Genomic DNA, 205000 nt, shown 5'->3' on the forward strand with positions numbered 1-205000 from the left:
ACTCTGGAAAAAACAAAATTAAAAATAGTCCCAGTCGAGAAGTAATTCTCCTCTTCCAATTGAGAGCATTATACTTTAATCCAAGCCCTAAGACCAGGAAGTTTTTTGGTGATTCATGCATTATTTTTTTAATTTATTTATAGTATTATTAGTCTGAATATCCGTTCAAAAATGGGTTTATGATACTGAGACAGTTTTCAACTCTTTAATAATTGCAAGAATTCAACCAACAAAATATTTAAAACAATTGTAGAAGAAACCAATGGAACTTTTTTCTTTTAACGAATCAATGCCTCTCCCCCCCCCCGTGCTATTTGGCCACATACTGACCAATCAGGGGTACGGCGCATTGATCCTTCCTGTCCCCTAAGGAATTCGGCCAGCATCCGGTTTGAAGAATAAGAACTCATCCTTACTGAGAGAGACACCAAACGGAACGGACCCTCTTTTCTTCGCTCTCTCCACCTCGGTGTTATTTCTAACGATATCGACGATTCAACTGGAATAAGTACCGCGATAGCATGAGGTGGCCGGAGTCCAGCTTTTGACCAGGAACATATCACATTCTCCTTAATAAACCTGTTATGTGTTACATTTTATGAAGTTGTTGCGTTCGTCATTTCAGAAGCTTGTATGGAATTATTTATTTTATTAGATTGTGCCCTAAAAGCATTCTAAACCCTAAACAATTAAAAAAAAAATACTGGTAAATTGAAAACTGACAATAGGGTTTATGCAACTGATATTATATGCTTAAAAATTAGAAAATTTGTTGAATTAAGTTTACATTCCTATGATAAGGTTTAAAAAAAAGATGATAGAAAATTTCTTCTGACTTTACCTAGTCTGGCACAAGGCTATTATGTAACAAATGTAGTTACATTGCGATAAATAAAACTAATAAAATCTTCTAAAAAAAAATGCAACCCCTGAAATCGTCAATAAAATTGATAATCCTTCTTGGGACCCAACCATCTTTGATATAAATAAACTTCAATCTATGACTGACTTGTCCACCATGTTTTAGTCATGAATGTCCAACAGTCTTTGTTTTATCATCATTCAATATAGGTCATGATGAATACTGACAGTGTCAAAAATTGATTCGCAAAATTATGGTATCAGCAGAACCTCACATACACAGGCACAACTCGTTAGCCACTTCCAGTGATAATAACCATATGGCGAGTTGCTGCTCTTGGTTGGTTGCATAGTTCTTATAACTAACACTTGGTGGTGCAACTAACTCCATTTTGCTGCACACGTTCAAAAAAAAAAAATCTCTAAGGAAAACATGGGTTGATCTGATCGATGTTTTGGGTGTTTCCACGTGCTGCCTTCTCTGTTGTAATTATATGAGGAACTTATTAATTAATTCAGGTTTGCCATCCAAGCATTTATAAACTTCATTCATAAACTTCATTTATAAACTTCATTTATAATCTCCATTTATAAACTTCATTCATAAACTTCATTTATAAACTCCATTTATAAACTCCATTTATAAACTTCATTTATAAACTTCATTCATAAGTAAAAATGTATTGGTTGTCATATGTGTACTGTTTTAATTATCACATCAGCATCACCACTTGTTTCAGCTAACCAAAAAGAGTGTAAGGTGCCAATTGACTGTACAACAAAGTAGACACAAAGTCAAAGACATAATGGCAATAGTACGGCACAATCATGTTCACACACCGGTTCTTATCAGATCACCGAAGTTAAGCAATATTGAGCCTTACCTGTATCAGATGAGTGACCATTTGGGAAGGCTAGACGCTGTATGTACCTTCTGGGAAGGTTGGGTGTGGGGCCAGCACCCTGACCCTGAAAAAAGAACTCCTCATTACAAAGGCATCTACAAAGTTGTGGATGAGCTATGCTCCTCCAGGACTCAAGTTTATGGATGGATGGATGGATGGCAATAGCAAAAACAGAATGACAGACACTGATGATCATTTAAAGACGATAGGAATCATGTTTTATTTATCGAGTAATGTGTCTTTTTAAGATTGTATGTGTCTTCCATCTGCTGGAGAATTTAAATGTTCCTATTTACTTGCCTCTCCACGAGGGCAGAGTTAGACACAAGGTCGATTTTTAATGTGGGGAAAATCTAGTACCCCCAAAAGGGGCATATTTGATAGGAACAAAAATAAAAATTGTCTCAGTCATGAAGGATTTCTCCTACACCGCCCAAGGACAGAAAAGGGTGAAGTGCAGCACCAGAACAGATACTACACTGTGATCTTATTCCAAGGACCAAGAAAAGTTCATGAACTTTCCTCCTCCATTTCTGAACCTACCACCTTCCACTTTCTGTCCCACTTTCTCTCACACCTTTTTCTCTCCTTTCAATTTTTCTCTCCACATCCGTTTCTCTGCTAGACACTTCAAATTTGTTTTTGTGTTTTATATTTTGTTATCTTGTATCGTCTGATATTTTTCTTTTTACACTCATTAAGCTATTTTAGATTTTTTGATTTGATTTTTTTAATACTCTGTGGCTGCTCTCAAGAGCAGAACTTCTGTGAACTTTCTCTAAAATCCATTAAGAACTGAAATTTTGGAAAAGTAACATCACCTGATGATGTCTCTAGTTATTTGTAACTAGTTGACTGAAACATACTCATGATTGTGTAGCAATACTTAAATGTTTATGTAAAAACAAATAAAAAGTATAACTGGCTCTACTTTGTATTGAGCACTCTTGTATAAACCTTATTAGATTCATTGATTTTTTTACCTCTGAATATTCTTAACCTAGAAATATATATATATATATATATATATATATATATATATATATATATATATATATATACTAGCAGGACCCATGAACCGGCATTGCCTGGTGGAAGCAAACCTCACCCCTCGTAAAAATTAAACTACGGCTTACTATGTTAACAACGGCTTTCAGAATAGACCCCCCCCCAACCTCACCATGGTAAGAATGGCTTTCGGAATAGACACTCCATTTTATTAGGGAGGGGCTGTCAAAGTATTTGCCCCAAACTTAACCTTGATATTCGTTGTCAGCATACTCACCTGCAAAGACTATAAACCCCCACAAAATATTGGTGGGGGGTAACAGTGTTGGTCGTAGAGAAGTAGATTTGTTATCGCGCATGCATACAAATCTGGCGCCCACTGCAGTACAGTGCATAATGCATGTCTTTATATCTTGAAAACTACTTGTCTCTGGCAAAGATAAAAGATATCGTCGAAAAATTATGCAAGTCGTCATTTTAAAGGATATTGGTGAGTTGGAGCTAAGGTAAAAATTTACCTAAATACAAACAAATAAGTGTTTCCGTAGGCAATGTAATTTAGAGTAAATGTGTAGTTTAGCGGTGTAAATTATTTGACAGGCACAAAATGTATAAAAACTATTTATTTTTTATATAAAACACGTTATTAGACCCAAAGGCTGAAATAAAATCAGAAAAAATTTCATTTTTATTATTTTTGCATCATTATTATTAGACTAAATATACAACAATCAAGGCTTCGATATTGCTTTTAAATTTTGGCCTTGTTAAGGTTTGACAGATTGGCCTTTTTGAGGCCAAATTTGGTCTTTTTTACGCTCTTGCATGGAACCATGTTTTAGCTAAGAGTATGAAAAAGTCCAAATTTGGCCTTAAAAAGGCTAATATGTCAAAGTTTAGAAAGGCCAATTGCTAAAATCAATATGGCGGCCTTGAATGTCATGAATTTAGTATAATATAAAATGATGCAAAAATAAGAAAAATGAAATATTTCCTGGTTTTATTTCACCCTTTGGGTCTAATAATGTGTTTTATATAAAAATAAAACGTTTTTATTGAATCATGTAGAGAGCACCACCATACTGGAAAATTTCTTGAGCGTTCATTTATGTATGAAGAAGTGGATTCTGAAATAATAGAATTGGCTTGTTTTAGCCAATCAGAGAGGGCGGATTTTGAAAAGGGAGGAGTTATTATTTTTGAATCGGGTAATGGAAAGATTATGTTATGTGTCTGTAGCTAATGATATGTGCAATGAAAGTATTGTAGGAAAATGTAGAATAGGACCCAGTGTCAACTGGTAACAGTGGGAGGACTAAATATTTATAGAGAAAAATATGGACTCCTTCTTCTCTCTATGTGATTGGGATGTATGTTGCTCCTAGGATGTAGTGTAGCATTTTATTATGACTTAATGCGTCTAAAATTGTGTTTGAAAATTGCATAAGATAGTGGCTTATAGCATAGATGTAATGAGTTAATATTTGACATCTGTTATTGCAAACTTACGATACTTTGATCTAGAGGGGAATTTCTGCTGTCAAAATATTATATGGGAGATATATATATATATATATATATATATACTTGGATTTTGCTTTCCTGTAAATTCCCTTATACCCCCCCCCCGTTTTGGTTACATGTTACAAAGATGATTTATTTGCTTTTATCGTAAGTTTCCTTTCATACCCCTACGTCTATTTGTTACTTAACCCCCCCACCTTTTATGGCATATGTTACAATATATATATATACATTTTTTTTTCTTTCAAGATACCACGTGAATAGGAATAATATTTACTCATTTTCGGAAAAATTTTCTTTTATTGGTCACAACATTGCGTATAATTGTTTCAACTCTGGTGTTGGTATATAAGAATATAACTGTTCATCAAATTATAATTTGCACAACAATGAGCTTCATCAGCACATAGAAAAAATATTACAAAAGTTTCACAGCGCACAACTTATGTTTGATCTTTAAAGAAAAATACTTATGGCTCTAGTAATCCTAGCAGTATAATAGTCGAGTAAAAAAGTTAAGTTCATTCTAAAACTTGGCGAAAGATCTCCTTTTTTTTAGAACGTTATGTGCATTCAAGGCAGCAAGAAAAAACTTATGGAAGCAGACGCTTCATACCAGAATACCCCAGTACCTTTCCATTTATCCTTACAAAATAAATTGAATTTAAGCATATTCTACCAGTGTTCTTCCAATTCTTGTTACCATACGCAAAATTATATGATGAGCAAAAGTCTAAAGCAATTGAATGTTTTAAGGATCTATTTGCAGACCACTCTCATCCTGACCTCCATTAATGATTTGATCTCTCAAATCATATTCTGAGATCATTTGTTGACAACTATACAGATGAGACAGTTTTCTATGACAACACTTCAAAGAGCAAGTAGTGCATTGGACAAAAATAATGGCTCATTACTTTTAATACCAAACTTCTCTCTTTTCACCACCAATGCTCAGATACATGTTTTACTCCAGTTGAAAAAAAAAATGGTTCTCACCTTGAGAAAGCCTCTTGTTTTGATAAACTCCTAGGACTGACTTTTACTCATGACCTAAAATGGAAAACTTGCATCCACTTTGTTGCTAAAGTTGCTGGGTGTAATGAAAAGAGAGACCAACGAGAACAGAATAAGGCAAAGAGTGGAGTAACTGCTCAAGTGGGCTTTATTGAACTAAATCCTCACATGAGGAGTCCATAAGAGTAGCGTGCGTACCACGAGGAGACTCTCGGAAAAAGGAGGAATCAGGTAAAGGGAGGGGGGCTGTACAGGAAGTAGGAAAAGGGAGATAATCAACGGATGTTGATGGGAGAGTTCTTCTGATTTTACCACATTTTCCGCCGCTCAGGGAAAGTCCAGGTCAGTCAGCTTCTTAGGGACCAGGTCGCTGCAGTAGTCTATTTCGGCTGAAATAGGAAACAAAGAGAAAAGATATAAGAGTTCAATGTTGGTAATTTTCCTCTAGGTACCGAGGTTTCCGACGAACTCTAGAGGAGCGTCGCGGATTGGTTGCATCATATAGGATCGGAGAGGGCCTCGAATTATCGTCTTGGAAGGTTGATTGAGGACAAGGAGGAGCGAGATTCTCCACGATAGAGTTAGCGGTGTCAGTAGGGTTTACCATAAGAAGGTGTTCAGGTTCCTCGAGTGTCGAAGGGAGTATGTTGGGTTGGTCATTTGGCAGAGCACATGGTGGGTCAAAAAGGGTGGAATCTGATTCCAGAAGTGGCTGGGAATGAATTGCTTCTTCTGCTAAGGGAGCAATATGACGAAGAGATACAGTAGTTTCTCTTCCATTATTAAGCCGTACGTGGGCATAGTTCGGATTCACATCCAGGATCTCAACTGTTTCCACCGAGGGCTCATATTTACTACCGAGCACGTGTCGCTTCAGGAGAGCAGATTTAGATTTTGTCATCCATGTCGGTATAGATTCACCTGTAGACGATTTTCGGGGGAAGGTAAACATGCGTTCGTGAGGGGTACAATTAGTAGCAGTGGAGAGCAACGAACGTATACAATGGAGGGCCACGTCTAGAACTTTTTCCCAACTACTAACATGAAGATTATTTGACCGCAGCGCTAAGTTCACTGTTTGCCAGATAATTCCATTGTATCTTTCCACTTGACCATTACCTTGAGGATTGAAGGCGGTAGTTCTGCTCGTGGCAATTCGCCGGGAATTTAGGAATTCCTTTAGTTCATCCGACATGAAGGCCGTGCCCCGGTCAGAGTGCACAAAAGATGGATTTCCAAAAACGGAGAATAGGTTGGTCAAATGCTTCTTTACCGTAGCTGCTGAGACGTCTGCGCAAGGGTAGGCGAACGGGAAACGAGAATATTCATCCACAATGGTCAGTATGTACCTGTTGCGAGAGTTGGAAGGTAGAGGTCCTTTGAAATCCATACTTAGTCTCTCGAACGGTTTGCTCGCCTTTATGAGGGGTTGGGAGGACACTTTAATAAATCTTGGTTTTATCTCGGAACACACCTGGCAGGACCTAGTCATAGCCCTTATGTCTTCCACCGAGTAGGGCAAGTTCTTACTTCGAATGAAATGCAGCATTCGAGTCACTCCAGGGTGACATAAGCTCCTGTGTAGATCGAACAATTTGTTATTCATTTTTGCGGATGAACAAATTCGAGACAGTGCATCGGCGGCCGCGTTTTGTTTTCCGGGGCGATACACTATATCGTAGCTGAAGCAGGCAAGCTCTAATTTCCACCTAGTAATTTTCTCATTTTTTATTTTGCTTTTACCTTTAGGGTTTAGCATGAAGGAGACAGATTTTTGGTCGGTGATGAGCTTGAAATGCTTCCCGAGTAGCAAGTGTCGCCATTTTCTAATCGCTTCTACAATGGCATAGGCTTCTTTTTCTACAGCAGAATGCTTTTGTTCTGTAGGCGTTAGGGTTCTTGAAAAGAAAGCCGCGGGCCGACCGTTTTGGGTTAGTGAAGCAGCAATAGCATGTTCGGAAGCATCCGTTTCAATTTCAAGGGGGGAGTCCGAGTCTATACTAGTCAGCGAGGATTTGGCAATTTCTTTTTTTAGGTGGAAGAAAGCATCCGACTGTCTCTCAGAGAGGGGAAAACTAGTTACTCTAGTCAGGGGATGTAATTTCTCAGAAAAATTGGGTATCCACCTTGAATAGTGGGAGAACATTCCCATCGCTCGACGGAGGGAAGAGAGGTTTTTTGGTACTGGTAGGTCCATCAATCCTTTAAGTCTGTCAGGGTCGGGTTTTACTGACCCTTTACTTATGCTATACCCAAGCAAATTCACGGAGCCGAGTGAATAGTAGCATTTACTTGCATTCAAGGTTAAGCCATACTTTGCCACACTATCCAGGAATCTTTTCAAATTGTTGTCATGGTCCGCCTGGTTTCGTCCACATATAGTGACATTATCAATATAAGCGTAGGTACCTAGAAGGTTTTCACGCTTTATCATGTCATCCATCACTCGCTGGAAACTCGCCACACCATTGGTCACTCCGAAAGGGATTCGACGAAACTGATACAGGGACCCAGCAGCTTCAAAGGCTGTATATTTCCGCTCTTCGGGTTTTATCGCGACTTGATGATAAGCACTTGTCAGGTCTAATGTGCTAAATACTTGGTAGCTGGCAATCTCGTTCACCATGTCCTCTATCCGCGGAAGGGGGTAAGCATCCAATAACGTAAAGCGGTTTATTGTCTGCGAATAGTCGACGACAAGTCTTTTCTTGTGATTTTCAGGCGATATTACTAGTGATTGGGCTCGCCAAGGGGATTGCGAGGGTTCTATAATGCCTTCTTTCAGCATACGTTTTACTTCTGACTGAATGAATTTCGAGTCAGGTAGGCTATGTCTTCTGGATTTTATAGCTACCGGACGGCAGTCTGAAGTTAGATTCGCAAAAAGGGATGGATAGCCAATGTTGTTCATAGCAGTAAGTCCACACACAGTAAGGGGAGTAAGTGATCCCCCAAAAGGTATTTCTAATGAAGAAAGTCGACATAGAAAATCATGCCCGAGAATGACATCGCAGCACAAGTCTGGCATAACAGAAAGCCTCACCTTATGGTATTCTCTATCTTTCAAACGGAGGGATGCTATACAATGTCCTAAGGTACTGGATGAATGGGAACTGCTAGCCATGAAGATTCGTTCAGTACTTGGCGAGATAGCGAGCCCCAGCTTCTTAACTTGGTCCGGGTGTATAAAGTTTTCAGTGCTACCAGTGTCTATGAGTATTTTTACCGTTTTACCCCTTATTCTCCCACATAATGTCGAACGAGACAGGCTTTCCGAAAAATTATGAGTAGAGAGAGAAGCGATAATAGACTTACCGGGGTTGGTAGCAGCGGCGGCGGCGACAACGGCGGACGATTTGCAAACACGTGCGAAATGCCCTTTTTTATTACAGTTCTTACAGAAGGCGTTTCGCGCGGGACACTCAGATCTGTTGTGCTTCCCTCTTCCACAGAAGTAACAGCATGCGACAGCGGCTACTATCCGTTCGGGTGTGGAGGGTGCGGTTGCGGTGATGTAGCAGTGTCAGAAATTTCGTGAAAATAGTGAATAATTCCACCCCATCTTTCCAAGCTTATAACTCCTCGAAAAATGTAATTCAAGCCCTAATTTTTTTTTTCAATTAAAGGAGTAAGGACCAAGGTTTTATTTAAAAAAAAAACAAAACAAAACAATGTGTTTTTTTTTTTTTAAAAAGGTTTTAAACTTCGGACTTTACAGGTAAATTTCTAAAAAACTGATTTTTTTTTTTGTTTTAAATTTGAATATATTATTTATTGACCTTTTCTCTTCAATTTGTGATATATAAACCTATTAAACATAAATTAATTATTTACTTTTTAATAGACATTTCAAAATGAGAGGCGTAAATTATTCGACCCCCTATCTTTCTAAGCTTATAACTCCTCGAAAAATGTAATTCAAGCCCTAATTTTTTTTTCAATTAAAGGAGCAAGGACCAAGGTTTCATTAAAAAAAAAAAAAAAAGACAAAAAGAAAAAATGTGTTCTTATAAAATAAGGTTTTAAACTTCGGACTTTACAGGTAAATTTCTAAAAAACTGATTTTTTTTTTGTTTTAAATTTGAATATATTATTTATTGACCTTTTCTCTTCAATTTGTGATATATAAACCTATTAAACATAAATTAATTATTTACTTTTTAATAGACATTTCAAAATGGGGGGGGGTGAAAATGGGGGGGCGTGAAAATGGGGGGGCGTGAATTTAAAAAAAACGTTTGTCTAAAATATTATATTCGGTTTATTGGAAAGAACATAAAATTTCACATTGACCCTGAAAATATCGTAAAAATAGAATCAATAGAAAAATTTTGATAGATTTTTAAAATTTAAAAATATTGAGTTTAAAAATTGAAAAATATTGAGTTCGGAAAATTCATTACTGTTTTAAAAAAAAATAAAAATATTTTTATTACTTTTAAAACAACTGTAATAGTTTATTTTGGAAGTATAATCCATAAAGAAAATAAATAACCCACTTTTAACAGAGAAATTACGAGATTTTTATATTGTATTCGCAGTTTCGTGTTAGGGGTGTCAAAAATTCCTACAAAAATTCTGATACTGCTAGCGGTGATGTTTGTTTCTTCGGCTCGGGTAGACGCGCTTACGGCATTCGTTCGAGAATAGGACGCTAATTGTTTCTGAGCCGTTTCCATAACGAGTGCCTGGTTGTAAGCGGCTTTTAAGTCCAGCGACCCATTCTCTAAAAGTCTTTGTCGAATATAGTTCGATGACATTCCATTTATAAATGCGTCTCGAACGTATTCATCTCTCGCTTGCGTCTCCGAGACGGCACGAAATTCACAATCCTTGGCAAGGGTTTTTAACGACTGTAAATATTGGTCGATGCTTTCGTCCGTTTGTTGACGGCGAGTGGCCAAAAGATGCCTACAAAAGATGCTATTTTTAGGCTGAATAAAAATGGTGTCCAGTATGTCCATCGCGGAATTGAAACAGTCCACGTCAGAAATATTCTTGAAAATAGTTGGAGAGACGAGATTAACGAGGAGGCTGAATTTAAGCCTGTCAGTCAGAGGAGTTTGTTGACTTTCACCGGCAACGTCGAGAAAGATGGCAAACGATTTTTTCCAATGTGTCCAGATATCTGCGGCGTCGGGTTGGCTGGGATCTAGATGTAGCCGTTCTGGTTTTAAATATTTCTCCATAGTGAGGAGAGGATATAGTTCAATAAATTGTAATGAAAAGAGAGACCAACGAGAACAGAATAAGGCAAAGAGTGGAGTAACTGCTCAAGTGGGCTTTATTGAACTAAATCCTCACATGAGGAGTCCATAAGAGTAGCGTGCGTACCACGAGGAGACTCTCGGAAAAAGGAGGAATCAGGTAAAGGGAGGGGGGCTGTACAGGAAGTAGGAAAAGGGAGATAATCAACGGATGTTGATGGGAGAGTTCTTCTGATTTTACCACACTGGGAAAATGATTGGATCATTTTATTGCCTCAGAAAGTACCTTACTCCTGATGTCAGATTCATGCTAAGAAGACTTGCATCTGATCTGTTGAGAAGGTTGTTGAAAAATGGTTGGACATTCTGCCGTCTCAGAAAGTATCTGACTTCTGGTGCAATCATCTATCTGCATAGAATCAGATACTCCCTATAAGATGGAGTACTGCTTTCATCTATGGGTAGGTACTGCTTAGAGTACTCTTTCTTTTTGACTTTGGAATCAAGTGGGGGATGGTGTCCCCTGTCTTTTACAGCCAAAAAAAACGTTGCTAGTCTCTTTCTACTCTATTGTTATTTCCATGATACCTGTCCAACTGAGCTCCTTGTTTTAATAAGCTTCCAGAACTGATTTTCATTGCTTGACAAACTTGCTAGCTATGGAATATCTGGCAATGTTTTCTTAACCATCAAATCCTTTTTCTTTGAAAGATGTGTGCATAAAGATAGTTGATAAGCAAAAGCCTAAAGCACATTGAATCAATGCCTGAATGCTTTAAAGATTTATTTAGGGCCAACCCTCATCCTGACCTTCAATCTAATCTGTTGCTAATATTGCTAGAAAAAATTATTGGATCATTCTATCGCTCCAGAAAGTACTTTACTCCTATAGTTAGTCAATTAGTGTGCGATCATTATTTCTGACATACTGCTTCTATATCTAGGGAAGTGCTGCTTAGAGAACTCTTCCTTGCCTTGATAGAGTACAAAATCAACTTTGAAATCTAGTGGAGCGATGATCTTTTCTGTTGGCTACAGCTCCTTTCTAACAGAAAATCATTTACTAGTCTTTCTCTATTCGATCTTTATTTTTATGTGAGATACTCGACTGAGCTCTAATCTCTGGTTCCTCCTCATAAAAAAAATTCACAGCAAGAACTCATCTGATTATCACAACGCCAAAGTATCTTCCTTTCTTCCTCCATGTGCTGAACATCAAACAGAATTTCCACGAACAGTTTCTTTCCAAAAAGTTCTCATCTGTGGAACACATTACCATGGGATGGCTTCCCTGCAGGCTACAATCTAGTCGTTTTCAAATCTAATATAAATAAATATCTTTCATAAATCGTTCTCATAAGTTACCAAATTTTGTTCATTCCATTCATTTTCAATCATCTCATAATATTCTCATAATTTTAAATCATTTTGTAATATTCTTCACTAGCATGACCCATGGAAATTCCACGGACTGAGAAATATATTTAATCAATATATATGCTTTGATAAAGCTGATATTTTTTCTGGATAGTATAAAAAATTATTGTTTTGGACAGAAAAATCAACTCAGCAAATATGAGTTTGTTGAAATTTCTATGAAAATAGTGTATATTGTATTTTAAGTATAGAACTGATCCAAAAGAGATAAATTAATAAGTAATACAGGGTGACCCCCAAAAAAACAAAAGAGGCCATCTAGAGCATATGCTGTAGAACGGAGAAAAAAAGAAAAAAAGGCCAAAGACCCTAGTGTTTTAATGTGATGTTTTGTATATAATAAACTAATTATGACCAAAGTTTCATTTCATTCGAACAAAAAAGTAAGAAACACGACCTAATTAGAATCGGGCTCGTTTTTTATGGGTCACTCTGTAATAAATACTCACAAAGTAATATTGTGCTACATAGTTCAATAGAAATAATAAAATCACATTGTAAAAGACAATCTGTAATTTACTCCTTCAGTCCAACACCTCTTAGCAAACAATGTTCCTTTTTTTGTCCTGTTTTTTTTTTTTTCGGATGTTAACTATTTTTATGTAATGTTTCGCTGTCCAATGTAAACAAGTTTTTATGCTGAGCCGTCTCCTTAAATAATCAAATTATACCAAATTCCCACTACCAATGATTACTACACTGTTGTCCTGATAGCTACTGTACGCCGATTAACCCTTATCCTCGAGTGGCCTTCAGGCCTTGATAATTGCCCCCCCCCCTGTAAAAAAAAAAGATCCATCGTGGGAGCAGTCAGTATCTGAGTGTTTGTGGTGAAAAGATAGAGGTTTAGCTTTTGAGGTGTTAAACATAACAAGCCACATTTTATTCTATTGTATCATATGGTCTAATTAAGAAGATATACAAATATATATATAATATAATAATTTATAATATTTATGTAATGTACATTCTGTTGCACTTAAAAAAAAAATAGTTGAAAGTTTTATATCTATATCATTAATTGCTAGATGAAAGATAATGATTTTAAATTGCAACAAAATATACATTACATAAAATAAATCCAAGATAATTTTTTGATTCAATTTAAATTAAATTTTTATACCTTACTTTGTAAAATTTATAAAAGTGCACTTTGAAGATAAATAAATTTCAAATTGAATCTTGTACCTTTATTTTTAAAGCCTATAGCAAAAACATTTTGTTTAACAATTTTTATGCCTTGGATGAAATGCTTTTTTAACTTGTATCTTATCTTTTTCAGATTATATTTTAAAACTCTCCTTCTCTCTATTTCAGTTTGTATTTCTCCTCACACCACAACTCATTTTTGCAACCCCCTCTTTGTATTATTATAGGTCTGAATATTTTCTGTGTCAGTTTGTATTTCTCCTCACACCACAACTCATTTTTGCAACCCTCTCTTTGTATTATTACAGGTCTGAATATTCTCTCTGTTTCAGTTTGTATTTCTCCTCACACCACACTTCATTTTTTTGCAACTCCCTCTTTGTAATACAGGTCTGAATAATGAGAAAATCTGAATTTTTTTTAACAAAAACTTTAAAATAATTTTTTAGATTAATTTTTTTAAACTTCTTTCAGAATAGAAATTCTTTAAAATTTTATAAGCAACATATTTCATATAGGTTTCATTAACAAATATTCAGTACATAACGAGAAAAATAGAGATGAAATTTTCAAAAAGACTGTATAACTAGTTACGGTCAATAGTAGTCCTCGCCAGTGAAAGTCTTTGTTATTGTTATTCTATTATTATTATTATTTAAAACATTTTGTGTCCTGCTCTTTCGCGCGAGGACTAATATATATATCTTCAATATATATATATATATATATATATATATATATATATATATATATATATATTGAATATATATATATATATATATATATTGAATATATATATATATATATATATATATATATTGAATATATATATATATATATATATATATATTGAATATATATATATATATATATATATATTGAATATATATATATATATATATATATATTGAATATATATATATATATATTGAATATATATATATAATATATTGAATATATATATATATAATATATTGAATATATATATATATATATATATATTGAATATATATATATATATATAATATATTGAATATATATATATATATTGAATATATATATATATATATTTATTCAATATATATATATATATATATATATTCAATATATATATATATATTCAATATATATATATATATTCAATATATATATATATTTATTCAATATATATATATATATATATATTCAATATATATATATATTCAATATATATATACATAGCCAATATATATATATATATAGCCAATATATATATATATATATATATATTCAATATATATATATATTCGATATATATATATATATATATATATATATTCAATATATATATATATATTCAATATACATATATTCAATATATATATATATATTCAATATATATATATATATTCAATATATATATATATATTCAATATATATATATATTCAATATATATATATATTCAATATATATATATATATATTCAATATATATATATATATTCAATATATATATATTCAATATATATATTCAATATATATATATATTCAATATATATATATATATATTCAATATATATATATATTCAATATATATATATATATATTCAATATATATATATATATATTCAATATATATATATATTCAATATATATATATATATATTCAATATATATATATATTCAATATATATATATTCAATATATATATATATATTCAATATATATATATATATATATTCAATATATATATATATTCAATATATATATATATTCAATATATATATATATTCAATATATATATGTATATATATTCAATATATATATATATATATTCAATATATATATATATATTCAATATATATATATATATATTCAATATATATATATATTCAATATATATATATATATTCAATATATATATATATATATTCAATATATATATATATATATTCAATATATATATATATATATATTCAATATATATATATTCAGTATATATATATATATATATATATTCAATATATATATATATATATATTCAATATATATATATATATTCAATATATATATATATATATTCAATATATATATATTCAGTATATATATATATATATATTCAGTATATATATATATATTCAATATATATATATATATTCAATATATATATATATATTCAATATATATATATATATTCAATATATATATATGTATATATATATATATATTCAATATATATATATATATTCAATATATATATATATATATTCAATATATATATATATATTCAATATATATATATATATTCAATATATATATATATTCAATATATATATATATATTCAATATATATATATATTCAATATATATATATATTCAATATATATATATATATTCAATAAATATATATATATATATATATATATATATATATAGAGAGAGAGAGAGAGACAAAGAGAGTCAGGAAGATCTTCAATATTCTTCAAAGTGTTGCCATAAATAGTTGTGTCATTTGCATATATGTTGACATGCATTCTCGGATTATGATTAGGATCATTGATGAAGATCAGGTCTGTTCCTATTCATAAAAACAGCAGCAACGATCCTTCCTGCAACACTAGCAGCCCCTGATCCTGCTCACAGCATCATCATTAGCATCTACTACAGAAGCTCTGTTTCTATCTATGATTAACTACAGTAGGGTTTCCCAAAGTGGGCTCCATGGAGCTCTTTGAGTGTGAGGGGCTCTGGAAGGCCTTTCTTAAAAAGGACCAAATGCTTTATATGGAAAAATTAAAAGGTTGCAGACATGCAATTATTGATCTTTTTTACTAGAAATAGATATAATACATAACTACAGGTGCAAAGAGTTTCAGGATGGTTCATGAAAAAATAAAATACAAAAATAAATTAACAAAAAATGCAATAATTTTTAATTAATCAAAACCAAAATATGGTTGTAAACATTATCATTAAGTTAATGTTAAAATTTGAAATTCATGATTTTCTTATTTATTTTAGAAATTATCTTGTTAGTGCTCTGTGAAAAACCTTTGCCGTGCTCAGAGGCTTGAAGTTTGGTGTCTTGAAGTTTGGGAAACCCTGAGCTACAGAAATTCAGCTCGAAACACTAGCAGCAGCCTCCGATCCTGCCTTTGACACTGTTATCATTATCATCAGCATTTACTGCAGCAATTCTTTCATAACAATGTAGCTATTTCTCCTGAAATGAAAAATACTCTTTATTATTATTGTCCCCTCATATATCTATGTTGTCACGTTCATTACACGTTTTATTTACTTGTTAAAGGATATACGGTAGACTAGACAATTGTTTTTTTTTTTTTTTTTGTCTATTATCATCTCTAGCACCATTTCCGCTACATATCCTTACCATAAGGACTAGATGTGGTACACGGCCAAGCTTAAAATTAGTGTACGATCATTATTTCTTTGGTGTTCCTGTTTTAGTCTTCAAGGATGAAGTTTCTATGGAATATTAAATTCACAGGTGATTCCCAGTTTAGTTACATCCTGTTTTGGGGGAGATTTGATGACATAGGTGTCGCCATACTTCCATATACTTCACCTAATATTTCATAATGGTCACCCATCTGGTATTGCCAAGGTTCAACGTCACTGAACTTTGGTGATAACAAGAACCGTCTGTGTTAACAGGATTCTGTCGTGTGTGTGTGTGTGTGTGTGTGTGTATATATATATATATATATATATATATATATATATATATATATATATATCATTCACTAACCACCTAGAGAATTAGTCCTCCCCATCTCTCCTATCTCTCTCTTTTTATTCCCTCATCCCATCCCTCCCTCTCTTTCTCTTTCTCGATCCTTTTCCTCCTCCCATTCTCTCTTTATTCCCCCACCTTTCTTTTTCTTTATTTCATATTCTATCTCTCTCATTCCCCCTCATCTCTCTCTCTTTCTTTCTCTCTCTCATTCTCCCTCTCTCTCTCTCTCTCTCTCTCTCTCTCTCTCTCTCTCTCTCTCTCTCTCTCTGATGGATAAGCACTATAGATTACTACAATACCTCTTTTATTTTTTATTTTTTAGGCGCTGAAAAATAAGGCAACTACCAGCGGATCCATAATAGTATGGAACACCTTGGACAAACAAAACTATTTTATTTATTTCCACATTCAACAAAACAAGGGAGAATAAATTTTCAAAATTATTTTGAACCAACGTGTCAAATTCGTGCAGGAAATATACAAACAAATGACAGATAATTTATCGGACCCCCGTCCCATTGGCCGCCACAATTGAGATGCGAATAATCGGATCGAATATTTGGTTAATCAATAATGGTTCTCTGAGTCATCATCCGATTCTTTGAGATTCATAATTTTACACAAAACAAGAATCGTTTCGTTTTCTCTTTTGTGAAGATCACATGGACAAAAATGGCAGATCAAAAGTACTATTTGCGAACTTTATTAATAATAGAACCAAAATCGGCACTACTACAGTTTATCGCCGAAAATGAAGACACCATTTTTTTCGGGCACCTGTCGTGAGAACCAGAGGAAGAAATCAGTATTTTAAACTATGACCGAAGCATAAAATAAATAACAAAAAAAAAAAAAAAAAAAAAAAAAATTAAACTAAATAATGTTTACTTCCGGAAAGAACTAATTACTATGTGCCTACGCACACTCCCAACGTTTTTATGAGAGCGCGTTGAAGTCAACCATTACGAAATTTGTTGAACACGCCAAAGGGAGATAACTCCAGTTAAAGTGCCGACATTCCCTCCCCATCCTTATTATTAGCTTTTCTTCCTAAAAATCGAACCTTTTGCTCGGTATCATAACAAATTGTTTTTTTTCGCTGTAAAAAAAAAACTACTTGATGAAATTAAGTGAATTTTTTTTTTCAGAGAACTTCAGACTATAACGAGTACGTACAATATAAGTTTTTTTTTAAAAAATATTTTCATTTTTTTTATGTCTTGACTAAACTGTATAAGCGCCAGAAAAAGTTATCGTGGAACCTGAAAAAACTTCTTTTTTTTTTTTACATAGGAGTCACTACTTAGGTCACTCAAGGATAAGGGTTAATGTGTGTACAGTAGTCAATAGGACAATATCGTAGTAATCGTTAGTAGTGGAAATTTGGTAAATTAGCTTATTTAAGAACTTGTTTATGTTGGACTTGAAGACGACCAAATTGTAGTCAGCTGGAAAGCAGGCAAACGGAAGAGAGTTCCACAGGCATGCAGTTCTAAGAAAGAAGCTTTGTTCATGGAATCTTGGTTTAGGTTTAGGCACAGATAAAGAGTGGGGAAAATTATTGATAATGGTTTCAACTAGACGAGTGTTTTTTGTGAATGTTTGGCGAGGGGGGGACCATAGATTGGAGCTCAGACGAGCACTTTCCATAAAAATAACGATAAAGTAGAGACAGGCTTGCAATGTTTTTTTCTGTGAGAAAGAGGTTGTAGGGAAGAGAAAAGGGCATCCCTTACTAGGTTACGAATCTATTTTGAACTCTGTCAAGGTAGGATAAGGTATTTCTAGCAGCTCCTGCCCAGATGTGGCAACAATACTCCATCCTTGGACATACCTGGCTCTTATATAGATAGAGAATTGCATCAGCGGGTAGATATCTACTGGATTGATAGAAGGATCCCACCATTTTTACAGCGACCTTTTCTGATATAGGGGGAAATACAGGGGTTTGACGGCCTTGGTAGCATAGGGTAGAATTAGCTGCAAAGTTCTTGGTAAAGAGTTTGGCTTTGTCTTATGCTGACGAGATTACTTCAGGCCCATTGATGATAGTTGGGAAAGAGCACACGCTTCTGTTCAGAATCCTGATTGCTATTTGTCAAAACTGGTGGGAACCAAACCGCTGCTCAGCTACTTTGAACTTGACGGACTGAGCATTCTTTATTACTCTTTTACTGTGGTTGCTGCCAGTCCTGAAAGCGGCTTTAGTCTGTACATCTATTAGGTTGGAAGCAATGGAAAAAGTGATTTCTGTGCGCAATGGCAGTAGCACATTCTGGAGAGAACCACAGCTGGCTGTTAAGTATTTGCTGGAATTTTTTCAAGTGTATGAAATGGTCAATACCTACAATAAATCATTCCGTCAGGTCTGATACTATAAAGGGCACATCCTTTTTAAACATGGAACGCAGAGGTATAAATGTACGGAGGTTATCCCAGTCAGCCATAGAATATCGACATTTGAGGATTTATTACATTTCATTTTTTCTTAACTGATACTCAATGGCCACGACATAACTGGGAACTCTTGACTCTTTTGTCTCCTAATTTTTCGTCTGCTAAAATTTTAATCACATGATTACGGTGTAGCGTCAATATACTAAACTATTCATTCAAAATATTGCTTGTTATGGATTTAGCTGAGTACGATATTAAAAATCACTTTATTGGTACTTAGGCACTTAGGTTACCAGGCTGGCGGGTGTATTGTAACTATTCTGTACTTTTACCTAACAATTTAATAAATAAAAAGATATTGTAAAACTTGAAGGACTGTTTGAATACATTGATTTAATTTAAAGTGTTGTGTAATTAAAAAAAAAAAATTCAGTCGCGCTTTTGCTTTATTTCTTCAATTTTGAATAATTTCACAATTTGCGTGTACTTTTAAAAAAATGGTATTTTAATCAGATTATTATTTGATTTGTCTTATTTGAATTGATATATTGCAAAAGCTAGCAAATGAACAAAAGTATAAAAAACGTACAATAAATAAATGTTACTATGGTTAATAAGAGTTATTTAAATGGAATGTGTAGAAGGCGGTACAATGCAGAAGTAACGGAAAGACACAAGCTGAAGCAGGTGAGAAAGTTTTATTAATACAACTTACAAATACATGTGTACATATTCATATATTTCTTATACACATTTATATATATTTTCACCGTGGTCACCTGGGAAAGTCGGTCTAGTGGTATATCCGTGTTATATAATATTTCGAGAAAGATCTCTTCGTCAGATATTTATTCAACTTTGGTTCAAACGTGCTGTTGTAAACAACAACTTGTGTCTTTCTGTTACCTCTGCATTGTACCACCTTCTACACATTCCATTTGAATACATACATACATACATACATACATATGTCGCGGCTAGGCCGCTAACAACAACAACAACAACAACAACAACAACAACAACAACAGCACAACAAACGACCAGCCTTTAACAGCCTCCGCCGAAATCAGCAGTAGCAGTAATGTCGGCGGCCGTCACGTGACTCCAGCGCCCCGTTGTAGGAAAGAAATTTAAAAAAGACATCTTTTCTACAACATAACAAAAACAACTAACTTTAATTTCCTGGAGAAACTTCGTGAAATACACACAACGAACACCTCCAGCATCGACTGTTTGTTAAGAACATATCCGAGAATTAATATTAACTGTTGTTTAGAAATAGAAACAGCTGCCTGCCCGTCCCCGGTGACTGGCAGCCTCCTGAACATTTCGGCGATATTTCCACCGTTCGCCAGCTTGGTTCCCATGCAAAGCTCCGCACTTGCTCACGGTTCCCCTACCGTTCGACGCTCGCGCAACTACTGTGACTCCAGTCCTTACACTGTAGCAGTCCAGTCCACCACCACTACCGTGGCTCCGGTCTCCACACCGTAGAAGTCCACCACCACTACCGTGGCTCCGGTCTCCACACCGTAGAAGTCCACCACCACTACCGTGGCTCCGGTCTCCACACCGTAGAAGTCCACCACCACTACCGTGGCTCCGGTCTCCACACCGTAGAAGTCCACCACCACTACCGTGGCTACGGTCTCCACGCCGTAGAAGTCCACCTCATCACCACGACTCTGTCCGTACCTGATGAACACTGAACCCTCAGTGTTGCCAATTCGCCGTCCGTACCTCTCATACACTGACACCTTACTCAGTGACCGTCCGATCTGAGCGCCTGTCCGTACCTGATGAACACTGAACCCTCAGTGTTGCCAATTCGCCGTCCGTACCTCTCATACACTGACACCTTACTCAGTGACCGTCCGATCTGAGCGCCTGTCCGTACCTGATGAACACTGAACCCTCAGTGTTGCCAATTCGCCGTCCATTCCTCTCTTAAACCCGAGGCTAACGCACCAGTACTATCCCAGTCGGACCCAGGTCGACCAATCACCCGCACCAGTTATCACGCCGACTTCTCCGACGTCATCTCAGCGTTCCAGCCTACGGCGAACCAACAAGCATCCCCCTGCCAGAGTACACCAGCAACGGATCCCGGACCAACGTCGCCCAGTGAGAAAATTCGCATTTTTGCCACCCTTTCGTTTGCTTAAATAAAAGGCGAATCGTCGTTTTTAACTAAACCTCCCGAGTTTTGTCATTCTTCTTTGCCTAGCATGCTGTTCACCTTTTGCCTGTGTTTATTTTGTTAGTTGTTGGGTCGATTGTCTCCGGACGGCCGGCCCCCGCAACACATACATACATACATTTAAACTGACAGGTGAGATTTATATTATATATTATCATATTGAAAACGAAAAAAGAAAAACGTGACAGGATCAAATTTAAAATAATATTTAAAAACCGTTTGTATGTTTTCAGTTTAAGTGTTCATAAAATTCTCTATTTTCAGCACGTTTGAACCAAAGTCAAGTAAATATCTGATGAAGAGATCTTTCTCGAAATATTATATAACACGGATATACCACCAGACTGACTTTCCCAGGTGACCACTGTGCATATATAAATATAATGTGTATAAGAAATATATGAATATGTACACATGTGTTTGTATTTGTAAGTTGTATTAATAAAACTTTCTCACCTGCTTCAGCTTGCGTCTTTACGTTACCTCTGCATTGTACTGCCTTCTACACATTCCATTTAACTACATACTATACAATGCTTCAAGCAAACTACATCCGCCTAATAAAAGTTACTTTAATTCCTCCATTACTCATTATTTTTAGTACTTTTTTTTAAATAAATAATTACACAACATTTTAAATTCAAATCAATGTATTCAAACGATCCTTTGAAAAAGAAATATGTAAAATAATGCGGTGCATGTTACCGTGTTATTTTTTTAAACCCCGTTTTTTCAAATTAAATTCAAGTTTTACGATATCTTTTTTATTAAATTGTTAGGTGAAAGCACAATAGTTACAATACACTCGCCAGCCTGGTAACATAAGTACCGAATTCTGAATTATTAATTCTTTGCTTACCCCCCCCCCCCATTTTCGATCCCTTTTCCTGCTTCAACTTAGTTCTCTGAAGATCCGGTCTTTTCCCTTGGCTGTCAATGATTTGACCCAGATATTTTATTTGTTTTAAAAAAAATTCCCATTTTTCGGCACTCAATCAGAAACCAAATTCCTCAATTCTTTGGAAAACTGTTCTGATATGCTCCTTATGTTCCTGCACATTTCTACTCTTTACAAGAATGTCATCCAAATATGTGATTGCAAAATCTAAATCGGCAAGCATTGTGTCCATTGCTTGCTGAAATAATGCTAGAGCTACTTTCAAACCAAAAGGGCACCTTTTGAGTCTGAAGAGTCCTAAATGGATATTGATACACAAATACTTCAAATATTCTTCACTGACTTTTACCTGAAGGTAAGCCTCAGATAAATCAATTTTGGAGAAAATTTTCCCACCATTCAGCTTTGTAAAAATGTCTTCAGGGGATGGGAGTGGATAACTCCGATCCATAAGACAGTCATTGAGGCCTGTAGAAAAATCGGCACATACCCGAATCCTCTTATTTTTCTTTTTACCCACTCCGAATAGTCAACTTTTTCGACTACACCATTTTCCTGCAGTCTCTGCAGTTCAATTTCAATATCTTCTTTTGAAGAAAAAGGCTCGTTTCTTTTTGGCTTAAAAACAGGTTTCACATTTTGCTTTAGTTCAAAATTCACTTCGGTCTTAGTACACATACCTAACCCCTAGGAAAAAACACTGGGGAATTCGCTTTTTAAGACCGTAAGAAAATCCTCATTTTGTTTGGAATTTTTCTTTTCAGCTACACTCACACTGTTACAAAATGAATTTATGGGTAGTTCCCATAAATCAAATAAAACGATGCAATCAATTCTGAAAAGGCAAGAATTTATACTTGGAACAATTGACACTTTTGTAGAAAAAGTTTTTGATCCAAGGGATACACTGCAATTAAATTCTCCCATGAATTTTAATCTCTTGCCGGATACTCCTTTGGAAATTTTAAATGTTTTTTCTAGTTTTGGACACCCAATCCTCTTCCAGATCACTTCGTCGATAATTGAAATATTGCTACCTGTATCCAAAAGTAGTTTCACTATGTGACCATTTATTTTAGTATTGACAAATTTTCTTTTACCTCTTTGTCTCACTTTAGACTTAAATTTTTGTCTTTATTTATTTTGTTTATTTATTTATTTATTTTTTTTTACACGGTGGTCACCACTTATCAAGGCCCGGAAGCCACTCAGGGATAAGGGTTATTGCAAGTACAGTAGTTCGGCACTGGGAAGCTCGGTGTCCGACTAAACCACGTTTGGCACAAGATTGGTCTTTAAAAGGGCAATTTTTTCTTAAGTGTGACCCTGTACAGCTCCAACATTCAAAACTTTTTCCTTTGTTCTTGGGAAATGTTTTTTGTTTTACCATTAGGACGTGGGATGTAGTTTTTCCCTCTATCCTAGTAGTATCACTTTTCACATTTATCAATTTCTGACATTCTTCTGTCCCTTTTTGCAAGTTAATTTCTGGATCTTGCTCCATAATCGATAAAATCCTTGACCTTAAATCCTTGTCCTTCGGTGCTGTCAGTCCCTGAACAAATATATAACACAAACATGCCAACTGACAAATCTTTTAATTTAAATAGTTCACACTGGGCGTTGACTTTACCCGCATATGTGACAATTTTCTTCTTTTTGTATGTTCAAGCATTTTTTATGATATTCTTGTATCAAAAGGGCTGTTTCTTTCACCAAATATCGAGTACAAAATTCGAACAGTTTCCGAAAAAGAAATATCTTCCAGTTTCTTTGGTAAAATCAAATTCGTACATTTTGTGTTTTCCTCCGTACCAATTTCTGAAGTAGGAGTGTGATTCTTTCACCTTCTAATCTTATTAATTCAACAAAGGACTTTCATCTAACATTCTAATCATAATGATTTCTCAAGAACTTTCACCAATTGGACCTTTGCTTGTTCATCTTGTTATTTTTGTTGAAAAATAAATGCGATGCATTTTAAACGAGAAGGAGGTGTCATTTTGTTTTATTCCTTTTTTTATTATTTTGTTTGGGGCAGAGAAATTTAATTTCACTTAAACTTCTTTTCCCCTACAGCTTGTAACATTTTTTTTTCTTTGTGATAAGCCTCACTATGCCGTTTCCGTTTATTCCAGCTATCTGCCGGACGCACCTGAGTAACTTCGTTGAAATCACGGGTTCAAAATGCCGAAGTGCCCATTTTGTTTTGTAATTGTTTTTAAATTAAAAATTTCATTGTTTTTAAGTTAAAAAGTAAATTAGAAATTTATGTTTATTCTATGAGAAGACACACTAAAGAGATGGCGCATATTAGAGACCCCCGTCCCCATTTCAGTTGCGCAAGGAACCTACAATGAAGCAAGTATTGCGTAATCACTAGCTGCATCTCCCCTGTACCAGCATTGTTTAAGTTCGGTTATGAAAAGTTCAGATCGATTGGAAACAATGCCGAGATTAACAAAGGAACGACTGGCGTTACTGTTATTTTGGAATTTTCATTCTCCTGGATTCAAAAGTCTAGTCTATCCTCCTTTCCACCACAGAAAGATATAACAAGAGGAGAGTCAAGTGAGCGCCCCTAAAGAAGAAGCACACTGACTTTTAAAAAATTGTCTTGGCAGCCCAGTTAGCATTTCCTCGTTATGGCGTCTCAGGCAGTAAGCAATAAACTTACTCTATCCGTAAAATGGGAGGCAAGACCTTGGAGAGTGGCCCTCCTAAAACTGCACAGAACATGAATCATACCTCAGTCAACGGGAAACAAGCTACCTCAACAATGGCCTTAGTCTCTGCTTTGACGCCGATGGACCTCCCATCCCCACCCTCGACTGGGTATTTATATTTCTCCCACTGCGAGAACAGTTGACACAAGGATCGGAAAGTGGGATTGAAAAGCCAGTGTCCCAGAGGAGGAGCACTCTGGCTTGCAAAAAATGCCTGGGCAGTCCTGTTGTCATTCTTCAGTAAAGGTACCTCAGACGATTAGCAATAAACTAACCTCCTTCTCAAAGAGAGAAGGCAAAACCTGTGAGGGTGGACCTCCTAGAACTGCACATAACAAGCAACATACTGCAGTCATCAACATGGAAAAGGCCATTTCAGAAATGACAGACTCTGTTGATTATGCTGCCGAAGGGGGAAAATCCTATAGCTGGAAGGAAGGTTATTTAGTTTTCTTTCACTGCAAGAACTGTGGCACCAGGGTCTGAAAGTGGGATTTCAGAAGTTAGCGCCCTCAAGGAGGGGCACTCTCACCTGCAAAAAGTGACTGACCAGCGCCGTCGGCATTCTCCGGTAAGGGCGCCTCAGGCGATTAGAAATAAACTAACCCCTTCTCAAAGAGAGAAGGCAAAGCTTTGGAGGGTGAACCTCCTAGAACTGCACAGAGCCAGCATTACACAGCAATCAACAGGGGCCAGGTCATTACAGAAATGGTCGAATCTCTGTTGATTTTGGAGGCTGAGGATAAAAAACCCTAGCCGGCTAATCCATAGCTGGAGAGAGGATATTTGGATTCACTCATTCATATTCTTCGCGCCTATAACTACAGTAGTAACAGTAACACACACAAGGAACTAAAAAAAAAGTCCAATAGAACTTATGGGTTCTTGTTGAGCAAATGAGCTGATCAAAATCAATGATTATTAAATATTTAACAATTATGAAGACACCTGTTTTCGGTGTCGAGAAGAGCCGGCTTTGAAATTCACGTGAAAGACACAAAAAAAAAAAGAGCGTCGAAATTTTGCGTCATTTCCGCGCCTCCGTCACGTGAGGCATGCGCGTTTCTTTAATGTCATGTGACGTTAGAGCAATCGGGTCGGTGCCCGTCCGACTGCTAAACAACACAACAACAACCGCGCTCTCTCTCCCTTCCTACACCGTAAGGCAGAAAAGTGTTATATATACATTTACTTTACAATAATAACAACATTTTAAGTAGGTCTCTGCCTGCTCGGGTATTATGTGTGACGAGAAAGAACGCAGTAAAACACGTTAAAGTATTAAATAGAATTGTTTATTAGTACTACTGCTAAAGAGAACATTTTTCATTTTTTTCGTAGATAACGCTTAACTTCATCTCGTGTCCCGTTCATTGGAATTAAGAATGAATTATGAAGGAATTTAACCACTGTGAGCCTCGATAAATAAATAAATAAAGGTATGTATGAACTGTTTATTGTTGATTTTTATCCTTAATAATACTTTAAAAAATATCTCCATGACACAGAAAAAAAGAAATGTCTTTTTTTTTTTTTTTTTTTTTTTTTTTTGTTTATTACATAAATGATTGTCAAGTGTTTGCTTAATGACGTGTAACAATGCTATTTTTTCTCTAGGTAGGAAAAACATTTTTTTTTACTGATCTAAGAAAGTTGTCAAAGTCGAGATTTGTATTTTTTTTTTATTTTTTTTTTTTAGAGTATGTAAGGTAACGCCAAGAAAAAGAGATTGAAACCCTCTTTGAAAACCTAATTGTATATGCAGATTGCAGGTCAGGTACGAATTCTTTTTAAAATTAAAAAGTATATAAATTATAAAAATTGTCACCTGTTTTATATTGACTTTCATTTATTTAAAATTTTTAAACACAGACTGTAGTTTATAAACCGTGTTACTTTTTTTAGATAGGAATTTTAAGTTAAATTCAGTTTTTACAGTATGCTTTTTTTAATTAAATTTTTAAATAAAACTACAAATTAATTAAAAGCCCCCTCTCCCCATATTAAAAATGACGTTCTAAATAACATTATTAGCATGGCCTGTAAACTGCACAAGCACCAAGATAATTCGGTGCTTATGCACGAATTGTACTACTGCGTTATTTTAATGGTATTTTCAAGTTAAATGCAAGTTGGTACTCATGCAGAGAGTGATCCGTGCTGAAATAAGGTTATTTACAAAGCCATTCTTAACATGGGGAGGGGAGGGTGTTTTGTACCTATTCTGTACTTTAACCTTTCAATTGAATAAAAACAAAAACCCCAAAAAACTTTAATTAAACCTGGAAATACGATTTAAAAAAAAAATAGCGCGGATCAGAGACTCTGCATTAGCACCTTCAAGTTTTACAATATCTTAAGACTGCCATCTTTTGTTTAACTTGTTAAGTGAAAGTACAAAATGTCCTCTATTTCTCATGTTAAGAATGGCTTTCTAAATAACGTGATTATTTCGGCGCGATAACATAAATGAACAAACCTCGATAATTTCTTAAAAATGTGGTCGATAAAGTCATGCTGTGTTTTTAAGACTCTTTGAATTTAATAATGCTAATAAGTTTTCGTAACCTTCCTTTTCAACAAGATTGGATATGATATGAATTTGTTTTAATTGGGAGAATCCAGCTGCCTATTAAAAGGGGAGACTCTGGATAGGTACAAAAATTTCCCGTGATTGAGCTCCTTCGGCATTCAACCAACCGGCAATAAACCCGTCCTTCCCCTATCGAAGTAGATAATGATGGGGGGGGGGGGCTCATAGAACCGAACAGATACTACACTCTGGCAGGAGCGCGAAAGCCGATGCTAGTTTTAGTCTTTTAATCAATATCTGTAAGGGAGAGGAGGGATAAAAACCTCACTAATCATATTTACGATTTGTCTTCCACTGGTTCCTGAAACTAAGGATTGATTCTTGCAATAAAAATCTAGTATTATTTTTTTGGTGATCCAATGATCCATATTAATTCCACTACAACAATTATTCATAATTTACAAATGATTAGGTAGAGAAAAATAAATAAAATAAAATAAAATTTCTATTAATCTTAAAAAGAAAAAAATCGTCCGGTGTTTTTGAATTAAACTGAAATAATCCGATTTTTTTTTTTTTAAATCGTGCTGGGCCACTGACATTCGACGCCTTTTCAGTATTGGTATTTACCCCTTTATTTGTTTGGGGATTTATTTTTTTCTTTTGTGTAACAATTACCCATCATGTCGAATTGTTATTTTATTTATTTTTGATCAAATATTTGAGATTTCAGTGAGTGATCACTTTTCTATGTAAATTTAATGTAATATGATCACCCATTATTTCCTGACCATCACCAATTTCCGCACATAATAGTGTGCTAGTGATAACATTATTTTAATATGCATTAACAATTTTTTCTGTTGAGATGGATAATCAGCTGTAGACGTATGTGTGAAGGAAGGGGGTAATTGTTTTCTATTCCTTTATTTCTCGGACTTATGCAGAATAACCACGCAAGTGATTTTTTGGGTTTGTATTACTGTACACATAGATTCGAAAAAGTTGTCAAAAAACAAATATATAAATAAATGTTATCAAAGGCAAGATAAATTGCTTTTCTACCAAAACTGGATATAATTTTCGTGTTTTTATTCAACTTAACATGTTTATTCAGCTCGAAAAGCATAGTGTTTACCGATATGGCGGCCGACTCTCTCTTTAACACGGTAAGTTCGGAAAAAGGTGTAATAAATAATAAACTAGACAAAATACTGTTAGAAATTCGCTCAATATATGTTACTGTGACATAACTTGACATATATTCGGTGGGTTTTTAATAGTATTTTGTCTAGTTTATTATTTATAACACCTTTTCCCGAACTTACCGTGTTAAAGAGAGTCGGCCGCCATTTTGAATTTTCCAATACATCGGTAAACACTGTATGCTTTTTGAGCTGAATAAACATGTTAAATTGAATAAAAACACGAAAATTATATCCAATTTGGTAGAAAAGTAATTTATCTTGCCTTTGATAACATTTGTTATATATTTGTTTTTTGACAACTTTTTCGAATCTGTGTACAGTAATACAAACCCGATTTTTTTTTTTAACATAATTTTTAATTGCTTTGTAATTGCAGTTTTTTTGTTTTTTTTTGTTCACATTTTTCTTTCAAAAAGTAAAACATTGCTCGTAAGGGCTATACAAGCTATGTGAGGGTGTTAACGAGCCGTGCTCGTTCGTGCGCCAGTTTCTGTTCCACGGGCAAGCTAGTGCGCTTGGGGTTCATTTTGGGCATCGTTTCTGGCAATGTTCAAGCGTGAGGTGGGTGCATGGCTAGAACGCATACATTCAGAAGACTAGTGTTTCCTATTAACAAAGGAAAACCATGCCGTGCAAAAGACAGTGTTTTATGCTTATGCATTTGTTACTGTGCTGTTTTTTTAAAAATAGTATTTTAAAGTTAAATTCAATTTTTACTGTATTTTTTGTTCTTCAAATTGTTAAATAAAAGTAAAGCATAGTTAAAAAAAACACCCTTCCCTCTACATGTTAAGAATGGCTTCCTAAATGTTATTTCAGTGTGGTAACATAGATGCACAAGTATTCATTGTTTCTATGTTATGTAATAGAAAACCACGCTAGGGTCTTTACTTCAGTACCACAATAAAGAATAGACCATTCTCGTAATAACCTTTCCTTGTTGATTACAGAGTAGAGTATGTCCTGTGCAGTTCTAAGAGGTAGGTCCACTCTCCGAGGCTTTGCCTTTTCTCTTTGAGAAGGAGGTTAGTTTATTACTAATCGTCTGAGGCGCTCTTACCGGAGAATGCCGACGGGGCTGTCTAGGCACTTATTGCGGGTGAAAGTGTCCCTGTTTGGAGGGTGGTGGTGACTTTTCAATCCCACATTCCAACCCTTGTGTCACATTTCTCGTGGTGGGAGAAAAATAAATACCTATATAATGAATTCACTACTTTATGGAAATTGTCGACGTTCACAAAAAATGCAACCCGCCTCGTACTGCTTTGCAACTTTGCATCTTTAAAATGCACTTTGAAAGAATGGAGACAAACGTTGAGTTTTATAAACTAGATTTATGAAAATGATTCTACCGATTAAAATGTTTGGTAAAAATTCAAATTAAATAATTCTTTACTGACATATGTAATTGTATAACAAAAAAAATAAAAATCAATATTTAGGGGGTGCTCAGTTCTAATCAATATTTTCGGATTATTTTATATAAAGATTTATGGTTATCTTCAAGTTTCGTCACCCTACATTGTTAACAGGAAAACTTTTTAGTATATATACTTATGTGTGTGTACAAAAAAAAGGGAAAAAAGTGATGCTTATGTTGGGTGAGTCCAACCGTTGGTGGCTAAATGAACCAACATAGTGAAGCATGCAAATGGTATTATTGTCAAAGGGGTTGGAGGTAGTTTAAAACCTATAAGAGAGGTTCTTTCATTCTCTCCCCGAGTCGAATTTTAGTTATGACGACTAGACCCGGTTGTTAAACTTGCTTTGGCAAGCATTTTTCATTCTGTTCTTACTAGACTCGGTTGGGGGGGGGGGGTTGCTAAAAGAGTATTTCTTTTTTACAACCCTGACATTTGCCTGCTCACCTTGGAGCGTCGCCCTTCGGCTCATTTTTTTTTTTTTTTTCGACAGTTTCTAATAAAATAAATCAATTCTCCATATTGGAACTTGATGAGAACATGCACTCTTATGTAAAATATTTTTCATTTATTATTTAATTGGAATTCGTTATTGAGATGAGCATTATTTATTTATTTATTTATTGCAGACTATTATCCTCATCTTTTAGTTGTTTCACAACGTTTCCGACAACTATTCCTCTCGCCTTTGTTAGGTGGTTACCACGACGGGATAGAAACTCCGAATCTCCTAACTCCATCCTCAGCAATTACTGCCTTCCATAGTTGTTGCCATCTCACCACGTTTTGACCAACTAAGCTTCTGGCCGGCTTTGGGTAGGATTGAAACCGCTATCTTCAGATGATGCTCACCTGGAACTGTTGAGATTCAACGTCTCTATTCACTGTGACCCGGTAACGCAATTCAATTTTTGAGTGTGACGACAATTTTGAATGAATATTCCTTCCAAACAGACCCGGATAATCTCAAAATCACTTTTTTACGAGTAAGTCTTTAGTTGATATTCTAGTGCACATGAGACTTGAAGATTGCTTATCAAAAAGCAAAACAATTTGAAAAAAAGAAAAACATCCAAGCAAAACCTTTGTAAATGTCTGGTGACGAATCTTGTAGATAATCATATAAAATAATTGGAAAAGGGCAAATTTCAAGCCAAATTAAAAAAAAGGCTGAACTGTTTAAAAAAGGCTAAATTGGCAAGATTCTAAAAGTAAAAGTTTGGCAGAGTATTCGTATCCTTGTTTTTTACATAAACTTTGAGGTTTATGGTCTTGGTGATGAAGTTCTTGACATTGTTAGGATTTTTCTGATCAAAGCTTGTGAGTAACTCCTTGATAGAGTATCTTCACATTTTCCTATCAATACTCGTGTTCTTCAGGGTCCTATTTTACGTCCAATGTTGTTTCTTTATATAAATGACCTTCAAGAGAATATTAAAATTAACATTTACGCTGATGACATTCTCTATCGCTTCTCGTCCATCTTCCTCGGATCAGGTGAAATATGCAATTGATCTAAAAATTGATTTGTGTCCTATTATGGATTGGGGGTAAGAAATGGTTTGTTTCGTTTAATTCTGTTAGGAGTCTATTTTCTTTCAATCATAGGTGTGTCCCTTTTTTTCATGAGATTCTTATGGATGGCTCTGCTCTCGCTGAGAAATCGACTAAAACTCGTTGGACTTTCTCATCAAATCTTTCTTGGAGTCCATATATTACATCCATTGCTCTCTCTGCTTCTCGTAAAGTCGGTTCCCTCTATCGTTCTAAACACTTTCTCACACCTCAGGCTATTCTCTATCTCTACAAATCTATTATCAGACCATGTATGGAGTATTGTTGCCGTATTTGGGCTGATAAATCTGTGTCCCATTTGAATGTTCTTGAAGAATTGCAAAAGCGTATGCATAATTTGATTGGCTCCACACTTAATTACTGCATCCTTTCTCTCATAGACGTGATGTTGCTAATCTCGGTCTTGTTGACCTAGTCTCCATCAATTCCCTGTTTTAATATCTCATTGTAATACAGCTTCCTATTCCTCTAGCTTCTTTCCAAAGACTGCAAGGTTGTGAAACTCTCTTCCTGCTCACGATTTTCCTTTTACCTACGGCCTTGATCTTTTCAAGACTAAGGTTAATAGACATCGCCTTCCTTTGCAATAATCAGCTTTCATTCTTGTTAGCTACTTGCATCGAGTGGCTTCATGTTTTGTCTTGAGCGATTTCTATGAAAAAAAGTGACCTCATCTATGCATGAAAATGATTTATTTGGAATTTTATTTTTGATAATTGTTTGCTAACATGATGAAATTTGCAGTCTTTTATATAAACCGCCCCCCCCTAAAAAAAAACTATTTTATGTGGAATATGAAGCATGCTACTTTAAATTGGATTTTCAAGTTAAAATCCGATTGTTAACTTTTAATTAAATTGTTAGATGAAAGTGCAGAATATTTACAAAACATCTCCCCCTCCATGTGTTAAAAATGGAGTTCTAAATGTTATTTTAACACCGTCTGTGTTCTGTCTAAATACTGAAAAGAAAACAAAAACTATGCGGTCTCTATTCCGAAGCCCCCTCTCTCTCCAATTTTCATTTTTACTTTCCTTTCAAGTTAACAAAACCAAATATATATTTTTCTTAACCGATCCCTAAACGATCGATGGTGTTTCCAAACCAACAAATAGTTCAAATCATTTATTTGTTAATATATTATGTAGGTGAGTGTAATTTTGTTTACTTGCAAAACCGGTTTTAGAAAATGAATGTCCTTTGGAATGATCCATTCTTGGCTTTAAGTTTGCTTTTTTTTTTTCTTTTTTTTGCAGCACAGTCAATACTTATCTCTACAATTAGAAAGAAAACAAAGCAAAAAAAAACACGATATGATTTGGGAATCTTAAGTAGGACGACCCCCGGTGTGCTTGAGGTATTATGGTGAATGAAACTTTAGCTAGGATCAAGCATAGACAAACAAAGGTATAGGGACGAGGATAACAATAGACACCCACTCCCAAATTTTTGAGTGGCTTTGTGTCTAATTTTTTGTTCATTTCTGTTTTCACTTTTCAGAGTGAATAAAATATATATAACTCAAAGTGTAGTATCTGTTCTGATACCACACTTCAATTTCTTCTCTCTCAGTGGAGGAGAAATCCTTCATGATTGAGATAATTTTTATTTTTGTTCCTTTTGTCCATGTTAAAAAAACGACCTTGGTGTCTAACTCTGTCATGTGGGAAGGTACTTGATGTTAAATGGGCTGGTAAACAGCAAAACAAAATAAACCAAATACAATACGCAAAAGTCCAGCTAGAATTTGTCACTGACAACTTTCTCTCTCAAATCCCATCCGAAGGTAAGTTATATGACCGCACGACACACACACACACGAGGGCGCTTTCCTCTTTGATTATTACATTCAAGTCTATAGTACTATTATATAAAAGTCACTTTGTGTGTGTATGAATTCCTTCCTCATAGATTCCGAAATGGTTGAGCCTGTCTTTAGCAAATTTTACACAAAGGTAATTTATGTCTGGCAGTGTTCTTAGATATGTTTTATACAGAAATTCATCCGATAAGTATCGAAAAAAATCCGATCCTAAAAATAGTCTTTTTTATAAATAAAACATTTTTACAGGGGAATGTTTTGTTACAACGGCCAAGGAAGATAAAATCTCGGCAAATCATTTAAAAAAACAAAAAACAAACAATTATTGTCATCTGGAGATAAAGCTCAGTAGTAGAGCATTCAACTACAGATTGAATGATCCTCTGTTTAAGCCCGGGTGTACCTCACCATTTTATTTTAATTGTTATTAATGAGTTCAATTTACGATAAAAGAGGTACCATTTAAAATCGCTGCAAATCATTTACTCATTTGCATATTTTAAAACTAAACCTTAATCAGAAGTGACTTTTCCAGGGCATTCATTATCAAGCCTAAAATATCAGCTGACATGATATTGTAAACAGACGGAATTTGATGAAGGACATTATTTAAAAAATTTTTTTTTGCAAATTAATCCACCATGTAAATTATTCCTCATAATATCTAATCACCAATAGGAGATTGATTCTGTAATATTATACAGGCAATTTGTATAACTTAAAATATGTTTAAGCATATTGTGTGACCGGGCAACATCAGGCACCCAGCTAGTATTAATAAAACTGTTTCCCAACAAATATATTGCCCTTAGATTTTTTTTTTTTTTTTTTTAAGGACCCAAGATAAAACAAGCTGAGCATAAGTAGAAAGGTACAATGACTCCATGATGACTGATATTGGAAAGTATCCTACAGTCCAAAAACATAAAAAGTTCCAGATTTAGTAGGGATTTTGTCTTGAGAGGAGCCACCTTAGCTTTAACAAAAATCAAACAACATTCATTCTTTTGTCTTGTATACAAGGAAAAGCCATAAGCTGCCTCCGAACCATCACAGAAGCACAAGAATAGGGTCCAAAAAGTTTTCAATCTAACAGGTCCCACTTTGTCAACTAAGCTCCAACCCCTTTCCTATCCCTGCAATTTTACATCTGTGCCTGTTTTACAAATATTTTAATACAATGTGCTCTGACAAACTCGTACTTGTGCCCCCTTGACGTACATATCCCTGACAAACCCGCTTAGCAACAAAATCTCACCTCTTCACTGAGGTCCATAAATGCCAGAAAGCTTTCTACTCTTAGAGTTTCTTCCCTCAAACAGCTAGACTTTGGAATTCCCTTCCTACTGCCTGCTTCCCTGACATGGAGGTTTAAATGTAACATAAACCAACATCTTAATCTTTGCTAGTCATGATCCCAAATAGTAGCCTCTTAGGTTCAAGTAGCGATATGCCTTATTAGGGGTGAACGTGAGCAAAAAAAAAAAAAGAAAAAAATTCAGTTGAATACTTTTTTCTTAAGGCTCTTCTAAGGAACTTCACATCGCTCGATTGACTAAATTTCCCAGCCAATGACCTCCAAACATCATGGAGTTCTCCCTGAACCTCCTGGTTCCAACACAATTTAATTTTTCATAATTTATTGATAAGAATTCTTCTCTGAATTGTAACAGGAAGACACTAGGACAAAGGATCATAGCTTTCAGAAAACTGCACTAAAATACAGTCTAGTGTTAACAGGATTAATCACTATGGGCACAAGACCCGTAAAATTTTGCTGAGGGAAATAAACATATCCCAGCACTTTTTTCGACATAGCAAGGGGAGATGATCATAGCCTCTTGTAAAATTAGACTTGCACGTTTGCAAACCAAATCCAAATTCTTTCAACCGGTCATGAATGGAATGATAAATAGAGCTGAATGAGTCAATATCACTGTAGGTTTTGACAACGTAAAAATTATTGGATAAAATGTCAGATGTTCCATCACGGCATGATACTTGAGTATAAAAATCAAGAAAAAGGAACTAGCATTAAAGCCAAAAATAATAAATTTGTACCTAAAGGTACACAAACGGTCACCATCCATGAGGAAAAATCAGTCTATTTTGGTCCTTTTCAGTCCTTAACAGTCCTTAACCTGACTTTCAAAAAAAGGCTTTCTTGAGTTTTCTTGGGAGCACATAATTTTTTTTTTTTTTTTTTCTAAAAACTACTAACAAGTCCAATAATTTGGCTGTTTGCCAAATTATTGGACTTGTTAGTATATTGTTATTGGACTTGTTTGTATATGTGATGTCACCTCCAACCTTTTTTAAATGGTTGAATACCTGTCCAATCTTAGTGATGACTTTTGCAACTTGTTTAATCACCGGACGATGAGGGATCAACAATATTTTGTCTTTCCAGGATACATGTGTGGTTTCAATAATGTCCATCTTTTTATACTTCCTGGAGACATTGATATAATCTTCATAAATTCTCTTTTTCATTAGAGTTAGCGGTTCTTGTACAGTTTAGTCAAGACATTAAAAAATGAAAATACCGAAAAAAGTTTAAATTGTATGTATCTGTTATAGAACGAAGTTCTCCAAAAAAAAAATTTCACTTAATTTCATCATTTTTTTAATTTTTTTTACAGCGGAAAAACACGTTTTTATGAGAGTGCGTTGAAGGCAGCCATCTTGGATTTTAAAAAATTTTGTTTGAATTTTAGAAATGCCAAAGGGAGATAACTCCAGTTAAAGCGCTGACACCCCTTCCCATCTTTAATACTAGCTTTACTTCCTAAAAATCGAACATTTTGCTCGGTATCATAACAAATTGTTTTTTTCGCTGTAATAAAAACTACTTGATGAAATGAAGTGAAATTTTTTTTCGGAGAACTTCGTTCCATAACGGATACGTACAATTTAAACTTTTTTCGATATTTTCATTTTTTAATGTCTTGACTAAACTGTACAAGTACCGAGTAAGCCACTCTTTCCATAATCTTCCAGCAAGGGACTTAATTTGATTCTACCTGACATTTCCTCCTACCTCCCCTCTTTCATAACAAGAGTTTCTTTAAAAACTTCAATTTTGTCCTCATCATAGGATGACAATTCTGACAGTTAAGATAAAAAAACAAAAATCAAAAAAAAACTCAATTCCCCTCTCTACAGAGGATTTTTCAAAGGAAGGTCCCCACAGATTAGGGTAAGAAAGAACAAGATTCAATGCTCTGTCAAAGAAGTAACTAGCATTAAGGAATAATAATAGAATTTGAGAATGAAGGGAAACCACATTGTTTCTTAATTTTCTTAAAACCTTTCCTCAAGAAGGAACTTATGTCTGAAAGGAATAACACCATTTAAAGTTTGCCAGGCAGATCCGTCCAGGCATTTAATTAAATTAAAATTCAAGCATTGGATCAGATTTAACCCTACAATATCATCCAATGTGGAATGGTTAAAGTTATAACCTGAACTTATGCGGCATCCCGCCTCATTTATATTTGTTACAATCACGTCAAAGTGAAGAATATAGAATTTCAGATTTAATCCATCAGTGAATAATGCATCAAAGTAAATAGGTTTTTGAGATCCCAATTTTAGGGATCATGTGAGTTGTCGAAAATTTATGGTTTTTAGTACCTATGAAGGTACTTATGGTATTCTAACAGATTTTGAGTGCGTACTCTTCAGAGAACCTAATTTTTTGTATACTGGGCTAGAAAAGAACGTTAGCTACTCGTGTTGATGAGATAATTCAATAGACATTATTGAACCCTTATAGGTGATCCTTTTCTCCCTTTTACTGACATGTATAGGACAAATGCACTAGTCAAAGCCTGAGGGCAAGGAAGTCTTTGCTACAAAGGATTGCAAAATTTTTTGGCACATTGCAGAAAGACGTGAACGTTCTTTCATATCAAAATTAGTAGTACTAATATGATTAAACAGTAGAAGAAAACTTGTGCTGGTAATGTGCACCTGGTCCCTCAATATTACAGGTCGTATGAAAGAAGTAATGGCGGAACTATTTTATACACAAAGTATTTTTATGGGGGAGACGGAAGATGAGGATTGATGGTTTGAATTGTTCAAACTATTCTCTTCTTGGTTGTTAATTTCACAACTTTTCGACCGTCTGTGAAAATAGTCTACCTTAGTGGATTACCTAAAGGGTTTCAGTTTAAAAGTTCCTTTAGATTCCCAAAATCAAAAGGCTCCACTTGGTAAATGCTAAGGGTTACATTGGCCGAAACATGAGTAAAAAAAAAAAAAAAGAGAATAGTAGTTTGAATAATCAAAACAATAGGAATTATTTTTTTAAGTTAATTTTTCTGCCATCACACATAAAAAAGCTCAAGTAATTATTAATGATAGGCAACGATCAGCATTGACTGGGGCTGGATCAAATTAACATATGTGATTGAGATTGGACAGCGTTGGCTATATCAAATAAAGTAAACTTCATTTGATATAGTCAACACTGCCTATCTTAGATATCGCCCTAGAAATAAAAATGGTGGTGGTCCGAATGGCTAGAGTTGCATATCTTGCATTATTTAAAACCTGTTTCTCTCATTGTTGAAGGGGACTTTTGGATTTGTATGTTTAATTACTGACTTATTGCATCTTTTTTATACTGGCTTTTCATTGTGTTAGGTTCTTTTCCCCTTTGACACACATGCTTAATAAGTAGCAAAATCCGACCCTTTATTGTCCCATTCTTGAGGTCCTTAGCCTTCTACTCTAATAGTTTCTTCCTTTGGACGGCTAGACTGTGGAATTCCTTCCCTGCTTTCACTAACCTTCAGAAGTTTAAATGTAATGTGAACAGATATCTCACTGTTAAACTTCTCCACAGTCCCCATGTAGTAGTTTCTTATGTCCCAGTAGCAATTTACCTTGTTTGAAGTTAAAAGGAATAAAAAAAAAAAAATGGCTAGTTTTGACTCTTAAAATAATTCACTGTTAAGCACTCATTCATTGTTAATTAAACATTATTTCTATTAAGTTGACTTAGGATGATTCAACTACTGCTTCCCACGGCCTCAAGATGTTACACAAAGTTGCTTAATACGAGGAAAATCGATTCCTCCAAAGGAGCAATTCTGGCAGGTACAAAAATAATCGAACGGACCATTATCACTCCTCTGATAGAGGCACTGCAAGCAATCTACGATAAACTTTAAAAATGCAAGATGCATTTCTATATATTAATAGTAGTGGTGGGGAAACTAATCAGAATTGATTTGGAGAAAATTTTAGCTTAATTTCCGATTCCAAAAACGATTCTTATTTTTTGTCAAAAAAAAAAAAAAAATGCAATCAACACAGATGCATGTATTTGCTATAAGTTGTTCATTTACAACATAAAACTAAGGGCCATAAAAACAGGTTATATATCCCATTCCCATCGACCCACCAATTCTAATTTTTTTTTTTTTTTATTGGTCAATTATGGTAAACAAAGTAAACATTCTTAAATTCGTTTGACTCTTTCCTGATTAAACTTTTTTTTTTTTTTTTCACATACTTACCAAACATCTCTATGCCGGCTTCCAGGAAGTTAGCAGTTGATTATTAACAGATTTGAAATTCTCTGCACAATTTTTTACAATTTCGCCAGTGCCAGCTCGACACTCGGTTGTCTGGTCATTGGTTTCTTCTGAAATAATGTTTTATTGTATTTTTTCACTCGGGGCAAAACTTAAAGACAAAAATCCCAGTTTTATCAAAATCTTGGATAAAATACATAAAGGGAAAAACATTGAGAAGTTTGTCAAGTAAAATAAATAAAATATATGTACATTTAAAGGTACCTTGCCCTCTAAAAAGGATATTGAAGTATTTGTTACTGTATAAACAGAAAAAAAAAGTGTTACAAAATGCAAGATAAGTTACTCTTCTACTTAGATGAATAAGATTATTTAAGTGTTTTTAGTTCAAAATAAAATTAGTGTCCACTCTAGTAAATTAGAACAAAAAAAAATACCTGTTCATAAGCCCTGCACGAAGAACCCTTGATAACCACTCAAGCTTGAAAATTAAATAAAATGGTGGTAGAAAGACATCAAATGTCAACAATCGTGCAAAAATGTAATTTGCTATCAGTATTTCGTTTAATTCCTGATTTTTGAGCAATAAGTAAGATTAGTGGTAAAAATTTGAATGTCCATAAAAAGTTGGAATGGCTGGAATTGATGGTCATTTTTTATAAAATTTATACATGAAACTGATTTCTTACTCGGAATTCTAATTATTTTGGCTTCATAATTATCTAAAAAAAAAAATTAAAAAAAGGGGTAGATTCTACCCTTTTTTTTTTTTTTTTAGATAGATTTTGGAATAATTTAGCTAAATGGGGTTAATCTACAAATGTGCCATTATTATTATTAATATTATCTTTTTCTTTTACAGTAAAGCAAATCAATCTTTCCCACAGAGACGTTACAAGCCTGTCTTTGCTTTATCGTTATTTTCATTGCAAGTGCTCGTCTGAGCTCCAATATGTGCTCCTCCTTCGCTAAACTTTCACGAAAAAAACATTCATCTAGCTGAAATCACTATCAACAATTTCCCCCACTCTTTATCTGTGCCTAAACCTAAACGTAGATTCCATGAACAAAGCTTTTTTTCTTAGAACTACACGGCTGTGTAACTCTTATGTTTCCCTGTCCTGTTTTCCAACTGACTACAATGTGGTCATCTTCAAGTCCAATGTAAACAAGTTCTTGATGAGCCAACCCCCTTGAGTAATCCAATTTACCAAATTTCTACTACTAACGATTACTATGTTATCATCCCATTGACTACTGTACACTCATTAACCCTTATCCTCATGTGGCTGCTGAGCCTTGATAAGTGGTGACTCCATTGTAAAAAAAAAAAAAACTGTCAAAATGATGCTAAGGTGAACAGCGATGGATGAAACTGCAGCTTTGCTTCCAAACTATTTTAGATTACGTTTTCTGACTCTGACCAAGTAATCGATATATCACAAGTTACCTACACAACTTTTACTTAATTGGGTGCTGAAGTGTTAAACCACAAACATGCCAGGATTCTATTGCATATGTCCAGGGTTACCAGCTCTTGGAATGGAGTTAGGCTTATGATAACTGTTACTATTTTTGCAAATCAACAATTCTACAAGCTGTATAGTCAGAATGCTTTTTTATTTTTTCTTACAACTTGACACAAATTTGTTTTTTAGTGTAGCTCCCTAAAAAGTAAAAAAGGGCCATTCTGGATTGGGACAAAGATGAAAATAGTCTCAGTCAAGAAGAATTTTCCTTTCACAAACCTGGGACATAAAAGGTGAAGTGTAGCCTCGGAACACATACATTTTGTTCTTAGCCAAAAGAACCAGCTGAGAAAAAATGTGCTGGTCGTTATTTCATTTAAGGTAAAAGAAAAAAAGAAAAAGATTGCTGCTGCTAATAACTTGTAATTCACATGTTCAGGATTTCCTTAAATTTATCTGATGAATTAAACTGCTCGATGATGACTGGCTTGTTCAGACAATAATAGGATTGGAAACGTTAGGAGATTTTAATTTATTTCCTCCTCATTTACGTACAAAACACGGATATGAATTTTATATCCTGGAAAAAAAAAGATAACCCTATTCATTTACACTTGACGTCTCAATTTTTACTGGAAGCATTCAACCTTTAGGTTTGAACGAAATAACAGAATTTTTTTTTTTTATTGTTTGTGTTTTGCACACAGTATAATCTGGAGACAAAGATATTAATATTTTCAAGCAATTATTTTTCCACGGTGAGACTGATTTGTTTTACTGGAATTTAATATGTGAGTAAAAATTATTTGCATTTTTTTTCTTTTTATTTTTTTGCATGGCTCTTTTTCTTTTTATTTCGTTTAATAAATTAAACAAAATACTCCTCTCTTGTCCAACTACCATATATATATATATATATATATATATATATATATATATATATATATATATATCTATATATATATATACATACAAATTCTGTTAAATTTTCTAAGACAAAGATGAAATCTATGGAAGAATGTCAGTTAATCCTGAGGATTTTAAACATACTTTAGATGAGTTTTCGTTTTGATTAACTGGTCCTGATTAGTTGATTAGTGAATATATTAATTGAACTTTGTGCAATTTGAATTGTCTGAATCTTGATAAATGATGGTACTAACAAATACCATCGCTAGTTCTCCCGTCGTTCAAGATTTTTTTTTTTGTGATTTTGAAGAATTTTTTTTCTTGGCAAAATTTATTGTCATATGCTTATATTCGTTTTGGTTTGACAGGATCATCTCCTGAATCAGGGTTGCCCTTTCCACCCAAGTTTTATTTATAAGTTAGTGTAAGTCTTTCCAGTTAGATCATGCCAATCATGAAGTTCCTCTACTGCTTTACAAGTTTAGATCTCTTTCTGGTATAGCAGAAAGATTTGTAAATCCTGTATCTACTAAAGAGATTTTATATTCCTTTTTGTTACATCTGTTACTGCAGTCATGATTCGGTTATTATGGACTCTTACAGCAAGTTCAAACATCCGGGCACTGCAGTTCTACTCTTAGTGAACTCCATTTATCTGATTTCGTGATACTTAATAAATACTTCAGACAAGCAGCAAAATCCCACCCCTACACAGTAGAGATCCCCAGATGCTAGAAAACCTACTCTCCTAGTTTCTTCCTTAGTACTGTTAGACTTTGGAATTCCCTTCTGGGTTCTTGCTTCCCTAACTGCATTAGCATGCAGAAGTTTAAGTGTAAAGACATCTTGCTGCTCAACTCCCTACATAGTATCCCTGCAAATCATGTCCCAAATAGGAGCATGAAAATGGCACAGTGCCTTGTTTTGGGTTAAAATGCCATTAAAAAGAAACATTTTTTTTTCTATAACCTTTGCAAAAATTACAACAGTATATCTTAAACACCTTGAAGTTTGTATATCTTTAAACACAGGATTAAATTTCATAAACCTTTTCAACATGGTGTGATAGACATTAATGGCCACTTATGAATTCAAATAACTGAATATCATTCCAGTAATTATAGCAACTGGACTCCTAAAAACGAATTTAAAAAATTATGTAGCAAATATATCCGGTGAACCAAGTGCAAGAGAGATTCAAACAATTGCACTGAAAGGGACGGTTAGAATCTTAGAGATCTCTCGGTTGGAATATGAGATAACTAGTAAATGTCAGGCATATGGTAGGACGCACCATGTCCCACTTAAACTAACTAAGAAAATAGAAAAAAAAAAGTGAAGAAAGGTGTATATCTTGATTTTCACTTAATTGAATGTCTGTGCTATCCATTTGGAATTGGGGAATGATATATCTGCTCATTTTGTAGTTATATATTAGGTTTTTTTTTGTTTTTAGTATACAAGGTGCTTTCTCTTGTATATTCAGATAATGCCTGATCATTGTGACTGGATGCAACTTGATTCAACAGGTGCTATGAAGCAGATTAATTCGAAGAGAAATTTAGCACTTTCAATATTAAATATCAGATTATCATCTATTTTATCATCGGTTCTAGTGGGAGAAATCCTTTTCTACTGGGGCAATATTGATTTTTGTCTCAATTCAGTGCCCCTTTTTAAGGAGATGGATATCCCTCACATTAAACAAAGCTTGTGTTACACCCATTTCTCGTGGGGAGGCAGGTAAAGAGGTACAATAATAAATTGCTATACTGTTTCCATAAACAGTTTCTTTACAAGACCTACTCATTTGTGGAGTACATTGCCATGAGACTACTTCATTGCAGACTACAACATGATCGCTTTTAAGTCCAATGTCAACAAATACTTATCAAGCTATCCGCTAAAGTAATCAAATGTTTCCCTTTTTATCAGTATTCCTAGTATTTTTCATCATCGAAATGAAATTCTCATTAAATCTTTTTAGCTTTTGTGAGTGGTGAGTTATATATTAGCTAAAATTTTAAAATATTTTCGGATTATAGCTTGTAAAATATTGTAAAATTAAAGTCCATATAAATATTATCAATATTTATAACCCAATCCCAATCGGATAAAGAATCGCAATATATGAGATGGAGCAATGGTATGAACGAAAATCTCTATTACATAAAAGTCGCTTTGTATGTGTGAGAGAGAGAGTTCCTTCCTTCCTGATAGGGTCGGTCGTTTCGAAACATATCTTTTGCAAATTTCATACAAAGGTAATTTATGTCTGCCAGTGTTCTTATGAATGTTTTGTACAAAAATTCATCTAATGAGTATCAGAAAAATCCAATCTTAAAAATAATCTTTCTCTCTTGTATATAAAAAAAAGAATTTTTACTAGGGAATATTTTACATTACACCAGCCAAGGGAAATAAAATCTCAGCAAATCATTTCTTTAAAAAAAAAAAAAAAAGAAAGTCATCTGTAGATATAGCTCAGTGCTAGAGCATTAGACTACAGATCGAATGATCCCCTGTTCAAGCCCGCTTGTACCTCACCATTTTATTCTAATTTTTTTCTTATTAATGAGTTCAATTTACGATAAAAGAAGAGGTACCATTTAAAATAACCGCAAATTATTTCTTTGTTTGCATATTTTAAAACTAAAGATTAATCAGAAGTGACTTTTCCAGGGCATTCATTGTCAAGCCTAAATATCAGCTGATGTGATATTGTAAACAAACATAGACGGAATTTGAACAAAATTATTTTTTTTATTTAAAATTTTTCCGGAACTTGACGCCTATCCTATGCCTAACACCAATAAAATGATTGATGATGTAGCATGGTATAATATCTTCACTACACTTGATCTGAAGTTTGCATATCACCAAATACCGATAAGTGACACTGATAAAAAAGTACACTGCCTTCGAAGTAAGTGGAAAACTGTACCAGTTTACTTCTCTACCTTTTGGCATCACTAATGGAGCAAGTGCATTCCAAAGATGTATCGATGACATCATAGAGAAGAATTTGATAGACACCTGCATGTATGTAGACAATGTCACAATATGCGGAAATAATCAAAAAGAGCATGACTACAATCTCCAAAGATACAACATCACGCTGAACCAAAGTAAGAACGTCATTTCAGCTACCTCAATCACTTTACTTTGTTACATAATCTGAAACAATCAAATTGCTCCTGACTACCAAAGACTAAAACCACTTCTCGAAATACCACCACCTCTAAATCTTGTCTCAAAAACGAGTAGTCAAAATGTTCTTAGTAAGTCCATTCAAAACTTTGATAAAATACCGCTACTCAACCACGACAAAGAGTTTCCACTTTCCCCATCTATCTTAAACTCTTCAAATGTTGAAGACTGATCTAAAAAATGCTACAGAATAACAGTTGACCCGGATAAGAAATTTGAAGTAGAAACAGATGTAAGTAATTACTGCATAGGTACTACACTAAATCAACAAGGTCAACCTGTTGCATTCTTTTCACGGATGCTAAACCCAAACAAAATTAAACATCAGGCTGCTGAAAAGGAAACTGCTGCTATTGTCAAAGCTTTCCGAAAGTGGCAACACTTTCTACTTGGATGACACTTTAAAATCATTATGGATCAAAAGAGCATTAGTTTCATGTTTGACAACAGTAGGAAATCCCAAATCAAAAATGTCATGTCGTTAGCAAATTGAACTGTCACAGTTCAAATTAAGTATTGTCAATCGTCTGGGAACGGAAAATTGCAGCTGCTGCCATGTTCTCTTGCATCTCTGCTCTGACTTGCTTTCTGCAAGACCTTCACGATTTGTGTGTTAGACTATCCCATCCTAGTGTTACAACCACTTCATCAGAACAAGGAACCTTCCATAATCTTTGGAACAAGTTTAAAACATAACCGACTCTTGCTCTTCCTGTCAGTATCTGAAGCTCAAGTTTGCCAGTTGTAACAAAGGAACGCTTATACAGGCTATACTACTGTTTCAGCGATTAAACATTGACTTCAAAGGTCCCCTACCTACTTCTTCGCATGATAACAAATACTCGCCATAATTGATGAGTATTCTCGCTTTCCTTTTGCCTTTCCCTGTAAAGACATGACAAGCAAAACCATTATCTGATGTCTAAACCAACTATTTTCAATTTTTGGTGTGCCTGATATGATACATACTGATAGGGCTGCCGACTTCCTTTCTGGTGAAATTAGAGACTACTAACATGGGAAAGGTATTGCTATCTTGAAGGTAATGGGCAAGTTGAGAAACTCTATGGAACTTTATGGAAGGCCATCTAAACAACCTTATACTCTAGCAACATGAAGCTGCCCTATTGGGAAGACATACTACCTGACACTCTTCACTCAATTAGATTGCTACTCTGCACTGCCACTAATATTCCTTAGGACAGGCTACTGAAATATAACTGTAAATCCTCCTCTGATATTTCGATTCCATATTGGACAACACCGGACCCAATATATGTCAGAAATCATGCTAAGACTAGTAAACTCAATACTCCTATAACTTCTGCTACCCTATTAGACGTCAACCCCTTCTATGCTCATGTGCGGCCAACTTCTAGTGCCGAAACTGCTGTTAATGTGGGAGACCTGGCTCCTAACTCCTGTAATAAAAAAGACCTTTGCACTGAAAGCAATCCTGCAAGATCTGACGCCTAATGATGAAAACATGACCAATGTGGAGGAAAAGAATCCTTTGCCGATCCTGAAGAAATCAACGCTTCCCAAGAAGTTGACGCTGGGGATCAAAATCCCAGCGAGTCGGTGCGGACATTGTCCAGAATGCGACGATTCCCAAGTAAATATAAGAACTTTGTAACTTAATGCTGGACAGACTAACTTTAATTATCCTCTTTATCATCATCATCATCATGATCATGCAGTCCATCAATCTTGACGATAATTAGTTGGGGCCTCAGTGATTTATCCCTCGGTGATGACGTAGTCTCCCTCCATCACCACAGGACTTTCCACCTTGGCTCCAAACTTGCTTGTGCAGTTTAGGTGCAGTATCTGTTGCGCATCAGATTAACACCCTCTGAACCTCCAATGCTCATGTCTAGTGGAGCGAACCCGCGATGACTGGCAGCAGAGGAGGCTGCAGCTTCTGGCCGAAAGTAATCTCAGTGAGGTAAACAGCCGCCCTATCATGTCCGCTACTACGCCTTTTCCTTCTGGATGAGGTTCTATAGCCTTTTAAGGAAAACTGCAAGGCAGCAGTAAGATTTATAACTCGATACTTAATAATCATTGGATGGGAAAATGTTATAATTTAAATTACTTTTGATTCCTTAGCTATAATAAATATTGTAGTTATCTCCCTTGGCCGGAAGTAGCTGTTCCGCCATATTAACTCAATTATAGTTAAAGCACGTATATTAAATTTAAGTTAATAAAACATTTATCAAATGTTTTATTATTTCATTTTTTTTACACATCACTGTAATGTATTTGTTTCTATTCATTTTACTTGTGAATGCTAGGTCGAGGACTTCGAATTATGGACTCTCAGATAGACTGCTGACTGCTCATATGACCATGCCAGTTAGTGGTTATAAAAGGAAAGAAGCTTTGTCTTAGTAGCATTAAATGATACCATCCTTTTGTGGTCCCAAATGTTAAACAATTATTTGTAGAATGTGTGCATTTAGCGGGAAACACCCCAAATATATGAGGAAAGAAAAAAAAAAAAAAATTACTCTATTTTTAAACGGTTCTACTTAAGAGGGTGATGGTGGGTGTTTTTATTTACTTGTGTCCGTTACAGTTGTTGAACTGTTATGTAAACGTAGCGACCATAAAGGACGGGAACAAGTCAAATGTTACTTGCTTTTCTGTTTGTTTTCAACTAATAGTTCCATTTTGTTTTTGATGTCCGAAAAATGTTATATTAAAAATAGATAAATGAAAAGCATAGGTTTATTGTTGCAGTCGGAATACCGTTAAAAAATAAAAAAAATAAAAAGAAAAGAGGGATGAAAATGGTTTAATTTGTATTAGTGCTTACTCAAAGAGAATTGATATCGATTAAAAAAAAAAAATCCTTTTAAGCAAAAACAATATTACTTGCTTAATTGTCATATCGAAAATAGTAATATATCAAAAGTTATTTTTACCGAAAATTGGAAAATTGCATTTTTGCGAAGATGTTTTAAAAAAGACGATGAAGATGTCAGAAACAAGGGGGAAACAACTCAGAAAGCATATTTAAGATTACACCGTAATGGCATTCAACATGTGTACTGTAGCGTAGCCGGTATCGAAACTAGCAGTTCTACTCGATGAATTTTTTTGTATATAGTTTTTGGATATATTACTATTTTCGACATAACAAGTAATTGTTTACAGGGAAAAATATTAAAATAGCTTTTGTTTAAAATTGTAAGTCGGTTACGGTTTACTACAACCGTAAAACGTACAGGACGCCACATCGGATTTCTGACACTCCTAACAAACAAATAAATAAAAAACATACGGATTATTTTTTAGTTTCTGTCTACAATGAAAATATCAGGGAATAAACAAACTTTTTTTCCGTCTTAGTTTTTTTTTTCTGTTTCAATTTCGCAAAACATACAGATGAATAAAAACAATTCGAGTGTAACCTACATAAAATAGAAGGCCTCTCCCCTAAAGTAACGTAACTTGCTGACGTCGCAATGGCTACAGTAAGGCGATTGACGACTATTACGAGGATAGTTCCTATTTACTTGCCTCCCCGCGAGGGCGGAGTTAGATACGGGGTAGGTTTGTTTTTTTTACGTGGGGAAAACCCCAGTTCCCCCAAAAGGGCCATTCTGGATAGGAACAAAAATAAAAATTCTCAGTTTGATCGAGGACAGAAAAGATGAAGTGTAGTACTAAAACAGATACTGCACTTTGTTCCTACTAGGAAATTCCTAGCCAAAAAGGCCAAGTATGCTTACTATTACGACTATTGTTATTTTCTGTCTCAGTTCTCAAAAGAAAATGGCGAGGGATTTATAAGACTGGCTTAAAAGTGACTGTCGGACTGTATTTTTTCTGAAAGATGAATTATTGTTGCTTGTTAAGATAGTCGACAGATCGATTTTAGGGTTTGTTTTAAAGTAAAAACAAAACAAATATATAACAAATAAATGTTATCAAAGGCAAGATAAGCTACTTTTCTACCTAACTGGATAATTTTTTAGTGTTTTTACATTAAATATGTAAAGTTTGTTTGGCTCGAAATACATAACCATGTTTACCGATGTATTTGAAAAATACAAATGGCGGCGGACTCTGTGTTGAATACGTAAATTTGGGAAAATGAGTTAAAACTAAAACTATACAAAATACTGTTAGAAATCCACTCAATATATGTTACCGTAACATAGGCTGACATATATTCGGTGGGTTTCTAACAATATTTTGTGTAGTTGTTTAGTTTTAACTCATTTTCCCAAACTTATGTATTCAACACAGTTCGCCGCCATTTGCAAATTTCAAATACATCGGTAAACTTTTTTTTTTTTTTTTTTTTTAGCCAAATAAATTAACATTAATAACACTAAAAAATTATCCAGTTAGGTCGAAAAATAACTTATGTTGTTTTTGATAACATTTGTGTTTTTGACAACTTTTTCGACCCCGATTTTTTTAAATATGCACTTAAGCAAAAACAATATTACTTGTCATGTCGAAAATAGTAATATATCCAAAAATTGAGCAAATTCGTCAATTAGAATTGCTATTACACTTTTATTAAAAAAAAGCTCTATCACTATAAGGCTAAAATGTTGGTCGCCATTAGCATAGTTGTTCAAAGTTGTGAACTTTTCACCATTTACTTAATAACCTCTAAGCAAAATGCAATTTGCCCCTCGTGCTACTAGATCAGATTGTCTGAAGATATTGATTTCCTGAGACGAAATGATGCACCTAACTTTTTTTTTTTTTTTTTTTTTTTTTTTTTTAAACCATTTCCCCCATTTTCATTCTTCCCTTTTCTCTTTGTATCTACCACACTTCCTGACTGGTTTCCTAACTTAAAATGTACCAAACATTCCCCCTCCCCCCATTGCAAAACTCATGTTCTGCAGGCAGGGAACAAAACCGATAAAATCCACTATAAAACAACCAAACCAAACACTACAAACTAGCGATTGAAGATACAAATAGCTTGAAGAATAAAAACCTTCTACAAAATAACTGGATGCAACATGAATACTATTTCCAAAATAAATGGATTTGGCATAACCCGAAAAGGGTTGATATGTCATAAACCAAACTCTACAAATAAATATTTGAAGATATAAATAACTTGAAGCATAAAAACTGTTTCCAAAAATAACTGAATTTGGCATTAAATAACCCAAAAAAGGTTGATATGCTGTAAAAAACAAAAAAACAATTTTGTTTAAAAATTACTTTCCACTATAAATAACTTTCTACTCGAATTTTCGTAAATCGTGGATATGTTAATATTTTCAACATGACAAGTAAAGCACATATTTTTTTAAAAATCGATCTATCGACTGTCTTAACAAGCACAATGTCGTTTTAAGCAAAAATCATATACGCCCTTAATTGTCATATCAAAAATTACGAAACTACATCGCGTAGAAAGTTTATAGTTAAATGTAATTTTTACAGAAAATTGGGGAAAATTGCATGTTTTTTTTTTTTTGTTAGATGTTTTAGATGGCGAAGAGTTCACACACAGAGGACATAACTCGGAACGCCTATTTTAGATTACATGTTCATAGCGTGCAATATTTGTAGTCTATACTATAGACTCTATAGCGATACTTATTTTTAACCCCCCCCCCCTCACACACACAAAACTACATCCGATGGTCAGCCCTCAATTTTAGTCATCTCTTACTTGCTATTGAAGTGTTAATACTCATCGAGATTGCATCTATGGGTATATGGAATATACAAGGTAAGGTGAGCCAAGAGTAGAAAATGTTTGTTGAAACGTAAGAAGCAGACTTTAAAGCTTTTTTTTTTTTTTTTTTTTTTTTTTTTTTTACAGTGATCACCAGTCACCACTTATCAAGGCTCGGAAGCCACTCAGGGATAAGGGTTATTGCAAGTACATTACGTTAGTGTGTAAATCAAGAAAGAAAACAGTTTGAGCACTTGCGTTGATAAATATTTAATTTTCATTAATATAATTGTCTTATTACATATAGTTGTACGTATGTGTAATCTCCAAATGTTTTTTTTAGTTTTTTTTTTTTTTTTTTTTTTTTTTTACTGCCCACCTACTTTTGGCTCACCCTGTTATAGTTTACAACTCATTTACAAAATCAACGTTTGTTTCTCTATGGATTGTTTTTAAATCATATGCTAAAATATTTGTGAGTTTGAAAAACTTGTTCTAATTAGTTGTAATTTGTAATTAGCTGAACAAGTCACCTATCTCTCGAGACGAGTGATTGGTCAAGATGTGGCAACAATAATCCATGCTTGAGCAACTGGTTACATTGCAGAAATATAGGGTACTATCAGATGTAAGTATTTTTCTAGTGCACAAGGAGTCCACCTTTGCAGCAGCCTTGGCAATGTCTTCTATGAATTTGTTCCAATTCATTTTATCTGTGGATGTTATGCAGAAGAGTTTGAATGTTGGACTCTTGGGTAGGATGCTATTTGCTATGGCAATTAGTTGTTGAAAATGTTTTTTTTATAATTGTTAAAGGAAAGAAGTTTTGTCTTAGGAATATTTAATGCTACTATTTGCCTCCCCAGGAGGGCAGAGTTAGACACAAGATCGGTTTTTAATGTGGGGAAAATCCAGCTCCCCCAAAAAGGGGCAATCTGGATAGAAACAAAAATAAAAATTGTATCAGTCATGAAGGATTTCTCCTCCACTGACCAAGGACAGAAAAGATGAAGTGTAGCATCAGAACAGATACTACACTGATCTTGGTCCGAAGGCCAAGATGTTACCATCTATTTTTGTCCCCCATTTCACTGCAGACCGTGGATTATTTTCTGTGAATTCGACCATTGCCTTGAATATGTTTGCACCCATCTCTGACGCAATTGCATCTGAGAAGTCTCTTATGAAGATTAAGATAATTATCCAAAGATTAAACCCCCCCCCCCGGAAATACTCATGTTTGTCACATTGTTTAGATGTACGGCCATCTAGGGCTACATGGATCTTTCTTTTGGTGAATATTGATCTGATATTAAATATCCATTCAGTAATATTGTACAAATTAATTTTCCCTTAAATGTGTGAAAGTTTTGATACTCTAATATAGGTAGAGTAGTACATTACGACGTTGTTTTTAGGATTCTTCAGACTACTGTTCTCTTGAGTGTGGTCCAGGATATGACCTTAAACTATATCCGATAGTGAGGCCTCAGCTTGCGGGCTTTGGGGAGTGTGGAGCCATCCTTTAATTGCCATTGCTCCCAAGTTGACTCTGACCCGGAGTGGCAGTACCTATTAGGGTCCCAACTATGGGTTAAATAGAAACCGACCTGAAAAAAAAAAATATTCTATTAAAAAATATTTTGTTCAAAATAACTGGATTTGGCATTAAATAACCTGAAAAGGGTTGATATGCCATAAAACAACCAACCAACCTCTTGAGTGTCATTTTCAGTGTTTCGGTCGCTATAACCTCCGACCTTCTTCAGGAGTATCTTGTCAAACTCTGGAATAATAGATAATACATACAGTAATAAGTAAACAATATGTATAGTAATAATAAATAGTGATATTTACAACTAGAAATAAAATTAGTTTAAGACTTAAAATTCATACTAGGATCCATGATGCATTGGATGGAGTATTTTGAAAATCAGTTGTAAAAGTGACCTTCTTTTGAAGGTTTAATTCTTAGTATTTTTTTTTTTTACATAGGCATCACCACTTATCAAGGCTCAGAGGCCACTCGAGGATAAGGGTTAAATAGTGTACAGTAGTAATATAGTAATCGTTAGTAATGGAAATTCAGTAAATTTGTTAACTTAAGTGGAACGACTCATCAAGAACATTGGACATGAAGACAGATTGTAGTCAGCTGGAAAGCAGGAAAACTGAAAACAGTCCCACAGGCGTGCAGTTCTAAGAAGCTTCGTTCATGGAATCTACGTTTAGGTTTAGGCACAGATAAAGAGTGGGGGGAATTATTGATAGTGTTTTCAGCTAGACGAGTGTTTTATTTTTTATTTTATTTTTATTTTTTATATGGATTGAAAACTACAATTGCAAATTACTTAGGACCTCTATCCAGTCATGACTGACGGAATAAGAGCATGCTATCCTTGTGAAAGGTTCCATTCGAAATTCTGTCCAGATTCCCGAGTTTGACAAGATTCGCTTGTAGAAAGTCGGGTTACATTAGCCAAAATGTGAAAATAACACTCAAGATGAGAACAGTAGTTCGAAGAATGCAAATAATACGAATAACCAATCCTCATCTAAAAAATTTAGAAACGTAATTGTTTCTAGGCATCAGTATATCGATACTAATTCTTAGGCTCTTTCTTTTATCGCTCATGCTAATAACCAATTGTTATTTCATTAAATCAATGAATTTTTGTTATAAATGTCAATTAACTTTTAAAATTAAAAAAAAAAAAAAAAAAAAAAAAATTTACCTCCTACTTTCATCTTTTTGAACCTCCTCCTCTTATCTTTTATCAGACTGTACACCATTCTTCTCTTCATTTGTAACTAGCTGGATGGCCGGCATTACTTGGTCATACAATACTTTTAAAACATGATATTTTAATTTATGCAGATTATGTATATATTATAGAATCAATCCTCTGTTGAATATTATATTTTATGAGGAATAATTTACCTGGTGGACTAATTCGCACAAAAATAATAAAAATAACAATGATTATGTTGTTCATCAAATCCCGTCTGTTTGTTTACAGTATCATATCAGTTGATATTTGGGCTTGATAATGAATGCTCTGGAAAAGTCACTTCTGATTAATGTTTAGTTTTAAAATATGCAAGCGAAAAAATGATTTGCGGCAATTTTAAATGGTACCTCTTCTTTTTATTGTAAATTGAACTCATTAATAAGAAAAAATTAAAATAAAATGGGGAGGTACACCTAGGCTTGAAAAGGAATTATTTGATCCGTAGTCAAATGTTCTGCTACTGAGTTAAAACTCCAGACGTCAATAATCTTCTTTTTTTTTTTTTTTTTTAAGAAATCTTTTGCGAAGTTTTGATTATCTCCCTTGTCGGTATAACGTATAAAAATTTCCTTGTAAAAATTCTTTTTTATCTACAAGAAAAAAAACTTAAGATCGGATTTTTTCGGTTTTCAATACTTATAGAATGAATTTCTGTACAATTTCTATCTAAGAACACTGCCACACATAAATTACCTTTGTGTGAAATTTGCAAAGGGTTAGCTCAGCTGTTTGGAAACCTCTCTCTCACTCTCACTCACTCACAGTGACTTTTATATAATGATTTGTAACTTTATTCAAGTTTGTCTTATGTGATATCCTCCCCCCATGTTGATGCCCTCGGGGGATTGCCTTTCAGTTTGAACCGGTTATCTATCCTCTTTCATTGAAAAATAATCCTTGTTTAGGCTTGCAACAATTTTTTTCTCAGTTTTTAAATTTTAATAAAAAACAATTTTTATTTTTTAAATCTTTAAATTGTTTTACAATTAAAAAAAAATCTTTATGTAGTCATTAGCACTAAATAGTTTTGTCAACTCTTTTGACTATTCTAACTTTCCCATCACGACTGTAGCAGTAGGTGTATCAGAAGCCGCCATTAAAAATGCATAAGAACTTGAATAATTCAACTTACTATCTTTCGAAGTATATAACTAGTTGAAAAATGTAATTCAAATGCTAATTTTTTTTTTCAATTAAAGGAACAAAGACCAAAATTTAAAAAAATAACAGGTTTAATAGCAAATTATGCATTATTTTTTTTAAAATCGGTTTTCTTTAAAAAAAGATTTAAAGAAAATCAACGAAATTTTACTTACTTCGATTATAAAAAATATATATAAATTCCAAAAAATTACTTACCTATAAAAAATACTATTCAATGTGTACTTCCATTGTTCGTTAAGAATTTATCCATATTTATACTTATATTCCATGTCCTTTTTAAATAAAATATTTTTTAAACAATGATTCCAAAAAAACGCGCACTCAGATGTTTTTCACTGTTCAAATAAAGGGAGACAAATGTCTGATTTTCGTAGAGTTTATCTTCTGGTGGCTTCGAAGTGCCACAATTAATGTCTCTTTCTATTGCGTGCTGTAAACAAAAATTAGTGTTTTGGGGCCACCTTAGTTGAAAATGAACACATTCACTTATCAGTTTTTGCCGTTAAAAAAAACCCACTCTACCGATTAAAAAAAAAATTTTTCAATTTATTTTTTTTTTATTCTCTTAATGAAATACATGAGTTTTGATTAATATATTTTATTTCTTTATCGAGTGAAGTTTTTTTTAAATATCTAAAAAAAAAACAACAAAAAAAACAAAACAAAAAAACATTGAATGAAATAGAAAAAATTGTCGTCAGTGTCCGATATTTACTTGACAATCTAAGCATAACATAAGCCTTCACTTAAAAAAAAAAAAAAAATCAACGTAGTTTAAAAAAAAAAAAAAAAAGGTTTTGCACTTTGGACTTTACAGGTAAATTTGCAAAAATATTTTATTGATCCTTTATCTACAATTTCTGATATATATACCTTTGATTAAATTACTTAAATTTTAATAGACATTTCAAAATGGGGGGGGGTGAATTTAAAAAAAAATGTTTGTCTAAAATATTATATCCAGTTTATTGGAAAGAGCATAAAATTTCACACTGACCCTGAAAATATAAAAATTGAACCAATAGAAAAATTTTGATAGATTTTCAAAGCTTAAAAATTGAAAAAAAAACTTTAACTCATAAAATTCAATTGATTTCATACGTTAAAAAAAATTGCTGCATGAACGTGCACAAGCACTTTGTAAACACTGTTTTTTAAAAAATAAAAATATTTCTATTATTTTTTAAACAACTGTAATAGTTTATTTTGGAAGTATATTCCATAAAGAAAATAAACAACCCACTTTAAAAAGAGAAATTACGAGTTTTTTTTTAATGCTTTATTCGCAGTTTTGTGTTAGGGGTGTCAAAACTTTCCCCCAAATTCTGATACACCTAGTGTAGCAGCATTACATTTGTGTCAATATTATATTCATGTCCATATCTAGGGTTTTTATTGGCTAACTTTTTATGTTGCTTGTTGCTATGGTAGGATTGCCACATAAGCCAAGACATAATTGGAAAATGAATACCAGCAATCCAAATAATGACTCTTTTTACTGATTTAAAGATTAAAGTAAACTTTATGAAATGAGTCAATGTTAACAAGGATGATATATTGTATCAGGTGTCCGATTTCTGTTTCAGATAAAATGTTGAAACCACTTTTCCACAATGATCTTAAAACACTTGTTTCTTAGTAAATGATTAAGGTCCCTTCCTCTTTTTGTCTTTATTATTCCCTAAGGCAATGCAGTTTGAACTGGGCATGTTGGAGTTGTCCGGGCTGTTGCATCACTTTTTTTTTTTTTTTTTTTTTTTTTTTTTGCGTTCATCCCTAATAAAGCATATCGCCACTTGAATGTAAGGGGCTACTATTCAGGACCATGCCTTTTAAAGATTAACAAGATGTTGGTTTACAGTACATTTAAACTTTTGCATATTAGTGCAGGTAGCAGGAAGGGAATTCCAAAGTCTAACTGTTTGAGGGAAGAAACTATTAGAGTAGAAAGCTTTCTAGCATTTAGGAATCTCAACAGTGAAGGGGTTTGATTTTGTTGCTAAGTGGGTTTGTATGAATCCAGTGGAGGAATAATAGGTAGACAAGACTGAAGCTTTGGTAAAGCATATTGACCAGGAAAAGAAGGACTTTGAAATAATACCAGCATCATGCATCAATCTAGTGTAGAGATACGGCCAAACCTGTCTATTAATGTGGAGGGAGTTTCTTTTCAAGTTAGCTGTTTGTGATATTAGACTAACTATTTCATATTCTTTAATGTCTCGTGGGCAGTGTATATTGGCCACCTTTTTATTAATGTTTTTGTAGTTGGAATCTGCCAAAAGATGTATTGGTGACTGTAAATGTCATTGTATATTAAAAAACGTTTTATTTCAACGATCAATCAATTACCGGCAGTTTGGGTGGACTGGTATAATGAATACCGATATTGGTTATTGAATTGGCTGAACAAAAGTTCAATAGACTTGAATCTGTGGTGGGTAAGTGTAAGAAATACTACCACCACCACCACCACCACTACTACTACTACTATGGTAATAACACCAAATTGTACCCCCTCCCACCACCACCACTTTTTTCTTTATTTTCCTCTGTCCTTTCTTCCTTTCGGCCAATCAAATTAAAGACAGAAAAAAAAAAAGTAAATATAAAGTAAGGAAGAGACACTTAAGTGGAGCTGATGAATTCATGTCAACTTGGGTGTAAACACTTTGTAAAGCATTACAAAACGGCTCCTAATCTGACCACAAATCTATCACATTTACTTATCCTTCTATTGGAAGGTATGAACCCCCTTTTTAGGAATGAGTAACACAGCAATTTAATAGCAATTAATCATGTATAATGAATCGTTTACAATTTTTTTTCTAGCATTAAATAACTCATAAATGCTTGATATATCATAAAACATAAACTAAATCAATTAGTTGGTAGAAGGTTCTCGGAACTTTCATTATTTTCTTATCCAGGTTTCCATGGAAAGAGCATACCACACTGTCACCTGTATGCTAGCTTTTATATGTCAACAACTGTTTGATGATTAAAAAAAAAACATACTCTCCCATATGATCTTATTTGACCAATCAGAATTTCATATTTTATCTCCGTACTCTACTCTCTAACCTGAAGATTGGTTTATTTTTCCTTTTTGGCCATATAAGAAATAAAATGGTTAGAAAAGGAAGAATTTGGGATGTTTGCTTGGTGGTTGATCCTTTAATGAGGTGTTTATACACTTATTTCTTTAGTATTTTCAAGTTAAATTAAAGTTTTATATTTTTATTAAATTGTTATGTGAAAGTACAGAATAGTTAAAAAAAAAAAAAAAAAAAAAAAAAAAAAAGGAAAGCGCCCTTCCCTCCCCATTTTAAGAATAGCTTTCTAGCACGGTAACATAAGTGCATAAGTACTGTTAATGATTCTCTATTTTTTTTTATGGCTCAGCATGGCATGGCTAGAAACGGATAATTCCGGGAGAACCATGTGAAAGGTTGACAACATCCATAATGAATGTGCGGTTTCAACCGACAGGATTCAATACCAACTTCACTATGGGTTTTGTACACTCAGGTTATCAGTATAATTGGTATCAACCTCACTACAGCCACTGCCTGAGGTTACCATGCTGAGAAAGGATATTAAATTTTTATGAAGATTCCAGTGAAGATACTGTGATAAATTGGTCTATTGTAAATCTTTTAGATATGTTCTACACCTTTATTGGTCAGTAATTCGAAATAAAATTTACATAAAAAATATATAAATTCAATGGACACCTCCAGATGTGTGCAAGTATCTATCAGGTCGACAAAGTTTTTGCAGTTTTTAACTTTTAAATTCAGATGAACATATCTTGGCTCAAACAAAAATTTATTGGTCGAAATAAGCACCATTAGGATCGACACACTTTTGCCAACACAAAACAAGTTTATTTATGCCATTAACATAAAAATCTTGCGTTCTGGTGGCGATGAAGTCGTTGAAGGAGTTTTTGATATCGCTTAGGTTTTTTAAGCATTTCTCACACAGGAAGTTGTCAAGATGCTTGAAAAAGTGGTAGTCGGTAGGTGAGAGGTTGGAAGAGTATAGCAGATGAGGAAGTTTTGTAGCGGAATTAGTTCAACTTCTGCATGGTCGGTTTAGCAACGTACAGTCGGACATTGTCGTGGAGGAGAATTGGGCCTTTTCTGATGACTAATGTGTTGATGTCAGTTTCTGATGCATTTCATACATTTGTTGACAGTACTTCGCCGCCGTAATTGTTTCGTTTTGCATTCAAAAAAATCTAATGAATGAGACCAGTTGCAGACCGCCAAACAGTTGGCATAGCCTTCTTTTGCTGCAACTCTAGTTTCAGGAAGTGCAGCTGCAGCTTTATTAGCATCTGACCACTGAGCTGAGCATCGCCGGCTGTTATAAAGAACCCACTTTTCTTAGCAAGTCATAACCCGGTCGAGAAATGGGTAGTTCTTGTCATGTGAAAGAAAAGATAACTCTTCATAATGGCGTCTTTTGGTTGTTGTTGGATTTATAAGGCATCCATTTATCAAGTTATTCTTTCCAGTCTCGCTCAAATGGTTGGAAATCGTCATATATGTTGCGTTTAATTCAGAAGCAAGTTCTCGAACAGTTGCACGTAGATTGGCTTCAACTAAGGTTCTTAATTGATCGTTGTCAATATCCGATGGCTGACCACTACATTCATCTTCAAGACTTGTCGCTGCCATAAAATTTCTCAAACCACCATTGTACTGTGCGTTCAGTAGTGGTTCTTAGGCCAAATGCTTCGTTGATATCACGAGCTGTTTCAGCAGTTTTTCAGCCTAGCTTGAATTGAAATAAGAAAATTGTGAATTTACTTTTTTCCACCTAGTATACAAAGTTCTGAAATTGTTTTAATGAAATGTTTTAAAACGATTGCAATTTTACTCATTGTTTTCATTAGTAAAAAAAAAAATTTGCAGATTGAATGCATTTTAACCCCATTACCAAGAAAAGCGATTTCTTTTTCATTGTGAAATATAAAGCCATTCGAAAACGAATGTCAAATGAGTTTAAGCATTAATGCTTGACATTTCTCAGCTAGAAATGAAAAAAAAAAAACGAACTATTACTTGCATGTCTGAGAACTCTTTTCCACCTCTAGCATTGCAAAAAATGTCGTTCCTATTTAAATAAAATTTTATGTCTGAAAATGAAACATTTTCTAAAAAAAAAAAAAAAAAAATGTCTCTGAGGGATGTAAGAATATCATTCTTTGTTTTGTTTGCATTTTTATTTTTTATTTTATTTATTTTTTTTTTTATATGAAGGTCACCACTTATCAAGGCTCAAAAGCCACTCAGAGATAAGGGTTATTTTGTGTACAGTAATCAATGGGATAGTGTTGCAGTATTCATTAGTATTGGAGATTTGATAAAGTGTCATTACTTAGGGGGTGGGCGGTTCATCAGGAATTTGTTTATGTTGCACTTGAAGACATCCATGTTGAAGTCAGGAGGGAAACAGGCAAGCGGTAGAGAGTTCCACAGGCATGCAGTTCTAAGAAAGAAGCTTTGTTCATGGAATCTACGTTTTGATTTAGGCACAGATAAAGAGTGGGGAAAATTTTTGACAGTGGTTTCAGCTAGACGGGTGTTTATTGTGAAAGATTGGTGAGAATAGTGATTTATTGCTGTAATGACGAGCACTTAGAATCTGAATTTGGAATTCTTTTTGAGATGAGTAATTTGTATTGAATTATTAACAGACTATTATCCTCATCTTCTAGTTGTTGTTTCATGAAGTTTCGGCCAATTATTCCTCTGGCATTCATCAGGTGGTTAACCGCAACAGGATAGGAATGCCAAATCGCCCAACTGCACCCACAGCAATTACTGCCTTCCATAGTTGTCGTCTCACCATGGTTTGGCCAACTAATTCTCTGGCCGGCTTTTCTGTGAGATTGAAACCGCTATTTTCAGGCAATGCTCACCTGGAATCATAGATATTCTGCATCTCTATCCACTGTGCCATCAAATACAAATTACTCATCTCAAAAGAATTCCAAAGTAATTCAATAATATACCATTTGGTATGAACCCGACAATGGAAGAACAAATAAAAATGTGGATTTATAAGATCAAAGAATCCGACCTTTATTGCCCTTCGGGGCCCATGGCACAGTGGATAGAGATGCGGAATATCTACAGTTCCAGGTGAGCATTGTCTGAAGATAGCAGTTTCAATCCTACCCAAATGCTGATCAAAGGATTAGTTGGCCAAACCATTGTAAGACAACAACAACTATGGAAGTGGATACAGTTGGGAGATTCGACATTCCTATCCAGTCACGGTTAACCACCTGACGAAGGCCAGAGGAATAATTGGCCGAAACATTGTGAAAAAATTAGAACATAATAATCTGCATATTAAATAAAATAACACTTTGAATCTGTTCTCTACCTGTTAAGCCTTTTTTGCTATATCTAATCAAACTTCCTGATGTTTCTAATATATTCACTTAAGTTGTTTTTAAATTCAGCATTTTAAACAGATTGATAGGACAGCAACAAAGTAAATGTTTACATTCGCTTTTTAATGTGTAAAAATTGAACTTGTATGTCATTTGTTATGTACTGCAGCCATTTTGTTTTTGATAATTTGTTAGTCTAAATTATTTGACTTGTATATTTTAACTTTGTTTTTGATTATTTTTTTTTTTTTTTTTAGGTAAATTCTATTAAAACTTAATTCTTTTTGTGTAAACAATTGTTTTTTTCCGTATCAAAACGCTTACTTTTTGTTCATAATAATAAAAACCAGAACAAAACAGCACTGCCCTTGTTGAATTCTTGACCTAAGTAGAATCTAACAGTATATCAGTAGAACTGAATAGATAACAATAACAAAGAATCATAAAATGAACGAATTACTCGTGGGAATAATTATAAGAATGACTCATTTGATCAACAATTACATAAGCTTATTTTGGTTATTTATGAAACTGAAGGAAAGAATAAACGGAAAATAAAAATGACTATGATCTCAGACAAGAGGAAATGCCTGAACATGCTAATTTATTAAAAAAAAATTTTTTTTTTTTACTTTTCAAGTCTAAAGACACTTAAGGGTAAAGTTCAACAAGGTGAATTATCTATTTGAAAGATTGTCTTTAATTTTTCTTTACTGATTGAACGATATTTTTTTAAAAGTATTAATTCCTATTTTAGTCATATAAGTTCTTTTGAGTTGAAAACCTAGTCGAGTCAGATTAATTTGTATTCTTTCTCCGATGAGACGTTTGCTTTTTCACCTAAGCAGCAGCAGCAGCAGCAGCAGCAGTCCTTTTATTCTCTTTAACCTACGATAAACAAGGCAATATCTAAAAATGAAAAACATTTATTTTCAATAAAAAGAAAAAATCTTTGGAGAAAAATTTGGCACTAGGCTGAAAAGGTGGGGAATCTGGAAAGGCCGGTCATGACAAACTGACGCTAACTGAGCTAATCTAGCTAGTTCCAACTTTTGCTCTACTCTCACCACAATACCACATTCATATTATACATCCATCAGCATATACATCCTTCCACAATCATGAACAAAATTTGATTGACTTTTTATGACATTGAGTTTGCTGACTCATATTTCAGCATGCAAAGACATAGTTCCATGATAATGTGTTCTATAGCTGGGATGTTCTTGGGAAGGAACTCTGTTCATGAAAATTTTATTTCATGTTATATATTTTTTTTTTTTTTTTTTTGTATTGCTGTATTATAGGTATCCCCAAAACAATGTGAAAAACGAAATGCATGTTCCCGTGACGTCAGGCTTGTGTTAACTATACGAACTATGGAAAAGCAGAAGCGACTTAATGATTTTTTTAAAAATCTTTGTTTATCTTCAAACTGCAATTAATAATTAATCTTTGTTATTATTTTGTCAGGTTTTAAGATTTACAGTTTAATATTATAAACATTTGTATATTAAATATGAAATACGGTTTTACTGAATGTTCTTTTGGTTACCTACGGGCTTCCATATTTTGTTCGGTAACAAAATGAGGCGGGGGCTACAAAATGCTTAATATTTGTGTAATAATATTTTCAAATCTGTTTTAATCTGGCGATAAAATAGCTGACAAGAGCCATGTTTATGTAAAAACTTAATATTTAAAAATAAAAATTAAACAATTCAAAATCTATGTAACGGAACATTTTGAAATAATGGAATTTTAATCTTTTAAAAATTGTTTACGAAGTTTATTTTTCTTGGCAATTCAACTGATTATAGTATATATTCGAAAAACACGCTATTTAAAAAGAACATTAAATTTATATCATTTTTTAATTGCAACTTCAAGGTAAATTTTTGTTCAATACATGTATTTAAACTTTTAAAAAAGAAATATTTTTTACTTATTTGAACTCTTATGTTTCATAATAAATAGAAATTTCGATAGATTTAAATATATTTTGTTTGAATTTCGAAAAAATAAATATGGGGGGGGGACACGCACAAAAAAAAGTATTTCCTCTCATATTTTATGAAAACTTGATTTTATATGTAATTTCATTCTAAAATGGATAAGTATCGAAAATTTCACGAAAATCTGACCATTAGTTGATTTTTGCTAGATTTATTAAACACAGGTATGCTTTCCTGTTCTGAATGTCTACTACATGGGAATGTTATTTTAAAGCGCCAATTATGTAAACACAATTTTCGTCTCGCAATTTCATTATTTTCGTTTGAAAAAAATTAAAAAAAATTATTACTGGTTTGTTTTGCCCTTCTTTTAAATGGTACAAAAGTTATACTGATAATATTAATTTATAATAAAGTTACATCGTGTTACATATAGGGTGGGGTAATTCTGTGGTGAATTTTGGCAGTCCCTACTGTATTGATTAGTCATTATTTATTTATTACTTTTTAATAGGCATAAGAAACGTTGAAGACTTCCAAATATTTGTAAAATTAACTACCTTGTAAAGTATTAAATATTAGATATTTTTTATCCAACCTTAGTTCATTTTAATTAATCTTTTTTTTCCCTCTACTTCGAGTTTCATTTATTTCCTTAAAATGAGTTTTTAAAAAATATCAATATTTTTTTTTACTTGCATGAACAGAACGTCTTTCACTTCTTTCAACATCCTTATTCTAAGCTTTTTTTTTTTATTTTAGTAAAGTTCTAATGACCCATTTCTTGAACAGAGGTTTACAATAAGTAAATAGATAAATGATTCATAATTTGACATCTGAATCTTTGTTATAAAATACTGACCCATTTTTATGGAAATCTGGGTTCATGCTGTGGAACTTTGTGCATTTTAAACAAACGGATAATCATTTTGTATGCATTCAAACCAACCGAAAATTTGGATGTTAGTAAATCATGCTTAAATCTAAACAATGACGATTCTTTTTTTTTATTATTATTTTTAGAACTATAATACTTTTTATATATACTAGTGATGGGACGATTCCAATATATTATAAGGTATTTACAAGTTCTCTTCCAATTTTCGGATTTTAATCATATCAAAATGCACTTTATTTCCATTTAACGGATTGATTGTTGCTATTTCTTCTAATGAATTAAGGGCAAAATAGATTCACTAGTTGATATAATTGATTGATTTTGCGCTACAAAACATACTGTCAAGAATTGTAATATAAACTGAATTAAAGGAATAAATTTTAAGATGGTCAACATGAACTTTGGAATATAGACTTTTGTCATTCATTCACTATATATATATATATATATTTGTGTAGCTTACATGTCATCCATATATCCTTATACAACTACTTGACTCTACTTGTGTTAAGTTGTGAAATACTAGAGTAAATAATGAAACTTACATAATATTATTTTATAATATACAAAATAATACAATGATATATTTCTTGAGTACAAAAAAATAAAAATGTGCACTACTGGGAAGTAATCACTTGGTTTTCAGTTTGGAGATTTGGAGAGTGCACAGCAGGGGCAGACAACTTTCATTCATGCCAGTTTTGACTTTATTACAAAATTTTAAAGTTTTCTCAAAATTCACATGCATTTTAATAATGCATGTTCATAAGTGTTAAGTCATACATTTTGACAACTTACATTTCAAAGTTTAATGATTATTTATATTTTATGAGTTACGAAAATTTCAGAATTTTGATTTTGTTACGAAAAAATATTAAAATCTATATTTTGTGTTAAAACACTTTTGTGTTATTGGAATTTAATAAATGACAAACAAAAACTTTCTCAAAAAAAAAAAAAAAAAAAAAATATATATATATATATATATATATGCATACAGAAATTTATCTGCCCCTACTGCGAACTCTTGAAATCCCTAAACTGAAGACCAAAAAAACTGGTTTCTGTACGGTAGTGCACAACTACTATAAATGTGAAAGTAAAATGTTGGTTAAATAAGTACAGTAAAAAAAAATTTAAAAAGTTTTACTTTGTTCTGAAAAAAAAAAAAAAAAAAAAAAAAAATCATATTTGATTTTTGTTTTTAAATTTTAATTCATACTAAAAATTATTTCTTATTTGTCAATTAAAGGATTGATAATCACTTTCAGAGACCTTGATATAAAACAAATTGACGACATATTTATTCGATAAAATGGTCTTCTTGTCTATATATTCTCATTACCATTCGAAATTGATTTCAAAATCTTTATTCCTTTGAATAGAAATAATTTTTGGGTTTGAATCTGTTTAAAGTAAACAAATTATTTTTTTATTTTTTTTACATGGTAGTCACCACTTATCAAGGCCCAGAAGCCACTCGGGGATAAGGGTTATTGTGTGTACAGTAATCAATGGGATAGTATTGTAGTAATTGTTAGTATTGGAGATTTGATAAAGTGTCTTAAGGGGGTGGTTCGTCAAGAATTTGTTTATGTTGGACTTGAAGATATCCAAGTTGGAATCAGGTGGGAAACAGGCAAACGGAAGGGAGTTCCACAGGCATGCACTTCTAAGAAAGAAGCGTTGTTCATGGAATCTACGTTTTGGTTTTGGCACAGATAAAGAGTGGGGAAAATTTTTGACAGTGGTTTCAGCTAGACGGGTGTTTATCGTGAAAGATTGGCGAGGGGGTACCAGAGATAAGAGCTCAGACGAGCACTTGTCATGGAAGTAACGATAAAACAAAGACAGGCTCGCAACATGTCTTCTGTGGGAGAGAGGTTGTAGGGAAGAGAAAAGGGCATCCCCCACTAAGCCACGAAGTCTATTTTGTACTCTGTCAAGGCAGGATAGTCTGTTTTTAGCAGCTCCTGCCCAGATGTGGCAGCAGTACTCCATCCTTGGACGTACTTGGCTTTTATATAGAGAATTGCATCAGCAGTGAGATATCTTCTGGAGCGGTAGAAGGATTCTACCATTTTCCCAGTAACCTTGGCAACAGACTTGATGTACGTGTTCCATTTCAGGTCAGGAGTAAAGGTCAATCCCAGAAGCTTATCAAAACATGGAGCCTCCCCTAGACAAGAGCCATCCATTTCAATTGATGCCAGATGGGGATCAGAGCGTTGATGATGTAAAGATAGGAGCTGGGTTTTGGATGCATTAAAATTAACCAGCCACCTCTTCCCCCAATGTACCATGCGCTCAAGATCAGAGGAGAGAGAATCAGAGAGAACTTTGTCATTTACAGCCTTAGATGTGTTGCCATAGATGGTCATGTCATCAGCATAAATGTCAACGAATGATTTAAGTATGTGCTTTGGGAGATCATTAATGTAGATCAGGAAGAGAGTTGAGCCCAGGATGGACCCCTGAGGGACTCCAGCATTGATACTCTGGGCCTCTGATTTCTACCCATCAACCACTACTCTTATGAGCCTATCAGAGAGAAATGATTTAATGATTGAGAAAATATTTCCAGTTATACTGTAGCTGGAAATTTTGTGAAGTAGGCCTTTGCTATGTCGAGCAATTGCCCTAGAAAGGAAGCCTTTGTCGAGAGGTTCACTAATCCTATGAGATATAACCGTTAGCACATCTGCTGTAGATCTGGCAGAACGTAAACTGTATTGCATGTCACTAAGATTATTTCTGCTGAGGTGGTTGACTACTTCTCTATTTAATATGGATTCCAGCAACTTACTCATGACACACAGGAGACTTATTGGTCTGTACTGAGAGGGAGATGACTTATCACCTGAGTTCTTAAATACAGGGCATACTGATGAGGTTTTCCAGGGTGTTGGGAAGCACTTCTCCTTAAGGCAACACTTAAACAGTTTTGTAAGTATAGGGGGCAGCTTCTGATTGAAGCTAAAGTTAATGAAAATATGAATTCGCATTAAGAATGAAACGTTTTACAAACAAATATATCATTAGTTATTCTAAAACTAAAAGATGTAGTTAAATCACAAGTTATTTTTCATTTTTATACAGTACATCTTGCACGTTTAGTTGAATAGCAGAAGACCACTAAACAACTCAAATGTTTAAAAAAAAAACAAAAAAAACTGTTAGAAAATTTATTATATGGAATGAAAAAGGATTTGAAGATAACAGAAAATGGAAATATGTGAAGTGTACAAAAACAAATTAAAAACAAACACATCAACACTTATTGCAGTGTTTAAAGCCCTCCCCCCAATTGAATTCAAAACATGGTGGGAAACAATGTATAATATGACCTACTTTAAAAAACAATTTACAAAAAAAGATTGAGTTCAAAGTTTAATTACCATAAATTGTTTATATTATTTGTATTGCATTGAGAAATATACTTAAAAACGCTAAACATAATGATCGTTAACCAATTTCCATGCAGTCACCCCCACACTTTTAGTACCTATTTTATGTTTATATTGTTTTGTGGTCAACGTTCACATAAACCTATTAAACTTTAAGCCTTAAGTATTTCAATTCAATTGAATACGGTTTATATTTTTTTGGTCTTCACTTGCTTTCTTGTTTCTCATTCTTTTTTTTAATCTGTGGCCTTTTCTTTCTGATTTTCAGTTTCTGGTGTTTTGACTCTCGTCTTGGAAAGATGAGTTTAGCTGCAGCAGAAGTTGACATGGTGCATCAACTTGCGGAGTTGATACATTATCAAAGTAAGTAAACATTTCAATTATATTTAACCATTACTAAAATTGTCTTTTTTATACACAAATCATATTTAAACTAAAATATTCTTAGATTTGAAAAAATGATAATCCTCTACTGCGGTGTCTTTTTCGATGACTTTGTACGCAGTGTCATTTTCTGAAAACTGAAAATATTAGACCAGTTTAGCAAAACTGAATTTGTGCTAATTGTTTTCGAAAGCTGTTTTTCATTAATAATTAATTTTCTATCTGATCATTTTTCATAATTTTTGGATATGTTCATTACTGTCACATGATAATTAAATAGATACCATTGGTTCTACTTGAAATTAAACATTTCGAATTTCAGTATTATAATGAAGAAAGCACTCAAAACTCTAATCAGAATCTTGGACTACCCAAGTTTTACAGCTATATAGCAAAATCTTTTTGACCATAGGAGGTGGCAAGCAAGAGAAAGTTCATCTTTGTTGATGCGGTGCTTATTTTTATTTATTTTTATTTGAACTCCTGTGGTCTTGTCTGAAGCTGTTCTCTTTATTATTTTTACAGGAAGTAGTTCTAGTCACAAAAGAGATGACTAAGGTTTTAAACTCAAACAAAATGTTTATTAACTTGAAGAAATCTCCATTTTTATATTCTGGTTAGTTAATTTCTATGGGAGAAAAACAAGATATTTTAACCCCTCCCCCCCCACCTATTAAAACATTACATGATGTTTAGCTAATTTAAGATTCTCACATCAAATAACTGATCCTCCCTCTAATAATATGGTTTAACCAATCAATCATTCCATTATATACCTTTTGCATGAGACTTTAGCTGAGTCAAGGCTATCAGTCATAACTCAGTTCACCAGGAAAACTATTCCTCAAAATCACACCATCACAGGAAACAACAAATGTAACAAAAAAAAAAAATTATAAATATAAAAACATGCCCAGCATTTTTTTTCATATTATTAGATTGAAACAGCTGGCAATTATGACAATTAGTGTCAGTTTTATATCGCTATTATTCAAACTTTCTGCCAGAAAATATTGTGATTTTGTAGAAAAAAAATCGTAAATAACATAGAATTTTAAAGAACATAAAATTTTTATACTTTTTTAACTCTAAACTTGATTTCTCATGGAATATTCCACTTTGTGAATTAAGCTTGCAATGAACTTGCCCGTTTTTCAATTTTATTTTTAGTCGCGTGCAAGCGACTCTATAAGTTGGTCTGTCGGTCGGTCGGTCGGTCTGTCCGTAACACTTTTGTGCTTGGCCTTTTTGGTTAAGATCAAATGTCTGTTAATAGATGCTGTTCTTAGCTTTTTAAGCTCTTCTTGGCCTTTTGGCCAAAATCAAAGTGTAGTATCTTTCTTACTACATGCTGTACTTATGTTTGTAACTTTGTGATATAAAGTGGGGGATGACTTTTCTGTATTAATTTAATGTAAAATGATCACCTACTTTACAACCAGTCATTCTCCAGATCATTCAAGTTGTTTTTGAAGGATTCCAGTTATTTTTTAAGCATTCAAGTCATTTTTAAGGTCATTCAATTCATCCTTAAGTTCATTAAAGTTATTCTAAGTCATTTACTTTTTATTTAAATCATTTCAGCCCATTCTTTGGTCATTTTAGTCTATCTTTAAGAATTTGATGTCAATCCTACATTCATGCATTCATTCATTACACGAGAGCACGCGACTAATGGCTATCGGCCTTGTTTTTCATACCTCAAGGTCAATTCCTCTTAGAGAAGGATTTTTATATAAATCTGTCAATGATTTAAATTTATTGGAAAGGACCAAAGGAAACAAGTAATCATGAGATTGCATTCTTAATAAAAAAAAAAAAAATGGCAAGTCATTTGATCTGATTGTTTGTCTATAACTGTTTGTAGAATTAAATATTTAAAAAAAATTATTTTTAGTGTTAACTCTACAATGGTTTATTTTCATAAAAAAGCAAATAAATTCATGTGTTAAAATTTTTTTTTTTTGTATAAACACTATATTCAATTTTCTTCCTGATGGACAGAATTTTTTTATTTTAGAGATTGACAAGAAAGAGTTGGAAATTCAAATTTCTTGAATGGTTACAATTTGTGTTACTCTCTGCTCTCACCCACTCTTCAACAAGAATTGATTTTGTTTTGTTGGTTTTTATAAATTTATTAGAAAAGCTTAAAAGAAACAAGTAATCATAAATGAAATTGCATTCTTAATTAAAAAGAAATGGCAAGTCATTTGACCTGATTGTCTCTGATAACTGTTAGAAATAATCTCATTTTTTCTTAGTGATCCTGGATTTCAATTTTTTCAATTTAACTTATTTTCAAAGATTGTAAAAAAAAAAAAAAAAAAAAAAATTTTTTTAATTCTTACACTGATGTTTACATTTAACATTTTTGCAAGAATTATTAAAATCACATGAAATATTTTTGCTATATATATATATATATATATATATATATATATATATTTTGAATGAACAAGACTTCAGTGATAATATTGTTAATTCGAGAAATTAGTCTTTTTTTCAACTTATCTTGATTTCATTAATACAGACTTTGGGGGCTTTTTTTTAAATATTAAAACTTTTTGATGTTAACTCTACAGTGCTTTATTTTCATAAAAAAGCAAAAATAAATTCATGCATTAAATTTTTTTTTTTTTTTTTTTTGCATTGTTTTTTTTTTTTCTTTTTCTTTTTTTACATAGGCGTTACCACTTATCAAGGCCGATAGGCCACTCAAGGATAAGGGTTAAAGAGTGTAGAGTAGTCAAAAGGACAATATAGTAATCGATAGTAATGGAAGTTCGGTAAATTTGTTAACTTAAGTGCAAGGGCTCATCAGAAACTTGTTCACGTTGGACTTGAAGACAACCATATTATAGACAGCTGGAAAGCAGGAAAACGGAAGACAGTTCCACAGGCATGCAGTTCTAAGAAAGCTTTGATCATGGAATCTATGTTTAGGTTTAGGCACAGATAAAGAATGGGGAAAATTATTAATGTTTTCAGCTAGTCTAGTGTTTCTTGTGAAAGTTTGGCGAGGGGGGGGGACCATAGATTGAAGCTCAGTCGAACACTTTCCATGAAAATAACGATAAAGCAGAGACAAACTCGCAACAGCTCTTCTGTGAGATAGAGGTTGCAGCGAAGAGAAAAGGACATCTCCCACCAGGCCACGAAGTCTATTTTGAACCCTATCAAGGCAGAACAAGTCTTTTCTAGCAGCTCCTGCCCATATGTGGCAACAGTATTCCATCCTTGGACGTATCTGGCTCTTATATAGATAGAGAATTGCATCAGCAGTGAGATATCTACTGGATCGATAGAAGGATCCGACCATTTTCCCAGCGGCCTTGGCAACAGATTTGATGTACGTATTCCATTTAAGATCAGGAGTAAAGGTAAGGCCAGAAGCCTATCAAAACTTGAGGCCTCCCCAAGACGAGAGCGATTCATTTTAATTGATGCCAGATGGGGATCAGAACGTTGATGATGTAAAGATAGAAGCTTGGTTTTAGATGCATTAAAAGTAACCAGCCACTCCTTTCCCCATTGTACAACGTGATCAAGATCAGAGGAGAGAGAATCGGAGAGAACTTGGTCGTTTACTGTCTTAGATGTGCTACCATAGATTGTTTCCACAAACACTATCTTTTTTTTTTCTGGTGAAGGACAGATTTTATCTTGATTTTAGAGATTGGCAAGAAAGAATTAGAAATTCAGACTTCTTGAATGGTTGCGGTTAGTGTTACTCTATCACTCCACTCTTCAACACAAATTGATTTTTTTTTTTGTAGGTTTTACTTGCTATTTCAAACCAAAATTTTATTTTTGTTATATCTAATACCTTTGGATCTTTGCAAGACAATTTATTTTGGTAGCACAATTAGCTATTGAATTATGACTGTTCAAATTTGTAGAAAATTAGGAAAGTGTCTGTCTTGTTTGCTTATTGGTCCAGAATTTTTATTACAATTTTCACTGTACACAACTAGAAATGCAGGCCTTGAACAAATGAAAATTCCTTACAAATAGTCTCATCTTGTAGTAAATGAATTATACATTAGATTTTATTTACATCCAAATTTCTATCAAAATTACCCCCCCCAAAATAAACTAGTTGTTAAAAGTGAAAATTAAAGGGAATTTATCTATATTTGCCCATTTTTTTTTTGCATATTAAACTCTAATCTGCTTTGCAATACCTATATGTATTGGGGTGGCACCCTTACAAATTCTGACAGTGGACTATTCCTGATGTCACTTTCGGTAACTGGTATCGAGCGGTCTGAACCGGAAACTCAGGAAGTGGGTTCTAACCTTAAATTGTCTTTCCAGTTGAGCGGAATCCCACTCAACCAGTATATGTTTCTGTATTTTCTGTTAATATATATTTCATTTCACTGTTTCCAAACCTTTTCTCTTTCTCTTTTTTTTTTTTTTTTTTTTTTTTTTTTTTCTCTAACATTTAAACCACAAAATTTTACTGCATATCAACTATTTTGGGGTTATTTAATACTAAAACAAAACAATTCATTATATATGATTAATTGAACACAAGATGTTATTTAACCATAGCTGGAGGGAAATTGCAGGTTTCAACAGAATTAGTGCTTGAATGAGCACAATATTCTTGATTGAATTCATTATAACTGATTTCAAAATTTTTAGCTGGATCCATTAGACCAATTATACTCACCATCCATGTTGATAAATACTGAAATTTATAAAGATCTGAATCAGCAATTTTTTGTTTGTATTCCTGATAATCACTAACAAATGACTGGAGAAAAAAAGAAAAAACATAAAAATTCCTTTGATATTATCAGATACAAACGCCTTGCCTTTTTTTTAAAGAATGCAATCTCATTTATAGATTACATTTTTTTTTTTTTTTGTTTCTTTTAAGTTTTACCAATAAATTTATACCATTGATACATTTATACATAAAATCTTTCTCTAAGAGGAGTTGACCTTGAGGTATGTAAAAATAAAGTTGAAAAACGGACAAGTTTATTGTAAACTTAACAAGTGGAATGAGAAATCAAGTTTAAAGTTAAAAACTCAAAAACATTTTTTGCTCTTTAAGTTGAAGATTTTTTTCTTCTACAGAATCACAATCTTTTCTGGCAGAAAGTTTGATTAATAGCGATATAACACTGGTGTTAAATGTCATAATTACCAAGTGTTTTGATCTAAGGATATGAACAAAAAAATGCTGGGCATGTTTTTATAATTTTTTTTTTTTTTTTTTTTTGCGTATCCCTTGTGATGGTGTGATTTTGAGGAATAGTTTTCCTAATGAAATGAGTTATGACTGATAGCCTTGACTCGGCTAGTCTCATGCAAGTGGAATGGTTGATTGGTTTAACCATATTATTTGGAGTGGAGGCGAATTAGAAGTTAAATCATTTGGTGTGAGAATCTTTAATTAGCTAGACATAATGTAACCTCTTGATATGAAGTGTGTGTGCTAAAATACCTTATTTTCCACTCATGGAGATTAAGTAACCAGGATGTAAAAACGCAGCTCTATTTCTTCAAGTGGATAAAAGTATTAAGTTAAACCTCTTGTCATCTCTTTTGTGAATATACCTGCTTCCTGAAAAAATAATCAAGCAAATGTTTTTTTTGTTTTTTATAAGTTTCCGATTAATTTCTGATTGTGTTTGAAAAAGCTTAAAGTTAACATCTGAAAGGAAAAAGTGTATTTTTTATATCTGACAAAAATTCACAGAAACTACGGAAATTTGGCTAAATTTGAAAGCTAAATAAATTGTAAAAATCTCTTGAAAGATAAATATTAGTTTTCTGGGATTGTTTCAAAGATAATTAGTAAAGTTTTAAGATACTGAATTAAAAAAAAAAAAAAAAATCCCTGTGTTTTTAAAAAACAAAATTGCTTAATTATCACCCAAAAAGCGAGTTTAATAACAGAAATCATCTTTCGTTGCATCATAACAAATAACTAGGCATCGTGCAGAATTACTATGGAAACCCAAAATGTAAAAAATTCAATTTTATTTTTAAAATTATAGAGAAATTAAATAGAGCTTAATTTTTTTTATTTTTGAAGATTATAAAAAATATCAATTAAATTAGGTAATCCTAAGTGCTCGTTTAATTAGAATATTTACCTTTTCTATGATGACTCGATATATTCTTAATTATATTATAATAAATTAATCCTTTTTAAATAAAAGTAAAAGTGCATTTTAAGTATGAAAGTCGATTAAAATCACTGATTATACTGACAATGTATGCATTGGAAAAATAAGCTAAAACAATTATTAATAATTTGATAGGATATGGCATGTGGGATATGGATCTTTTTTTTTTTTTTTTTTTACTACAATATTGCCATTCTATACTTCTCCAAACTAACTATTAGTAGAAATAATCTTATTTTTTCTTAGTGATCTTGGATCTCAACTTTTTCAATTTTATTTTTATTATAAAAATTCTTACACTGATGTTTACACATTTGTATGTACAAGAAAAATATATTACATTTGAAATTTTTGTGAGAATTGTTATCAAAATCAATCACATGAAAGATATTTTACAATTATATTATTTTTTTGTGAAAATATTAAATAAACAATGCTTAATTCAGTGATAATATCGTTAGTTGAAAAAATTAATTTTTCAAGTTATATTGATTTCATGAACACAATTTAGGGTTTTTTTTTTTTGTAATGTTTCTGAAATATTAAAAAAAATTTTAATTCTATGATGCTTTATTTGTAAAAAAAAAAAATATATAAATAAATTCATGCATCATCTTTTTTAATACTTAAAACTATAACTTTAGAAAAGGCATTTTTGTTTACACAATAATACATTTTCACTAAGATCAAGAAAAAAATTAAGGGTTCATTATATTCTGTAATCATTAACAATTAAAATTGGCTGATTTCCTAAATTTTGATGAATTTGAGTGAGTGGAGGAGTTGAAATGTTTAAACATTTTGAGGTTTGGCCATTCATTCTTGGCTGCAATTATTTTTTTTATCCTATCTGGCAATTTTAAATTCTTAAATTGTCACCCTTTTAAAAGAAAAATCAGCTAAGAATAATACATTTTAGAAAGTTGTTTTTTTGTTTTTGTTTTCAAGGTTTACTAAGTTACATTTTCTCATTGTTTTCTTTATAAATGGAGGCAAAGGTTCATTTGTAATTCAAACATTGATGGATTATTGACCTTTTTTATTCTATTTTTTATTGCTTCGTCCTTATAAAATCAATTGTGTCCACTTTTAGCTTAGATATTAAACAACAAAAGACATAGTTAGAGAACAGATATTTACAAAAATAATTTAAATGTAATGGATCACAGGCATAAATAGGTTGATACAGCTAGTATACAAATGTGTGTGTGTGTCTATGTGTGTGTGTGTCTATATATATATATATATATATATATATAAATAAATACATTTTTATTCAACCAATCTGCTGCTGGTATCTCTAGTTATTTACGAAATGGACATTTCAAAATAGGATATGAGCAATATTAACCAAGTTCAATATGATTTTTTCTTTTCAGCTTTATTTTTTTATTTAATGAAAAAAAGGTGTCAAATATACCATGCAATGATTTTATAACTAAAAAGAAGTAAACCCTATGAAAAAAAAAAAAAATTGAAAAAATTTAGTTATTTAAAACTTTTTTTTTTTTTTTTTTTTTTTCATTTGCAGGCACCAAAATATTTAAAGGTGAAGGTCGCCTAAATGTTTCCACTCAGACGTTGGTTTTCCTGAACCAGGCGATGCAGGAACAATACCGTAGCAATTTTGGGAATGAAAATGATCTGATACTTACACTTGATCAAAAACGAATGTTAAATACTGTGAAAGATGACATACATTTTGTCACTGAAGTCCTGGTTCATACCACATCATTAAAGGTCAGTTTTTCTTATATATCCCTATATAATAATGATTTCCTAACAGTTGTTGGTCGAGGGGGAGTAACAAAATAGAAGTTTAAAAAATTTTAACTTATAAAACTGGTACCAAATATAAATGTGGGATATTCACTTTGTCCTTAACTATTTTCCATTTCCAAATCCTGACAAAATTATTTTACTCAATAAAACTTTTTTTTTTTTTTCCATTGTTCCTTGTCCTTGATCAACTTCTACAGCAACTTGTTTTTGTTGGCATGTGAAAAGCTGAAGTCAAACTCGTTTTTCACAAACACATCTTTAGCATTGGTACTGCTCTATCACTCTAAAATGCTTTGCCTAACACAAACGCAGATTTCTTATGTCTTATGTCACTTCTCTTTCCTTGAATTCACTTTTGTTCCCACAGTTAACAATCTGTCATTGTTGACCCCCCTTCATCTATGTCGATGAGATTTTTGTTCTTTGAGCCTGTTTTAGTTTACCTGTAATCTCTCGACGGGGGCTTCGTTTCTTTCGAACCACTATATACAATTTTCCCCGCTCTCTATCTGTACCTGATATATCCAATTGATAGGGTATAGCATAAAATAGTTGGAAATGTCCTCTCAATTATTAAATCCTTTCTCTCTGATAAGCAGAAATCAGAAGCTCATAGTATCAATGCTGGCACCCCTTAGAGTCCTATCCTGGGCCCAACTCTCTTCCTGATCTTTGTTAATGATTTTCCAAATCACATTCTTAGATCATTCGTAGACATTTATGCACAATCAATTTTTCCCCCACTCTATCTGTGCCTAAATCAAAAACGTGGATTCCATGAACAAAGCTTCTTTCTTAGAACTGCACGCCTGTGGAACTCAGTTCCGTCTGCCTGCTTCCCACCTGACTACAACTTGGATGTCTTCAAGTCCAACGTTAACAAATTCCTAATGAGCCGCGCTCTTAAGTAAACACTTCATTAAATCTCCACACTAACGTACTGTACTTGCAATAACCCTAATCCCTGAGTGGCTTCCGGGCCTTGATAAGTGGTGACCACCGTGTAAAAAAAAAAAAAAAAAAAAAAAAAATCTATTGCAACACTTCAAAGACCGGCAATGATGGAGATCTTTCTGATTCTCTCTTCTGATCTTGAGAACGTGGTGCAATAAGGAAAAGGGTGGCTGGTTAATTGTAATGCATTGAAAACCAAGTTTCTCTGTTTTCATCATAATCAATCTAAATTGAAATGAAAGGCTCTTGTCTTGGGGAAGCCCCATGTCTTGACAAGCTTCTGATCTGAAATAGAATACATGCATCAAATCTGTTGCCTAGATCACTGGAAAAATGGACCATTCTACCGCTCCAATAGGTATCTCACTGCCAATGCAATCCTGTATCTTTTTGCCACATCTGGGCAGGAGCTGTTTGGCGCATCCTATCCTGCCTTGATAGAGGTCAAAATCGGCTTCAAAACTTAGGTGATGCCGTTTTCTCTTCCTTGCAACCTCTTTCCCACAGAAGAGATATTGCGAGCCTGTCTCTGCTCTATCGTTATTTTCATGGCAAGTACTCAAATGAGTTTAATCTATGGTTTCCCCTTGCCAAACTTTTACCAAAAAAACACTTGACTAGCTACAACCACTATATACAATTTCCCCCGCTCTCTATCTGTACCTAAATCTAAATGCAGTAAATCAGTTCCTTCACTTTTGTTCTTCAGTATTTCTATTGTGAAGCGATTTATTGAAATAAAATATAAGAAAAGGACATTATTCAAAAGTATACAATAAAAATTAACAGAATTATAAAAAGATAAAAATAAGTCTTTATTTGCACTTTTAATAACAAAATTAAATTCAGTTTATTTGAAATTTTATAAGAAATGTTTATGAAATTATACTTTTTTTTTTTTTAAATGTTTTTTATTTGAATTTATATAATAAAAATGTTTATGAAAGTACAAAAATAAAATTGAGATCAAATTAATTTATAGGCGGGAGAAAAACAAAAAGAGCAAAGGAACTGATTTGCCTTGTCACTGCTTCTGGTAATGCTATGCCAGAAATTAGGAAGTATGTTAGCTGACTATAACCTTACCCACCTGTGAAACACTGTTCCACTGGCATGCTTCCTGGTTGACTATAATATGGTAGCTTTCAAATCCAATATAAACAAGTTCTTGTTGAGTTGTCCCCTTGAATAATTAAATTCTACCCAATTTATGCCATTAACAACTACTTAACATTCATTAACCCTTACCCTTGAGTGGCCTTTGGGCCTTGATAAGTGGTGACTCCTTTGTAATATATATATAACAGCTGATGATCCCTACAATAATAAGATTTAATATAAATTCTTGTAAGTAAACTAATGCAGTGATTTCAAAGGAGTTTTCCAGTATCGGTTTTGGCTTTCAATTCACACATTCTCCAGATGGGTGGATTAAGACGGACGAAAGAGGAAGATCTTTTCTTCATGCTTTATTTAAGACTTTTTGAATGTGGCATCATATCCTGATACATAGTTCAAATTCTAATTAACTTTTAATGGAATTTTCTAGTTCTCTGCTTAATTTAGTCTCATGTGGAAAATTTAACTTATACATACACGTCTAATATCGCTACATTAATAGATGAATTTTTATAATGAACTTTAATTTTTAAGTTTTAACGAAATGTTTGGAACCTGACTCCTGATCTTAAATGGAACACGTATATCAAATCTGTTGCCAAGGCCGCTGGAAAAATGGTGGGATCTTTCTATCGATCCAGTAGATATCTCACTGCTGATGCTATTCTCTACCTATATAAGAGCCAGGTACGTCCAAGGATGGAATACTGTTGCCACATCTGGGCAGGAGCTGCTAGAAAGGACTTGTCCTGCCTTGATAGAGTTCAAAATAGAATCCGTAGCCTCGTAGGAGATGTCCTTTTCTCCTACTTGCAACCTCTATCTCACAGAAGAGATGTTGCGAGTTTGTCTCTGATGTATCGTTATTTTCATGGAAAGTGTTCAACTGAGCTTCAATCTATGGTCCCCCCTCGCCAAACTTTCACAAGAAACACTCGTCTAGCTGTAAACACTATCAATAATTTCCCCCACTCTTTATCTGTGCCTAAACCTAAACGTAGATTCCATGAACAAAGCTTCTTTCTTAGAACTGCACGCCTGTGGAATTGTCTTCCGTTTTCCTGCTTTCCGGCTGACTACAATATGGTTGTGTTCAAGTCTAAAGTAAATAAGTTCTTGATGAGCCGTTCCATATAAGTTATTAAATTTACCAAATTTTCATTACTAATGATTACTATATTGACCAATTTCTACTGTACACTCTTTAACCCTTATCCTTGAGTGGCCTCTGGGCCTTGATAATGTGGTGATGCCTTTGTAAAAAAAAAAAAAAAAAAAAAAAAAAATATATATATAGCAAATTATAGTGATTCAATGAAATTAAAAAAACCTTTATTCAAATCAAGGATTTTTTATTCCAAGTAAGACAAAGAATGCTTTCGAAATTTTATCTCCTTATCCTATAGGATTTTGATGCCTACCATCTCTTCAGAGGAGAAAATATTAGCAGATAGATATAACGGTACTCACCCTATTTGCTAAAGTCAGTTAGACATGGAAAATCATAATCAAAAATTGATTAAAATAGAGGTCACATAGCAGGGGAAATTGAAGAAAAGGATAAAGGTTTAGTTCCAAATTGCGCGGTAAAATCCAAGGGAAATGTCCTTTAAAGCAGTGAGGTAATGAGATCCATATATATATATATATATATATATATATATATATATATATATATATATATAAAAACAATGGTTAATTGTTTACATACCAAATGATAAGCAGATTCCATTCCATCCAAATATGCACAAAATATTCAACTTAAAAAATAATTTACAAAAAAAAAAAAAAATCATGTCCTCTAGAGATAAGCATAGTCTACTATATTTGAAAAAAAAAAAAACTTTTTTTTTCATATTCAACATTTTTTTTCTGTGGCATTTGTATTTTGTAGTTCTCCCCTCTCCCACTTATTATAAGAGTTATTCAAAAGTGTTCCTGTAAAAAAAAATCTCCTTATGGTTTCATTTAAAAAAAAAAAAATTGTTTACACTCTTAAAATATTTTTATCACTTCTGACCCAGACGATTGTCCAATTAATACAATAAACTGTCTGTGTTGTCATTTGTCTAATTCATCCTGTTCCATTAGTGTTATTTGTCCAAATTTTTTTTTTTATTCAAAAAGTCATTGGCAATATTATGAGATTTACCCGAGATGGTAACATCTCGTGGTCCAAATCTAGTAGTGTCCATTAGCTCAATTTAATACCATTACAATATTATTATCTAGTGGTGTCTATTAGTGTAATTTAGACTAATACAATTACAGAAAAGGTATGAACCTGAAATTCCTTCTAGCTATAGGTAAAAAAAATTGTTCTTTGAATAACCAAAGTTAAGCTACATTGAGCTTAATTGTCTCTGCATGTGTGTGTGTGTTCCTCAATTTTCTTTGTGGGTTGAGTACTCTGATAAGTGAACTCATCAGTTATTAGCAATAATTAAATATCTTTGTAAATCAGACTCTTCAGGAGCTGATGTTTTAGTACTGTTGTCACATTTGAGCTGGTACATCTACTACTAGTCTCTCACTTCTGGACAGGGTTAAAAAAAAGTCGCCAACCTGATGGGTTCAGAACTGTTAACTAAGCTTCAACCTCTGTCCCATTAACGAAATGTTGCATCCTTCTGCCTGTTCTACAAGTATTTTAATGGTGAATGGTCCGAACTACAAGACCTTGTACTCCTTTGACGTAAATACCCTCGACAAACCCGACAAGCAGTAAAACCCCCACCCCTACACAGTAGAGATCCCTAGGTGTAAGAAAGCTTCTACTCCAATAGTTTCTTCCCCAGAACTGCCAGACTTTGAAACTCCCTTCCGGGTTTCTGCTTTCCCGATTGTACTGACATGCAGAAGTTCAAGTGTAATGTGAACAGACATCTCGCTGCTCAACTCCCTGCATAGTATCTCTGTAACTTATGTCCTCGATAGTAGCCCCCTTATATCAAAGTGGCATTGTGCCTTGTTTGGAGTGAAAATGAAATAATAATAAAAAAAAAAATATCTATATATATATATATATATATATATATATAAGGTAAGATTCTCACTCATTTATGCCAATAGCAGTCTTGAAGTTTAGACTGTTGATAAAACGATAGTTTTAATCATGGTCTGGAGTAGTTTCTTAGCCACACCAAAGAACTGTGATACAGTAAAACAGTCTGTGTAGATGACTATTTAGGTAGCAAATCTTTTTTTATGCACATGATTTTGTATTGTATGAGATTGAAAAGGAATCTTTTGATTAGATAGGTTAGTTTGGAAATCAATTTTTTGAAAACAGTATGTAACACGAACATTAAACCAAATATAGTGATGGTTAAACAGTCAAATAGCAAGTCATTTTTGGCTTTAAAATTCTTAGTAAATTCCTATTAAATCATTGAAAGTTGAGGAGGGGGAGATAGTTACATCCAATAATTTTATACATTAAAATAGCATTAATTTAATAAAATTTATTTTGTCTTATAACAATTTGGTTTATTTGATAAAATCAAACAATATTGTAATAATTAAATTTTAATTTACTATTCTTAATTAAAAAAAAAAACATAGTATAGTAAGAAAAGAAAGAAAAAAAAAACTACCTCTTAGCAACATAGGGCAGATGCAGCTTTTATTAGAAATTTCAGATTAAAAAAAATCTATTTGAGAATATGTAATATCTTTGACTTACACTGACTATCCATGATAAAACAGGTTAGAATTTAATTAACACTGATAACAAAAATTCCATTGTTAGTCATTTCTGCTGGTAGCCATTATTGCATTTATTCTTGTAATTTTGTTATCTCTTTTATTAGTTGAACAATAGACTGGATTCTGCCCAAACTTTTATTATTTTTTAATAAGTCGATTAGTTTTACATTTCTGTACTATTTGAATAAAAAAAAAAACAATGGTTTGTTAGTGTCTCATTATTTTGCAGACCTATAGCAGAAGGCTAACTATAATTGGATAAACTTTCAACAATTTCATTATCAGTGAAATGCTGCTGTTCCTTTTAATATAATTGGCAAATGAATGGTGTTTTGATTATTATTAGAATAAAAATAACTTATAAAATGAAAACAATTTATAGTGTGACTAAATTTTTATTCATTTTTATTAACAAGTCATCACTTATCAAGGACACAAGTCACTTGAGACTAAGAATTTTATTTGAATTAACGAGATGGATGGATTATTTTTTTAAAAGTATTTAATGATAATGATTAACTTATCAAATTATTACACTCTTAAAGGTCCTCAGATCCCAAGAATCATGGTTATATATAGCATCTAGGTAAACCAACCTAGTATGTAGTGGTCAGAGAGAGAGAAGGGTGGGATTACAGTGTGTGTGAGGGGTGTTCCCCTCCCACTTTGTTTACTTTTGGTAAACATCTCTTTTTATATTTCCACTACTCTCTATCTCTCACCCTAACAGTGTATGTATTCCGATTCTTTTTGCAGTAACGGAGTGACCAGCCATCAGATAGCTTCTAAGGAATCCCAATATGAAGTCTCTACTATTATATAAAAGGAACTGTGTGCGAGTTCGTTCTCTATAGACTTCTTAGTGGCTGGACTAATTTTTTGGGAAATTTCACACAAATGTACTTCATGTATCCGGCAGTGTTCATAGATAGGTTTTGTATCGTAATTCTGTCGATAAGTATTGATAATCGATAAGTATTGATAATAATTGATGCTTGAAAAATCCAATGACAGAAGGAAAAGGCGATTTTGAATAAAGTTAATGTCTTATACAGCCTAACATCACAATTGAATTTGAAGATTTTTATCACTGCACAAGCAGAAAGGTCCGGCATATAAAATCAACAGTAGGCTCTTTGATATGACAGGGGTGTGCTCAAAATAAATGTTTCTGTTTAGAGGACAATTGAACCATGATACTTGCCTTTGGCATTTTAAACTTTAATTTAAGCCATTATATAAAAATAATTTTCTAAAATCAACCTTAGATTCTCTACAGTGCAATATAGCCTATTCTGTATTGTGGACTAAGTCACTATAGGAAGGATTGAAAAATGGTTGATTTTAACAATTTCGTTGACAATAAAATATAGGAGAGTGAAACATTTGTTGAGTCATTCCTGGGCAACATTAGTTCTCTCTGTTAGTTAATTATATTGCAAATGATTTAAATCTTGGTTTGGGTTTTTTCTCAACTTAAATTTTGTTCTATATTGCATTGAGTTGTCTTATTCAAGATTTCCTATCAGAATGACTCTATACTTCATAGATGCAACACACACTCACACACATATATATATAATGGTTGTACAGTTTTTATTTACTAGATGTTAATCCACTGAAATTTGTGTTTATTAAAAAGTTCTTGATGAATGGACAGTGTGTTTATAATGTTTATTTATACAAACATTAACTAGATATGTGAATATGTTTCTGTAGAGATTTCTAGTCAGAAATAACTGTCACCAGGATGGCATTGAACTTTCTACCTGCTAGCCTGATGATGTAGTGATCTGACTAGAGATCGCTGCAGAAACATGTATGCACATATGTAGCTAATGTTTCTATAATATATATAAACAAAGAATTAAAAAGAAAAAAAAAACTGTTTCTGTGGCACTATTGTGACCTGAGAATTATCTTGAAATGCAGATATCCTGAATTTAAATCTTATTTTGGCATTTCAAGATATTGAACATCGATAGGCATTTATATTTCCTTTTCAGAACAGTGCTTAACTGTGGTCTCCAGCACCCATATTTAAATTTGACCTTTAACTTTCCGATACTACTGGGATATTTTCAAAATGAGTTTGACTCTTTTGCACTAACAGAAGGGGAGGGAAATTCTGAATGACAGTTTACTACTACCAAACGACTCTCAGGTGGAGGGTGGGGTTGGGGGGTCTTTAAATCTGCTACAAGACAATATTTTGGTTGAGAAAATGTTATTGCTCTTAGTTCCATTATTGGACCAAGCTACACAAAAGGGAGTGCCTCTCATTGCCTTGTGTTACATTTGTAAAATTTTAAAATAACTTCATCAGGGGATTTTTGAGTGAGGAGTGCTTAAAAATAAGAGATCTTTGAAAAAAGAATTAGCACAAATTTTCAAATTTGAATTTATTGCTCCTGGGCGCCATTTTTTTTTTTTTTTTTTTTTTTTTTTTTTTTTTGCTATTGATCAATAAAATGTTGATTCAAAGCTTGAATGAGTCTTTGTTCTTTTAGCACTGACTTTTTTAACCTTTATATTGTCATGCAGAATATAATTTTACGAATATATCCCCCTTTTTTTTTTTTTTTTTTTTTTTTTTTTACACAATCTAGTATGAAATGAACAGCAAAAAAATCATTTGACACACAAATTAACCTCCCACTATTGAATAAACACTTTTAAGTCAGTTTTTTTTTATTCATTTTGTTCATGGTCGAAAATGTTTTACAATGTATTATGCATGTTATGTTTAACAGACACACATTTTTTTTTTTTTTTTTTTCAAAATTTGATCTGAGTTTTTCCTGTATAAATATTGAAACTAGCGGGACCTGTGGAAATTCCATAGCGGACTCATATGTAATATATTGATGTTGGCATTCTGTAGATGTTCAGCATAAATGAAGATGCTCTGATATTGTAGCTCTTTTGTTAAAAAAAAGCTCTTTTGTTAAAAATGCAAAAAGTATTTATCTAAGCTAGCAGGGACACTCAGTGTAGCCCGGTCATAAAGTATGCTTAAATATGATATTTTAATTCTTGCAGATTTCGTATATATTATAGTTAGTGTTCTATCAATTTTTATATCATAAAGTTGTGATTTCAAAAATAAAAAGTTGGAATTGAAACCAAAAACGTATGAAGCAACATAACCCGAGTTCCTTCAGCTATAATTGAAACCAAAACCAAAAATTATGAAGAATTCTTGGTAAAATTATTTATTACAAGAAATGGAAGTCCATAACAATTAAGTGACTCTGATGTAAGTGTGACACAGAAACTAAATAACACATGCTATCGTATTAATATATAGACCATCAAATTTTTTAATTCATTTAAATAAGTGTTTCTAAATTCTTCTTCACTTTTTTTAATCTTTTCCATTCCAGTTGTATCACCAATCACATTCGATTCCTGGACCTTTGGATATTGGCATGTTTAATTACCTCACTGAAATTGATATCAACCGTATTCCTATCCACTTGATCCAAGGACTTCAAAAATTAAGACTTACTCTGCAACACATTACTATAAATCGGAGTTTATGTTCACTAAAGGTAAGCAAATCCGCCATTTTATTCCAGTTTTAAAATTCTGAATTAACATTATGACTATATAATGCATATTCCCTAAAGTTGACTCAGTTAAGTTTTAATTTTAATTTTTTTTATTGGTTACTTTTGTCAACTCCCCCCTCTCTAAGAAGAAAAATATTTGTACAATTAAAATAACTTTTCACTATCAAATGGATTTTCTAAAATAATGCTTGTTACCTATGTGTACCAAGTCATGGAAAAAGTTCATTAGTAGTAGTTCAGTATTCGTATATGTTTATCCTACTGAAGTGAAAGGTGGGGCTTGGAAAATGGATATCATGAAACAATATAGAATATAAGTGGTATATATATATGGTAGAGGATGCTAATTCCCAAGCTGAACAAAGTGCAACATTTGTAAAGAACTTTTAATTATAAATCAGTTGAAGATTCAGAAGTGTTTGCCACTGACAAGACTTGCTTGCTTATTAAACTTGAAAATGTGGAACTAATGCAAGAATTAGTAAGTTATCGACATATCTCCTAGTTAAATAGACACCTATCATCTCTCTATAATTTACATATCGACCAAAAGTCTGTTTCCATTCGATATTAACATAATTAGCATCATACTTTCTGGTTTAAACTAGTGTTGGAATGATTAATTGGAATCAGAAATCAGAAAAATCGGAACTTTTGAGGGTATCGGAATTTGTAAAATTTGTGCCTATTTTCTGTTGCCAGAAGCGATTATTTTGATTGTCTTTTTTATTTGATTTTGTCTAAAGCAAATTATTCTACTGCTGGTAGTAATTGTAAAATAATAAATATTTATTGATTTTTAAACTACGAGTAAAACTAATATCTATAGATCATCTCCCACAAGTCTATTTTAACATTTGAGAGAATATCTGCATATTAATGTGTTTTTACGGTAATTCGGAATAAATAACAACTCCTTAAACATTTAGAGGTTTATAAAGAATCGGAATCAGTAATTTAGTATGGAATCGGTGAAAATATTGGAATCGTCCTATTATTAGCTTAAGCAATAAACACATCTCCTTATCACCTCTTCGAGGTTGGTTTTTCTGAAACAAAACTTCTCTTTTATACACCTTTGTTTGCGTTTTCTTCACTGTGCTTCATGTTTCACCTTTTTGCTTATCAGTCTCCGCCAAACAGACAACTCCTCTAACCAATAAACATCATTGTCTAGATTGACAGTTATAAAAAGGACCAAAACTATGAAATATTTTTAGTCCTGATCCCAGGTCATATGCAAAGCGGGCAAAGAGGTGATTGAAACCCTTGTGAAAATTCAGATACCACCAATTTATGTGAAATTTGAACAATCGGTATTAGACATTAATTAACTTTTTTCTTTTTTTTTTCTGAAAGTCAAGTGTATTTGAATTTTGTGTAAATAGAGATAAGTTATGTGCTGGAGGAGGGGTTAAAATATCCAAAAGTGGAATATAGTGACAACCTTTTAATCTGTCCAAGAAATCATACTTTTCTCTAAATATGAAAGATCATATCGTATGAATCGGATGATTCTATTGCTGTCAATATTTTTCTAAGTGTGAAAGTCTAGTGGCAGATGCTCCAACATTACTATGCCTGGAGGGGAATTGTGGCTTTGTAAAGATGTTATTAAAGCGAGAGAGAGAGAGAGACGGCTCAATTCCACTATGACTATGACAACGGCTGTTAACAATAAAAAAAGAGAAGAAAACAAAAGTCACAACTGATTGACTACCTATGATGTGTCAATGACAGGACTCTTTACAGGATTTCTTTCAATGAGATTACCGTCAGTCTGTTTGAGTCAAAAGAATTCTTCACTTCACATTACGCTATTACTGCTGAGAAAGATCTGATTCGTCAATACCCTTTCTATTTTAGACTTAAAAAAAAAAAAAAAAAAAAAAAAGCAGCTTGTGTTCAATTAATTGTATACAATGAAGTTATGTACATGCATTGTGCTTCATCATTAAATCAAACTTAAAGGATTGATAGACCGTAAAAATAGACAAACCGAAAACATTGATTTACTAATATTCAGTCAATGAATTATATGTCTCGCGTTTAATTATCAGATAAGCATCGATTTATGTATTTTGTCGTTTCTATGCAGTCCGTATTTGAAAAATGTGGTGGCGATATGAGTGGTCCTCTGTCATGGCAAAAACTGGAGTCTGCAAACCTTAGCCAAAACAGCATTCAAGAATTGGATTCTTCTCTTGTAAGTATTTTTTTTTTTTTTTTTTTGATCTTTGTCTGTAAATGACGGCGTAATTCTTACAGATACACAAATTGGAATCTGCAAACCATTTAAATCCAGTTTGATCTATGTTCATTTATACACGGATATTGCATATAAGGTATGAACCACAGAATTATCTCCCAGCTACTTAAACTTAATGGATTTTTTATGATTGTGATTGTATGTTGGCATCAAATGACAAGAACTTTGTATGCTATAAAACAAACCAAAGATGTCTGCTCTCACACACACACATGTACCTTCTTGTTGTCAAAAATGGTCTTTTACAAAGTAGTGATGGTCTTTGTCCAAGTATCGATTTGGTGATGGCTGCCACAAGAACTATAACTATCTGTAAATTTTTTGCTTTTCAATATGTACCTTTTTTTTGTGTCCATTCCACTATTTATTGGCAACTATTGGGCTGATCTACTTAAAATTTTCTATGTACGTTTGTGATAAAGTGCTGCAAACTAAGTATTATGGTATCCATTCAAAGCACAGTTAAAGATTAATAAAGATTAATATTTAATGCAAAATTGGTCACATATTTGACCATATTCAACCATGAATTTGGCATAAAGTACTCTTAAGTCCATGGGATATAACTTTTGCCTGTTTTTAATAGACTAAAATGTCGATATGTATGTGTGTGTGTGTGTGTGTGTATATATATATATATATATATATATATATATATATATTGAGTAAAAAAATTTATAGTTCACAATTATTAATCTTTTTACTCAATATTAATATACCTATTGAGCTTATATATCTACAGTACAATGGGTACTGTTCTTTTAAAAGTAATAATAAATTTATTAATACATTAAAATAAACTCTGCTCTTTAGACTTCAGGTCTAATCCCCTCTATAAAATATAAGAAAATATATATCTCAGAGACAAAAACAAAAGTAAAAATGATGTTGGTAAAAATATACTGTAATCACTGTAAATGTAGACAAAATTCAAGAACTGATTTTGGATAAGTGAGAGAATCACCAAGATATTATGTAGAATATAGTCTTACGTAATCATAGATTTGGAATGAAAATGCAGACGAATATCACTTTTTCTTTTCCACACTTAGATAAGTATTAAGCTGCTAATTCAACTGAACTCCAATCTATGGTTCCCTCTTGCCAAACTTTCACAAGAAACACTTTACTAGCTACAACCACTATATATGATTTCCCCCACTCTCTAACTGTGCTTAAATCTAAACGCAGATTCCATGATGAACAAAGCTTCTTTCCTTTCCCAGAACTGCCCACCTGTGGAACACTGTTCCACTGGCTAGCTTCATGGTTGAATACAATATGGTAGTGTTCAACTCCAATGTAAACAAATTCTACCCAATTTACACCATTGATCACTACACTACCACCTTACATTCAATAACTCTTATCCTCGAGTGGCCTTCCCAAGTAAAAAAGTAATAGAAAAATATATTATGTAAAAAGATTTTGTTTTTGTTTACTGAAGATGAAGCAAATATGATTAAAATATTCATATATCAATTTCCTTTGATTATTTATGTATTATTTATAAGTTTTCTTTTTTATGAAAATCATTGTAGCAACAAATCAGTCCAAGCTGATATGTATGGACAACATTGACATCTGTTTCTGTTTTTGTCATAGAATGAAATATTAAGTTGATCGAAGGTAAATATGTCACATGCTATTAAATCGCTTTCGTCATCTGATACAGTATGGCAAATCACATTGGAGATTCTCTTTCGCCTCTTATCGAAAACATCCAAAACTATTGTCTAAGGTCAGTAATCTCAGAAGAAAACAATCCTTCCTGAATTGGCATTTTAAAGTAAACCATGATTGCTGCCTCTAAGTCGTCATGTGCAAGTGGCAACAGTGATGTGATGTGACCTTGTATTAAAGATATAATTTTGGCTGAACAAATGATTGAATATTTGTTTACCGTTTAAAATATTTTTAGGCTATTTTTTTGGCTTGTAACAGCTTTTAATACTGAAATCACATGATTGTGTTCATTTTTTTTTTTTTCAGTTGGATATGTGTAACCCAAGACTTTTTAAAAAATTTTTTTCTTTTTCCTTTAGGGTTATGGATTTATTTTAGTTATTTTTGTTTTTAAATGCCATCATAGACTCTAATTGGCTTTGTTTATAGATCTTGTTAAATGTTATCACTAGAACGGCTCTAAATTTTAATGTTTGCTGGATTCTGCAAACATTTTTCACATGCTAGAAAAGTCACACATGAATTACAAAAGCATTAGAATATAGCTGGGTTGGACAGCTTTCTAAAAACACAGCACCATTCTAAAATCAAAAAGGGTGCTAATAACTGTAAAAGTTTATTTATGTTTTCCCAGTAGTTTTATATGGCCTTGATTGCATCACATGGACTAAACTAGCCAATCACATTGAAGTGTTTCAAAATCATGTAATGCGTTTCATTAGGGGACATTGCCTGATCGAAAAAAAACAAAAATCCACCCTCTGTCAAACTACTTCTCTACCCCCTCTATTTGATAAAATCAAAAGTAAAACCCTTACATTTTTTTGCTCCATGTCAAACGATCAACCACTGGCCTGTCAGTTATGCTCTGAGGGTATATTAGAAGGCAAAAGAGGCGGAGGAAAGCCAAAGAGAAGGTAGAGAAAGAATGTTTTTAATTGGACATCTCTGAACAATTTGGTGTTCATCAACCCTGGATTGGAAGGAATGGTGAAAAATGTCATATACGAGGGGGATGTAATAAGTAATGTCCCTGACCCACTTCCCATAGCTGTAGAGCAACGAAACTTGGCACAGTTATTAGTCTTTCTTTATATAAGTAACCACCCAGAGTTATGCATTTCTCCCATCGTTTGATGCAGCTCTGGAGACCGTTTTTGTAGAACACCCCAGGTTGGTCCTCCAACCACGAAGTGACTTCAGAAATCAAGGCTGCATCATCTGGGAAACGCTTTCTTTTCAAAAACAACTTCATGGCTGGGAAGAGGTGAAAGTCAGAGGGTGCAAGGTCAGGAGTATGGGGGGCATTCATAATCACATGCCCATACTTCTGATCTGGCAACATGCGAGCTGTGGATCGGAGCGTTGTCCTGCAGGAGGAGGGTACCTTTGCTGATCTTGCCCCGCCTCTTGATTTTGATAGCTTCCCTTAATTTCCTCAAAAGTGAAGCATAATAGGCTCCTGTAATTGTGGTACCCTTTTCCAGGAAATCTGTCATCACTACTTCTTCCTGGTCCCAGAAGACTGTAAGCATGACCTTGCCAGCGGAGGGCTGCACCCTTGCCTTCTTTGGAGGTGGTGAGTCCAAGTGCTTCCACTACATTTACTGGGCTTTGGTCTCTGGATCCTAGTGATGGACCCCGGTTTCAACCTGTGTAATCAGTCTTTTGAAAAAACTTTGACTCATCTTCTTGGCACATCTCCAAATTCATCCTCGAGCACTCAATGCGTTCTCGCTTCTGGAATGGTGTGAGCAACCTGGGAATCCATCTGGCAGAAACCTTATGCATATGCAAATGGTCATGAATGATAGTTTCCACAGACCCTGTACTAATCTTGACATCTTGGGCTATTTGGCGAATAGTAATGCACCGATCTTCCAAAATGGCAGCCTCAACTTGACGGACAGATGTCTCATCAATAGCAGAAGGGGGGGGGGGACCAGGTCTGTGAGCTGTTTCCACAAACTTCCGGCCATGTTTGAAGTCACGATGTCGGCGTTTTACAAGGTCATATGATGGGGCATTATTACCATAAGTTTCTTTCATTTCATCAAAAGTCTCTCCTGTGGTGTGTGTGTCCTTTCAAATACAAAAACCGGATCACTGTTCAACATTCAACAGGCTCCATTTCACACCTGACTCAGTTCAAACAGAAACCACAATTAGTTCAGAGCTGTAATTTGCCACATAACCCGTAGAGATATAAATCATTGCACATGCAAAATTTCAGCTAGATCAGAAAACTGGAAGTGGGTCAGGGCATTACTTATTGCACGCCTCTTATAGGTTTGCAATCCACACCAAGCAGAAGATGCAACTCTTGATGATAGAATACTCCCACTCCCCCAAGTACTTATAAAATTCGCAATTCTTTCTCTAATTCAACCATATCTTGTACAAATAAATTTCAGTTCATGCCTGAATCTTTTACCAAGTTTCAAGCTTAAATGTCCAACAATTTTTATTTTACAGTTTAATAATATGCTTCAAAAATATGATTGGATTGTAGGAAAAAATTGTGAATTTTGTTAACATTGGTAGCATTTGAAAGATAACTTTTTTTTTCTTTTTTTTTTTTGTAATAATCTACATGAATATTTTCCTGTAGATTTCTCTAGATTTTTGATTCTGGAATTTTTCACTTTTGTTAAGTTACTATTTTTCAGATTGTTTTCTGTATTTCTATGCAGAATATTCATGAATCTTTGGTTTTTGTTGAAAAAAAAAAAAAAAAACTAAAAGAAACACTTATGTATGGTGTTATCCATGAACTGTGATTGTATGTGTTACACACTGCCAATTTAGTTTTCGTTTCCGTCTAAAAATGAACATTTTGTTATTTCAGAAATTGCTTCCCATGCTGAAATATCTGGATCTCAGCCATAACAATCTCAAAACAACCGGCAGATATTTAGAAGTAAGTCAGATGAATTCATTTTTTTTTTTTTTTTTTTTTTTTTTTTTTTTTTGCTTGTATTTTCATTTATCTATAAATATATAAATCCGTAATCCTGTTTGTTCACAATTTGATTAATATATACAAAAGTTTCCTTACTTTACTCTTTCATTTATTTCTATATATAGCTTCATTCTTGGAAACTAGATACAATAAAAGGATTATGTCATTTGCATATGACATTAAGAAAAATCGATTTTATTAAATAGCGGTATCTTAATTAATGTTTCTAGCGAGAGAATTGTTTTCAGTGTTTTATTTAAAATTGTTTTTAATACATTTTAAACAATAATTATATTGATAACATTTATTTTTTTGGGAATTATTATTTCAACATCGAATTTTTAAAAAACTTTTAGAGTTATTTGCCCCTTAGAATCTTCCGATCATTTCATTTGTTTGTTGTTATTATTCTTTAAACAGCTGTACAGAAATCGCAAATTTTACGATGTGACCCATCGTTGTTTAACACCTAAAAAAAATAGGATCTACTGCCCCCCTCTGAATTCCACAATTTACACTTTTCTTTCTTTTTTCACGTTAATCTCATCGATTACAAACTTTAATTTCTAATTAAAAAAAAAAAGGTAAATTTTTACGACGTGACTCAGCATCTTTTAACCCCTAAAAAAATTAGGACCTACTTTTTTTGGGCCCTAATACGTTTAAACAATCTTTATAAATAATATGAAAGAATAATTTCGAAAAAAAGAAAATTAACATTTTAAAGTGGGGGATCACTTTTCTATATAAATCTAACGTAAAAATGAACACCCATTTTGGCCACAAAGCATTCAACGAGATATATCATCTCTAGCATTTTTTTTTTTTTTCAAATTTAGCGATGGAGATGGATGGGGCAAAACATGACAAATACAGTTTTTTTTTTGTTTGGTGGGCGTGGGAATTACATTTGAAACATAAAATAATTATAAATTTAATTAATTTTTATGACACCATTCTGTACTTTCACCTTACACTTTTATAAACAAAATGAACCCCCAACATATGACAAATTCATTTTTGTTATTTTGGAGGGAGATTACATTAGAAGCATAAAATGAAGAAAAATTTAATTTAATTGTTTTGAATTAATTGTTGATTAGTCAGCGAAAGGCAGCGGTGTCGCGGAGGTAAATATCAATGACACCAGCCGACTTTGACGGCGACGGTAAAAATCTGTTTTGATCAGCAGTCAGTTAGAATATTGACTGAAGAAAAGAATGTACCCAGCGAAGGAAGGGTCAAAGGAGCAGTGAAATATTTACTATAATTCAAGGGCTTCGATGAGCTTCAGAAACAAATACTTGGAGCAATTAACACACACGTGCGTAATGAAACGTAAACAATCCAAAGGACAAAGATATGAAAACTAACCTGCGCGTGCGTAATCAAACGTAAACAATTTACAGGAAAGAAATATATATAAAAGAGACAAAAGAAAGGACACATTTCAAAGGACATTCAGTGAGTTTTTCAACCAAAACTTTAATCTCTTACATCTCTCTTATCCTAGAACCTGTACCTAATTGAGCAGACGATTTTTTGTCTTTAATGTGAACCTTGACTGTTGATGATATATTTTTCTATCGGTAGAATTTGAATCACTAAATCATTTCATTTAGTTAGACATATTTAATTTTCTTTTCTTGAATTAAATTTTATTTTATTTTTTTTTTATATAAATAAGTTTGTTAATTTTCCGACGATACTTGTCCTCGTTATTTCTCATGTAATTTTGTTGTCCAGTACATTACATTTTATTGCTGTCTTCGAGATGGTTATCCCATTCCCATAAAAACGCATTATCAAGGAACCTGGGAAAACATTTTTTATATATTTCGTTACGTCACCCATCTCTACTGTTCCCAGTAGGGCTGGGATATGTCGTAACAATGTTCATATGCAAATGCATGCAAAATGACATCACTGGTAGGGAAAAATAAAGAACTTAAAAAGGAGATCACGGAGATGGGCATAACATTCTAGATCATGTTAGAGGCGTGGATGGCATTCGAGAGCACGATCACATGGGTGACGTCACAGCTGTATCAATAAAGAAAAAGTGGGTTGAAGTTCTTTTCTTTCCTATTCTTTGTCTGCTTTGCGAGTGAGGCTACAACATGTTGGTTCCTAGACAACGTTACAATTAGACAAAACATTAATCAAGCACATGTGAACTTGATCAGTTCGCAAGTTACCTCAATGTGTATGTAATATTTATGCTCTATTGATGGTTAAAATCTTAAAGATTTCTTGATTGAAATGTATGAAATAGTGAGTGAATGTCTAGCATCTTGTAGTATGCCGCATCTCCGGCTAAAACAAAACTATAAAAAAAAATCTCAGAGGGTACCAGTAGATGAGAAGGGCATTAATTACATTGCAATTTTTGTTGGTAAACATGCAATTAATTTTCTATTATAAGTTTTATTAGTTTATTAGCTGCAAAAATACATTGGCTGCTTTTTTTGCAAAAATAGACGTTCAATTTTATACTTTCAGGCCTTTGTCTGTCTACTTGTTAGATCTGTCACAACTTCAGTTATAAGTTCATGAGATTTGTATTGTCACAATATCATTTTCACAAATTTTTTTCAATACAAAGGGAGGTAACTCCAAACATTTCAATTCTTCAGTTACAAATTTTGTAGCGGTATAAATTTCAAATATATTATGAAGCAATCCAGTAAAAATATATTCAGTTTCATTGACACAATAACCACTTTGTAAATAACTAAAATTAAGTTCAGTGTTGAGAAATTAATGTTAGAGTATCATTTGAAATCTGAAACAAAATCAGTCGGGTTCTGCTTGTGTATTTTAGTCATAAGTTAGTGCTTATTTACATACATGATCTTTTAAACCAACACATTTCAGGTGTAAACATTATTGCTTACATGTGTATCATGGCGAGATTAGTATAAATTCCAAAAATGATTAAAAGTAAAAAGAAATTGATCAAATTATCGCATTTTATCATCGAAGAGCTGAACAACCAATTCATTATGGCAAACTTACTTACTGATTTAAATTAAGGGTCAGCCATTTTTAAACCGAATGTAATTATGGATGATTTTTTTTTTTTTTTTTGTTAAAAATATATCTAGCATGTCTTCTACTGGATCATTTTTTTAATTTTCTGAAATTATATTAATTTCCCCATGACACGTAAGTACATATTCTTTTCACCTGAAATGCGTTGGTTTAATGGATCACTTATATAAACAAGCATCCATAAGTTTTCTTTCTTTTTTTTTCTTTTAAATATTTGGTAGTTTCATGTAATGAAGTAGTAGTAGTAATGCTGGCTATTTGAACTTGTAATTAACAATAAGCTGAATGTTAAGTTGAAGGTTTTATAGAGAGACTGTTAAGTTGAAGGTTTTATAGAGAGACTGTTAAGTTGAAGGTTTTATAGAGAGACTGTTAAGTTGAAGGTTTTATAGAGAGACTGTTAAGTTGAAGGTTTTATAGAGAGACTGTTAAGTTGAAGGTTTTATAGAGAGACTGATAACTGTAGAAGTTAGTGTAACTATGTGTGTAAACGTTTTTAGTAGTTTTTATTTCTTCTCTTCATGGAGGGAACAAGGATCTATTTGCATGCCTCTCTTTTGACAGCTCTGTCTGAAATGAAGAAAGACTAATTTTCAAGCTGCTATGTCTGTTTAAACAGAACATTTTAAAACTATTACAGAGATGTATAATTTCTGTGCTTTCAATTGAAATAAGTTTATATTTAGATTCTTATCCTATCAAGAGTTAGTACCTTTTAAACAAGATTTGTTTGCTTTTTATCTATTTATTGAGAATGGGGTTGATATCCTTCAGCTGATAAAAAAAAAAGTAAATACTTTTTGTGCGACTTAAATGAAACCATTTTATTGTTCTTTGTTGAATTTTTTTTCTAACATTTTAAATTCGTCTACCAAAAAGTCTGAAGACACAAATACTAAAAAAAAAAAAGTTTTTCCTAAAAAAACAAGTCCATTTACAAAATTAAATTCACCAGAACACATTTTTTTTCCATGAACAAGTCATTTTTGTTTTACCTTTTCTTTTTCAGAATTTATTGTATGTAGAATGCCTGAATTTAGCCTTCAACCACCTCACCAACTTACCGTCATTATCGTTTCATACAAAATCATCTTTGACGTCTTTGATTTTGAGAAACAACTCTCTGTATAATTTAGATGGTAAGTTTGTCTAAAAATGTACAGAAAAATTTCGCTCAGATAATACCATCATTCTTATGAAATGGACTGTTCCAAGATGTTATATTTTAAAAAATTTTATCCATTTTTATTCTTGCATGTCTTGTACTAGTCATTTCTTATTAATTGTAAATAACAGTTTGAACAACATCAGTTAAGTTTTTCATTTGTGTGACCTATAAAAAGTTACTAGACATACTCATTACCCATTGGATTACTATAACCGTTTATTCTATTTTGGTTTCATCTGTGTGTATGGTATGTACAGACACAAATGTAAATTAGATGGTCATATAAAAAGTCCTTTTTCTAGATACTCACAGAAAAATTAAATATCTCTACTCTTATATGAAAATTACTGTGTGTGAGTTCCTTCCTCATGTTCTGAAATGACTGAGCCTATCTTTTTGCAAATTTCATACGAAGGTAAATTATGTGTCTGGCAGTGTTCTTAGATATGTTTAGTACAGAAATTCATCCGATAAGTATCGACCCCCCCCTCCTCCAAAACCCGATCTTAAAAAAGTCTTTCTTCTCTTATAGATAAAAAAGAATTTTTGCAGGGGAATATTTTACGTTACACTCTTGGCTGGTGTAACGTAAAATATTCCCCTGTAAAATTTTTTCTTTTTTATCTATAAGAGAAGAAACTCTATTTTTAAGATCGTCAAGCCCAAATATCAGCTGATGTGATATTGTAAACACAGATGGAATTCGATGAACGACATTTCTCATTATTTTTAAAAAAAATGTTTGCGAATTAGTCCACCAGGCAAATTATTCCTCATAATAAAAGATCATGTTTAAGTGTATTGTATGACCAAGCCACACTGGGTGGCCAGCTAGTTAAAAAGTAGTTGAATCAACATGTGAGTGAAATACAATAATAGCTAAGAGACAGAAATGGATGACCTCTTAAATTGATTATAAATTACAGCTAATTAAAATAATTAAATATATAATAAATGAAGCACTGAAATGCTTTAGGATTACAGATTGTCTAAGACATTTTACACTCCAGCTTGGAATATGCTTTAAAAATCCACAATTCATTCTGGAATATACCAGTATTCATTGCTTTAGATTTTATAAGTATTTTTGTATCCTTTTTACATTATCATTTCAAATTTAATTTTCAGTTCATGTGCTAATAAGCAAAATTTATAATTGCCCATATTTATTTTGCTAGCTAAGAGAGAAAAATGAATGACATGTTCAGTTAATTATAAATTACAAACAATTAAAATGAAGTGGTTTTCAAAAGCTGATTCAATCCCAGAAATAAGGTTTATTTTAACCTACATTTTCTGTTATTAAAGCGTATAGAAAAAAAAAACTTTAGGTTTTTAGGGGCTACATAACAAAGACACGTTTTCTCATTTGAAAATTAAAATATTTCAGATTTGCATTAATTCTGATCTATACTTATTTAACACCAAATAAATAAGATTCTTGTATTTCAATTTATTCTGAAAATCCCTTAAGCATAAGCCTTAAATTTTATTGATTTTCTAGAATCAATTTATTTTGGAATATACCAGTATTCATTGCTTTGGATTTTATAACTATTCTTGTATCCGCATTCATTCAACCATGAAGCATCATTTTACATTATCATTTCAAATTTAATTTCTAATTTATGTGCTAATAAGCAAAATTTATAATTACCCATATTTATTTTGCTAATAAAATTTCCTCCGATGAGATGTCATTCATTGAAAATACATGGATTAAGGAACTTTAAAAAATATTTGTACTCCTTTGTTAAACAAATTTTGTTGTAATTTCTACATAATTTAACTTAGAATTTCCATTTTTATATATATAATGTGCATATGTTTTTAATGATTATTTTACTTTGTCTTTGTAGGAGTTGAAGAACTGGGGCACTTAATTGAATTGGATGTTTCCGGAAATTTACTTGCTGACCATTCTTGCCTAGCTGTCATTTCAGGAATGCATCGGCTCACAAAAGTTAGTACTTTTTTTTTTTTTATCTCTTCTTTCTTAGCGTTTTCAGAGTGGCCATTATGGAATAGAACCCACATACTTGTATCCCATTTTAATAATTCAAATTTACCATGTATAAATTATGTGGCACCAATCATGTTATCTGAATATTTAACTTTTGATCCGTATTTAACATGGTATATTTGTAATGCAAGTTTTGTGAGATCTTCAATCGAAACTACAGTTTACTGAAACAAACAGGTGTGTGTGTGTATTTACCTCAAACCTCTGGCCTTGATGGAGGGGAGACTAAAACTTGCTGTTATGGTTTCAAATGATCTGAAATAACAGCAAGGAGAAACTTGATTTCAAATATTTTTAATGTTATATCTCCCTTCTTTTGGAAATAAGGTACATTTATGAATATCTCCAGTATCAAATAATCCTTATACACTGAACCTTACTTTATATATGAAAACCAAAAAAGGAAGACATAACATGAGAAATATTTGGAATCAAGTCTCCCCTTGTTGTTATTTCAGTTCATTTGAAACCATAACTGCAAGTTTTAGTCTCCCCTCCATTAAGGCTAGGTTTTGACGAAATATCAGATATTTGGTAATTCATATGCAAAACTAGGAAAACAAATAACTAAGATTGAAACATTTTATTGCTGTAAAATAAAAAAGTGCCAAAAATAGGCTCTGGGTGATAGATGATCCCCTTAATGCATGACCTTAAGGGCAAATGTCACATAGCACACTACAGAATTAAGGTCATTACCTTTCCAGCAAGCCTTCATTTATTAAATTTGTTAAATAAAGATTAATAGTTGCTGAGATTTGGAACTTATAAAATTGCCTAAAAAAGTGGTACTCTCCCCCTCTCTCTCCCACACACACACATATATATATACTCGTAGCCAAATTGAAGATTGAAATGCTCATATCTTTGGTTCTAGGGGCCGAAACTATATAAAAATTTGCAGACTTTTTGAAGATTATAATACTATTTTATGATTAAAATTTTATGACAGTTGGTAAAAAAAAAAGAACTTATATTTTCAAACCAATAAAATGCCTAAATTTGCCTAATTTGTATATATATAGTGTCCTGACAAGCCAACTTTAGTTTTGCTGCTTTTGGGACGAATTTTGCTGAGGGTTTTTTTGCTTGGTTGTCTCTCCTGTGGCCTTGCCAGGCTACTAATAGATGATGATTGCTACTTCTTGACAGAAGCTTGTCATCTCTTCAGATTGATGTAGAGCGCCCATGCGCATATAGATGGCTCTTCAAACCAGCTACACACACTCTTGCAAAATCATTCACAGAGGTTACAGTATTTGGTGTTGTTTGTGGGGATACTTCATTATATATATATATAATATATATATATATATTAGTGTTGGGACGATGAATCAGAATCTGAAAAATCAGTATTTTGGGGTATCGGAATCGGTATCAGAATCGGGGAAATTTGAGCCCATTTTCCAATACCAAAACAGATTCCTTTAATTATCTATTTTATTTGATTTTGTTTTTATAAAACATCTTGCACTGCTTGTAGTAATGATAAAAATAATATTTATTGATTTAAAATTTCAGTAAGACTAAAATGTCTAGATCACTCTGTCAGGAGTGTGCTTTTACGTTTGAGAAAATACATGCACATTTAAGATGTGTTTTTACAGTAATCGGGACAAAATAATTTTATATTGAAATACCTAAAGATTTATAAAGAATTGGGATTGGTAATTGTATCGGAATCAGGAAAAATATTGGAATCGTCCCATCACTAATATATATATATATATATATATATATATATATATATACACACACACACATATATACAAATAAATAGCAGAAAGTTTATATTCCAAATTCTAAGGTGCTGTTCATCTTATTTCTTTCAGCATGTTAAACTGTTAAATTTTTTGACAGCACTTGTTTCATAGCGCAGAAACATTCATATAATTATGTCAATTTTTTAGTATTTTCTGCTCTGGCTCATCAGAAGAACAAGAACTTATTAACTTAAAAAAAGAAAATATGGACAGGATTACATAAATTTGAAAAGATCAGGAGAATAGTTGCAATATATATATATATATATATATGTATATATATGTATATATATATATATATCTTCACATAAAATATTATTAGATGTAATATTTATGTATTGATTTTCATTACTTATTTCAACAGTATTCAATATATGAGTTGAGCTAGGTTGTAAATTATGAAAAAGTATCAATTGAGCTCCACAGAATGGTTATAGATTAAAAATGGTATTTAAGCCGTGTTTTCAAAAGTAAAAAAAAAAAAAATTATATACGTTTTTGTAGAAGTTTTAGTTAAATAGAAAATTAAATAGAAAAAGGCAAAAGTCACAGAAAGTCAGGATAGTTATGTTCAGATGGTGATACATTATAAAACTCCTTCCCTTCAGAAAAAAACAAAACAAAAAGAAAACATACAAATCTCAAGCAATAGAGCAAATAAGCCAGCTGAAAAAAAATACTGTATATTTTGGCATATAAGGCGACCATCAGATAAGACAAGGTACAAAATTGGAGCAAATTTTGATTAATTTATCATATATCAGTTGTATAAGATGACTTCTAAATCACAAAACCATGTTTGTTTAGCCTTGGCTAGAGATTGCAACACCCGGTACCTTATGAAATATTGTTTTTTAAAGATGTTTTTTTTTTAACCTTGACGGTCATCTTATACACCAACATATACGGTAAGTCCATTATAATTTGATCCCTCCTAAGAAGTACAGTCACAATTTTACTTTGTCATCTTCACTGAAGTGCAGAAGCTTATTTGTATTAGTTCTGTCATGGTGGCATCCAAATAAGCCAGCTGAAAAAAAATACTGTATATTTTGGCATATAAGGCGACCATCAGATAAGACAAGGTACAAAATTGGAGCAAATTTTGATTAATTTATCATATATCAGTTGTATAAGATGACTTCTAAATCACAAAACCATGTTTGTTTAGCCTTGGCTAGAGATTGCAACACCCGGTACCTTATGAAATATTGTTTTTTAAAGATGTTTTTTTTTTAACCTTGACGGTCATCTTATACACCGACATATACGGTAAGTCCATTATAGTTTGATCCCTCCTAAGAAGTACAGTCACAATTTTACTTTGTCATCTTCACTGAAGTGCAGAAGCTTATTTGTATTAGTTCTGTCATGGTGGCATCCAATCTGTTAGTGTTTAGGAGAGCTTTCCCCCAGTTTCATTAGATTCATGCAGTAAACTTTATTAAAATTTGATCTATTCTGTAATTTAGAATTATTCTTCAAAAAGAGATTTTGTTATTTATATTGTAACACAAAACAACCTTTTTGGTTTGTGTGAAAAAAGCATCTGCGAAATTCCTCTCTGAATATTTGGTCTACAAAGTTGAAATTTAATATATAGGGTATTTGAACCTGTAACATGCTTTCAATTTGGTGCCACAGGGCTTATGAAGAACCTAAAGTCCTACCTAACTAATATTCCTGGTGAACCAAGTGCAAAAGAGATCCCGACAATTGCACTTAAGGGAACAACGAGGATACTAAAATGAGCTCTCGGCTTTTTTTCAATGAAAACAGGGGAATGTTGGCAGCTGGTTTGGCTGGCCAATACCCAGCTTTACAATCTTCAAAGAAAGAAAATTAAAAAAAAAAAAATGATTTGTAAATCACTTTTTTCTCAGTTTCCTTTTCACCCTCTAACAGTATTCCAGTTCTTCCTTATTGATAATATTTATAAGGACGATGTTATTCTTTATACTTGCATCATTTGCTTTAAATATGTCAAGTAAATAGTAAGCGTTAATTTTTTTTTTTTTTATGATATAATTTTAATTTATACATATTTTATACTTAGATGTTGGTTTCTAGAAAAGTTATTTCATAAATTATTTGCTGCCCCATTTTTAAAACTATTATTTAATGTTGTTACATTTCTGAAATGCAAGTAACGTTTGACATTTTCCCATTTTGATTTGTAGTTTTTGCTTTTGTTTATTATATAAATTCATAATTTTTAAAAAATATTGTTACTTTAACATTTTTTTTTTTAAAATTAAATTTCAGCTGACGTTATTTGATAATCCTATGACCTACCGGACAGATCATCGGACAAAAGCTGTTGGTCACATTTCTCCTCTTGTCAATGGAAATGGTGTAAGTAATTTAAAAAATTTATTTATATAATTCAGTTTTTATATTGAATTACTCCTCTTTGGGTGTGTTTTAGTTTTAGTTTTTTTTTTGTAAATAAACAAAACTAATGAGCTAAAACTTATTTTTTTACCAATATAAGTAAAGTAATTAAATGTAAGAAATAAAAGCAGTTAAAAAAAAAAAAATTAAGACTCAATTCTTTTATGTATATAAGACATGTTAAACTTAGTTTGGTATCATGAAGATATGAGAGTACACTCTGTCACAAATGACAGAAAAATTGTGCTTCATCAGTGATCATAATAATATTCATATAAAATATCTAAGTTTGAAGTTAAAATTTAAAAAAAAAAAATCTGACTGGAAAATATAAGAAAAATGAAAAACTCTATTCATATAGAAAAAAGGGGGGGGGGCAGCTTTACCCGAGCATAAACTGTGCTTAAATATATTTTAATTTGTCTAGATTTTGTACATATTATAGTCATGATTTCAAAAGTAAAAATTCAAGTATTTGGGTGCGATCAGAGAGAATCGAAAGCAAAACTGTAGCATTCAAAGCTGTACTAACGTGACATGCATATGAACTGATTAAAAATAAACTAAGATGTATGATTTTTTTTGACCCCTTAACAACTATTTTAACCGACTAAAGATCCATAAAAAAGAATGAATATATGTAATATTGTTGGTGGTATATATCAACGAGTATATATTATTTATACATATACATTTAACTGTCTACATATGAATGTATCTATTGACCGTTTAGTGATTGTCTAAACAGGACATATAACAATTATAAAAGTAAAGGACAAAGAAAAGTCTCTGGGATTTTTATATCGACCAATGAGGAAAGCATGCCTAGTTCATCTCGGGTTGACAGATCCTTGAAAAAGCTGCAAACGAAGATTCATACGACCCCGTAGTCTTGGTGGTATTTACAGCAGCTTTATTTCAGATGTTTCTCCCCATTGGAAAGCTGCAACGCTGGTCCTAGATTTTTATTATTGACATTTTCTCCTATTCGGCACCATTATGGTCCACAAACAGCCTTTCTCCTTCTGACTACCGACCGCGTCTGTTCTCTCTGACTCCCAACTCAGTGTCTTTTTTATACTGATACGTGTATTTTTAAACTATCTCCTTATGTCATTTTGTTTATGTTCTAACAATTTTTTCCACTAAGTTAATATTTTTGTTTGTATTAGTTATGAAAACTAACATTCCTTTCTATTAAAACATTTTAACGTGAATAATTTTATCTGTAAATATAACATTATTTCTGATGTTCTATTTTTACAAATATTAATAACGATCATAATAATCATCGTTCAGCACACCTTTTAGCATTGCCCTGTAGTCATAGACAAATAAATACACGAGTATTCAAAAGTGATGATAAAATTGGGCGTCCAATTTTATGGCCATAGAAATGTATTCCATTTTCAATAAAATGGCGTTCATGTTAGATCAAGCATCTGTGTTTATTTTATCTTACAATCTTTTTGTAATAATAATGAAACTTTATTGAAAGCTGGAAAAAAGTATTGAACAATAGAAAAAAATGTTATTTCTAAAACCCTAAAACAGTTTCATTTTAATATTTAAAATATAAAATTAATTACCAAAGAAATTCGTTTAATTGAAATTATTTTAGCATTGATTTAACTGAAATGATGCAATGAATTTAAAAATTTATATAATTACTTGCTGGGAGACCCGACGTTGCCCGGGATTGAATGAGGATTCACGAATGTTCCACGCTTTCAATACATTTATTGTAATCGGAATCGGTGAAATTATCCATTTCTCAATCAAATCGATTGATTGCCTGCTCTAGTCAGGGATCCACTGTGCTGCTCTGGGAGGAAGCTTTTCATGCCCCCCCCTTTGCATCCATAATACATTATCTAGATTGCACTGTAGAGAACCTACTGTTGATTTTATAAAACTATTTTTATATATAATGGCTTGAATTGAAGTTTAAAATGCAAAGTCAAGTATTGTGACTCAATTGTGCTCAAAACAGAAACATTAATTTTAAACCACTCCTGCTTTATCAAAGAACCTACTGTTGATTTTATACGTCGGGTCCTTCTACTTGTAGTGATAAAACTTTTCAAATGCACTTGTGATGTTAGGCTATTATAAGAGTGTTAATTTTCTTTAAAATTGGACTGTTCCTTTCTAATTAGATGTTTTTGATTATCAATGTTCGATACCGTATGTATTCTGATCCAAAACCTATCTAAGAATATTCCCAAACACAAAGTACATGTGTCTGAAATTTGAAAAAAATCAGCCCAGTTGTTTTGTAGTTCATAGGGAACAAACTCCCACACAGACAAAATGTCTTTTTTATATAAAGATATTTAAAATTAAAAAAAATAAAATTTTCAGACAGGTTGATTTTTATCAACATGTTTTCCTTTTTTATAATTGTCAGAAACTCAGTGTCTTTTTTTTCTTTTTTCATCCATATACTTGTATGCAACTGTAACTTTTGTGTAACCTCAAGCACTGGCAATAAATATTTAACAATAGGGTTGTTATTTATTCCCAATTACCATTTAAAAAAAAAAAAAAAAAAAAAAAAAAATGCATGTTAAATATGCAGATAAGAAGCATAGAAATACACTTGTCATGGATGATCAATAGATTTTAGTTTTACTGGTTGTTTAAAATCAATAGATATTTATTGTTTTATCATTATTACTAACAGCAGTGGAAGATTTGGCTTTAAATAAAATTAAATAAAATAAGACAAAAGAATCGTTTTTGGCATCAAAAAATAGGCACAAATTTTCTGATAGCCAAAAAGTTAAGATTTTTCAGATTTTTATCAATCGTCCCAACACTACTAATAACTAATCCGGACAGCTAACGGTTCATGTAAGAAATCACTTAACAGTGAAATGTATTTCTTTGTACTTCTGACCTATTTTTTCTATCAGTTGCCAAGTTTAGATAAATATAACTAATTTTAATTTTTTTTTTTTTCTTTATATTGATCTAATCCATTGAGAGAATAAAAATGTTATCTATGAATGTGTTTGAACAATTTGATCTTTGTACCAAGAATAAAACAAATTCAAGATATTTAAAATTTAATTTCAGATTCTCTTGGATGGAAAATCTTTAACTTATTCAGAATTGAAGGTAAGAAATATTTATTTGAAGATTATCTTAACAGAATTGAGTTTATCCTTTAATATCACGTATGATCAGTGAATCTATTAACAATAGCTTTCATTCTAAGGCAAAAGCCCTTGACGTGTCAAAGATTTTTTGTCTTTGTTATTGTTTTTTTGTTTTTTTTATTGCTTTGAAGTACTGTTGCACATATAGAAGATTCTAAGTCTCTTATATTGTTATTAATCCATCTAGTTATGGGTTTTTTAGCTTGTATGTGTATATATTGTATTTATTTTAATTTTTTGTTTTATTTATTTTTTATTTGTTTGTTTTATTTGTTTTTGTATATTTGTTTTATTTGTTTGTTTTATTTATTTCAGGCAATTCAAAGAAACAAGATAACAAAAAGTGCATCTTTTTACTTTCGCCCTCAAATGGATTCGAGCCACACGATCTGTGATTCTGGAATTTCTGACCTTAACTGTGAAGAGGAACAAATTGCAGAACCGGTGAAAAAAAAGAGATCACAGTGCAAGAAGTCATTCAGAAACAGCCGAATCAGTAGTGAACGTAATTCTCCTATTCCACAATTATCTATTGGCAGTGACAGTTCCAGAAGTAATTTTGATTTGATTTTTGTTAAGTTGCTTTTCTTGACCACTCCCCCTTTTTATATTTTTAACCTTTTCAAATCTAGGTAACCTGTATTCTATTGACTACCAATACCTTGGAGGTTATGGAAGATTGTTAGAGATTTTTCGGAGTAAGAAGTTATTTGTGGTCCAAACACCTTGTCTTTAATAACCTGTCAAATTTTAATTGAATTAAAACAATGCCTGAATTTTGTGATTCAAAGGCCTAATGTTTTAACTGTAATTTAACATTGCAGTGAATTCGATCATCTAGATTTAAACAGGATTGATCAGATTTAATTGAAATGTCTTATTTGGCAACATAGATGTTGCTCATATAAAGTGTAAAAAGTGGACATTGGGTTTACTTTTGGCAGCCTCGTAACTCTTGCCTCTCTTTGTCTTCATATTCCATGGGCAATGTTTCTAATAAAGAAGGAAGAATTTTCCAAGTCGCACTCTATTCATCTAATGCTTATGGTTGGCTTTTGACCTTAAAGTAGGATATTGTTTATTTTTAAGTTCCTTACACTAAGTAGCTTCATACCTTGTCTAAAGCAATTTTCATAATTAAAATAAAAAAATTGTATACACTATGCAGGGGTACTACAATTCATCAAAATCGCCAAGATCGCCATGGGCATGGAATATGTGCCTATATTAAAGATAGCTTTCCATGTGGGAGGGACATCTCCAGGGAAGATCCTAACTTACCCTATATGTGCTTCCGGGTTGCTTTAGCTCACACTACTGCATTTATATTTACTCTCTATCGCCCCCACAACAGTGGAGTTACTATCTTTCAAAGCATATCTGAGAAAATTGACCAAGTCCTTTCTACTTATCCTTCAGCTAACATTCACGTATGTGGAGACTTCAATGTTCACAACGTTGAATGGTTGACCCACTCAAACAAGACCGATGATGAGGGGAGGTTCTGTCATGATTTCTCCATTGCCTATGACCTCACTCAGATTGTTCAGGAACCTACCCGTGTGCCCGATAATGATGGCCAGTATGCGAGCCTACTAGACCTTTTTCTCACAACTTGCCCTGAACTATGTTCAGTTTCTGTTCTGTCGCCTCTTGGATCTTCCGACCACTCTGTTGTATCAATTAAGATAAAAATGAAATGTAATAAGTCCCCAGATGTACCTCTTCATCGTACAGTATATCGATACACTAAGGCTGACTGGGATAGCTTCCGTACATTTATATCTGATCTACCTCTGCATTCCATGTTTAAAAAGGATGTGTCCTCTATAGTATTAGACCTAACTGAATGGTTAATTGTAGGTATTGACCATTTCATACCCTCTAAAAAGTTTCAGAAAAAACCTAACAGCCAGCCATGGTTCTCTCCAGAATGTGCTGCTGCCATTGCGCACAGAAATCACTTTTTCCACTGCTTCAAACGTAATAGATGTATGGAAACTAAAGCCGTTTTCAGGACTGCCAGCAACCATTGTAAGAAAGTAATAAGGAACGCAAGAGAGTTGTATGCTCAATCTGTTAAGTCCAAAGTAGCTGAGCAGCGGCTTGGTTCTCACCAGTTTTGGCAAATAGCAAACAGAATCCTGAACAGAAGCGTGTGCTCCATCCCAACTATTATCAATGGACCTGAGGTAATCTCGTCAGCATCAGACAAAGCCAAACTCTTTGTCAAGAACTTTGCAGCAAATTCTACCCTTTGCGACCAAGACCGCCAACCCCCAATATTTCCTCCTGTATCAGAAAACACGCTATGTGATATACGTATATCTGTACGTGATGTTGCGAAGCTAATCAAAAACCTTGATTCGAGTAAAGCAACTGGCCCTGATGGTATTCCAATTATAGTACTCAAAAAACTTCAACCTGAATTAGCGCCCATACTTACAAAACTGTTTAAACGTTGTCTTAAGGAGAATAGTTTCCCATCTCCCTGGAAAACCTCATCAGTATGCCCTGTATTTAAGAATTCAGGTGATCGCTCATCCCCCTCTCAGTACAGGCCAATAAGTCTCCTGTGCGTCATGAGTAAGTTGCTAGAATCTGTGTTAAATACAGAAGTAATCAAACATCTCAACAAAAATAACCTTCTTAGTGACACTCAATATGGTTTCCGTTCTGCTAGATCTACAGCAGATGTCATTACAGTTATATCGCATAGGATTAGCAAATCTCTCGACGGTGGCAATCTTTCTAGAGCAATTGCTCTTGACATATCTAAAGCCTTTGATAGGGTATGGCATAAAGGTTTACTTCATAAGATCGCTAGCTATGGTATAGCTGGAAAAGTCTTCTCAATTATTAAATCATTTCTTTCTGATAGGTTCATAAGAGTAGTAGTTGAGGGGCAAAAATCAGAAGCTCACAGTATTAATGCCGGTGTCCCTCAGGGATCCATCCTGGGCCCAACTCTTTTCCTGATCTACATTAATGATCTTCCAAATCATATCCTTACATCATTTGTAGACATTTATGCTGACGACACTACCATTTATGGTACCACATCTAAGACAGTAAACGAGCAAGTTCTCTCCAATTCTCTCTCCTCTTATCTTGAGCACGTAGTACAATGGGGAAAGGAGTGGCTGGTTACTTTTAATGCATCTAAAACCAAGCTTCTCTCTTTACATCATCAACATTCTAATCCACATTTGTCATCAATTGAAATGAATGGCTCTCGTCTTCAGGAGGCCTCAAGTTTTGACAAGCTTCTGGGCTTGACCATTACTCCTGATCTTAAATGGAACACGTATATCAAATCTGTTGCCAAGGCCGCTGGAAAAATGGTGGGATCTTTCTATCGATCCAGTAGATATCTCACTGCTGATGCTATTCTCTACCTATATAAGAGCCAGGTACGTCCAAGGATGGAATACTGTTGCCACATCTGGGCAGGAGCTGCTAGAAAGGACTTGTCCTGCCTTGATAGAGTTCAAAATAGACTTCGTAGCCTCGTAGGAGATGTCCTTTTCTCCTCCTTGCAACCTCTATCTCACAGAAGAGATGTTGCGAGTTTGTCTCTGATGTATCGTTATTTTCATGGAAAGTGTTCAACTGAGCTTCAATCTTTGGTCCCCCCTCGCCAAACTTTCACAAGAAACACTCGTCTAGCTGTAAACACTATCAATAATTTCCCCCACTCTTTATCTGTGGCTAAACCTAAACGTAGATTCCATGAACAAAGCTTCTTTCTTAGAACTGCACGCCTGTGGAATTGTCTTCCGTTTTCCTGCTTTCCGGCTGACTACAATATGGTTGTGTTCAAGTCTAAAGTAAATAAGTTCTTGATGAGCCGTTCCATATAAGTTATTAAATTTACCAAATTTTCATTACTAATGATTACTATATTGACCAATTTCTACTGTACACTCTTTAACCCTTATCCTTGAGTGGCCTCTGGGCCTTGATAATGTGGTGATGCCTTTGTAAAAAAAAAAAAAAAAAAAAAAAAAAATGGATACACATCAGGTGAATTTCAAGAAGGATATTCCTTTTATTCAGTCCATTATCAGTCTTGTCGGATACAGATCAAACAAATGGCTAAGAACCCTGTTTTGATCCCGCAGCATCCAATTCCAGTCTATATCTTGTCACACTGAATCATGCCATCTTGTTGCTGATTGGTTGAGTTTGTGCTTGATATCGATTGAGCACTAGTCATTCAAGCAAGGTAGTTGGCTCATTTCTTTGTAGACTTGTCAACAGAATCTATCAAATCTACCATCCTATCTGATGCTTGCAGCTTCTCATTAACTCTTGCGACTGATTAATTACCAGCCATTCCGTGTTGGGTGATGGCTAGCTTCTGACAGTTGGTTGCACACATGTATATACATTGACGCATGATTTCTATTGGTGTAAACATCACAATTTTGATACTTTAGTATACAATTTTATAAGATGTTAGCATTCTTTTTTAATTCATGATGAAATGAATACAGGGTGACCCCCAAAAAAACAGGACATTCAATTGTTTTTCTGAGCGTTTTACAGTCAACGGAGAAAAAAGGCCAAAGACCCTAGTGTTTTGATGTGATGTTTCGAATATAATAAACTAGTTATGACCAAAGTTTCATTTCATTCAGACAAAACACTAAGAAACGGGGCCTAATTAGAGTTGGGGGCCCGTTTTTTTTTTTTTTTTTTTCTTAGGTCACCCTGTATAGTAATAGGGTTTCATGTAATATTTGATCTATTAGCATTTGCCGAGCGTTTCTAACGTCACTTTAGGAATCTCAACCGTTTTACCAGAAATTCTTTTTTAATGGAAGTAAATACTTTTCATTATTTAAAAGACATTGGTTTCATAGAATAAACTTGCCTCTTCAACCAACCTCAAAGAAAAGTTGAAAAAAAAACAAAACTATATGAATGAATTGTAAGTTGTTTAGAACAACTACCTTTTAATCATTTTGTAGGATGTAATGTCAAATTCAATTTTATTGTAGGTAGAAAATTATTTTTCCAATGTTTGGAATTGAATTTCTACTGTGATAATTTGAACTTTTGACCTTGCATTGTAAATAAAAAAAAATTGATTTGTGATATTTCCATGATAATTATAACTTTTATTATTCCTTTCTGAACCATGGTAAATATGGCTCAAAGTAAAGTGATTATTAAAATGAACTTTTATTAAATAAAAGTTGTTTATCCTTGATATTGATCATTGGCAAACCTGGCTTTTGAATCCTAGTCTTTCAGGCACCTGGAAATTTTGAAGATATTTGCCGCCCTCCCCTCCAACCTCCTATTCTTGTATTCTCTCTTTCATCCTTTTTTCTGCTTATTTTGTCTTGTTTTTTTTTTTTCTTTTGACATTTGTTGATGTTTGTAAAAATTTTAAGCATAAAAATTTGCACAGTATAAAATTGTTACCTCTAAATAATTAGAGCTATGACGACAGCATATTCATTTGTTTATTTTTATTCTCCGGTATATATCCATTGATATCTTGTGTGTTTTTATGTAGAGTGATGTGATCCTCAGTTGATTGTCTGTGTCGGATTTATACTCAAGAGTAAAAACAATGAAAAGAATATGTTGTCATAACCTAAAGAAAAAGCTCAAGTCTTTTTGATCTTAAATTAATATTAATTAGAATAAACTTTTAAAATATCTATAAGAAAGTTCAAATACAACGCAGAATCATTGCTAAAATTTTAACATTTGACGCAAGCTTGAATGAAATGTGTTCTTTTTCAAATGCAAGGAATAAAAATCTAACATATAAAAGGCTGCATGTCTATCTGTCTCCATATTTTCCAAATCTATATCTTCCGGAACTAAAAGTCGTAAAGTGTCGCTAGAGGCCTCAAATGATTAGATTTTTTATGGACCATTCTTTTATGGGTCTCCAGTCGGTTAAAATAGTTTTTAAGGAGTCAAAAATGGGTTAAAATTGAAAAAAATCATTCTTTATTTTAAAATTTTAATCCGTTCATATACGCGTCACGTTGGTACAGTGGTGATGTCTCCGGCTTTGAATGCTACAGTTTTGCTTTAGATTCTATCTGATTGCACTCAAATACTTTAATTTTTACTTTTGAAAACTCTATAATATGTACGAAATCTGGACAAATTAAAATATTATATTTGAGTGCATTTTATGACCGGACAAAGCTAGTTGGGTCAGAAGTATTTATGTACAAGTGCATCAAGTTTGTTAGCGGACATTCCATGGAAAGACTTGTAAAATAAACACAAGGAGGAAATACTATGATGATGGGACAGGAGTTGGAGATTGATAATCAGTGCGAGACCTATTATTTTGTAACCTGTCCAAAAGGGAAAGGCTTGTTGTAGGTGCACCTGTCCAGGTGTGGTAACAATATTCTTGAACCTTTTTTCCCCATTTTTTAAAGATTTTGAATGAATTTTAATCATAATTCTCATACTGTGTGATAGCTTCTCAAAGCTTTCATAGTACCAGGATACCAGGAATCCTGATAAGCAACAACTATATATTCGCCAGTTGATGGTAACTTTTGTCGTTTCTATTCTGTCGTTTTACTTTTCAAAGTCCAATCCATCAGGTTGATACCAGTTATGTCGTAAGTAGTCAAGTCACTTCATATGCACCCAAGCCATGTTTTCCTTGGCCTTCCATGCAAGGGGAGATAATTAGAACCAATTTAGATTTTCTTCTATTAAACTCTCTGCACATTAGTAGATTTGTTCACCCACCTCCTACATGAGACATGAGGTCAGTTAACAGTGGCAATCTACATTCTCTGTCTGTGAAAATAGCCTGGTTGTTTCTGTCAGCACTACCTCATGGATGAAGAAGCCTCGAGCAATCTCTTTCCTTCTCTAAAAAGGAAGTAATACCAGGGATGAATATACTACTAGCATTACAAGTTGATTTTTTCTTTTTAAATAATTGTTATTTTATCAACTTGTATGAAAAGAGCTATGTAAAAGATGCTTAAAACCGTTTGAATTATGCATCAGTAGTTCAAAAGTTATGAGAATTTTCAGTGCCAAAATTTAGGCTTTTCCGTGGACATTTTTTTTTTTTTTTTTTTTTTTTTTTTAGAAAAAGTGGGCTAAATTATGGACCTTAACATTTCAAGAAATTCAGTAATTTCGCCAACATTTATTTATTTTTCAAGCTATTCTCATAAAACTTGGCACTCTTCTGTAAACTTGTGTGCTCTTTCTGATTATGCAGTCAAATCTGATGTATCTCTTTACCATACGCCATGAATTATAAATTAAGATGTACAAATTTCAATTTTTTTTAAACTGGCGCATGGTATCATACAGTGGGTGTCTATTTATGAACAAAACTAAGTATTATAGTGGTATTTAAATATAGCTTTATTGAGAGCAGGTATTTTCCTGCCTCCTCACCAAAGGAGAGCTTAATCTGGGTGTAGCCATTGAATGCCTAAAGAGCATTCATGGCCGGTATTTACTACCCTCTCACAGAAAAAAAAAATGAATAGATATGAATTAATCTCAGAAATAAATCGAAAATTTTACATATAGATTTTGGATTTCTGTAAAAGATGGAAATTCCCATAGTCGACCAGAACTTATGGATTTTGGGACCAGTCCAATTTTCAATTTTGTAAATCCTCTCTATCTGGCCCAAAATATACCCCTATGTTCTGAGATGCAACCATAAATCGTACTCTGTATGAATCCTTAATGTAGCTTTCACAGTACCAGGATACCAGGAATCCTGATAAGCAACAACTATATATTCACCAGTTGATGGTAATTTTTGTCATTTCTATTCTGTTGTTTTACTGAAAATTCAATTATGTAAACAAAGAATTAAAACTGTAATTTTTTACCTTGTTTCCACCATAACATTTAAAATGATTACTTTTATATGTTTATAGTATGCTGAAAACGAATATTGCATTTAAATTTTCTGCAAATAGGTAGTTTTCCGGATATTAAGCAATATCATTTATGTTCTCGCTGGTGGCCATCTTGGTATGCATGAGCGCGCAAACCTAATCCCGACAAACTATGTGCAAACGCATGTACCAAGATGGCCACCAGCAATAACATAAGAAATGACATTGCTTAATATTCGGAATATTCGTTTTCAACATACCCGATAGCCTGAAAAGATAGTCATTTTAAAGAAAAATGTTAAGGTGGAAACAAAATAAAAATTTACAAAATGCATCACTATGAAATTCTTTATCGAACCGCCTAATTATTATTTAGATATTTTCAGTTAAAAAAAAATGGGTTTGTTTTACAGATTTAAAAAACATGGTCTTGACTATGAGTTAAAAATAAATATTTCAGTTTCACGATATATTTTATTTAATTGTTACGTGAAAGTGCAGAATAGTTGACAAAACACCCTTCTTTCCCCATGTTTGGAATGGATTTCTAAATCATGTTATTATTTCAGCATGGTAGCATAAGTGCACAAGTACCTTTTTATTTGTTTTATATATATATATATATATATATATATATTTTTACTACTAAAAAACGAATGCATGTACTTAGTATATTTTGTTGTTTTTTAACGCTTTTTGTACATGTGTACTAAAAGCGTTAAAAACAACAAAATAGTATTGTTTGGAAATCAAATCTAAAAAACTTAATTTTTTAAATTGACAAACTCGGAATAAAATCTTTTTTCTGCTTTTGTTTTGAAAGCAGAAAAAGTTTTCTATTTTTAAGAGAATACAAACTCGTTAATACGCTGACAGCGACGGTTAGTGCATAATGAGTCGTTTCTCTTTAAGCGATTTGAATTTCTATAAAAAGATAACATTTTAAAGAAATTTCCGCACAATTAATAATTATATAATATTTACATATTATACATGAAAATAATTTTAAAACTATTATCTGTATGAAAATGGATGATATATACCGATTTATCTTATCAATTTTGAAATATTCTTTGTCAACTTTGCTCGGTTGTAACTTTGCTTCCTGTGGTTGTAAAAATAAAAATCAAAGTCCAGTAGAGTTGGACTTCTGTGCTTATATAGTCTGTAAAATTTCAGCCATATCCAATCAAATTTAACCCTGCGCATATGTATCCAAACGTAACATATGAAATGTAAACATTGAAAAAACAGTTCCCCTTTTTGCTGTCATTTTTTACCAGGTTTTCATTTTTAACTTGGAGCATAAAAACATTGAACGCATAAAAGAAAAATAAATTAACATCATTCAAATGCTTATTCCATTCTCTTTTCATCAATGTAATTCTTTTAAAATTTTAAAAATGAAAAAAAAAATTTTCTTGAATTTGAAATTTATAGAACTTTATTATATTATCTTGCACTTTTTGGCCCACAAACCAACAAATGATGTGATTAATGACCATTTTGACATTATTCATATAATAATGATCAGAGAAGAATTCAACTTGTGCATTACTTTACATTTTTTATTGTGTATGTGCATGTGTATTTATAATTTGAAGTATCGGAATGTTCTTTTATTGTAAATTATCATTTAATTCAATTTTTCATTTTTTTTCTTTTTCAACTGTTACTGCCTTTGCAGATCAAGTCTCCATGAAACTGTTTCTCATTTATTCCACTGTTTAGTTAACAATCATGACATGCCAGTAATTTGAAGCCATTTTTTTTTCTTTAATAACATATTCACGATATTCATAGCTCGCATAAATATTTGTATTTCCTACAAAAAATAAACATAAAATGGTTAACATATGACCATATGACTCCATCCTATAATGTCCATTTTTTATTTATTTATTTATTTTTTTTTTTTAAGATCATATATTTTTAGATTATTAAACTTTTTGATACAATAAAAATTCAATTTTTGACAGGCATGTTCAGCTTTCTATGCAAATTTAACATAAAATGATACTCTTACTTGATGATTGATATACCTATCAAAAAATGTGTGTTATTTAATTTCACTGTATCACAGCTCTTCAGTGTGACTAGACTAACACCTATCCCAGGTTGGGAATTGAACTTACAACCGGCATCTAGTTGGTAGTCAGCAGTTCTGATCATTGAGCTATGGGATTGACATTTATAAATGATATCTTCAATTTCTTCATATAAACATTGGCTGTCACTTTTTAAAATCCTCCATTTGTTTATTTACAAAGAGCTTTGCATTACACTAAGTAAGTAGCAGGTAATATCAATTAATGAATCTATTCTACCCAAGAAGGGAGGAGGGCTTAAATATATATCTATAATATAAATCTTGCCTGTCTTTTTATGTATGTATGTATATCTACCTAAAACGTTCGACAGAGGCAACGGATTTCATGAGATCAGTATCATTTTGAAGCTCGATCCTTCAGACGACAAATATCGAAAAATTAGCTAAAAACATTAATTCCTTCACCCTCAACTGATTATTTTTCTACAGGGAGAGGGTCGCTTTTTTCACCAATATTTTCGAAAGTCCTCCTCTCTATTCAATTGTGTAGCCTTAATTTAAACCTAAATCACTTGCGGTTTGACACTGGGCGCAACAGCAAAGACGTTTTTTTTTTTTTTCACACTCTTTTCCTCCTTTGCAGTAAGGGTTCGAGCCTGCCTGCCAACTACCACTTTTTTTTTTTTTTTTTTTTTGCTCAACACACACCTCCAAACATCCGGGCACCCAGGCTAGTATATATATATATATATATATATATATATATAACATAAAAATTTTTAGTTGGTGATGTGAAGAAATTTGTAGGGAAATATCCACAACTGTTAATGATATTTCATTTTCAACTTGTATACCATCTCTACTCTCTAAAATTGAGCAAGTTAATTTAAGAAATTATAATTTGAAAATTTTGTGGTTGAATATTTGAATTCCGTTTTTACTCCTTTCTTCATCTTTTCAGCATCATCTCCTCAAGGGTCTGTAACATCCATGAGCATCCGTGAAATTGAACAATTGAGAGAGTTCCATGGGGACAATTGGTTGCAACAATACGAGCACATGAGAGAAAATAGGGAGTTGTTGACAAACAGCCCAGAAATGGATAACTATGAAGAGTCTGATCGTCCACCAAGTCCAGCAGAAGAGGACAACGATGCAGCAGTGGTGCCCACAGAAATAAAGCCAGAATCCTATCCTGGCTTTGAAGATCCATTTCTAGAGAATAATAATAAAGAACCATCTTTAGAAAATAATAATAAAAGATCTCAAAATGGTTCTGCAACTCCGGAACAGAAGGCTGAATCGGACGATGAGCAATCAGATGAGGTATCCATCCTTTCTCATGAAAGTTCCGAGAATAATACAGAATCGGAAAGCAATGGACTCATGTCTGACGAAATAGATTCTGATATCAAGAAGATGGCGTCTGTAGAAAATCCTTACGGTAAGGATCTTATAAATCTTATTGTATAAACTTCTCGATGGGAATGGGATATGCTTTAAGATTCAAGAGTTATCTTCCCTTGGTGTCATTTGAGTAATTTTAAGTTCCAGAGATAGTCACAAGTTGACCCCCAGTGAGTTTAAGAATAAACAGCTGTTTTTTAGATGAGTAACAAATAAGGAAACAATATTCCAAATTACACTAATTGTTGGTCCATAAAAATAATGGATGGAAGCAGACAAACCAAAATATATATTGAGATTATAATTTCAATTTGATTTACAAACTAGCAAACATTAAAATCACCTTTTTTTTTTTCCTAACCTACATTTAACAGGTGTGTCATGGTATTCTAATTTGAAAACATAATTTTTAGATATGTAAAATAAGAAAGGAAAACCAGAGAGGAAATATTTCAAATGCCATTTTTAACTTCCAGCCTCAACACTAAGTTTTCCACAAGGTGTCAATACATAGATCATTTTAATCAAAAAGATGGCCAAATAGAAAAGAAAGAGATATGGTGGCTTATTCATTTTTTACTTTTTTTATGTTTTTTTTTTCTTTGTTTGTGAAGTTAAAAATGTTAGTGGTTTCAAATTGGACATCTTGACACATCTGTAAAGCTTGGGTTCGGAAGGTTGAAGATAATTTACATAAACTTGTATGTTCTTCTGTAAATTTTGAATCTCTAACATTTAAGAGCTCTTTTCATTTTGCCTAATTTTATTTTGTACCTTAGTAATGATACTTAAATATTTAGTTGAAAGGAAACCTTCATCTTCAATGTTTTTTTTTTTTTTTTTTTTTTTTTGAGCAGAGAATCAGCAAGTGGAAGTTCGTTTGTCCGAAATATATTTATGAATTTCAATATAAATTTCAAACAAAATAAATGTCTGTTTATTTTGTAATAAAGCATTGTTTTGGCTTCAAACGTATATGATACATATTTTATTCAAACTCAACCAGCGCTTCTAAGTGTTACCGTAAATGGTTTTTGCGTCCTGTTTATTATTTACTATTATCATTAAGCGTTCCTGTTGCTATTCTCTTTTACGTTTTCTTTTACTTTAGGGTACTTTTAAAAGTCTGTGTTCTTACTTATATGGGTGTGTGTATGCTTTTAGTTCTTGCCTTGAAAGGTCTTGTTGTGTATGTGCAAATAACGTCATGCATAACACACCTGTTTGCCTTGTCCAGCGGATGATATCTTCTGGTCGCTGGTCTCCATCTCGTGGGGTGTGGTCACTGCTGCAGACAGACGCATTGATAACACAAGATGGATTTGAAGCTTCAATTCTTTTAAAGCAAGCCTATCATGTCGGAACCTGGTTGTCTAATTCTCTGCAGCCCAAAAACCAACTCTCACATGTGTCCGTCGACTGGAAGCTTACGACCACAATTTGTTACCCCTAATTTCTGGTGCATCTAACCTAGGTCATTAAAGGTGACTGAGTTTGATGGATGCCAAATCTAACCTGTGACCATGCTAAATCACTGATGGGAAACCCAAAATGCTTATATAACTTCTATTTCTAAAAACTACCTATATAGCATTTAAGCTGGGATTCCCAATACTGCATAAGTCACAAAAATCTTGACGTGACTAAACTCACCGTTCTGAGATTTAAAAAACTACCGTAAAAACAACAAATGGGTTTCTACTTGCTGATTCTCTGCTCCAACAATAATCTGGCAAAAATAAAAAAAAAAGAAAGATATACTGAAAATGAAGGTTTCAATTCAAATATATTTATAAATTTCAATATAAATTTCAAACAAAATAAATGTGTGTTTATTTTGTAATAATGCGTTGTTTTGGCTTCAAACATATATAATACGTATTTTATTTTATTCAAACTCAACCAGCGCTTCTAAGGAACAAAAATCTTAACATGTCTGGTTTATGGCGAAACAATTGTAATATCCGAAAAAATACAAATATAAAGTTATTCCTTATTTTTGGTTTTTGCCAGTGTGTGTGTGTATATATATATATGTGTGTGTGTGTGTGTGTGAAAATTCCAAATTAAGTTTTAAAGCCAAAACAAGTGGAGAATTTTTTTTTCAATAAATAAACATGTTTATTAAAATTAAATTCGATATTTCAATTCATAACAGAATCTTCATCAGGAAAAAGAATTTTTTTTATACTTTTTTTTTTTTTCCTTTTTTCCTTTTTTCTTTTTCCTTTTCCATTTTTTCTTTTTTCTCCTTTCCTTTTTTTCCTTTTTATCCTTTCTTTCCTTTCTTTTTCTACGTACCATTATGGTAGTGGTGGTGCCGCCTAGCACGTTATCCTTCAGAAGTTGTCGAAGGATAGAGTTCAAATGTCCAATCTAGTAGAAATGCTGGTCCAGCGTGTATTTAAGTAATAAAAAGGCAACTGTTTAAAGCACTGTTAATATGGAATGAAAATTTAAAATTAAACGGTTTTAAAGACCAAAACAAGTGCAATTTTTTTATATATTTTTTTTTATTAAAATTAAAATTCAATACTAAAAATACAGTTACAAATTACTGAAGACTTTTACCCACTCATGACTGATGGATTGATGGCATGTAATTCTCGTGGATTAATAAAGAGTTCAATTAGAAACTCTGTACAGATTCCCAAGTTTGACAGAAGGATTCCAGAGTCCAGCAAGATACAAAATAAGTAAAAGGTCAGGTTACATGAGAATAATGTTTAAGATGTCCAAATAATACACCTATTTGTGTTTTCAGTAAAACTTGAAATCTGCTTCAGCAAAAAATTAAAATTGTGTTTGCAAAAATTTTGGCACAAAATGTTCATTTATTTTCATACAAACAAAAACGTTTAAAAAAACTAACCAAGCAATTTTTTTTCTGAGAAACGTAATTTGTTATTTCAGGTGAAGAAACGGAACCGTTTATTGTGAAACGAAGTTTGGATGAAGATGCAGAAGAAATCTTTGTATCTTCAAACGAACGTTTCCTCATTGAAAAAGACCTTCAAGGATGTCAACTTGATAGATTAGACATGAAATGCGTGACTTACATGTCCGTCCTAAAAAACAAAGGGCAAATGGTAGTGAAATTAAAGTTTAATTATGTCAAACAAGATCGGAGAGAAAGAACGTACGTTATGGTTGATAAAGATGAAGCTGACGTAAGTGGCTCTTTTAATTTTTTTATATTAAATATTTTTCCTTTTACCGTCTTTTGCTCTGGGCGTTTGACATCTTGTTTTTTTGTTTACCATTTAAAGAGTTTGTTTAGCTTATTTAGCTCTAAAGAGTTGGCGTAATAATGCTAGTTTTATCATTTCATATTTTTAGATTATGAACAGTAAATATCAGTAAAATTATTTCAGGTTTTGATGTCATGCGAATTTTCAAACCATTAAAAATCTAGAGAAAATATATTAATGCATGAATGCACATAATTTTTATAATTCAACTTTTATATGCAATTACCTGATGCAGTTTTGTAAAGTTCACACATTTGAATATTCTGTTTATTTTTATTTCCTAATGCATTTTTAATCAAAATGTGTACATTTCTTTTTCAATTTTTTTTTTTTTTTTTAGGAGTTGGAAAAAATAATTATGCCTTTCTTAGAGGAACATCAGTTAAAAGTGAATGCAAAAGATGTTTTTCATCTTATGGTTAGTAGATTTTTTGACTCATTTTTTTAGTATGATTTTTCTAAAATTGTCAGATTTTTTTCATATTCTTATATAATTTAAAAAATGAAGAAATTTAGCTGTTGGATGAAACTAATTTAACTTGAAGTTACTTAACAAATTATTAGACAAATTGATTAGATTTTTTTCTTTAATAAACAGATAATTTTCCTGATTACAGAATTCTTAAAAAAAAAAAAAATTGAATATGTAGAACAAAAAAAATTATAAATTGATGAAATCTTTTAATAGGCTTTGGCTATTTTTTTTTTTTTTTTTTTTTTTTTTTTTTAAGATTAAAAAATGTCATCTTCATCAATATTTGAACTTAAAATTTTTCATGTATTCTTGAAAATAATTTAAGTGGTTTGAAAACTTGAATATATAAAAGATTTTTCTCTTTTCTCTCCACACTTTGCGTAAAATACTTGTCAGTAATTTTATCAGTTGTATTTGGAAAGCCTGAAGAAAGGCGATTTGTTTATTTATAATCTAAACTTTACTAATATGGATGACAAAATATAAATATGGATGACAAAACAAGTTGTTTGAGCAAGAAAAAAAAATTAGATAAATAAAAATTTTCTTGAATTTAATTTTTGATTATATCTAAAATAAATTATGGACATTAATTTTTTACATACTACAAAAATGTTATTTAAAATATTGTTTTATACAGTTGTTTATGTACGAGGTGCCTTCAATAAGTTTCCAGACTTTTCGTATGGACACTTTTATTGATAATACACACATGAAACTCTAGTCGCCTTTGAAGTAATCTCCTCCAGCTGCAATGCACTTGTACCGCTCAAACAACTTCTGGAAGGCCCCATGAAAGTTCTCTTGTGTGAGCATGTCAATGATCTTCATCACAGCCTCTTTCATCTCAACCGTCTCATAACGACAGCCCCTAAGATTTTCCTCGAGTTAAGGGAATAACCAAAAGTTACGGGCAGCAATATTTAGACTATAGGGAGGGTGAGGAACTGTCTTGATGGCCATCACGTCTTTCTTTCTGATCTTCTCTGAGCCCCTATAGGACAAACTTTGGATGAATGTTCCACATTGTCAGTTCCTCGTGAATAATTGTGTGTGTATTATAATTGTGTATTATAATTGTGTATTATTCCACACTGACATCAAACTTTACACTTATCGCTCTAGACAGTCCTTATCCATGAAATTTTTATTTGATCAAGAGTCTGACAATTTTAAATGCCTATACAGAAAACGTCTAGAAACTTATTGAATGTACCTTGTGTATATTGTACTTTATTATTAGAGTTTATCTTTATTTGGATTCTATAAAAATTTAAACCTTTCATTTGATAGAATACTTTAATCGCATGAAAATTCAAAATCTCCCCTCAAATTGGTACATCAATATTTTTCATATTTTTTAGAAATTTAGATGTCAGTTGTTTTAATTTCTTTTCAAAAGAAACTAATTTAAACTCAACAATTTGTGATGGAAAAACATGTAAAAATTTATAAATGTTCAAAGTGTCGATTCCCCCCCCCCAATGATCCCCCCCCCCCAATGATTTTTTTTTTTTTTGTTATATACATTATTTAATTGGGATCCATTATTGAGATGAGTATAATTTATTTATTGCGGACTATTATCCTCATCTTTCTTAGTTGTTATTTCACAACGTTTCAGCCAACTATTCCTCTGGCCTTCATCAGGTGGTAACCGCAACTGTATAGGAACTCTGAATCTACTATGGATGGCAGAAATTGCTGAGAATGCAATTACGAGATTCGGAGTTCCTATCTCGTCGCGGTTACCACCTGACGAAGGCCAGAGAAATAGTTGGCCGAAACGTTATGGAACAACTAAGAAAGATGAGGATAATAGTCTGCAATAAATAAATTAATAAATAATACTCATCTCAATAATGAATTCCAATTAAATATATATACTATTCAGTACGGACCCGACCATGGAAGATCAGATAAATAAACCTGGATTTATAAAACTAAAAAATCCAACCTTGATTGCCCTTTGGGGGCGATGGCGCAGTGGATAGAGATGTTGAATCTCTACGGTTCCAGGTGAGAATTGTCTGGAGATAGTGGTTTCAGTCTTATCCAAAGCCGGCCAGAAGCTTACTTGGCCAAAACGTGGTTAGACGACAACTATGGATAGCAGTAATTGCTGAGAATGCAGTTAGGAGATTTGGAATTCCTATCCCATCGCGGTTACCACCTGACGAAGGCCAGAGCAATAGTTGGCCGAAACGTTGTGAAACAACTAAGAAAGATAAGGATAATAGTCCATAATAAATAGATTTTTTTTTTTTTTTTTTTTTTTTGTAAAGGAGAATCTCAGTAAGACTAAAATTTTTTGTACTTGTTTTTAAAGGATAAACTTTTTTTGATATACTTAAGTTCATCATAACGTTTTGGATTTATTATTTGTTACTACTTAGTGAAATTTAATTATTCACAGAAGTTAAAACTTGTTTCTATAACATATTCCATTATATATATATATATATATATATATATATATATGCATTTGTTTCCTTTTATACTTGAAATAGCATAGTTATTCATTTGCTATCATTTACATTATTTCTATTTTTGAAGATCCATGAAATATTTTTTATGATTGCTGTTTTTCAGAATATGTTACTGAAAATGATCAAATCATTTGAGATCCAACAATGTATTCGCACAAATGAAAATAAAACGATGCAAACTTAGCATCAAAATAAAAACTTTTTAGTTTTATTTAAACTAAAACATATTGGGAAGCAAGACTTATATATAATTATGTAAGGCAAAAAAATGTGAAAAGTCTTAAAAATTTGTATTTAAATGTGCAAAATCTGATGTTTTTGTTAACCATAACAAACAAAAACAAGATTTTTTTTTTTTTTTAATACACTGACATCCTTAAAGTTCTATACTTCAATAATGTGTCATTTATTTTGCTGCATACTAGAAAAGCCACAGAATTGTATGTATAGTCCATTAATGAATAAATTTGTTTGAGACATTTAACATCTGAATAATGTCAGCTAATAACTATTTGTGTGTATACATGTATGTGTGTGTGAGGATGAAGATTTGACAGAATATGTTGGTCAATCGAGATAAGGAATAATCAGAAATAAGATGGACCAATTGTAATAAAAGAATAGGCTTTTTTTTTTTTTTTTTTTACAAAGGAGTCACAAGGCTCTGGGGGCACTTGAGGATAAGGGTTAATGAGTGTATAGTAGTCAATGGAACAATACCGTAGTAATTGTTAGTCGTGGAAATTTGCTAAATTGGATTACTTAAAGAGGACAACTCATCAAAAACTTGTTTATGTTGGACTTGAAGACGGCCAAATTGTAGTCAGCTGGAAAGCAGGGAAATGGAAGAGAGTTCCACAGTCGTGCAGTTCTAAGAAAAAAGCATTGTTCATGGAATCTACATTTATATTTAGGCATATATAAAGAGGGGGGGGGCGGGAATTATTGATAGTGGTTTCAGCTAGACAGGTGTTTTTCATAAAAGTTTGATGAAAGGTAGGGGGGGGCATAGATTGGAGCTCAGACGAGCACTTGCCATGAAAATAACGATAAAGTAGAGACAGACTCACAGTGTTTCTTTCGTGGGAAAGAAGTTACAGGGAAGAAAAAAGAGTATCTTCCACTAGGCTACAAAGTCTATTTTGAACTCTCTCAAGGCAGGATAAGGTCTTTCTAGCAGCTCTTGCTCAGATGTGGCAAGTACGTCCATCCTTGGACGTACTTGGCTCTTATACAGGTAAAGAATTGCATCAGCAGTGAGATATCTACTGGAGCCGTAGAATGATCCCACCATTTTTCTAGTATCTCGGCAATGGATTTAATATACATGTTCCAATTCAGATCAGGAGTAAAGGTTAGACAAAGAAGCTTGTCAAAACATGGAGCTTCCCCAAGACAAGAGCCATTCATTTCAATTGATGCCAGACAGAGCGTTGATGATGTAAAGATAGAAGCTTGGTTTTAGATGCATTATAATTAACCAACCACCTCTTTCCCCAAGATTAGTGGAGAGAATCGGAGAACTTGGTTATTTACGGCTTTTCATGTGTTTCCATAGATGATTGTGTTGTCAGCATAAATGTCTACGAATGATCTTGGGATGTGATTTGGGAGATCATTGATCGAGATCAGAAAGAGTTGGGCCTAGGATGGACTCCAACATTAATACTGTGACCTTCTGATTTCTGTCCATCAACCACTACTTTTATGAGCCTATCAAAATAATTGAAAAGACATTTCCAGCTATACTGTATCTGGAGGTCTTTTGGAGTAGATCTTTATGCCATACCCTATCAAAGGCCTTTGATATATCAAGAGCAATTGCTCTAGAAAGGAAGCCTCCATCGAAAGATTCGCTAATCCTATGGGATATAACCGTTAGCACGTCTGCTGTAGATCTAGAGCGAATACTATATTGCATGTCACTAAGGAGGTTATTTTTTGCTGAGGTGGTTGACTACTTCTCTATTTAACAGATTTCAGTAACTTAATTGTGATGCACAAGAGATTTATTGATCTGTACTAAGAGGGAGATGAGTGATCACCTGAATTCTTAAATACAGGGCATACTGATGAGGTTTTCCAGGGTGTTCGAAAGCAATTCTCTTTAAGACAACACTTAAACAGCTTTGTAAGTATGGGAGCTAGTTCTGGTTGAAGCTTTTTCAGCACTATAATTGGAATGTCGTCAGAGCCAGTTGCTTTACTGAAATCAGAATTTTTGATTAGCTTGGTAACATCATGCACAGATATTTGTATGTCGCATAGCACGTTTTCAGATACAGGAGGAAATATGGAGGGTTGGTGGCCTTGATTGCAAAAGGTAGAATTAGCTGCAAAGTTCTTGACAAAAAGTTTGGCTTTGTCCGATGTTAATGAGATTAACTCAGGTCCATTGATGATGGTTGGGATAGACCACACGCTTCTGTAATTATTCAACATCTCAACCATAACAGGCTTTATAATCTATTATAAAACTCAAATTGTTTACTTGGGCATAGAAATCGTCCATTTGATTTGAAAAGTTCTACGCATTAGTAAGTAAAAAAAAAACAAAGCCATGAAAGCTTTTTTAATTCCACAATTTTTTTCGCATTTAAAACATGCAAATAAAAACACTTATATAAGTTTTTGGATATACTGAAAACTAATATCACATTTAAATTTTCCGTAAATAAATAGTTTTCTGGATTCAATGTAATTCCTTATGTTAAGTGGTAGTTATTGTTGTACTCTGAAGTATGTAATGTAATATTTTTGGCACCATTGATATACTCGCTATTCCATAGCTATAACATATACTGATCCAATGGGTTACAGGTAGTCTAGTTTCTGTATAAAATTTATTCTAAGCAAAATATCAAATCTGATCATGACTCCGTGTTAGGATAATTCAACAAAAAGTTGTCATTTTGCTTATTTTTTTTCTTTCCATTTTCATTGTTTATAATTTAACCTCTTGAATATTTTAAAGACAATTCTTGAATTAATGTGAATGTATTTAAAAATTTACTTTGATAAATCTATACGAAAAAATGTAAATAAGAAAATTGTTAAATATCAGTAAACTTGATTAGCAAATTTGGATTATCATTACCATAAGTTGTTAGAATCATACTTATAATCTTTAACATTTATTTTATCTCTCTCTCTCTCTCTCTCTCTCTCTCTCTCTATATATATATATATATATATATATATATATATATATATATATATTCTTTTAACTTTCTTGAAGTTTTACATTTGGATTTTGCCGTCACTGGATTTTTTATCTTCCACCAGACTATCCATTCATGTGTAATCACCTTTTTCTTTACCATATTCCCTCTGCTTAACTTATTTTGTTTTCAAGTAAGATCTTTGACTTACTTGTTGTTTCATCAAATACTTCTGCATGCAAAATCCGATCCCGCATTTTGCTGATTCCTACCCTCTGATGAGAAGGAGAGTATTTCTTCGAAACTCCGCGGATTAAGGACTATCCATTTATCTAGTGTTTCCTTTTTAGATTAAATATGTTTTTAACTCATTTCTAAGTGTTTTTTAACATATTTTACTGTTTGCTCATATTATAAGCTCTATTTCCTATTTGGTTTTATTGAGCTTTTATATCTGGCTGAGATAATTTTATAAATATTAATTCTTTAATATTTATAATTTACTTTAATTTTACCATCTTTGATCATTTTGGTAAATTCAATTGTAATTTTCATTTTATATATATAAATATAATTTTATTTATTTTTTTTTTTTAGTGCTTGAAATGTTCCTATAATTTTACCAAAGTTGTGGAAGCTGCTAATAAAACACTGATTTCCAAAGGTTCTCCAAAAAAGGCAACAAAAGGTTTGGAACTGTTTGCATTTGTTTCATAAAAATATCAAATTATATTGACCATTTCACTTTTATTTTTAAGTATCCATTCAAAACAATTCCATTTAAAAAAGTTTTTTTTTATTTACTTATTCTATTATATAAAAGCAAAATGGTGTGAGCGTTTGTGTATGTCCATGAAAGCCTATTTTTGTTACGGTCGTGCATCGGTTAGATTCCAGGAGAGGTTTCCTTATACTTCCTATATCGTAATATTTTAGATTTGCAGACAGGCATTGTCTCTTTTTTAAAACTAAAAAAAATTCCCTTATTTTGAGTGTTTGTCTTTCTCGTATAAATAAAGCAAAACTTATCGAAGCAAACATAAGTGCCTCCTGGCCTGAAACATTTTGAAGTCAATTAGGTTTGATCAATGTACCGGAAACCCTTCATATCAGACAATTTCTATTTATTTGGATACTTCCCAGAGTTCCACCTTTTCTTCTGGTGTGTGTGTGTGGGGAAAACAAACAAACAAACAAACAAACAAATAAATAAAATGGCAGAAAGCAGGAAGCTTAACTGGCCTCCGGCCAGATTTAAAAGCAACGATTATTTCTGTGCATGCGTGATTCTTAATTACCAACTCATTCATTTAACTATCCGCTATGGCGTAATGGTTAGTGAGAAGGCCTAATTACCCTATGTTTTTAGAGTTCAATCCCACCTCTCTGCCTCTCTATCTTTTTTTTTTTTTTTCTTTTTCGTCACCAAAAGTTAATTACCAACTCTTTTTTTTTCACTTTCTTTTCCTCTTTCGCGGTACGGGTTCGAGCCTGCCCACTAGCAGTTTTTTTTTTTTTTAATCACCTCCAAACACCTGGGCAACCCTGGGCACACCGGCTAGTCTATTATATGAATCTCAGTCATCTGTTTTTGTGTTTGTGTCCGCTAAAAAATTTTGTCGTCTGCATCGTACAGGCACGAATGCAGTATTGTTAGAAGAGTGATCATAATATCGAAAAATTGGAAAAAGTTCATTATTTTGTGTAGAAATGTCATTTTATTGGGGGGGGGGGGCAAATAAAAACCTTGCTTTCAATGCTGTTTGAAAACTGCACATGTGTGAACCGTCATTATATTCTTTGGTTTTAAATAGCAAAATTTGTGACATTCTCACGGGCCCATCGATAACACGTTTACTTACCAACTAAAGTTATACGAGTTTGCACCCACATGCGTAATTTTTTCTTTTTGCTTTCAATTTTGCTTCTGACTGATGGCACTCAAGTCTTTTTAAATGACCGGGCAATTCTTGGACCCCCATCCCCCGCTAGTCACATATAAGACAATATCAATTTTCTTTTGTCCTGATAATAGGAAAAAGATTAAAGTAATATTTTATTTAAATATATAATCCATTTATTTAGATACATAATCCGTTTATTTAAATATAATGAATTTGAGAATATTTTTTATAGAATGATGAATATTTTGAAAGTTATATGGTTTTAAAATTAATCCTATCCCGAGTATTCTTTTTGTGGTGCCCAATCAACTCTTCCATCTATAATATAAATCTCACCTCTCTGTTTAAATGAATGTATGTATGTTTATATGTCTGCATAAAACTTTTGACAGAAGTGACAGATGTTCACGAGATTGGTATCGTTTTGAAGCTCAACTCTTTGGACGACAAATATCGAAAAATTGGCTGAAAACATTAATTGCTTCACCCTCAACTGGGCATGTTTCTACAAGGAATGGTTGCTTTTTTCACCGATATTTTCAAAAGTCATCCCCTCTTTTCAATTGTCTAGCCCTAATGTAAACCTTCACCACTTCCAGTTTGGCAATGGATGCAACGGCAAAGAAGTCATGTTTTTTTTTGTTTTTTTTTTTTTACGTTCTTTTCCTCCTTCATGGTACGGCTTTCAGCATGCCTGCCCACTACCACTTAAAAAAAAATTTTTTTTGCTGAACACACACCTCCAAACGCCCGGGCAACGCTGGGCACCCAGTCTTAACTATAAAGACCTAGAGTCTCTGTCTCTTGGTGGTTATGCTCGGGTCTTGCACTTGTGGTGGTCGGATGGCGTATCCAAACACTATTCATTTGTTGTATATGCTTTCCTGCTGAATATATTTTGTTTCCACTAATTACTAAGTTATGTCTTTCTTCTGGGTCCTTACAAAATCATAATTTTCTTGAATTTTAAAAGAAACTTGTCTCCCATAGCTGCTTTAGGTTAGAAGGGCACTTTCATGATCGCTTCCATTGTTTTGCCCACAAAATTTTATTCTATCACATATGATAGATTTAAAGTTTAAAAAATGTTTATGCTTTCATATTTTCTATTATAGATTTGGGAACACTTTTCCCCAGTAAATTTTACGTAAGAAAACACTTATAGATTTCATGAAGATTCTTACTTTTTTTTTTTTTTCTATAAGCAACACGCATAATTATTATGCCAAAAACTGTTTTAATTTATATTTCTCACCACATTAGTTTTGTAAAGTGAAATTTTGTTTGCAACTGGAATCCTTTACAGGGTTTTTTTTTTTTTTTTTTTTCCAAAAGTAAAACCTTTTTTTTTTTTTTTTTTTTCCAAAAGTAAAACCTTTTTTTTTTTTCAAAAGTAAAACCTTTTTTTTTTTTTTTACTCAAAGTTAAAGAGCTATGAAGACGGAAGTGATACTATTAAAAGAGCAATCTTTTGTGCTCCAGAATTTATTTTTCTACACATTCACCACCATTTTCAAATATTGTAGCCATGAACAAGTAATCTAAAATATTTGTTTAAGGTTATGTCGTCTGTGTGCAGGCTCTTCACTGTCTACTTTATAACAGCTAAAAAAAATGCAATTTTACCAAATTTTCCGTAAAAATTACTTTTAACTATAATCTTCTACTCTATGATTTCTTTTGTAATTTTTGAACATATTACTATTTTCTACATGACAGTTAAATATGTAATATTGTTTTTGCTTAAAATGACATATTTAAAAAAAAATTGATCTGTTGACTCTATCTTAACAAGCACAAAAAAAAAAAAATTCCACTTCTGAAAAATGTTTATACAATTTTTGTTTTTGACAATATTAAAAAAAAAAAAAAAAAAAAAAAAAAAACTGTTAAGATGTCATTAAAACACTTTCTTGGTCGCCTCGTTCTGCTTACTGCATGAGTATTTGTTGTATTCTCGTGCTGCATAAATGTTAGGATTGATTTTCAACTTTGTTTTGAATATCAAACATGTGCATAAGGAAAAGATGGGTATTAGTCCATAATGGTTGCTGGCACTAAAAACTTAATGTTTAACTTGCAGTTTCAATTTTTTTTCAAAGATTATTGAATAAAAAAAAATAAAGTCAGATAACAAAGTAGTGAAGTATCAGTTATAAAATCCTCCCTTCAACTAACAGTAATTATTTTAAGCTCCTTGAGGAAGGCCAAACACTCTGGGAGAAATATAAAATTTCTAGGCAATATGTGAAGTTCCTTCCCCACTTGGGAGCGAATATTCTCTGAAACTATGAGGTGCCTTCAATAACATTCCAGACTTTTCGTATGCACACTTTTATTGATAGGACACATGACACTCTAGTCCCCTTCGAAATGATCTCCTCCGGCTGCAATGCACTTGTTGTACCATTCCAACAACTTCTGGAAGGCCCTATGGAAGTCTTCTTATTTAAGCATGTCAATGACCCTCGCCACAGCCTTTTTCATCTCCTCAATTGTCTCATGATGACACCTTCTAAAGTTTTCCTTGAGCTTAGGGAATAACCAAAAGTCAAAAAGAGCAAGGTCTGGACTATAGAAAGGGTGTCTCGATACCCATCTTGGTCAAATAGTCTGTGACAAGGATGAAGTTGTGGACTGGTGCATTCACACAAATCTTTTAAATGGTGGGATCTTTCTATCGATCCAGTAGATATCTCACTGCTGATGCTATTCTCTATCTATATAAGAGCCAGGTACGTCCAAGGATGGAATACTGTTGCCACATCTGGGCAGGAGCTGCTAGAAAGGACTTGTCCTGCCTTGATAGAGTTCAAAATAGACTTCGTAGCCTCGTAGGAGATGTCCTTTTCTCCTCCTTACAACCTCTATCTCACAGAAGAGATGTTGCGAGTTTGTCTCTGATGTATCGTTATTTTCATGGAAAGTGTTCAACTGAGCTTCAATCTATGGTCCCCCCTCGCCAAACTTTCACAAGAAACACTCGTCTAGCTGTAAACACTATCAATAATTTCCCCCACTCTTTATCTGTGCCTAAACCTAAACGTAGATTCCATGAACAAAGCTTCTTTCTTAGAACTGCACGCCTGTGGAATTGTCTTCCGTTTTCCTGCTTTCCGGCTGACTACAATATGGTTGTGTTCAAGTCTAAAGTAAATAAGTTCTTGATGAGCCGTTCCATATAAGTTATTAAATTTACCAAATTTTCATTACTAATGATTACTATATTGACCAACTTCTACTGTACACTCTTTAACCCTTATCCTTGAGTGGCCTCTGGGCCTTGATAATGTGGTGATGCCTTTGTAAAAAAAAAAAAAAAAAAAAAAATCTTCAGTTCCTCGCCAATAATTGTATGAAGAGTTCCCACACTGACATCAAACTGCACTTATTGTCTCTATAGATGCACAATGGCCCTTATCCATGAAATTCTTTATTTGACCAATTAACTCTGGTGGTATGCAAGATGCTCCAAAAGCATACTGAAGCATTCCTGAGGCATTTTTTCCCAGTTTAAAACAAACTTTTATTGCATATCGTTCTTCTAATATGTCCTCACATCCAGATTGCATTTTTGAAATTCACTAGCTGTGACAATCAGGCTTTAGTAAGGTGCATTGCAATTCCTGCTGTAGCTGTTCATTTGAACCTAAAATCATGAAAATTAGTCAGTCATCTAATAAGAGGTATAGCCTTAACATACTGAATTTTCAATAGTCTACCACGATTTTAAATGCCTGTATATAAAAGTCTGGAAACTTATTTAAGGCACCTTGTATATTCATAAAAGATAAATAGGGTTTATTTCTCTCTTTCATGTAGTTGTCACAACAGCTCCATTGATAAGGAGGTTGGATAAAAGTCAGTGTTGGTTAGTTCAAGCTTTGAATCCTGGCAAAATACTTCTTATATATTTACACATTAATGATGATTGGTGTGAACATGAAACACGTCTGGATATTAAATAATTAAAAAATATTAAATAATTAAAAAATAATATTGAATGATTAAAAAATAATGAAATATATAATTTCTTGGATTGAGTTCATCTTGGTTGCCGGGTAATATTTAAAAAACTTTTTTTTTTTTTTTTTTTCATTATTACATTTTCACCCCAAACAAGGCATGCTGCCACTTAATATAAACAAAAACTTTACAAATATCGCATTGATTCCATTTTAGGTAATAAGTACTATTTTTACCACTATGGTTTGTTTATGGTTAAAACAAAAATTGATTATTTCAATGTTTCTATTTATTTTTTACTTTAAACACAAATTAAAATGATAGGATGATCTTGAGTAACATTTGATCATTTAAATCAATAATCTGTTTATTTTTCAAATTGTAACTTTTTTCTCTTTTACTGATTAATAAAATAAAAAAAATTTGTTCTGTTTTTAGATATTTGTCCAAAATGCCAAAGTTACAATGTTGTTTGTCAGCCAGCTGGTTCTGTCAGAAGAGACGAACCACCACAGAAATCTTCAGTTTTTGCACTCTTCTCTTCGTAAGTTTCTGCTTTCTTCATTTTCATTCTTACAATTTTCTTGCCATTTTATGACTTCTGAAGCTCTTTTGGAATCTAAACTTGGGACTTTTTCATTTGTAGTAATATACTATTTTTACCTGTTGGCCCTTAAAGGGTAATCGCCCCGTGGGTGGGGCATTAGAATACACCAACTGCCCCCCACCCCATCCCGGGGGCCACCTGTTGACCGTGGGTGGCAACTCGTAATGCTTAAGGATGGGATCCTGGTGGTTGAGCAGATCATGTTCAAGGTCCTATTAGGACAAGAGATACAACACACCACTTTGGCCCTTACTTGGGCTAAAACAGGTGGTTGGATAGGCCTGATCCAATCAATCGGTTGGTTATGGCTGGCACTAAATCAGACAAACACAAGAAAATACACTCCTGCTCCCCACATTTGGCAATAAACTGATTTAGTAAGTGGTGGCTGAAGGCTAATCAACTTGCTGAAGAATGGATAAAACATGGCTGGAAAACCAACATCTTTTCTAGAAATGAGGCCATTAGAAAAGACTAAGGAACATGGGTGCTTGAGTCTATCGGCAGGAACAGTATACTTCTCCTGTATCCTTGTGTTGGGGTGGATGGCTTCCCCTCCGCCCTCAACACTTCCCACATAGAGCTCCGAGGCGTGTGGGGAGCAGGAGAAATGAAAAATCCAAAATAAATAAAAAGCCTCAAAAAAGAAACCATTGTGAAGTTTCAGACAAATCTAGTTCAGATTCAGAAACGGAATCACAAACCAAAATCTACTTCAAAATCAACCTTATTTCATAATTATTGAAGCAACCGAAGGAGAACTGATCACAAAAGTGTCCTCCTTCAACGTAGAGAAACTTTTTTTCAAGTATCAAACGAAAAATGGTCAAGAAACTAAATAACAGCACGCCACTAGTGGAAGTAGAAATCCAAAAATATATTATAGAAATCTTCAAATGGAGACTTTTTAACAACCAAAAAGTAAAAATATACCTCTTAAAATGCTGAATACTAGTAAAGGAGTGACAAAGAGTTCAGAACTATCCCTGTGCTCCTTGGAAGAAATCAAAATTAACCTAAGAAATCCAAATTTTATCGATGTCAAAAGAATCCAGATTAAAAAATATGGTGAAACCATTGATACAAACTCCTACATCCTAACTTTTAATACCCATCAAATTCCAAGTAACATCAAAAATAGGATATGAAAAAATAAACATAGAACCATACATACCAAACCCTCTCAGATGCTACAACTGTCAAAAGTACAGACACCATCAAGATCGGTGCAGATGTTCTCCAGTATGCATGAGGTGTGGAGAAAACTAGACCCATACAGAATGCCAAAAAGGCCATAGTGCAAACTCAAAAGAATATGACAAATGGAAGAAAGAAAAAGAAATTACTAAAATAAATTATTCCAAAAATATAAGCTTCCAAGAAGCTCGTAACCTAGCTGAAAATACAAGGTTCTCCGAAATAACCAAAAAAAAAACCATACAGCATACCACTGGACTAAATAACCAAACAACAAAAGCAAACCTATCAAACATCAAACCGGAAGACATGAAATTACTCAATGAAATAAAGGAATTAATGGAAGAGTTAAAAAAAAAAATAAAATAAAAAATAAATAAAAAAAATATAAAACAAATCAACATCGAAAATAAAGATTACAAAACTGAACAAAATTCACAGATCAAAACTCAACTCAAAAGACCCATAAAACCCCAAAATGCTACAACACTCACAGAAACAACCCCTCTCACCAAAAAAAAAAAAAAAAGAAAAAGACAGACACCAAAAAGTGCCCATGAAGGCAAAGGAAACAAACCACCAACCAACAAAGAAGTTAAAACCAAAATAAACAGACCATGTTCAACTTTCAGACCGAGACTCAATCCAAAACAGATTTAAGGAAATGGACACAGAAGATCGAAGATCAGACACAACAACTAACAAAAGTTAAAAATACATAAAATCAAACCATAACCCAAAAAATCATCCCATGGGACTGCCAGGGCCTAAAACCTAACATAAATGACCTGTTACTTTTTATAACAAACCATCAACCAGCCATCATATGTCTCCAAGAAACCTTTTTAAAAGTTGAAGATAAAAAATAAAAAATTACAAACACATCCACAATACACAAGAGAGCCTCTAGAGGAGCATCTATACATATTAGAAATAATATCCCACAAAGCAAAAAAGATCTAAAAACTAATATTCAACCCATACCTTCATCCCGCTTCAGGCACCTACTCAGCATTAGATCTATCTTTGTGTGACCCTACTATCCTCATGGACTACAACTGGAAGGTTCTAGAAGATTCATGAGGTAGCAACAATTTTCCTATGATTTTAACAAATCTGAAAGAAACAAAAATCCATCTCTCCCAATGAAAAAAAAAAAGAAGCAAATTGGGAGGAATATAAAAAAAAATGCCAACAAAAACTCTCAGAAGGAAAACCCAAATCAATCTATAGGATACTTTTCTAAAACATTACCAGCCATTGCACATGAATCTATACCTAAAAGTAGCAAAACTAACAAACAACAAAGACCCTGGTTTAACGATGAATTCCAAAAAGCAATTCGCCAACATAAAGTTGCGTTACGAAAATTCAACTTCGAACCAACAAAGTATAATTTAAACCTTTTTAAGCAATAGCTCGTAAAGTTATCAGAGAAGCAAAAAGAACATCATGGAAAGATTATATAAATAAAATAAACTCAAATACAAACCCCAAACAAGTGTGGAACATTGTAAGGAAAATTTCGAGCAAAAACTCACCCTCCCCTTGAAATCATCTCCTATAAAACATTAAAATAAGAGACAAAAAATATACCAAATCTTCTTGCTGAAACCTTTCAAAACAATTCCCCCAGTAAAAATTAGTGAATTCTTCCAAAAGACAAAACAAGATGCAAAAAAAGATAAATTTCAGCTCAAACAACAAAGAATACAACTATCCTTTTACTAAAAATGAACTCCTAAAAGCCATCAATGAAGCACATAATACAGCTACCGGTCTTTTATACATGCTCAACAAAATATGGTTCAAGGGAAAACTACCCAATAGCTGGAAACATACTATCATGGTCCCCACCCCTAAACCAGAGAAAGACAATTCAGATCCACAAAAATTCAGACCAATTGAATTGACAAGTTGTCTCTGCAAAACATTCAAAAGAATGATAAATAAATGACTGAATTGCTATCTGGAAACCGACTCAGTTGCCAACATACAAAGTGGTTTTAGAAACAAAAGAGGAATGATGGGCAACATAATTCGATTGGAGACCTTTATCAAAGAAGCATTCATTAAAAAAGAACATGCAATAGCTATCTTTTTTGATTTAGAAAAGGCATATGATACAATATGGCGACAGGGTATAATAAAAGACCTTTACAACCTTGGATTAAAGGACAGACAACCCATACTGATAAAAGATTTTCTATCTGATAGAAGTTTTAAAATAAGAATCGGACCAACCCTATCAGACACAAAATACAGGAAGGAGTCCCACAAGGATGTGTTTTATCAGTTCCACTCTTTCATATAAGAATTAATAATATTGTAAATTGTCTGAACAATTAGATAAATGGCTCCTTATATGTGGATGCCCTTGTAATCTGCCATAGATCCAAAAATATTCATACCTCAGAACGGCAACTACAAATGTGCATAAACAAACTAACACAATGGACAACAGCAAATGGCTTTAAATTTTCAACAACCAAAACTAAATGTGTCCATTTCTGTAATCATAGAAAAATGCACAATGACCCTATTCTCAACCTAAAAGGAACAAAAATCGAAATAGCTGACCAACATAAATTTCTGAGACTTATTTTTGATAAAAAAACTCTCCTTCATCCCTCACTTAAAATAGTAAAAAAATAAAATGTTTCGAAACTCTACAACTATTAAGGGTTATAGCAAATACTAAGTGGCATGGATGAGTGGGGATCAGACTGCTCATCACTCTTAAAATTATATAGAACCCTAATAAGAATCAAACTAGATTATGGAAGCTTCCTATATGGTTTAACCAGAAAAAAATTACCTTAAAACTCTAGATTCTATCCATCACACAGGATTAAGACTTTCCTTGGGTGCATTCAAAACCTCCCTGATAGAAAGCTTATATGCTGAAGCATATGAACCCCTACTAAAATTAAGATATGAAAAATTAGGCTTATAATATGTAAAACTAAAATCAAACCCCAAAAATTCTGCATTTTCAATGCCAACTACACAAATCTATTCAAAAAAAGAAAATTCAATTAAACCCTTTAGTCTCTACATGAACGAAACAATAAAACCACTTAATGGACGAAACCAGCATCTACGAGGAAAATGTCACAAAACTTGCATCCTGGCTGTTAAATCAACCTAAAGTCATACTGGACCTGACAATATAAATCCAATACTCATCCTGCAGACTATAGAGAAAAACTAAACATTCTGGATACTTACCCAAATTGGACACACGTACACAGATGGTTCCAAAGATCAAAACAAAGTGGGATGTGCCGCTATTTCAGGAAACACTATTCAGCAGAAAAGGTTACCAAATAACTCCTATCTATAGTGCAGAAATTACAACCATAAACTAGGCTCTAAATATTATCACCAACCAAAACTAAAAAAATTCAATATTTGTAGACTCATTATCAGTACTTGAATCATAAAAAAAATAAAAAATGAAACAATCTTTTACTAATCAAACTGTTACAAAGGATCCATCCTATCATACAAGACAAAACTTTCTTCTGTTGGATTCCTAGACACTATGGTTTCCGTGGAAATAAAAAAGCTAACATGGCGGCCAAAATTCCTTAAAAATCCAAATAAGTGACATAAAGGTCCTATATACGGACTACAAACCCTCAGTAAACAATTTTATCACAAAGACATAGCAAGAAAACTGAAAACAAACTCTTCCAAATTATGCCTATACTTAAAAAAAAAACACACAACAAAAAAAAAACACTAAATCCCAGAAAATCACGTAAAGAAGTAGTTTTATCACATATCCGGATAGGACACACATACATAACTCATACATAGTAAAAAGTGAAGAACCTCCCAAATGTATACCATGTCATGAACCTTATACGGTGAAACACCTTTTATTTGACTGCTATGACCTCACACAAATTCGTCAATACTGCAACGCCACAAACTTAAAAGAACTCTTCGAAAAAAAACAAAACCTTAAAACTATTCTAAATTTCTTAAAAAGAGCAAATCTTTACCATAAAATAAAATGCCATCAAATAACAAACTATACCAAAACATTGCCCGAAAATACCCAGCAAAAATTGACTCTAAAAGTATAAAAAAATTTAAATCTTATACACAGCATTAAATGACCCCAAAAGGTTGATATGTTGGTTAAACAAACTTTTTCCTGTCTCATTCAAAAGAGATGCTTGCATTCATTTTTAATCTTGCCAATTTTGGTAAACCTGCCTGTCAAACCAGATGTTTAATGCATTCAAGTCAATGTTGAAAAACTTCAGTCATTGGCAATAGTTACATGTTATTTACTTCCCCTTGTAATTTTTTAATTTTTTTTGTAAGCGAAACCTTGTATTTTCACTAATTTTCATCAAAAAATGTTTTCTTTAATAACTTTTTTCTACCTTATCTTTTTTCACAATTTTTGGCTTTATTTATTACTGTAACATGAAAATTAAGTAGAGACCAGTGGTTTGCCTTGAAATTTAATATTAAAAATTTTGATTTTCACTATTATAGTGTAGTTGCACCAAAATCTTTGTAACGTTTTCCTCTGAAGAAAAAAAGCCAAATTTTTTAAACTCCATGGAATAAGGAAATAAGGAAATAATTAACTTTATTTTGTATTCCTTGTTTATAGATAATAAATGTTGCAAATCATAATTCTCAAAATTTTAACTGTATTCACATATATATATATATATGGTAGTTATATAAAAGTTAATTTTGTCCAGTGATGCTCTTTCGTCAGCTACCGTTAAGTTTTTATATGGCTCTACTATCCAAATTTACTTTACTAGTCTCGGCATAGAGAATATTATCTGCACAAAGCTTCTAGAATGCTTAGGACACTCGCATTACAGCAACACTTCTTCACTGCAAGAGAGTAAACCCCAATGGCAAAGGTGGAACTCAACTAGCATTCTTCTATAAACTATGTCAATCACTTTATTGCAGATTAGTAAAATATCAACATTTCACTGAATATACGTCACAAAAAAATGAAAATTGTATCATCAATGGGCTGCTTTAAGGTTAGTTATTTCCCAAAATTTTATTCAAATTCATGCGATATTCACGAAGTTATGGAATTTTATTTATTATCAAAGAAATTTTACTGTCCATCGCTTTATTGCAGATCTCTTAAAATGCCAAAAAATCAGACAATTAAAGGTCATCGAAAAGCAAAGGATATTTGCTGGACTCGCAGAAAGATTGTCTATCAAAGATTTAGCCACGGAGCTGTAAAGGGATCCAAGAACCTTGGTCTCATTCTTGAACAAACCAAACACAAAATCCAGAAAAATAAGGGCACCAGGAGAAACCATTCAGATTGTGATATTTGGAAAATTTGTGGGGAAATCAACCGAAACACAAACAGCACCAGTGCTTCCATTTTTAAAAAAGCTGGAATCGCTCCAAGATCCAGGCAAACCAGGTACAATGTGCTGAATGAGACTGCAAAGAATATCAAACCTCCATTGAGCAAACAACATAGGGAAAAACGAATGGCTTGGACACAGAATTACATGAAAATGGATTTCCAACAGGTCCTATTTAGGGATGAGGCCCATACTACTCTTGACAGTCTGGATAGATGGGCCAAAGTTTGAAACCCGAATGGAACTCCAACCTGTTAAAGAGTTCATCGCCAACAAGGAGGTGGAGGCATCATGTTTTGGGCGGGAATCATTGGGGATAAGTTGGTTAGGCAATGCCGAGTGCCAGAGGGTGTAAAGCTTGCCAACAATGCATACACAGCCTTTTTGGATGATTATTTGTCAACATAACTAGATGACCTACCATTGTCACGTTGCTTTCAGATAATTTTTATACATTCTGCTTGGGGCGACTGCGGCCTTTCTTGAATCTATAGGATTCGTTGGGGAAACTCTCATGACCTGACCACTGTGTTCTCCAGACCTTAATCCGATTGAATATCTCTGATCAATATTAGAAAGAGGAGTTTATGATGGAGAAGAGCAATTTACTTCAAAGGATGCCTTGTGGGAGAACATAGTTGTCGTTGCTAGAACCATAACTCTTTTTAAGATCAAACAATTGACTTCCTCAGGGGACAAAAGGTTGTTTTAAGTCATTTAAAAAAATGGTGGATATGTCTATAAATAATTTATGACGCTTATACCTAAAATATGCTTTTATTTATTATTCTTTGACATAAAAATATAATAAAAAGTAAAGTTCGCAAGATAAGACATTGTATTTTTGCCCTAATACAACATTTTAAGAGACTTGCAATAAAGCGATGGACAGTAGAAATTCCTCGATAAAGAATAAAATATAACTTTGTGAATATCGTATGAATTTGAATAAAAATTTTGGAAATGATTAACCTTAAAGCAGTCGTTTGGTGATAGAATTTTCATATTGTTGCAATGTATATTTAGTAAAATAGATATTTTACTAATCTGCAATAAAGTGATTGACACAGTATAGTTGTAGAAGATAACTGAAATGCCAGTTCATCCAAAGACCATTTATCACGCTTTGTTATACATATTGATATTTTATATGATAGATTCCTGTTTATAGGTTCACCCTCCCCCTTGAGGGGGGGGGTATTGTAGTGATTGATTAGCCATCTACCTCATCCACTAAGCCTGGTGGTGCAACTTAGTCTTGCCACCAATAACTTTGCTATGCAGCAGGTAGTATTGGATTATATAGAACTAGTAACATTTAAAATGCCCAATATTTTGCCTTTTTCACTCAGTTTTTTATGTGATTGTAATGGTTTTGATATGGAATAGATAATACTAATCTATTGAAATTTAAAGAAAAATATGGCAGTGACCTTAAAGTGGTAAATAGAAAAAAATGGATAAATGAAAGCTGTATTTTCAATGCTAAATGCTTTTCTGGCTTAAAAGAGCAAAAATATGTAAAAAGAACATGTAAAGTATGTAATGAAGATGTTTCTAGAGAATCATTGATTTACTAAATTCAAATATGGAGACTTGAGTCTAGAAACTGTAAGATCACCATGGAAGACACTCAGTGTTCACCTATGATATGTTAAAGTTTAAAATTGAACCCTATCTAAAAATCAAGACTGAAGAGCTTCCAGAGATATTGGAAATTCTAAAATGTTAGTTTAGGAAGATCCCCTTCTCTCTGTATTTAATCACATTTTACTTGTCCTGCAAGCTCATTCTCCAGTTTTCATGGTTCAGTAGATCAACTGTCTCCAAATTTTTGTTGTCCAATCATTTTCTTCCATGTCTTGACTGGTCAATATTACTGAAAATTGTTTTTTCATTCTTCAAAAATGCTCGGAACTTTCTGGATCACCTATTATTTTCATGTCCTAATTTAAAAACTTTTTTTTGCCTTGTTGCAGGGTTTTTAAAAGTAAAAGAAAATGGCATTTGAATTTACCTCGTGAAAAATTTTAAGATATTTTTTATATGGAAATTAATTTTCAAATTGTTGATTAAATTAATTTTTTTCATATAGATTTTATACAAAATCTAATCATTCAATATATATTTTATAAATATACAGTTTTGTTTGTAAAAACACTTTTGTAGAAAATATTTTTCTAATTTACAATCCATTGCATTTTGAATGCTTTTGATATTATAAAATATTAACTATGTACAATATTATGAAATCATTAAACCTTGTATTTTAACTATTTCGCCATATTGTAATTGATAGCAAAGCAGCCATTTTGTATTATATTGATTATTAAAAAGAAAAACAAAATATTCCTCTCAAGCATAGGAATTTAAAAAAAAAAATTTGATGTGAATCCAAATTTTCAAACAGTTTTCTTCCGATCATTCTAGTTTTATTTTTCATGCATCCTGTTTTTATTAGAATGCATAATACATTCATAATACACTGTTTATTTCATATACAAAAAAGGGCATATTAAAAAGTGACTTAGATAATTTCTCAAATAGGATGTTTTGGCATATAATCAATTTGCCAAAATATTAATTTGAATTCACCATCTGTAAATTGATCTTTAATTTTGTAATTTATTACTGAAACATTTAAAGCATTTAGACCTATATCAATAGGTATATCTAAAAATGTGAAATGTGAACGCAACATCAGAAAACTTTGGTTCAAGCATCTATTTTTTATGCTTACATCATATTTTGTGAACTAGTTTTATTGATATGCTGAATTGAAACAAAATATTTTTATAAAATGGAGAATTTGTCAAATTTTACAGTATTTCATTAATACATGATGATTGGCAATGAATACTATTGAGACATTGGTGAAAAATATTTTTTAAATTGTTTGCTATAATTTATTTTTTCAGTCTTGATACAATTGTGACTTTTTCTGATTTTTTATTTGAATATTTTTTGTTGAATAAATTAGTAACTTATTGTTTAATGATGTACAAGATTCAGTGAAATATTTCAATGACTTTTTACCAAAATAATAAAGATATTATTTTAATTGATAAATTTGAGAGGGAATTGAAATAATTATTAGTTCGTTAGAAATCAGTATTTTGTTTTATTAGTTTAATTTTTGTATATTTAATGAAAATTCATTTGGATGAACTAAATGTTTTTAATAATAAAAAAAAAAACAAATTGGTATTGGTAACAAACATGAAAAAAAAAACATAAGAAAAAGACTGAATTTAACAAAGAAATTACTATGGTTTGATTCAATGTTTTCCTTTGAGCACAAGCTTTATCAAGAATATTTAGACACTAGCACGCCACCCAGCATTGGCCAGTCATAAAATGTTTAAATATATTAATTTATGCAGATTTTGTATTTATTATTATAGTCAATTCTCTATAGATTATTATATTGTACCCAATATATATTAGTGATTTAAAAAAAAAAAAAAAAAGAAAAAAAAATTTGATTTGGGTGCTATCAGCTAAAATCGAAACCAAAACATTTCTCTCCAGCAGTATTTGCTACTATCTGATCTAATGACACATCGATATTAAAACTTCAAAAATTAATGCAATAAAATGTATATTTACGCATGCATACGGGAGATACCTTAAGCAGACTTATGTCTACTAAATTCCAACTTTTCAATTTTGACCCCTTAGCTATTTTTTTTTTTTTTTTTTTTTTTTTTGACTAATCATATTTATTCCATAGGTTCAAATCCCCTAGATATTCAAGTTTCAAGACAGACTAGATCAAAAAAAAAAAATTAACAGTAATTTGGTAGAAACCGTTTTGCACACACACACACACACACACACACACACACACACACACACACACACACACACACACAAGGCCACTTATATATTAATGCCATGATGGAGTAATAAATCCCAAATGCAAAGTATTTGAGTCGAAGGAAATATTAGTGGAAGAACTGTGTGGATAGAAGGGGCAATGGTTGTTTCAACATGAAATTTTTGGTTAATTGCAAACTTTTATAGAAATTTGCTAGTAATGTTGATAGGGTGTGGGTAGAGTAAAAAGAGTCAGAAGTGTGATAGCATGATTCAAGAATGTTAGGATGAGAAGGATGTTTGTGGATAGCAAAGTCCTAGTAGTTTCAGTAAGGTTAAGAGTAGGAGGAAGAGGTGTAAGAATGATGTGGTTACAGTGAAATCTGAAGTAATTTCATTTAGTTTAATTGTAGTTGAAATGTAAAGAATATTCAAATAGGATATTTTTTGCAATGACTGGGAAGGGCAGAAAGATACCGGATAACTGATTGACTTGAATGCATTAAACATCATATCAATGTTGAGAAACTTCTCAGTCATTGGCAATAGTTATTTACCTCCCTTTGTATTTTTTTTTTTTTTTTTTTTTTTTAAGCGAAACCTTATATTTTCACTAATTTTCACCAAAAATGTTTTCTTTAATAACTTTTTTTCTACCTTATCGTTTTTCATAATTTTTGGATATATGTAACTGATTGATATGATTCTTAGATCGTAAGATAAGGTTTGCTTCTATGAGGTATGTTTAATTGATATTGTGTGCAAATTTAATTATTGAAGCTTTATGGAAATTAGATGGGAGTCAAAACACTGTCATTTTTGTTGTCACTTAGTTTTATGGATTTTTTTTTTCTTTTTTGAGGCATTGTTTTTTGCCAGTGTAGAATTTGTTAGTCAGTACATAAAATTGTGTATGTACCCGTGTGTGTTGGAGAGGTTGAGCCAGGGTTTTTAGTTTATTCATTGAAGATGTTTTTACTTGAGTGAAGTAGGTTATATGATCCCACAACTATATGTGATTAAGACGGTGTAAGAATGTTTGTTCATCTTAAAAATCAGATTATGATTCTGTGTTAATCTTTGTTCAAAAGTCTTTTTTTTTCTAATTTGCATGTTTGTTACCTATGCATTGTCAGATTATCACCCTCCAAACATACCTCAAACACACACATAGAACAAATTTGGATAATGTTTGACAATATAGATACAAATGAATAAACCCAAATGTGCTCTAAGCAAGTAATGAGATTTTTTAATATTTTGTCTCTAGCTCCCTCCCTCTCTCTCTCATATATATATATATATATATATATATATATATATATATATATATATATATATATATATTGAGGGAGAGAATCAAGTCTTCAATTTGAAATGTGAAAAAATGTTATGTCCAAAGTTTTTAAAAAATAACAGGCATGACTCTCCTCTTCCCAATCCCCGTCTTAACCTCCAGATTTGCCTCTTTACGCCACTTCCCTACCTACAACCCCTTGTCATATTTGCTAAATATCTAAAGACTTGATTGGGCATTTTATGGCGTATCAACCCTTTTCCAATTATTTAATGCTCAATCCAGTCATTTTGATAAGTTTTTAGGTTTTAAGTCCTTTATACTGTCAAATATTTATTCATAGTGTTTGGTTTGGTTGTTTTCTAGAGGAAAATTGTGGCTTTTGGTTTTGCAGAACATGCTTTTGTTTTTTCCATTTCCTTTTGCAAAACTCAACTATGTTTGGTGCATTTTAGGTCAGGAAGCCAGTATCTTCAGATAGCCTGATCTGGTAGCACTAAAAACTAGAAAATGTTTTTGTATCTATCGTTTTTAAGTGCATATGTATTATGATAATCTTGTCCATTAAAAAAAAATTGCTTGTAACAAAACAAAATATTAAGATGCATCCATTCAATTTGTGCATTTAGCAATGAAAGGCTATATCCAACAAGTGTGACCAGAACCCCTCTTATATAATCATTTGAAATCGCGAGTCAATCAATTGAAGAAAACTCAAAATTATCTCATCTCATCAAACCCGGAAAAGACAAGGCCATCTGCAACTTTTAGATGTGCGGACCAGTAATTTAACACAATTTTGAAAAACTTTCATTGCAGTGGCAGTCGACACGTTTTGAATATTGCAAAGTTGAATAAAAATTTAAAAAAAAAAAAAAAGCAAAAAAGAAAAAAAAGTTTCTTTATTCAATCAAGTTAACATTGGAATTATATGTGAATTGTATTAAAGTTGGCATATATCAAGCAAAATTTTAAATATGTTTGTGTAAATTCCTTTTTATTGAACGCACTGGTAATAATTTCTTTATGAATGAACTAACCTTGTTATATAAATTTGTTTTCAATAATGCTTAATAATATTGTTAAAAATAAATTTGTTATAGTCAGTTAACCTACTTCCGGCGTAGCGCTACCGGAAGCAGTAATAAGGCAAATGAGTTCCTTCACTTTTATTGTTCTTCAGTATTTCTATTGTGAAGCGATTTATTGAAATAAAATATAAGGACATTATTGAAAAGTATACAATAAAAATAGCACAATTAGGTTGCACTTTTTAAATAGTTCACTAGTGAGGCAAGTTATCTTAATATTCCATAAGAATCTTTCACTTAGTGATACAAGCACCAAGTGAAAGATTGTTTCCGCAATCTGTCCCATTACTACTTAAAGATTTTAAAGTGTTTTCAATAATTCTTTAAAAAACAACATAAAACCAATTACAATAATTTTTAATTAAAATAAGACCAAAAGAAAACTTTTCAATGATTATTAAATTTAAAAAAAAAAAAAAAAAAAAAAAAAAGCTTGGAAAACGTAATTAAAAAGAAAAAAAATACTTGCACAGGGAAGATATAAGCGCGAGAGAAAAAAGTAAAGGAACCGATTTGCCTTATCACTGCTTTCCGCAGTGCTACGCAGGAAGTTAGGAAGTATGTTAGTTGACTATAACTCTACAGAAAATGTGTTAGTAGTTTTAAAAGAAAACTAAATCTTATGACAGAATAACATCATTTAAAAGTGGCTCAGTATTTCATGTAGAAGTAAATTTTCGACTGACTATAGATTAAGAAATTAAAGATGTATTTCTTGGGAAATTGTGTCATTGTTTTCAAAAAATATTAATAGTAAATATGTATTAAAAAAAAAATAAAAAATAATGAATACACCTTTTCTTCCTCTGTGCCTAATAATATTAAACAGATTTTCCGTCATCAGTTTTTCCAAGAACTTCCCTTCTCTGGAACATTGATTTCCTCATCTTCAAATCCATGTCAATAAATGTCAGTCTTTATATGCAATCAAATTTTCTTCCTTCCATTTATCATTTTCAATCCTCTCATAATATTATTCATCTTCCAACTGATATTCAACTCTAATCAACACTTATCCTCAAGTGGCTATTTGCCTCAATAAATAACTCCAAATTAAAAATTATTTTTTATATAACTTGCATGCTTAATTCCTGTGATAATTAGGATGCATTCTTGAATGCAAACTTTCGTCATCAAATCTTCCAACTCAAATGCATTTGTTTGCACTCTATTTTTAAGAATTTTTTTTTCTTATTTTTATTTGTTTAATTTATTTTATTTTATTTGTTTTTATTTTTTATTTAAATGTGGAAGAGCATAAAAAGGTTATAGCAATGCAGGGAATCATGTGTTAAAATGATGCGACGTATAGACAAACAAGAGGGTTTTGTAGAGATTTTTTTTAATTTTTTAAAAAATTTTTTATATCTTCATATATCTGTAATAGCAAGGTGAGTGAGCGTAATGGCTGGTAATGAGGAATGGCTGATCCTCATCAATGCTAGCGTTGTATCAGCAATGTGCACATGGATAAAAATCGCTGACACCAAAAACAAAAATAAATGTTAGATTCTGCATAATAGTCAAACGAAAAAGTTAACATTTATAATAAAGTTTTATTTAACAATACAGATAAATCATTTTTTTTTATGCCATGTCAACGCACGAGGAAAAGATTAAGTCATTGAAATGATTCATGAGATGTTCATAGTGCTTGGAAATAAATGTTAGGTTTTTATAACCTGGAAAAGTCGCGAGGACTTTGTATATTGTTAAGAGATAAACCATTAACATCCGCAGCTCCTGTTGTGTCGACCTTCGTTATTTTTCCCGACCGCCAAATTATATCAAACATGTCAAGTGCAACACATATATTTCTTAAATAGTCTGATAAGACTTGAGTAAAAGAACTTTAAAAAAAAATTTTTTTTTTTTTTTTTTTTTTTTTTTAACGAAAAAAATAAAATAAAATTTGTTAGTTGTAGTAATGTGATAATTTTGCTCCATAAACGTGTCTGATGTGACAAAAGGTTATTTTCTTGGGAATTAATCCAGTGAAGTTTAAGAGGCTTTAGGTACATGGCGTGTGGCGTCAATATTAGTGATTTTATGTCAAAGAGATTGAGTCAAAACAGTGCATTGTTCATTTATGATACTGCGTCATTTATAGTACTGCGTCCTGAACTGAACTGACCGAAAGTCTGACTCAACTGATTTGGATTTTTGGGTGGCTCCCAACGAAGGCTGTTAGAAAAAGGTTTTAGAAAGTGTTTTCTTCGAGTGTTTATTGGACAGAAAATGGACACCCTGTCATGTGGTATTGCCTTGTCATACCTCCGGGTGAATAGGTACAGTTTTACTTTTTACTTCTACAGAATTTGCGTGTGTGGATACGACAAATGTATGCGTAACTGAAATGTTATTTATCCATCCATTTTAATGTCTCTAGCGTGACGCTACATATCCATTTATTTTCCAGATACAAGAGTAAAATAGATTTACTGTTTGAGGTAACTGGGATCTTTGATATTTTGAGAATATAATCTTTCAGAAAGAAAGGAACCGAAAGAAATCTTTAAATTTTTAAAAAAATTTAACACCAGGTTTCCTACATTCTATAGCCTTCTTATATTCTTCCACATTTACTTCCCAGCAATGCTTCAAGCAACCTACCTTTTTCTTTTATTTATTTCTATTTATTTGTTTAATTGCAACCTTGTTTAGTATTTTTTAAATAATAAAAAAAATTTTTTTGAGTGTTATTTATTTATTTGTTTTTGTACTTTACACAATCCTGCCTTATTTAAAAGAAATCTTTGATTTCAATCAACTTGTAATGAAACATTTTATGAGGTTGACATTAAATAAATGAAATCTTTAGTTTTATATTACTAAGGCTGCACTGAAAATAATTTATACCCCCCCCCAACCTTAAATACTTCATTTGAGTTAGTATGATCCCAAGGTAGGATGAGAAAAGAAAATTTTAAGGAATATAAAGATAACTCTATTGGGAAAGAAGTCGTTTAAACTCTTTACCAACTAGAATAAAATAGTCTCATTTTCATACCAATATCCTAACAAAGAATTCGCTCTTTTTTTATTTCTACTTAATTTTTTAAAGCAGAGTTAATGTGTGTTGCAAAGTCTTTTCCTATAAATTTTGATTACACAAAACACATGGTAAAATATTCCTCAATTTTGGGATTGAGTTATGCCTTGAAAAAAATTAGCTTCCATATAAGTAATATTATTTAACTCCTTGTGATAGAAACAAGCATCCAAGGGTGGCATGTGCATGCTGTAAAAGTCATCGAAACTCAAACTCAAAACCCGACTGATAGGAGGCGAAAAGGTGACATGTGCAAATTAAGACACGGTCGAATTTGAGCATGTAAAAAGCCGGCATTTCTTTCATTGGAGAAGATATGTTTTTGTTGACTCAGAATCGTTTGAACGTACGGTTAATTCGCATTTCAGTGGGAAGAAAGAAATATGGATTTTCTACGAACGTTCAAACAGGAAGAGAAATAAGGATTGTTGTTTTTTTGTGTCAAGAACGTTGCAAGCTGAAGAAAAACGTTTTTTTTGTTTTTTTTTTACATGAACATTTAATGGTATTCGACAGTTAAAAGGAAAAAAATTTCATTTCAACACTAGACTCCTATGAATAGAAAGTGACTAATTTTGGATTTAGTCTTCATTTTCTTGTATTTAATTGGTTTTGAAAAGAAAAATCACATTCGGTGCTGTCACCAAAGCTCAATAGTAAAAATAAAAAGACCGTCAATTCAACACCCCAATTGTGCTGACAACTAAGACACAAGATCAGCACTACACTGTTTTATGTTGCTCAGACTCGTCAACATCTAATATTCAAAGGTGACTTGAATTGATACAAATACTTAGAAGACCTGCCAAGCTAGTGGGCTCCTACAAAACTAGAAAACTGTACACACATGTTGGTATCCGATATCTCTACAAAACCCACAATTCGCCCACAAATAAAGTATTGTCACATCTGAACTGGTACACTAGCTACTATCCTCTCTTTCTCTAAAACAAGACTCTAGTTTAATAGGTCCCCTACTGTCTACCAAGCTCCGGCCCCTATCTCATCACTGCACTTTTGCATTCCTGTGCTTGTTTTACAAGTACTTTAATGGAATGTGCAGTGATGAACTGACTCACTTGTGTCTCCCCGACATAAATATCCCTGACTAGTCAATCAGCAAAATCACACCCCTTCACTTAGAGGCCCCCAGATGCCGGAAGGATTTCTACTTTAATAGACTCTTCCTTAGCCTTTGAAATTTTCTCACTTCTACATTTCTCCGATTGTACCAACGTGCAAAAATTTCGATGTAATGTGAACAAATATCTTGCTATAGAACTCGCTACTCATCACTCCATTAAATTTGGTGAAAAAAGTCAATTAGTTTGTATATTTCGTTATCTAACAAAATATACATGGAAGAAAACTGAAACCTTGTCTTGCCATCAATGTTTTCGCAAATGACTTTGAAGCTTGCATTTGAGGCGCTGAATGCCGTAACTCTGTAAGTGCTGTAAAAAAGGGGAAAAGGGCTGTTAAAGTTTAGTTTTGTGAGTATACTGTGCGTTAGTTGATTTCTACCTATGTTCCGGTCTAAATTCGACCGTAACTACTCTTGTATGTGTTAGAGGAAGCTATGGGGAATAAAATGATCTAATAACTTGATATTTTGTCAGAATGGCGCTTATGTTTTATATGCTGATACAACCCCTAGCCCTCAACTGATTTATAGCACAAGCTGCAGGAGAAAAGTTTTTGATTTAGGTCAGATAAATGAAGTACAACCATACCAGGAGAGGTCTAGCCACACTAAGCTATCATCTAATATATATAGAAGGCATAAGTCAACTTAAAGTGCTCTTGTATGCATGCGCAAATATATATTTATACATCAAACTTAGTTTATTTTTAACTTTCTTATCCATCTGACGATAGCTCAAATATTAACAACTAAGGCTGGAGCGCAAAATTTTGTTCTGATTCTAACACCCAAGTCATGTTTTTTTTTTTTTTTTTACTTTTGAAATCACTGCTATATTGGGTGCAATATAATAATAGTGAATTGGCTCTATAATATTAATAAATACGAAATCTGCACAAATTTAAATATCATAGTTAAGTGTATTTTATGACCGGGCAACGCCAGGTGACCTGCTAGTTGCAGTTGTGATTCTTTTTGTTAAACACTTAGTTGCTGTCATTGCTGTAGTTAACAATATGGAGTGAAAGCATGGGTGTGATAAGTTTGAACCCCATTTATTCTACAAAAACTTTCATCAAACCAACACTTGACCTTGTGTCTAATCTGGAGAGAAGGTAAATAAAATGATTTAAGATATTTATTATGGCAACTCTTAAGAGGCATAATTGCCACAAACTTCACAAGTGTAATAATCGGTAACAAATGAACACTATCTTTGTTCTTAAACTGAAGCTGGACCTGTGGAATAAATAAATACATTTTTGGAAACAATATGACCTAAAAGAGTAAAACCCGTTCTTATTAATTTGATATAGTGGTGCTTTGAAATAAGAATGTAGATCAAAAACCGTAATATTAATTAAAACTAATGGTGTCTACTTAATTATCATGTCGAAATTAGTAAAATATCCAAAAATTATGAAAAATAATGCAGAAAATTAATTATTAATGAAAATAGTTTTTAAACTAGCCTGGTTGTAGGTGTGTGTTAAGCTAAAAAAAAAAAAAAAAAAAAAAAGAAAATGTGGTAGTAGGCAGGCAGGCAGGCTTGAACCCGTGACTGTGAAGGAGGAAAAGAAAGTGAAAAAAAAAAAAACATGACGCATTAGCTGTTCTGCCCATCGCAAAGGCAGAAGTGACGTAGGTTTAAATTAAGGCTAGACAATCGAAAAGAGGTGATGACTTTCAAAAATATTGGCGAAAAAGTGACCCCTCCCTCTAGAAAATTGCCCAGTTGAGGGTGAAGGAATTAATGTTTTGGGTCAATTTTTCGATATTTGTCATCCAAAGGGTTAAGCTTCAAAACGATACCGATCTCATGAAAATCTGTCACCTCTGTCAAAAGTTTTTTCAAGACATACAAACATACATTCATACATACATTTAAACAGACAGAGAGATTTATATTATAGACTAGCACGATTCGAACCCAAAACGTTTAGATAATGAGGCTGTGCTCTAAGCAACTGAGCTAAGACAACGTCGACGAAATTGTATTAATTTTTTTAATATTTAAACTAAATCAGGTTACGACGTTATGCGACGCATGCGTAGAAGCGAACTTGTCATGAGAGGACGGTTTTTGCTGACTCCTCCCTGTAGAAAACTGATGATTTTAGGGTGAAGAAATTAATGTTTTTGGCTAATTTTTCGATATTTGTCGGGCGAAGGTTGGAAGTTTAAAATGATACCGATCTTGTGAAAATCCGTGACCTGTGTCGAAAGTTTTTGCGAGACATACAAACACACACACATACATACATACAAACAAACATACATACACACATTTTCGTTTTTATATATATAGAATATAATGAACAAGGGACAGAACTGAAGTCTTGTTACCCCCCCCCCAAATAATGGCATCTCAATAAATCCTTAAAGTATGTTTTATGCAATAATGCAATAATATGTGCTTATTAGGTATTGTCAGAGTGACATGACAATTTAATATTTTTTTTTTAGTAGAAATTCAATTTTGAAACTTTTTGTTTTTGTTCCTATTTTGAAGAAGCACCTTTTGTTTCTACAATCTCCTTTCTTCTCAATGATATAGAATTACCCTCCCCCCCCTTCTGAAATCTTAACATAATATTTGAATTTTAAGTATAGATTTTTTAAGATTTATATTTATTTTGTAATGTTTTTTGTTGTTAACATCTTTAAAAATGTGGCATGATTCTTTAGTTGATTCAGTTGGATCATTGATTTAATTAATGTGAGCGTATTAACATATTATTATTTTACTTTTAAATCCAAAACCTCTTCAAGAATGAATTAAAAAAAAATTAAAAAATGACTAATACGTTTGTGAATTTTCAAGCTAGAAGAGGAAATATATGCATACATTAAAAACTAGATATTATTGAATTCTTAGCAGAAATACCTATGTTTCCCAGCTGATACCTAGGACAATAAAATAGAAATAAACAATCGAATTTTGGAATAATTTCTTGTCTATTCGTTGTGATTTAAAACTTTCTTGCATGTAGAGGGATAGTTTAGAGTACTCACCTCACGTGCAAGTGATTCTGGTTTTGAATCCTGAGTTCAATGTGTTCTGTTAATGAGCTCAAAGTAGAGTAAAACTCAATTCTAGATCTTCCAATCTTTGGCTTTTCTGGTTTGCGTTAGCCAATTGCAAAAAATAATTTTCAAATCATTCATCAATAAAATGTTATCATTCCCCATGAAAGAAAAATTATAATTTTGTCCTTTTTTTTTTCTTTTAAGCGAAAGACAAAATTTGAATTAATTGATAAAACAGTTGGAATTTTGCTAATTAGCAGATAATTCTCATCCATAGTCTTAAAGAATTTGCAATAATGTGTATGTCAAGAGCTTGTTTTCGGTTTTCCACTTAAAAAAAAATCCTTAATTTTTCCTTATTTTATAATGGGGGCGGGGGGAGAAACATGTAATCATTTAAAATGGAGCTAAAACATTTACAAGTAAGTGCTCATTCTAAATATCCTATTTATTTTGCTCGGAAATCAACCGCTAACAACTGATGCATGGACAGACACACATTCGCTATTGTATTATATGTATAGCGAAGACATCATTAAAAAATTTATTAAAACAATAAAAATCAATCCTGAGATTTGCGATTAAATTTCTATGTATTATTTGTATTATTCGGAAGTTATCATCATCTTGATTGTTATGCGCAGAATGTTTCGGCTGGTGTAACATCCAAACTTTTTTAAGATAAATCTTTATATCGAACTTGAAAAATCTATACAGAATTTTCAGTGGAACTCTTTATTTAATCCATGGGGATAGATTTAAAAAATTTTTTTATTACATTTTCACCCCAAACAAGGTACATTGACACTTTGATGTAGGGAGTTATTATCAGGGACATAAGCTACAAGGGTACTATGTAGGGAGTTGGGCAGCAAGATGTCTGTTCACACTACACTTGAACTTCTGCATGTCAGTACAGTTGGGGACGCAGGGGCTTGGAAGTCTAGCAGTTCTGGGGAAGAAACTATTGGAGTTGAAAGCTCTCTTACATCGTGGGATCTCTACTGTGTAAGGGTGGGATTTAGCTGCTGGTCGGGTTTGTCAGGGGTATTTACGTTGAGGGGGTAAAAGTGCTTGTAGTTTGTCATACCATTCACCATTAAAATACTTATAAAACAGGCAGAGGGATGCAACATTTCATCGATGGGACAGAGGTTGAAAACAGTTCAGGTTGGCAACTCTCTTTTGAACCCTGTCTAGGAGCTAGAGACTAGTAGCAGATGCACCAGCCCAAATGTGACAGCAATATTCCATACATAGAGAGAGCCTACCTTCTTCGCAGCAGCCTTGGCAATGCTCTTAATGTATATGTTCCAACTCATGTTCCTTGTGAACGTAAGGCTGAGGAGTTTAAAAGAAATACTTTTAGGTAATGTGTCTTTGGCCATTGCTATTGATGGTAGAGAAGGTTTCTTGTAATTATTGAAGGAAACAAGTTTAGTCTTGGCAGCATTTAATGTGATCATCTATTTATGTCCCCATTCCACTACCAATAGAAGGTCTTCCTCTAGGGTTTCTACCATTGCCTTAGAGATGTGTTCATTTGTTTTCCCATCGTGCCTGTTATAGAGCGTGGTGTTATCAGGATATATACCCATCTCAGAGACAATTTTGTCAGGCAGGTCATTTATGAATATTAGAAATAATAAAAGTCCAAGGATAGACTCCTAGGGTACACCCGCATTTGTATCATATTGTTTAGATGTACGACTGTCGAGGACAACCTGGATTTTTCACTTACTTAAGAAGGATTTAATTATGTTAAGTATTCGTCCAGTGATACCATATGATCTGATTTTCCTGAGAAGACCATCGTGCCATATACTGTCAAAAGCCTTAGATATATCTAGGGCTACCGCGATTGTTCTCATTCTATCATCAATGACCAGTAAGAAATGTTAATTATGTTATTCTTAACACTTTATGGTTCACAAAACAAGAATATTGCATAAAATAAAGGTTACTTTCAAAATAAAAGTTCCCAAGGTCAAAAATATGCATCTGAAGAAGGTTGAAGGTGATATTAACTGAAACGTTATTAAAATAACAATGGAGATGGGAATAGTAGACCGTACAATACAAAATAGCAATCTTCATTGGAAAAATTCTGAAATATAAATGATTATATTATACAGAAAACTGAATGCTTCGTTAATTCGTGGAAGTCTTTCTTTGAAACTGGAAATTCTACATCGATAGTCTTATCCTTACTAATAGCATAGGGAGGCGACGGTGGTTTAGTTGTCGAAAGTTTTAGACAGACATACAAACATACATACATTTAAACAGACAAGTGAGATTTATATTATAGATGATGATGATGATGATGATGACTAGTAGCATAGATTGCATTTGACTGTTTTAAAGCTGAAAAATTTAATTTTGCTGTAAGGGGGCATGAGTATGTTGAGAGGATTTTGATTTCAAAAGATTTTCCTAGAAATGAATCTACATAGGTTTTTGGGTGTAGAAAATTAGGGGTTACATGTGACTTTAGATGTTTTAGCAAAGAAAGCTTGTCTCCACCACCATGATGTATTTTCTCTAATTTTTACTTATCATAACCTCATATGTGACCATGCTTATAGCTCCTCTGTTTGCAGTGCATTGCTCTATCTTTGACCAAAACAGACCCGCGACAATTGTAATGCAACAAAAGAGTAATGATTTGACTGATTTGCAACGTGAAGCCAAAAGATGCGACAACTATGAAGTTTCAAGATCTGCTGGAATAGCTTGGCCTTCTTATTGATAGAGAACAAAGGCTTTGTTGGAATAGACTCTTGAATGCTCAAGATTTAGAAGCCCTTGGTAAGTGGAGTAGAGGCCAACTTAAGTTGCGTTGGAAAGAATTGCTCCAAAGAGATTGCATAGCATGGAATCTCTCCTAAGTTGATCCTCATGATGGAGTTTCTTGGAAGTGTGAAGTAAGATCTGTTATGCAGCTACCTAGTCTGAATGATTTCCCCTCAACCTGCGTATTAATAAAAAAAATAACCAATGATAAAACATATAGGGATATGTAATAAATGGAAATCCACTGTTTGAGAAGCATTTGGTATTCATAATTTCAAATTTAATGGTTGAAAAGACCAAACAAGTGCAAAATTGATTTTATTAAACATATTTGTTTATTAAAATTAAATAGAATTTTTTTTTTTTCGAGTAGTAAAATATTCTTCTTCAGGAAATAAATTTTTTTTTGTTATGGTGGACGATAGGAATTTGTTTCATTAAAATAGTACAATATGATGAATAAAAACCGTGTTTACTCCTGACTTTGATTTTATAAGTTGATGCTAAAAAGTGCAAATGGTGACTTAAGGAAATTCCACTTACAGGCATAAAAAGTAATAACTAACTGGGTTCTGTATTCAATTCCGGGCAATGCCAGGTCTTTCTGCTAATCATTAATGGAATTAATGTTTCTCTCTTCTGTATATTCAGTCCAGAAACAAATTTGAACATTACATCAGCCGCTGATAAAAGAAAAAAACAATTCTTAAGTTTGTAGAATCAACATGACACCAACATAAGGGCTCCAACTGGCGCTAGTTGACATAAAAACACTTGAATGAAACAATATTTATTATGCTAGAATATCCACTCATGAACTAGCAACCAATCAGAACCCAGTTTATGGATTTGCCCATATAAGAACAATAAAACATCTCGGCTTATATACTGACTTCTAATCTTCATCTCCAAGCACTCTCTCTTGTCTTACCATAGTACAAAATCGACTTCACAATCTAGTAAGGATACAGTTTTGTCTTTCCAACAGTTCCTTTATGTGTGCTAATCTATAGAATTATAAAACTGTGGGCCATGCTTGCTTTCTTGCCTGCTTGCATCATGTCTGACGATCGGGTGATTCCATCTTTTAAAAAGCGAGATGACAGGTGAATTTATATATATATATATATATATGCATATGGGTGTTGCTCAGAGGCTAAGAAATGAGAGTGGAGACTTGTATGTTTTGGTTTTGATTCTAGCTGATGGCACCTAAGTCATACATATTTTTAGTTTTGATCTCACTAGCATATATTAGGTTCAATATAATAATCGATAGAGAATTGTCTTTATAATAAGGAATACGTAGTCTGCATGAATTAAACTATCATATTTGGAGAATAGTTTCCCATCTCCCTGGAAAATTTCATCAGTATGCCCTGTATTTAAGAATTCAGGTGATCGCTCATCCCCCTCTCAGTACAGGCCAATAAGTCTCCTGTGCGTCATGAGTAAGTTGCTGGAATCTGTGTTAAATACAGAAGTAATCAACCATCTCAACAAAAATAACCTTCTTAGTGACACTCAATATGGTTTCCGTTCTGCTAGATCTACAGCTGATGTGCTTACAGTTATATCTCATAGGATTAGCAAATCTCTTGACGGAGGCAACCTTTCTAGGGCAATTGCTCTTGACATATCTAAGGCCTTTGATAGGGTATGGCATAAAGGTTTACTTCATAAGATCTCTAGCTATGGTATTGCTGGAAATGTCTTCTCAATTATTAAATCATTTCTTTCTGATAGGTTCATAAGAGTAGTAGTTGAGGGGCAAAAATCAGAAGCTCATAGTATTAATGCCGGTGTCCCTCAGGGATCCATCCTGGGCCCAACTCTTTTCCTGATCTATATTAATGATCTTCCAAATCACATGCTTACATCATTTGTAGACATCTATGCTGACGACACTACCATTTATGGTAGCACATCTAAGACAGTAAACGACCAAGTTCTCTCCAATTCTCTCTCCTCTGATCTTGAGCACGTAGTACAATGGGGTAAGGAGTGGCTGGTTACTTTTAATGCATCTAAAACCAAGCTTCTCTCTTTACATCATCAACATTCTGATCCACATCTGGCATCAATTGAAATGAATGGCTCTCGTCTTCAGGAGGCCTCAAGTTTTGACAAGCTTCTTGGCTTGACCATTACTCCTGATCTTAAATGGAACACATACATCAAATCTGTTGCCAAGGCGGCTGGAAAAATGGTGGGATCTTTCTATCGATCCGGTAGATATCTCACTGCTGATGCTATTCTCTATCTATATAAGAGCCAGGTACGTCCAAGGATGGAATACTGTTGCCACATCTGGGCAGGAGCTGCTAGAAAGGACTTGGCCTGCCTTGATAGAGTTCAAAATAGACTTCGTAGCCTCATAGGAGATGTCCTTTTCTCTTCCTTGCAACCTCTATCTCACAGAAGAGATGCTGCGAGTTTGTCTCTGATGTATCGTTATTTTCATGGAAAGTGTTTGACTGAGCTTCAATCTATGGTCCCCCCTCGCCAAACTTTCACAAGAAACACTCGTCTAGCTGAAAACACTATCAATAATTCCCCCCACTCTTTATCTGTGCCTAAACCTAAACGTAGATTCCATGAACAAAGCTTCTTTCTTAGAACTGCACGCCTGTGGAATTGTCTTCCGTTTTCCTGCTTTCCAGCTGACTACAATATGGTTGTCTTCAAGTCTAAAGTAAATAAGTTCTTGATGAGCCGTTCCATATAAGTTATCAAATTTACCAAATTTTCATTACTAATGATTACTATATTGTCCAATTTCTACTGTACACTCTTTAACCCTTATCCTTGAGTGGCCTCTTGGCCTTGATAATGTGGTGATGCCTATGTAAAAAAAAAAAGAAAAAAAAAAGCGTATCTTAAAACTAGGCAATGCCGGGCGACCTGCTAGTCTCAAATAAAACTTTCATGGACAGTTTTTTTTTCTACAAACTTCCCATCTGTGTAACGCATTGCCATATTTGGTATAATCGTAAATGACATTTTAGTAGAATTAAAATGACACTTATTGACATAAGGGATTCAATTGACATCAAGTTGACAGAAAAATCACCGTTTGAATGAAGCAATGTTTATACAATAGAATGTACACTCATGGATCTGCAGCCAGTCATAATCCAGACAATGGATTTGCTCATCTAAACACATTAGAACATCCCAGCATGCTTACATACAAACTTTTTTCTGATCTTTTTTTTTTTTTTTTTTTTTACACAGTGGTCACCACTTATCAAGGCCCGGAAGCCACTCAGGGATAAGGGTTATTGCAAGTACATTACCTTAGTGTGGAGATTTGATGAAGTGTTTACTTAAGGGAGCAGTTCATTATGAATTTGTTAACGTTGGACTTGAAGACATCCAGGTTGTAGTCAGGTGAGAAGCAGGCAGACGGAACAGAGTTCCACAGGCGTGCAGTTCTAAGAAAGAAGCTTTGCTCATGGAATCCACGTTTTGATTTAGGCACAGATAAAGAGTGGGGGAAATTTTTCACAGTGGATTCAGCTAGACGGGTGTTTTTCATGAAAGATTGGCGAGGGGGGACCAGAGATTGGAGTTCAGACGAGCACCTGCCATGGAAATAACGATAAAACAAGGATAGGCTTGCAACGTCTCTTCTGTGGGAGAGTATGATCTCTATTTATTTGGTTCTAGCTCAACTGGTCAGATTGCTGAAGATTGGTAACTAAATTCAATATATACAAGGTGGAATGATAAAATTGTCGTCCTAAAAAAGACGACATGATTCCATTTCCATTTGATGAAAACTGGTTTCCTTTTTTTGTTGCAGACAATCTACTAGTTGGCCAGTTGTGTACAAATCGCAAGAGTGATAGAAACTTTCTATCATGTCTGAAAGTGACACAATGTTCAATGAGCGAAATTGGAGATGCACTGCTGTACAACTCATGCTCTCTACCGATCCAAGTTATGACAACAGGACCATTGCCAGCACCCTCAAAATACAAACACGGATGGTTCAACTCTTGAGAGTGCAGCTCAATGACGTTTCCGGCCATGATTATGGTCTTTTATGTGGTTTCAAGTGAGGGCCACATCATGCCACCTCACATCTTCAAAGTCAGCTTGAAAGTCAACACCAAAGTGTACTTCGATGTGCTGAAGAGTGTAGTGATCCCCTGGTGCAATCAAGTGGTCACTAGGTGTGACAGCAGGACTTGGCACTGGCCCACAAGTCCAAAGAGACTCAGGCTTGGCTTCAGAAGGAGTGTTACGGCTTTGTACCCCCCTCTCACTGATCACACTCCTCCTCTAACCTGAACCCGCTGGACTGCTTTGTTTGGTAATACATCGAGAACATCACCAACCTGACCTCACAACAGCCTGATCGCCACAATCTGCCAAGTATTCACCAAGCTCCCGATATCACTTGTGGAAAAGGCATACTCCAAGTTCTGAAATTGTATCGAGGCAATGATTGAGGCTGAAGACGGCTACATTAGGTAGATGTCAGCTCTGTTACATAATCAAGTTACCTGAATTGATTTTTTCAATAAAAGTTTTAAAATAAAGTTGTAGTGTTGTTTTCTTTAGAATGACAAATGTATTGTTCTATCCTGTAATAAAAAAACACTTTAGCCTCTACTCCAAAATCTGCTGTATAACGTAATACATTTATATCTAAATAAAATAAATTAGCGACTAAATAAAGGTTAACTAATTTGCATAATTTAAAATCTCTGAATATATATACCATGCACTGGATAAGGCAGGGGAGGAGAGGGCAGTAGCCCTAGTTATATCTAAGGCTTTTGATAGGATATAGTACAATGGTCTTCTCATGAAAATCAGATCCTATGGTATTACTGGACGAATACTTAAAATAATTAAATCCTTCTTAAATAAGAGAAGAATCAAGGTTGTCCTTGATGGTTGTACATCTAAAAAATATGATATAAATGTGGGTGTACCTCAGGGGGTTGATCCTTGGACCTTTATTATTCCTGATATTCATAAATGACCTCCCTGATAAAATAGTCTCTTAGATGGATATATTTGCTCTATAACAGGCACGAGGGGAAAACAGATGAACACATATCCAAGGCTATGGCAGAAACTCTATAGGAAGACGTTCAGTCTGTAGTGAAATGGGGTCAAAAATGGATGGTAGCGTTCAATGCTGCCAAGACTAAGCTCGTTTTCTTTAATAATTACAAGAAACCTTCCCAACCAACAATAACTATGGCTAAAGATACATTACCTGAAAGTTTTGCATTCAAACTCTTCGGCTTAACGTTCACAGGGAACATGAACTGGAACAAATGCATCGAGGGCATTGCCATGGCTGCTGCAAGGAAGGTAGGGGTCTTTACTGTGCTAGAAAGTTACTTACGCCTGAAAGTATCCTGTACCTCTACAAAGCCACCATCCGCCCATGTATGGAGTACTGCTGTCACATTTAGGCTGGTGCATCTGCTACTAGTCTCTTACTCCTGGACAGGATTCAAAAGAGAGTTAACAACCTGATAGGTCCTGAACTGTCATCTAAGCTTCAACCTCTGTCCCATCAACAAAATGTTGCATTGTTTTATAATTATTTTAATGGTGGATGCTCCGATGAACTGCAAGCCCTTGTACTCCGTCAACGTAAATACCTCAGACAGACATGACAAGCAGCAAAATCCCACCCCTACACAGTAGAGATTTCTAGATATAAGAAAAGTTTCTACTCGAATAGTTTCTTCCCCAGAACTGCTGGATTTTGGAATTCTCTTCCGGGTTTCTGCTTTCCCAACTGTACTGACATGCAGAAGTTCAAGTGTAACGGGAACAGACATTTTGCTGCCCAACTCCCTTCATAGAATCCCTGCAACTTATGTCCCTGATAGTAGCATCAAAGTGGCACTGTGCCTTGTTTGGGGTGAAAATGTAAAAAAAAAATTCTAATAGTTTCTTCCCTCGAACAGCTAGACTTTGAAATTCCCTTCCTGCTACCTGCTTCCCTGGCGGTCCTGATAGGCAGAAGTTTAAATATAACATAAACCAACATCTTGTTAATCTTTCCTAGGCATGGTCCCAAATACTAGCCTCTTATGTCCAAGTGGCGATATGTCTTGTTAGATGTGATCATGAGTAAAAATATAAAAAAATAACTTAATATGAACAAAAACCTAAAGGGTTTAACTTTGTTATAATTATCAAATCAACATTAAAATATGTTCTAAGATTAAGCACTATTGACACATCTGTGTAAATATCTCTGAAAAAGAACTTCTTTGAGTTAGACAAAGTACAAAATCGACTTTGCAATCTAGTGGGTGGATGATTTCTTCTGTTCTCTACAGACTCTTTTTCACAGAAGAGATGTTGTTAGTCTTTGTCTACTCTTTCATTATTTCCATAGAATGTACCTGACTGAGCTCCAATCTCTGGTTCCTCCTTATAAGACATTCACAGCGAGAACCTGTTTTATTATCACCACTGCAAAGAACTTTACTTTCTTCCTCCGTTTACTGAGCACAAAACAAAATTTCCATGAACAGAGTTTCTTACCAAGAACTTCCCATCTGAGAAACATGTTACCACATTGCTTCCTGCGTATCAACAAGTACTTGTCAAAAACTGTCATCAAGTTTCATTCATTTTATTTATACTTTTTAATCCTCTAATAATATTATTCATTATTCAAATGACAGTATCCTCAAGTGGATTTTAGCCTTGATAAATGGTGCTTTGTTAGCATAATTTTTGTTTTTTCCCTCAAAACATAGTTTTAATGTACTAGATCTTAATTTTATTTCTAAAACTTCATTTTGTTTTTTGTTTTTTTCATTGCAGTAGCAGCAATCCCTCATCTGGTTCGACAACGCCTGTAAATGACGCATCACCTCTACTACGACGTAAGGGTGCCATATCCAAGCGGCGGAAACACCTCACTCCAAGAGATATAAACTCTCTCACTCCATACTCGGATGATGCTCAGTCTCTACAGAATTGGTCACAATCGGCAGAGAATATCAGCCAAATCTGTGTCGGGGATTCACCAGACAAAGGACGCCCAGCAAGTTTTAATCTGGAGGCCACTCAAACCTGGTCGGAGACTCAGGATAACATTGATACAGTTAATACTGATGAAGATCAAACAGTGCCAAGAAATCTAGAGTCTGAGAATACACCAATATTACAACTTGCATGCGAGAAAGTTCTCAAAGAGAATGGGCACTCTTACGCCATCAACATGCAGAAACGTAAAGGCCTTTGCCTGAACAGCAGCCCCAGCCTGAGTCTGACCCCACCCGACTCTTTTCTCACCAGCAATGTCTGCCACAGTATGGTGTCTAGTGTCTACAAGCACACTCTCCAACCAGTTGGCAATGTTGAGGGAGACATCCCCAAGATTTCGGTGGAGGAGTTTGGCAAGACGATCGCCGAAAGTGATGACGATCTGGAAGAATGCGATTCCCGAACTGACAAAGAAAGTTCTATCCAGCCGATAGATGAGACGGCGGTAGATGTCTCTCCTCAACTGACTCATGACGTGACAGCCGATATGGTTTCTCTGTCTGACTCCACGGACACCAACTCGGACATTACTGCACTCAGTGAATCCGTTGATCCAGAGATGCACAAAGACGATATTGCCTGCATTCATTTGGATCACCAGATTCATTTGTTTTTGGTTATGAAACATTTTCAACATGCAGAACGGTACACTTTCAGCATAAAGGTATGTTTTCTGTTGATGAATACTTTTTTTAATATACAGGGTGTTCCAAAAGTCTTGGACACATTTTGACATTGAATATCTCGAGAATTATTAAAAATATAAAAAAACATCTGGTATATTCAGAAAGCTTGTAATCTCAAGTTTTTCATGGAATGTTCAAAGATGTTCAATGTGATCATTATGGGTCATACGACACTCATCAAGCCGATGGTCCAATTCTTGCCAAACACGTCCGAGCATTGCATTGTCAATGGTTGCAATAGCTTCTGTTATTCAGACCTTCAACTCATCCATGTCTCTTGGAATGGGAGGCACAGAGACCAATCCTTTCACAAATCCTCCCCCCCCCCCCAAAAAAAAAAGTAATTGCAGGGTGTGAGATCTGGAGATCTGCAAAGCATACATTGAACAAGTGTTCATGATTGTTTTTGCAAATTCAAGCATGCAAAATGCCTTTTCTAGTTGAGTGAACGCCATTATTGAATCTGAAAAGAAATGAAATAAAAAATCAATAGCAAAATTACAAAAAAATTGATGCATTTAGCTTTAAAATGGCAACACTTTCATCTTAATATCATAATTAAACAGATATGAGGACTTGAAATGTGCCCGAGACTTTTGGAACAGCCTGCATATATATTAAAACAATCACATTATTTACATATTAAAATGATTACATTATTTAGTCTAGTCTTATATTCTAGAAAAGTGAGAACATGTGTGTGTGAGGACACTTCTCAACCTATATACTCAGTGAATTTTTAATCTATAGACTTGAAATTTGGTGTATAGGTTATTAAGACATGTGAAAAACATAATTGGTTTTCATCCAGGAAAACTAAAGGGTCAAAATTAGCAAATTGATACATGGGGGGGGGGGAGGTTTGATTTTTATCTATTTGTCAACTGTTTCACGATTACGCATGCATGATTGAAAAACATTACAGCTTCTTTATGTTAAGAATAAGATTTTTAGAAAACACTTTGTAAATGTTGTGTCAAGCTGGTGTAATGGTTATCATACTTGGTTCGCTGTCTTTAGGTTTTGGCTTCAATCTCAGTTTGAATATTTTTTTTTACTTACAAGAAGTGAACTGTTTAGAATAAATCATAATACTCGCATGCACATGTCTTAGTTTCTGTATTGATTAAAATATGTTTATGTGGACCTTATGACTGGGCAATGCTGGGTGGCCTGCTTGTGTTAATATAAAAGTCAGAATCTGTGTGTGTATGAGGACAATTCTCAACCTATAAACATAACAAATTTTTTAGCTACAGACTTGAAATTTGGTATGTAGGGTATTCAGGCATGTGGAAAACATTCTCATCTGAAAAAAAGAGAGCTACTAAGGAGTCAAAATTGAAAAATTGGTACTTGGGTTCATCAGATTTTTACCTGTTTGTCAGCTATTTCATGAGGTTGTAATATGCTTTTGAAAAATCGTTGCAAGCTGGTCTAATGGTTATCATACTTGACTCACTGTCTTTAGGTTTTGGTTTTGATCTCAGCTCGGGTATTTTTTTTTTTACCTACAAGAAGTGAACTGTTTAAAAAAAAACATAATACTCACAGGCACATGTCTCAGTTTCTCCATTTTTTTTACTTCATTCTTTTTTTTTAAGGAATTTAAAGTTACATTTAATAGTTAGAGTATTTCTGTTTATAATTATTAAGGATTCTGCATTAATTAAAATATATTTATGTGTATCTTATGACCAGGCAACGCTTGGCAGCCTGCTAGTATATATATATATATATATATATATATATATATATATATATATATATATATATAAAAGTGAACGTGTCTGTGTGTGTGTACATTTCCTTACGCAATAACTCTGTCAATTTTAAGTCTACAGACTCAAAACTTGATTTGGGAAAATCTTTGTGATCGGTTTTTGGCCAGAAATTTTGCTGTTAAGGGGTCAAAGTTCAACGATTTGACCTTTGAGAACTCTATCAAACTCCTCAGCCAATTTTGGGTCTAAACACTTGAAATTTTAGATATAGGTTCCTTGGATATGGATCTAACTTAATAACTTGATTTGAGCGCAAAACAGTAAATGCTAAGAGGTCATAATAGGGTCAAAGTTTAAAAAATTGACCGCTTTTTTTTTTTTTTTTTTTTTTTTTTTTTGCTCAACATACACCTTCAAACCCCCGGGCAACGCAAGGCTGAAATGCTAGTATGTAATATAAATCTTACCTGTCTATTTAAATGTATGTATGTATGCTTAAAACTTTCAACAGAGGTGACGGATTTTCACAAGACCTTCGGACGACAAATATTGAAAACATTAATTCCTTCACCCTCAACTGGGCACTTTACTATAAGGAGGGGTCGCTTTTTTCGCCGATTTTTTTAAAAGTAATCCCCTCTTTTCGATTGACTAGCCTTAATTTAAACCTTTGGCACCTCCAGTTTAGTGATGGATGCAACAGCAAAGACGTCACTTTTTCTTTTTTTCACATTCTTTTCTTCCTTTGCAGTACGGGTTCGAGCCTGTCTGCCAACTACCATTTTTTTTTTTTTTGCTCAACACACACCTCTAAACACCCGGGCAACGCCAGGTACCCAGGCTAGTTATTATATAAATAAAACAGTATATGTATGTGTCTGAAAATATTTAACCAATAAACTCTTAAACTCTTGGTCACATAACACTGAAATTAACAGGAAAAAGTAACCATACACCAAGAGTGGTTTATAATGAGTAAAATCTTTGTTTGGATGGATGAATAACGGATACAGAAGTATGTTGGCAAGTTGAAATGTTCATTTCACTTACGAGCATATTTCTATTACTTTTGTGCATGTGCAAATTCATTCATAGCTTGAAGTAGTTTAATTTTAAATCTTTCTTATCTATCTGTCAATAGCTGAAATGGTAGGGAACACGGCTGGGCCACTAAATGTTTTGGTTTCAGTTCTAGCTGATGGCACCCATTCATTTTTTTTTAAAACTTTTGAAATCTCTACTATGTATCAGATATAATATAATATTCAATAGAGAATTCGCTTTGTAATAATAAATACAAGCTCTGCATGAATTAAAATATATTCAAGATTGTTATATGACCGGGCAAGGCTGGATGCCCCCTACTGGAAGATTAATAAAAGAAAATATATATTAAATTTCAGTATGGTTTTGTTTCCTTGATACTTGTCTTTTGACAACCTTAAACATTTTCTCCTTTTTGTTTATATGTTCGTTGATGGTTGCACTAATGATGATCATTTTAGGGTTTTTTTGTTTTTTTTTAAATATTATAAAGAACTTTTTCAATTAAAAACAACTTTCCTTTTTTTTTTCCCAGAGCCCAGTTGTACAGCATATTGTTGGGGAATACAATGGACTCATGGTTATGTCAACTGTAAATATCTTTATATTTACGCTAAAAGGATCCAATCCCAGGTAAAAAAAAAAGAAGATATTTTTAAAAGATTGGAAGAAAAAAAAATGTAAAGATATCCTGAACTTGAAAACATATGTATTGATTGTCAATTTATTTGTTTTTAACAGTCAACATTTAAAGGAGGTCTTGTTTGTAGTTTAGCACTTTATCTGGGTTAGTATAGCTCAGAAGAAATGGATGGATAAAAAAGAGATAGTAGATGAGAGAGATGAGGAGCAGAAAGATAGTATGGCATAGAGGGGAGATGCGTGTGTGTGTGTACTAGAAGAGAAAGAAAATTAAAACTGTAAGTTGAAATTTACAATCAAAATTTATTGTTCGACTTTTTTTCACTTGTTGTTTTTAAAGGACATCTTTGCAATTTCTGACTAATAAATTGTGGTTTCACTTAATGCCATAACCAGCAAGTTCTAGCATTGCTACAAATATAATTTGCTGATTTCTTTCTGTCCTCTGATGAGTAAAATAGCAAGAATAGCATTTGTAAATTGTTTTTTGGAGTATTCAGTCGAACAATAAATTTTGATTGTAAAGTTCAACTTACAGTTTTAATTTTCTTTCTCTTATAATATGCTCTACTCTCTATTGAGAGCTTTTTTATTCGGTTGGGATTAAATTATCTATATATAAATACTGGTATTTATGTAATGGAAGTTAACCATTGCATATTTCAGGTAAACACTACATGTTTTTTATTTCATTATATATATATATATATATATATATATATATATATATATATATATATATATATATATATATATATATGTATATATATATATATATATACTAGCAAAAGTACCTGTCGTTGACTGGGTTCAAAAACAGCCTACAGAAAATGGACTCTGATTTATGAAAGTATGATAGGTTATGAAAAGGAAGGGTTGTAAAGAGATAGCTTCGAATTTGGGGGTATCAAAATTAAAGCAAAATAAGATGAAAGTAAAAATAAAATAGATAAACCCCATAATTTATTATACCATACCTGTTCATACTGAAACACTTATCACAATATTCTGTGGATCTATATTAAAAAACCTTGTTAAACTTTGTGACATATTTCCATTCTATGGAGGTCAGGCGGGAACGAACACTCCATAATTTTATTATACCATATTTCTTCAAACTGAAACATAATTATCAAAGTATACTTACGCAGATGGATATGAAAAGTCTTTATATATATATAAATTGAGACCTCTTATTTAAAAGCATTGCTTATATATAAAAAATTTGAATTACTAAAAATAACTGTTAAGAAAGCCATACAATGCCGTATATTTTTTTAATTTTAAGGATTTTTTTTTTTCTAAATTGCATTATATAGATTTTCTCTAATGGTTTATTATTTTTTTCAATTCAAATTTCACATATATATATATATATATATATATATATATATTATATATATATATATATATATATATATATAAACAGTATGTTATATATTTGGCTGCATTTTTGCTGATGTTATTGTTTGCATGAATAATATTACTAAACAAGTGATTTGTATATATACTTCTATGTTTTTAAGTATTATTTAAGATTTAAGGCTGTTTATCAGAAAAAATGATATTTTGTGGAGAATTAATTTGGTACTCTTACTCTATTTTTATAGCTGTGTTGGTTTGGTATACTTTTGATAAAATTTCTTTCAATTTGAGTCATGATTTTATGATGTTTATTTAACATAGTGCAATGGAGAAAGAGGTGGCTGATTACTTTTAATGCATCTAAAACCAAGTTTTATCTTTACATCATAAACACTCTGATCTCCGTCTGGTATCAATTGAAATGAATGGCTCTCATCTTGGGGAGGTTCTATGTTTTTGACAAGCTTCTGGGTCTGACCATTATTCTTGATCTGAAATGGAACACGTACATCAAATTCGTTGCCAAGGTGGCTGGAAAAATGGTGGGATCATTCTACCGCTCCAGTAGATATCTCACTGCTGATGCAATTTTTTACCTATGTAAGAGCCAGGTACGTCCAAGGATGGAATACTGTTGCCACCTCTGGGCAGGAGCAGCTGAGAAAGGCTTATCCTGCCTTGACAGAGTTAAAAATAGACTTCATAGCCTAGTGGGGGATGCCCTTTTCTCTTTCCTGCAACCTATTTCTCACAGAAGAGACATTGTGAGCCTGTTTCTGCTTTATCGTTATTTTCATGGCAACTGCTCGGCTGAGCTTCAATCTATGGTCCTCATTTGCCAAACTTTCACGAAAAGCACTCGTCTAGTTGAAACCACTATCAATAATTGACTCCACTCTTTATCTGTACCTAAACCTAAATGTAGATTCCATGAACAACACTTCTTTCTTAGAACTCCACGCCTCTGGAACTCTGTTCCATTTGTCTGCTTTTCCAGCTGACTACATTATGGTCATCTTCAAGTCCAACATAAACAAGTTCTTAATGAGCCATCACCTTAAGTAATCCAATTTACCAAATTTCCACTACTAACAATTACTATGATATTGTCCCATTGACTACTGTACACTCATTAACCCTTATCCTCGAGTGGCCTCCTAGCTTTGATAATTGGTAACTCTTTTGTAAAAAAAGAAAAGAAAAACAAGTTATGTTTGTATATATATTGTCAAATTAAGAAAGTTTTGTCATAATTTTCAAAATATGTAGCTTAATCAAATTGTGATTAAGTGTAAATATTGATTTTGTTTTTAATTTAATTTTAAAGTAATTTAATAAAAAAGAAATGTTTGTTCTGTCTATTTAAATACTTTGGAACAATTAAGATAATTTTTGGGAAGATAATAAACAAAAAACTTTGTATGGAGTTCTGCAGGTTAACACTACAATTTATTTAGAAACTTCATATCCATTGAATTTCTCTAGGAACCCATTCAAATCACCAACTGTGTGGCATCATTTATTGGAATCACTGATTCTTTCTTCATCAATATTAAATAAATAATTTAAATTATTTATATTGAACTTTAAAATTTGGGTTGGTATTATTATACACATAGATTCGAAAAAGTTGTCAAAAAACAAATATATAACAAATAAATGTTATCAAAGGCAAGATAAGTTTTTCTACCTAACTGAATAATTTTTTAGTGTTTTTATTTAATGTAACGTGTTTATTTGGCTTGAAAAACATATAGTTTTTACCGATATATTTGAAAAATGCCCACGGACTCTGTGTTGAATACGTAAATTTGGGAAAATGAGTTAAAACTAAAAAACTGTACAAAATACTGTTAGAAACCCACCGAATCTCTATCAGCCTATGTTACAGTAACATATATTGAGGAGGTTTCTAACAATATTTGGTATAGTTTTTTAGTTTTAACTCATTTTCCCAAATTTACATATTCAACACAGAGTCCATGGTCATTTGCATTTTTCAAGTACATCGGTAAACACTATGTTTTTTTTAACCGAATAAACACTTTACATTAAATAAAAACACTAAAAAATTAAATAGTTAAGTAGAATAGTAACTATCTTGCTTTTTGTAACATTTAGTTGTTATATATTTGTTTTTTGACAACTTTTTCGAATCTATGTGTATAGTAATACAAACCCAAAAAATTTTTTCCTGATTTTTCATAAAATTTATTTTTTTCTGTTTTTATTTATTTTCATCTAAATAGCGACAACCCGGAAAACTTTGTCAAATTGAAAAGTAAACATGCCATAACGGATCTGAAATACATTGATATTGGTCTTGGCTATCAAAGTTTCCGCCTTGAATTTGACTCTGAATGTGGAAGCTACTCATTCTTGGTGAAAGATGAACATGTTGTTCGTAGATTTGTCAGCACGGTTGTTGGTAAGAAATTTTAATTATAAAGAAAAAAATTTGTGTAAATTATTTTTTTACTGAGATGAAAAGTAAAAAAAATGAACAAGAACGTCTCATAATATTTCCAAGAGAAATTATTATTATTAGATAATTCAAACTGTTATATACAGACAGCTGTAACATTGTTAATCTTTAATAATGTTGTTACATTTTAACACTTGGACCCAACACGTTGTGTTTGAGACATTTATAAAGGAACAAAAACAAAAGAAAGAAATTTGATGCAGCTTTTTTTCTGATTGAAATAAAAGGCACTTATTAATGGTACTTTCCAAACAATGCATTGCATCTTGTTTTAAAAGTCTTTTAGTTTGCCATGTAGTTGATAAAACTCTGCTGTGTTGAACATGTGCTTTTCTTTCTCATGCGTCGACATCTCTGCTTGTCCCGCCACCACACAGGTTTTAAATGGTTCACGCTGGCCCATCTTTGCCTCATTGTCCTACCACACAGGTTTTTTAAAAAAATTTTCTTTTTCTTCTCACTGCTATGAATGAGTTCACGCAGGTGCAGAAATGAAAGTTGGCTGAAAGCCAGTTCAGCTTTCCGTCGTTTCATTTACTTGTGTCCCCACAATGTTGGGAAAACCAAGCTCCCCCGAAAAAGGGGGAAGTCTCAAATGAATAGCAAATGTCTGATATGATGGGTTTTTCCCACATTAATCAAAGCTAATTGCTTTCAAAACGTCTTGGCACGAAAGGCCGCTGACGGCTTTGCATCGGCGAGTTTCGCATTATTTATACAAAAAAGACCAACAAACACGCGAAAGGACGGAATAGCGTGAATTTTATAAAAGTCAATCAAAATAAATGTAGACATGAACCTGAAATCATAAAAATTGGTCAATCATTTCATAAGATGACTGACCGATTACTAAATTTTCAAGAGTCTACGGCAATTTTAAATTCTGTACAAAAAAATCTAAGTTTTCTAATGTTACTTTTATATACTTTCGATTTTGAATAATAAATATTAAAAAATGATTCAAGAATTTTTTACATCAATAAGGATATTGGATCAAAGGTTCTGGTTCTAAATCTGTGGTTATGTTAGCTCTTAGCTCAACCATTTTACTATGATACAGCGATACACATGTATCCATACAATTTTTTTTTATATAGAGAGATATTAGCAAAAGGTACCTGATGTTGCCTGGTCATAAAATATGCTTAATTATGATATTTTAATTTATGTAGATTTTGTATTTATTATAATAGAGTCAATTCTTTATTGATTATTTCGTATTACCTGGGCAGCAACATAGGTTCCACGAAGAGAGATATCGAAATTCGCATCTCAAATTGGATAAGCTGCAGTCAGTATAGACTTTAAGGCTAACTTACAAACTGAAAAGATAGTTCTTCAGTGGTGGAGTCTGTCCTTATTTATGGTGCTACAACCTGGACACTCACCAAAAGATTAGAAAGAAAGCTAGACAGCACGTGCACCTGTATGCTACGAACAGTATTAAATATATCTTGGCAAGATCATCCCATGACGCAGCAACTTTTTGGCAGAAGAGTAAGAGCTGATGAGGAATGTATTGTTGCGGACTCCACGGCATGGGCGCACGAGGATAGGATGGATTTGATCCACATACATCCAGCAAATTGCACATGACACCGATTATGATCCTGAAGATCTGAGGCAGCTGATGGAAGACAGAGAAATATGGAAAGAGAGAGTCACATTGGTCCGGGCAAGGAACCTGACCAGATAGAGATAGATAGATTTCATATTATATTGTACCCAGAGTCATGATTTCATAAGTAAAAAAAATATGACTCAGCTAGAATCAAAACCAAAAATCAAAATTTATAGGGCTTCAGCCTGAAACATTACAGTTGGATAAGAAATAGCTAAAAATAAACTAAGATTAACGTACAAATATATATATATATATATATATATATATATATATATATATATATATATATATATATATTTGCGTGTGCCAAGTTCACATTTCTTTCAATTTTTACCCCTTAGCAACTATTTTAACCAGGTAAAGACCTATAAAAAAAAAAAATCCATGAAAAATGCAATCATTTGAGCCACCTCGCACTGCTCTGTGATCTTCTGTCTCAGAAAAGAAACAGTTTGTAAAAATGGAGACGAACATACATAGTGAGTTTTATAAATGAGATTTGCCGATTATAAATTTGCCTTCTTTTTTCTTTTATTTACAGAAATATCACAAAAGTTTGTGAATCTTGGCCAGATGGGCCCAGTTAAAGTTGGCCAATATCACCATGAGACAATGGAAAATATCCGACAACTGCTGCATAGGAATGACAGCAGTGAAAATATGGGCATCGATGTTGACCATCCGGAAAAGAGCTTGATCACTTACTTGATGGCAACACAACTGAAAGATGAAAAAGGTATTTTTTTTTGTTAGATATGTTTACATACCTTTATAAGATGCTTCATCCATCAATCTGTCAGTTGGTCGGCCATACTTAAGTTTGAAATGTCATTTTCATCGCCAAACAAGCAGATTGAATGGATGCATTTTAAAAATTCTGTTCCTTTTAGCACTTCAATGTATCTGTGAGTGATGGTTGGTTGGTTGGTTGGTTGTTTTTGTTTTACGGCATATCAACCTTTTTCAGGTTATTTAATGCCGAATCTAGTTATTTTGAGGAACGATTTTTAATGGAGTATATTTTTTTTTATGTCAGATTCTATTTAGGTACTACCACTCCGGGTCAGAGTGGACCTGGGAGCAATAGCAATTAAAGGGTGGCTCCACACTCCCCAAGGCCCGCAAGGTAGGGCCTCACCATCGGATATAGTTTTAGGTCATATCCAGGACCGTTGTGAGTGATGAGAAAATTCCAATATTTTTCCCTATTCTGATACAATTACTGATTCCAAACTAAATTCCCGATTTCAAAATGTCTAAATATTTGACTATAAAGTTGTTATTTTTTCTCGATTACCGTAAAAAACATGTTAAATGTACATATATTTTCTTAAACGTAAAAGCACATTTGGTAGTGGTGGTGGTGGTGGTGGTGGGGGAGGGTCTATAGATTTTAGTTTTACTGGTAGTTTAAAATCAATAAATATTTATTTTATTATTACTACCAGCAGTGGAAGATTTTGTTTTTAACAAAATCAAATAAAAATAAAATAATTAAAAGAATCGTTTTTGGCATCGGAAAATAGACACAACTTTTTTCTGATACTGATTCCGATAATATTCCAATTTTTCTGACTCCCAATTCCGATTCCAATTAATCATCTCAACACTAGTATCTATTGTGATTATCTGCTCACAGTCAAACATATTTTAATCATCTTTATGTTGGAGACCCTCAACCTGTATTTGCTTGGGTGTAGGCAGCTGTATGAAGACCTCATTCTTGTCTTTAACATCATATGTGGCAACTACAATATACATTGTGATCTCTTCTTCACACCATCTCTGCAGAGATGGCTTTGTGGAAACTCATAGGAGCTGTATCTGAGACGATTTCAATTAAATTGTTGAAAGGCGTCTTTTTTTGTTTTGGTTGCTATACCGTTTAATGTGCTTACCAGAAGCTGTGTTTAGGCTGCAAATGATCTAAGGATTCAAGGTAGTGCTGATCTTTGAATAAATACCCCTCATGTGAGCACAGAAGATTGCTAGGGATGTGGTTCTGGCATAATACATTAACCAGAGTTTAAATGTACTTTTCAAATTTTTCATTCTATAGCCAGGTCATGGTCTCTGCAGAACTCAGCAAAGGATCTATCATAGTTGCTTTTATCTCCTTAGAAGAAAAGCGGCATTCTTTATCTGTGATTCTGTTTTATGGAACAGCCTATCACAGGTATTAATGGTGTCTGCAATATTTTTTTTTAATGGAAATCACTCCAGACAAGGCATGAAGCCACTTGATGTAAAGAGCAAAAAAAAAAAAGAATACTACTTCAAGGTGATAAACTAGCCAACAATAAATGTTAGATGGAATAGATTCTAACCCAGAAAACAGCAATTCTTTCCTCTTTGTCAGAAACATCCCTCATGGAAGGTGAGAACTAAAGGACAAAATAAGGGAAGCAAGAGTTATGCGACTGCCGAAAGTAAACCTAAGATCCACTTTCTACTCTCCTTAAAATTATCTTAAGCAAAACATTTAGATGGTATATAAATGTGTCCTTTTACATGGCTTGTTGCACTTTGTTTTTGTTTTTTTTACCAATTAATTTGAGGTGATAAAATAAAAACCTCATTTCAAGTAATGACAATGATTTAGTTCTGAATTTCAAAATATTTTTCTCTTCAGGTGAACAGAAATTACCTGTCTCAATAGCGGTGCTCGGCACACTTCTCTACTTGCTAATCGAAAACCACCAATGGCCAATGCCGAGGCTGCAACCGAAAATGCCTTATGACAATATAGGACATCAATTCCTTGTTCTTGATAAACAGAACATTTTGGATATTACAAGTTTGGTAAGATTTTTTTTTCTTTAGTTTCATTTTTTTAAAATGATCTTAGATTTATTTTCATGATTCCTTGATTGAATAAAGTTATCGTTATTTTCATGGTAAGTGCTCGTCTGAGTCCAATCTATGGTCCCCCCTTGCCAAACTTTCACGAGAAACACTCATCTAGCTGAAAACACTATGAATAATTTCCCCCACTCTTTAGTTGTGCCTAAACCTAAACATAGATTCCATGAACAAAGCTTCTTTCTTAGAACTGCATGCCTGTGGAACTGTCTTCCATTTGCCTGCTTTTCAGCTGATTACAATATGGTTGTCTTCAAGTCCAACGAAAACAAGTTCTTGATGAGCCGGTCCACTTAAGTTAACAAATTTACCAAATTTCCATTACTAATGATTACTATATTGTCCAATTTTACTACTGTACAGTCTTTAACCTTATCCTCGAGTGACCTCTGGGCCTTGATAAGTGGTGATGCCTATGTAAAAAAAAAAAAAAAAGATGTATCGCTGAGGAGAAGTGTACCATATTTATCCTGTCGTTAAATACTGCAGCTTAGCCCTTTAAAAAAGTAAAACATGTGATTAAATGTCTTAAAAATTGGTACAAACCTGATTTTGTCCAGCATGTAGTGTCTAGTGGTAGATGAAAATAATAATAATAAAAAGATAAATGACTACTACTTCTATTTATATGCTGATAATCTCATGAATTAACAAGATTTCTCATCACTTCATATGCAAATGAGATGTTGCCAGTTTGAATAAAAAAAACCTGATTTTCAGAGACTGACTTGATTCCGATTTTGGAGCAGTGAACTTTGACAGCAGCGTGTCAGATTTTGGAGTAACAAGTTTTGGCAGCAGAATGTCAAATTTAACCCCAGAAATTGTTAATTGAAAGTCAGGGCTCTACAGACAAATTCATCTTTAGTTGACCTTTGACAACTAAATATTTTTGTTTACTAGCCAAATAGAAAAGTTACTAGCCAAACCCACATGATTTTTAGAATATGACACCTTCGTTCTGTGACGAGTATGTACATCATGAAGATTTTCTGTGTTTTTTTTATTAATTGTAATTCTAAATATACAACAAATTTTATGTTGATACTTGAAGGTATAAACATTTGAATTTCTTCAGATATTTTTTAAACAACCTTCATTAAAAAAAAAAAGTATATTCTATTAAACTTTTATTGTTTAAATAATTTAACTGTTTTTTTTTTTTAATAAAACGAACTGAAGTTGTAAAGATATTTTTCACTCAGTAGTGAGCTTTGGAAGATTATCAGTGAAAGAAATACAATTGCCAAAAGATAAGTGTTTCATTATTTCTAGTTGCCACTTTGAAAAATCACTCGCAAATGCGACTGTTTCACTTGCTATGTAGAGCCGTGAAAGTGCAAAATGATTATTTGTTCACAATTTTCTCTCTTGTCTTTTGGTTTTGTCTTGTCTCACTTCGATCACTTAAGAGCTTTTTAAATTTGTTGCAATATTTAGATGCAGGTGTGTGAAATAATGCTAACAATGGTATTCCCCATGTAAGAATAGATTACATAAGAAAATGGGAAATTTCTATGTGAACTTTAAAGTTTATAATTAAGTTTATGTGGCAGGATATTATGTCACAGATAGTAAGTCGCTAATGATCTAAGATGAATAAGCTGATCAAATCTTTTTCTTTTTACTAAACCGTGAAAGAGTATGGTTATGTTTTCAGATTGTTGCTCCTTTCCCCTATTGGAGATGAGTTAGGTGTATTATGTATATTTAAAAATAAAAAAAACATGAGTTAGGTGTATCATGTATATTTAAAAATAAACAAAACATGAGTTAGGTGTATCATGTATATTTAAAAAAACATGAGTTAGGTGTATCATGTATATTTAAAAATAAAAAAAACAAATGATTTTGCATTGTTATTTAATGAAACCATATTGCAGGTGAGAAAATGAACTCCTGATGCGAGATGTCTTTGTTACATTCTCTGTTCAACATGACGAGTTGATTTTATTTACTGCAAAAATATTTAGAAAGAAATTTTAACTTTCATTTTCTATTTTTTTTTTTTACATAATTCCTCTTAGTTCAGACTAACTGGTCACCTAGCGTTGCCCGGTCGTACAATACGCTTAAACATGATATTTTAATTTATGCAGCTTGTGTATGTATGTATGTATTATTATAGAATCAATCATCTATTGATTGTTATATATTATGAGGAATAATTTGCTTGGTGGTGTTTGGAAATTCTGCCCAAATTCACGAGTTTGACAGAAACATTCCCAAGTTTGACAAGGTACACCTGAAGAAGGTTGGAGGTTACATCAGCTGAAACTTTGTGAAAATGACACTCAAGATGAGGACAGTAATTCAAAGAATTCCAAAAATACAAATAACCAATCCTCATCTCAAAAATTCAGAAACCTTGTGTTATGCTTATCAAGAGTTTGCAAACAAACATATAAACAAATAAACAAACATATAAACAAAAAACAAATATAAACAAATAAATAAACAAAGACATCTGTGCAAATTAATACTTTTGCTTCTCTTTTGAATAGACAATAAAAAATTGTTAAAATATAAATACATTAAATCTCATTTTTATTTTTTTTCCAGAAAATTTGGAAAGCCAATGAGAAAAGGTTACGATTAACTTTTCTAAATGAAATATCCGGTTGTGAATTTCACTGGGATTTTGCGTTTGAAAACAACCGAAGTGTGACTAAATTGATGCAGTCCGTGAAAAGTCCTTGGGAGGCAAAATATAAAGTTGACTTAGAAGTTGTTCTTGTAAGCTGAAACTAATTGGTAAGTATTAAATAGGAAAAGATAAACTACACATATCTTGGCATTTTTATGTTTTACTTCCATAGTAAATCTTTGTCTATATGTTATGTGGTTGCCCTTTGTTCACAGCATAGTATCTGTGTTATGTTATGGTGGGTCAGAACGACTATTATGATTAATTATTATTTAGGTTAAAACGAATAAGATATGTGCAAGCAAACAAAGGTTTATTTGTCATTTGTTAAAGACTGTCCGTTTATGGTCAAGTTCGTTATTGTTGTGTATATGTGAAAACATGCACATAAAAAACTATACACGTAACAAATCAACATGTACAGTGTTGTGAAGGAACATAACTGGCTATACACCGGTTACAAACTGTATATATATATTGGACTGTTTGGCAGACAGCGGCAGACAAGCAGTCGCAGTAAGACGGATAGTCTTACGTGTTGATTATCAGACTTTCTTCCCCATACTTGTTACTATGTACTTCTATTTACCTTAGGCGAGCAGCCTTACGTTTCTGTATTATAAATAAACCCCATTACACATACCACTCGGTGTAACTCACGTTTGTCTTTATTTCCTAAGTATTTAGGAATATAACAATGGCGACGAAAGGATGTTCTTTCTCTTAACAGAGATAAATTACCGTACCAAGGACTGTGTACAATGCAAGGATTTTTTGTTTTACGAAAAAAACAAACTACACAAGGATTTTTGACCACGTGCGTCAATGAATTTAAAAATTTTTTCCTACCTAAAGTAGCGAAAAGTACGGATTTTTCTTCGTAAAGAACTCACAAGAAATTATAGAAACATGTTCAAGGTAAAGTGGAATTTATATTTATTTTGACAAGTAAAAAAAAAAAAAAAAAAATGGTCGCAAGTTGAATTCGAAACTACACTAAAGGATTACGAGTTTCGAAAGAAAAAATATAAATACAACGACTATTGTACCATTTTATGCCACGTGGGAACGGCAGCCATATATATATTTTTTTTTTTTTGGAAAATTAATTGTTTGTTATTGCCTTTATATAAATAATTGGAACTATTTGTCGTGGGAAGTAAGAAATATTTTGTGTATGAACTTACGTTGTTGAAAAAAAAAAAAAAAAAAAAAAAAGAATTATTTTACAAAGCCTGTTGAATTACTATGGATGAACTTTGTTGAAACGTGTTGTGTCTGCATATTGCTACTAATTTACGATATACGTAAATTTACGATTTTTCTTTGGAATTATTGTGTAGAATTCGAAAAGACATTTTTGTACTAGAAGCTAACATGGAACAATTAGCAGAGTTAACTAAGGCTCTAGCCCTTAGCATCCAGGAACAGACAAAAATGACTCAACAATTTTTAGCGCAACAACAACAACAACAACAACAAATTCAACAACAACAGCTACAGCAACAGCTGCAACAACAACAAGAAAGAACACAAAAAACTTTAGAGGCACAACAAGAACAAACAAACATACTACAACGACAAATGTCGACACAGCAAAAGAATTTAGAAAAGCTAATTCTAACGTCGACCGGGAAGAAGACTAATTTTTCTGCCGAGGGTATTTCAAATTCACTAACGGAATTTCGTTACTCCCCGGATACTGGTGTTACTTTCCCTGCATACTACAGAAGATACGAAACAATTTTTACGAAAAGATGTTTAGACTGGACCGATGAGGAAAAAGTTACCCTGCTACTACAAAAACTGGGTACTGATGAAAACACCAAGTATGCAAATCTAATTCTACCAAAAAAACCGGAGGAGGTTTCGTTCGAGGAAACAATTAGTACCTTGTCGAAAATATTTGATAAAAGGGATAGCCTATTTCACTCTAGATACAAATGTTTGAACATTCAGAAGGCAGAAGCTGAAGACTATCTAGAATATGCTTGCACTGTGAACTGTTTATGCGAATCATTTAAATTGAATGAAATTTCCGCAGACCAATTTAAATGTTTAATCTTTGTACAAGGTCTCACAGCACCAAGGGACAAAGATATACGTTCACGGATCCTAACAATTATGGAGGCGGATCCTAACATAACATTGCAAAAAGTCACTGAAGAGTGTCAACGTCTGATTAACATAAAGAAAGACAACACTCGCATTGAAGAGAAAAATATTTTTAAGGTGCAGCAAGTAAAAAGGCAAGGGACCACAAGAAAGTCCAGGTTCCAAGAACACAGGATCCTTAAAGGATACAAAGACCCAAAGCTAAAGTGTAAATGTTGTGGTAGTTTAAGACACAACAATAAGACCTGCTGGTTTAGGAACAAAATATGTTATGAATGTGGTCTCAGAGGTCACAAGGGAACATACTGTGCCCAGAAGAAAAGACAAGGGACCGATAATGTAAATACGCTTCGCATGAATAAAGAAAAAAGCTGCGAAAGACGGAAATATGTTGATGTTCGGATAAATGGACATCTGGTTACATTGCTTCTGGATAGCGGTGCAGATATTAGTATTATAAATGAAGATATATGGAAAAGGATAGGTCGACCTGAATTAACGAAAACCAGAAAGACGGCGAGAAGTGTGTGCGGCAAAAGATTAGAGTTCAAGGGAGAATTAAAATGCAAAGTGACATTCGCTAACCAGACTCATAAATCCAAAGTGTACGTCGTACCAGGAAAGAATACATGCCTGTTTGGGGTAGATTGGATTGTCCTGTTTAATTTATGGGAGAAACCCATAAATTCGTTTTGTAACGTTTTAACTGCAGAAAAAGCAAACCAAAGGGAAGACTTCCTGAAGGATTTGAAAACTGAATTTCCCAATGTTTTTGCCGAAGGACTAGGACTCTGTATTAAGACAGAGGCAAAATTTGAATTAAAGAAAAATGCCACTCCAGTATTCAAACCTAAAAGGAATGTGCCTTTTTCAGCGATGGACGCAATCGAAAAAGAGTTGGATAGACTTCAACAACTGGAAGTCATTGAAAAAGTTAACCACACAGATTGGGCAAGTCCAACCGTGTATGTAAAGAAAAAAAATAACAGAATAAGGGTCTGTGGAGATTTTTCAACGGGTTTAAATGACTGTCTATTGGACCATAATTATCCCCTTCCGTCCGCAGAAGATCTGTTCTCTAAGCTTAACGGAGGAAAAATTTTTTCTAAGATAGACCTCTCAGATGCTAACTTGCAAATTAAGATCAGCGATGAATGCTCCAAATACTTAGGCATAAATACTCATAAGGGCATTTTTAAGCTAAAGAGGCTTCCTTTTGGATTAAAGGTTGCTCCTGCTATTTTCCAGCAAATTATGGACACGATGCTGGCAGGGTTGGAATTTTCAATGGCCTACCTTGACGATATCCTAATTAAAAGTGAAAATTTGCAAGATCATAAGAAGCATGTAAAAGAAGTATTCAAAAGAATACAGGAATTTGGTTTTAAATTGAGCCCAGAAAAATGCGATTTTTTTATGAAAAAAATTAAATATCTAGGTCAAATAATCGACAAAGAGGGTCGAAGACCGGATCCACAAAGGACTGAAGCAATTGAAAAGATGCCTGCTCCAGATTCAGTGACAAAATTAAAATCGTTTTTGGGATTAGTTCAATACTATGCAATTTACATCCCTAACATACATAATTTAAGAGCTCCTCTTAACGAGTTACTGAAAAAGGGTGTTAAATGGAACTGGAATAAGGAATGTGAATCTGCTTTCCAAAATATCAAAAGATGTCTACTGTCAGACTTAGCATTGGCACATTTCAATCCAGAAAAGGAACTAATACTAGCAACGGACGCCAGTGATTACGGTGTTGGCGCTGTATTACTTCACAAGTATGAGGAGGGTAGGACAAAAGCTATCGCCCATGCTTCAAGAACGTTGGTTGCAGCGGAGAAAAATTACAGCCAAATTGAAAAAGAGGCGCTGTCGATAATATTTGGAATTACAAAGTACAATCGATTTCTCCATGGACGATCTTTTATTTTGCAAACCGACCATAAACCCCTACTTACCATATTTGGATCAAAGAAAGGCATTCCCACACATACTGCGAATCGATTACAGCGATGGGCTGTAACCCTCTTAAACTATCAGTTTAAGATGGAACATGTATCCTCAAAAAAGTTAGGACACGCAGATGCATTATCACGGTTGATCCCTAAAAGAAGCGAAAGTTTCGAAGAAACGGTAATTGCTGCGCTTAAAGACGAAAGTGAATGTACAAGTTCAATGTGTAATATGATACGTGAACTTCCGGTAACTTTCGAAAAAATAAAAAAAGAGGCAGTAAATGACATTTTCATTAAGAAAATGAAAAATCAATTGGGATGGATAAAAAAAAATAAAAAGGTAGATCAAACAACGCCTTTTTCCATCTGTGAAGATGTGCTCATGTATGGTGAGAGGATCGTAATTCCACTAACGTTACAGAGGAAAATTCTGAAGGAATTTCATACAGGTCATCCGGGCATTTCGAGAATGAAATCCCTTATGAGAGGATATGTGTACTGGCCTGGTATGGACAAGGAAGTTGAAAAATGTGTCAAGACATGCAGAGGATGTCAATTAGCAGCTCGAGATCCTCCAGTAAAAACGACGCCATGGCCAAAGACGGACCTACCCTGGTCACGTCTGCATATTGATTATGCGGGACCTATAAATGGTTATTTTTACTTGATTATTGTAGATTCTTTTTCAAAATGGCCAGAAATATTTAAGTTTAGACATCCAACAGCAAAAAACACTGTGAGTGCGCTTAATGAAATTTTTAGCCGTTTTGGAGTGCCAAAAACCTTAGTGAGCGATAATGGAACAGCATTTACTGCTCATGAATTCAAAGAATTCTGTGACTCACTAAATATTCTACATATGACAACACCTGTGTACCATCCACGATCGAATGGGTTGGCCGAAAAATTTGTAGATACGTTTAAAAGGGCACTTAAGAAAAATCTTACTACGGACACAGACGAACAATGTATTCAAACATTTTTAGCAATTTACAGGGTGACACCAAATCCTAATAATAATGTCAATTCTTCCCCGGCTGAGCTAATGTTTGCAAGAAAGATAAGATCTGTCTTCGATAGGCTGCTACCAGAGAAAAAGAAAGTTTTCAAAAAAGAAAACCTTAATACCAAGTGCTTCTCCCCAGGTGAAAATGTATATTTCAAAAATTTTCAAAATGGACGAAATCAGTGGGTTGAAGGTATTATCAAAAAAAGGATTGGGAGCATGGTCTATACCATCCAAGGATTAAGTTTTGTCTGCAAAAGACACAGAAATCAAATACGTCCCAGACTGTCTCCAAATGTGGAAGAGACACCAATGGAAACATTGTGCGATATTTTTGATATACCAAAACCAGCGTGTGTACCGCAAACAATGAATATTTCGCCTGAACCGACCATACGGGCTGGACAGAAACCTTTACCCCGGGTAACGCTGACCAGAAGGAAAAGCGCAAGAAAGAGAAAAGTTACCAGGAGATTAAGCCCTGACCCTAAAAGGAAGAGGTATTTAAGCTAAAATCAGGAAGATTTCAGCTTCAGGGGGAGGTGTTGTGAAGGAACATAACTGGCTATACACCGGTTACAAACTGTATATATATATTGGACTGTTTGGCAGACAGCGGCAGACAAGCAGTCGCAGTAAGACGGATAGTCTTACGTGTTGATTATCAGACTTTCTTCCCCATACTTGTTACTATGTACTTCTATTTACCTTAGGCGAGCAGCCTTACGTTTCTGTATTATAAATAAACCCCATTACACATACCACTCGGTGTAACTCACGTTTGTCTTTATTTCCTAAGTATTTAGGAATATAACATACAGACACCTCATATACAAAAAAAACTGTCCTTATAATTCTAACAACTAGACGATACACAAGTATCGATTACCCTATGCGACGAAGGCCATCAACTCCCCATATTTCCTCCTATAACACAGAACACGCTAGGTAACATACAAATATCTGTGCATGAGGTCGCCAAGCTAATCAAGAACCTTGATTCCAGTAAAGCAACTGGCCCTGACGGCATCCCAATTATAGTGTTAAAAAAGCTTCAACCAGAACTTGTTCCCATACTTATGAAGTAAGGAGAAGTGCTTTCCAACACCTTGGAAAACCTCATCAGTATGCCCTGTATTTAAGAACTCAGGTGATAAGTCATCTCCCTCTCAGTACAGACCAATAAGTCTCCTGTGTGTCATGAGTAAGCTGCTGGAATCCATATTAAATAGAGAAATAGTCAACCACCTCAGCAGAAATAACCTTTTAGTGACATGCAATATGGTTTCCGTTCTGCAAGATCTACCGCAGATGTGCTAATGGTTATATCTCACAGGATTTGTGAATCTCTTGACAAAAGCTTCCTTTCCAGGGCAATTGCTCTTGACATATCAAAGGCCTTTAACAAGGTATGGCATAAAGGCCTACTTCACAAGATCTCCAGCAACAGTATAACTGGAAATGTTCTCTTTATCATTAAATCATTTCTCTCTGATAGGCTCATAAGAGTAGTGGTTGATGGACAAAAATCAGAGGCCTGCAGTATTAATGCTGGAGTCCCTCAAGGGTCAATCCTGGGCCCAACTCTCTTCCTGATCTACATCAATGATCTCCCTAAACACATACTTAAATCATTAGTTGACATCTATACTGATGACATGACCATCTACGGCAACACATCAAAGGCTGTAAATGACAAAGCTCTCTCTGATTCTCTCTCCTTGATCTCGAGCGTGTGGTTCAGTGGGGGAAGACGTGGCTGGTTACTTTTAATGCATCTAAAACCAAACTTCTATCCTTACATCATCAACGCTCTGATCCCCATCTGGCATCAATTGAAATGGATGGCTCTCATCTAGGAGAAGCCCCATGTTTTGACAAGCTTCTGAGCTTGACCTTCATTCCTGATCTGAAATGAAATACCTACATCAAGTCTGTTGCCAAGGTCGCTGGAAAGATGGTGGGATCCTTCTACTGCTCCAGAAGATATCTCACTACTGATGCAATTCTCTATCTATATAAAAGCCAAGTACATCCAAGGATGGAATACTGCTGTCATATCTGGGCAGGAGTTGCTAAAAACAGCCTATCCTGCCTTGACAGAGTACAAAATAGACTTCGTGGCTTAGTCGGGGATGCCCTTTTCTCTTCCCTGCAACCTCTCTCCCACAGAAGAGACGTTGCAACCCTATCTTTGTTTTATCGTTATTTCCATGGCAGGTGCTCGTCTGAACTCCAATCTCTGGTCCCCCCTCGCCAATCTTTTACAAAAACACCTGTCTAGCTGAATCCACTGTCAAAAACTTTCCCCACTCTTTATCTATGCCTAAATCAAAACATAGATTCCATGAGCAAAGCTTCTTCTTTCTTAGAACTGCACGCCTGTGGAACTCTGTTCCGTCTGCCTGCTTCCCACCTGACTACAACCTGGATGTCTTCAAGTCCAACATAAACAAATTCCTGATGAACCGCTCCCTTAAGTAGACACTTTATTAAATCTCCACACTAACGTACAGTACTTTCAATAACTCTTATCCCTGATTGACTTCGGGGCCTTGATAAGTGCTGACCACCTTGTAAAAAAAAAAAAGATTACAAAAATATGTATACCTTATATACACGAGACATGCTTAGACACGGTTATATAAACCTAAAACAACATTTTTCTGATTTGGTAATACAACATATAGTTGGACTGTCTTTTTTTTTTTTTTTAATTTTCATATCAGTTTGTTCAAGCTGAGGATAGGGCATCCTACTGGATACCAAACATTCACCCACTAACTCATATTCCAACCGAGAGATCTTTTTAAGATTCTGACCGTCCCTTTGAGTTCAATTGTTAGATGTGCATGTATACTATCATGTGTCTTTAGTAATAGCAGTATTCGTTGAGAATAATGACTGAGTTATGATACAATTCTCCCAATCACATCTCATGGCCTTGAAGATATTGAAGGGGCTGCAGCTAATATTTCTGACTTTTTTTAATCGGGCACAAATCTAATATTTTGGTGCTTTTCAGTTCTCAATGATCTCCAGCTCCCAAACCAATTCTTCTTCGTATATCTTAGAAGCATGTGTTCATACAACAGTTTCCCCAGTTTTTTACGCAGTTCTTTTGCATTATTTTTGCATTCTGCAAAATCTTTCAGGCTGCATTGATGCATCATATGGTCTGCTTCTACATATTTGCAGATGATTGGGCCAGTTTTGTAGCCACACCTGGTCATAACAACTTTCAATCTTCCCATTCCTATTCTCAGGCGGTTGAATGTTTTCCATTGAGACCAGAGTATTTCTGAACAGGAAAGGAGTCTTCCAGAGAAGAAATTCGCATGTCAATAGGAGGGGGGCATTTTCCAACTGTCTTGTCCACAGGTAATGTCTGGTCTCTTCCTGTGATGTTAATTGGTTCAACATAGCTGAAGAAACTTCTCCCTGATTTCAGTCAATGGACTATTCATGTCTACAAAGGTAAAGGTGTTCATCACTGATCGCTTTTGTGATATCTATTCAATTGGCAACTTCCTGTCTCACTGATGATACCCAGAAATGGCTGTCTATTGCACTTCTATTAAATTCTTTAATGCTTATTGGATTGACACTTATGGTGACATTTAAAATTAAAGAAAATACAAAAATGTCTGTATAATGTCCGTAACAGTCATGAAATGAAGATGAAAAATTCCAAAAATCATGTAACTTGATCAAATAGTTTGATTTTTATTCAAGAAAATCAAATTTTACTTGGTTTCGGTGAAGGTGAAAGAAATATTCCAATCGGTGGACAAGGGCAGACAACCCTAATGCACAGGGAAACTGTCAAAACAATAACTGATTACCTCCCCTTATGATGGCCATGTCTTTCACTTATTGGTAAAAAACGGCAAATTTGTTTTTCATAAGGAAAAAATTACTTGATCAATTTTTGTGATTTTGGAATATAAAATCCTCATTCTGTAACAAGGAGGTACATTATAAAAAATTTCTTCATTTTTTTTGTATCATTATAAGTGCCACTTTGAATAAGCACCAATTATTCAGATGGTTCTGAAAAGAAAGAATATAAAAAATTGTCAAATTTATACTGTACACACTGTATATTTAATCATGCACTAATTCTGTCGGAAAAATTTCCCCCTCCAGCTATGAGTAAAAAATAGTAACTTGGACTCAAGTAATTGTATATACAGGGTGAAACGATAAATTTGTCGCCCTATTATAATACAACACTACAGCTTTATTTTAAAACTTTTATTGAAAAAATTAATTCAGGTAACTTGATTATGTAGTAGAGCTGACATCTATTCAATGTAGCCACCTTCAGCCTCAATCAGGTTGGGAGAGGAGGGGGACTAGTGAGAGAATAGTACAAAGTCGTAGCACTCCTTCTGAAGCCAAGCCTGGGTCTCTTTGGACTTGTGGGCCGGCACCAAGTCCTAATGCCACACCCAGGGTCTGCTAGCAACCACCTGATTGCACCATGGGATCACCACACTCTTCAGCACATTCAGGTACACTTTGGTGTTGATTTTCAAGCCAACTTCAAAGATGTGAGGTGGCATGATGTGGCCCTCACTTGAAACCACACCAAAGACCATAACTTCATTGAGCTATGCCCTCAAGCATTGAACTGTCTGGATTTGCATTTTGAAGGTGCTGGCAATGGTCCTGTTGACGTAACTTGGATTGGTAGAGAGTATGAGTTGTACATCAGCGCATCTCTGATCTCGCTTGTTGAACATTGTGTCACTTTCAGACATGATAGAAGGCTCCTATTGCTCTTGGGATTTGTACACAACTGGCCAACTCGTAGATGGTCTGCAACAAAAAAGAAAACCGGTTTTCATCAAATGAAAATGGAATCATGTTGCCTTTTCTAGGGCGACAATTTTATCGTTCCACTCTGTAATAAGCATTACACTTCAACATTTAATATCCCCCGAAACAAACAAAACAAATCTCAAATATTTCTGGTGAATAAACAATTATAATTTAACATTTCCATAATTTATCTTTGGTTCCATTTTAAAAGAAATTTTTGTTTCAAATTTTAAGTTCTGTTTTTTTTTGTTTGTTTCAGGTAAATCTTGTGGCTCCAAACGAAACCAATGTCTTTCAAAGAAATTTACAAAGAATTTATTTTTATAAAGCAAACAAAAAAATAAAAGATCAGAATTGATGAGGAATATAAATCTAAATGAAGAAATAAAAGAAATCTACGCAGGAATGGGTCAATAAAAAGTTCAGAAATTCTTACAAAACTCTGACGAACCAGAATCATGAACTATATGAACAGCATAAACTTAAAAAAAAAAAGAAGAAATTTTTGAATATTAAAAAATAATTTAAAAATTAATAATTACAACACAGATATAATCTGAAACAATGGTTACAAATTATCCTACTTTAACAAGTTCTTAAATCGTCCTACGCAAAGTGACAATCATGCGTTCTCATTTAAAATTTAGTATCAATATTTTGAGAACCAATCTTTTTTTTTCTGCAATCGATCTTGGCTCTTTTGGAATCGGTTAATTGAAAAGAATTTTTACTTTTAAAATAATAATGGCGTTGGTTTAGTCGTCAATTGATTACGTGATGGGTGTTAATGCTGTGCATTGATACACAGTGCTATCCGACTGTATGTACATTAAAGCGTTCCTGGATTGTAGGCACATAGAATTTGCGGGTGTATTTGGGTGCTTCCAGTATTAGAGACATAATGCTATCGGCCCCAAAAAGAATTTCATAAAATTTAAGACAACATTTGTTTTTTTAGTTGGCAGTGCTTCAAATTGATTCTATCATGGATGTCCACATAGTGCATTGAAATACAATGCTATTGGATTGTCAATGCATTCAAGCATTCTCTGACTTCTCCGCATGATATTTGTAGGTGTATTTGAGAGCGTCTTGCCTCGAGAGGTTAATTATGAGTTGAGCTGCTTGGTCACGAGGTAAAAAACCCTATTCATGCCGTTTCTCAAATAGAGAGTTTGATGTATTGCCATAATTTTCTTTGCAGTTGTACAGGCAGCAGGTTGCAATTTCTTTCTGTCTGAGCAGTGCCCATACTGGACAATTGTCCTGACCATTGTGCCCAGAGGTATATTCTGCTCAGCACAGCGAAATACGAAACCATGACCAGAATTATTTCTGTTTGCTTCCATATTACATCAGTCATCTGATTTCCATGACCTCATGTTACCATGATCAGGTGGGGGGAGCTAAAGTAGGTTCTCAAATATACCCAAGGGTCTCCCACAGACTAGCAGAGGGAAGGAGGCATCTTAGTTTTTCTTAAACAGTACTGCTGTCCCGCTACACATCATGTATTATTAGTAAGTTTATAATAATCTTTTGGATCTTTCTCTCTCTCTCTCTCCTGCCATCATAGTTTCAATGCATTCATGAATTACTGACAACGGTGTTCTGAAAGTAAACCAAGTGCCACTAGGCGTGTGTGTTGCCGCTAGAAGCTTATACTACAACCACACTAAATAATATAAGTTCTATTATATTGTAAACTAGGTGGGGGGGGGTGGCACCTGGTCTTGCCCGGGCGGAAAATAATTTTGATTTATGCAAATTTCGTATTTATTATTACAGAGACAATTCTTTATTGAATATTATATTGTACCTAATATATAGTATTGGTTTTAAAAGTAAAAGTTGAGTGCCATCAGCTAGAAGCAAAACCAAAACATTTAGCTCTCCAGCCGTGTTCCTTACCGACAGATAGTTAAAAAAGATTTAAAATTAAACCACTTCAAGCTTTGAACGAATTTCCTTCAAGTGAAACATCCTCGTGTTGAAGTAACACAATATGTCATAGAAATAGTGATCATAAAATACATTGTGTAAATGCTCTGAAATGACTCTTCTATGATGAACTGATTTCACTGCAGGTTCTGGGTTTTAAATCACCAGACTCACTTAACCAGCAACCCAAGCATTTCTCAAAAGAAAAAAATGCCCTTTCTGGAATGTGATATGGTGCTACATATCACAAAATCATTGCAAACCAAATGACTTGAGGGAAAAAACAGACCATGATGTAAAATTGATACTACATATGATCTAAAAAGTTTAATTATAAAATTATATAAGACTACATATATATATATATATATATATATATATATATATATATATATATATATATATATATATATATATATTGACCATCTTATAATTTATTCTTTTAATTCTTAAATAAGGATTGATATATATTATAAGAAAATATATTTCTACAGATATATATATATATATATATATATATATATATATATATATATATATATATATATATATAATCACATTGACACACCGGTTCTTGCCAGATTACCAAAGTTAAGCAATGTTGAGCCTTGTCAGTAGAAGATGGGTGACCAACTTGGGAATTGCAGCCACTGTATGTAGGAGGATGTCGACACCTCCCTGCAAGAGTTACAAAACCTAACGTTGACATCTCCCCTAACGGGGATATATATAGAATATGTTAAAATAAAGCATAAAGTTACATTGGAACTTTATTATATTATCAAGTCAATAAAAAAAGAGGAATAAGGGAGAAACTTCTTTAAACGATGGCATGAGTCGGCGTTATACAAAAGTAAAGGTAAGAAAACAACACCGATTTAGGAAAGATTCAGATTAGAAGCGGAAAAAATTTTAAGATTAGAATCGGAAATAATTATTTTATAGGGGAACGTTATGATGCGGATAAACGAGAGAAGGTACAGAAAATAACAATAAATGCTAAAAGAATATTTGAGACAATATAAACGAAAATGAAATACTGAGAAAAATTTTTTTTTAATTTATAAAACTATGAAAAGTTTTTAAAAACCTTTAAAAAATCTTTTTTAAATTTCAAAAATTAGACAAAAATTGCAATAAAATTCTGATAAAAAAATTTTAATTATAAAAAAGAAAGCGGGACGAATTAAGTAAGGGAAGAAAAAAGAAAAATAAGAAAGTAAAAAAGTAAATCGACTCATGCTATATATATATATATATATATATATATATATATATATATACAGTAAGAGCTGGGCTTTGCTAAGCGTAAAGTACACTTTAGTATGATATTTTGATTTGTCCAGATTTCGTATATATTATTATAGAGTCATGATTTCAAAAGTAAAATAAAAAGTATTTGGGTGCCATCAGTTAGAATCGAAACCAAAAGCAAAACTGTAGCATTCAAAGCTGGAGACATCACCACTGTACCAACGTGACACGCATATAAACCGAGAAAAAAATTCACTAATAAACTAAGATGAATGTACAAAATGTTAAAAGATTTTTTTCAATTTGAACCCATTTTTGACCCCTTAAAAACAATTTTAACCGGCTAAAGACCCATAAAAGAACAGCCTGTAAGCCCCCCCCCAATCATTTGAAGCCCTAGCGCCGCTCTACGACTTTTAGTTTTCGAGGAGATAGAGCTTGAAAATATGGAGACAGACAGAAAGACATATAGCCATTTATATATATATATATATATATATATATATATATATATATATATATATATATATATATATATATAGCCATTTATATATATACATATATATAGATATACATATAGCCATTTATATATATATATATATATATATATATATAGCCATTTATGTATATATATATATATATATATATATATAGCCATTTATATATATATATATATATATAGCCATTTATATATATATATATATATATATATATATATATATATATATATATAGCCATTTATATATATATATATATATATATATATATATATATATATAAAACTATATTATTACAGTTTTGATAAATAAATATAGCAGCAGGTATATATTTTTTCTTTTTAATACATTTTAGTAATATTTTAATATTTAAATAATTCATTCAGTTAACATTTATTTGTATGCTATTGTCGATAAAAAGTTTAAAAATATATCACTGTTATAATAGTTATCAGTTTCTAGATGTTAACCTTATGACACAAGAGATCTGGTCTTGAGAGATACGCAATGATTTGCTGTGATATTATCACATGAGCAACCTGATTGAAAAACAGAGGAAAGAGCAAGTGGTCTTTCATGATGTGCCTTTTATATTTGGTGACTATGCGGTTAGATTAACCAGTGGGAGACCGTCCTGTTGTCACATGGTCTATACTCCACATATATGGAAAGACCGGCCCAACACTGCCAACAAAAAAGTTTAAAAGTATATTACTGCCATAGAATTTGTCATCTCAAGTCATGAGTCTAAGAGAAATTGTTCTGAAGCTTTTCTTGCTAATTTAAAATACATAGGCTTAATTTTGGGGGGTTAACTTTGGCTCAATCCACATATCCATTTACTGCTGACGTCACTATCAATCAATGTGTTAATTTATTTTGAGGAACTAATTGCTAAGTTAGAATATGAAGAAATGGTAACAAAGCTGATTTTGATTGGAAAGGAATTATGATACTTTGTTATTTATGGTTGTTTTATATAACTGGAAATTATTGCTCTTCCTTGCTGAAATTAAGGAACTGCAGACTTCTTCAGTGAAAGGGAAAAAGACTTCTTCAGGAAAAGAAAAAAACTACAGATTTCTTCAGAAAATAGAAGAACCTAGGCACTTTTTTTCTGGAAGTTACTGCAGAGTGTTGGGAAAAGGAGGAAACTGCAAATTTCTTCAGAAAAAGAAAGAATCTGCAGACTTTTTCCTTCAGGAAATAGAAGCCACAGCAGAGTTTTTTGGGGGATGGGGAGAAACAGTGGATTTTTTCACCAAATATTTCATATTTCATTTAATCGAAATGAAAGTTAAACCCATTAAAGACAAGCTAGACAGATGGAATGTAATTTTGTTTGTCAGAGCCTCAAAGAAGTTGATTTTTATCCTTTTTCTTATGTCTTTTCTGCAACCAAGAATTGTTTAAGAAAAGAAAATCATTTCTCAAGAACAAATTTCCTTCAAGTAAAACATCTTGTTGAAGTAACACAATTTGTCATAGAAATAGTGATCATAAAATACATTGTGTAAATACTCTGAAATTAATCTTCTATGATGAATTGATTTCACTGCAGGTTTCAGGTTTTAAATCACCAGCAACTTGGCTAAACTGCCAACAAAAAGTTTGAAAGTATATTACTGCCAGATGAGAATTTGTCATCTCAATTCATGAGTCTAAGAGAAATTGTTCTGAAGCTTTTCTTGCTAATTTGAAATATATAGGCTTAATTTTGGGAAAAGGAAGTTATTTCTCACACATTTGAATTAATCAGAAATTTGTATTGGAAACACAAAAATAATGAAAGTTTTCATTTGTTAATCTATAAGAGCTTCACATACTGAAAAGAACCACAGAGAAAATTGTTTGATCGTCTTCCAAGAAATAAATTAAAACCTTCAGCAAGACCACAGGATAATCAAGAAATTAAAATATAAATGGAAGATTGAGTTTGTGTTTGAGAGAACAGGGGAAGATTCATGAGAAAAATTTGTTAATGGCATTACTTAGATATTCTCATGTCTTCTGAAGGTTAAATGAAGAACAGAAAGCAGAAAAAAAGAGAGAAAGATGTTGTGGAATGAAAAGTTATGAGAATGATTACGAAATATTAAAAAACAAACAAACATATACAACAAAATATCAGAAAAAACTAATGGACAGTTATCTGACAACTGTCCGGACTAACGGACGCATGTACGAATGCACTGAAAACATAGGTCCCTCTCCGATAAATCGGGGGACCAAAATAAATTGTGAGATATTTATTAAGAGGTGTCAGTGGAGAAAAAATATTTTAAAAGAAACATTTTCATGGATCATTTTCTCTGACTCGTTCTCTTTCTGCAATAATCAATTCTCCGTGATACAAAAGAATCGGATGTTGATCTTTCTGAACAGAATTGATAGTTAAAGACTACTCCTGCCCAAATTCCAAGGGAGATAATTTTCGATTTATAAACAGAATTATCTCCCTTGAATTTGCCCCCCCCCCCCACATGAATTCATGATCAAATGAAATATTAAAAAAAAAAAAAAAAATACAAATTTCTAAAACTAAATTATTGTGAATATGTAAAATTAAAGATATTTAGTCCAGATAACTTCATGATTACAATCAATACATCATCTTAAAAAAAAAAATTAAAAACAAAATTCAAATCCGTTTTATGCATATATTTGAAGGAATATTTTTCTGATGACTTTTATTAATTTTATTATGATTGTTATAATATTTCAGTATTTTACTTTTAATCTTATTATAATCAACTTGTTTTTTGTCATAGTTTTATTGTGTGTTTATATGATTTTATGTAAATAGATTTGTGTGTGTTTTTTTTAATGGATTTTTTATCTGCAATCAAAATAATAATGACCGTGTATTGTACAGCTGAAATATTCTCCATTTTCTCTCCTCAAACTGAAGAAGGTTAACAGCTTCATGGATTATCCAATGATGCTGATCCTTTGTGTTTTGATCCTTGAAATGCTTGTCTAAAAATAAAATTTGTTATATTTCATGTCTGTTGTCAGGGATGTTGTGCATAAAACCTGTGATAACAAAATTGTTTCAGACATTTTGAGAAATAAGTGTGATTGCTTGTCTATTAAACTTGTTCATTATTTATAATCCAATAATGAAATACAAATGTATATCTGCAAATTAGAAAGACAAATTAATTAAATTATACAATTTTATGGCATGTAAAAGCTTTTGATTTATTATTAAAATATTGTGCAGGTGGACTTAGCAGAGTTATGCAAAGAAAGCTGAGCAAGGAATTTGGTTCTTGTCCAGAATTCCCCTATACTAAAAAAGCAAAAAATAAAGAAAAATCTGTATGATGTATTTTTCCGTGATAACCCAAAAATATTATATTCCAAAAATAATATAAGTTGATCAAGTAGTTTTATTTTTATAGTAAATCTTTTCTGTCAATTAATGGGAATTCGTAAGCAATTACAACATAAATCTTGCAAGTTTTAAATTATTGTTGAGCTATCTCCTCTATTTAAAAAAAAAAAAAAATTTCAAACTGGCAAGTGAGACAGTCACTCCTCTGATACTCATAAAATATGATTTTCTCATTTAAAAATAAAACTACTTGATCTATTTACATGATTTTGGGAATATGATATTTTTTATTCTGTCATGGATATGTACATCATACGGACTTTTCTTTTTGCTTTTTAATATAGAGGAAATTTTGGAGAAAAACCGAAATTCGTGTACTATAAGTATTGTAATCAGAAAGAAAATATATTGATTCATATTGGAACTATTATGTAAATCAAAGTGTTGATCTGCCATAAAACTAACAATTCAAACCAATTTTAAGATTGTGTATGGATTAAAGACGTCAAATGAGGGGATATTCTACTTCAATTGTATTCACAGTTTTGCAAGGACTTTTACCTAAAAAAGAAAAAAAAAATATTTAATGGCTTTGAATATATTCTATCATATTTGAGTCATTTCCTTTCATTTGTACAGTTTTATAAAAAAAATTGTAAATGTTTTAAGAAGTATACAGATTAAAAAAATATAAAATCTCCCAACTTCAAAATTAAAAAAACAAATCAGGATTTCAAATTAATAAAATTATTCACCCATGGGAGATAACCAACTGAAGATTTTGCTTTACTTCTCTCCTCTTAGACAAATTACTAATCATTTTGAACAAATTCTATGACTATCTGTTATCAAGCAGTGTGCAGTTGGTTGACCATACCGTGGGAACATCTCCAGAATGGCTGTTATGTTCTGGGCATAGCAACCAGCTCTTAAATACCATACAAACGAAAGGCATATCCCCTTTAGATTAAATGGTTTATATGTCATTTACTATGTCTACGTGAGTAGTCTTTTCATCATTACTGATAGGTTCAATCAGCTGAAAAGCACACACTTTATAAAATTGAGCTACACACATATTTCCTTATAAAAATAGAAATTTACATAAGATTTAATGGTTAGAAAAACCAGACGAGTGGGAAATAATTTTTTAATAAATATTCATATTTATTAAAAATAAAATTGAATTTTTTTTTCTTTCAAATTTTCAAATAGTAAAATATTCATCTTCAAGAAAATTGAACAGTTTGGTCTTTTTTTTTTCTTTCTCTACCTCTTATATGCAATGGTGGTGGTGGTAAGTCCTGGCATGACTTGAGATGTTTGAAGTTAAGTCAAGAATGATATATATAAAAACATATATGCATATAAAAACAATTTCACAGCTTTTACTTTTCGACTATCGTCGACTGCGATTGGATCCCAACTGATTACAAATCTTCCTTCCTGGAAACTGGAGAGAAATAAAGTGAGAGAAAGATGGAGCTGTTAATACCCATCTACAAGAAATAGAAACAAAGAAAACAGTAATTGGTAGTATTTTCTGTTTAACATATCTCAGGTGATAGGTTCAATGGGCTCACTAACTTCGACTTTCCAGCAGTAACTTTGGATACCTGATTTTATAAACAATCTGTCAATCTGAACCGAGGCAAATTGCTGTCTCTGCCATGTTTTTAATAGTATGTGTTAAAGTATACTTGTCTCCATTCGAGTAAAAGTCGAGTATATATGAAAAGCTGGAGCTCTCCCAAATGGACTTTTTCTTTTTCCTTTTTTTGACAAAACTAATGACTGTGACTCCTTAAGCATTGTATTCGTTATGTCCATAGATTGGTAGCAGATTAGAAATTTCAAATGGATGCTTGCTATTCATTATCTCAAGTGGTCCTTCTGGTGTGGTCTCAGAAATGCCTATATATATTTCAATAGACAGTAAATAACAGTCAGAGTTATTGTCATAAATTGCTCTTTGATTGTTCAAAACGATTTAGTAATTTTCCCCTTTTTTTTTTTAAATGATACCTCAGATTTGTCGTTTAGAATTGTGAATTGATCATTCATAATTATGAGGAGTTGACAATAAAAATGTTGATGATGACTTGGTTAATATCAAAGAGTCAAAGAGAAGACTCATATGATTTCTGAACACCAGAAACACTGTCCACCGATAAAGATGAGTGTGGAATCACACAGGATAAATGATTTAAAATATTTCTGTTTGACTATCAACAATTACTGCTGTATCCTTTGCGAAATCACGACTCAAACTAATATCACATGGCTGAAATTGCATACTGCCACTGGAGTCCTTTCTGCTCTATAATCAATTCATGTCAAAAATTTACCAAATGATGTTTATAACCTGCAACTTTGCATAGCTCTGAATGCTAGCCATTAATGAAGGGAGCAAAAAGAAACCTATTTCTCATGGAGATGATTATTTTATGTTGAACCACTTGTCTATTATATGTTTGATAGCGGCGGAGTCTCTTTTCCAACATGTTGATGCTATCTTGATTATGTGTTTTTATTGAGTATGCATTGTTAAATTCTCTCCCCTTGTCTCTGATCTTTGTGTAAATTTCTTAGAGTTATCTCCCTTGCTTGTTGTTCTATTCATTGACCGGAAAACAATCACCCGTTTCGACTATGTTCGAAATGTTGATATTTTCCATTATTACGATATTATACCAATCTCAGACAAAACTAGGGAAAATCGCTCGCTCTTGTACAAACATGTACCGCACACAAACGATGACACTCACAAAAATCAATATAGGGTGGAGGATCCTGTGAAGAAATTATTGGGTGCTGCTGCTGCTACATCCAAATCTTAACCAAACCTTTGATCGTATAGGGTGGAAGAACACCACCACTTTATAGGATAAAGTGATAACAGAGAAAAGTCAAAATTCAATAAAACGGAGACAATTGCAAGAAAATTGAAATTCATCTTTTGTTAATTTCAAATTCAATTTTTTTTTAATTTGAAGTTGATTTTTTTTTTTTAAATTAAGGTTAAAAAAGTGTTGATTCAATAAATACAATCGTTTTTCTTTCTTTCTTTCTTTTTTTTTTTTTACAATAATTTATTTTCTGAACTCACCATTAAAAAAATGTCACGAATATATTCTCATGCAATACATTTTGAGTTTTTTTATTTGCTGATTATTTCTTATGGTTCATTTAATAAAACGATTGCAATTTTTAAAAAGTATCTATTTCTAATTTAATTTTTAATATTCAGTCAAAATGTGGTGCCATGTTTGACAGCAAAAATATGAATGAATCCATCTATCTATCTATCTATCTATTATATAAAAGGAAATTTGTTTATCTGTGTGTGAATTTGTTTCCTATGGACACCGACACAATTAGGCTGATCAGAATGTCTTTGATAAGTATCGATAATGAAACAATATAATGAAAGAATGAACAGGCGATTTTGACTAAAGTTAACACCTTATACAGCCTAACATCACAAGTGCATTTGAGAAGTTTTATTACCACACAAGCCGAAAGGCTCAACATATAAACTCAGCAGTAGGTTCTTTGATATGACAGGGGCATGTTCGTAATGAATGTTTCTGTGTAGAGCACAATCGAACCATAATACTTGATTTTTGCATTTTAAACTTTAATTCAAACCCTTATATAAAAATAATTTTATAAAATCAATAGTAGATTCTCTACAGTGCAATGTACACTACAATGTATTGTGAGCTAAGTCACTGCAGGAAAGCATGTGAAACTTCCTTCCGGTGCACTGTAGTGGGTCCGCAACTAATTGATTTGATTGAAAAATGATCGATTTCACTGATTTCAGTGATAATAGTGGCACATCCGTTCATCCTCATTCAATCCCATGCAACGTCGGATCTCTCTGCTAGTATTTTATATTCTATTTTACGTCTTATAGCAGTACATTTGTGGGCATATGGGCACCACCTTTATTCAGTATTTATTGAGTGTAGATGCAGATGAAATATCAAGGGGATAAGACAGCAATTAATAAATGATTTCTTAGAACTGCACACCTGTGGAACTCTCTTCCGTTTTCCTGCTTTCCAGCTGACTACAATAGGGTCGTCTTCAAATCCAACATAAACAGATTCTTGATTAGCCGTTCCCCTACACTACTAAGGATAACTATATTGTCCTATTGACTACTGTACACTCTTTAACCCTTATCCTCGGGTGGCCTTTGGGCCTTGATAAGTGGTGACTTCTTTGTAAAAAAAAAATGATGTTTCATCATAGCATGTCAATAGCAATTAAGTCAGCTAGTATGAATTTTGACAAGGGTCAAACTAAGTGCATTTCATAATAATGCAAATCTGCAAAACAGAATCATTCCCAGGGTTGAATCATGTGAGGTCAAAACAAAATGAAAGGTCAGATCAGTTAGACAAAACAAAGATACGAGTCGCGATAACGAATGATGTCACGTTTTACGAGCTGAGAAAACAAACGTTTTCAAATCAGTTTGTTTGTGGAAGTTGTACAACAGAGATCACCAATAATGGGAGTCTCTCTGTGGAAGCTGAATGGAAGACATCGAATAATACGAGTCTACTATAGGCTGTGTGTGGAAGTTGGCTGATAATGTAGAAAACTTTGATAATCACTAAGTGCGAAATGTTACACCAACCTAAGATTTGTTCACATGTCCCCATTTCAGTTTACTAAATAATTAGCTAAGAGAACATTAGTCTCTGCTGAGTTAACTATCTCTTGAAAATAAAACCTTCAAGAAACATCTTGTATTTCCTTCAGCAATAAAAACTGTAGCTATAAAAGAAGTGAAAATAAAAGAGACCCATGTATAAACACCCCACACATATAAATCGCATTCTTTTGTTCTTACATTTCTTTTGTTTCTTTGTAACGGAAACGTTACATTTCTTTTGTTTTGCGATTTATACTGAAAGAAACATGAAGTAAAGAGAAATTCTATCCTAAGGAGAAAGGTGTAGATGTTTAATAAAAAAGCATGTTTAGACACAAGTTTACTGACGAAGTGATGAAACGTTCGGTTGTAACGTAGTCGTTAATATGTTCACTTTGTTGCAAGGAAAAAGAAGAAAGGAAGAAGAAAGAAATTTTCAGTTTTAAACAAAAGGCATTTATTTGTCACATTTCCAACAACACAGTTAATGTTTCACATCAGTCTTTTTACGACGCTTTTGTCACCCACATGCTGCTCACTGTTATTTTCGGCTATGTCTCAAACACATGCTTCTTCGTTCTTCATCGGCCATATGTGTCTTTTTATTTCTACCCTTTCTTTCCCTTTGCTGTGACGTCACATTGCACACTGGCTTGGTCATTTGCATCTGTATTATGCAGATGTTGCTACTGCTGCTGCCAGCGTCAGTGGCTCTGTTACAGGGTTATAAGTAATCGTGGAAGAAATTGAAGAACACATGATTGGAGGCAACAGATTATATTTGTAGATGAATGAAAGGGGATCGCTAAGACATGGAAGTGACATGGAGGAGGGATGCGGAGGTTGAGAGGAGTATCAAAGAAAAAAAAGCAAAAATCATGAAGTGGAGAAAAGGTTTAGTGAATAAAGATCCAGGTGTTATGTGATTAAAAGTGTAACATAATAATTAAATGAGAACAAAATGAATTTAAATCTTATTTTTATTTAACAAAAAAATCATTTAACATTAACGAAAAACAAAAATTTTTTTTTTACTTAAGCTAGGATTCTTTGTAATATTCACCAGGAACTAAAACTAAATTAGTCAGGGCAATTGATATTTAAGGCAATTTGTTTTCCGTCGACTTTTTTATGTGAAACTTGAAGTAAAATATATAAAGCGTAGTATCTGTTCTGTCCTTCAAGAAGGAAAAATCCTTCCCACTGGAGATACGGTCGAGAGTTACATGGTTAAAACTAACAAAATATGAAATTAAATGAGAACCACAGGTGATTGATTTAAATGTAATTTTTTCTTAACACACACACACACACACACACACACACACACACACACACAAATATTTAACATGAACGAAAAACAAAACAAAAATAATAATTTAACTTAAGCTGACAATGAAATCAAAAAACCTAGTGGCAGGGAGGGGGATGAGGGAATTAGGAAAAGGAGGTCAAAACACACTGAGTAGTTTAATTATTCACAGCAAGAAATCTCAAAAGTTTTAAACATATGGTCTTGTTGCAGCAGGTTGAGAGGCAGTGTGTGAAGGTGCCAATCGCTCGTACAACTAATAAAGGTAATGTTGAATGTTTTTGACTCCTAATGGGAGGTATGACACCAATGATTTAGACGATCGTTTTTATAACCACAAGTCACAATAAGCAACTAATGAAAAGCTTCCAAAGTTACTATAAAAATTGTCGGGTTTGGGATTCAATCAGTTTGCCGCCATCTTTGTTACTGGCAATTACACTCAGGATTGTACTGCACTGTTTCTTCGCCACCATCTTTGTTACTGGCAATTACACCCGGGATCGTACTGCACTGCTTCTTCACCGCCATCTTTGTTCAACATAATGTCTCAACACTTAACAGGTAGACACAAGACAAAGAGTTAGCGGCAATAGCAAAGAAGTATAACAAAAACAGATGTTCAGTTTAAGACAATCAGATATCGTGCGTTATTGTTTGCCAAGAAAAAAAAAGGTAAAATGTACTGCAATGAATATCAGAATCAACTGCAGCGAGAACTGGCGACTCACAAGGTTGAGATTCTTGGGTCCTTGAGGTAGGAACTGGTAGCCAGACGTCAGTGGGCACTGGAACAGGTAGCTGAACATTAGCGGGTATTGGTATCAATAACTGAATGTTGATAGGCACTGGAATGAGTAGCCAGACGTAAGTGGGTGTTGGAAACGGGTAGCTGGTCATCAGTGAACACTGAAGCAAGTAGCTGAACGTCAGTGGATCACAGGAGCTGGTGGCCAAAGCACTGGAGCTGCAGGAGTGAACTGGAGCTTCAGAAGTGAACTAGAGGTGCTCAAGGAGTCACTAGAAACTGGTGTGGCAGGTTGTAAGGGAGGAGTTTCGGGTGGTAGGCAGCAATAGAAAGTAGAATGCGTATTGCACACTGGTAGTTTGTGACTCTCATTAACAGTTTGTTGAGTAGTCCTGAAAAGGGCTGCTTAGGTACTGCTGCTGCTTCCCTGGTCTGCACAGCCACTTGGTCCACTGACTTGACAAAAGTTAAGTCAAAATGGGAGCGCTCTTAGCTCCAGAGCTGAACTGAAGATTTGCTACGATAGTCACTAGCTTTATGGAGAGTCATTGTCATACAAGATCCACAGTCAGTGATAGTGTCACTAAACAATGAATGACTATAATTAATTTCACACCGTATTACTTACAGTTAAAAGTGTCTTTAGTGTTTATTAACCGTATTTATTATTTTAATCTAGGTTTGAAATAATAATATTGTTTTTGTTTAGTTTGTGAAAGATGAAGTTTTTGTGTTTTCTCTCTGTTGTTTGAAAACGGTTGTTGCTACTTTTAGCATACTCGGTCATGAAGTATTTCTGGGAGTGTCGGGTTTCAGCCGACAGCATGTTTTTGCTTAGAAGTGGTTAGTTGGCCAACCATGAAAGTATCCTACGTTCAGAGAAATATTTTAGAAAAAATTACCTTTTATTAACATGTGCTTTCAAAGAGGATTCTTTCGGCTGGATTTATGACTGTGGAATCATGTTTGAGCTGAAGTTGACAAACTAACAACTGCGGGGTTAATGTGGAAACCTCTTTCATAGAAAACGCCACACAGTATTAGAATATAATAATAATAGATCACTTGTAAAAATGAAAGCAAGAGGTCTCACTCTAACATTTAATAACAGCTTTATTGATTATATTCGTTAGTAGGTTAGGGTTAGGGTTAGGGTTAGTATAGAGAAAGAGTTAGTTGTGGAAGTAGACAGGCCTGTTGTAAGAGAAAAGAGCTCATGTGTGTATATTGGTTAGTAGTAGAATCGTACATCACAAAAGATTAGAGACAGTTTTGTAGGATGAGAGAGAGAGAGAGTTTGTGTTTTTACCACATTGAAGACTAATAAGAATACGTATAACTTTTATTAGATATTTGATGCTTTCTTCTTCCTCACCACAGAATTATGCGACACAAGGTCGAAAGGTTGACAGAGTTAAGCCAGCACCCCTAAAAAAGGAGCCTTCTAACATAAAGCCAAGTAAATACCTCATCCTGATAAGTAAAAAGGCTAGTGAACTATTTTTAACATGAATAAAGGATTTAATATCTCAAAGTGTAGTATCTGTTCTTCAGATGCTGCACTTCAATTTCTCGTTCTCTGTCAGTGGAGGAGAAATCCTTCACGACTGAGACAATTTTTATTTTTGTTCCTTTTCTCCACGTTAAAAAACGTTTGTAAATAGGAATAAACATCACATCCATATCCAGTTCAAATTCTTACAGCAATTTTCATAAATTGTTAAATCATCTCCTGTTGTGCTTTTTTCACTTGCTGCCTTAGTACAGATTCCTGTTTTCATGATATAAATTTTCACATCCAATATGTTGACTCGAAATATTTCTCTGAATAGGAATAGGCCAATTATTGTTCACCTACATGTGGACTTCTTGTGTTTTATCCTCGCTGACATTTGTGGAGCAACTTAGTATTCCGATAACCCATGTCTTTCAGACAACCAATCATCTGACCATTTCCATACTATTGCCGATATATGCAGTTGATGATCGAAGGTAGCAAAATAGATGTGAAGAATTATTAGTTTGCGTGAAATTGAAAACTTTAAAAACTGTAATAAAGAAAGAGTTTTCTGAATTTTGGAGATCAGGATTGGTTATTCGTATTATTTAGATTCTTCAGACCACTGTTCTCATCTTTAAAACGTTTCAGTCAATGTAACATCCAACCTTCTTCAGTTGTATCTTTATCTTATCGAAGTCTGGAATGTTTTTGTCAAACTCTGGAATATTTCTGTCGAACTCACGAATCTTTCTATCAACTCGAACTTGGGAATCTACACAAAGTTTGGAATGGAAATCCTTTATTCAATTCATGGGGTTAGCATTATTTATCACCTGAATTGCTAATGTAAGGCACATGCAAAGATAGTTTTTGATTCGGACTGTTGAACAATCCGACAAATAAAAAACACTTACAAAAGTTCGTTAAAATAACTGATTTTATTCTTGTTTCAGTTTCAAGTTCAGTAAGAACATAATAAAGTCATTAAGTCAGTTTACAATGAAGTGATGAAAAAAAAAGCAACAAAAAAAAAAAAAAAAAAAACAAGTCAATATTTTTGTCTCACTTAAATAAAAACATGTACAGAAATAAAACACAAAATGTACATTCATCCAAAATATTAATAACAGTCAAAGTCAATTAATGTATACATAGACATTACTTTGATTATATATATATATATATATATATATATATATATATATATATATATATATATACACTTTATACTTATATATATATATATATATATTTGTAGTTTATACTTATATATATATATATATTTATAGTTTTTCATATATATATAATACTTTATACTTATATATATACACTTTATAATATATATATATATAGATATATATACACACACTTCATAATATATATATATACTTTATAATATATATATATATAATATTTATAATGTATATATATATAATACTTCATAATTTATATATATATAATACTTTATAATATATATATAATACTTTATAATATATATTAAATAATACTTTATAATATATATATATAATACTTTATAATATATATATATAATATTTTATAATATATATATATATAATACTTTATAATATATATATATATAATACTTTATAATATATGTATATAATACTTTATAATATATATATATATACACACTTTATGATATATAATATTTTATACTTTATAATATATATATATATATATATATATATACATACACACAATCTTATATATATACACACAATCTTATATATATATATATATACACACACAATCTTATATATATATATATACACACAATCTTATATATATGTATACATACACAATCTTATATATATATATATATATATATATATATATATATATATATATATATATATATAGCAAACTTGTTGTCTAAACTTATCTTAGAGTTTAACTGACTCGTTCAAAGGCTAATGTTATTAATATGAATGTATCTATTTTTATTTACATATGGATTATGTCATACCATTAGTTTTATCAATTACGCTTTCACTTTCAAACTGAAGCTTTAACGCCAGAAACTGGGTCAGCTTTAGTTCAAGATTCATAATTCATTTGTAAATTTTTCGATTAATAAATATGATTGAACATTCTTATTAATTATTATGTTTATTAAATTATATTTCACCCTTTATTTATAGCAATCATTTTATTTATGAAGCTCGATGTTTAATATAACTACAGAGCATATATAAATAAATGGCAAAAGTCTATATTCCAAATTAATAATATGAAATAAATAAATGGGAAGATGAACATCTTGGAATTTGGAATATAGATTTTTTAAATCATTTATATATATATAATTCAAAATTAATATTTTTCATAGTTAGAATAACCAATGAAGTTTTAACAAAGTTTATACAAGAGTTCTCAATATGGAAGTATGGTATGGTATACTTTTTGTTTGTTTTTAATAAGCATTAATATGTCCCAACACATTTATGAGCATGTTTCGGACAACCAGTTTACTAGTA

General features: G+C 32.9%; 1 protein-coding gene across 3 annotated transcripts; it reads left to right on the top strand.

The window, feature by feature from the left end:
• Positions 1 to 26137: 26137 nt before the first annotated feature.
• On the top strand, positions 26138 to 187583 carry LOC145284452 (serine/threonine-protein kinase 11-interacting protein-like). Of its 3 annotated transcripts, XM_080133275.1 has the most exons (24): positions 26198 to 26228; positions 26410 to 26507; positions 67335 to 67429; positions 75134 to 75342; positions 84552 to 84719; positions 86839 to 86946; positions 91544 to 91615; positions 95721 to 95850; positions 97739 to 97842; positions 101931 to 102020; positions 105141 to 105182; positions 105539 to 105776; positions 116106 to 116588; positions 119465 to 119721; positions 120143 to 120220; positions 126525 to 126615; positions 132236 to 132341; positions 162028 to 162916; positions 166242 to 166339; positions 169963 to 170141; positions 172364 to 172558; positions 174455 to 174624; positions 177247 to 177438; positions 187497 to 187583. In XM_080133275.1, exons 3-23 carry the CDS (start codon positions 67366 to 67368, stop codon positions 177427 to 177429), a joined length of 3954 nt encoding a protein of 1317 aa, XP_079989401.1. In that variant the 5' UTR covers positions 26198 to 26228; positions 26410 to 26507; positions 67335 to 67365; the 3' UTR covers positions 177430 to 177438; positions 187497 to 187583. The 3 variants fall into 3 exon arrangements, with proteins under 3 accessions (XP_079989403.1, XP_079989401.1, XP_079989402.1); XM_080133277.1 differs by having other exon boundaries at positions 26138 to 26507; positions 105539 to 105728; XM_080133276.1 differs by lacking the exons at positions 26198 to 26228; positions 26410 to 26507 and adding an exon at positions 41256 to 41436.
• Positions 187584 to 205000: the final 17417 nt, after the last annotated feature.

This window comes from Euprymna scolopes, chromosome 9 (assembly GCF_053919585.1).
Source record: "Euprymna scolopes isolate OS-2025 chromosome 9, ASM5391958v1, whole genome shotgun sequence".
Classification (NCBI taxonomy): domain Eukaryota; kingdom Metazoa; phylum Mollusca; class Cephalopoda; order Sepiida; family Sepiolidae; genus Euprymna; species Euprymna scolopes.

What these genes read in the sequence shown, in the direction of transcription:
- LOC145284452 (XM_080133275.1), top strand. Translation starts at nt 67,366, where the DNA reads ATGAGTTTAGCTGCAGCAGAAGTTGACATGGTGCATCAACTTGCGGAG. An exon ending in GGAGTTTATGTTCACTAAAG is followed by an intron (nt 84,720 to 86,838) that starts GTAAGCAAATCC and finishes GTTTCTATGCAG; the next exon opens with TCCGTATTTGAAAAATGTGG. An exon ending in CTCTTGTCAATGGAAATGGT is followed by an intron (nt 102,021 to 105,140) that starts GTAAGTAATTTA and finishes ATTTAATTTCAG; the next exon opens with ATTCTCTTGGATGGAAAATC.